This window comes from Schistocerca nitens, chromosome 2 (assembly GCF_023898315.1).
Source record: "Schistocerca nitens isolate TAMUIC-IGC-003100 chromosome 2, iqSchNite1.1, whole genome shotgun sequence".
NCBI classification, from domain to species: Eukaryota; Metazoa; Arthropoda; class Insecta; order Orthoptera; family Acrididae; genus Schistocerca; species Schistocerca nitens.
This window is the reverse complement of record NC_064615.1, coordinates 833,992,341-834,262,756: the sequence shown is the minus strand read 5'-3', so window position 1 is coordinate 834,262,756 and position 270,416 is coordinate 833,992,341. Positions and strand designations below refer to the sequence as shown.

At 40.0% G+C, this 270,416-nt stretch overlaps 1 protein-coding gene and 1 pseudogene across 4 annotated transcripts; one reads left to right on the top strand and one right to left on the bottom strand.

The window, feature by feature from the left end:
- Positions 1-64,213: 64,213 nt before the first annotated feature.
- LOC126238172 (5S ribosomal RNA) lies at positions 64,214-64,331 on the bottom strand (annotated as a pseudogene).
- Positions 64,332-126,057: 61,726 nt separating this feature from the next.
- LOC126237102 (androgen-dependent TFPI-regulating protein-like) lies at positions 126,058-263,507 on the top strand. 4 transcript variants are annotated; one of them, XM_049946913.1, is made up of 5 exons: positions 126,058-126,332; positions 133,000-133,143; positions 156,220-156,440; positions 175,809-175,960; positions 262,972-263,507. In XM_049946913.1, exons 1-5 carry the CDS (start codon positions 126,153-126,155, stop codon positions 263,028-263,030), a joined length of 756 nt encoding a protein of 251 aa, XP_049802870.1. In that variant the 5' UTR covers positions 126,058-126,152; the 3' UTR covers positions 263,031-263,507. The 4 variants fall into 4 exon arrangements, with proteins under 4 accessions (XP_049802870.1, XP_049802869.1, XP_049802868.1 ...); XM_049946912.1 differs by lacking the exon at positions 262,972-263,507 and adding an exon at positions 176,066-176,352; XM_049946911.1 differs by lacking the exons at positions 126,058-126,332; positions 133,000-133,143; positions 156,220-156,440; positions 175,809-175,960 and adding exons at positions 200,863-201,177; positions 210,181-210,324; positions 253,405-253,625; positions 262,715-262,866 and having other exon boundaries at positions 262,972-263,493.
- The last annotated feature ends 6,909 nt before the right edge of the window (positions 263,508-270,416 follow it).

Here is a 270,416-nt window from a genome sequence, read left to right as displayed (position 1 = left end):
AGACTCGTCTGACCAGGCAACATGGTCCCAGCCATCAACAATCCAATGTTGGTATTGATGCGCTCAGGCGAGGCATAAAGCTTTATGTTGTACAGTCATCAAGGGTACACTCGTGGGCCTTTGGCTCCGATAGCCCATATCGATGATATTTCATTGAATGGTTCGCATGCTGACACTTGTTTGATGGTCCAGCATTGAAATCTGCAGCAATTTGTGGAAGGGTTGCATGTCTGTCATGTTGAACGATTCTCTTCAGTCGGCGTTGGTTCCATTCTTGCAGGATCTTTTTCCAGCCACAGTAATGTCAGAGATTTGATGTTTTTCTGGATTTGTGATATTCATGGTACAGTTGTGAAATGGTCATATGGGAAAATCCCCACTCCATCACTACCTCAGAGATGCTGTGTCCCAACCCTCGTGTGCCAACACTGTCTTGAAACTCATTTAAATCTTAATAACCTGACACTGTAGCAGAAGTAACCGATCTAACAAATGTGCCAGACACTTCTCTTATATAGATGTTGCCGACTGCAGTGTCATATTCTGCCTGTTTACATACTTTTGTATTTGAATATGTGTGCCTATACCAGTTTCTTTCGCGCTTCAGTGTAGATAATGTATGTCCAAAACTTAGATCAAACATATTTCCAAAGAGAAAGAAGACTTGCAGAGTAAATGGTTTCATATCTGTATACTTATCATATTGTGTATTGATTTCAGGCAGTGCTGTCAACAGTTATATAAAAAGAGTGATTACGCTCTAAAAGAAATATGTAAGATGTACTGCAAAGTTAGCGCTATGAGAATCTTACAGAGAAGAATTTAGAAATCTCAAATTTAGCAGTTACAGAACTACATATATATGAAGTGATTATGTACTTGAAGGAACATTGCATTGTGTTCATGAATATAGATCTGCACACATGTAATTCTAGGAAGAGGAATGATTATCATATGACAAAAAAAAGACTGAGATTAACAGATACCCGGTGGAAACAAGATGTATTTTTTACAATAGGCTCACACATGATACAAAAAGTATAAAAATTTTATCACGATTCAAACATAAAGCCAAATGTTACATGACCATGACATATTCCTACAAATTCATCAGAATATCTACAGAAACATTAGATCAACTAAATGCAGACCATTTGTGCCTAAGAGTAAATGTGACTAAAACAAATAAATGAACAAATTTTGCTAGAATCATGTTTTAGCATTATTTTCATCTTGTCTTATATATTTCAGTGATGAATACTTTACATATGTCATTTACCTCCACTGTAAATAGTATGTATATGAGCAGGTTTCTTCTGTCACTTTGATCTTGATTACACACCGCGTTGACTAATAGTGAATTATGTATACAATATTATGAATTTCATCCTGTTTTTTTTCTATAATGGGTTAATAGTGAAGGACACACTTCTGGAGGCAATTCTGACCGTGTGTCTGGGATGGCTTTAGTGTGTGCAAGGATTCTCTCCTGAGAAACGATGTTGTGCAGCTGAATAAGAACCAATGACGATTGCAATGACTTCTTTATTGACGCTTATTTACATTCATTAGTTCACAGTGTGGTAAATATGGTGGCGTTTCCTCAGGGCGACTGGCTTCGACTGCTGACTATGCATTCTACTGTTGCTGCTGTTGCTGCTGTTTCCAGTGTCTGTCAGCCATAGTAAACAGGTATGGTGGCAGCAGCTGCATGATCGTCAGGATGCATCATGCTCCAGGGTCTGTAACATAGTGATCTTCTGTTGCTACCCCAGTGAAGGCAACGATGGCAGGATCCTCACGCTGTGATCTCATGGTGGTGCCCAAGTGCAAGGTTGCCCCTGGCATCCAGATGCTTAGATGACAGGCAGCAGCTCTTGTGCCAGTACTGGAAGAAGGGTCTGCGTCATTAGCAAGGCGTGGAGAAGCACATAACTGCCCAGTTGTTCGATGAGAAGGAGCTGGTTCAGTTGGATGTGAATATTCCTTCTCTATGCTGATTTCACAGCAACATTGGCGTTAGTGGGTCACATCAAATATTCTGGCCCAGTGGCGACGACTCAGTTATTGTATTTGGGTTGAAATATTTCCCTGAACGCTCGGCCCTTCGTCGTCACATGTTGTCTGTCGACACAAAGGCAGCTGCAAAGCCTCTGACCATGCTGTCTACTGGACAGCACCTCACTCTGGCTTGGCTTGATTCCAGCTTGGCGCTGCACTGCTGTTTCTCTCATTTATAGCTTTACCTCTTTACAATTCTTCCGTTTTACGAAGAAAATTCGCCCTCGAATTTTGCTGAAATATAGATCCTAGTTTGTTTACTCTTACTTATACTCCTCCTTTCTACTTCCATTCCTCTGCAAAATTTGTGCTATCTGCCTGACACCAGTAGCTCTAAAAAGAAATCTTTGTTCATTGTTCGCTTTGACACTCATCAAATTGCTTCCGTTTGGTATAATTGTAACTATTTTGAACCCGTAGATTTGTAGGTTGGCATGGATGGGGTTTGGCCTGCTTTCCACTTGAACTTGTAGTAAATGATTCCTATTAAAGCGAAAATTATACAGGCACCTGAGGTAGAGAATCCTATAACTGTTAGTCACTTGTGGTGCTCATTGGGGTACTTTTTTACATGCTCTCAAAGGTGTCCTATTGACAAGGGGGCTATGTTGTGTGGCTAACATTCAGTCAAGGGAGGTAATAGGGGTCGGGTTATTTATGAAGATTAGGTTTCCTGTGTGTTAAATCTCAAGGAGTACGGTCGGATGTATATCAATGTGTAGATTACATTCAGGGTGTATCATGGCGGCAGGTAATCAGGTCAGTCCAGATATGTCACATTGGGTACCATTGATTAATAACCTCTGACCAAGAATCTTATTCACTGTATGCATATTATCTACGTTCATGTATACATGTTCATGTACACAAGCCACCATAGGACATAGTGGAGGGTACCACTACTAGTCATTTCCCTTCCTGTTACACTCAGAAATAGAGCAAAAGAAAAATGTTTGTGCATAAGCCCTAATTTCTTTCATCTTATCCTTGTGGTCGTTACGCAAAATGTACTTTGGCGGCAGTAGACTTGATTAGCAGCTGGCCTCAGATCCTGGTTCTCTAAATTTCCGCAATTGTGCCTCACAGAAAGGCCCTGTCTTCTGTTAAGGGATGCCCATTTGAGTTCAGACAGCATTTTCATAATAATTGCGTGCTCATCAAAACTACTAATAACAAATGTAGCAGCACACCTCTGAATTCCTTCGATGTCTTCCTTTAACCTGACCTGGTAGTGATCCCCAACACTCTAGCAGGACTCAAAGAGTAGGTCGCACTGGCTGCTATATACCATCTCCTTTATAGAAGAGCTACACTTTTCCAACATTGAAGTGAAGCATTCTGTTTCCAACTACCAATCTGACGTGCTCATTCCATTTCATATCGCTTTGCAACGTTACACCAAGCTATTTAATCGATGTGACTATGTCAAGCAGCACCCTACTAATGCTGTAATCAGACGTTATGGGATTGTTTTTTCTACTCATCTGCATTAAATTATAATTCTCTACATTTAGAGCAAGCTTCTATTCAGTCTAAGTCATCTTGTATCCCCCCACAATCACTCAATAACGACACCGTCCTGTACACCATAGCGTCATTGGCAAACAGTTGCATGGTTGTCTGCAGGGCATGATGGGAATTAGTATGCGCACGCTCCTTGTCGTTGTCGACCACTTTTCGTTTGGATGGGTTTGTCAATAAACTAAATTGGCGCAATTTGGGGACTTAGAATCCGCATTTCGCGATCAAGAAGTCTCTTCACACTCAACGATTGACTGTGTGATGTGCAATGTCCAGTCACAGAGAAATTGGTGCGATATTCCTACAAGGCATGGTGACTAACAAATGGTATGTGAAGGTTTTGGAAGATGATTTCATACCCATAATCCAAAGTGACTCTGAATTCGACAAGATGTGGTTCATGCAAGATGGAGCTCACCCCATCAAAGCAGGAGAGTATTTGATGTCCTGGAGGAGCACTTTGGGGACCGCGTTCTGGCTGTGGGGTACCTGGAGGCCACTGGCATGGGCCTCAGTTGGCCACCATATTCACTGGACCTGAAAACATCCGACTTCTTTTTGTGGGGTTATATTAAAGACAAGGTGTACAGCAATAGCTCTAGAGCCATTGCTCAACCGAAAACAGCCATTCAGGAGGTCATCGACAGCATCGATGTTCCGACACTTCAGCGAGTCATGCAGAAATTCGCCATTTGTCTGCGCCACATCATTACCAATGATGGCAGGCATATTTAACATGTCATAACCTAAATTCTAATATCTAAGGTGACGTTTACTTGTTGAATAAAGTGTGTGCAGGCCGTAGTTTGTAAATAATTTAGTTTTTTTTTCATATAACTCAATAATTGTCACCAGTATGATCAGAGGCAGATTCACATATAGGTCTACTAAGCACAGGCTAAGCTAGTCAGTTGATCTCTATTGTGTTTAAAGTAAAAAGCTATGTGGTCGCTTGCTGTGTGGTATCATACTGAACAGCATACTTTTTATTTACAAACTTATTTTCTTTAGTGTTGGTGTAGCTTTAGAGGGCGGCATATTTTACACTGTATTTTTTAAATATCTTACGTTTTAAAATAATTACACTTACAAATGACAAAAACTATTAATACTGTCAAATAACTTGGTTGTGTGAACAAGCTGTAAGAACGACAATCGACAAAACAAGTTCTGAAATATTATTAATTTACTTGGAGGCTGAATGGAAATTCAAACACTCAGTTTCCGCCTGAATTGTTTTCATGAAATTGTTCAATAATATTGTAAGGTAAGCTATCAGATTGACAATCGACAATGCGAGTTTTGAAACTTCATTATTCCGAGAATGTTGTCGACTTAAATTCTCTTCATTGAGAACAATTTTATTTCATAGCGCATTTCAGTGAAGTAATCCAAGCTAGTCAGTTGATCTCTATTGTGTTTAAAGTAAAAAGCTATGTGGTCGCTTGCTGTGTGGTATCATACTGAACAGCAAACTTTTTATTTACAAACTTATTTTCTTTAGTGTTGGTGTTGGTTGACTGTCATATTTATGGTAAAAAGCTTTGTGCTCATGTCCTGAGTGGTGCAATTTTGAACTGGATGCTTTTATTTACAAACTTGTTTTCTTTTGTGTTGGTGTTGGTTGGCGATTTTGTAAGTGTTGTTAACATGAATAAGAGTGACAAAAACAAACGCGCAAAATGAAGTGGGCCGGCGTTTCGGAAACTAGCACAGGAAAAGCGAGCTCGAGAAGGTAACGTTCTAAAATAGGTTAACAGAGCAGACAAATGTTTTCACAAAAAATGTTGCCGGTTCCCCTTCTTCAACAATCTGTGATGAAATAATGCTTTCTGAACGAATAAAAAGGAGTATCATAAATGATATCAAACATGGCAAATATTTCTCTATGATAGTAATTTCTACTGTGGACATTCCATTTATTGATCAATTATCTTTCGTATTAAGTAAGATATGTGAATGAGAATGGTGAGCACGTTGAACTTTTCCTTCTGTTTTTACCAGATCCAGGACACGAGTTTGAAAACCTAACTTAGGCCAACTGAAAGTCCTGTCTACAGCTACCATCCATATTACTGACTGTAGAGGTCAGTCATACGACAAATCAAGCAATTTGTCAGGGGCCTAGACTGGTTTGGAGGGACACTTTAAAGAACGAAATCCGGAAGTGCATTATGTGCCTTGTGCAGCACATTCTTTGAATTTAGTCAGCACTAGTGCTGCAAGCTGTTGTCGGCAAACATGTTCATTTTTCAATTTAGTGCAAAACATTTTAATTTTTTTTTCTGGGTTTACGAAATCCTGGAGTCAACTTCTTTCTTTCATGAAACGATGAAGCAAAACAATTAAAAGTTCATCAAAGACACATTAGTCAACAAGAGAGGAAGCCTGGGTAAATCTAAATGAAAATTGGGAGAGCGTTATCAGTGCCTCTCTCATTTTGCCAGTAACACCTGTGAGAAACCACTTGTGGGAGATGAGGCTTCCGCTTTACTGAATCAACTCAGTACACTAGAAACAGTATTCATGATGACAATTTGGAAGGACATATTCCAGAGATTTAATGGTGTAAATATAAAATCGAGGAAACGTTAACTTCATGTTGATGAGGAAGTGCGCACTGAGGCAGTTCTTCTGAATGTCAGGGAGAAATTTAGAGTCGAAACATTTTTACCAATACTCGACAACTTGTACTAACTGGTGAGGATGAAGGAAATCTATAAAACGCCGTTAGACTCCTTCATAGATTACAGTGAACTCAAGAATAGCTCACCAGACGTTATTTCTGAAAGCACAGCAGAACTCCAAGCGTCATATGAGACTGATTTAGAACCTTCCTTCCAAAGTGAATATATACATTCCGCAGCACTTTCGAAATTTTGTGAGATTAGTAATGTACCGGTCGAAATCAGTAAATTTCTGCGGAAGGAGCTGTTACAGTCCATTTTTCCGAATGCTAACGTGGTCTTAGAATGTTTGTATGTATGGTACTTGCAAATTGTTCAGCAGGACGCTTGTTTTCGGCTCTTAATAGGGTGAAATCATACCTGCGTTCTACCTTGTCTGAGGAAAGACTGAACACTTTGTCCATTCTTCATATCGAAGCTGACCTCCTAACTCATGACCATCTCGGCCGGCCGGAGTGGCCGTGTGGTTCTAGGCGCTTCGGACTGGAACCGCGTGACCGCTATGGTCGCAGGTTCGAATCCTGCCTCGGGCATGGGTGTGTGTGATGTCCTTAGGTTAGTTAGGTTAAAGTAGTTCTAAGTTCTAGGGGACTGATGACCACAGATGTTAAGTCCCATAGTGCTCAGAGCCATTTGAACCATTTTTTGATGACCATCTCAAATATAGACATAAACCTTGCTGACTGGTGAGTTTAGTTTATTTCTTCGTATTGGTTTTAAAAATTTCAGGCTATAACGTGACTTTTTTATTAGCAACTTAGAGCACATTCATTGCGATTTAAAAACTATGTAGTTATTATTTAAAACATGTTATTGGATGGGTGTATATATTACGGTGTGCCTCAGCGCTTTCCGAATTTGAATATTAAACATGGAGGGTCTTTTCCATCCTTAATCCACTTACTTGGAACACATGCCTCCAGAGCACGATTTACAATTAGTTTAAGCCTCCAGAGCGCGATTTACAATCAATTTAAGATTTTCCCATTATTGCTCTATGTGCATAGTATTGGAAATAAATGCTGTTCGTTTATTGTGTAAGTGGGATGCTAACACCTGTTTATCTGCTTTTTCGAGCTAAAATACTCTCCTGGCCTTCTTGATGGATTTATTAACTTTAGTAACCATCGTCGCTAAGATGACATCATGATCACTAATCCCTGACTCTATACCGACACTATCGATAAGGCCAGGCCTGTTTGCTGCTGCAAGGTATAAAATATTTCTATTGTGTGGATTGTCTAACTAGTTGTTAAAGGCAGTTTTCGAAAAAGTGTTCAATTTACTTCACGAGAGTGACCATACCACCAGCTGTAATTCCATAGACGTCCCATTCTCTACTGGGTATACTGAAGTCACCTCCATCTAATAATGCATGATTTGGATATTTCCGCACTGCTGAGCATAAACTTTCCTTGAATGATTGTACAACTGTTATCGTGGAATCGCGAGGTTGGTGAAAACATCCAATAATTAACTTGAGCTCACCCAGGCCTACTAATCCTCTCCAGATAATTTTACAGTCAGACTCAACTTCGACCATTATAGACACAGTAGTTTTGTCGAGAGCAGCAAACGCTCCCCCTCCTATGGTGTCCACTCTGTCTTTTCGATATATGTTCCATGCCTCGCTAAATATTTCGAAGCTTTCTACTTCTGGTTGCAGCCAGTTCTCGGTTCCAAGAATAATTTGAGTGCAAGCACTTTCCTGAAGGTCAGTAAGTTCAGGAACTTTATTATGAATACTTCGACAATTTACTGTTCAAATTTTGACAGTCAGCATGTCTCGGCTCAAACGTGATCTGATTTCGTTCTGTGTCTATCACCTGGCGATTGTTCGTCAGATGCTCTCAAACTACTACCTAGGCTAAAAAAAACCAAGTGTACCCCACAAGTACTCTGTTACCTGAGTAGCTGCGTCCTTTATGTGGCGCGCCCCAGACCTATAAAGGGGAGTCCTACAATGCTTCACCCCATAAAGTAGGCTTAGAAATCCGTGGCCAAGAGCATCACAGAATCATTGGTGGTTGAGACCCTGCAATCAGCTCCAAACCAAACAATATCAATAATGGTGCAAATAATGAACTCTTTTTGCATCCCATGTGTGAGACTAGCAGTCTTCATCATTTCCGCCAGATGCCATATAAACTGATGATGGCCTCAGAGCCCAAGTAACAGACGTCAGTGGTGCTAACGTGATCCAGAAATTGCAGGCCTAACATCTGAAATCCCGGTATCTGTGTATCTACTCGGACTCTGCTGAAGGAGGTGAATGGGCGAGGCCAGACAGTTAGCCTCCACATTGACTTTCTGCCTCAAGCGACGTGAATGTATTACAGCCCGTGAACAGACTGCTGTGGATGGCGATGCCCTCCAACGAGTACGCTGCAAGGTGCCTCGGCAGTAGAGCCTATGAGCGAAACAAGCAACAACCGAGGTAACCCATGGGATGCGCTAAATTCTCTGCCACGTGGCACCATGAGTCTGACCATGGCCATAAACATCTTCAGCTGCTCACGAACTGCAGCCAGCTCCTCCTGAATTCGCACACAACATGCACACACCCTATCCACCCTACCAACTTAAGAATTAAACTATGAAACAAATATGAAAGGATAAATATGTGACCTGCTATCTCCTGGAGCGGCACCAACGGAGGATGGCGGCTGAGTCAGCTTCAGTTAACGGTTGCTGGCCATCCTAAACAAACAAATGTCTATTGCATTACAGACTGCGCGATTTTACATTTTACAATTACTAAAACACAATATCATACTACTCAAATACAAAAAGGTAATGAATTTGTGAATTAAACTGTGCAAACATACAGAAATACACAAAGAATTTAAGAACTAAACAATGAAGACAACAGAAAAACTATATCTGTAATTGCTAGTCTTATGGTGCTTCACCGATGCAGGCTGCTGGCCTTGCTTGAAACACATATAGCTAACAATTATTTGGTTTGCTACAGATTATAAACAGTGTAAGCCCACTCTCTGAAAAAAAAAATTCTTTTGCCTTACATAACTTCTTTTGGACATTCTGTAGCAGAACTATGGGAGTGGAACGAGGAAACCTCACGTGAACTTGGAATGGTATGCACCTGTTTTGCAGGGCAACTCATGATTGGCCCAGCTTGACAGAGTTGTAGTTTCTACATGGACAGCGGGGGATGAGATTACATATTCAGTTCCACCAGTAATATTTTGTGCACTTTTAAATCTACAATTTTTCGCAGTGCTTTCTAAACCACTGTGTATGCATGAAGAATGTAACACTCAAATCTACAGTCCTTACACATTACTGGTATCTGAATATGAATTTGTAAATGGGAACCCATTTTTGCGCTCGAAATGGTGGTAATAGTAGTAGTAGTAGCAGTAGCAGCAGCTTTATTCATCTGTAGATCTCTTTTTACAAGGATATAGGACATGTCAAAGTATTGACAAGATTAGACCAATTTAAAATAAGCTAATTCGTATACACAAACATTTACAGATTGCTAGTCAGAGACGATCATTAAATTTACTCCTGGTATACAATACTTTTTTTTTACAAATAACTTATTAAATAATGTAATACCACACTGTTCACTCATATTTCACTATCAGTCACTACACACACTATACACACATGTCTGGGCCGTTTTCTGTACTACGACTTCCCATTTGCTATCCTGAAAAACTGAGTCAGCATCCCTCTATAATGAGTGAGATGTTGAGCTCAGGGAGATGAAGAGGTGTTAGTATTGTGCAATGCATTGCTTGGGGGTAAGTTTTTCTAGAAGAGGAAAAAAGAAGGAAAAACATAGTGTGAAGGTTTTATGTGGAATTTGGATGTTTTATGATCATTATTATTATTTATTTGTATAACTTTTTTTACCAAACCCCTATTCTGTTTTATCTAAGTAATCCTTCAGTGTATAAAATGTATTGTATAACAGGTACTTCTTTGTTGCCTTTTTAAATAAATGTATTACGCAATTCCTTTTATCTGTTTTAGTAATGTATTGTACAGTTTTATTCCTTGGTAGAAAATGCTGTTTTGAGGTTTATGTTTATTTTTTCTTGGAAAATGTAAGTTGAGTCTAGCTCTTGTTCCATGGTCATGGTCAGAACTGTTTGTGCAGTAATTACCAAAGCTATTTTTGATGTGTAGAGGTGACTGGTAAATGTATTTCGAACAGATCTTTACAACGAGCTCGACTACCATTTTTGGGTATGATTCTTATGGCTCTTTTCTGGAGTTTGAAAATTGTGTTCATATTTTGTGCATTTGTTCCGCCAAACAGAATGCCATAGCTAAGAACTGACTGTATATATGAATAATATATAACTAAAAGACACTGCATGTTACACATTGATGATAGGATTCTAAGGGCATAACATGCACTGACATTCTATTTGCAAGTACCTTTGTGTGTTCACACCGCTTCAACTGAGAATGAATATTCATTCCTAGAAATTTTGCATTTGTTACACAGTCTATAGAGGTGCAAGCTACATTTAATTTAACATTGTCATTTCCCTCTTCAATTTGAAATTCATGGCATTAGCTTTCTTTATGTTCAATGTCACTTTATTGCTTATTGACCAGTCATTAACTTTTCTCTTGATGCAATAATTTACCAACAGCCATATGTCTTGTAGAAATTTATTTTATGAACTCCTTATGTGCTACCAGTTTTGGAATTACATTGATGCCATCTTCAGGTCCCACACGTCATAGTTGTAAAATCGCCATACTTCCTTGAGAGTTTCATTTGCTTTCTCTGCAAGGAGTTCCCTTGTTTTCTCAGTGACTATAATGTTACTGTCATCAGCGAAGAGAATTTTTTCACCATGAGTAACACTTCTGGGAAAGTCATTGGTGTATATCAGGAATAAATTGGTCCTAATATGCTACCTTGTGGAACACCTATATTAATGTATTTTGGTTGTGGTAAGTGGTTTACTAAATGTTTGGATCTATTTGAAGTATGTGTAATCTCTACTCTTTGTACCCTATCTACTAGGAATGATCGAAACCAATCATTAGCTACCCCTCTTATTCCTAATGCTTCTAATTTATTTAAAGGAATCTTGTGGTCGACTGTATCAAAGGCCTTAGAAAGATCGAAAAATATGCCTGTGACACACTCATCTTTGTCAAGAGCATCAAGTACAGCCTTTGGGAATTCTACTATGGCTGACTCCATATTTTTGCCACTTCAGAAACCAAACTGTGATTCGCTTTAAAGGTTGTATATATTCAAGTAATTCATTAATCTGTCTTTCATAATTGCTTCTATTATTTTTGCGAATGGTGAAAGCAGGGAAATAAGTCGGTAATTTTCTATGGCTTCTGCATCATCTTTCTTAAGCAAAGGTACAACTCTTGCCTGTTTTAACTGCTCTGGAAATGTCCCTGATGTGAAGGATTCATTTATTATATTTGCTAAAGGACCTTGCATAATCTCTATGCATTGTTTCAGTACTCACATTGGTACTTCATCTAAGCCTACTGACTTTTTATTTTTTGAACAGTTTGATTGGCTTCATTCTCTGTGGTTGGAAGTAACATCATTTTATTTTAGTGCAACGTTATTTACAGGTGTGACATTTGTTTGGGGGAATTTTTGCTGTAACTTCTCTGCAATACTTGAAAAATGCACATTTACATAGTGTATTAAGTGTTATGGATCATTTATTACCTTATCCTCCTCCCTCAACACTATATTATTCTGCGTTTTTTTGCCTCTCCCCGTTTCCTTTTCTATAACATCTCAGACTGCTTTGCTTTTATTCTATGCATTATATATTATATTGCCACTAAATGACTTTTTTTGCAGCAATCAGCACCTTCCTATAGATCTTTTTGTATCTATGGTAGAAATTTAAGAATTCTGGATCATTGGGACTCTTTTTCATGGAACTGAGGTATTTTTGGGAGGACTTCTTAAGGGGCTCCGGAAAGGCTCAAAATCATGAAAAGTTCAATTTTTACTTTTTTGCGTTTTCTGAATCTGCAGACTATTACCTTTTAATAGATATATAATTTATTCAATTCCGAAGACTACAACTATTTTTAAATTTTTTTTTGAAATGTGTTCTACATGGGCGTGACCCACTGTGGCGCTGTTAAACTGCTGTCAAATGGTGTTATTATTAACGTCCGTGTTCATCAGGTACATTTTAGTGATGTGAGATAAAATATGTGTTGTGGCTAACCTGTGATGGTTCAATATATATCGCTGGTGTGATTGTCGATTGTTTCATGTTTATTTACTCTGTCGTTATCTCGAAAATATTCGTAATTAATTCTGTTTCTTGAGTCTCTGTTTTGTTGAAGAATAATAATGAGTAAAAGTAAAGTTATTAGAAATCCTCTGAAGGCTTTTAAGAAAAGGAGAAATGTTGGAAAGCCAAAGGTATGTTTTATTACTGTAAACAATAAAGACGATAACCAAGTGAGTGAACCTAACCTCTCAAGTACACCTGCCCATAGCAGTCAAAGTGGGAAAGAAAATACTTCACAGAAGAAGCTTGGTTCAATGAGTGAAAACTATCAATGTTTTATGGGCGAATCGGATGTGAATGAAATATTTGATATGTCGGTTCTCAAAGGAATTTTTTCAAACTGTGTAAGATGTATTCATTGTAGTGAAGTTGGTCTGGAACTCTCCATAATAAAGCACGTAGGACTTGCTAGTGAAATACAACTGAAATGTGATAAGTGTTCATACATGACCACCTTTTGGAACAGTGTTGCAGTAACTGCAACTGAAGAAAATGGTAGCAAAATCTACGAACACAACATTAGATTTGTTTATTCCTTGCGTTCAGTTGGTAAGGGTGCTACTGCAGGTGCAATTTTCTGTGGCATCATGAATCTTCCAAATCCCCCAACCAAGTTTACGACCTATAATAAATTAATAGGGTCTAAAGTAGAAGATGTCTGTATAGAATGTATGAAGAACGCTGTGGAAGAGGCAGTAATGGAAAATAATGGTAACCGAGATTTGACTGCAGCGTTTGATGGTACCTGGCATAAACGGGGACACACATCTCTTCATGGTGTAGTATCTGCCACCAGTATGTATACAGGGAAAGTTTTAGATGTAGCAGTAATATCAAAGTATTGTAGATGTCCGCAAAAATATAAAGGTACACATGAAAATAATTGCAAAGCTAACTATAGTGGCAGTAGTGGAGGAATGGAAGTGGCTGGTGTTGCCAGTATATTCCAGCGTTCTGAGCCGTGTGATAAAGTGCGATATGTTAATTACCTTGGTGACGGTGATTCTACAAGTTTCAAACATGTTCAAGGACTGAAGCCCTATGGTGATGATGTTGTAGTGCAGAAATTTGAGTGTATTGGACACGTACAGAAGCGAATGGGAACAAGACTTCGGCGACTGAAAGCTTCGTACAAAAAACAAAAACTCAGTGATGGTAAAGGGTTGGATGGGAAGGGAAGGTTAACTGACAGTGTAATTGACAAAATACAGAACTATTATGGAATGGCTATTAGGCAAAACACACAAAGTGTCGACGAAATGAAGAAGGCTGTTTGGGCTCTTTTTTTTCATACTTCTTCAACCGATGAAAATCCCCAACATAGCTTGTGTCCCAAAGAAGAAGACAGTTGGTGTAAATATAACAAAGGATTGCTAACTGGTGACGTGTACACTCATAAGCATAGTCTGCCTCATGCAATAATGGAGGTGATAAAACCTATTTTCAGAGACTTAGCAGCACCTGAACTGTTGAAAAAGTGTATTAACGGAAAAACTCAAAACCCCAATGAAAGTGTAAATAGTGTTATATGGTCTAGAATCCCCAAGACTGTATTTGTTGGAATAGAAACACTTCACTTTGGTGTGTATGGTGCTGTTGCGACTTTCAATGATGGCAACATTGTAAGGTGCAAGGTATTTAGAAATATGGGAATGAAGATAGGTTCTAACATGGTACGAGCGATGCTTGCTTTAGACAAGGAACGCCTTCAGGCTGCAGACAGGGCTGTAAAGAGTCTAGAAATACAAGCAAGAGTAAACAGGAGGAGGAACAAGAGGAAGCTGGAGGAGGAGTTTGCAGAGGATGAAGATAATCCATCCTATGGACCTGGAATGCACTAAAAAGTTAATCCAATCTTTGTCGCTCGATTCCCAAAACTTTTATTTTCTCATACTAATTACATGTTTTCTAAGGATCTTCCAAACATATTTGTTTCAAACTTTCAGTAAATGTTACACAGTACCTTCTGCATAATTTAACACAGCCTTTTTCCAAAAAACTGTATATTTTTGAATATATAAATAAAAAATTGCAAAAAAATGTTGTGAATTTTCATTACAATTTTAAAAAAATCATCTTTAATAACTGAACTAAAATTTTGTAAAATCCCTGTGTTAAGCTGTAGCCCATATTCCAATAAATAATCTGTAAAAAGTTCAACTTCCTACCTCAAATACTTTGTGAGGAAAGATGTAATTTATAAGCGTTATTTTAACATTGCAAGTATAGGGCGTTCCGGAGCCCCTTAATACCTACTGTTATCCGTCTGTTTTTGTGAGATGTTGATACAGGCAGACATACTTTTGGAAATGCCTTTTCAAAGTTCAATTTAAATAATGTGGAGAATTTAGAGAATTTCATATTCACATTTTGTTTCCTTATACACTTCATCCCACGTTTGTTTTGCAAGTTTGTTTGAAAATTCTTTTATTTTGATTCCTGATAGATTTTGTTTGTATACTCATAGTTTAGGAAATGAGTCAATGCCTGATTTTACTGTTGTTGTTTGACAGAGATGGTCTGATAGTCGAAGATCTTTTAAAGTCACATTTTTCCCTGTCCACATCTGTCAATTAGTGATGCAGTCATTGTAGTAACCCTTGTTGCACTATTGACCAATATGTCCAAAACTTTGAAGGATATTTATGAGGGTGCTGCTGGATTCATTTATGATATTAGTGCTGATGTTAATGTCCCCACACAGAATTATGTTGACCTTTATTCTCAATACTTTCTCTAGAATGTCTGCTAATTTATTGGAAAAAGTGTCCACACTTCCATTGGGAGATCTATACACACATAAAATGATTAATTTCTTGGTGATATCAAGTCCTGATAATTCAATAGCTGATTTGTCTTCACTTGCTGTACTGAGGTCATGTCTTGATTTGAGCTGTGTTCCTTTCCTGATATAAATGCATAATCCTCCACCCCTTGAATCAGTTCTGCAGTAAGAGTTTGCCCTTTCGTAAGATGATAACACTACATGTTGGATTTCTGTCTCTTTACACCAGTGCTCAGTATACAGTAGTATAGTGACAGGAATTCTTTCCTTACTAGTGTTAGTAAATCTAATGGTGTGGGTCATTCGGTTAGAATTTTCTGCAGCCCATCCAGGAACTGATCTGGTAGTAGCAGTATTGGTGTTAAATGCCTGTGACAGCATCTAACATTGCTCCCTATAATTATATGGTCTCAATATGCAGTTCAGTAATGCTGGCGGAGAGGTTGAAAAGTAATTTTGCAATCTTTAACTGAGTATCCATGTTATCCTGATGGTCCCCGAGTATGCACAATTCGTGATTAGTCCACTGTCTCCTGGTTGTCTTTTGCGTCTTCCTGTAATGATGTAACGCCTTATTAATACACTCCTGGAAATTGAAATAAGAACACCGTGAATTCATTGTCCCAGGAAGGGGAAACTTTATTGACACATTCCTGGGGTCAGATACATCACATGATCACACTGACAGAACCACAGGCACATAGACACAGGCAACAGAGCATGCACAATGTCGGCACTAGTACAGTGTATATCCACCTTTCGCAGCAATGCAGGCTGCTATTCTCCCATGGAGACGATCGTAGAGATGCTGGATGTAGTCCTGTGGAACGGCTTGCCATGCCATTTCCACCTGGCGCCTCAGTTGGACCAGCGTTCGTGCTGGACGTGCAGACCACCTGAGACGACGCTTCATCCAGTCCCAAACATGCTCAATGGGGGACAGATCCGGAGATCTTGCTGGCCAGGGTAGTTGACTTACACCTTCTAGAGCACGTTGGGTGGCACGGGATACATGCGGATGTGCATTGTCCTGTTGGGACAGCAAGTTCCCTTGCCGGTCTAGGAATGGTAGAACGATGGGTTCGATGACGGTTTGGATGTACCGTGCACTATTCAGTGTCCCCTCGACGATCACCAGTGGTGTACGGCCAGTGTAGGAGATCGCTCCCCACACCATGATGCCGGGTGTTGGCCCTATGTGCCTCGGTCGTATGCAGTCCTGATTGTGGCGCTCACCTGCACGGCGCCAAACACGCATACGACCATCATTGGCACCAAGGCAGAAGCGACTCTCATCGCTGAAGACGACACGTCTCCATTCGTCCCTCCATCCACGCCTGTCGCGACACCACTGGAGGCGGGCTGCACGATGTTGGGGCGTGAGCGGAAGACGGCCTAACGGTGTGCGGGACCGTAGCCCAGCTTCATGGAGACGGTTGCGAATCGTCCTCGTTGATACCCCAGGAGCAACAGTGTCCCTAATTTGCTGGGAAGTGGCGGTGCGGTCCCCTACGGCACTGTGTAGGATCCTACGGTCTTGGCGTGCATCCGTGCGTTGCTGCGGTCCGGTCCCAGGTCGACGGGCACATGCACCTTCCGCCGACCACTGGCGACAACATCGATGTACTGTGGAGACCTCACGCCCCACGTGTTGAGCAATTCGGCGGTACGTCCACCCGGCCTCCCGCATGCCCACTATACGCCCTCGCTCAAAGTCCGTCAACTGCACATACGGTTCACGTCCACGCTGTCGCGGCATGCTACCCGTGTTAAAGACTGCGATGGAGCTGCATATGCCACGGCAAACTGGCTGACACTGACGGCGGCGGTGCACAAATGCTGCGCAGCTAGCGTTATTCGACGGCCAACACCGCGGTTCCTGGTGTGTCCGCTGTGCTGTGCGTGTGATCATTGCTTGTACGCAGTGTCCGGAGCAAGTATGGTGGGTCTGACACACCGGTGTCAATGTGTTCTTTTTTCCATTTCCAGGAGTGTATTTTCTACATCCACTACATCGGGCTGTTTCAAAAACTATTGTCAACATTCGATAGCCCACGTTCAGCATACCTCTTTTTCATTGCTCTTGCAGGACTAACTACGTGGTCTGATGTAGCTGAGCCTCTAGGTGAGTAAAAGTTGACTGCAGCAACTGATACTTCCTCTGCGTATCGTTGAACCTTGTTTGGGTATTTATCATCAGCTCTAATTTGGCAGACGGGTCTTCCACCACCGAATTTCATTGTCTAGCATCCAAATATTGCAGTCTGTTCTTAGGATCCACTGCTGATTTGAAATTACATCCTTTTGCCGTATAAACAAGACACCACCTGTTAGAGGAAGTACCTTAAGGACTTCTGTCATCCTGCAACAGTATAGCAGACTTATTACGATTAGGCTTCACGTTTCACTTTTACCATTTGCCCCAAATCTGACGCTTGTGCTAGAAGTGCTTCTTCTCGTTTTGCTTAGAATCACGTGTCCTAAAGGAAGAGGAAATCCTGCTTTTAGTTAATTACTCTTGCTCGTGGCCATAGTGCAGTGGCGGCTGATCAGAGGAGGCAAGCGAGGCCAGGCCCCATCATTTTTCTGTCATAGAAGGTAGTAGTAGTAGTAGTAGTAGTAGTAGTAGCAATATATATATATATATATATATATATATATATATATATATATATATATATATATTTACAGTACACTTTCCTGAACTTTTGACAGTAAGCGCGAAAGATGTTAGCTCGTGTTATTTCTTCTAAACTGCCACCACTCGAGACCAGGTCAAAATGTGAAAGTGGAGGCAGATGGACGTACGAAGCATATTGCGAGAAGGCCATTCACATGCTGGGCCACCTGTACATGCCAGGTGCCATGGTAACTGTGATGTCACTACTAGGAAAAGAAGAGGGGGATACAGGCTGTCGTAGCTGTCTTGCCGTGCACTTTCCTGACACGGGAAGGAAGTAGTTGTGGTGCCACGTCTCAAGGTTTCTCTTACGTTAGTTGTCCCGTGTGCAGTGGATATGGATGAATCCCCACCTTGTACAAGTACTGGTGATGTAACGCTATCGAATGAGGACATAATTACCTCCTCGCAGGTGCTGTCGTTGACATGGGGATGTGAAACTGAAAGACGTCCAACAACACTGCTACACCTTCTACAGAAAGATAAGTTGAGCACTCTTGAATCCTAAAGATTGTGGTACGATCAGCACAAGTGATTATGTGCTAGCCCCATAAAGGGAAAATTATTTTACAGGTCATGTTTGCTCTTGAGCACAAGAGAAACTTTATCGTTCGCTGAGAGTTTCAACGACCTGAAGAATCTGACTAGGGGTTGAGTGTGGTTATCCTTTTTCTAAAGATCATCTAAGTATTTTCTTTCATATAAAGAATCCTCTAAACAAGTGTTGGTATTTCAGAGCTACTTAATGAACATCACAAACTGATGAAAATCAGACAATAATCAAGAGAAAGTTGACAAGAGATATAATGAAAAATCTGATTTTGTGCAAGCAGGAGCTGGCTTTCAGAGGTCATGATGAGACAGAAGATACCCTGAATCCTGGAAATTTCAGTGCAGTTTTTCAAACTCGTGCTAAACAGAATTGAATGCACACTGGAAGAAAATGGGCTATTGCCAGGGATTTTCGAAAACTACACAGAACGAACTGACTGAATGTGTAAATGGAGAGATTTATGAGTGTATATATTCAAGTAAGGATCGAACTTCATTTTATGCTTGTGCTGTGGAAGCAACACAAGTTTCAGACAAGTCACAGTGCTCTATTGTTGTGAGACTAGTGGACTCCAATGGCAACATTCCAGAAAATTTTCTTGGTTTTCATGCTGGGAGCGAAACTAGAACTGCTGCATTATTCACCATGCTGAGAGACGTGTTTTTCAATTATGATAATAAGAACAAATTGGTGGCCCAAATCATTGCTGGTGCTTCCGTTCTGGTAGGATAATTAAATGGTTGAGGTCCATGAAATTGTCCCCAAGGCCTTTTTGCTCACTGTTTTGAACACTACGTCAGTTTAATTTTGCAGCAGAGCTGTTCTTGTGCAAAACCAGTAACGAATTTTTCCTCCACACATCATGGTATTCCTGCTTCCTTCCACTGATCTTTCAAGAAAGCAATTTTCGACAGTAGTGTTGGTAAACGCATTCCTTCGAACAATGAAATGAATTGGAATGTAACGCTAGAATCACATCTGCCATTCACGAAAATTATCTGAGGCTAATTGAGGTTTTAAATGAAATAATTTTCAATCCAGATTCTAGCGCAATGACTTCAATATAAGTCTTTGGTTTCAAAAATAGCCTCTTAGACTTAACTTTGTTTTGTTTTCTCTCTGTACGTTTTTTAATGCATATTTTTAAAGATTGAAGTGCTTTTTAACTTTCTTCACAAAAAATCAATGAAGCTTACACGAATAGAGCTGAAATGATTTGTAGCGGCACCACCATTTAGGATGGGTTAAGTTAGTTTTGTGCGACATTCTGAGCACAAGTTACAGCCATGTGTGGGCCAGATTGCAGTGGTTACGCATACCAGCAGTTACGAAGGCAAATAGAGGCCACAGGGGCGTAGAACTGCCGGAGACGGCACACACAGCAGTTTTCATGGCGCAAGTCTCAGGCAGAAGAGAGCCACTGACCAACCTAAGTGTTATGCGTACGTGACGCAAAGCTGCGCATATGGCAAAACAGAGGTGCACAGCCGAGTATAAATAAGTGCCGTTTTCTAACGAGATTCATTCAATTGTGGCAGCTCTCCTGAACGGCGGGGCGTGTCACACCACTGACTTCACACAGCAGCAGAATGGGCGCCAGCGTTCCAGTCCACGGCGGGTCGTTCGTTCGACCCCCTGAGGCCGACGCGGGGTCTGTAGCCAGCCAGCCAGCGGCGGGCCACTCCATGGCTCGCTACCGTGGGCCGTCATCCTGGCTTCCAACACATGCTGGAGGCATCCCGAGGCGAGGGCCGCAGATTCGGGCGCCGGATCACGGGCGTTTGTCATCGCCGCGATCTCAGCCACGCCGGCGAGAAGAAGCAGCAGCTGGCCGCCCACGGCTCAAACCGAGCAACGCTGAGTCGGCAGGGACGCAGACCACTGAGCCAACTCCTGGCATACTGACGACGACGCACTCCGCTGGTGTACAAGGCCGACACACAGCGTATAAATTAGGGATACTCCTCAGTTTGGCAGTTATGCTCAGCGTTTCCCAGTAGATTGTATGGATTCATTACTACAAGTGTATGGTGCATCCTTCAGTTGCTCCCAGTTGTGTGTAGAACTGGAGACTATATTTCCTTCCCAGCATAAATATCACTCTGTCAGTTTGGGAGATGTTATCAAAAGGACGATTGAAAATGAAACGGACCGAATTCTTCCAGAAGCTTTCGCCGGCCGGAGTGGCCGTGCGGTTCTAGACACTACAGTCTGGAGCCGAGCGACCGCTACGGTCGCAGGTTCGAATCCTGCCTCGGGCATGGATGTGTGTGATGTCCTTAGGTTGGTTAGGTTTAATTAGTTCTAAGTTCTAGGCGACTGATGACCTCAGAAGTTAAGTCGCTTAGTGCTCAGAGCCAACCAGAAGCTTTCAAACTATTTTGTCTAATTGATACTCCACTGCAAAAAGTGCTCCAGCTGAAAGAGTTTTCCTTGTCTAAAACGCATGAAAACTTAGTTGAGGGACAGTATGGCCGAGGGTCGCATATCAGCTCTTGCTTGTACCTCATTTGAAAAACCAATACTGTGAATACTTGAAAACCGATACACATGAAATGACGATGTCATAGAGAGATTCAGGAAGAAGAAGACTCATCTTGTTTTACAAGTGACAATGCTCAAATGCCCTCTGTAACAGTTCGTTTGTAAATAAATGTGGAGTGATACTTACAAGCAGTGGTTGTAGTAGTGGTAGTCGTCGTCACCGTCATGCAAGGAACCCCTTCAGAACGAAGTCCGAACCTTTAGTAAGGCTCATTTGAAAAAGTCGTGTTCAGAATTATGAGAGGAAAATAATAACCCACCATGTGCATCGGGAGGACGACAGAAAATTAGTGGGAGGTGCAGAGATCAGCCCTCCATGGGATGTGCGTATTACACTTCACAAAATGGGCATCGTCGACATTAAAGAAATGTTCAGAACAAACCATTAACTTGAACCATGAACACCGAATGAGAACTGGCGCGCGACAGTGATCACAAAGATTTGCAGAATCAGGATCGAAGGAATACTCCTTCAAAGCTACAAACCGTGCAAGACGTGCAGCTAGGTATCCACCCTTAAAGAATGCATAAAGAATCTTATTGGCAGAATGGGATGATGAGAGCTAATAGAATGTGTTGGTATTAAACCGAATGTGAAACAATCTGTCGTGGAACTTATCGTGAAGCTGGCTCTCCTATTAGGCGTAGCTGCAGATAGTGCAATAATATGTTTTATAGGTACGGAGAAATAAACAACCAGAGGCTGAATTTGTCCAGTGGCTCCCGGTGATATGAACTGCACTGTCACACACTTTTCAGGAGTGATAGTTTGCTCTAAACGTGTACGATTTATATACACAGACCAGGAATCAAGCGAAACCAAATTGTTTTGACCAGCTATTGGCCAAGAGCAGTACTCATAACATAGTTGCAGTTCTCTTACGCTCATTTTCCAACTCCTGCTTTCTGAGACATAAATATTCCTTACTGGCATTGCAAGATCACACACACGATAAAGAATCCTTGGGGGGCACAGTACCTCAAACTTCTCGCACCGCAATAAACAACTTTCCAGCCAATTTACCACATAGATAAGCATAACTGAATACAAATGTGCTAAAGCATTGTTAGTTGATATTGATGCAAGTCTCTTAGTGCCAGTACCTCTAATTTCCAGCATTTCTGTCATATGTATTTCCTCTTCAAATCTCGACTGTTCGGAGTTAAAAACAAAGTCCTTACTGAACGATGGGATAAGTTTGTTTATCTCATCTACAAATTTTAGGGCCAATTCCGCCGTTTGTTGTGCACTGTCAAGTTGACGCTTTGTTTGAAATTTCGTTATCTTACATCTCTAGTTGTTGTCAGGTGCGAAAATTACCGAAATATCAGGCTATGTTTGCCAAATACTAACACGAATTCTTTACAGAAGATTGGAGGAACTGGTAGAAGCCGACCTTGGCGAATATCAGTTTGGATCCTGCGGAAAAGTAGGAAGACACGAGGCAATACTGACCCTACAACTTACCTTAGAAGATAGGTTAAGGAAAGACAAGCCCACGTTTATAGCATTTGTAGACTTAGAGAAAGATTTTGACAGTGTTGACTGGAATATTCTCTTTGAAATTATGAAGGCAGTAGGCGTAAAATACAGAGAGCGAAAGGCTATTTACTGCTTGTACAGAAAACAGACGGCACTCATAAGAGTCGAGGGACACGAAAGGGAAGCATTGGTTTAGAAGGGAGTGAGACAGAATCATAGCCTATCCCCGAAGTTATTCAGTCTGCACATTGAACAAGCAGTAAAGGAATTCATAGAAAAAATTGCAGTAGCAAATAAGGATCAGAGAAAAGAAATAAAAACCTTGAGATTTGATGACATTGTAATTCTGTCAGAGACAGGAAAGGACTTGTAAGAGCATTTGAACGGAATGGACATTGTACTGAAAGGTGGATGCAAGATGAAAATCCACAGAAGGAAAACAAGGACAACAGAATGTAGTGAATTAAAGCAGTTCACTCTGAGGGAATGAGAAAACGTGACACTTAATGAAGTAGATGAGTTTTCCTATTTGGGCAGCAAAATAGCTGATGGTGGCCGAAGAAGAGAGGATATAAAATGTAGATTGGCAATGGCAAGAAAAACAATCCTGAAGAAGGGAAATTTATTAACATCGAATATAGATTTAACTGTTAGGAAGACTTTTATGAAAGTATTCGTCCGGTATGTAGCCACGCATCAGAGTGAATCATGGATGATGAAACCAAAAAAAATTTGGAGTAGCAATTAAAGGTCAGGAAAAAGAAATAAAAACCTTGAGATTTGACAGTTTGGACAAGAAGAGAATAGAAGCTTTTGAAATGTGTTGCTCCAGAAGAATGTTGAAGATTAGATGTGTAGATCACCTAACTAATGAGGTGACCAAAAGAAGGGGTCCGTTGATAAGTTACATTCTGAGACATCAAGGGATCACCAATTTAGTACTGGAGGGAAGTATGAGGGTAAAAATCTTAGCGATAGACCAAGAGATGAATACTCTAAGCAGATTTAGAAGGCTGTACTTTGCAGAAGCTATTTGAAGATGAAGAGGCTCGCAGAGGATACAGTTTCATGGACAGCAAGTGTTCCAGTCGAGACTGTATACCAATTAGATTCCTTTCAGATTATGCTGATGCATTAGCTTCACACTTAACAAACTTAAGCAACCATGTGCAAAGTCTGGAAAGTTGCACAGGTTACACCAATACTCAAGAAAGTCAATAGGAGTAATCCACTGAATTAAAGGCCCATATCTTTAACGTCGATATGCATCAGGATTTTGGAACATACATTGTGTTCGAATATTATGAATTCGCCAAAGACAACGGTCTATTGACACACAGTCAACATGGATTTAGAAAACATCTAGCTCCTTACTCACATGAAGTGCTGAGTGCTATTGATAAAGGACCTCAAATTCATTCCATATTTGTGGTCTTCCAGAAGGCTTTTGACACTGTACCTCACAAGGAGCTTCTAATAAAATTGCGTGCCTATGGAAACCGTCTCAGTTATGCGACTGGATTCGTAATTTCCTGTCAGAGAGGTCACAGTTCGTGGTAATCGCCGGAAAGTCATCGAGTAAAACAGAAGTGATTTCTGGTGTTCCCCAAGGTAGCGTTATGTGCCCTCTGCTGTTTCTTGGCTATATAAACTATATAGGAATCCGAGCAGCCATCTTAGGTTGTCTGCAGATGTTGCTGTTGTTTATCGTTATTACAGTCATCAGAAGATCAACAAAATAGCATAAAGATTTAGAAAAGGTATCTGTATGGATCGAAAATAGGCAATTAACCATAATTAATGAAAAGTGTGAGGTCATCCACACGAGTGCTAAAAGGAATACGGCTGTTAATTCAACTTAATATCCAGGAATTACAATTACAAACAACTTAAATGGGACAGAACACATAGTAAATGTTGCGGGAAAGGCAAACCAAAGACTGCGATTTGTTGGCAGAACACTTAGAAGATGCAACAGATGTACTAAAGAGGCTACCTACGTTACGCTTGTCCGTCCTCTTTTGGAGTACTGTTGCACGGTGCGAGATCCTTGTCAGGTAAGATTAACGCAGTACATCTAGAAAGTTCAAAGAAATCCAATTCGTTTCGTATTATCAGAATTTGGAGTGGACATAATTAAAACAAAGGCGTTTCTCGTGGCAGTGGGATCTTCTAACAAAATTTCTATCACCAACTTTTTCCTCCGAATACGAAAATATTTTATTGACACCAACGTACATAGGGAGAAACTACCACCATACTAAAATAAGGGAAATCATGGCTCGCTCGGAAACATATAAGTGTTCGGTATTTCCACGCACTGTTCTATGGTGGAACAATGGAGAATTATTGTGAAGGTGGTTCGATGAACCCTCTGCTAGGCACGTAAAGTGTGATTTGCAAAGTACCCATTTAGATGTAGATTAAACCAGTCTTCGGACTGAAAACAACAACAACAACAACGTTTCCAATTCTGTAGTACTGTTTGAAGTTATGCAACCAGATACTGCTTCACTTGAAATCACTGTAAATTATGTTGCGGGCAATTTGGCGTCATAAAGCACGAGATCACTATCACGCACATCGTGTAAATTGTATCGAGCATCCTTGAAATGGGCAAACACTAGTTTTTGTAACAAGTGGGCCTTGTCCTCCGCCGGCCGTTGTGGCCGAGCGGTTCTAGGCGCTTCAGTCCGGAACCGCACTGCTGCTATGGTCACAGGTTCGAATGCTGCCTCGGGCATGGATTTGTGTGATGTCCTTAGGTTAGTTAGGTATAAGTAGTTCTAAGTCTAAGGGACTGATGACCTCAGATGTTCAGTCCCATTGTGCATGGTTCGCGTTTATCCCATTTATTGTTTGTCATCTTCTATTACGTACTGCCGCCTCGTTTTCTTATTCCATTTACTGGCGTCATTGTCTTCCTGCCTTATTTGCCCGTGAGCGGCAGCAGCGGCGCATATCGATAAGTGGACTGTTGTACCATCTCTACAGCGACCGATAGTATTTCCGGGTCGTCGTATGTCTGGCAGTCCATTCGGGACAGACCAGCAGTGCAGTCGGGACGCAGCACCAGTGAAGTCGGGGACGCAGCGCCGGTGATGCGCCGACAGCCAGTGCTCGCCGACTGCTGGCGACACACATGAACTGTCTGGAGGGAGATTAGAGCGGGACGACCGCTGGTTGGTCGTTCGGTTGGTCATCTCATCAGCCTACGTATATTTGGTCCTTTCACCGTTTCCAAGCCTGGGAGTCGGTCGGTTGGTGTGGAGCAGCGAGGAATTCTCCATGGGACGTAGTTTGGCCAGGGCCGCTGGCGGTCTCTACGCAGTGTCGAAGTGTGTGGGGCTGTCACCATTGCTACGAGGTCTGTGGCTCACTGACACTGGACACGAAAGTTGAGTTTTGATTTAATCTACCAGCAAGCCAAGATTGTTCACATTGTGTCGTTTGGAGTTCATTGTCGGCTGCTGGGATATTCCCGTCACCAACAACGTGGTTTTAAAGTTGGAAAATTCTAGCCACCTTCCGGTGGAGTTTCAGTGTATTTGGTTATTTGAATTGAAGAGCACTAGCGGAATATTCTGCCTTGCGACTCTTAACATTCCGGTTACCTGCCCTGGCCATAGTAAATTTCAGTCACTGTAGTTTCCTCATCATGTTGTTGCTGTCCAGCACGGTGTGTAGTTTGACATCTCCATGTATGATAGGTTGTGGGCGCCAATATCTTCTATGTTGTTACGTTGAACTCCCTGTTGTGCCCTGCTCAGATGAAGAGGAAATTATCTTGTCGTTGGGTCCGTTGACTGTCGGTCAGTTGGGTTGTCGTTGGATCGTGAATGGTTGGTCCGACTGCCTGTCTCACCTAAACGAACGTTAGTGTTTGAATTCCAGGCCGACCCTCGAACATCTGAACGCCCTTGGGTGTATTGCCTTTTTTTATTTGTTTTTGTTGTTTGTGCTTGTATGGCTTGTAGCCGATTTTTTTTTTTTTAATTAAGGTTGTTTTGCCCTTAAGTCGTAAGATTCTTTAGGCCTTCAGCCTAATTTAAAGAAGTGTTTCACGTAAGACCTTTGGCATTTTAAAGGTTTTAATGTTGCCGAATTTTAAGTGTTAGGCCTTCAGCTGATTTGAATTTAACTTGTTTGCTCTTGAAGTGTCTGATTCTTTGGGCCTTCAGCCTAACTAAAGAACTGTTTTAAAATAAGGCTTTGCCTTTCTGTTTTAGTTGAGTTTTGCCTAATTAAGAACTGTTTTACGTAAGCCCTTTGTTTTTGTTTTTTTTTTAATTTTTTTAGCCGTAAGTGTTGGGCTTCCAGCCGATTTGAATTCAAATTGTTTGCTCTGAAAATCTCAGATTCTATGGGCCTTCAGCCTAAATAAAGAACTGTTGTAAGATAAGGCTTGCCTTTTAAATTTCTGATTATCCTTGCATTTTAAGCTATTGGCCTTCAGCCGTTTTAAAATTAAAGTGGCCTTCAGCTGGCAATTAAATCCCAAATATTAAAGCTGTGTGTTTAAAAAAAATTTTTTTTGGGCTCTTGTAATGCTTGATGAAATAATAAAGTTGGATCTTCAAGTGTAACTGACAGCCCCTTATTTTGGCCCAATTCCACAAATTAAACTACCTGTCCTGTCCTGTGGGTTAAGCAGGGTGTATCACCATAATGCTTAGAACCATTTGAACCGTGTCCTCCCTTGAATTTCTGCAATTTTTCTTATCAACTTCACAGTCAAACTGGTGCGGACTCATTCGAAATCTATTCATAATTGTTTTTTGCTGTGCTGCAGATGATCTTCCATATACATATTCATGTTTAGTAACTGCTTCTTAGACAACGATTGCCCTTTACTGCGTTTCACTGGAGACGGGATTAATGACACCCTGTCCAACAAGGATGATGGACAGCGTGTCTCGGCATCTGCTTCAATATCAGTTGCGTATTAAGCACGTATCGTCATCACTGTACTCCTCATGTACATTGTCTGCATAGTCAAGCGCGTACAACTGCACCCATACGAGTGACTCATCTTGCAGAAACTCTAATATTTCTTCTGCCACTTCTTTACTCCCTGAGAAATTCTTCGGGTTCCTTTCTGGCGAAGTGTCAGCTTCGGCAACTGCTCTTGTAGATATAATGGATGTTTGCTTTGTTTATCTTTGCAGTTGGTCTGCTTTGTGTCAACACCACTTGCGCTGGAGACTTTTGTGCTTTACATGTCGATTAAGTATTTCAACTATGTTGCACAGCCTCATGCTGTGCTCACCACTGGGTACCTCCAGTTCTGCCCCTGTTGTCATATTTTGGTTGCATGGTAGACAACATGTGCGACGTCGAATGCCCTAAACATCATTGGCTTTTTGCGATTTCGATCTCAAGAGGTTTCTTGTTAGTAGTAACACTAGTAGTAATAGAAGAGGAGGTGATGGTGGTCGTTTTGAATGCTAGGTACTTTGCTACGATACCTAACGGTTACAGTTAGTGTAGTTGCTCTTGCAAATAGCATCCCATACGAGTAAACCAGTTGCATCTTTACCTGGTGGTTTCTCATACCTTAGGTACTTGGGCTATACATGGCTCTATTTAAAAATAATAACTCGATGTAGTCAATGTTCATAAGGTTGAGCCACGCACGTCTTCTTTCATGCCCCACTGCTAATTCACTGTAGATAATAATCTGTAACTGCGATCCTGCAGTCAAATAGTGTATGTATTGGATGGAATTGCGAGTTACTAAAATATACAGAGATACAAAATTTAAGTTAAATGAATAATATAATAACAAGAGTTCTATCCTAATGCCTTTAATTGATGTAGACGACAGAGAATTATGTTGAATAATGTTTATTTAAGAAAGGAACATCTCTAATTAACGAGAAGTGGTCCTATGATAAAATACAGTTAAAATACAGACAGAAAGCACCCTCACCAAATGCAGTAAAATTTGCGTTGAGAGTATTAGGAGAAAAGTAGCAAAATCCCTAAACTAAATAGTCATCAAAGACATAGGAAGACTAAGTCCATTCGGTAATTACAGCACCTGAAATATTCAGCTGCTCAAAACAGTTCAGAGTTCAACATGATGATTTACAAATTATCACAGACGATACAAAGAATATTAACTCATAGCCTGTCTATTGTCAGTACCGTAACTCAAGCAGAAAACTCCCTGAGACACATTCAGATCTATCATGAGCTCGAGTCCCTACAAAAGTTCGAGTATTGCAGCTGCCATTCACCACGCAGAGTCAATCACCTATGTGTCCAAATCACACACATTACCAGGGACAGGTCTGCCTTCATTCAGCACTGAATGCAAAGCATCCAGAAAATCTCCCTTGAGCTCTTCACTCGAATAGTCCCAGCCTCCATCCGACTCCCAAAGTGTTGCTACTGTTTGCTTTTCCATTGGCTGAAGGCAGTCGTCGTCCCCCCCCCCCCCCCCCACACACACACACACAAAATCGTTCTTACGCTCCTCAAACATGATTTAACTCTTCATGAGCACTTTTGCCACACTAAACTAATATTAAAACAATATTTAAGTAACAGATTAGGCCACACTCAGACTATGCTCAATGAATAGAAATAAATGTCGTCCATAAATAAATAAGCCAGTATCCTTCCACAAGTGCACTCACGTTAAATGGCTAAAGATTATCGCTACATTTTGTTTAAACAATTATTTATGCCTTCTTGACAGAAGCGCCTTTTGCTTCTCTTTTCAATTGTGGTGTCCGTTATTAAATTATCACAGTTTTTAATAGCACTTCCCATCAAAATTTGAATACAGTTGCTGGAAAAATAGCAAAATGTTCATTAAATAAATACACAAGTATGAAAAAATATGATATATTGATACTGTGTTCATTTGCTGTGTAAATGTGAAGAATACAATGTTCTGACAAACATTTATGCAATACAAAAGACATAAAACACGTAATTAATCAAGAAATAAAAAAGAAACAGATACTTACCTTTCAGAGATGATGACTATAGTGGAATGCTATCATCTGAGATGTCGTTTGTTGAAAACACATGAAGTGATTAAAAGTTGTTAATTAAGAGGTTCAATATGTGAAAGATTAACTTATTTCGTTTTAAAGATGTTGAAATATTGTTATGTCACTGGATGCACCTCATTTATCTGAGATGTATTTAAATTTACGTTAATATTTGACTGTGAGTTAGAATATTATGAAAAGTAAAGTTGCTACTGGCCATATAGTGAGATGCTGAGTCGCAGATAGGCATAACAAAAAGACTGTCACAAATAAGCTTTCAGCCAATAAGGTCTTTGTCAAATATAGACAACAGACACACACACACACACACACACACACACACACACACACACACGGACGTTCAAGCAAACGCAATTCACACACACATTGAAAGGGTACAATACCACCCGACATTGAAAATAGATACAACATACTTCATTATTTTTGTCAGAACAACACTTTTTTTTGTAAAATAACTCAATTTCAATTAATACAGCGAAGCCGGATACCAGTGTGGGAAAGAATGACAATTTATTTATTTAATTGATCACATGTGCACTCCCACAAAGTAAATCCCTACATCCAGTTTGGTGAGATCTGTGAAATGAATGAATGTATGGTCGTCTGCTAACCGCAGATAGTGAATGTGAATATATGATCATCTTTGAGACGATCCTTTGGCCACCTTTGGTGGGACCAAAGAGATGAAATTTACCTGAGCTTTGAGCGCCTGAAATGTGGCTGATCAATACGGTAGCAAGGTGCTCCCCCACTTCAGCAAAGGTGCGAGAGGACCCGGAGAACGGCCATGTTTCAGCACTCTGCCGCTGGATCTTGTGTTGTTAAGACCTGTTTTAGTTGTGCTCCGTGATGACAAAAGAGTGGAGACATGGTATGCATGTGGAATATTTAAGTGTAGTTTGAAATAATAATTTATCTATTTCAGGAATTTTTGTGGGGAGAATTAAATGTCAGGCAGGTAATATTAATGGGATCGTAGTAATCTTCGGAAGTGACCAACGGTCACAATGAAACCACGTGTAGCAATAAGTTGAAATACTTCCGTGTGCTTAAGTTAAGCTGAATTACTAGCATGTGTACAATAAGTTGAAATATTTAAGAAATAGCGTGTGTACCATAAGTTGAAATATTTAAGAAATGGCGTGTGCAGGACTTGAAATTAGAGACGAGTACTTCCACGTGGTGAGTACTGTGTGAGTCTCAATCTGTGTATGAGACAAAGGATAAAGAGAAGTACTCGTCCATGGTATCAGTTGAGGACTCGCGTGTGTGATGAATATGTTCTTAATATTACTTTGCGTGATATGATTCCATGTGACGCTAGATTCAAACTCTGAGAGAGAAACAAGGTGAGTCGGCCGTCTATCCAGCAACGCCACTTGGCTTGCATTGCACAGGAAGACGTGCAAATATCTCCAGAGTTCATAGCAGGAAAGTAGAATTACAAAGTGGGGCAGTGTCGTGTGAAACTGGGATAAATACTAATTGAAGTGGGAAAGCTGAAAGTGATAGTGTTGTGACTATTTAGTGTTTTGTATTCCATGTCGTAGTGTGGTGTATGTCATGTAATTTGGGTATGTGTGGTTTGCATGGGAGAGTAGCAAGGTAGTTTCAAAAGATTAGTGGGTTATGCCTGTTCCTTCAGTACCGCTCGGTCAGGAGGAAAGTTTCGTGATGATGATTGTGACAGTCGAAGTGAGAGGTATAATAAAAGATCCACCATCCTATCCAGAAAGTGCACTGTAGCGTTAAACAATTACGAGACCATAATATAGAGATTCACCAATGTAAAGCCATGCCCACTGGGCGGAATTTCTCATGTGTTATTGTTGTAGGTTATAGGATTTGTGTGTTTAGGTTATAGAATTTATCGGAATAAATAAGATAATGAAAAGAAAAAGATTGGTGGACTTTTCCTTCGAATTGTATGTTGTCATGATGTCCCGAACTTATAATGTGTGCACCATTCATATTCAGTGCGGTGGCCACGTGTTGATAAAAGCCGTTAAATAAAAGACAAAAAAGAAAATGTGGTATTGCCAGTGCGTAGTGAACAGTCAGAGTTCTGTAAATTACTGATAGTCAGATATGCGTTTCCGTTGCGTATTATTCATACAGGAAGTTGATTAGTGACTTAATTTTGAGTACGAGAGTTCATGTTACTCGATAAATTAAGAATGAATCCACTCGCTTGGCAGACCACCCATCTTGCAGGCCTGACTGCTTGATGCCACAGTATGAGCAAGGAATGTGGGTGCCTCTCATAATTTCGACCCTACCAGGATATTCTGCCAGGATATTTTGCCAGGATATATTGCTGTTAAGATTTTTTTTGATGGAATGTATTGCGATAGTGCTAAGAAGTAATTTTTTTTTGTTTGCAATTTCTTTCTGGATTGGTGAGGATCTTTTATTTTTTTATGTAATTAATTGCTATATCGTACAAGGCTGGAAGATCGTTGTATAATTTTTTTGCGTAATGTCCATAGTAACTAGGTCGCAGTTGAAAAGTGTAGTCACAATGGAGAATAGCGATTCTGGGGTGAACGTAGCAGTGCAGCAGGAAGTAGGTGTCGACCATGGGCTAAGGAGCGGGAACGGCAAACACTCGGAAGGGGCTGAATTGTTCAGTGGACCGCTGCTAGGTGATCCTTTATGCGGCGGGCTTTGTCCACAATCGGGGGCTTTTCCCGACGGCGCGGGCGGGCCGGGACTAGGTCAGGTATGCAGTGAAAGTGCAGTTACCCTTGGCGAAGCTAAGGTTTCTCAGGTGAATGAGGTGAGCGCACCGAAAGTAGCAAATGACAATGTTCTACTGCAGTTTTTACAGAGGGTGGATAGAGATAATAAGGAAAGATTGGAAGCGATGGATAAAGATAATAAGGAGAGAGATAGGGAGTTTAAGGAAATATTGGACACGATGGATAGAGATAATAAGGAAAGATTGGAAGTGATGGATAGAGATAATAAGGAGAGAGATAGGGGGACTAAGGAAAGATTGGACGCAAATAAGGAATGATTGGAGGCAATGGATAAGGGAAATAAAGAGGCAATGAGGAAGCTACACACAGTTATCGATGAGCATCTGCCCGCAGTTAATAATCGGTTAGATGAGGGGGAGAAGAATCTGGGTGCGTTGAAGCAAGTATGTGATGCCGTGAAAGAAAAAGTTAATAATTTGGAGGTACGAATATTTGCAATAGAGAGTGATACTACTGAACGTAGGGACGTGTTGCCGGACGAGCGAATCAAAGAGGTAGTGGTCAGAATGAATACGATTAGTGCAGATGTAGAAAAGCTCAGTGTAAGAGACGAGACAGGTTCTGACAGTACGCAGCGAGAGGTTTATACCGACCAGGAGGAGATACAATCACTATTACAGTTTAAAGAGGCACAATTAGAAACCAATAGGAAACATAGGGAAGAACTAGCACAGTTGCAATTAGCGTGCAGAAGCGAAGGTGAAACACCACCAGGTAGACTGCAGAGGGAGAGTGAGATAAATTCAAAAAACGAAAATAGGCAGAAAGAGGAAGACGAATTCACAGAGTCAGAAGAACGGTTGTGTCGGATAAAACAGGTGGCAGACCCAACTGGGTATAGTCCAAGGCTGTCTCAATTTCAAGATTCATTACCTTCATCGTGGGGACCGCTTCTCAAAATGAAGTTTGTGTGTAACCATTTGAGGGACGAGGCTAAAGCGAAAATGCATGAAGTTATTAAAGACTGTAGTAGCTATTTGAATGAATTCTGGTCGAAAAGTAAGCAGGACCAGGTTAAGCAAAGCATATTGATGATGCCAAATTGTAACGAAGGTGGTATAAGAGATCCAGTGTCGTGCTATCAGGAAATCCTGAGACGAAATAGGTATTTGGATGTGACATACGAACCTGGGGAGCTCATTAGAATCTGTATAGCGAAGTTGCCAGTGAAATTGCGCGGAGATATAGCGATAGCAGGCAGAGGCGTAGACGATTCTGCGACTTTTCAGCACTTGTTACAAGGATTGGGTAATGAGAGCAATATCGTGAACGGAGACACGACTCATAGGTCAGACAGAGTCGAGGATAGGAACGGCAGAAACTATCAGAATGACAGGAGAGCATGGAATCCTGGCATTTCATTCTTGTCATAATGGATTGAAGGATAGGAGAAACTAATCCAACATATCAGCCCTTAATATCTTGCTTTAAAACACATGCAGCTGGCACTGAAAAGTGTCTATGTAGCAGACATACTCTACTAATATGTAGGAATGCAAATACCATACTTCTGATCAGAGAATAAAACACCAGTAATGGCATCTGTTAGGCTGGTCTCTCAGAGCAAAATTTGCAAATTTTTTATTTCGAACACTAAAGTAAAAGGACTGTTTCCTCAAAACAAACCAGTTGCTAAAAAAATGTTCTGTAATAATGCCAGTGAGTCCAATTTAATTAGTGTGATTTGACTATTGCAGGTACTTAACACGTAATGTAAAAAGTAAACATTGTGATCTGTATGGAATAGGGTACGTTTATATTGCTGTTACAGGTAACATCAGTAATGTGATCGAAGTTTTTAAATTAGATGCCATCTGATCTATAGTATGTCATAGTCGTGGTGACAGTTATAATGAGGTGCTGTGTATGGTTGTTTGGAATCTGGTGTTAGTGAAAGAGGCCACTAGCACCAAAGTTTCTAACACTTGGGCTGTCCCATCTCTCCCAGCTTGTATATTCTCTGCACACATTTAATTTTCATGTAAGCTTAGATTCCTAACTAGCAAATTCTTTACTGTGTATAGCGGACCATTCAGAGTGAGGCGGATTGTCCAGGAAAATGCTGTACTGATTGAGACGATCAAGGGAAAACAATCTCGTGGGCTTCATCACATTTCTAACATCAAATTATGGAAAAGTTAAGGATAGATCGAAAGTAGGCAATTTATGGTAGATAGTCAGTGTATTTATTTGTGGTGTGTAACGTTGTGCAGGGACAAATCGAACATAAGAATTTTCAGGCGGGATGTCAGGAAGTATGACGGAATAGACTGGTCGAATGAGTCATGAACAGGAGTCGACAGAGTGGTGTATGTACGTGTTTTTTGTCATATGAATAAGGATCAAGCAGAAACGACGTGATGATTAATGAGTGGATAAAAATGGTAGATAGAGAAGCGACATGATAAATAGTAGTGGATGAAGGTGATAGTTAAGGAGAGAAGCGACGTGAAGCAGTGTGATTAATAAAGAGAGATTCGACGTGATGAAACAGTGGTAAATAAAGGTGAGTAGAATTAATAATGTGGAGATGTCTTAGATGTATGTTACAGAGAGGCCTGTGTATGCTGCAATAGAGATTGATGCCAATGGCGAAGGAAGACCAGGAAATGATGAAGTAATTGTCGGACGGAGAGCCGAAATACGAATGAAGAGATGAGGACAACTGCACAATGTGAAAGGACATAAAGGGAGTATGAGATCGAGATGGTGAACGTTGTGGAATACTGACATAGGATGTAATATAAGTGTAAATCTAATTCTTACCATAAGATTTGCAATTTGGCAAAAATAATTTTTTTGTTGTTGTTGAAGCCTGGTACTAGTATAACTAATCAAAACGGTACCAAGAATGTGTACAGTTATTTTTCAGGATGAATAATTTGTGTATTTTTTGTTCTTAGATGAAATGTCGCAATTCTAAGTTGATATTTAGCAGGATGAATAATCGGTAAAGTGAATGCAGAGGTAAGCCGATGGAGAGAGGTGCCAGAGTGAAAGGACGAAATCGGAGACTGGAATGCTATCTCCGAAACAGCTTCATGTGTTATGTGGTTGAGTATAAGGGAGCAAAGGTATGGTATGTTGTCGTGAGTGTGGTGGTGTTAAGATTAGCTGACTTCTAGACCTATTCTGTTAGTGTATTAATGGGTTGAATGAGAAGGAAAATGTGATGTCTGGTGACTGAGAGTCGTAGAGTAGTGTGATCAATGCGCACACTCCTGTAAAGGGGATGCTACCGATCCATAACTAAAACATTATTGTGTTATTGTTTGAGTTGGATGAACCTCGATGGCAGGTCAGGATCTGACATCATGTGGGTGGTACATACATGTCCTAGAAATGTTGTTATATATAATAAAAAGGTAAAATATATAAAGAGATATTAATTTCAGTCTGTCACAAGCACAAAGGTGCATTGTATGTTGTAGATATAGAGTCATCAGTTTCTAAAATGTTTATTGTGTTAGGATGTTAAAGTAGTTTACTATTTAATAACATGTGGTAGGTAATTGTGAGCTGTGTAGATTATTTCTTATTTTTTTGTTAGAACACTCTCAAGGGGTATTAATTTCAGTCTGTCACAAGCACAAAGGTTCACTGTATATTGTAGTTTTAGAATCAACAGTTTCTAATATTTTCACTGTGATAGGATGTTAGAGTAGTCTACTATTTGATATTGTAATTATGAGCTGTATAGATTGTGTCTTATTCCTTTTTCTTTAACACTTTCATGTTTTGTATGAGGGACGACAGGTACAATGAATAGCACAAGTGTGGGCTGTATATAGAAAAGAGATAAATGTTGATGTTGTATGTGTAGAAAACTAGGGTGTATAATTTTATGTTTTTTAGAACAAAGATTCTTTTATTACCAATGTATCTAATAGATCATACATGTAATCAATGAGTATTTAAATACTGTAAGAATATCCTTTTGTCTGTAATGTTGCGAGATGCACGGAAGGGTCTGACTGATTGGGTGTCGTAATGCCCATACCGCTAGCGGGGCGAAGCTGACGTCGCCATGGGAGAGATGACAAAGCCGCAGCACTCCCCACTCCACTGCCGGTCGGGGTACACTCCACGCGCCCGCTACAGCAGGTCAACGGCCTGGGGCGACACGCATGTACCACTGGCCATTCATAAGTTCTACCACCCTTACGACTGGGGAAAGTATCCCACGGAGGCAACAGCGGGTGGTTTCTTCTGCTCAACGGCGGAGCGACGGCAGAATGAACGACGCGCAGCAGAGTCCGGCGGGCATTTTTTACCGGCAACTATTAACTAGTACTGGACTGTGGAGCCGTGGAACAAGATGACTGCTCGTATGTCTCCATAAGGTGAAAGTGAAGGACTGGTGTTCCCACGTTGTGAGTGGTGGAAAAGATTTTGTTGTTTTGTTTTGTCTTGACCACTGAACGGTGGGATCCATAAACCTTTGGCAGTGACTGGTTAAGTGTGCTTTGTGAATTGCATGTGGGACGCTTGGTATCCTTAAGGAGGACAGTTGTCGTTTGGTGACTAATTATTGTATGAACGCAAGAAACTAGAGTGGGACATTGACATTTGCGTCTGTAGTAGGAGACATTTCTTGAATTGGTGCGGGAATAAGTCCTGTTGTTGGAACTTACGACTTTTAATTACACCATGAACTGAAAGGACAGATCCGTGGGTAATAGTAGTTGTAGGGTCATTTTTGGACGACCAGATTCGTGTGGATGGTACTCTGAGAGTGACTATGACATTTGTGTTTAATGTGAGATACAGTTTACTGTTCAGTGCGTGTTCAAAATGCCGATTTGAGTGACTTAAAGACTTACGTCCGGGTAACCATGGGAGAGCTTTGACACCGAGACAGTGTTTCTAGGAAAACTATCAGCAACTTTTTAGACCCCAAGAAAATCACAGAATGAAATGATTCCGTGTGACTCGCAAGATAGGGAATAATGTATTTGTACTTGTAATTGTGTAATTTTTTTTATATGTTTCATTCCTGAAGGGACAGCAAGTGTAATTGTATTTCATTAACATTTGTGTTTAGAATAGTTAGTGTTTTTTTGTTTGTTTGTTCTGGGTTATCAAGTTCACGTAGCATGTTTATTAGAATATTTGGTACAATGCTGCTTTAATTACACTCCTGGAAATTGAAATAAGAACACCGTGAATTCATTGTCCCAGGAAGGGGAAACTTTATTGACACATTCCTGGGGTCAGATACATCACATGATCACACTGACAGAACCACAGGCACATAGACACAGGCAACAGAGCATGCACAATGTCGGCACTAGTACAGTGTATATCCACCTTTCGCAGCAATGCAGGCTGCTATTCTCCCATGGGGACGATCGTAGAGATGCTGGATGTAGTCCTCTGGAACGGCTTGCCATGCCATTTCCACCTGGCGCCTCAGTTGGACCAGCGTTCGTGCTGGACGTGCAGACCACCTGAGACGACGCTTCATCCAGTCCCAAACATGCTCAATGGGGGACAGATCCGGAGATCTTGCTGGCCAGGGTAGTTGACTTACACCTTCTAGAGCATGTTGGGTGGCACGGGATACATGCGGACGTGCATTGTCCTGTTGGAACAGCAAGTTCCCTTGCCGGTCTAGGAATGGTAGAACGATGGGTTCGATGACGGTTTGGATGTACCGTGCACTATTCAGTGTCCCCTCGACGATCACCAGTGGTGTACGGCCAGTGTAGGAGATCGCTCCCCACACCATGATGCCGGGTGTTGGCCCTGTGTGCCTCGGTCGTATGCAGTCCTGATTGTGGCGCTCACCTGCACGGCGCCAAACACGCATACGACCATCATTGGCACCAAGGCAGAAGCGACTCTCATCGCTGAAGACGACACTTCTCCATTCGTCCCTCCATTCACGCCTGTCGCGACACCACTGGAGGTGGGCTGCACGATGTTGGGGCGTGAGCGGAAGACGGCCTAACGGTGTGCGGGACCGTAGCCCAGCTTCATGGAGACGGTTGCGAATGGTCCTCGCCGATACCCCAGGAGCAACAGTGTCCCTAATTTGCTGGGAAGTGGCGGTGCGGTCCCCTACGGCACTGCGTAGGATCCTACGGTCTTAGCGTGCATCCGTGCGTCGCTGCGGTCCGGTCCCAGGTCGACGGGCACGTGCACCTTCCGCCGACCACTGGCGACAACATCGATGTACTGTGGAGACCTCACGCCCCACGTGTTGAGCAATTCGGCGGTACGTCCACCCGGCCTCCCGCATGCCCACTATACGCCCTCGCTCAAAGTCCGTCAACTGCACATACAGTTCACGTCCACGCTGTCGCGGCATGCTACCAGTGTTAAAGACTGCGATGGAGCTCCGTATGCCACGGCAAACTGGCTGACACTGACGGCGGCGTTGCACAAATGCTGCGCAGCTAGCGCCATTCGACGGCCAACACCGCGGTTCCTGGTGCGTCCGCTGCGCCGTGCGTGTGATCATTGCTTGTACAGCCCTCTCGCAGTGTCCGGAGCAAGTATGGTGGGTCTGACACACCGGTGTCAATGTGTTCTTTTTTCCATTTCCAGGAGTGTATTAGCCAGTGGCGTAATACTAACGTAGCGGCTCTTGTTGCATTGGTCAGTAAGGTTGTCATAGGGGACAAGAGTTTGCATTGCACAACAAATATCAGAATTAACTGATGTATTTTGATGTCGTGGACAGTAATAATCTTGTTGGTATGTTGACTGAAGCCACTTATTTGCATTATCACAGTGGTGATATTTCACATCAAAGTGTAATGAAGGCTAGTCGAAATGCAAGTTCTTGTCGTCCAAATGTGTAACAACAGAGAAATGAGCAGTAGAGTAAGATACGAGAGCTACTGGTGGATTCAAGCACTTATTGCTAAACTATTTACTGCGTGTATTGATCAAAGTTGATGGACTGACTGGCTCAGCAGCAGGTATTTGTACTGGTGGACAAGGATAAGGTTAAAGACAGTCGTGCAGTGGTGGCAATTGCTTAGGTGATGATAGTTAATGAGGTATGACATGATGTCTTAGACAAACTATATTACGTAACCAGTATGTAACTTGTGGTATATTTCATTGTTTTTCTCCTCAGTTTTATTTCTCTGTAGGTTTGATGTATATTGTAGAGTAATGGTATGGAGCCTGACATTCTACATGTAACTAGTGTACGCAATGTTTTTCTTTTGTTGATTTTGTTTTGTATTTAGACTTTGCTGTGTAAAGGGTTTTACCCCGCAATTTATGAATGTCAGATTACTTGCTCTGTGTTTGGACGGTGAGCTATTTAAAATTTCATGAGTACAATTAGTATTTTTTTATTTGTCATAGAATTAGTGAAGTTTGGATTACTCATAAAAATTACGAAGATCCCAGTAAGTAAGCGGATTTTTATCTCAACATTATTTTTTATTTTTTGTATGATGTAATGTTTTTTTGTCATTTGGATAAATGTAAATTTGTATGTGTACGTTACTCTGGATTGTGGAGAGTACAATAATGCAACAACTGTGTCAATAATTTGGTAAAGTAACAGCACTTGGTCGTCTATTTGAGGTCACCAGGGGCTAAGGTCTCCTCCTGGTTATTTTGATGACTTGCTACGTTTGTTCTAATACAGCTTTCTTAAATAAATGTTCGGAACTACCCTCGCATTGCAAGGATAGTACTGTGCCATTTTTTTCTGCATGGGTAGCCGGTGGTGAAAGGGTACAGTACCGCCCGACATTGAAAATAGATACAACATACTTCATTATTTTTGTCAGAACAACACTTTTTTTTGTAAAATAACTCAATTTCAATTAATACAGCGAAGCCGGATACCAGTGTGGGAAAGAATGACAATTTATTTATTTAATTGATCACATGTGCACTCCCACAAAGTAAATCCCTACATCCAGTTTGGTGAGATCTGTGAAATGAATGAATGTATGGTCGTCTGCTAACCGCAGATAGTGAATGTGAATATATGATCATCTTTGAGACGATCCTTTGGCCACCTTTGGTGGGACCAAAGAGATGAAATTTACCTGAGCTTTGAGCGCCTGAAATGTGGCTGATCAATACGGTAGCAAGGTGCTCCCCCACTTCAGCAAAGGTGCGAGAGGACCCGGAGAACGGCCATGTTTCAGCACTCTGCCGCTGGATCTTGTGTTGTTAAGACCTGTTTTAGTTGTGCTCCGTGATGACAAAAGAGTGGAGACATGGTATGCATGTGGAATATTTAAGTGTAGTTTGAAATAATAATTTATCTATTTCAGGAATTTTTGTGGGGAGAATTAAATGTCAGGCAGGTAATATTAATGGGATCGTAGTAATCTTCGGAAGTGACCAACGGTCACAATGAAACCACGTGTAGCAATAAGTTGAAATACTTCCGTGTGCTTAAGTTAAGCTGAATTACTAGCATGTGTACAATAAGTTGAAATATTTAAGAAATAGCGTGTGTACCATAAGTTGAAATATTTAAGAAATGGCGTGTGCAGGACTTGAAATTAGAGACGAGTACTTCCACGTGGTGAGTACTGTGTGAGTCTCAATCTGTGTATGAGACAAAGGATAAAGAGAAGTACTCGTCCATGGTATCAGTTGAGGACTCGCGTGTGTGATGAATATGTTCTTAATATTACTTTGCGTGATATGATTCCATGTGACGCTAGATTCAAACTCTGAGAGAGAAGCAAGGTGAGTCGGCCGTCTATCCAGCAACGCCAATTGGCTTGCATTGCACAGGAAGACGTGCAAATATCTCCAGAGTTCATAGTAGGAAAGTAGAGTTACAAAGTGGGGCAGTGTCGTGTGAAACTGGGATAAATACTAATTGAAGTGGGAAAGCTAAAAGTGATAGTGTTGTGACTATTTAGTGTTTTGTATTCCATGTCGTAGTGTGGTGTATGTCATGTAATTTGGGTATGTGTGGTTTGCATGGGAGAGTAGCAAGGTAGTTTCAAAAGATTAGTGGGTTATGCCTGTTCCTTCGGTACCGCTCGGTCAGGAGGAAAGTTTCGTGATGATGATTGTGAGAGTCGAAGTGAGAGGTATAATAAAAGATCCACCATCCTATCCAGAAAGTGCACTGTAGCGTTAAACAATTACGAGACCATAATATAGAGATTCACCAATGTAAAGCCATGCCCACTGGGCGGAATTTCTCATGTGTTATTGTTGTAGGTTATAGGATTTGTGTGTTTAGGTTATAGAATTTATCGGAATAAATAAGATAGTGAAAAGAAAAAGATTGGTGGACTTTTCCTTCGAATTGTATGTTGTCATGATGTCCCGAACTTATAATGTGTGCACCATTCATATTCAGTGCGGTGGCCACGTGTTGATAAAAGCCGTTAAATAAAAGACAAAAAAGAAAATGTGGTATTGCCAGTGCGTAGTGAACAGTCAGAGTTCTGTAAATTACTGATAGTCAGATATGCGTTTCCGTTGCGTATTATTCATACAGGAGGTTGATTAGTGACTTAATTTTGAGTACGAGAGTTCATGTTACTCGATAAATTAAGAATGAATCCACTCGCTTGGCAGACCACTCATCTTGCTGGCCTGACTGCTTGATGCCACAGTATGCGCAAGGCATATGGGTGCCTCTCAACATGACTGCACTCTCTGGCAGCTGAAGTCACACTCAATGTGCAACATATTCGTCTCTCCTCCATATTAGGCGTAGTCGATAATGAACTCGCCCACATGCTCATAACTGGTGTTTCTTAAACATCAATAAACTATATATTAATCAATAATGTAAGTCTGCAGGCTTTCGTGGCCGTTGTCACTGAAGTTAAAATCTTCTGGGTTATTAGGCCGCGTCATGTTTCTTCTAAAATGTTCGACGTTTCGGCCCCTCTTCTTGGATCATCCTCAGGATCTTTTGGTGTCCACTAGTGCTAGAACATTAGCAGTTCTAGCACTGCTAGTGTTCTAGCACTTGTGGACACCAAAAGATCCTGAGGAAGATCCCAGCAAAGGGGTCGAAACGTCGAACATTTTAGAAGGAACATGACGCGGCCTAATAACCCAGAAGATTTTAACTTTAATCAATAATGTCTACGCTATCGTCACTATCAGTTGTCTGGTTTAATTATCGATGGTCATACCGTTTATAATGTAATTATTTTTTATTAGCGCGCAAAAAATTGTCGAATCCTATTACCTTCACAGCGTGCGGATTTCAGGGGGAAAGTAGACTGCATGAAGGCATTTAATCAACATCAAATATGGTGGCGCCTTAGCCAGTCTACGCTGCTTATGTATGTATGTTGTTAACAGATTGGCCGCTGTGAGGGAAGGGACATGAGAAAGGGAATTTTCTTGTGTGTATTCCAGTGATGACAACTTACTGTCATGTGCATGTTGTACTGATCAAATGCTTATGTTAAAAATTACACACTAAAAAATGTGGATTCATAATGAGCATCATAGAGATGATCATCTTCAAATGTGTGAGCATATTACCTGTAGTAAGGAATACAAATGTAAATAAGGCTTATGTAATACAACACAGTTAGTAGGGGAAAAACGACATTTTAAAGATTTTTTAAGTGTTCGTGTCAGTATTGCATAATGCAGTTTAAAGGACATACCATTATTATCGCTATTAATTAAACACACCCACCTATGTCCTTCCTGTGTCTGAGTCCTCATTGTAGAGTCCGTGCAGAAAACTGTTGCCAGCAGACGTGCACACAGCAGGACACACATGGGGAGAGCGATAGTGGAGGGGGTTGTAGGAAGGTGCTGTAGAGGAAATACTGAGCACTGGAAGGGAAGTGCCATTCTAAACTGAAGCCTACACTTACATATTTTATAAATATTAAGTGGAGCCCATACACCCCCACGCTTGCATGGTGACCATTCAAAAATAGCTGTCACCTCAGCTTTGGTTAGTATCTAAAAAGAATTCCGCCGAAAATGCAGCGATTTTTTTCGTGACTTGTTAACCATATGTAACATTCATTGAAGTATTATGAGTGGCGAATTTTAAGTAAAACCACCACATTTCTCTTGTTGCCATGATAAAATTTGCTTCTTTTACCAAAACACAGCGGAGCTTCCACAGTGTCACCTCACTAATTTGTTGTGAGGGAATTCTGAATTCTGAAACAGTGGTTTATTGAGTTTATTAATTGAGGAACTGAGGAAAAGTAAGGTCAGTATCTTAGGAAAAAGAACATCCTCGAACAAAATAAGTGTGTAATGTCTTCATTTATGTTGTTCCGAAACCGGAGAGGTCTGATAGAGAAATTGGAAGTAAGAGAGAGAGGAGAATTCTCAGAAAGATCCTAGGCCCGGTGGAAGAAGTTGGGGAATCCAGAAGGCGGTATAACTCGGAGCTCTACGAATACATCGAGAGGCTCTCTGACTGTGCAAGAAAAAGAAGGGTAGCTTTCTATAGCCATGTTGCAAGATTGTCTCCAAACAGACTGACCAACCGTCTCTTCACCTTCTGGCAAAACAAGAAGGTTCGCACCACGTGGCTGACAGAAACCGAGAAGTACATTAAAGAACTCGGAATAACTGATCTCCAGAACAGACAGTCTGTGAGACACACCCTGAAGGAAGTCCGAGGATTACAGGAAAAGCCCCGAAGAAAAGGTCCCCCCTGGACAGAAGAAAGGAAGGAGTTATACCGATAGAGGATGCGACAGTACTGGGCAAAGACAAAGCCCAACAGTTGAACAAGCGTGGTGCAAAGTAGGTTCAAATGGCTCAAATGGCTCTGAGCACTATGGGACTTAACATTTGTGGTCATTAGTCCCCTAGAACTTAAAACTACTTAAACCTAACTAACCTATGGACATCACACACATCCATGCCCGAGGTAGGATTCGAACCTGCGACCGTGGCGGTCACGCGGTTCCAGACTGAAATACCTAGAACTGCACGGCCACACCGGCCGGCTGGTCCAAAGTAGGCCCATTCGAAACAAGAAGAAGAAGTAGAAGCCGACAACATTCTCGGAATAATAACGTGTGAAGCATTGTATTGTAGTTTGCCGTCCTGACAGCTTACTTCAAAATATTTTGAACAATTATGAAGATGATACCAGACCGAAACCCAATGTTAAATTTCCATTCAGTCACCAAGTAAACTATGTATATTTCCAAGTTTGTACTGACGAATTTCGTTCCTTAGGCTTATTTAAACTAGCAAGTTGTTTAACAACATTTAAAATTTTTGTCGTTTGTAAGCGCAGTTATTTTAAAACGTAAAAGGTTAAAATGAGTACAGAGCAAAAAATGCCGCCCCCCTAGGCCCGTGCCTAGTGGGCCTAAATGTAATCCGCCACAGATGTTTAGACGATGTTAAGGTGGCTCTAATAGGGAACTAAGACGCAATACCATTCAGTCAAATGAGGAGGATCAGTATACAGTCCGGCCCCCAGTGCGCGGGCAATAACGATTAAGAGGGGTAGATTTTTAAACAGGCAAGGAATCGGAGCTGTTCTCCGGACTGTCAGAAGAATTGAACAAATGGTGCGACCTCTAAAGATAGTGTTTCCCCGAGAATCCCGAAAAAATAATAATCCACGTGAGTGTGGCAGAAGAGAGGTGGGCCAGTATATACAAACTATTGCCAATGACGGTGATTCCATGTCACCTTAAGTAAAGACATTTCGAAAATCACCTAAGTTAGCCAGTCAGGAGCCGTCTCCTGTACATAAAACTGGCAACCTCCCCTGTTTCACGATAGTCAGACATTTTCCTGACGGCTACTACCGAGGCTATCGTTGAAAGCTTGGAACTTTAACCGAATAAGACATGGTACATTAACAGAGAACGCTAAAGAAAAAGGCATATTCGAATGAATATGAGTTGCTGATAAATATTTCTTTATTTACAATCGATTTCAGTCTTCAGATGATCTTCGGGTATCTTACAGTTATTTACAACGGCCAATATGGCAGCTTTAAGACTGTGGCGTCAGATAATTTAAAACTCAGCCTGCCACCTTTGATCCTCGACTACTGTTGTAATCAGATTATAGCTTTTTGTGTGGAGGCACTCTAAATACTGGGCTGTATTGGCCACTTTTGAATCCAGCGAGAAGAGGAGACTTTAGGTTTTTTAACGCCACGTTATTAATATTTCTACGTGTCAACATTTTAAGCAACTTTAAAATAAATGGAAATGATATGAAGATCAAGATCGGTTGTAAATAACAAAATATTCAGCAACAGCTCTTGGCGGTTGAAATATATTTTTCAAATACTTACGCGCTGTGAGACACTAGATGCACGAATTATCTTAAACGAGAACGTTTTGTCTATTGTATCATACGGCTTTTTTATGTACTCTTAAGCTGACCTTTATCGATGCTTCCTATGTCTAGATGTGCTGTCCCAGCATTCGTGTTAATCTCTTAGCTCTGTGGAGTGCAATGTAACTGTGAGTGCTGAACCATTTAAAAAAAGATATGGTTCTGCATAGTATGACGGTTTTTTTCAGCCCTTATTGAGGAATGATTTTCTGTTCTGTAACTCCTACTCATTTTTACAATGAGCAATAGTCGACGGCGACCCTTTAAGCGAAACACAGTAGCCAACCTACATAGAATCCAGAGAAATGGCCAAGCCAACTGTGATTGTGAGCTATAGGTACAGCTGACCACGTGCTACTGGGATTCACAGTTTATGAGTCGTTGTTGGTGGAAGATAGACAGCAGCTTCAGAGCAATCCTTAGCTTCGTGAATGAAATAGCATCAGTCAGTCAAAAGACATCATGCAAGTCATGTCCATGACAGAAAAGTGTGAGAAGAGGAACGGCTCAATAGCAGGAGAGGAATCAAGCGAAACTGACCTAGTAAACGGTGAACTTGTCTTCATTTCCGAAGCCGATTTTCGCATGGATCCAACAGTCGAGTCTTGCAGAGAGACTGGGATTCAATACCTTACTTGTAATAAAGGTGATGAAACAGGTATGTCCCCAGTATGTCGTCGACTAACTTAGGATCCAAGAGACTTATAAAGTTGTAGCGAAGAGGAAACCGAAAGTAGAGTTGTGATTCTTCAGTTTCTCCTGGCGTATTTCTTGCTCGAACAGTCCATGGATGTACTGCCGGTCCATAGTGTCCAACAGGCACAAGATTTCGATCAGACATGTCACCATCGTCAGGTGCGCTGACGAACTGAGCTCCTGAGAGCGGGCGGCCGTCTTAAAGCTCCTGAGAGCGGGCGGCCGTCTTAAATCCCCTCCCCCTGTGAGGCCTTCTCTCCGCAGCCGCGCGTTTGCAGTCGCTGAGACGCTGGTGTTGGCGTCTGTGGTTGCGTCGGTGTAATTGCCTCGTCCTCCCTGGTCGCGAGTTCGTTTTCTTTGCTGAGTGTCTTTTTAATTAGACTCAATGCAGTTTCCCATGCCAGCAACCACCTCCCAACTCCACAAAAGCTCGTGCGGTAACAAACTCTCTGCCAGCTGCCACAGCTGGCCCCAAACCATCCCCAGTGGACGCCCATGGTAGCAGACGGTACCCAGAACGCTCCCTCCCCATCCCTCCCTCCCAACCCACACATGTAGACGCGCAGGTGGGCGGTCCCGTGGCACCTGCCACACCAACACTGGCAGCTGCATCTACCCCGAGGGCCATCCCAGAGCCCCCCATAAATTCCGGAGTGGACACAACTCAGCTGAATGCACTTCTGCATTCATTAAACTCAATGTTGCAACAACTGTCCATACTTGTCCAGGCAGTCACGGTGGCCCTCCAGGGTAACACAGGTCCGAGCACCGAACCACAATGAATAATCCCCACATACAAGGCCCATCAGTTTGCGGCTTTAACGCAAATGGTGTGGTGAGGCAGCAAGGTGAGCTTCGCGACTTCCTACAGGAAGAGGCAATTGACATCTGTCTCGTCTGCGAAACTCACCTTAAGCCTGGCGTCCAAGTCCGGGCAGCAAATTACACCTGCTATCGGGTTGACAGGCCGACCGCCAGAGGCGGTACGGCCGTCTACGTACGGCGCACTCTGAATCACCACTCCATCCACTTCCATGGCCTCGTAGCCATGGAAGCTACTGCGGTCAGTGTGTCCACAGCCATAGGTCAGATAAACTTTATAGCGGCCTACAAGCCCCCACGTGCGATTCTCTCCGACCAGGATGTCGACGCACTACTGACAGTCGGTGGGCGGGTTTCCATTGCGGGTGACGTCAATGCGAAGCAGTCGGAATGGAACTCCCGCCTCACGAATGTCAGTGGCCGTCGCCTTCTCCAGGCTGCCCAGAGAAACGGCGCTATAGCGCTGTGGCCATACAAGCACACAATATTCCCTGTTCGCCAAAGTCTGATATCAGATGTGCTGGACATTGCCCTGATCAAGGGCATTGGGCAACACATCTCCGCCTCGACACGCTGTGCACTGTCTTCGGATCACGTGCCAGTGATCTATGACGTGGGCATCGTCGGTGCTGCCCTTCCACCGCGCCGCCCAAACTTTAGGCGCCTGAACAGAGAGCGCTACCAAGAGGAGGTCCTCTCTCTCTTGGAAGACGCACCAGATCCTGCTGCAGACGGCACTGACGCTGCCCTGCAGTACCTCACCCAAGAACTCCTCAGGGCCGCGGAGGCAGCTTCTCCACCGCCCCCACGACATCCACCGGTACACTCCCATCGCCTCCCGCCAGAAATCAGGGAGACCATTAGGGAGAAAAACAGGCTCTTTCGAGAATGGCAACTGACATTTCAGCCTCGCACCAAAGCCCACCTAAACCACATGCGCCGTGAGATCAAGGCAGCGGTAGAGGCCCACCGCAACAGGAAATGGGCAGACCTAGTGGAAACACTAGACCTTGCGGACGGCAACGCATGGCGCATTGCGAAGTCGTTTCTGAGACGTCGCGACGTGTCCCACCTATCCAGGTAGGACAAGACGTTATCAGCCACCCGGATGAAAAGGCGAACGTGTTGGCTGACTACTTCGTGGCGTCTTTCACCCCTATGGAAGACATTGTGGATGTGGAACACGTCCGCCTAGTCCAAACACAATTACCCACCTTCCTGGCAACCAGTGAAGAGGGAGATGAAATAGAGCCGATCTCAGTGGAAGAAGTAGCCGCGCAGCTGCGGACACTCAACCCCAAAATGGCGGGAGGGGATGACGGCATCGTCGGCATCCTCTTGTGCGAACTTCCAGCGGGGGCCCACCAGAACTTGTCAGACATCTTTAACACGATCCTGCGTACGGGGATCTACCCCTCCGCGTGGAAACATGCGGAAGTGGTAGCAATCCCCACGGCAAACAAAGACCCCAGACAGGCGGCATCCTACCGTCCTGTTAGCCTTCTGCCCACGCTGTCTAAGGTCTTCGAGCGGCTATACGCAAAGCGGCTCCTCAGGCACGTGGAAGCCGAACATCTGCTTCCAGACGAACATTTCGGTTTTCGCAAGGGCCACTCCACCGGGCACCAATTCTTGCGATTCGCGGAAGAGGCCATGCAAGCCCTGGAAACCCGGGAATACCTAAGGGCAGTGTTCCTGGACCGTTTCCAGCGCATTCGACTCGGTGTGGACCCCTGCTGAACTCCTCTACACTGCTGACGCTCTGCGGGTGGCGCAAGTGTCGCTGGCGCTATATGCCGACGATACGGCGCTACTCGTCCGAAGCATGAACATTCTCGAAATGAGGCGTCGCCTCCAGCGTGGGTGCGAAGCGCTTGGAAGATGGTCCACGAAATGGCGGCTCAAATTCAATGCCGCGAAAAGCCAAGCAGTCATATTTACAAAACGACTGCTTCCACCTGATCTAGAGCCGGTCACGATCGCGGGAGGCCCTGTCCCGTGGTGCAAGACCGCTAAGTACCTCGGGGTTACCCTCGATCAGAGCTGACGTGGCGTCGCCATGTTCAGGAGATAAATGGTAGAGCTATAGGACGTCTACGGGCCCTGTACCCTCTACTCAACCCGACCTCGGCACTTCCCCCTCGCCACGGCATCACCCTATACCTGGCACTGGTCCGTCCAGTGCTGGAGTATGCAGCCGTGGTGTAGGGCAATGCAGCCGAGACACATATTGCCGAGCTCCAGAGGGTGCAGAACCGGGCACTTCGGTTCGGCCTCCAGCTGCCATGGCGCTACCCATCCGCCCAATTACATGAACAGACTGGGACCCCGCTGCTCGAGGATCGTTTTCGTCAATCGGCAAGACTGTTTTACCAAGAGACCAATCGATCGCAGAACAGGCTCATACAGGCACTGGGCCACAATATCCACCGCAGGCTGACTACTCGTTGGCCTGACCTGTTGCGAGCCTAAAAAACTCGTAACAGCCAAGGGATGCAATGCATCCGACAGGCCGGTCCGAATAATCCAGTTCCTCAAATGCCATAAGTCATGATCTGCAGTAATAGCGCTAGACGCTCACCCTGCCATACCACGAGCCAAGGACCCTCGTAAGAAAAAGTGAGTGAGTCAGGAGCTCAGTTCGTCAGCACATCTGACGATGGCGACATGCCCGTTCGACACTATGGACCGGCAGTACACCCGTGGGCTGTTCGTGAAAGTAGAGTTGTCTGGTCACTGGGACTACTCCATGTTAACAACCGTCATTAATACCTGTGGCCTCCTCCACATATCTTCGTAATAATGAGATATTTCTTTCTTTCTTTCTCCTTTCCACTCATCTTTCCATTCCCTCTCTCCAACCATTATTATTATTATTACTATTATTATTATTAGTTTTCTTTTACTACAATCATTTGATCTTTTGCAGTACTAGGTGAAGGGTAATATTAATCGATAGGTTTTTAACAGCTCATAACTAGTTCTTAGAAGAAACAAGCGAAGAGTAATGCACGCTGCCAGAACGGTCGTCCACCGGCAGGTAACAAGAACGAAAATACGTACAATGTACTTTAAGACTTTATGATAAAAATGTAGTTGTTTTTGGGAATACTTGTTTCAAAATGTAATGTGAAAAATTTATTTAGCTAGCTAGGTGATGGACCATTAGTGAAGATAAATAAATGCAAACATAAACGTATACTGATGAGCCAAATCATTGTGAGTGGCTATTTAATAACGTGTTAGGCCACCGCCAGTAACCCGTCCACCCCGATTCTTTAAAGAATCGAACTCCCTTTATGAAACAGCCCCATTTTAAGAAAAGGTCGAAGTTTATTACGCCATATCTCCTGAACTATGTGTCGTACATTCACATAATTTTGCCGGTTCATTCACTGGTGTATGTGGATACTGGCTGCGAAATGTTTACGAATAGAGTTAGTAGTAAGGGAGTAATAAACTGAAACGTCATCTCAGAAGCTGAAGCTTCACTGCATGAACAGCTAAAATGTAGTAAGCGATAACGTTTTTCCTTTCGCTATTTTGCGGGAGATACTCAGCGACAGTGAGAAAAAGTTTCTAAAATATGTGAAGTAATCTGTTACGTTCGTTGGAAGTCGCTAAGTGCTCAAATACTGGTTGAACAGTGTCTAGGTAGTGTACCATGAGCTATACTGCCTCGAGACATCTGATAACGTTCAGATGTGTTCCATCAAGTTCAGATCAGACGAGCTGGGGACCAAGACATTAACATGACTTCACTATCATGATAATGAAACCAATGAACTTGTGAAACGGATACTTATCTTATTCGAAGATGCCGTCTATGTCGTGGAAGACATTAACCAAATAAGGATACAGGAGGTCTCCAACAGTGTTCACGTAGTCCACAACTCTCGGGGTCCCTTCGATTACTATCACGAGTCCCGTTGAAGAGCAGTTGGATGTTGCTAGTAGCATAACACTGCCGCTACGGGTTCCTTTCCGTGGCACGGTACATGTTTCGAGCAGCGGTTCACCTAGTTGACGGTGCCTCTGGACACGACCGTCTACTAGTGTAACGAGAAACGTGATCCATCCAATCAGGCTACACGTTTCGATTGATCCATGGTTCAATATTGACGATGCCCACTGCCATCGTATTTGACGATATCGTTGGGACAAGTTGAGAACATTTAGGGGTCATCTGATGCAGAACACACTGTTAAACAGTGTCCACTGAACGATGTGCTCCTACGTACTTGCGCCGGCAACAGCATTGCACTTTGACGTCAGATACGCCACAGGTCGCAGTCTGTCCTGCTTTATAGAGCGGGTATACCTGCAATCTCCATGTTCTGTGATGGAGCGTGGACGACCAACATGATGTCACCTGCTCGTAGTTTCACTGGCTTTCAACGACTTTCCATAGATGCTCACCCCAGTAGCACGCGAACAGCCGACCAGCTTTGTCGTTTATGAGATCCTTGTTCGTAGGAAACGAGCCGTAAAAATCTGCCCCTTGTGAAAATCGTGAGCCGGCCGGTGTCGCCGAGCGGTTCTGAGGCGCTTCAGTCTGGAACCGCGCGACCACTACGGTCGCAGGTTCGAATCCTGCCTTGGGCATGGATGTGTGTGATGACCTTAGGTAAGTTAGGTGTAAGTAGTTCTAAATTCTAGGGGACTGATGACTTCAGATGTTAGTCCCATAGTGCTCAGAGCCATTTGAACCATTTTTTTGAAAGTCGTCCATGTCGGTGGATCTCCTCATTTGCAGCTGCATCGTTGCTCGAAAGATTCTGCATTCACTTCTGCTCTGTTTGACGGTTCGCCTATATCGTCCGTCTGTGGCTCACTTTTATTCACTCCAACTAAGTAACAATGCTAGGATGATGTGCGAAAAATGTTGCTGGGCGACAGAATTGAGCTTCACGTGGGGGATAAACATTCTATTAATATGTTTGAAAACTGTTGTAACAAAATAAAATACAGTCACACAGTAATTCAACTTGCTGGGGAAAGAAGGACCTGGCCGTAGCAGCGTTCACGTTGACAATAACATGACAATGCGTCTAAGAGCAAGGAGCGTCTGGAGGCCAGCACCTTGTAATGAATAATTGATTTGAACTATGTCCGAGTCAGTCTTTCAATGATACTTAGCGGTCTGACGTACTGATATAAGCCATACCAGGACGGTTATTTGAATAAACTTACTGTTGGTATTGATTGAAATATTTGAAGGATAGCCAAAGAATTATGAGGCGCAGTTCTTGTAACACTTATTTACAGAATGTACATGAAAGTTGTGTTATTCAAGCATTACGTCGTTTTTCTTCTTATTTTGAGAAAGTATGAGTGAATGTATGCATTTAGTACACTTCAAGACAAGAAAACGACATGTCATGAAGGAATTATCCGAATGGGACATAAATCGGCAGATGTGATGTACATGTACAGACAAACAAATATTTAAAATTTCAAAAAAATTGGAAAATTTAATCAAGAGGAAGACCTTCACAAATTGAGTAACTCTATGATGCGTTGGTCCACCTCTGACTCTTATTGAAGCAGTTATTCGACTCTGTATTGTTTGACAGAATTGTTGGACATCCTCCTGACGAATATCACGCCAAATTATGTCAAATTGTCGGATTGGTCGTCAAAATTCCGAAATGGTTGGAGGGCGCTGCGCATAAGCTTCCACACGATCACAGTTGGGGAAAAATACGGCGATCTTGCTGGCCATGAAGGACAACGAAACGGATCGTAGAATATCGTCGACGTACTGCTGCGCTCTAAGGGTGCCGCGGATGAGAAACAAAGGGGTTCTGCTATGAAAAGAAATGTCAGCTCAGACCATCACTCCTGGTTCTCGGGCGGTATGGCGGGCGACAGTTGGGATCGTATCCCACCACAGTCTGGGGCATCTCTAGACACATCTTCGGCCTAGAACTCACTGACTGGAGTGTAATTGTCTTCAGTGATAAGACCCGAATTGAACCCTGATGACCAGCGAAGACATGAAGACGTACCAGGAGACGCCTGGGCAGCAGTGGGACACCAACACTACTGTCACCTGCCATATGGCCCAACACCTAGGAGTGATGATCTGGGGTGCCATTTCATTCACTGGTTGACATCCGCGGTACCCTTACAGCACTGCGGTACGTCGACGATATTCTACGCCCAGTTTTGTTCCTCTTTATGTCAACCCAACATGGGCTTACATTTCCGCAAGGGAATGTCCGCCCGCACACGGCGGAGGCTACTGCTCGTCTTCGTGTTTGCCAAAACCTATCTTGCCTAGCAACGTTGCCGCATCTCTCCCTAGTTGAGAACGTTTGGAGCATTTTGGGAAGAGCCCTACAACAATCTCGGGAGTTTCACGATCTAACACGCCAGTTGGACAGAATTTAGTACGAAATCCCTCCAGGATACATACAAGAATTCCATCAATCAATGCCAAGCCGAGTAACTGCTAACGTAAGGGCCGAGGTAGACCTCCGCGTTATAGGCTTGCTGCCGCGCGGGATTAGCCGAGCGGTCTAGGGCGCGGCATGCATGGACTGTGCGGCTGATCACGGCGGAGGTTGAAGTCCTCCCTCGGGCATGGGTGTGTGTGTTTGTCCTTAGGAAATTTAGGTTAAGTAGTGTGTAAGCTGATAGCAGTTAAGTCCCATAACATTTCACACACATTTGAACATTTTTTTATTGGCTTGCTCAATTTTTTTTATTTTCTTAGAGCGTAAATAGAGTGCAATTTTTTTTATTGAAGTGAAAAATTTTACGTGAAACTAGAGAAGGACATTTATTCATTGAAGCTGATATAGATACTTCTAATTTAAAACTGTCACGTAATGGAAAGCTTTATATTAAAGACAGTCAGATGTACCGGTACATTTTGGGGCCACAAATAGACGGTCTAGTCAATTAACTGTTTCACATATTCGGCGATTTTGAATATTAGGGTCGTTTTGTATAGAAGTTTCACCTGAGCCATAACTTAATATTTCTGTTCAGGCACCCGGGAACTGGAGGTTGGGACAAGCTAGCAATTAAACGCAAGTTTCCAGCAAACTCTTTAAATAAGAAAATCGCCACACCGTTCATATACTTTCCTCATCGCATCATGTGCCCATAACGTTATCAGACATCATTCGGTTACGCGGCAGGCAGCGGTCACAATATTTTTGTTCATCAGTGTAAACCCCAAACTGAAGGATTCATAGTACACGTTTGATATGGTGGCATATGTAATATCACATCTGCAGAGGCGCGTTGTCCATGCACTGGATAACCACAAATTGATTGCCGGCATGTGCACTAATATCACACGTCTTGCCCATCCTGCATTTGACAGTCACACAAATGGAGTGGCAGATCTGACAAAACGCCACACGTGTGACATCCAGTTCAACTTCGCGATAGGAGCACTCCCTCCAAAACACACCGGCTGTCTGCAATTCTAATCCTCGCGTATATGATGTACAGGGTGCAGGATTGCAACTTCCTTAAAAAAAAAAAAAAAAAAAAAAAAAAACCATAATACAGAAAATATTGATGATATCTGTTTAATTCTGTTTTCCTTACAGAGAGGTACATTTAAAGTTTTATTTCGTTAGGCCTTGAAAAGGTGGTCTCCATTTTGTTCAGTGCATTTGGGGAGTCTAAATCGGAAGTTCCGGTCCAATTTGTCCAACGTATGTCTGTCTGTGTTGGCAATAGTAGCATGAATATTGTTCCGCAGCTCACAGTGAGATGAGACAATCGGGGAAGTGTATGTGCCCCGTCTTGTTGGAACCAGACATCTACCACATCCATTTCTTCCAGATCTGGAAGAAAAAATCCTCAGTCATCTGGACATAACTCTCAGGAGTGCCCTATCGTTCTCTTCGCAAAACCATGGGACAACAATGCTAGCTTTGGATAATGCACATCAAACAGTCACACGTTCTGTATCCAAGGGCTGCTCATGAAGTTCTCGGGGACTCGCGCCACTCCAGTGTCGCGTGATTTGTTTGTTCGCACACCCAGACAAATAAAAATGTGCCTCATCACTGAAAAACAGGAGGCGTCATGAAGCAGGCTTGCCATCAAGGCTTCACATGCACTTTTGAGTGAAACAAAGTTGTGTGGATTAGATGTGTTCACCACTGCCAGTTTGTATGGATGCAATTTGAAGACTTCGTGAAGAATTCGTCTCACTGTGCGATTAGAAACTGCAAGAGCAGCTGCATGTTTGCATGAAGATTGCATCGGGGAATTCAAAATCGTCAACCTTACTCTGAAGGTCCTGGTATCCATAAATGTGTAGCCCACCTAACAATCGATTTTTGATCAGGTGTACGACCTGCAGGCGCTATATTAATACTCGCTGGGTTGCGACGATCGAACGGCCACTGGAGAGGTAAGCTTCCACGGCGAACGCACGCTCATCTTTCGTCCACTGCATGATCCCTACTAGACTTGGCCACTGTTTCTATGTTTCGATACAGTGTATCGATACGTGGAACTGTTTCAGTGTTTCGGAACGGCTGTGGTTCACTGTTTCGAAACAGTGGTGTTTCATTCCGCCCCTGTCTCGGATAACCGGACCAGATTCGATATCGAGCCAGGCACAGAAACTGTATCGTTGTTTCAAAATAAGGCTGTTTCAGTCCACCTGTGCTTGGAACGGACTAATTGTATCGAAACAGTGATGTTTCATTCCGCTCTGTGTCGGACGATATTCGGGCTCGGCACAGGTACTGAAACAAAACATAACACTTTATGAAACACTTTCAAGAGTGTCGAAATCTTTTTGACAAGTAATAGCGTGAAGCTTAAGATATCCGAAAATAAAGCTTCGTTTCTAGCTGACTGTTCTGTTACAACATCTGCTTTATAAACACTAACCAAACAATAAAACAACGCATACTATTCACATTCAAAATAACAAATATGTGAAAATCATTCAGTTAAATTACACTTTCTTATAACATACGCTTCTCTGTTCATGTACAGTAATCACATTAAGAAACGCAAGTAAACATTTTGAATAAAAAAAGGCGTAGAGTGACATTTATTAGACATATACATAAATTTGATGTAGGTATAATTGCTAGCAATCTGTTTGACGTATCACTGATACTGTAATGGTGAACGGGAAGGGCTAGGAAGCATGGTGAATTTATAGTAACAATTCGAAACACCTTGAAAGACAAAATTTTTTTCTGTTATATTTTGTTATTTATTCGAATTATTTGGCGTTATTTGTGAGTCTATAGTCACTGTGCCTATTATCCACAATGATTCCTGCCGGCCGCGGTGGTCTCGCGGTTCTAGGCGCGCAGTCCGGAACCGTGCGACTGCTACGGTCGCAGGTTCGAATCCTGCCTCGGGCATGGATGTGTGTGATGTCCTTAGGTTAGTTAGGTTTAAGTAGTTCTAAGTTCTAGGGGACTGATGACCACAGCAGTTGAGTCCCATAGTGCTCAGAGCCATTTGAACCATTTGAACCACAATGATTCCCTTTGTGTGAATGAAAATTAGCATGATGGGTATATTACCCATACTAACAGAATATGGGACTTTCAGTAGCATATCTGTTGTTTCTGCAGTTTGCTCCCACCTCCAGTTCCGTTCGTGGTGGTTCTTCTGTCTTCAGCTATGGCTGTCCTCAGCCAATTGAAAAGTATGAAAGTCACACGACACGAAAGTAGCGCATTTGCTGCAGGAAATACGAAACTGCCAAGACGCCTAAGTGATAGTTTCTTGCTTTCTGCGATATGATTAGCGCTCTCGCACCTCATTTGTGTTTATATGGACATACGTATAGAGTAGACATTCAAGATGATAAAATGTGTGGGTTTATTAGATTACTAAACACAAACTGTTTCACTGTTTCGAAACAGCGTATCGAAACATTACATTGTACTGTTTCATTTGTTTCGAAACAGTTGGGTGTTTCAGTTTGCCCATCTCTAATCCCTACTAAACTAACCCAAAAAAAAAAGTTAGGTCCCGCTATTTCGAATACGCTCAAACCCACACAACAATGAATAACGGCCTTTTCGTGGCGCGTGTTTCAAATAAGGAAGTTCCCGTGCTGGACCCTTAGGTTCGCGCTCACTAAACAATGAGGAGACAAAAGTCATGGGATACCTCGTAATATCGCGTCTGACCTTCTTTTGCCCGCCGTGGTGCATCAACTTCACGTGGCATGGGCTCGAGAAGTTGCTGAAAGCCCCATGCAGAAATACTGAACCACGTTGTCTCTACAGCCGTCCATAATTGTGAAAGTGTTGCCGGTGCAGGATTTTCTGCACAAACTGACCTGTCGATGACTTTCTGTAAATGTTCGATGGGACTCATGTCAGGCAATCTTGGTGGCCAAATCATCCCCTCGAACTGTCCAGAATGTTTTTCAAATCAATCGTGAACAATTCTGGCCCGCTGACATGCCACATCGTTGTTTGGAAACACGAAGTCCATGAATGGCTACAAATGGTCTCCAGGTAGCCGAACGTAACCATTTCCAATAAATGATCTGTTCAGTGGGCCAGACGACCCCGTCCACTCCATGTAAACATAGCCCACACCATTATGGAGCCACCAAAAGCTTGCATAGTTCCTTGTTAACAACTTGGGTCCATGGCTTCGTGGGGTCTGTGCCACACTCGAACCCTACCATCAGCTCTTAACAAATGAAATCGGGACGTGGCCACGGTTTCCAGTCGTCTGGGAACCAACCGATATGGTCACGAGCCCAGGAGAGGCGATGCAGCCGACATCGTGCTGTTAGCAAAGGCACTCCCATCGATCGTCTGCTGCCATAGCCCAGTAATGCCAAATTTCGGGACTGGTACGTACGTTGTATGCCCCACATTGATTTCTGTGGTTACTTCACGCAGTGTTGTTTGCCTGTCAATAATGAAAACAATACGCAAAACCTGCTGCTCTCGTTCGTTAAATGAAGGCCGCCGGCCACTGCGTTGTCCGTGGTGAGAGGTACTGCCTGAAATTTGAGACTGCGGATCTCGGAATGTTGAATTTCCTAACGATTTCCGACACGGATTGACCCATGCGTTTAGCTGCGCTACCATTCCGCGTTCAACGTCTGTTAACCCCCGTCGTGCGGCCATAAACACGTCGGGAACCTTTTCACCTGAATCACATAAGTACAAATGACAGCTCCGCCAGTGTGCTGCCTTTTTATACGCTGTGTACGCGATAATACTGCCATATGTACATGTGCATATCGCTATCCCATACATTTCTTACCTCGGTGTAAGCCCTTATTACGATTTCGTGACAGAAGTATCACTCCCTTTGTTCGACGTTGCCACACTCTCCTTCACATCGTTCGGTGAGGACACGTTTACTACTGCTGTTCGTAGTCCGTGTTACACAGCTTGGTGTGGCATACTTTCCTTGTAGGCGTGTTAGATAGTCCACGCCAACACACCAACAAACCTGGTAAATTCGTCACGGTGCGTTTATGGGTGCGTGCCAACATTAGAGCTCCTTTCTACCATTCTATCACGTCTTCACGTCGACACATCTTCCTGTACTGATTAAATTCAACCACTACACGTACACCATTTCACTGTCAGCAGTGGAGGGTGTAGCGTATTAATTTTCACTAATTAAATTGAGGCTTGTGAACTAACATTTCTGATCTCGATGTAGTGATATTACTGTTATATTTTCGTTCGTCTTTTATGTACAGCTTTCATCTGTTTTCTTAAAAGTAAGACGTTCATAATTGTGCTCATAGCTCTAACTGCTCATAATAACCGTATTTTTCATATACAATGAGTAAATGTTCATTAGGTATTCCCGTGATGTATCATTAATTGTGTTCTTGTAATACATTCTAAGACAAAAAAAAAGGCGCACCAGAAAGGAATTATCCGAATGGGACGGAAATCAGTTGATTTGATGTACATGTACAGACGAATAAATTATTACAATTTCAGACAAAAATGAGCAATTTATTCAAAAGAAAGAGCTTTACAAACTAAGCAAGTCAGTAACGCGTCGGTCCACCTCTGTTACTTAGGCAAGCAGTTATTCGCCTTGGCATTGATTGACGGAATTGTTGGATGTCCTCCTGAGGGATGTCGTGTTAAATTCTGTACAACTGGCGCGTTAGATCGTCAATATCCCGAGATGGTTGGAGCTTACTGTCTATAATTCACCAAACGTTCTCAAGTGGGGAGAAATCTGGCGGCCTTGCTGACCAAGGTAGGCCTTGGCAAGCACGAAGACAAGCAATAGAAACTCTCGCGCTGAGCAAGCGGGCGTTATCTTGCCGCAATGTATGCCCAGGAGGGCTTGCCACGAAGGGCAACAAAACGAGGCGTAGAATATCGTCCACGTACTGCTGTGGTGTAAGGCAGCTGTTGTTGACAACCAAGGGGGGGCCTACAATGAGAAGAAATGCCACCATTGGTTGTCGGGTTGTATGGTGGTCGTCTGGCGGTCGACAGTCAGCTTGGTAAACCACCATCGTCTGATGCGTCTCCAGACAAGTCTTCGGCCTGGAACCTAACTGAAGGGAATAGAATTGTCTTCAGTGATGAGTCCTACTTCGAACTGAACCCCGATGACCAGCAGAGATGCGTCTAGAGACGCCCCGGACAGCACTGGGATACCAACTTGACTGTCGCCAGCCGTGCGATCCGACAACTAGGAGTAATGGTCTGAGGTGCCGTTTAATTTCATAGCACGACCCCTTTGGTTGTTATGTAGGGCACCCCTACAGCACAGCAGTACCTCGAGATATTATGCGTCCCTTCTCGTTGACCTTCAGGGCAGGTCATCCTGGACTTACATTTCAACAAGATAGTGCCCGCCCACACACGGCGAGAGTTTCTTCTGCTTTCTTTGTGCTTGCAAAACCCTACCTTGGACATCAAGGTCGGCGGATCTCTCCCCAGTTGGGATCGTTCGGAGCATTGTGCAGGGCCCTCCAACTTGCTCGGTATTTTGACGATCTGCCGCGCCGGTTGGACAGAATTTGGCACGATATCCGTCAGGAAAGAGAAAGCTTTTGACAATGTTGACTGGAATACTCTCTTTCAAATTCTAAAGGTGGCAGGGGTAAAATACAGGGAGCGAAAGCCTATTTACAATTTGTACAGAAACCAGATGGCAGTTATAAGAGTCGAGGGACATGAAAGGGAAGCAGTGGTTGGGAATGGAGTGAGACAGCGTTGTAGCCTCTCCCCGGTGTTATTCAATCTGTATATTGAGCAAGCAGTAAAGGAAACAAAAGAAAAATTCGGAGTAGGTATTAAAATCCATGGAGAAGAACTAAAAACTTTGAGGTTCGCCGATGACATTATAATTCTGTCAGAGACAGCAAAGGACTTGGAAGAGCAGTTGAACGGAATGGATGGTGTCTTGAAGGGAGGATATAAGATGAACATCAACAAAAGCAAAACGAGGATAATGGAATGTAGTCGAATTAAGTCGGGTGATGTTGAGGGTATTAGATTAGGAAATGAGACACTTAAAGTGGTAAAGGAGTTTTGCTATTTGGGGAGCAAAATAACTGATGATGGTCGAAGTAGAGAGGATATAAAATGTAGTCTGGCAATGGCAAGGAAAGCGTTTCTGAAGAAGAGAAATTTGTTAACATCGAGTATAGATTTAAGTGTCAGGAAGTCATTTCTGAAAGTATTTGTATGGAGTGTAGCCATGTATGGAAGTGAAACATGGATGGTAAATAGTTTGGACAAGAAGAGAATAGAAGCTTTCGAAATGTGGTGCTACAGAAGAATGCTGAAGATTAGGTGGGTAGATCACATAACTAATGAGGAGGTACTGAATAGGATTGGGGAGAAGAGGAGTTTGTGGCACAACTTGACCAGAAGAAGGGATCGGTTGGTAGGACATGTTCTGAGGCATCAAGGGATCACCAATTTAGTATTGGAGGGCAGCGTGGAGGGTAAAAATCGTAGAGGGAGACCAAGAGATGAATACACTAAGCAAATTCAGAAGGATGTAGGTTGCAGTAGGTACTGGGAGATGAAGAAGCTTGCACAGGATAGAGTAGCATGGAGAGCTGCATCAAACCAGTCTCAGGACTGAAGACCACAACAACAACAATCCGTCAGGACGACATCCAACTCTATCAGTCAATGTCAAGCCGAATAACTGCTTGAGGAAGGGCCAGAGCTGGACCAGCACATTATTCACTTGCTCATTTTGTGAAGCTGTTTCTCTTGAATAAATCGTCTAGTTTCTCTGAAACTGTAAATAATCTGTTTGTCTGTATATGCACATAACATCTAAAAATTTTCTGCCCATTCAGATAATTCTTTCATAGTATTATGCACACTCATGCTCATAAATTAAGGATAATGCTGATACATGGTGAAACAACGCTCTGGTGGGCGGTTTTCTGGTTTAAATCACCTAGGGGTATGACCATGCTGTGCATCTGACCTGCGGTCGTCGCACAGTGGCGCTGGCAGCAGTCCATATACGCAGAGGTGTGTTGGTTTATGTCAGAGTACGGTGCAGCGAATAAGTGTGCATACGTTTTCAGACGTGCTAATGGTGACTGTGTGTTGAATGGCTCAAAGAACACATATTGATGACGTTATGAGGGGTAGAATACTAGGGCGACTCGAGGCTGTTCAAACACAGCAGATCATAGCACAGGCCCTCCGTGTGCCACAAAGTGTGATCTCAAGATAGTGGCAACGATTCCAGAAGACTTGGAACGTGTCCAGGCGCTACAGTACGAGACGTCCACAGTGTACAACACCACAAGAAGAACGATATCTCACCATCAGAGCCCACAGACGGCCACGGAGTACTGCAGGTAGTCTTGCTCGGTACCTTACCGCAGCCACTGGAACACTTGTCTCGAGACACACAGTCAACAGACTACTGAACAGACATGGTTTATTCACCCGGAGACCTGCAAAGTGCATTCCACTGATCACTGGTCACAGGAGAGCCCGTAAAGCCTGGTGTCAAGAACACAGTACATGGTCATTGGAACGGTGGTCCCAGGTTATGTTCACAGACGAGTCCAGGTATGGTCTGAACAGTGATTCTCGCCGGGCTTTCATCTGGTGTGAACCAGGAACCAGATACCAACGCCTTAATGTCCTTGAAAGGGACATGTATGGAGATCGTGGTTTGATGGTGTGGGATGAGATTATGACTGGTGCACGTACACCTCTGCATGTCTTTGACAGAGGAACTGTCAGGTGTATCGGGACGTCATATTGCAACAGTATGTACGCCTTTTCAGGGGTGCAGTGGGTCCCACCTTCCTCCTGATGGATGATAATGCATGGCCTCACCGAGCTGCCACCGTGGAGGAGTACCTTGAAACAGAAGATATCTGGCGAATGAAGTGGCCTGCCTGTTCTCTACACCTAAACCCCATTGAGCACGTCTGGGATGCTTTTGGTCGACATATCGCTGCGCGTCTTCAAACCCCAAGGACACAACAGGAGCTCCGACAGGCACTGGTGCAAGAATGGGAGGCTATACCCCAGCAGCTACTCGACCACTTGATCCAGAGTATGTCAACTCGTTGTGAAGCCTGTGAACTTGAGCATGGTGATCATAACCCATATTGATGTCGGGGTACATGTGCAGGAAACAGTGGCGTTTTCTCAACTTATCACCAATACCGTGGACTTACATGTCCGTGTCGTGAGTGTTCCCTATGTGCCTATGCTATTAGCGCCAGTTTTGTGTAGTTCCACGTTGTGTGGCACCACATTCTGCAATTATCCTTAATTTATCAGCATGGGTGTACATACATACATACATACATATTAACATTCTACCATGACTTTGTTCAGATTAGGTGTGTGATCAACTACACTGGGAAAGTAGGGTGTCATATTGTTTCTGGGACACACACAATTTTATTCTTGTTGTTTGGTTTGTTAGTGGCTCTCGAAGTGGCTGCTCCGTCACGCTGCTGGAGAGCAGTTACCCTCATCCGCTGCTCTGTCGGTTCGCGCGCTCACGACGCTTTCGCTGCCTGCGAAAGTGGGCCGTCAGCTGGTTGTGACAGCCCGCGCCGGCTGTTGGCTCCTTCCCAGCTGACGCTGCTCACTGTTGATTGCGCGGTCACAACACGCGCCGACCTCTTGCGGTCAACGATCCCTCCCTACTGGAAACTTATGCCGGCTGCACGGAAATTTAAATGCCAGCCCTATTACATGCGCACATCTCCTAGTGGGAAAAAAATTAGAACTGTAATTGAAAACCAGACGTTTACTTTCGCATTCTGCTCTGCAAGGCGTCTTACGGTGTGTGGCAGAGAGCATTTTTGGTGCCAATTTCATCCCCCCCCCCTTTCCCTGTTCTATTCGCCAATGATTTGTCGTAATAGTGACTCTCAACAAACCTCTGTATGTGCCCTAATTTCTCTAATTTGCTCGTTGCGGTCATTTTGCGAGAAACATGGCATCAACCTGAGCGCCTTGATCTACGGCACTCTGGATTTCCCGGACGAACAGCTGTGTTTTCAAGATCTCCGTTTTCGAAATCCATGATGATTTTCAGAGAGGAGACGTTCATTGTTTAAAAACGTCATAATGCTCGAGCATAGAACATGTTCCATAATTCTGCAACGAACTGCCGTCAACAATATAGACCTATAACTACGTCCACGATCCTTCCTCAAAACGAGAATAACCTGCCTCTGACTGCTGATCGGAACTAAATAAATACAGTTTACTCTACTTTATTCCTTATGTTAATGCTTCATGTAATAATATTAGAGGCTATAAAACACACACGGCATAAAAACACGCAAAGACAAATGTATTGTTTGTACATTCTTATACCTGTGTACCCAGTTGTTTGAGCACCTGCATTTATAAAACTAAACTAAACTCCGTCCGAAGAGGCCTTGGAAAGCCCAACGGTATCGACCGGCCGCCGTTTCATCCTCAGCCCACAGGCGTCACCGGATGCGGTTATGGAGGGGCATGTGGTCAGCACACCGCTCTCCCGGCCGTATCTCAGTTTACGAGATCGGAGCCGCTATTCTCAATCAAGTAGCGCCTCAGTTCGCCACACAAGGGCTGAGTGCACCCTATTTTGCCAACAGCGCTCGGCAGACCTGATGGTCACCCATCCAAGTACTAGCCCAGCCCGACAGCGCTTAACTTCGGTGATCTGATGGGAAGCGGTGTTACCACTGATGGAAGGCCGTTGGCCACCTGCATTTATGGAGAAGGAAATTAAGGTTGCGGTTTGAAGTCTAATTGACGCAGAGGTCATTCATTATAGGAGGATCACAGGCTCTGATGCGGAAGCAGCTCAGCCGTGTCCTCTTCGGAGGAACCATCCCAGTATTCACGTTCAGCAATTCAGGAAGCGCAACCTGCATTGAAAAGAGGTTGTAAGTTAAACATCAACAAAAGAAGCATATTGGAATGTAGCCGAATTAAATCAGGCGGTGCTGAGGGAATTACATTTGGAAATGAGACACTAAGTGTAGAACATGAACTTTGTTATCTCGCCAGTAAAATAACTGATAATCGTGGTGTAGCAGTACTGGTAGTAGCAGTAGTAGTAGTAGTAGTGGTAGAAGTTGCAGTTTTATTGATCCGTAGATCACTTGTACAAGGATATTGGACATGTATTGAAAAATGGCTCTGAGCACTATGGGACTCAACTGCTGAGGTCATTAGCCCCCTAGAACTTAGAACTAGTTAAACCTAACTAACCTAAGGACATCACACACATCCATGCCCGAGGCAGGATTCGAACCTGCGACCGTAGCGGTCTCGCGGTTCCAGACTGCAGCGCCAGAACCGCGCGGCCACTTCGGCCGGCGGACATGTATTGATATTACGGTTTAAGAACAGCAGAAGTAATGTAATTCACGTAAACGGGCATTAACATATTTACAGGCCTAGTTTGACAAGGACAGGACATGAAGTCGACAGTGCCTTTATAGTAGGAATCATCCCGGCGTTTCCCTTAAGTAATTTAGGGGAACCACGGAAAATCTTGATCACGATGGTCAGATGGAGACTGGAGCTTCTGCCCTTCCGACTGCGAGGCCAGTCTGTTCAAAACAGCGCTACCTCATTCGGTTTATACCTAATATACAATAGTGTTTTACAAATAAGTTATTTAATAACATAAAAGGCTAGTTCTGCACAGTGAATTCATTTGTCACTCCAGTCACTACACACACAACCACACACTGTACACACACTGTTTCATAACATAATGCTACACTTACACACTGTTAGCTGAGTCAGCATCCCTCTATAACAAGCGACATGTTTAGATCAGAATGAGAATACGGTGTTAATATTGTACATTGCACAGGTATGGGAGTAAACTGTTCCAGTAAAGAAAGAAAGAAGAACAAATAATGTGAAAGTGGTACGTGAAATGTTTTACAGGGTGTAACCAAAATATACGGCACATATTGGAGAACACATTCCTCACACGTAGACGAAGAAATTATCTTATATGAACATGGGTCTAGAACGCTTTGTCTCATTGTTACAACTTATTTTCTCCAACTCAATAATCATGGGGAACACTCGCGAACAGAACGCACCACCGTAGCGCACGCTGCTCTTTCTCACATCCATCATCCCGCCCTGGTAGTGAATCTCGGAACCGCTGATGTGCCTGTGGAGTATTGCGTACGGGTTCGCAGCCTTCCATAATGCGGGCACGGAGACTCTGAACAGATTGTACTGGATTTCCATACACAAGGGCTTTCAAATACCCCCACAAATAAAAGTCCGATGGGTTTAGGTCCGGAGAGACATGGAGGCCAGGCAATTAGTTCATCTTTACCTATCCATCCGGCACCGAACCTGTTATTTAGAAGCCGACGGGCATTAACACTAAAATGAGGAGGTTTTCCATCGTGCTTGAAGTGCATGTTTTATCGCACATCTAAAGGCACATTTCCTAACAGAACAGGTTGAGTTGTAAGATGAAAACAAAGCGTTTCCAGAGCCACGCTTACATTCCATCGTCTATGTGTGAGGAAAGTGTCCTGGAATTTGTGCCGTACATTTTTGTTACAATGGTTGAAGCAGAGAGGATACGAAAAGCGGACTGTCAATAGCAAGAAAAGCATTTCTAAACAACGGGAATTTCTTAACATGTAATTAAAATTTAAGTGTCAGGAAGTCTTTCCTCGAGGTATTTGTCTGGAGTGTAGCCTTGTGTAGAAGTGAAGCGTGAACAATAAGCAGTTCAGACAACAAGGGAAAAGAAGCTTTTGAAAATTGGTGATACAGGAGAACGCCGAGGCTTAGATAATTACTGAAGAGGTACTGAATAGAATCGGAGACAAAAGAAGGGATACATCGAAAGGGCATATCCTGAGGCACCGAGGGGGCAGAATGAACTGTGGCGGGCGGAAGGGGCTAATTGTAGGCGGATACGAAAGCTTGATTACAGGAGACAGACTCAAATGAATGGATGTTGCGGTAGTCCTGCAGAGATGAAGACGCCTGCACAGGGCAGACTGGCCTGGAGAGCTGCATCAAACTAGTCTTCGAACTGAAAACCGTAACTACAACTGGATGGCGTGACGGTAAGTTCAACGCCGTTCGTCCCGATTGCGAGTCCAGTGCATTGCAAGTTCGCATTCTCTAAACGTGCTCCTCAAGCTAACATCTGCTTTACAGTACTTTTACTTGTTTATGGAGACAGTCGTAACACAATTCGCAATTTGAAAGTACTGTCAGCGTTCATAATTAATACCGGGAACAAGAGTGTCAACCGTTGTTCAAGACTACACCTGAGTCAAGACAGAAGCCGGGAAACTGCGAAGTCCCTAGGATATATGCTGATGGACAAAAGCAACTAGTACAAGCGCAACTGAAATAGTGTCGTTGCTCTGTCCAGCTTTTAAGTAAACAAAGAAATCACAATTGTCGTATTAACCGTGTTAGGCAACTGCCAGATCACCAGCGAAGTGTTTCACATCATACAAAGCAAGGGTTGACAAACTATAAAACCGAATATTTTATATACGTCAAATTTTCTTGGGTGAGGAGGAATGGCGTTTTTTAACCTACGACTATATGTAAGAAACATAGAAATTATCAGGACAGGCAACGAATAAAAAAAAAGATCAACTGAAGACGTCTTTTATACAAAATGAGAAGAATGCCTGGAAAATAAGTAGTAATGCTGGAACAACGAAAGTGGGTTAAATTTATGACGAATATTTAAATATGTTGACCAAAATCTTCCTCTATCCCCAGAAGAAATTTGAGTACATAATGTTACTGTGTGCGTATTTGAATATGTGAGTTTTAATTAATCAATTAATGTAGCTAAGTGTATTGTAGATATGAATTAAAACTAGTCGTCCAACAGATGCACGAAACTATAGGCCTGTATCTCTGACGTTGGGCTGTTGTAGAATTTTGATATTCCTGAGACCGAAAATCGCTGTAGGAATCAACGTGGGTTCGAAAACAACGATTGTGTGAACCCTCCGTTCGTCAACGAGACGCAGAAAACAGTGTATACTGGCGCCCAGGTTCACGTCGCATTCCTTGGCTACCGACAGCCGTTCGATACAGTTCCGCACTGCGGCCTGATGAATAAAATTAGAGCGTACGGAATATAAGACCAGCTATGTGACTGGCTTGTTCTAGCCAACAGAATATAGCCCGTGTCATTATCAACGTAGAGAAATCTTCAGATGTAAAAGTAACTTCGGATGAATCCCAAGAAAGTGTTAGAGGTCCACTACTTTCCACAAGATATATAATGACCCAGTGTATAGCCTCATAATTTCCAAGAGGCTTTTCGTGGATGATCCTTTAGTATTCAGAGAAGCCGAAACCTAGAAAATTGTAACGAAATGCAGGAGGACCTGCAGAGGACCGACGCTTGGTGTAGCCACTCTAAGCATAAACAAATGTAACGTATTGAGCGTAAATAGACAAAACCCGTTATTGCATGATTACACGATTGCAGAACAATCGCTGGAATCATTCACATCCATAAAGTATTTAGGAATATGCCTCAGTAGCGATTGAAAGTGGAACGACCACATGAAACCAATGGCAGGTAGTGCACTGAGATTCATTGCAAGAAGCCTCAGGAAGTGGCCTACCCACAAAGAGCGACCTTGCAAAACTCTCCTTCGGCCAATACTTGAATATTGATCGTCAGTCTGGGATCCAATTCAGATAGGATTGACGGAAGACATACAGAGATCCAAAGAAGAGCAGCGCGTTTCCTTACAGAGTCATTTAATAAGCACGAGATCGTCACAGAGATGCTAAGCCAAATGCAGTGCACAACGATGCGGTTTACTGTTAAAATTCCGAGCGCTCATGTTCCTAGAAGAGTCAAGCAATATGTTGCTTTCCGCGATATATATCTTAAGAGCACTCTACGAACTTAAAATTAGCGAGATTCGAGTCTTCGCACAGGCTTACCAACAATCTATTGCCCAATTAACCATTTGCGACTGGAACAGGACAGGTGGGGGGGGGGGGGGACGACGACAATGGAACACAAAGTACTCTACTGTAAGATGGCTTGTGGAGTATAGACACCGATGAAGAAGATGAAGATGTAAATAGTCACCACGTTCAGTACGTAATCATATACTAGATGAGAAAATGTACCACTTTCGTAATGGTATAGTGAGATACTACAAACTCGGATCGTAAATACGAGATTAACTGGTAAATTCTTACTCATTAGATGAAATCTAATTTTCAGTTTGATTTTTGGATAGGCCGGCCGAAGTGGCCGTGCGGTTAAAGGCGCTGCAGTCTGGAACCGCAAGACCGCTACGGTCGCAGGTTCGAATCCTGCCTCGGGCATGGATGTTTGTGATGTCCTTAGGTTAGTTAGGTTTAACTAGTTCTAAGTTCTAGGGGACTAATGACCTCAGCAGTTGAGTCCCATAGTGCTCAGAGCCATTTGATTTTTGGATACCCGGCTTTACAGTCGCCACATTAGTATTGAAATACATAACACCCTATCTCCCTTCTCTCTCTCGTCGTCATAGCCATAAAGTATGCAAAGACGGCACTGATCTCCACACCCAACTAGGTCATGCAGTGGTTCAAATGTGTGTGAAATCGTATGGGAATTAACTGCTAATTTCATCAGTCCCTAAGCTTACACACTACTTAACCTAAATTATCCTAAGGACAAACACACACACTCATGCCCGAGGGAGGACTCGAACCTCCGCCGGGACCAGCCGCACAGTCCATGACTGCATGCAGTGGTAAGGCGCCGCACTTGCATTCGGAGGTCGACGGATCAAATACTCGCACGGTCATCCTGACATTAGTGTTCCGTGGCTTCCTTAAATCCTTTAAGGAATATGTCAACCTGTCTGCTTTTGAAACGAAATGCCCGATTCCTTCGATGTCCCTCCTCAAATCGGGCTTATGCTCCTTCTCTAATGACCTTTTGTGAAAGGAGAATGAGGGAAGAAGGTGGGTGTTCAACTTATTACGTCTACTATTGGAGAATATATCTCCCCGTGATCCTTCAGAATTGTGGAAACCTCTAAGTAACCATTTTTCTGCGAACAATAGGAAAACGAAATTATTGATAGAGACAAGTTTGCAGAAGCTGGTGTCTAAAGACAGTAACGTGTAATATACTGTAGCTGCAGGGAACAAGCAAAAAAGTAACTGAATCAATGATTAAATCATTGAAAAGGAAAAATTCCCATGGTTATGATCATGTACACGGAGGTGACAGAAGCCATGGGATACCTCCTAATACGCTGTAGGACATCCTTTTGCTCGGCGTAGTGCAGCAAATAGTCGCTGAAAGTCCTCTGCATTGAGCCATGCTTCCTCTATAGCCGTCCACAATTGCGAAGAAAGTGTTGCCCTTGCAGAATTTTGTGCACGAACTGACCTCTCGATTACGTCCCATAAATGTTCGATGGGATTCATGTCGGGCTAACTGAATGGCCAAATCATTCGCTGAAACTCTCGAGAATGATCTTCAGACCAGTTGCGAACAACTGTGGACTCGTGACATGGCCTGTTGTCATCCATAAAAATTACGTCGTTGTTTGGAAGCATGAAGGCTATGAATGCCTGCAACTGGTCTCCAAGCAGAGGAACATTACCGAGACTCAGTCCATTCCATGTAAACACAGCCCACACCATTATGGAGGCACCACCAGCTTGCACAGAGCCTTGTTGGCAACTTAGGTTCACGGTTTCTTGGGGTATACGCCATACTCGAAACCTACCATCAGCTCTTACCATCTGAAATCGGCACTCATCTGACTAGGCCAAGGCTTTACAGTCGTTTAGAGTCCAACCGATACGGTCACGAGCCCTGGAGAGGTGCTGTAGGTGATGTCGTGGTGTTAGCAAAGGCACTGGCGTCGATCGTCTGCTGTCATAGCCCATTAACGCTCAATTTCGGAACGGATACGTTCGTCGTACATCCCACACTAATTTATGCGGTTATTTCACACAGTGTTGCTTGTCTGTTAGCACTGACAGTTATACGAAAACTCCACTGCTCTCGGTCGTTAAGTGAGGGCCGTCGGTTACTGCGATGTCCATGGTGAGAAGTAATATCTGAAATTTGGTATTCTCGGCACACTCTTGACACTGTGGGTCCCGGAATATTGAATTTCCTAACGATTTCCGAAATGTAATGTCCCATGCATCTAGCTCCAACTGCCATTCCGTGTTCAAAGTACACTGATTCCCGACGTGCGGATGTATTCACGTCGGTAACCTTTTCACATGAATCACCTGAGTACTTTAACAACACCGCTTTCTTTTTTTTTTTTTTTTCTTTATTGATTTTCAGTTCCCCCCGAAGGGGGCGGGCTGGCAGCAGCTTACTACGCTGCTCTACAGCCTACAGACTTTTTTTAAATAAAGGAAGAAGAAAGAAAGAAGGTAAAGCAGGCGATAAAATGGTGATTTAAAGTCTAAAATGGCGTAAAAATGCGGAAAGTTAAAACAGAAAGCAAAAGGGGTTGGCAATGTAGATAAAATACACAGGAATAAGACAAGTAACATAGTAGACACACAATTAAAAAACACGGCGACAGTCCGGTTTCTGTTCGCAAGAAATAAAAGGCACACCCAGCGACAGTATGATGGCCGTTCGCAACAAGTCCCAAAAAAACACAACACGGAAAACTCACTGTAAAACACGCACTATAGAACACTCACTGGAGAACACTGCACGAAAGTGGCAGCACAAAGATGACACTCCCGAGCCAAAGGCAGGTGTGGGGGGGGGGGGGGGGGGGGGGAGGGTACAACTCTGCCAATGCACTGCCATTTTATACTTTGTGTACGCGATACTACCACCATCTGTGTACAGGGCGTTACAAAAAGGTACGGCCAAACTTTCAGGAAACATTCCTCACACACAAGTAAAGAAAAGATGTTATGTGGACATGCGTCCGGAAACGCTTAATTTCCATGTTAGAGCTCATTTTAGTTTCGTCAGTATGTACTGTACTTCCTCGATTCACCGCCAGTTGGCCCAATTGAAGGAAGGTAATGTTGACTTCGGTGCTTGTGTTGACACGCGACTCATTGCTCTACAGTACTAGCATCAAGCACATCAGTACGTAGCATCAACAGGTTAGTGTTCATCACGAACGTGGTTTTGCAGTCAGTGCAATGTTTACAAATGCGGAGTTGGCAGATGCCCATTTGATGTATGGATTAGCACGGGGCAATAGCCGTGGCGCGGTACGTTTGTATCGAGACAGATTTCCAGAACGAAGGTGTCCGGACCGGAAGACGTTTGAAGCAATTGATCGGCGTCTTAGGGAGCACGGAACATTCCAGTCTATGACTTGCGACTAGGGAAGACCTAGAACGACGAGGACACCTGCAATGGACGAGGCAATTCTCCGTGCAGTTGACGATAACCCTAATGCCAGCGTCAGAGAAGTTGCTGCTGTACAAGGTAACGTTGACCACGTCACTGTATGGAGAGTGCTACGGGAGAACCAGTTGTTTCCGTACCACGTACAGCGTGTGCAGGTACTATCAGCAGCTGATTGGCCTCCACGGGTACAATTCTGCGAATGGTTCATCCAACAATGTGCAATCCTCATTTCAGTGCAAATGTTCTCTTTACGGATGAGGCTTCATTCCAACGTGATCAAATTGTAAATTTTCACAATCAACATGTGTGGGCTGACGAGAATCGGCACGCAATTGTGCAATCACGTCATCAACACAGATTTTCTGTGAACGTTTGGGCAGGCATTGTTGGTGATGTCTTGAATGGGCACGATGTTCTTCCACCTACGCTCAATGGAGCACGTTATCATGATTTCATACGCGATACTCTACCTGTGCTGCTAGAACATGTGCCTTTACAAGTACGACACAACATGTGGTTCATGCACGATGGAGCTCCTGCACATTTCAGTCGAAGTTTTCGTACGCTTCTCAACAACAGATTCGGTGACCGATGGATTGGTAGAGGCGGACCAATTCCATGGCCTCCACGCTCTCCTGGCCTCAACCCTCTTGACTTTCATTTATGGGGGCATTTGAAAGATCTTGTCTACGCTACCCCGGCACCAAATGCAGAGACTCTTCGTGCTGGTATTGTGGACGGCTGTGATACAATACGCCATTCTCCAGGGCTGCATCAGCGCATCAGGGGTTCCATGCGACGGAGGGTGGATGCATGTATCCTTGCTAACGGAGGACATTTTGAACATTTCCTGCAACAAAGTGTTTGAAGTCACGCTGGTACGTTCTGTTGCTGTGTGTTTCCATTCCATGATTAATGTGATTTGAAGAGAAGTGATAAAATGAGCTCTAACATGGAAAGTAAGCGTTTCCGGACACATGTCCACATAACATATTTTCTTTCTTTGTGTGTGAGGAATATTTCCTGAAAGTTTGGCCGTACCTTTTTGTAACACCCTGTATGGACCTATCGCTATCTCATGACTTTTGTCACCTTAAAGCTTGAAGTAGTACTTCGAAGATCAGTTCACTAAACGTTAGCACAGTACTCAGACAACTGTGTAAAGTGTCGTTCAGGTGTGGTTACCGGTTAGTTGCCAAACAGGAACATCGCTTGTTAGAAAATCATTTTATAAAAAGGGAGAAAGATATAACTGGACAATTACAGGCCAATTTATTTATTACCAATGCTTACGGATATTTTTGTAGTATATTGCTAGCAGAATAGCTACACTCAGAACAAATTTGACTTCAGAAAAAGGACATCGCCATAAAATGCACCTTGTTTATACAGGGTGGGGCAAATAAAAGTGGCCCGGACAACAGAGTTCAAGGGTACAAAGAAACACAGCGGAGGGAAGGAAATACAGTACTACCCGACTATAGCAGATGTTGAAAGTGACCACCATTCATCTTTTTGCTCTTTTGGACCCTAGTCAGCAAGTTGCAGAAGGTGGATCGAAGCTGGACTGCTGGAATTGTTGTAATCTTATCCGAAATGTTCTGCCGCAGTTGTTGAAAACAGCGATAGTTGTTGCGATACGCCTTAGACTTGAGGGCTCCCCGCTCAAAATAATCGCACACTAGAACATATATTGTGTTCGAACATAATGAATTACCTCGAAGAAAACGGTCTATTGACACAGAGTCAACATGGACTTGGAAACATCGTTCTTGTGAAACACAACTAGCTCTTTAGTCGCACGAAGTGTTGAGTGCTATTGACAAGGGATTTCAGACTGATTCCGTATTTCTGGATTTCCGGAAGGCTTTTGACACTGTACCACACAAGCAGATTGTAGTGAAGCTGCGTGCTTGTGGAATATCGTCTCAGTTATGTGACTAGATTCGTGATTTTCTGTCAGAGAGGTCACACTTCGTAGTAATTGACGGAAAGTCATCGAGTAAAACAGAAGTGATTTTTGGCGTTCCCCAAGGTAGTGCTATAGAGCCTTTGCTGTTCCTTATCCATATAAACAATTTGGGAGACAATCTGAGCAGCCCTCTTAGGTTGTTTGCAGGTGACTCTGTCGTTTATCGACTAATAAAGTCATCAGAAGATCAAAACAAATTACAAAACGATTTAGAAAAGATATCTGTATGGTGCGAAAATTGGCAATTGACCCTAAATAACGAAAAGTGTGAGGTCATCCACATGAGTGCTAAAAGGCATCCGTTAAACTTCGGTTACATGATAAATCAGTCAAAGGCCGTAAATTCAACTAAATACCTAGGAATTACAATTACGAACAACTTAAATTGGAAGGAATACATAGAAAATGTTGTGGGGAAGGCTAACCAAAGACTGTGTTTTATTGGCAGGACAGTTAGAAAATGTAACAAATCTACTAAGGAAATTGCCTAAACTACGCTTGTCCGTCCTCTTCAGAATACTGCTGCGCGGTGTGGGATCCTTACCAGATAGGACTGACGGAGTACATAAAAAAAGTTCAAAGAAGGGCAGCACGTTTTCTATTATCGCGAAATACGGGAGAGAATGTCACTGAAATGATACAGAATTTGGGGTGGACATCATTAAAACAAATGTGTTTCTCGTTGCGGCGGAATCTTCTCACGGAATTCCAGAATTCCAATCGCCAACTTTCCCTTCCGAATGCGAAAATATATATATTTTTTTTTTTTTGCACCGACCTACATAGGGAGAAACGATCACCACGATAAAATAAGGGAAATCAGAGCTCGTACGGGGAGATATAGGTGTTCGTTCTTTCCGCGAGCTATACAAAACTGGAATAATAGAGAACTTAGAAGGTGGTTCGATGTAACCTCTGCCAGGCACTTAAATGTGAATTGAATAGTGTCCATGTAGATGTAGATGTAGATCACGTGGCCTGGATAATCAGCTAGGGTCACGACCAAACTGATCTGTGCTAACAACTCTGTGAGGCGTAAAGATTGCGTAAATGTTCTCCAAGGTTAGGCCGGCTGTATGGGCAGTTGCTCCATCCTGTTGGAAGTAACTTGGTCACGGGGTATGGTCATATGTATACATTCACGTTCAAACCGTATCCACTCGTCCGGGCCACTTTTATTTGTGTAGACGTGCAAAGTAGTATAGGGCTGAATGGTACCTCCAGGACATTAGGTACCTTCTTTGATCTAACAAAAGCGTTTAATCATGTGGGTCGTATTATACTTTCGAACAAGTTCTAACATTAAGGAATTAAGGGTTAGTTTCACTAACATGTTCAGTTGTCTCCGAAAAAAAAGAAGTGGAAGGTTTTCCTCCATTGTGAAGGAGCAGGAAGGAAACTTGAATCTGACTTGTGATCTGCAAAGAAAGAGAAGCAACTATTTCTATTGTAGGTCCACTGATTTTCTTGATAGTGTATAAGTTATCTTCTGCTGTAGGCCGGCAAGACAGTTGATACAAATTGTCTTATATTTGCGGATTACACAAGTGACATAGAGGAAAACCGTGAATGCAATGAAAATGATTTAAGAAATAAAAAAACATCAGCACGACGGCTGCAGAGAACAGATTGTGTTTAAAGTGCGGCAGAATATGGTTCATAAAGATGCTGATACAGACCTCTCGTAAAACCGAAATTTTGCTGTCACAAACTGGTAGGTCACTGTTCAAGCGTCTCGCCTTTCCAACTCTGGAAATGACAATACTACTACAGAAAGAAAAAACCGACGATATCATACCAGGCTTAAAATTATGAGAAATTATGTAACAAAATAATGATAAACACTTATTAATTTCAGATCACATACTGGACGTCAATAATTGTAGCTGTGCTGCAAATAGCAAACATACTTGTAAAACCAATATGTAATAATAATGTATACAATTATTCCTCGTGTTAATATTTCTGTCGTTACTTACAGTAACGTAAATACTATAATCTCAAAAAACTGATAAATATCAGAAAGCATAAAATTTTGTATATTGTTCAACAGATAATAAATAAAACTCACTGAAGATGAAGAAACTACTCTGAAACATGTATGGGTAGTAAATCAAGAAAAATTGTTTTTGGTCAAGGCAGTACCACATTTATTTATTACATACTCCAAATTGATGTTGGTGGTTGAGTATACGGACTCATTCAAAAGGAGCTATAGCATTCACTTTGTATACACTGCTGGGATAATATTTCCTTAACCAAAATTCTATTATTGTATTTGTCAGTCTAAATTAAGACATAATAAAAGAATTTTCTTTACAAGAGGGTTGTTGTGTTTTTCTTAGAAGTCCGTGTAACATACTTAACCAATGTACAGGAGGATGTGAACTATTTTGCAGATTCCATTTTCAATAGGCGTGTTCTTGAAATGAAAAGTTTTTATGTGGTAATTCCCAGATATTTATATCTAAGTTGAAAGACTTTCATGTAGCACACAACTGTAACTTTATACAGAAGTTCCTCTCAGTAATTCAGAGTTTTAAATGTAATGTTTTCGTTATTCATACTTATTACAAACCTTGTTTGTTTTCATGTTTAAAATTTTTAGCTGCAGCACCATTTTGTCTGTAAGTAGTGGCTTGTTCTATGACCTAGTCTTCTCGGTTCACGTTTTCTCATTACAGCAGTAACATTTCTCCACGTTGAATTCATGGAAGTAGCGCGGGGATAATGGCTGTTGGTTTTATGTTCATGACCTTTACTAGCAGTCAGTTTGTGACTACCAGACTAGGTGGTGCAGTTGTTGATACATTGGACTTGTATTCTAGTTAATTGTGGTCCAGATCTCATCCAGGGAATCAAGTTTAATTTCTCCCTGATGCCCCTAAATCGATTAAAGTGAATGCTTGGACGGTTCCTTTGAAATGTGAAAGGGTGAAATTCTTTCATCATGGGAGTCAGAACTTAAAGTCGCGAGTATTTACTTTTAAATATACATCTTCTCCTCTCTGAATTTTTCTAAACTAAAAATTGTGTAACATTTATCAAACTCGGACTTGTTCTGGTATCCTGTTTTCCCCATTATTGGAGCTTCGCTTTTCAACATTTCAATTGGAAAATTCTCATTTAATCATAATAAATTAGTGTTTTCTTCTCTTCTGTCGTTTACTAAATAAAATGCTTCTTCTGTTTCCCAAGATCGCTGTACTTTTATTGCAATGTGTAAGTACATACATCTGGTTTGAGGAGAACTGCAGTTCGTACTAAAATAACAGTTACTGCTAGAGTTCCCTTCATTCATTTTCCATCATTCACTTTTCAGCAATATTATTATGTTGCATTTTGATTGAGGTACATCGTGATGTTTACTGTGACGTAAAAATTCTGCTGTCAAACTCCATCCAGCACATGCCTCCCATGAACCATGTTAAAGAAATAATAAGTATTTTAGCGTTTATTAGATATCATCTACATATAAAATAACAACTTTTTGTCCCAATTAATTATTATCAAATTTTAATAAAACTAGTTGTAAACATGGTCGCTCATCACATACGACGAGGGTACAGAAAATTTCGTATCAATGATGTTTATGAGAAAAATATCGAATTTAATCTAGCTTAATTCTGTATCCTTATAAACGGATGAGGTCATGTTCTTCTCCAATCTCGTCCAGTCTGACAAACTTCGTCGATTAAATCGTACCCTTCCTTTTTAGTATGTGGGAGATTGTAGACTATTTTCTGAAACCCTTGTTGCAATGAGGATCTTGCGTTGAGTAGGAGAAAATGCTAATCGCTGGACTCATTCCCTTAGGTTAAAGGTGTTTGCTTAATAGTTGGAAGAGGTATGGAGTGGAATGAATACGTGAAATTATTTGTGGCAGATAAAATCAAAGTGCAAAAATTCTAGTCGTGAATAGTACACCAAGAAAGGAGGGGGTGCACAAGACTCAGCAGTCATAAGTGTTCCTCAATGGTTTGAAATTCGCATCTGTCTGGCATAAGGAAAGAGAGGGAAACCTCTCGAGCCATACCGGTACAAGTTTAACAAACGCATTTCGGGGCAGTATGGGTTCGGTGCTGCTAATTGGCTAACATCCATGATGTTAAAAAAAGAAAAAGAAAAAAAAACAGGTTGGTTCAAATCGGAAGACCTAATACCAGTCTGTGCCAAATGGCAAGCGACCGCTTCACACAATACGTGCTCGTCAACAGTGGATTCATTTACTCGATATAAGAATATTTTGAAGAAAGACGTTCTGCCTGTGAAGTATGTTGTTGTAATCATGTGTGTCGTTGGTATATTTATTAAAACAATTTTTAATTTCCTACAATAATAGCGTTTATGTTTTGAGCGATGATGCTAGGTCCTCAATAAAGCTAAGACTACTAGGACGCACATTGATCTGATGATGACCACTTGAGACATATGGTACAGTTAATGCAGAATACATGCAAAGGTGAGTGTGAAAATTGTTTTAACTAGGCGGCGTTCATTACTCGAAATAGTGTTGGGCCTCTTTAGAAAAATACATTTTGAGAGGTAATGGAAATACGTCCGGTGTAAAAATCAAAAGAACAGAATAGAGAGAGATTATTGTGCTTGTGTAAGCTGTCGCGAGCACACTGGTCAGCAAAGATGAAGCACGAAGATCGATTAGTAGGCGCTGGATCAGGCTCGCCTATCATGATAGAGGCCAGAGACACACCTACAAGCAATACCTGCCAACGCCCTCTTGGCGGCAAGTATTTAGGCCGCCGCTGGTGACCGGAGGGTCTCTGACTCAAGCATGCAGTTTGGTGTCTGTCAGTTTACTCGTAGAGTGGGTTAGCTCGTCACAGGCTGCGACAGTACATAGTGACCAGATTAGTGACTATTGCAGGACTAGTTCACCTCAACCAGATTTGTACTTTACATCAGTCTGCAAGAGAACTATTACTGATGAGCTTGTACCACAACGCATGCACTCTATTCAAGTTACATCTCCAGTTCATGTAAATAAAGAACTGTATTAATCCATGCGTGCATTTGTGCTGTAGAGAGAGGATACTGGAAACCCATAACATCATCCTATCTCTTGCTTTCTTGCGGTACGATCCTCTACCATTATGGTGCGAATGGTATCATAGACACAATCCGGCTCTCGATGTGCACCTTCATATATTCGGAGAGTATTAACTGATCCCACACACTGCGGACGTGCAGCTGCAAAACTTCATTTATTCAACTGATGTTTCGGCTGAATACCTTTCGGCCGTCTCACGAGGGAGCAACTGACCGAAGCTAGAGCCCTCGCAACCCTGCTCTATAACTGCAGGTCCGAAATCTATCAGTCCTGCTCTCATTCGCGAGTAGAATGTGAAAAGGAGTCTATAAATAACGGTACCAGTATCCAGCGCCATTTCTTGTGCAATGGTTCAAATGGTTCAAATGGCTCTGAGCACTATGGGACTCAACATCTTAGGTCATAAGTCCCCTAGAACTTAGAACTACTTAAACCTAACTAACCTAAGGACATCACACACACCCATGCCCGAGGCAGGATTCGAACCTGCGACCGTAGCAGCCCCGCGGTTCCGGACTGCAGCGCCAGAACCGCTAGACCACCGCGGCCGGCTCTTGTGCAATGGCTGGAGAACACGTAGTCCACAGAGGAATTTTCAGAGGTTGTTCAGGGATATTTTCAGAGTATTTTGGTACAAGGGACCCGTGATCTCCAACGGATGGTTACAAGGTAATTGCCGGCCGAAGTGGCCGTGCGGTTAAAGGCGCTGCAGTCTGGAACCGCAAGACCGCTACGGTCGCAGGTTCGAATCCTGCCTCGGGCATGGATGTTTGTGATGTCCTTAGGTTAGTTAGGTTTAACTAGTTCTAAGTTCTAGGGGACTAATGACCTCAGCAGTTGAGTCCCATAGTGCTCAGAGCCATTTTTACAAGGTAATTGCATTTCTTTTGGTTTCTCAACCACACTTATCTCTATATCTGTATTTCACTTAAAATTTCACCACTACAGTGCGACCATTCAGTCACAGTGCTTTCTCTCCCGAGCTTGCGTTCAGTAGGCGAGACTGTTGTACTTTGCCTCCAGCCAGCTCTGTAACAGAAGTTAAATACATTTTCTTATTCCATTTTTAAAAGATAGCATTCACTTTTTGCGCTTCATAATCTTTTTCTGAAGTTACAATAATTACTCTAGAAAGGTATTTCGAAATGTGAAAAAATGTTCTAAGGTAGAGCATGGTCGTGTACCTAGGAAGAAATATTCCATTGAAATTTATAAGAGTTGCAATGGAGAAAAGCTCGTTAATACTGTATTTAATAGTCCATGTGTTAGATTCATTGTAACGTGAACTTCTCTGTTGGTTCGTGTCTGTGTAAAACAATATGGGATTATGGGTGCACCCTGAGGCAAAACTCTTCTCTTTTGTTTACTTCCCCAAAATAGTTTCAACGAAATACTGCCACCCTCAGTGGGTTCCTTTACTCTAAATTATGCAAAAATCAGCATCGTTACAATACATTACGAAGTAAAGTTATAACATGTTGTACGTAGTTCACTTGCAGGCCTCTGTTTCTGCATTGATGGATAAATTTAAATTTTGAAGGTATAGTGGGGGAGGCCTCACAGCCCTTCCCCTCTTTCCACTCAAATGAATATGCAGAACACAACTTGTTGTATAAAAATACTTTATTTCATAATACTTAACGGATTGCTTCTCCTTAATACTCTACAAAGTGCACCAGGTACCCGCGAGCTGGTCCAGGCGTACGTCTGCTAGCTGCACAGTCTCCACGCTGCTTGGCGGATCCGCTCTCTGCGGTCGCTAACCAGTACCTGACTGCACGAAAGATCTCGTGAAGGCGGCCACACAGGTAATTGTATGATTGACAAGCAGCTTGCGCAAGCGTCCTTGAGCAAACTTGCACATATTCCTCTCGCCTCCACACGGCTCAAGGATACTTGTTCACCAGAAAATATCAAGCTCAGACAACGCTGCGCTTACTTTGGCAGCTTTTTGGCTTGTATTGAGGAAAAAACTAAAGAGAAAACGTAATATGTTGAGTAAAGAGACGTTAAAGAAACGAAAAAATTATTACCATATTAATTATTCCCGGCAGGCACGCTATGGAAACGGTCTTACAGTACTGTTGTTATTCTTTTCTCTTTCTCCATTTAGTATTGTATTCTATGACTTGATCTACATTACAGTCCAGCCACAAGCTATAGTACAGCCATTGTATAGAAGCAAATTTAACAGGAGCAAATAAAAATTACATCACATCAGAACACTGACAAATGCTTGCACATGCCTCCCTATTCTTGGTAAGCACGATCAAGTATACACAAGCTTCAACAGTTGCACAAGCATGCATAATCGAAATTCGATCAAGTGTCAAGCTGCTTGTACAGTCCTGATGCTTGCGCAAACTGTGTGTTTGGCAAGTATACAGTTATGTGTTTCTACATATGGGTGGCAACTTTCATTATCTTTGATTTTTATTTTGTTGTTGAGATTTTATATGCTGTGTGTTTTGTAGTCATTTTCAACAGCAGTTTGTTTTATTACTTTTAGTTAGTGTATTCCAATGTTACTCCATTACATATCAACTGTCAGTGAGTCAAATGAAATTAAGTAGAAGTATTATCTGAAACCAGTTACAAGTTAATTGCATTTTGAAATAGAAGATATTGGAAACAAACACAAATTTCCGTTTCAAGACACGTAAGCATGTTAAGGCTTTAAAGAAATTCAGTTCATTTGCAGCTATTACATGTCATACGGTCAAGAATCTTCCGTTTCAAGGTACAAGATGAGGCACAACCGACGACGTATAATTTAACTGTCCACATATTGTATAATTGGTTTTAAAAATATATATAAAATTTACTCACGATAAAATTGTTTAACTGAAGAATTAGCAATATCTTCAAAACAGCTTTAATACGATATACAGCACTTAAAAGTACCTAAATCGAAATGCTTAAAAATCTGCGCAAAACACAGTCTCATGTCTCACAACAAAGAAAACAACAGAAAGCCAGTAAACATTCGATTCTTTAAAGAATCAAACTCCCATGTATAAAATAGTTGCAAATTTCTGATTATTTTACAAATGAGCTGACGCATTAAATATTTGATATTGAGCATGTAAACGAGAAAAAAGTTTGGAATTACGTTTATTATTTGTTGTAAGTCGCTAAACGCTCTCATAGCCTAACGTTTTTGGAGTACAGTGTGGCTATTTGTGCTGTGTTTTAAGCAAAAGCTTGTTTATCACGAATCTCAGTGTTAATGACGACATATCCCCTGAACTATAGTTTGTGTGCCGGGAGCCTCAGCGAGAAAATTTTCATAAGTGTCTGAAATCACGTGTAAATTTTGTTGGAAGTTCCTGACTGCTCTCATTCTCAAATATTGATTTAATATAGTCTGGGTAATTTGCATGTTGTGAGCTACGCTGCGTCACAGTTTCTGGCTGTATTGCTACTCTTACTGTGCCAAACCTTTTAATGTAAGACCATATCTCTTAATGAGTAGATTATGATACATTTAAATTTTTAAATTCAGCCAATAATTATATGAAACACTGAAGATCCAATTTTTGTTGCCCCTAGAAGCTTTTAAATAGGCAACCTGGAATTGTTTCCTCACGACCATGCACTGAGTTAACTTTTTCGTAACATAGACGCTGGAAAATTCTTATGATGGTCTCTAGTGTGCAGTCCTTCAAGTGTTTCTAATATTGGTCATCAGACTGAAACACCGGGCACGAAACATCACGTGTCACCAAGCACACTACCATCAAGGTACAAAGGGCGTTCAAAAAGTTTTACACAGTCGTCTCTAATTTTTTTTATTTTTTGCAGGAGGAGAACGAAATTTTTTGTGAACGTACTTGGAACATTTAGCTCTAAGTTGGTATATAAAAGTATTTTCTTTTATTTACAGGTGAGCCATTATGGACCGTGAAGTAGATGTCAGGTTACGACAACGTCGGTGAGGGAGTTTCTCTTCAAGACCGGCGTTGACTCTGCCACATCGATTGTTGCTCCCTGTCTATGGGGAGTACACAGTGGATCGCAGCAGTGTCCAGCGGTGGTTGTAGAGGTTTAAAGAAAGTGATTTCTCTCTACTGGGCAATCCACGATGCGGTAGACTATCGACGGCAGTGAGTGATGTGAATAAGGAGACCATTGATCAGATCATCCAAAATTACGAATGTATGACTACACGACACCTTGCTGAAATGACTCGTTTGTAATTGGGTAGTGTGGTATCACTGGTATAGTCACTAGGGTACAGAAAAATCTGTGCACGTAGGGTGCCTAGATTATTGACAAGAGAAATGAAAACGATGAGGAAGAATGTGTGCGAGGGTCTCATGAAGACCTTTACTGAAGAGTGGAAACAGTGTTTTGAAGGCGTCCTTACCCAGGATGAAACATGGTTGTTTTTGTCCGAACTTGAGAGCAAAACCCAATCCATGGAGAGGCGTCATTCGGATTCCCCTCGGAAGAAGAAACCAAGATTTTCACGAACAGCAGGCCGAAAGGTGATGGCCTCTTTCTCCTGGGATCAGTGTGGTGTCATTTTCATCGGCTTTTTGGAACCTAGCTCCACAATTAACCAGGACCGTTACTGCTTGTCATTGGACAAGCTGCGACGTGCCATCAAGACCCACAGACCACATCTTCAGGGCCATCTCATGAGAATACACCATGACAAAGCCAAACTCCATACAGCCCGTATGACATAGGAGAAAATCAGGGAAATTGGTTGGAAAATTGTTTCTCATCCTCCCTACATTCCGGATTTGGCTCCGTCTCGTTTTTACATCTTTGCTCGTCTGAAGACCCACCTGCGCGGTAAAACATTTGATAGTGAGAAAAACCTTATTTCCTGTGTCAAGCAATGGTGTAAAAGACAAACCCCAGAATTTTACCAAAGTGCATTTACATAATGGAAAGAACGTTGGGTCAGATGCGTCACAGCTGATGGAGGCTACATTAAGTAGGCTCAAAGTATAGCTAAATGTTCCAAGTATGTTCGCAAGAAATCATTCTCCTCCTGTAAAAAGTAAAAAAAAATTAGAGATGACTGTGCAAAACTTTTTGAATGCCCTTTGTACAACACTCTCTCCTACTACATTGTTCAGTTCCGTCTGTTTCGTTTTTTTTCGATAGTATTAGTTGTGCGTTAACAGTGTTACATAGTACATTTTGGTGATTCTGTACTGCCGGCTTTTGCACTACTGCGAAGGCATTTTCATAAAAGCAAAGGTAACTGGGGTACGAAACCAAATAATGAAATTACGCTGTTTTGTAACTGATAAGGAACAGGGCCACTGTTGGACATGAAATACGGTACATACGTAACAGAGGTGGAGTGGTATATTTATAACAAAAGATGGTACAGATTTATTCACGTTTGACACCTTTCAGACTCTTAACATAAGCATGGATATCACACTCCTGGTAAAGAAGATGCCCTCCTCGGACACAAATACGAATTTTGCACCTGTTCTTCATGCTGACTACCAGACTGTTGAAGAGTCTTCGGGGGAACTGTGCCTCTCCTCTCCTCTCTAGAGGCAGTTTTCAGTTCTTGCACGTTTCGGAGAGAGGGTGTTCGTTCAGAAACGAGTCTGCGTAGAGCATCCCAGGCATGTTTTATAGGATTTAAGTCCGGAGAGTACGCAGAGCAATCCATACATTCAATATCTTCATATTCCAGTGTGTCTGACATCTCAGGAGGGGGGGGGGGAGGGGAGGGATCATTGTCATCCATAAACAGAAAGTCGGGAACTACCGCACCTCTAAACAGACGACGTGATCCAGAATAATTTCCCAACTATATGCAAAAACGTTAGGCTGTTATGCATAATTCCTGCCCACACCATAACGCTTGGGCCATATCAATGGAGATTGTGAACATTCCGTGGTGTGCAACGTGTTCCCCTCTCGCTCCACAGTAACTGGTGGCCAGAAACTCTTGCCACTGTGACCTGGGATTCGTCGGGGAACATCACTCTGGACGACTGTTGCTGCCCCCAACCGACTTGCTCCCTACACCAACGAACTCGACGATGGTGTGACTGAAGTGGAATGCATTTAACAGGCTTTCGAGCATACGAGCAAACCTGATTTAATCACCGCGAAATGCTTCTGGCAGAAAGTGTACTGGTAACGGTTGCAAGATCCGCAGCCATCTGCCTAGGAGTGAGATGACTGTTCCTTTTCTCCACTAGGGCTAAACATCGATCCTCTTGCGGAGTGGTAGTCTGCCTACGACCACGGGCATACTTTCGCATAGCATTTCCATCTTCAGCGGCGTCTTTTGATCGCGACATGACACTGAGCGGCTTCAAGACGTCCAGCTGCTCGTCCACGATAGTAAGCACTAAAATGATGCCTTGCAGACATGTTGCCGTACCACACGGATTGTTGCACTAATCGGTTCCATAACAACCTTCATCAAACAGCGTACTGCATGAACAGTCGAATATATACAGGCCTTTCGTGCACAGGCTTCGCTGCAGTCAAGACGTCCTTCGCTTTAATTTCCTTTTACTATCATTGGTCGGGTGTTCCGTTGCTTTCGTCGGTTATTCCACAGCAATCGGCAGTTGTTATTTCACAAGTGTCAGTTGTTCTTTCGCAATTGTCAGGCATTGTCTGTTACTACTCAGTGACGAGCAACCAGAGACCATAGGTCACTTGTATCAAAATACTCAGAAAGTGTCCTTGTATTCGTATTCATTTTGTGTTGTAGACGTAAATTTATTCGGTTCTAGGCGCTCCAGTCGGGAGCCGCGCTGCTGCTACGGTCGCAGGTTCGAATCCTGCCTCGGGCATGGATGTGTGTGATGTCCTTAGGTTAGTTAGGTTTAATAAGTTCTAAGTTCTAGGGGACTGATGACCACAGCAGTTGAGTCCCATAGTGCTCAGAGCCATTTGAACCATTTTTTTTGAACGTAAATTTATTGAGTAAACGTAGTTATTTCACCACGAGGTGCAAGGTATCAAGAAAATCTCCCAGACAAGAAAGTTCAGTTTTGAGAACTAGTCAAAGCTATTAGTTTTGGACAAACTTCATTTCTAAAATTGACCTGTGTTCATCTAGTTTTTAGCAGATTCATGGTAACTTCAGGCTCACCTTACAGTTCATCACCGTAATTTTACTCAGAGCTATTTTATCCGACATGTATGAGAAGCATTGGCAGGCCACTGTGGCCGAGCGGCTCTAGGCGCTTCAGCCCGGAACCGCGCTGCTGCTACAGTCGCAGGTTCGAATCCTGCCTCGGGCATGATGTGTGTGATGTACTTAGGTTAGTTAGGTTTAAGTAGGGGACTGATGACCTCAGATGTTCAATCCCGTAGTGCTTAGAGCCATTTGAGAAGCATTGTTTACCATAAAAACGGCTGACAGTGAAGATCGGGGGAAACCTACGTGTCCGCTGGTGCAAATGGCTTGGCGGTACTCAATCAATTACATCTTTGACAACAATTGCTACAGATTAAGCGTGATAATATCGTTATCGTGGATATTATCAGGGGCATCGGGCAGTGTCTTAATGCGATAGTAATCATCTAGGCTGCGATAAGAATAACAGGTGTTAAAGACACACACATTTCCAAGTTGCAGGAACCGTACAACACAATCTCACGCAGGCTTAAGACAGGATCCAGAGAACATGGATTTTCGGACTGTCACCCTAATTCTATCGCTGCGTAACGTCTGAAAAATTATAATTCCTTAAACTCGTACTATAGCGGTGGCTGCGGCTTCGTTCAGGTGGAAGAACCGTCCTTTGGTGCGTCACCTGAATTGAGTGGTGGCGGTTGCTCGAAGCAACAGGGGCGCCGCTGCTGGAGATCTTCGTTTTTCGGGGAGGGTGTTTTTTGCCCGGATATATCCTTATTGGCCTCCTCTAGCTTCAACATTCAATTTTGCTCCCTCCCCCCCCCCCCCCCCCTTACTGAGTTGTATGCAGAACCGGATGTAGAAGAAGATTGTTCTTTGGTGCCAAAGCGTCAACTGGTGTCTTGAAATGGTGCTTTCGGGACAGAATCTGATATGGCAATACCCCTTTCTCTGTCATTACACACAAGACGATAATGATACGAATCATTGTACCGGTTTCAGGCTTCTCATGGACACAGTTACAGCACCCTTGCAGAATCTACATTACTGAATGGCTAACTTGGACCACAGTCACCCAGTTTCGCCTGCAAGTTGCCAGTCTAACGGCTTTAGGGGCAGCCAGAATTTCATTTTCAGTATTTCATATAATTATTGACAGAGTTTAAAAATTTAATATGCTGTCATAATCTACTCACTAAGGGGTATAATCTTATGTTAACGGTTTAACACGACAAGTATTACAGTTTGAAACTGCGTATATGTCTTGAGGCACCATACCTGACAACACTCAGATTTCCCAGACTATACTCATCCAGCATTTGAATCGAATATTTTTAAATGAGCTTAAGTCAACCGACAGACGTTTGTAGGAAACTGACAAAAACTGTTTAGGTTATCTGCTAACTTAATAAAGGCATTGTTGTGTTATATGATGCATGTGTGATTGTCAGACAAGAGACTGAATTTCTAAAGTTATATTCTGTAGAAGAATGTACTCAAATGAAAATATTTTTAGTTAAATGGACGAAGGATCTGAAATAAATTTCACGTAGCGTCAGTGTTAGTGTCATCAACAATAGATATCAGAGTTTGCCGCCATAAACAATACGTCCGATCACACCGAGTCAGCCAATGTATTTTCTGGCAACGTTGCCTCATGAGATTGGAGCGAGAGACAAATGCAGGAGGTGGGAAAGAGAGAGAGAGGGAAAAGAAAGGCAGAAGAGAAAGTATGTATTGAAGAAACGAGAGCCATAAGCAACTCCCTAAAAAAAAAAAAACCGTAAAACAAGAGTAAACTTTGTGAGAGTGAAACTGTTATCTGTGCTGTTATGATACGTATGTTATCAAATAAGCACTTTATCTTGTGACACAGCTCATAATCCCCTAACAACAGTTATTAGTGTTGGTAAAAATTAATTCATTGACATGAAATGAGTGTCGTTAAGGGGTTGAAACTAGGTCTGCCATAAGTTCGGTTTGTCTCAGATTTGTCCTAGTTTTTGGGGCGTAAATACAGACATTTCTTGTGTGTAGAGAAATTCCTTCGATTGGACGGTAATACGTTTTAATAAATTTTAGCTAAAATTCCGTAAATGAAGACTGACGCTTAGGTAGTTTCTTTCATTTTATATTAAAAAACCATCGGCAGGCACACTTAGACGCTCTCGTATAGACATTTTCCATACCTTTTTATTGATGACTACAAGAACACGCCGACAATCGACGATCGCATGCACCGCGCCGTCGCCCCTCCCGCCAGACAGTTGTGCGTGGGCAAGCCAATTATGTAAGTGTGCGTTTCAGTCCACACGTACGTGGTGGAAACATAATAATATTCGATATTGCAGTATATCTACTTAAGTATGTTTGTATCATTTATGTTCGTGAAGATTTTTCAGCTAGCCATTTATTTTCTTTTTTTTTGCACCTGCCATGAGGCACACGCTTGCTGACGTTGTCAGCACTGAAAGACAGACAACGGAACATTCCCCCTCTCCTGTCCCTGCTCCCTGCGGAACACTGGCCATCGACCAGCTTAACGTCGACAGATGGTATGTGTCCGGGAAAATAATCCAATTTGACCAAAATGTCCTGGTTGTTCGAAGTCTGTGTCAAGGGTCGGCAATTTAAGTAATCGCAGGCTTAGAAGAATACAATGAGGATGCAAGGACATGACAGGAGAGATGACATTCGATGCTGCATCGCTGCTGCTGTTAATAATGTGCTCCAGCTGCTACCTTCTAAATAAAATCTGTTGCCAGTTGTTGTGTAAATAGTTCCGCGTAGTCAGCGCATACACTACTTTTCCACTAGAGCGCGCCCCGCTAAGCACAACAGCGCAGACGCAGCACACGTCCGTCTCCGCACTACGAGATGGCGCTGCCTTAGAGACGGACCAAATTCTGCTTCAGCCGATCCGCGTATTAATATGTAACGCAGCCAATGAGATTGCTGCTAATGTAGAACCTTTTCTCCTCGCGGATCACACTCGCGCAGAGATACCTGAACGCGCGAGGTATTAAACGAGTGTACAGACCTCAGATTAATTAGTCTGCATCAGTCTGTAGCAGTCTGCATCAGTCTGTACCCGTCTATAGTCAAGATTCAGTCTGCACCTAATAAGATTACCATATTCCTGTACATAGCCATGAAGATAAATGTATGGACACTTTATCAAGTACCAAGACCAAAGGAACTTCAGATTGTCAATTGTAAATAGCATCCAGATCAAGTTACATAATGTCTATGCTTTTTATTATTTTAATAAATGTGTATGAAAATTAATCAAGTTCTGTTTAAAGTTGGTCACCGTCAATCTGCTACTCTAAGCGTGCAAGTGGCATTTCTATCGTCTGACCTAACGGCAGAAGATAAACACACCACGATAAGACCACGAGACATATTGCTGACACTCGACTACTTCGTTAGAGCGACAAGTCAAATAATCTGATGGTGTGTGTACCGAAGGTCTTACAGTCGCCAACACACATTACTCCCTCTCCCCAAGGTTACATGACTTCGGTTCAGCGTAAGAGGTCTGCCGATTTTGGACGTCATTTCATCTCTAGTATGGTCTGCCCCTTCATAAGAACCCTGAATTTTATGCACGCTTTTTGTAGGCATCTTAACAGTTTGCGTTCGATATTTGGTATGAGCCTCTTTTAAATCTTTGAAATAAAAGGCAAGACTACTTCGATTGTTTGTGACAAGTACCGCAGCTCAGATATTGATAGTTTTGTCATTATGGGGAAGGTGATGATAGCCGTCTGTGGTTTTTAAGTTTTGTGCAGTATTTGATCGTATGGCCGAGGCTCTCTTGTGATAAGATATGCTGGAGCCGCATTGTGAAACAGCTTCATAGCATGCCTACACCACTGAAAGTGTCCCGAGAAACATCGAACCGGGACGTGCAACAAATTAGCGATCAGTAAAGTACGCTTATCTGTTATTTTTCTCGATTTTTCTTTATTCAGTTATCTCTTTATAATACTGGTCACTTCTGAAGTGCTCAAGTTTACAATACCTTCCTGAAAGAAGCTATGTACATTCTACGTACAACCGTGTAACTACAGTGCTTGCCACTAAAATTGCAATACTAGGAAGAATAGCAAATAACGAATTTTATTTCATCTACATTTATATGGACACTCTGCAAATCACACTTAAGTGGCTGGCAGATGATTCATCGAACACATTCACAGTAATTCTCTACCATCCCACTCTCGAACAGCGCGCGGAAATCTTTCCTAGTAAGCTCCGACTTCCCTTATTTTATTATGATGATTGTTTCTTCCTCTATAGGTCGGCACCAACAAAATATTTTCGAATTCGGAGGAGAAAGTTGTTGATTGAAAAGCGCCCGCCGCAACGAGAAACGTGTTTGTTTTAATGATGTCCACCGCAAATCCTGTATTATGTCTGTGATATTCTCTCCCCTATTTCTCGATAATATAAAACATGCTGCTCTTCTCTGAACTTTCTCGATGTACTCTGTTAATCCTATCTGGTAAGGATCCCACATAGCGTAGCAGTATTCCAAAAGAGGATGAAAAAGCGCAGTGTAGGCAGCCTCTTTAGTAGATCTGTCACATTTTCTAAGTGTTCTGCTAATAAATCGCAGTCTTTGGTTCGCCTTCCCCAAGACATTTACTGTGTGTTCTTTCCAATTTAAATTGTTCGTAATTGTAATTCATAGGTATTTAGTTGAATTTACGGCCATTAAATTTGATTCATTTATCGTGTAACCGAAGTTTAACGGATTCCTTTTAGCACTCACATGGATGATCTCGCAATTTTCATCATGTAGGGTCAATTGCCAATTTTCACACCACACTTATATATTATCTAAATCGTTTTGCAATTTGCTTTGATCTTCTGATGACTTTGCTTGACGATAAACGACAGCATCATCTGCAAACAACCTGAGACGACTGCTCGGATTGTCCCCTAAATCGTTTATATAGATAAGGAATAGCAGAGAGCCTAGAACACTACGTTGGGGAACGCCAGAAATCACTTCTATTTTACTTGATGACTTTCCGTCAGTTACTACTGAAACGGTACAGTAGTTTCCGCTCCATAAGCAGCAGGTTTCGCTGCTCGCTCGCACCGGGAAATACAAACAGAGGCAGCTCCACCGCCAATTTTATTACACGACGCGGCCGCGGGTGCAACAGAAACCATGTGGACGGATGGAAAGAAATGTGTCGGACATCATAATACGTATTTATATGTATCGTGTATTATGCATTTCTTGTACGTGAATGTGAATCTGCCCATGAACTTTCCTAATCCTCCTCCTCCTTTTCGTAAAGCGTGGCCAAATCTTAGTTTGGAAGTAGTTCTGTAGTATAGTAGTGCCAACCTTACTCCTGGGTAGGGGATCAGAGAGACAGCACAGGAAGGTAAAAGTCAAAGACTTTCCAGTGTCACAAGATTTGGGGTGGAGAGGTTGGTCACGGCCAAGTGGTTCGACCACCCTCTCCACCGGGGCCCAGGAAGACCTCCGGGTGCCCGCCACATTCTGGGAGTGTTACAGAAGACGGGTAAGTGAGCAGACGTGCCCTCAATGCGTTTGTCTCAATGTTCGCGCATGGAAGAGAGGTATTTGAATATTTTTACCAATTCTTTTATTTCCAGATTCGGATTGTGTAAGGAAATGAATGTTCTCGTTTAATTTCGGAAATTTGACCCCCTGTGTTAATGTATCTGGTCCCCAGTTTGCCCGTATCCTCCTCACGTAGTGGATGTCCTATGTAAAATATTGGGAGACTTTGGTGGTATACATTTGGCCAACACAATTCCGTCTTGTCCGTAGAAATGTGCGTGCAGATTAGTATATAATATACCCGAGCTAAAAGTCGTAAAATTGTAATATCCATAAACTGGAACAATTGCTGCAATCGCTGTAAAATCGAGTGATAATGTTTAAAACAAATAGGTAAGCAATTGTCATCAATCTTTAACATACCTTAAATATCACATAGAAGTCAAGTTAAAGGAATTTATTTAAAATAAAAGATATAGAATGCAGGGACCCACACATCAGCGTGTGAGCCCTCCAGCCCCTTGCCTAATATCGTACAGAAAGGGCAAGCTCTCTAGGTAGCGCTCTCAAGCTCCACTCCCCAGTTATCTGTTGCGCAGTTTTCATTCAGGGCTTGACGACTTCAACTTTCATCTGGAGTCCCTAGGGAAGGAGGTTTGACGGTAATCTTTCACTACGAACCGTGATCTCTCTGACAGGAAATCACGAATCCAGTCGCATGATTGAGACGATATTCCATAAACGCGCAATTTGATTACAAGCCGTTTGTGAGGTACAGTGTCAAGAGCCTTCTGAAAATCTAGAAATATGGAACCAGTTTGAAATCCTTTGTGAATAGCACTCAACATTCCGTGCGATTACAGAGCTAACTGTGTTTCACAGTGCAGAACGATGTTTTGTAAGTCCGTGTTGGCATGTCCACGGAACGTTCTCTTCGAGGAAATTCATAATGTTCGAACACAGTATATGTTCCAAAACCCTCCTGCATATCGGCGTTAATGATATGGACCTGTATTGAGTAATTTATTGTACATATACAGGGTAGTAGGAAGAATGTAAGATGAAAACCGTGGGTGATTTGGCGGCACACAGGCAGCGCCAGTATAAACGTCAAGCGATACAAGAAGGCGCTTGGGGCGCCAAGCTGAGAGGGACGCAAGAGGCGCCAAGTACATAATTTCCAATCAGGGAGTATCTCGGTTAGTAGCAAAAATTGACCCGAGTGAAAGCGTATGATAATAGAAAAAAAAAAAAGTTCCAGTAATCATAGACCTGCAAACGAACAGTTTGCGGGATAACTGTAAATGTTTCGTTATGAGCCCTTATTTTATTATGAATTACGAATTATTGTCCTAGTTAATATAAATGTATTTGAAATGTAAAACTTTGGTTTATTACTCACCCGGTTATGCTCAAATTTTAGCCATGTCCCTTGCCACACGATACGTAACAATTTACTTTATACTGATACCTGTTAAAGGACGTGCTCTACATGTCGTCCTCAGATTTGGAAACAATAGTGTATTCGTCTTTACACTTAGTTATTAATTCTTTCTAACACCCCGGGATCATCTCTTAAGTATTGACAAGACTGTACAATTAGCTTCTCCACTTCTTAAACCATTTCAACAGGAAGGTATTTGAGATGATCCCACACAGCAAAAGTCCAGAGGACTGAGTCAAGTGGCTTTGGAAGGCAATGTACAGGCTGTGTTCAACCTATCCGTCTTGGAACATTTTGGCACCTTCGATGTCACCTTATATCAGCAACAGAATGTGCAGGGTACGCCAAGGATGAAATTTGAAGAGGTAATTGAAAAATTGGCATTTTAAATCCTTTTTTACTACTAAATTAAATATACCTTACTGAAGCCAGTGGCGGCTCGTAATCATGTATTCGCAGTTATCTCGCAAACGGTTCGCAGGCCCGTGTTTATCGGAACATATTTGTCCCTGTTGTAAACATATGAGTCTGGAAATCAGACAAATGACAATCTGTCTGGGACACCAGAAACACTGCAAGGTGGGTATGTAGCATAATATCAAGCGTTAGGTAGAGGCTCAGTATCCGCGACATAACTCCTAATCGAAGTATGGTGCACTCGTTGACAGATCATGGCCCATATCCCGTGTTGTTGTTGTTGTCGCCTTCAGTCCTGAGACTGGTTTGATGCAGCTCTCGATGCTACTCTATCCTGTGCAAGCTTCTTCGTCTCCCAGTGCTTACTGCAACCTACATCCTTCTGAATCTGCTTAGTGTATTCATCTCTTGGTCTCCATCTACGATTTTTACCCTCCACGCTGCCCTCCAATGCTAAATCTGTGATCCCTTGCTGCCTCAGAACATGTCCTACCAACCGGTCCCTTCTTCTTGTCAAGTTGTGCCACAAACTCCTCTTCTCCCCAATTCTATTCAATACCTCCTCAGTAGTAATGTGATCTACCTATCTAATCTTCAGCATTCTTCTCTAGCACCACATTTCGAAAGCTTCTATTCTCTTCTTGTCCAAACTATTTATCGTCCATGTTTCACTTCCATACATGGCTACACTCCATACAAATACTTTCAGAAACGACTTCCTGACACTTAAATCTATACTCGATGTTAACAAATTTCTCTTCTTCAGAAACGCTTTCCTTTCCATTGCCAGTCTACATTTTGTATCCTCTCTACTTCGACCATCATCAGTTATTTTGCTCCCCAAATAGCAAAACCCCTTTACTACTTTAAGTGTCTCATTTCCTAATCTAATTCCCTCAGAATCACCCGACTTAATTCGACTACATTCCATTATCCTCGTTTTCCTTCTGTTGATGTTCATCTTATATCCTCCTTTCAAGACACTGTCCATTCCGTTCAACTGCTCTTCCAAGTCCTTTGCTGTCTCTGACAGAATTACAATGTCATCGGCGAACCTCAAAGTTTTTATTTCTTCTCCACGGACTTTAATACCTACTCCGAACTTTTCTTTCGTTTCCTTTACTGCTTGCTCAATATACAGATTGAATAACATCGGGGAGAGGCTACAACCCTGTCTCACTCCCTTCCCAACCACTGGCAACCCTGTCTCCCTCCCTTCCCAACCACTGCTTCCCTTTCATGTCCCTCGACTCTTATAACTGCCATCTGGTTTCTGTACAAATTGTAAATAGCCTTTCGCTCCCTGTATTTTACCCCTGCCACCTTTAGAATTTGAAAGAGAGTATTCCAGTCAACATTGTCAAAAGCTTTCTCTAAGTCAACAAATGCTAGAAATGTACTTTTGCCTTTCCTTACTCTATTTTCTAAGATAAGTCGTAGGGTCAGTACTGCCTCACGTGTTCCAATATTTCTGCGGAATCCAAACTGATCTTCGCCGAGGTCGGCTTCTACCAGTTTTTCCATGCGTCTGTAAAGAATTCGCGTTAGTATTTTGCAGCTGTGACTTATTACACTGATAGTTCGGTAATTTTCATATCTGTCAACACCTGCTTTCTTTGGGATTGGGGTGATTTCCCTAAATCGTTTCAGGCAAATGCCGGGATGGTTCCTTTGAAAGGGCACGGCCGATTTCCTTTCCAATCCTTCCCTAACCCGAGCTTGCGCTCCGTCTCTAATGACCTCGTTGTCGACGGGACGTTAAACACTAACCACCACCACCACCACCTTTGGGATTGGAATTATTATATTCTTCTTGAAGTCTGAGGGTATTTCGCCTGTCTCATGCATCTTGCTCACCAGATGGTAGAGTTTTGTCAGGACTGGCTCTTCCAAGGCCGTCAGTAGTTCCAATGGAATGTTGTCTGCTCCCGGGGTCTTGTTTCGACTCAGGTCCTTCAGTGCTCTGTCAAACTCTTCACGCAGTATCGTATCTCCCATTTCATCTTCATCTACATCCTCTTCCATTTCCATAATATTGTCCTCAAGTACATCGCCCTTGTATTAGACCCTCTATATACTCCTCCCACCTTTCTGCTTTCCCTTCTTTGCTTAGAACTGGGTTTCCATCAACGCTCTTGATATTCGTACAAGTGGCTCTCTTTTCTCCAAAGGTCTCTTTAATTTTCCTGTAGGCAGTATCTATCTTACCCCTAGTGAGATAAGCCTCTACATCCTTACATTTGTCCTCTAGCCATGCCTGCTTAGCCATTTTGCACTTCCTGTCGACATCATTTTTGAGACGTTTGTATTCCTTTTTGCCTGCTTCATTTACTGCGTTTTTATATTTTCTCCTTTCATCAATTAAATTCAATATTTCTTCTGATACCCAAGGATTTCTGCTTGCCCCCGTCTTTTTACCTACTTGATGCTCTCCTGCCTTCACTACTTCATCTCTCAGAGCTCCCATTCCTCTTCTACTGTATTTCTTTCCCCCATTCCTGTCAATTGTTGCCTTATGCTCTCCCTGAAACTCTCTACAACCTCTGGTTTAGTCAGTTTATCCAGGTCCCATCTCCTTAAATTCCCACCTTTTTGCAGTATCTTCAGTTTTAATCTACAGTTCATAACCAATAGATTGTGGTCGGAGCCCACATCTGCCCCTGGAAATGTCTTACAATTTAAAATCTGGTTCCTAAATCTCTGTCTTACCATTATATAATCTATCTGATACCTTCTAGTATCTCCAGGATTCTTCCATGTGTACAACCTTCTTTTATGATTCTTGAACCCCCAACATCTACATATAGTGTGATGTAGCAACATACCAGTTTGCGAATGTGGAGAAGAAGGTTCCACTAATCGAGTCGTTTTCAGCCGACAACGCGAGAATCCAGACAATTAGCGATCCGTAAATAAAGGTAAATGATAAAAACTTATGGATTACAGTTGGGTCCTCGTGAGGAGAGGATTTTGAGGATAAAGACTGCAGATACTAGCCTAAGAGACGGCACTGTCAAGAAACAAGTGTTGCAGGAAGGCGTGTACCTACCAGAGGGGCTAGTGAGTGTACGGAAAAGCTTTTGTTTAACTAGCGCGTTAAATACGCGAGAAGAGGCGGTTTCTATGGAGATGATTAGCTCTGAGGCGGAAGAAGTTCCGCCATTTAGCCCAAGTCCGAAGCAGGCTGTGCGCAAGGCAGACACGGTCTCGAGTGAGAAAAAATCATGGATCACTTTATTAAAAGAAAATTTGCGGTTAGATCATTTAAATATCGTAGAAAAAGGTTCCACAATAGAGGTGTATTCTGCGTATAATTATAGCACCCATTTTCCAAGAGATAAGTTGACATATAGAGATACAATCCGGCATCAAATAAAACTAATTCCTGAAGCAGAGGCACGAGTAATTTTCTGTCATCCTTACAGAATTGCATCTGGAAAAAGGAAATGGAGGGTGACAGCTGGTTACAGAAAACCAAATGACATTACTGTGAACACAGTCTTCCCACTTCCACGTGTAGATGGAATTTTGAACGGACTGGATACTTCATGCTTAATGAAGTTCAGTTTGAAACTGGAGGAGTATGATTATGAAATTTTATACGAAAAAGGTAAGAACAACAGGGTAGCGGCCGCAAGGTCGAGGATAAGAGAAGTACAGTCAGCTGATAACGAAACGGGGACAAATGAAAGTGAGGAAGTGCCGATAGTCGAGGAATGCGAACAGCAGGAGATAACCGCTTAAGAAAAGGCGGAAAAACCGCAAAATAGACAAAAATACTGTTGGTTATAGCACCAACACCAGAAGGGGTGTTTGATAGGTGTGATATTGATATCGCCGACCCCTGACGGTAAGAGACAGAAATAATAGATATATAAAGGGTACTAACATTCCAGGATGCTCTAACGAAGTTCGTTGTAGCAGAATCGATAAAAATGCAGGATGCACATACAGTAGCTTGTGTCCTGAAAGAAACAATAATTCTGAGATTTGGTATACCCTCATTAATACTCAGCGACAATGGTAGCTACTTTTTGAGCGACACAGTAAAGAGAGTGCGCATATTGTTAAGATTAGTAGGTTACAGACCTCCTGTTACCATCTCCAATCGGATGAAGCATTGGGAGGATCGGACTGAACTATAGAAGAATTCCTGAGATACTATATCAATACGATTCAATCAAATTTGGTATGAATTGTTTCCATTCGCGATATTCGTGTACAATATCACGTCCCATAGGGCCACAATTACATACCACATAAGTTATTTTTCGGCAGAACATGTAACTTACCGGGTATATTGCAGAGAGATCCTGCATGTTTTATTTATAGTTACGATGATTACGTACTCTAATTAAAAGAGAAAATGAGACAGATGCACCAATGTGCTAGAGATTATAACAGAAAGTGTAAGGAGAAGAACAAAGTGTACTATTATAGAAACCAGAATGCGAAAGATTTTAGAACAGGTGATCAAGTCCTACCGTACTATAAAGCCTTAAAAGGGGCAGAAGCAGTAAACTAAGACACGCAGTGGTGTGGTCCTTACACTGTAGTAAGGACAAAGGGCCCAAATGTGGCCATTCGTTTAAAAAGAAACTAATTTTTAAGTTGCATGCCAATAAGTTAAAGGAGTTCTACTCAAATAGAACTTTTTCTTGAATTTCAGATTAAGAAATTGACGGGAGTTTTGCGCCAGATGAGTTGTATTGCCGCAGTGTATACATTTGGACAATTTCAAGATTTTAGTGTAGAGAAGTTTCCTTTCACCACCGGGCTTATATTACGACAGTATTGGCAAGGTACAAATCAACAGCGTGACTTCGAAAATCCTCAGTTATATTAACGTGGCACATTTATCGGCAGAGTATTGTAAACGGAAATTAACAACTCTGGGAATATGCGATCAAGAATGTACCAATTTAGAGCAAGCCTTAGAACGGCACGTCAAAAAGGTTCAGAATTCGCAAAGTCTAATTGGACTAACCATGTGAGGCACGTAGGAATCAATGCCTCCTATTTTAAATCAAAGATTGATTCAACTGAAAATGAACGGAGGCGATTGCTTAAGTTGACCAAAGATAAAGTAACAGCAGTAAAAGCAACTTCGACGAGTTTCAGTCATACAGTAGCTAGCTTTGCACGTAACGAGGAGATGATTGTTAAAAACAAGGTACATGAATGAATGTGCTAATAGTACTGTTCAAAAGATATAGCACATAGCTGTGATCACTACTGTTAATGAACGGTTAATACAGTTGGCATCGATTTACTTGATTTAGAAAGGGAATAAGAGATGCTAATTTGTGCCATAATAATTGCTCAGAAAGAAATACTGAAACCTCACGTAATTAACCCAGTGCAAATAGTTAGGTTCTTTCATTTAATTGTGGATGATATTAAAAGACAAGAAGCTCCCAATTGCTCTCACAGAACAGAGTGGGTTAAACTTATTACACATAACTGATGTTGATATGTTTATGTCTCGTCATATACTAAATTATGCACTGAATGCGCCATTAATCGGAAAGGAACTGTTTAATGTGTACAAAGTATTACACCCATCTACTGAAGTTGATGGAAGTCAAGGTTTCTTTATGTACATATAGCCAGAAAAAGATTGTTTGTTATTTAATGAATCCAGGCGGCGCTATGGAAAACTGTTGTGTAAAGAGACAGATCGCATTTGCAAAATTTGTAAATAAAAGTTTGTTGTAATGTCCACGTATGAATACGAAACATATGGAGCAAGGATGCTGCAGTCGTTAAGGGAAATCCCCAAAGATTGTATCAAGAAGTTTGCGAAACTAAAGGATTTTATTTGGACTCCATTGAGTCCGGGCCAATGGTTATTCATTGCTTCAAAAGAGAAATACTAGACAATTTAGTGTAATGACAAAAAGCCAACCGGTGTACTTGTTAAAGGTACAGGGAACCTAACATTTTATGGAAAATGTAAAGGTATGAAACACAGGTGTTCACGCAGTCCGACCAAATAATAAGAATTAATGTGACCAGTGAAGAGGTAGTGCCAGCATTAAACATGCAGATTGATTGATTGCTGTATTATAAATAAGGGAAAGAGGAATATTTTTGAGGTACAGTTAGACATACCATTGGAACACGTAATACAACATTTAGAGGGCTCATGAAATAACAGAAATAGAAAAGGAAGTAGCTTTCCAAGAGCAACAGAGTTTCTCAGAAGAACCTTGGTATCATTATTTGTTCTGGTCTTACCTAGGAGTTGTAATACTTACTATTATGTTTATATGTTGTTTATGCAGACACTGCAAATGTTTTAGAGATTGCCTTAACTATATGTGGAAAGACATGGGCGATGATTGTTGTGGCAGAATGTGTGTGAGGATGAACAATGCAAACACATGTGAAAGGTTGGAAATGACACATTCGTAGTAGACAACCTCTTTGGTCAAGCAGAGGAAATAGCGAAGAGCGTGATGAAGGCCCCGTTACGTTTCAACGCAATGAGGAAAGACGCATTACCTATGCTTCCTCCACGCAGAGATCAAGATAGTGCAAGGCACTGCAAAATTCCCATAGAATGTAAGAAATAACTGTTCTGAATTACATAAGTAAATTGTAAGCAAGAATTTTGTAGGATTGGGTGTCATCTTTCAGATTTATTATTGTAATGATTATATGTAATGTGCTGCATTGATATGTTTATGTATAAATGATGTGAAGAAAAATAAACAAATAAAATGTTTGTGTATAAGTAACATAAAAAAGGGAGAAAAATATTTTATTTTTGTTGTATATTTGTATCTGTAACGTAAAAAAGGAAAAAGTTAACTAGCCAGTGATTTAAATTTATGTTCTATGTAATATATGTCTTCATTAAAAATGAATGAATGTTTTGTAATGCTGCTTCTATGCCTATGTATCTAAGTGTATACAGGGTGTTACAAAAAGGTACGGCCAAACTTTCAGGAAACATTCCTCACACACAAAGAAAGAAAATATGTTATGTGGACATGTGTCCGGAAACGCTTACTTTCCATGTTAGAGCTCATTTTATTACTTCTCTTCAAATCTCATTAATCATGGAATGGAAACACACAGCAACAGAACATACCAGCGTGACTTCAAACACTTTGCTACAGGAAATGTTCAAAATGTCCTCCGTTAGCGAGGATACATGCATCCACCCTCCGTCGCATGGAATCCCTGATGCGCTGATGCAGCCCTGGAGAATGGCGTATTGTATCACAGCCGTCCACAATACCAGCACGAAGAGTCTCTACATTTGGTACCGGGGTTGCGTAGACAAGAGCTTTCAAATGCCCCCATAAATGAAAGTCAAGAGGGTTGAGGTCAGGAGAGCGTGAAGGCCATGGAATTGGTCCGCCTCTACCAATCCATCGGTCACCGAATCTGTTGTTGAGAAGCGTACGAACACTTCGACTGAAATGTGCAGGAGCTCCATCGTGCATGAACCACATGTTGTGTCGTACTTGTAAAGGCACATGTTCTAGCAGCACAGGTAGAGTATCCCGTATGAAATCATGATAATGTGCTCCATTGAGCGTAGGTGGAAGAACATGGGGCCCAATCAAGACATCACCAACAATGCCTGCCCAAACGTTCACAGAAAATCTGTGTTGATGACGTGATTGTACAATTGCACAATCGGGACACCTTCGTTCTGGAAATTTGTCTCGATACAAACGTACCGCGCCACGGCTATTGCCCCGTGCTAATCCATACATCAAATGGGCATCTGCCAACTCCGCATTTGTAAACATTGCACTGACTGCAAAACCACGTTCGTGATGAACACTAACCTGTTGATGCTACGTACTGATGTGGTTGATGCTAGTACTGTAGAGCAATGAGTCGCATGTCAACACAAGCACCGAAGTCAACATTACCTTACTTCAATTCGGCCAACTGGCGGTGAATCGAGGAAGTACAGTACATACTGACGAAACTAAAATAAGCTCTAACATGGAAATTAAGCGTTTCCGGACACATGTCCACATAACATCTTTTCTTTATTTGTGTGTGAGGAATGTTTCCTGAAAGTTTGGCCGTACCTTTTTGTAACACCCTGTATAAGTGCAGTGAAAAATGAAACAGTGTTTGCCGGCCGGTGTGGCCTTGCGGTTCTAAGCTCTTCAGTTTGGAACCGCGTGACCGCTACGGTCGCAGGTTCGAATCCTGCCTCGGGCATGGATGTGTGTGATGTCCTTCGGTTAGTTAGGTTTAAGTAGTTCTAAGTTCTAGGGGACTGATGACCTCAGTAGTTAAGTCCCATAGTGCTCAGAACCATTTGAACCATTTGAAACAGTGTTTCATGTTGATGTTTACAAGTGTGCAAAAGTAAATGAAATACGAACTTTACAAAGTACAAAATGTAAAGAGAACTAGAGGCGTTAATCAATAATGACTGTAATGTCATTTCTAAAGATAAGATGTTTTAACTACAACAGAAGCCAAATTACAAATTTGTTGCCAAGTAATTGTCAACAACTTTTTCCCATGGGAGGAGATGTCATATATTGACGACGTAATGAGTTGTACATTGTTAAGCTTAAGGCTGTTAGGACCCATCAAGGGCACTCCAAGATAGGAAGACACAATGCAGAGAGCAGACAAAAGTGGTAGCGTTTAAGTTACTGGAGCTAAATAGTACCTCTAGAGCCCTGCAAATTGAAGAATCTCTCAGCAGTTGGATTTTCCCTTTAGAGAATTAACTGGCATCTCCATTCACCGCCTAGACGCTGTTACAAGGCGTCACCGTTGAAGATCGTCGTGAAAAGGCACGTCTTAGCAGAGGCAGCAAGCTTGATATCTGCTCCAAAAAGATTGCGACATCAGTGGGTTTATACGGGTTAGAGTGCTACTACAGCAGTTCCCACTCACAAAAGGACTGAAGGCGGGGTCAAGTGACGTAAAACACTGTTTTTGCTGTCCATAACAGGAGCGGCAGTGACGTTTAGGTTTTAGCTGAACTTTTTTTTTTTTTTTTTTTTTTTTTTTTTTTTTTTTGAGCACTGAAATCGCGGTCTCTTACGTTGCACATTGCGCACTGGATAGCTACAACGCACTGCACACGACAGAACAACCCCACTGCCTCAATACGCACCTGCACTGGTCAACGTTCCATACTGAACTGCATGGCATTCTTTGTGGCTCCGATCAGATGCGGTAGATGGCGCTAGCAGGGTGGCCGGTTGAAAAAAATGTACTACTTCCCGTGAGCCATCCTATAGATACCCCTAGACGCCGCAGAAGAATTTATCCACACACTTCAACTGTTCCGCCGAACTATGGTGAAGTAGTAATTTAGGGATCGATAATCAGGAAGTATCTACGTCACTTGTCCCATTCGGTCTGTCAAGCTGTAATGCGATCGTGTTGTATCCAAATTTGTGTGAAATCTTATGGGACTTAACTGCTAAGGTCATCAGTCCCTAAGCTTACACACTACTTAACCTAAATTATCCTAAGGACAAACATGCCCGAGGGAGAACTCGAACCTCCGCTGGGACCAGCCGCACAGTCCATGACTGCAGCGCCATAGACCGCTCGGCTAATCCCGCGCGGATACATCCATCATTATTCTTACGCAGAACGGTGCCATTCCCGTGTTCAGTGCTGTCGCTAGCCAGCAGAATCTGCAACAATGGTCGCCTTGCTGACAGTCGTTGTGTTCCAGACGTCGTCACACTGATCGTATTGTTACATGTCCTGCTCAAAATAAGAACACTTGCTGACTCTGCACTGACAGGCTAATCATTCGCGCATCCAAGCGTGCCAGTTTTAGATTAGTTTCAAGCAATCTTCATAGTGCTGCAGTTTTAATGGCTATCAGTGCATTATTGTAGCTTTCATGGTCTTTGAAGGTATACACGTGTGCCCTAGCAACCCTCACTTCTACGCATTTTCGTGTGGATGAGCACATCATACAAATAATCTTATAATTGTAATTTACATCAAATTGTAAATTTAAATTACAGTTACTATTTTACTGCTGTGCAAGTAGTCCTTGGTACTTTTCTCAACTGAGTTGATTCATTTGACCCTCTTATGTCTGATGGCTATTTCAATTTTTCACTTGACCTTACAGGCGGGAAGAAGAGCACCTGCTTCTTTGAAATGATATTTATAATAATAACTATAGTCTACTAATCAAGTAGTCTACATTCCTCCTCTTTATGGAAGCGGAATCAATTCAGAAACAAATGACTAGCAGAATCTTATCCTCATTCACCCACATCCCACTAGAGTTACCAATAGGTGCACCATATCTTGAGAGGGGTCAATACTGTGCAGATTTGGTACAGAGTGAGTCATGCCTTCATACAGACTGTGGAACAGAGCTCTGTGAGTAGGCACTGGAGATGCACCAGAATATTAAGGGTTTTGTAAATTCCATTCTTTTTTCCAATGAGGCAAATTTTTACATCAGTGGTGAAGTGAACAAATAAAATGTCATATACCGGATGGGCAGCAATCCACAGGGGATGTCGGACTGTAAAAGCTACGCTGCAGACAAACTCATAGTTGGTGTGGTACAAGGTTTTGGGTCACTGTACGGTTGGTCCTATATTTATTGAAACGAACCTGGACTTGAGGGGCTATCTTGGACAGTTGAAAAGTGACTTCAAGTCTGTCTTGGACGGGAGTGGTGACTTTCCAGAATTCTTCCAATAAAAGAGGGTACCACCGCGTTATGGCATTGAATTTTCCTGGACATTCGACATTTTCCGATCACCAGATCAGACCATCTTCAAAGAAGAATTACATTTGCTTGCCAACATATAACAGGAAATACATCGTCAAATGTTTGTCAAAATTGGTTACAGCGGCTGTCACAGTGTGCCCACATGGAAGACAGATGTGTGGAACAAATCCTATAATTGTAACAAACAGCTACTGCTATTATGAGTCGACATGGAAAGCTATTATGAGTTGACATGGAAAGGAGACATGTGGGACATATCCTATAACTGTAGGATTATATTATATCTTTTGCGCAAATAAACTAAACATTAAGTCACTGCTTTCATCATTTGTGGCTCTGAGCACTATGGGACTTAACTTCTGAGGTCATCAGTCCCCCAGAACTTAGAACTACTTAAACCTAACTAACCTAAGGAGATCACACACATCCATGCACGAGGCAGGATTCGAACCCGCGACCGTAGCGGTCTCGCGGTTTCAGACTGTAGCGCCTAGAACCGCTCCGCCACTCCGGCCGGCTCATCATTTGTACGGAGACTTATGACTAACCTTTATACTAGAGAAATTGCCGTCTATGTGTCTCGCAGTGATCCTAGTGTTCCAAGTGGACTATCATTCATCCAACCTCTAGATTCCGATGTGTCTCTGTGACACAGAAAAGAAGAAACTACGAAATTTAGTACTATATGGACAGCGGCTCTACAGAATCGTAAACAAGTTTTATATTAGCAGTCAATAATCGATAGGTAATTCTCTGCCAATTACGTGTAAACTTGACCACACCTCTTTTTCACAATAGGAGAATTTATGTCATTCTCTGATGTCAGACCCGTCAGTCGGTAAGACTCAGCAGAATCTGGCACACATCTGAAGATGTCCAACAACGCATCTCATGAGAGTTGATGCTCCCAAAGCGAAGTATGTGGCCCAATCAATGGTAGTAGCCGAAGATCCTGTAGCAATCTGAAAACTGACTGGCTGTCTGTTGAGCTGAAGAAAGGGATACGTGGGACCAACGGTATGGGGCAACGTAGCCTGAACAAAACTTGTGGTTAGGTAGGGAATTTCGTCACGCACTGATTCATGATTGGCTTCGTCCCAATTGTTACAGTCCACTGACGTTTTATGTGCTGACCGGCAGACCTTAGCTTGGTGTCCTATCCTGCCACACTCGTTACACTTCGCCCGCCTGAATCGGCATTGTTGCCGCAGATGTTATATAAAACATTGACTACAAGAGGAAAGTTGCTTCGAGCGTCGACGATGTGAATGATCGGCGGGGTTAGCAGGCTGTCCCTAGGATGGACCTTGTTTCCGACTCAATGGATGTTGCGACTTCGTCACTAACACTGTCGGGCGGTCTTGAACAGGCGCTGTGGAACGGAGTGATTGTTCGAATGCTCAGATGATAAGGACGCATGTTTCCAGAGGAGTATCCTTCAATTGTGCGAAGATTGTCACCCGGTGCATGGACAGGAGCATGTCTCTGACCAAAGATGCAGCATATGACTGTTTGCAGTTGGGGTTAGTGCACTGGAAACAGTAGACTCTGGACAGGCCCCGCTGTCGGGCGATGCTTTCTTTATATGGATGATTGGCTTGTGTGTGACAACCAAAAAATTTTTGCCCTGCGGCGGCTACGTGGACTTGTGTGTCGAAGTCTTCTAGAAGATTTGAGGAGGAGGATATTGGTGTTTAACGTCCCGTCGACAACGAGGTCATTAGAGACGGAGCACAAGCTCGGATTAGGGAAGGATGGGGAAGGAAGGCGGCCGTGCCCCTTCGAAGGAACCATCCCGGCATTTGCCTGGAGTGATCTAGGGAAATCACGGAAAACCTTAATCAGGATGGCCGGACGCGGGATTGAACCGTCGTCCTCCCGAATGCGAGTCCAGTGTGCTAACCACTGCCCCACCTCGCTCGGTCTAGAAGATTTGACTTCAGTTGATCATAGGGGAGCGAATGTGACTCTGCTTCATGGTTTAGCTGCTTAAGGAGTTGGAAAATCTCTGGTCCGACATATGCGAAGAAATAAGCGGCCCTACTATTTCGTTCAGTTGATCATAGGGGAGCGAATGTGACTCTGCTTCATGGTTTAGCTGCTTAAGGAGTTGGAAAATCTCTGGTCCGACATATGCGAAGTAATAAGCGGCCCTACTATTTCGTGGCCAATGAAATACTGCTCTAGCTGGGCAAAGTAGTTTGCCCAAGGTTCCATCTTCTTGTCAAATTTTTGGAATGCTCGGGATGCCGATCGGAATCTGGAGACTGGACGAGAGATCTGTCAGGTGATTGGAGAGTTCCGGCTGGGCGGGGATACCCTCAGTTACACGCTCAAATAATAATTCCACATTTCGTTGTAACTGTTGAAAGACAAGTAGCAGATTTTGTGGTAAGTCTACCTGTTCTGCCATAATAAGGATGAGAAGGGAGGTTGTTGAAATGTAAGAGCACTTGATTGGAAGACACGCATCACTAAACTTTTACCTCATCACCAAACTGATGTGGTGCTCACAATGACACAAGGAAAACAGTGAACAAAGTTGACTGAGGAAAGAAACGTCTGCTTCGACAATAATAACAAAATCACAATTACAGTGTCTCACAAGTATGAAGACTTGACAGTATGGTAATTCCAGAGTCTGACAAAGTAACACAATTAGGATCTTCATAGAAAGATACACTTGTATGGGATATATTCTAAGTCTGATGAAGCTGGCCTGAATAACACTAACATAGGAACAGACAAGCCTATCCCGGATACAATCTGATTGCACCGAAGGAAACAACGACGAATGCTGAATATAGCGGCGTCGGCCTCTGCGGTGGACATCGAGAGCGTACTGAGACGGTAGGGTGTGTTGCACCCGCCCAGAGAGACTTGGAGAGCTGGAAGAACTGACCTCGGCAGCTCTGGCGCCGACGTTTACAGCGACAGGCGGCGGAATAATCGCGGCACTATTTTCTGGTCACGTTTGTGGCAGATGCGAATAGGTCCCTTGGAAATGGCGGCCTCTGCTAGCGCTGGTACAGCCGCCTGGTATCCAACCGTTACTGCGACAGGCGAGTTCGTGACGCTGAGGCGTACAGGGGCCATGTAGGCTGCACGCACGGCGGAGGTGCCCAAAGGGTTGTCGATCACTTTAGCGAAGATCTCCCGTATAGTATCCGCTATGAAATATTTATCTTTCATTTTAAGGAATAATAAGTGATAAAATTTGATTTTTACATATTTTATGGTTTGATATCTTTGCTCCGTAGGGGACTGAATTTCTTTTCGTTACTTATCAAAGTTAGTGTGCTGCATAAAATTAAGTGCAGCGTTGCACAAAATTTTAAAGACTTTGCAGAGGTAAAAACGGGTTGTGTACATTTTGCTTGTGGTTAATGCTAGGCCACTGGGGACCGAACCCCGAACCGCGCACTAACCCTGGATTCGGTGTGGGGCGTTGGTGGGGTGGGTGGACTGCTGTAGCCCGTTGTGGGGTTGTGAACCACTGAGAGCTACGGCAGGATGAAGCCTCTCCGTCGTTTCTACGTTTCTAGGTCCCCGGTTTAATGCAATACAATACAATCATGAAGATGCAATTTTTAAAAGTCCCTCTAACCGAAGGTCAATGACTCATGGTCTGTACGAATTTTTTACATGACTGAAGGTTCCGTAATTTTCTCCATTAACAACTCATACATTCCACCTCTTGTATCAAACTGAAGTTATTGGCGAAGCTACATGGACTGGACAAAAATATGGAAACACCAAAAACGCAACACATTACTATGGCTAATGCGGAGTGGAAAAACTGTTGGGATTCAAAACATCGTCTCGGAATGGATACATACAAGGCCCATATGGTTTTCAAGGGCATCTTGTACCGTTCTTTCCGCAAAACAGCGGCAAGTTCAGGTAGCGTTGATGGAGGTTGTGGCTCAATAGTATTGACGGTGGTGACCGGGGGAGATGCGACAATTCATCCTCTCACTCACAAAACCAATTCTGCACAATGCGAGCTATGTGAACAGGGAACACGTCGTCTTGGGACACAGCATCACCACCGAGGAATGAACGTAGTACTATGGAGCGAACCTGATCGGCGAAGATGGTCACATAATACTTCGGCAGTAATGCGACCTTGCCGAGTTACCATGGAACCCATGGAATACCACTTGTGGCTGTTCAAATCATCACTCAGCCTCCGCTATGTTTCACTCTTGTGACGATGAACTCGTCCGGAAGTTGGAAACATGCGAAACAAGACTCCTCCGACCCAATGAACTTCTTCCATTGGTTCACAGTCCAGGTTTTATGCTTCGGCATCAAGTTTTCCTGTTATGGTCATTCGCATCACTAATTAGTGGTTTTGAAACTCCAGGTCGCTCTGCAATTCCCTGCTTTTGGAGCTTCTTTCGTGTTGTTTTGGTGCTGACAGCATTTGTGTGTGCGACATTCAGTTCTGCAGTGACTTTTGCAGCTGTTGTCCTCTTAATTTTCTTCATGCTCCTCTTCAATATGTGTCTGTCACGATTACTCAGTACAGACTTTCGTCCGCGTTGTGACTTAGTCGATGATGTTTCTCTGCCTTCCCTATATGCAGTTCGTCTTCGATACTGTGCCCCTTAAAACACCGAACACTTCGGCTCCCTTGGTAACAGAAGCACCCCCATACGAACACCAACAATATCCCAGCGTTCGAATTCGCTTAGCCCCAACACAATGCACTCACAACTGCACTGAACACTGTTATGACTACGATTGACACTTGCGACGTACTGAGGAAAACGCGCATGTGAAGTTCGTGGTCAAATACAACAGCACAACCTGCAGACTTGGCTAGCATATACATTTATACTGAAGTACGCTTTTCTCGCATTGGTTCCATATTTTTGTCCTGTGTAGTCTTTTGGGTTCCTCAAGTAAAGTTTTGTAGTGAAATTTCGTTTTGGTTCTAGATTGTCCTGTTTTCATGGAGTTCTCTGATTGACTTACTGCAAGTTGACAAGATCTTGACGCTACTCTTTGACTCAACGTAGTAAATTCTGTGTTCCCAGGCATTCTATTCAGACGATTTACCTTTTACTTTCGTATTAACAACTCCTGTGATTTTTTATATCCTTGGCAGGAAGATATGAGGTACATAAATCGATACTCGTGTATCACATCTGTGTATGGATAGGTATTTGCGGTCATAATAGCCCCTTCATCTCCAGAGAAATCGTCATATTGTTGTCAGTCTTTCGTGTGGTGCTGTATTTTCTTTCGCAACGGTATCCTATGTGACCTATCCAAAGCTTTTGACTGTGTCAACCACGAAATTCTGCTAAATAAAGCAGACTACTATGGGTTAAGTGGAATAATGGGAACATGTATTAAATCCTACCTTACAGATAGGAAAAAAAGGGTAATAATTACTGACGGTAGTGGGATCACAGCTTTATCCAAGTGGGGCACAGTCAACACTGGAGTGCCTCAAGGCTCGGTACTGTGACCCTTACTGTTTCTTGTATTTATAAATGACCTCCCACACTGCACCACGTCAGTGAGCAAGTTCACCCTATTCGCAGACAATACTTCTCTTCTAGTCGACAAAGCAACAGAGAACAACCGGGAAACATCTGCAAACAAAGCATTTGATAACATTCTGAAATGGTTTAACTGTAATGGACTCTCTCTAAATATAAAAAAAACTCATTATGTACAATTTCACATGGCACATAAAGAACTGGGGGATATAAATATAGAATGTAATGGACAACAAATAAAGCAAGTCGACTCAGCTAAATTCCTGGGTGTGTACATAGACTGCAAGCTAAATTGGTCCAACCATATACTATATCTAGAAAAAAAGGCTACATTCTGCAACATTTGCCTTACGCAAAATTGCATCAACCACACACAAGGAGGCCATAAGAGTTGCTTATTTCGGATATTTCCATGCACTTTTGGCTTATGAGGTCGTCTTTTGTGGCAACCAGCCCTTAGAGAAAAAAGTTTTTATTGTGATGTGCAGCCAAGACACTCATGCAGGAGTCTGTTTAGGGAACTACAGGTATTTACAATGATATCTCAGTATATATACTCCCTTGTATGTTTCACTAATTAAAACCACTCTGTCTTCAAATCAATAGTGAATATCATGGTCACAACACAAGGTCAAAAGAGAACTTTCATAGCAACCAGTCAAACTATACCCTTGTACAGAAAGAAGTAAATTATACAGGCATCAAAATTTACAATGCTCTACCAAGTATCATCAAAAGTATTGCTCCTGAAACACCAAATTTCAATAGAAAACTAAAGGTATACCTACTACAAAAGTAATTCTATTCAATTAGCGATTTTTTGGTACATAGGAGCAAGTTTTTATAATACAACCGAGTTAGCCATGCAATGTAGGCATAAATGAAACTATTTGTTACTGTAATGTTATATTGTTGCTCAAATACTTTGATACTGTTAATCTGAATGTGTACACATAAGTGTTAATTTTGATATATGTAATATGTTTTTATTTCTTCTAGTGTCCCATGTTGTTACAATGAGTTTTGTCATGAATTAACCACATTGTGTGCTGCTGTATTGTTAACATTGTAAAATTACTGACCTGTTCCAAATCCTTGCAACTCCACTGCTATCAGGATAAACGGAACTCGCAACAAGATAAAAAAATAAATAAATAAAAGATCCTGCTTTTAACCAAAGGTTTTACGCGTGACCCGAGATTCAAATATTTTTCAACATTGATCCTGATATAATTGTACTAGTAATGCAGAAGTATTTCACCTCACAGAGTAAATTTAGATGAGAATAAGTTTTTCCTTTACTAACCAGTCTTTCGCATAGTATCGCCTCATCTCTTTCGATTTTTTCGTATCAAAAAGGCAAAATCGGCCTAAACAGACAACTCGTCGCCTTTCGAGCTCCACATATTCGAAGCGTAAACTGATAGTGTGCAAGGACACTTGGACTGTATGGAGGGGAGGGGGATTAGCTCATGCTTGCATAAAATTCTTAATCATGCACGGTTATCAAGCAGTGTGGCGGGCGGGATAGCGAGAGTGAAGCAGTGAGGTGATCACGCTATAAGCCCCTGTGTTAGACGTTGCCGGAGAAGTCGACGGGCGGGCAAAGCTGACCTTGGCCACGGTGTGATTACGCGGACCGGACCACGGCACGCACAGCTGTTCGCACGGACCGAGTACCGAGGGTCCGAGATAACGTATTCGCTTGCGAGCAGTTTCGTGTTTACTGTTAATATCATTAAAATACTGGCATCACAGATTAACTTCTAAAATCGAAGGAAAACTGTTCATCATTAGCTATTTGAAGGCCTCTCCAGAATTGATTATAATTACAGATTTCAGCTACCCACTTTTTTTTACTTTACTTGATTAAAATCTAGTGATCCTTTACGTGATTTCTAGTAATTTTAGTATATTTTCTTGTTTACCGGTAATATGAAAAGGAGGCTGGAAAGTTTCTATGTTTTGTGACCTGGGTTACTACCTTTTATGGAGTAAAAGAATTACTGTGTTATTCCGGCACTGGGCAATTAGACAGTATACCTAAATAATTTTGCTAATGCCTTTCGCATAATTCTTCTTTCAGCTTTAATAATTTCTACTAAAATCTACCGTCTACAGGCGACTTACCTTTATTCCTACGCCGTATGACGCTAGACACATCATATGACGATAATTCCAAATAGACCACTTAACAATAAAGAGGGAAAGTTGTACAAGCTTTCGAAGATTTGTTTATACGTTTCTTCAGTTCCAGAACCACACAGTTTTAGTTATTTAAGAGACCTTCCGCACACGGAGCGACTCTAAAAAAACACTTATCGACGCCAGTCGGAAATAGGCCTGTGGTGATAGGTCGATTACAAATTACTTCCTATTTAGTTAATTAGAGTTCCACAGATGGCACGACTGCAGAGTGACTCATCAGTAGAGCCCGAATTTTAATTACTTAAAAACAGTGAAATATGCAAGCATTTATGACCTAAAACTTACATCTATATGACCTTAAAAAATAAAATATGACTTAATAGAAGTTTATTTAAAGCATTCTTGTTTGTTTGTTTAATTTTTTATTCACCATACAGTAATTCAAAATTCACTTCTCAAAATATTGTAAGTATAGTTCTTTCTTTCTGTCGGGTTTGTGGCTAATTTGCACCTATTTTTTGAATGTCTGAACGTTTTATTTTCTAAACACAAAGTACAGTGAAAAGATCATCTATCGAAACAGTAAAACAATGTTTTTATTTCTACATAGTATTTAAAGCGTTTCACATTATTTAATACCGTATGATCTTCAGTATCAGCAAAGTTGCACTGGATCATAAGGTGCATTTTCAGGTTTCCCATTGTCAAAGATCTACGGTTGTCACTGAGGATAGTTTTGTACCTGGAAAAGCTCCTGTCCACTTCACAAGACGTCGCTGGAGCGTATTTGTAGCCAGCCAGGTCACTGGAGTTCAGCTTTGTTTCACTATCTTCAAATGTTGCGGCATTCCCTGAAAGACTGTCACTAATTTTGCACAGTGCAAAATATCCAGGATTGCGTTGGAGAACACTTTGCAATTTGCTTTTCACTTTGTCAGCCACATGACCACGAGCTCGACCCAACTCACTCTGCACATGTTGCACAATACTCAGGGCCTCACATAGCTGAGTGCCAACAGCTTCCAGTCGTTTGATGGCTTTTGATATCACTGAAAAATTGGCGTTGATGTATGCCAAGCTTCGAGACAATGCATCTGTAAAAACTTCTTTCACAATTTTGATACCACTTGATTCATCGCTATCAAGCTCACAGAAGATTGTCTTTATTTGGGTGTAGTTGGTGCAGTAATACTCAGCAGCATTAAGCCAAGAACCCCATCGTGTAAGAACAGGTTAAGTGGGAGGAGCGTTGAAGGTGCTTGTTCCTTGAATTTCTGCACCCGTAGCGGAGCCTTCACATAGGTTTTCCTGCCACAGGAAATTAATTTGTCGACGTCAGGGTAATTCGATCGCACCTCTCCGGCAACTCTGTGCAACGCATGTGCAAGGCAAGTGGCGTACACCATACTGGGTTAAAGAATCTGAAGCCCTTTGGCTTCTTTGGCCATATATGAAGCACCATCTGTTACCAGCCACAGTATCTTCAGAGAGTTGTCAAACAAAACAGCAATCGTCGAATTGTTTACTCTATCGAGAGATTCATACGTTAGTAGGAACATATCTCCAGGGTCATCAATTTTTAGAATACCAACAACAACATTTACAATATATCGCTCACTAATATCCGTAGTTTCATCTATCGACAGCCAGATCTTTTGCTCAGCAATAGTCACTCGTATTTTGTTGAGCACATCATTGTAGCATACGGATAAATAGTTCTTTCTCAGTGTAGATTCATCTGAAACTGGATATGTTGTGTACTTCTCCAAGAACTGTCTGAAGCGTGGATTCTTCAGCTTTTCCAATGGGATGTTGCAGGACACCATCATCTCATGCAAATCCTTGCAGAATGATTGCACAGTTGACGATTGACCTGTCTTTTCAAATAACAGCGTTTGCCTGCTGTTATTTTCAGCACTTCGTTTCTCACAGCTGCTGTGTTTAGCGGTATTACAGTGTTGCACATTGAAGCGCTTTTCTGCACTAACTTTAACTTCACACAGTTTACAAAATAATATTTTCCCATCAGTACTAAAGAACTTCTCTCCAAATTCTCGAACATATCCTCGCAACTTCACGCTGTTGGAGCACTTTGCTTTAGGCATGTTGAACAAGGCAAAGGCTGTACTCAAACTGGTTACTGGGAACATCTGTGCGACTGCGATGATTATTACGGCAGAAGCCGCCTTTGTTCGCTCTGAGAGCGTATTGTCGACTCTGCGCCACAATGTTTTATGTTCGCGAAACGACTGTTATGGTGCACCGATTTTTTGTTACAGTCCTGAGAAATAAAGCTCTGTACTAATTTATCTTTCATAATAGCACGTTAAATGTTGTCTCGTGAGCAACATATTCATTTTCTTATTCTTGTGTCCCTTAAGATACGAGAGAAACGGTATATGCATTTTTGGCAGAAGTTGACGGAAATATGACCTACCATATTAAAAGTTACCTGCAATATGACCTATTACTAAAATTTGTGAAATATGACTTTATATGCACAATCAAAATACATTTTTCGACACTAAAATGCCTAGATTTGTGTATAAATTGTTCTAAAATTCACCCTATAGTTCAGAAAAAAATATGTCTTGTCATTAAAATCCGGGCCCTACTCATCAGTAGATCGCCTGCAGCGAGTTGCCAACCAGTTGCCAGCGACTCGGATTCTGCGTTGCGGAATGATCTGAGTTGCGTCGTGTCCTCCAGCACAGCTGTGTTGGTTTAAACCCTTAATTCCTGAATAAATTTCTCATGGATGAAAAAAATTATTCCGCTCTAGAAGTACCCGAAACACTCAGGACATGGTAGCAGATGTCAGAAGCGTTGGTACCTTCTTCCAGAATCCGCACGTACCGCCACTGGCGTTGGAGAACAGGTAACCTTACATTTACGGCATAATAATCGCACTGGTATGATGAGAATTCGCGACGCTCGGCATTAAGGGGTCAATATGAAGATAAACGAGCAGGTTGTGAACATTAGGATTGTATAGAAAGTGGAAAAACATTCCAATTTATAAAGCTACCGACTCCCACGCTGTTGCAGGAGGGAATTTAACAGAGATAGCGTGGTGTGAAGTCAGAAAAGACATTCGTGTAAAACGTATGCAGTGTACTAGACATCTATTGTTCAAAATAAAATTATCGATACATCAATGAGAGCAAATGTACAAAAAGTGTAAAACATACTGGAGTTATTCTTTTATGTGACTCGCAGCCCTTGTCCTTGTGCAAAATTACATTTTCAAGTGGAAACGAACAGTGAAAACAGCAGGAAAACGACAGAAAAGTCACCAATCTCCGATTCATGTAAACGCAATGATGTTCACACACAAACGATGTAATGTGCACAAACCACTATAACCACACTTCCGTGTACACCTGTAAACCTCAAGACTTATGGGTTACGAAAATGAAAGTAGCATTGTGTTATGGCAGAAGAAATGAACTGTACCAAATCACAGTAGCACTTTCCTAGAAAAAGCTATGTATGTCGACTCTGTCTGATAAGGCTCCTTGGATACTACATACAGCCTTCAGTTTATGTTTCTTTGGATGTGCGGATACATCTAGAATTTTCTTCGTCTTCTCATTCGTGTGTATTAATAATAACAATAATAATAATGGAGAAGGCACGCGGTAACAGCAGTTTCTCATTCCAGAGGTACGCTGCGTGTGGAACTAAGTTGCCAGCACCCAGTTTTCGATTCTGATTCCTTTGTCGTTTCGTTCCTTTACACTTGCTCTATGTGCGGATGGTATTGTAGTCGTCTTTCGGTTAAACAGAGACAGAAGTCCAAACAAACTACTCCGGCAACTAGTACGGAAAGTTCTTAAACTTTATCTGCATCAGTGTTCACACATTTTGCCGACAGTGGTCCCTGGTTCTCATGGGTGGGATAACTAACAAGTCCTCTTCTGCATTTACATCACTAACCTCCACCCATGTCGATCGAGTAGTACATTTAAGATATCAGTAGTACCATCAGAGATTCTGGATTTAAAAAATAACGTAAAGCTAACTTCCTTTAGTTTCCGTATTGACCTAAAAAGAAACCAAGTTCTTGCATGAACCACGACAGTACATATAACATCCTGTGGAGTTAAATTAATATCTCGTATAATTTTAGATAACATTACTGGGAAACAGCAAACTGTCATTAAGTAAAATCAGTAAAATAGGGTTTCGAGCATACTGTCATTTATTAAAAATATGACCAATTTGGATTCCGTACAAATATTGGAACACGTGAGACAATACTAACCCTACGACTTATCTTAGAAGATAGATTAAGGAAAGGCAAACCTACGTTTCTAGCATTTGTAGACTTAGAGAAAGCTTTTGACAATGTTGACTGTAATACCCTCTTTCAAATTCTGAAGGTGGCAGGAGTAAAATACAGGGAGCGAAAGACTATTTACAATTTGTATAGAAACCAGAAGGCAGTTACAAGAGTCGAGGGACATGAAAGGGAAGCAGTGTTTGGGAAGGGAGTGATACAGAGAGTTTGACAGAGCACAGAAAGAAAAGAGTCGAAACAAGGCCCCGGGAGTAGACAACATTCCATTAGAACTACTGATGGCGTTGGGAGAGCCAGTCGTGACAAAATTCTACCATCTGGTGAGCAAGATGTACGAGACAGGCGAAATACCCTCAGACTTCAAGAAGAATATAATAATTCCAATCCCAAAGAAAGCAGGTGTTGACAGATGTGAAAATTACCGAACTATCAGTTTAATAAGTCACAGCTGCAAAATACTAACGCGAATTATTTACAGACGAATGGAAAAACTGGTAGAAGTCGACCTCGGGGAAGATCAGTTTGGATTCCGTGGAAATGTTGGAACATGTGAGGCAATACTGACCTTACAACTTATCTTAAAAGAAAGATTAAGGAAAGGCAAACCTACGTTTCTAGCATTTGTAGACTTAGAGAAAGCTTTTGACAATGTTGATTGGAATAATCTCTTTCAAATTCTGAAGGTGGCAGGGGTAAAATACAGGGAGTGAAAGGCTATTTACAATTTGTACAGAAACCAAATGGCAGTCGAGGGACATGAAAGGGAAACAGTTGTTGGGAAGGGAGTGAGACAGGGTTGTAGCCAATCCCCAATATTAATCAATCTGTATATTGAGCAAGCACTAAAGGAAACAAAAGAAAAATTCGGATTAGGTACTAAAATCCACGGAGAAGAAATAAAAACTTTGAGGTTCGCCGATGACATTGTAATTCTGTCAGAAACAGCAAAGGGCCTGGAAGAGCAGTTGAACGGAATGGACTGTCTTGAAAGGAGGATATAAGATGAACATCAACAAAAGCAATACGAGGATAATGGAATGTAGTCGAATTAAGTCGGGAAATGCTGAGGGAATTAGAGTAGGTTATGAGACACTTAAAGTAGTAAAGGAGTTTTGCTATTTGGGGAGCAAAATAACTGATGATGGTCGAAGTAGAGAGGATATAAAATGTAGACTGGCAACGACAAGGAAAGGGTTTCTGAAGAAGAAAAATTTGTTAAGATCGAGTATAGATTTAAGTGTCAGGAAGTCATTTCTCAAAGTATTGTATGGAGTGTAGCAATGTATGGAAGTGAAACATGAACGATAAATATTTTGGACAAGAAGAGAATAGAAGCTTTCGAAATGTGGCGCTACAGAAGAATGCTGAAGAATAGATGGGTAGACCATATAACTAATGAGGAGGTATTGACTAGAATTGGGGAGAAGAGAAATTTGTGGCACAACTTGACTAAAAGAAGGGATCGGTTGATAGGACATGATCTGAGGCATTAAGGGATCACCAATTTAGTATTGGAGGGCAGCACGGAGGGTAAAAATCGTAGAGAGAGACAAAGAGATGAAGAGATGAACACACTAAGCAGATTCAGAAGGACGTAGGTTGCAGCAGGTACTGGGTGATGAAAAAGCTTGCACAGGATAGAGTAGCATGGTGAGCTGCAAAAAAACAGCCTCTGGACTGAAGACCACAACAACAATGACCTGTCTAGGAGCAGGCCATCTTCAGCTAATGCGCCATCCGCCTGATGATGATGATGCTTGGAACAGCAGTTGTAGGCGTCATCATCAGCTGGATGGTGCATTGTCTGAAGATGACCTACTACTTGAGGCCGAAACTGCTCATATTTTTAATAAATGACTGCGCGATCAAGAATTTTTCTTTTCTAATTTGAATTAATATCTCCTGTTGTCACATCGTAATCAGCAACTAGTTTCAGCACCCTTAAAAATGAAAGCTACCATACCTTGAAGCATTCCCTACATATTCTAAAATACTGTGGTTGGTTGGCTGTTTTGGGGAAGGAGACCAGACAGCGAGGTCATCGGTCTCATCGGATAAGGGAAGGACAGGGAAGGAAGTCGGCCGTTCCCTTTGAAAGGAACCATCCCGGCATTTGCCTGGAGCGATTTAGGGAAATTACGGAAAACCTAAATCAGGATGGCCGGACGCAGGATTGAACCGTCATCCTCCCGAATGCGAGTCCAGTGTCTAACCACCGCGCCACCTCGCTCAGTAAAATACTGTGGTCTACTTGAACTGTATCACAGTTGCGAATACGGGCAACCACCAGCTATGTAAGAGAATGACGATAATGAAAATTTGAGCTGGACTTGCACATGAACCCGGATTTCCCACTTTATGCATGTCTGAAGGAACATTGCATTGTTCTTCTTAATAACACAGGCACTGCAGTATCATATACTGAGGTCTGCTAGCTTTAACCTGGAGTTGCTTTCTGCCAGAGTGCTACAAAAAGTAACACTCTGTATCAAATGCTTCAGCAGTTTATTGCTAGGATTTTGATAGTATTATCTGTTGAGGTTATTACTTTCTACCGTACACTATATGTTATACGATGATACTCTGTCTGAGTTCAATGGAGAGTTGCTTATGCCAAAAGAAACCTATTGTGCACCCTTCACACTATCAGCTACCAGGGCAGCAGTTTTCAACTTGTAGCACAGTTTGAACCATTCAGGTAAAGCCTAAAGTTCTCAACCCTGTTTTAAGTCTAGGAAGTCTCAACCTAGCTTGTCACAGAACCTTTGGAGACTCTGGTTTAAGTTCCACTTAACTCAGAAAGAAGAAAGCCACAATCAGTTCTGGAGACAATGTTGCAGATTCTGAGCTTTGTTGAAATTCCACAATGTGGCTAATCTTCTCAAATTTCTCTGCCATTTGTTGGAATGCTCCAAGTATGACCATGGAGACCATAGAAAGGCATTGCTCTTTACAATGTGAACCACAATCTTCAGTTGGTTAACCCTGCTTTCCTAATGACTGCTGGAACAGCCTCTTCAGGATGTTGAATAGGGCCTCCAGGCGCACACACAGAGTGGACATGGTGATCCTTTCCATTCCTTGCTAATATTTCCATAAGAGGTACCATTATTCACCATACTCATTTCAAGCGGGTATGCTCAGAGTGATGGTTAAAAACAAGCTAGGATATTTGATATAGTAAAATAACATTATACTCAGTAGCTTGATTGTTTCAATTTTGGATGTCAAACAGTGCTCATGATAACATACGTGCTTTGAAAACTAATGTACATTGGACCTTCATGGCTAATGTTCCTTAATTTTTCTGCTCTGTCATTAACTGGAGATAATAAGAATGTGAACACTGAATTTTGAAATCAAGCATTTTAGGTGGGCTACTCACAAACTTATGAAAGGCATCAAATCTTTATTGTAAGAAACAAGAATCTATGTAATGGTAGATAGTGGTCTCACTCAGGAAGTCACACTGAGTTCATTCCAATACATATTAAACTCTATGCACGTTACACACAACTGATTTAGATGCACTTAGCCAGTTGCGTGCAGCACTTCCTGTCACCGTGAAAGCAGTAACATGTAGACACATGAATTTCATGAGACACCAAAAGCACTGAGAAGCCATTCTGATCTGTGATAACTCAAGCACCACCCACAGCTCAATGAGATTTTTAGCTGAGTCCAATGTGTGCATATGTCATTCCATGGCATCACTGAGGTATTCAACAGGACTAGGGTCAGCTGATATAAACAAGGGCACAAGGATCTTTAAATCTGTCAAATGTTCTTCTAGCCATTCTGTCCAATCCAGGAGAGTTGATATGGTGCAGTGTTGTGCTGGAGGTATGGACCACTTACAAATGCGTACATTCTTTATCAGTGGAAGACAGTAGGAGAAATACTAGGAGTTCAGATTCATCCCATATTGACAACTGTGCACATCATCTTATGCTATTTTTGTATGGTTTGGTGCTCTGCTATTAGTGTGAGCCAATGTGGACCAAGATTTTTCCCTCTGGACCAATTTCTTTCTTTTTTGAACAGTCAATGTTGGGCTGCATTTTTGTTAATCTGTATGCCCTTTGTTGTATGCTAAGTTAAGGTAGGTGTGTACCCCATTCCCCTTTCTCTCTTGGTGATGTGTCTGCCTACAACTTGTTGCCCAGCATTGGATAGGCAAGTAATTTTCATTATTGCAGATCAACTCTCCACTGTTCCATTTTAGTTGACAGTGGCCTCTGTCAATGGCTGTGGACTCTGATCATGCATGTTTTCTCAAACTAAGGTTCTCACTGTTCACCCTTGACAAGATGGCATGTTAAATGTCTGTTGCCTATATGACTTTGGAGATAAAGTTCACTCTATGTCAAACACAACCAAATTCATTGTCATGTGTCTTGCTGCCATTTTACACTCATCTGTGTTGCTGCCAGCCAGTGCAGGGTTGATGTCATCCTTTTGCATTTTACATGGCAACAGAAGTGATGTTAATCAGTTAGTAAACTACAATATAATTCAGGAATTTGTATTAATTAAATTTTTATGTCCGGTTGATATTACTCTCACAATTTTTCAAATACATATTTTCTTTTTATTTCTTCTGACTCCAATATCAGATAGCTTCATGCCATATATTTGTATGATCATGATTTTGGTCTTATGCTTATGTTCTGTAATTGCTGGGCAACTTATTTCTATCACATTTTTAATGGCCTTGTGGAAGAATGAATACTTCTTGATATGGTACTTATGCTTTTAGATACTGATGATGTTTGGCACAGTCAGACACATATGAGTATAAAGATGTGGGAAAGGCATGCACAATATTCAGGATGTATGATAAATCACTCCCTATTTAAAAAAAGTTATAGTCTTTGTTTATGAACCAATTTTCTTAGAACTACTTTTGTTAGAGACAGTACTCCTTGAGGTTGTGTTTATCATCATTTTAAGCATCCATATAATCTCCAGTATTCTCTACAAATTTTTTAAATGAACTGGCATGTGTGATACTACTGCCTGTAGCATGTTAGATGGAACATTGTGTAACACATCAGATTTTACTTCTTCCGGTTCATGGAAGTTCCATGGTTCTCTCTTGTAAACCACCTCCTTAGCCACCTTCCAGAGAAAAAAATTACAAGACTTTAAATCAGGGCTGTGGGCAGGCTGTGCATCTGCACCACATCTGCCAATCCAGTGGCCATGCAGTCATTGGCAGACATCATTTGCAAAATGAGCAGGCACTCTGTCCTTCATGCAGTGAAGCTGTGGGTTGTTCCATTATGAAATTACTGACCATACATGATCTTGCATAATTTTCAGGTATCTTTTGTGATTCATTGTGTTCTGCAGAAAGAAAGGACCAACAACTTTGCATGTTGTGATACCATATCATATTGTCACCTTCGAATTCCTGTGTGCTTTTTCAACACATTTGTGTAGGTTTTTGGCTACCAAATAATGGTGGTCATGCCTGTTTATGAGTCCTGTAACATGAAAAACTGCCTCATCAGTCCACAGAATGTCCTCAAAAAGTTCAGGCCAATCATCATTACAACCCATTCTTCTCTCACAATCATAAGGAAACAATTGTTGCACATAATGGGGCTACCATAGCATAAAAGTGAGGTCTTTCCTAAGATTAACTGCAACTGCATAATGTGAAATACCACTTTCATGAGATGCTTGACGCAATGAAATCTTAGGGTTCTTTGTGAACATTTCGCGAACTCTGTCAACATTCTCTTGCATCCTCAAAGTTGATGGTCTTCCTGATCTTTTATCAACACTCCTTGTTGTTAGTAATTTGGAATGGAAATTTTTAACTTTTTTAAAATACAGTGTTGCATGGGTCCCTCATTCAGCCCTCCACCATCGTTGTCTCACATACACATCACCTGACTTCGTAACAAGCTGCTATTTTAGCTTATTCCTTCCAGCAAGACAAGTGGCGTTTTATTTATTTATTTATTTATTTATTTATTTATTCTTTGCACATGGACTCCAGCTGAAAAATCAGCTGAGAGTATTGGGTGTGTCATACAATAGGCTATTAACATCAAACTTGATTTGATTATATATAAATGAAACAAATGATTAAACAGAAATAGTCCATAATCATACAAACGTATTACATGTTTCACATTATATGTACACACAAATCCAAACAACATACGTGATAATTTTAAACGTACATTTCAGTAATGATATAACATATTAAACACCATCTTAGTATTCATTCAAACTGTATATACATTTCTCTGTGAGATATAGTTTCAAATGATTTTTAAAACATTTTAGGTCTGTTTCTTTTTTAATGATTTTGGGGAGTTTATTAAAAAACCTTTTGCCTGCTTCTTCTGGGGCAGTCATAGACAGTTTTAGATTTCTGTTTATCATGTAGTAATTTTCATTTCCTCTTGTACCGTGATTGTGTATATCTTTATTTAGGAGGTGTTTATCACATGACCTTACCGCCATTATGCTTTGGTATATGTACAGTGAATATACTGTCATAATATTATAGTGTACAAAAGCTTGCCTACAGGTCTGTCTTGGTGGTATTTTTGCAATGCATCTCACTGCCCTTTTCTGAATTGTGAATATTCTTTTTAGGTAGCCAGCTTGTGCACTTCCCCATACATGAACTGAATAAGACAAATGTGGGAAGACAAGTCCATAATACATTGATCTGAGGATTTTACCATCCACAGTCTTAGCTGTTTTATGCATGATGAAGATCTGTTTGTTTATCTTTTTACACAGTGCATCTATGTGCTCCCCCCATCCCAATTGTTTGTCTATTATAGTTCCTAAAAAATTTGTGCTGGTTACTTCTTTAATAGTCTTTCCATTTACATTAACATTTATATTATAATTTTCACTATGCTTGGTCTGAAATACTACATTCATTGTTTTAGACTGATTCATAAACAGGTTGTTTTGTGTTAAATATTTATTTGCATTTTCGATAGTCAGGAGAGCTTCCTTCTCAAGCTCCTCCTTTGTGTCAGCTGTGCAAATGATTGTTGTGTCATCAGCATACATTATAAGTTTCTGATTTATATAGCTAGGGAAGTCATTTACGTAGAGTATAAATAGTATTGGCCCAAGCACAGACCCTTGAGGCACACCGTGTTTAACTGTTTGTAATTCTGATCTGTAGTTTGTTATATTTCCCCCACTAGTATGTCTGATTTCTGTGCATTCCATACTGATATAATTTCATCATTAATTTTGAGTGGTTCACACAATCAAATGCCTTAGATAGGTCCATAAAAATCCCACAAGTCTTTTGTTGCCTGTCAAGTAAATTAAGAATGTGCTCAATTATATCTGTTGATGCTGTTTCTGTTGACTTCCCTTCTCTGAAACCATGTTGTGATGAATGCAGTATACTGTACTTTGTTATAAAACTTACAATTCTATTCTTTACTATCATTTCATAGATTTTAGCAAATGTTGAGATCAATGATATTGGCCTGTAATTTCCTAGTTCATCTCTGTTCCCTTTCTTAAATATTGGCTTCACTTTACTTACTTTCAGTGAATCTGGAAATATACCTTCTGAAACAAAAGAAAAATAATGTTAAACACAACCTCAGGGAGTGCTGTTTCTAACAAAAGTAGTTCTAAAAAAATTGGTTCGTAAATAAATAAATTATAACTCTTTTAAAATAGGGAATGACTTGTCAGGTGCCCTATACTTCCTCCAGAAAAGTTTCATTCATTATATTGTGTATTGTATCAATAGCATACTGTATGGAAGCCATAACAATTACTACAAGGAAGTAGTAAAATAGGCCTATAGCAGATCTTCCACATAAAGCAAGACACTTTATGGAACATTCCCCTAAAAATAATACAGAGCCCACTGAAAACCACCATCCATCTCCCTCACAATATTTGATGCACCTGAAGAATTCAAGATTCAAAAGGCTGTATATGATAAACTCTATGCAGTTCTGAAACAAGGTAGGTCAGAGGCCATTAACGGATTGCAAACTTTTACTGAGCAATTTATTATGAAAATAAATCCCATTTTTGTCAAATAAAAAGTTGAGCTTTATAAGCCTTTGAGTTCTATTTTGTTAGTGTTTTATACTTTATTTAGTGAATATGTGAGCTAAATATTTGTAATAATTGGTGTATGTCCTGGAGTGTATTGTGTGTGTGAGTGTGTGTGTGTGTGTGTGTGTGTGTGTGTGTGTGTGTAGATTGTAGATTGTTCCTTATAAAAGATGAATTGTGAAGGAAACAAGTCATATTTGCTAATGTAATGATAAATGGTCTCCTATATAGTTCTGCCAGTTATTTCTGAAGAGACAAACATAGAGAAAGGAACTCTCCACACTACTCTATCCTGTGCAAGGCTCTTAAACTTGAAACAACTACTGCATCCTTCATCCATACATAGTATATTATTATGAAAACTTATTACCAGTACATCAGAAATGTTTTAGTAACTGTTTAGTACTGTATTCCACTTTAAAGAAAATATGTAAATATTAAAAAAGCAGGTATTTTATTAGATAAATCAGAACTATACAATCAGTGCTTGCAGAAGTGAAAATGTTTACAGAAATATTGTAAACTGTCTGTCACACTAATACATCTACATCAATGTAATTCATTATAATGATATGAATATAATAGAGGGAAACATTCCACGTGGGAAAAATATATCTAAAAACACAGATGATGTGACTTACCGAACGAAAGTGCTGGCAGGTCGATAGACACACAAGCAAACACAAACATACACATGAAATTCAAGCTGTCGCAACAAACTGTTGCCTCATCAGGAAAGAGGGAAGGAGAGGGAAAGACGAAAGGATGTGGGTTTTAAGGGAGAGGGTAAGGAGTCATTCCAATCCCGGGAGCGGAAAGACTTACCTTAGGGGGAAAAAGGACAGGTATACACTCGCACACACACACATATCCATCCGCACATACACAGACACAAGCAGACATTTGTAAAGGCAAAGAGTTTGGGCCAAATCGACCTGCCAGCACTTTCGTTTGGTAAGTCACATCATCTGTGTTTTTAGATATGTAATTCATTAGATACATTTGTTCATTTTAACAACAAAATATTTGATCTAATACACTGTAACTTAGATATTAGCATTTATTGAATGAGGGGATAGGCAAAGATGCACAAAACTAGAATATCATCCTACCACATAACTACAGTTTACTATGTATTTGATTCCTCAGAGATCATTTGTGCTGTATAATGAAAATGGACCAATAAATACAGAATGTAATACAATAAGGAAGGCATGCAGATTCACATACTTCTCAGAAGCATAGGAAAAAATTTTGTTACAGACTAAATAAATTATTGACATACTCTCTTTCATGCAGAAAACATTAGAAAAAATAAAGGAGTGTTAAGGTAATATAGTGTCTGCTGAGTTCATTTGAAAATTTTGACAAAGTAGTAAATAATTTATTTGTATGTAGGCAGAAGAAAACATCAATTTAGTGATCAAATTATCACAATGTATCAACTATTATTATTTTACTAGATTTAAACTAATAATGACTGAGTAATGAATGTCTGATTGTACTGGTAAGTGTAACCTGGACTTCACAAAAAAAAAGAACTTCTGCACACACGGCAGAAAAAAAGGAAGAAGAATAAATGATAAGGAGCACAGGAATGTATCTCTAAACACATAGCTTCAAGTTTGTCTGCTTCCTAGCAGTTCCAGTTGTGAAATGGACTGGGCATATCAAGGTGACCAAATTTTTATTGTGTCTTATGGAGGGCAAGAGGCTGCTGAATTTTTATTTTTTTAAAGAAACAGGCTAGACTGACACAGTTATGTAAGTATTACTCCTGCAGCATGCAAGTAGAAATACACAAGACTTTGACCTTCACTCATTTGCATGAGTGATTTTAAAGAAGGTACAACACTTTTGTGCTGACAGAGCTAGCACACACAGAGACTAAAATGCCTCGAACTAAAATGAGTACAAAGAGCTTCATTTTTCATTTAGGTATTGTTTTGCATCATGTTTTTGTGTTTTATTATTTCGCTGCTAAATTAGGTAAAGGAAAGGTACCAGCAGATCTTGAATGGACTCATGGGCTTGAGAAATACTGGGGCAGATTTTTGACTATCTGGAACTTTGTAAGTTTATAAAATAGTTTCAATGTTACTTGGGTTTCTATTTTAACTTCTCTCTTTATACTCTCAATAACAATAATTATTTGATTTTACTTAAATATTTATGATATTCTTGAATTTAAATGACTAGCGGAATTTTTTATTGCCTGTTATTTCTTCTCTTTTTAATTGTTTCTGTTGGGGGGGAAAACGTCATTGCAGTCTATGTCAAAACAACACAACACAAATTCCTTTGTGTATATCAGCCAATGATTTTTTAAAGCTCATAAAGCTTATAAAATAATTATATTCATGAAAGATTACATCCTTTCTTTACACTATATGATTTTCTTAAACTTGTCATTGCACTGTAAAATACGTCCTGCACCTAGCAGAAATTGGACTTTTACAGAAACTTTTTTTGTATTTTTTTAATTTCTGTTGTTCTGCAGACTCTGCAGTGAGTCTGAACTGGAAAATCTTCCATTAACTATACTCCTTTTTATGGAATTATGTTTCAGTAAATTAAGATTTATGATGTGTGCATCTTAATTTGTCCTTATTTCTTTTGTTGTGAAGGTGGACACTTGCACTTATTGACCTATTGTTTATTCATTCACACATTATGCTTCATAAACACATCATCAAGGAGAATTCACAAATTCCGAACTGACTGAAAGTATAAATTAGCACGTAGATGAAGCTATAGAAACAGCTTCCATAGATTATGTTAATAACAAACTATAATCTAAAAAAGATGTCTCATTTTATTTCTCAAAGGCACTTGAGAGACTATTCATCCATAAAAAAGCTACAATTAGTGTCTTATTTTTCAGAGGAGCTCCCACCATTAAAAGATGCTTTTCTCTCATTATATTATTAACTGCTGTTCACCTACTGTTATATACTCAACAAGTGTGAGTCTAGAAATACCAAATGAGTGTGATTTATTTTAATAAACATTTGTTATATTAATGCTGATTCTGAGTTGCAAACTAAAAATATCAGTATTGATACATTTTGGTTTTAAGGTCTAATTTTAATATAGTCATTAATTTATTAACATTCTCAATAACCTGTTCTATTTCTAGATTCTCCTCATTAATGTATTTTGCCTCAAATTGAAAAAAAAAAAAAAAAAAACACCTTCTAACCTTGCATCGGAATGATTAATCTTTATACAGATTACTTCTGTTCATGCATATAAAGTGCATGTCAATTTTAAACTTTTTATTATATGCCACAAATAATATTAGTGGGTATATGTAGAGGTAAATAAGTGTAAGGCTGGAAATGTCCTTGAATATGCATTCACAGATGGTCAGTTATTAGATTTACATAATATATTTAATGCAAGGATGGAAATACAAAGAAGAAATAAGAATAACATTCACCAAACCAAAACTGTTTCATGAGAATTAGTAAATGTGAGACAGAACTGCTGGTCTGTACTTGTTTTCAGGAGGACAAAATGTTTAGTACTGCTGACAGACAAACACAAAAGAAAAAATGATGTCATTATCCTAGCATTTGGAACTGTCATTTGTAACTATTACTTCTTTCAGTTATGTCTCTCTCATTTTTGAGTGTGAGTGACCTGCCTTTCCTTTTTAATGCTCCACATTCTATTTCTTTATCTTCCCTGAGGAAGGAGGTAGCAGGTCTGAAACCTAAGATAATGTAATCACTCTAACATTTGTGTGGGTGTGTTGGCAGTACTAAACATTTCACATCCTGAATGTAAGTATTTGCCATCAATCCTGTCTCATAAGTGTTGTATGCATATGATGACAGATTCCTTCACATGTAGAAGAGACATTGGGCAATGCTGAGAGACTACAGTGACTACATGTGCATGGTGGTAGGGGGTGGGGGGTGGGGGTGGGGGGGTGGGGAGGGGTGTTAGCTGTGAAGGAAGACTTAACTGAAGTTTAAGGAGATAAGGAGTCTACATCTTTTGTTTGTCACTGTCCAGTACACAGCATCTCCTCTATTTGGTAAACAACAACTTATCAGCATTTACATACAAAAGATTTGCCGATCATTTAGCGTAATAAATGATTTATTGATCTTGCATCCTGTGTGCTGTATTGTTGTACATTCATTCCATAAGACAAGAGAAAGTATGTCCAAGAGTGGGTTCCTGAACTGCATCATGTGACTTTGCTCCATGATTAGGTATGATCTGTTGACTGTTTTCCAAAAGGGCCTTCTAAGCCATGGCAATATCAATGACATAATGTTTCAGGCTGTTCAGTAAGACATTATACTGTATACTGTCAAATGATTTACTGAGCTCACAGTGTTAATGCTATGGATTCCTTCTCTTTGTAGAAGTACTTATCTTTCTTATCAGATCAAACACTGTCATAGTTGTGCAGCTTTCTTACCAACAGCCAAGTAACACATTGAAAATATTACTCTCAAAGTAACTTCAAAATCTCATTTTTCATTTCAGTTTCCATAATGTTAGTTAGCACAGAAGAATGGCTGTCTATCTTAGAGCCTCCATTGAATAAAATGCTTTGGAATAGCACATAGCATACTACAAGAAACTAGTTTCTCTGTAAACTTCTAAACTTTCACTATGTTTAAGATGCACTCCTTCTGCTCATTCAGTGTCTTCAGCTGTGTGGACTGTGTTGAGGTATTCACTAACAAAAGACAGGCAGTGAGTAATTAGTTCACACATTGCGTTCTGTAAACCCCATTGTGAAGGAATTTCTTCAGGGATGTGGAAAAAGTCAAGCTGTATTCAGGATACAGCACTGCCAGCTACTTCTGCGAAATATTTTATCAACAAATTATGACAAATAATAATCTAATTACTATGACAGCTATGGCAATTACATCTAGATTAATTTATACATGTGTATTGTGACCTTTACTTGGGTCCACAACTAGAATTAGCATGTTCTGTCAGGTTTGATGTGAGTTCAGCCCTTTCAATTCATGTATCAGTCAAGAAAACAAGTAAGCACTTCCTACTTACCTTTCTTCTTGGGGGTATTATAGACACTGAAATTGTATAGTTGGTGTTTCCAGGTTCAGAACCTCAGCCTTTCACTACCTGTTATAAGGGAGTCGCTTGCCAGAAATAAAAGGCCAGCCATGAGTTTTGATGATCTTAATAGTTTATTTAAGCTTCTTGTTCCACATATAATACAAAATCATGAACATTGCACCATAGGTGCACAATACAATGCAAAAGGAAGCTTTCTAGTCAATGATAAATTACCAAAAGTTAATGACTATCATATGGGAATTTAAAAGACAGATTTTTTATCAGATTATGTATCAGTTTTGTTTTCTGTAATTGTTTGGATGGCTTTTTGGTTTATTACACAAGATGTGGTTGGTCATTATTGAAGTAAAGCAACTATTATCCACAATTAAATTTCTTCTCAATATATTATTTTTAAATATATACACATTGCAAACATGGACATAATTGCAGTTCATCAGGAACCCTATTTCTCTTTAGTACCTGACCAGAATGTATAAATGGAGTGTGTGTGTGTGTGTGTGTGTGTGTGTGTGTGTGTGTGTGTGTGTGTGGATGGAGAGAGAGGGGAGGGAAGGAGATAGACAAAGACAGGGGGAGGAAGAGATGGAAAGAGGGAAGAGGGTGTGAGGATGCAAGTGGAAGAGAAAGAAAGTGTGAGGTGGAAAAGGGGGAATGTGTGAAGAGGCAGGTGAATGAGCAAAAGGCTATGAGAAGGCAGTTGTATGGGGGACAGGGTGTGAGGAGGCAGATGGAAGAGGGATAGGTTGTGATGAAACAAGTGGAAGGCAAAGCTGTGTGTAGAAACAGTAATGGTGAAAGTATGCACAGTAGACTCATTGATGTCTAATTCGGGTACCTGTAAGTAATTTTGATTTGTTTCAAATTGCATAGTATGAGAATTAGTAACCTTAAATATTAAGCTGTTTGCTGAATTATATATAGGCCTGTCCCATTATTCTACTGGCTGTATCTCATATGGATGTGTTGGAACCCTTTATCGGAATACTTATGCCATCAGCAAACATCACAGTTTTTGAAATGTCTTCCCAAATCAATCAATTTGTAGGTCAAAAAACATGTGTGGGCTAAGAACTGAGCCCTGCAATACACAGTATTTAATATTTCCCCACTCTAAATTTAATGTTATTCCTCTTGTATTATTTGTTAAAGTAACCTTCTGTATTCTACTGTTAAGACACCATCCATGCAAAAGGAATTCCTTTAATGCCATACCATTTTAGTTCCATTTGTAGAATTTTATGATATACAACCAATTAATAGAAACTTAATCTGTCCCTCCATTACAATAAGCTATCATTGTACTGCTTAATACAATTTGTGATTATACAAGCTAAATGCACCCAATTAAAGAAGAAAGAAAGCCTCTATTTTGAAACAAGCTGCTGATTCCTTAGGTGTAGTGAATAGTTGCTGTTTATCGGCAGTCACGTGCCTAACATGTACTTGAATGCATTAGTATTTTTCTAAGAAATTAGTCATCTGTATTTGTGACAACAGATACCTGTTTAAAATACACAAATACTTATGACACAGCTTCACAACAATGACACTGCAGTCTACTTGTGATGTAGCTAATAAGAATTAACTTGAATGTAGATGATAAATAATTAATAGGAGTGTTTATTTAGGTGCTTTTAAAATTTCTTTTGAGTTGGTCATGATTTCCAATCTGAACCCTGCACAAAGAGACAAAGGCTACAAGTAAATAATTTTTGTGTCTTAAATTGTATTGTGCGAATCATAGTTCACTCAAAAGTGATTTTTGCCATCAGGAACAAAGAGCTTTTGAAAAAATACAAGACAGTACTTAACTAGGTAATCAGTGAGGTGAACAAAGTGGCAAACAACAGTTATATTAGAATTACCAATAACAAAGTAGAAATTGTACAGAAAATAGCAAAACAGCAGACAAGTAAAGCCCACAAATTTTTGTCATGCAGTTAGACAATTATGGCATAACAATTATGTGTCCAAGAGAAATTGTGTGGAGCAGAAATGTGGACAATAATAGAAGTGGATACATTAAACCTAAGGGCATTTGAAGGAAAAATCCTGCATCAGATTTACAGCTTAAGAAAGAGCTGGAGAGTAAGAAACAACCAAAAATTACAACAACTTATACAAGGGAAAGATAAATCAAAACTTATTAAATCTTAGAGAATATACTGGTTAGGCGATATGAAGAGGGTGACAGACAACAGGAGCAACAAAAAGAAGATTCTGCTCCAAGGAAGGAAGGGTCAACCAGGTGCAAGATGGCTGGCTTTACCAAGATGGAAGACAAAAGCAGAGAACTGAGACACATGGTCACAGATTGTTGAGGAGGTGAAGGCCCATCATGGTCTCTAGTGCTGAAGAAGTGGAATAAGAAGAAGAAGAAGAAGAAGAGAAACTGTAATACTGCAATTTTCAAATTTAAGTGTGTGGTTGTCAGTGGACTCAAATCAAACAGTAATAATAGTCAAACATTGGAAAGTCCAGGTTGGAGTATCAACTATTATGTAATCTATCCTTTTCATAATTAGTAATAGTTATGTATTACTTGAGTCCTCAAAAAACAAATCTACTTGTCTCTTTTCAATATCAGCAAATGAGAAACACATTTTAACAATAATTATAAATTTAAAGTTTATATATCATACAGGCATGGAAAGCATCTCAGATTTCTGTAGTAAAATCTGTGGTCACCTTATTGTTAAACAACTCTACAATCCTTGCAACCATTTGCTGTCAACTGGAGCTTTTTCCATATTGTTTAAAAGCGTAAAACTCAAGCCGCTATTCAGGAAAGGAAAGAAACAAGATGTAGCAAATTACCAGTCTGTTGTACTATTATTTGTTTTCTCAAAAAGGCTAGAGATTTTTTTGAAAGAGTTCTCAGGTTTCCTATGCAAACATTCAATCCTTTCCACAGAACAATGTAGTGTCAGAAAAATCTGATCAAGATAATGCCATTTTCAATCTTTTATTTATTTATTTATTTTTTTATTTATCCATCTGTAGGTAATGTAAATTGTATGGATGTTATCAACATCTAAAGACATACATAATTACACATATAATGCTCCACAAGTTAGACAGTGACAAATGTTCCACTGGTATATTGTAAAAGTTTACATTCATCACCAACCACAAGTATTACACAGTTATTAAATTGCTCATAGTTCAACATATTTTGTTAAGACAGATTTACAGCAAACCACTCACAAAGCCTTGAGATAATTAAAATGATTACAGACATCATATGACTAACAGCATGTATTAAGGAGGTTGAAAGAATGACAGTAGTTCAGTCTTGATGTAGTGGACCAATTGTAGGCAGCATTGATTACATTAAGTAATTTGATTTCACGAAGGTGTGCACTGTGCCCTCTAGCAGCAAGCTGGACCGTCTGTGGACCTATAGGAACCACACCTTCTATAGGCAATGGCAATACTACCTTTCTACGGTTTTCATTTTTCAGCCTCCAGATTGTTTCTTTTTATGCACCTTATATTAAGATGAATAGTAATTATTATCTACACTTACATAGTAAACTGTGATAATCATGCTCATACTTTATTATGCCCAATTTTATGTAATGTAAGCATCTCTAAAAAAAACTGAATTACTTTTTAGCAAAAGAAACTACACCCCTTAGTAATTATCTACATTATTTACAGGAAATACAGACATTTCACTTTTCTCTTTGTGTTGTCCAAGATGTACTAGAGCTGCAGTCAAATAGCTACTTGCAACAGGCCAAACACTATGTAAGGAAAGTGAACAATTACACTTTCAGGGCGTTTGTATTTCCATTATCACTTGTAAGTACACAGAACTTCAGATACCATTCTAGCTATAGTGTAGTAGGTATCACATATTTATTTAAATTACTTCCCCTAGTGTGATAAAATATAGCTGTGTTCTCTGTCCAAAACATTTTTTTGCCTTGTTACTAGTAACATATCATAGAAAAATTTTTGTTTCTACATATATGCTGTCTAAGTGAACTTCTTTGTAAATCAAGAAAAACTAAATTTTAAAAAATCTGCAAATCAATTGCTATTATGTGTCCCACCTCTTAGACTGATTGTTAATTTATCATGTAAAACACCAGAAATGAGGAATCTTTATTAGCCCTTGACCATTTTGCAGTGAAATAGGTTCTCTCATTCATTCATAGTAATACAGTGGATATTAAATACAGTAGATGATAATACAGCAAAGTACTGTAATAAAGTTCTAAAAGCTAATGCCATTGTCATACATATAGAAGAATTCCTTAACATTGTAAAGGGTGTAGTGAGGTAACCAGGCATTCAACTTTGTTTGAGGTGGTTTTAGTAGCATGGACCAAGCACTGGGGGCAATTTAATACAGATTCTGAATGGGTTATCTGTGACAATGACAGTTCATGGTAGCCCATTCACTGATTCTGATAGCTTTAACTTTGTGATTTTGTTGATAAATGTCTTTCATAACAACAGGTTTGGAAATGAATCTTCTTGTTTCCATGGCATAAGGCTTGTTCTACAAATTTACAGGACTGCAGCTGTATCCAGTAAGTGTCCTCTGCTGATATTTTGGCTGAGAATTATCCAATCGTCTTCAGAGCCATAATACTGATGCTGGAGCCCTCCCACCCACCTAAAAAACACATTGCTTGCAGAGACAGATCATCACAGCTGAAAAAAATGTCACTCAAGCAGTGATGGCATGTACTATTGACACACACTTTATAATGGAGATTGTATCATGTATTCTACTGTAGTTTATAAACACTAGACATTAAGATCTCTGGTTCTGTGCTATTGTCTTTGAGAGCTGGCTATTCCAAATGATGATTTTAATATTTCAACCGAGTTAAAACAGCAACTGGGATAAAGTGAACCATTTGTCTATTGGATTTTGATGACTTTCCTAATCAATAACTCTCAGAAGGATGATGTAGAAGTCAGAATCTTCATATTTTCATACTCCATGCAGTGAGCTGTCTCAGTGCAGTGTTCAACCACTACTGATTAGTTGGGCTGTAGCAGATGAGTGTAGTATCAATGTCCCATGCAATGATTGATGTTGTTTGCCCAGCATATGAAAGCCCACACTGACGTGTTGTTTGTACACATAGCATTAAGTAATCCTTCACAGAAATAATGAGAACCTTCAGTTCATGCTTAGGTTCTAACATATTTTAGAAGAAAGACTCCTTACATATAGTAGGAAGACCATGGATTTCAGTCTTTCCTCCTAAGCCTTTTGACCTAGGATGCTCACATATAGTTTGAAAGGCAGAGCCTTGCATATTTTGTGTGATGTGTAGCCTACCTTGAGCCACATTTTTGAGACATTCAAGTTTCTCACACAGATAGTTGTCATCCGCAATAGTATGTGCCCTATAGACATATGTGTTGAGGACACCATCCATGTGCAGCGGATGGAGGCAGATGGCTACTTGCAGATACAAATCTGTGGGTTGGCTTGCAATAGTCTTCATGTCCCAAGGTGCTGTAAGTTTAGAGATGAACTGAAATGTGTAGAAAATGGAAGCATGTGTTCTTTTCTATTTCCCTGATGATTTTTTTCTTCTTTTTCCATGGGTGGAATTAAGGTGGTCCAAGAACTGATGATGCCTTTTATTACCATTGTAGATCCACTAACAATTTATGCAATAGTGCACTGGCATCAGGGACTGTCGCTACTTGTCTAAAAATTGCAAAATTGGAACCAATCTACTAAAAAGGAAACAAAGAAGAAATTGGCAATTACAGGTCAATTGCCCTATTGTCTGACTTTTCAAAAATTCTAGAGAAGGTCTTCCACAAAAGACTTACTGCGTTTATGGAAAAATATCAAATCCTATCTACAGCACAACACAGATTTAGGAAGAACCACTTAACCAACAGTGGTATCTATGAATTCCTATGCAAAATTCACCAGAAAGTGGCCAGTGGTGAATATATGACTGGTGTATGTCTTGACTAGTCAAAAGCATTTGATATTATAGATCGTGAAGCACTCCTATAGAAATTAAATCGACTAGGCATCAGAAGCACATCTAATGACTGGGTCAGGCTATACCTTCATGGACACAAACAAACAGTGGAAATACATCACAATGACTGCAACAAAATAACAATCCATGTTCCATATTACCAAGACATGAAATATGGTGTTCCCCAAGGATCAGTACTGTGACAAGTGCTTTTCCTCTTATCTGTAAATGACCAATAAACAAACATACAGTGTCAAAATGCTTACCAGTTTGTTAACAACACAAGATTTCTCATTACTGCAAAATCAGAAAACTTACTACAAGATAACATAACAAAGACAATGGGTACCATAGCAAAATGGTTCACATACAATAATTTTATTATAAATGAAGGAAAAACTGTAGCAATCAACTTCCATAATGTCAAGTAAAAGGTTCCACATACTATAAATATCCAGTTGTCAAACAAAGCTGTAAATGGAGTTGACCTGACGAAGTTTCTTGGGCTCTGGATCCAGGATAATGTCAGGTGGAGAATTCATATTGAGAGTCTCAGCAAAATATTGAACACATTTTGCTATGTGATGAGGGTCTGTGAAACCAGCTGTAGCAAAGACTGCCTAAAATGTGAAATATGCAAGTGTCCAATCAATCCTGAAGTATGGAGTCATTTTCTGGGGAGCTTCTCCAAACACCATCAAGGTATTTAGAATTGAAAACAGACTCATGGGAATCACAGAAGGTGTGCCAAACACACAAAATCTTGCAAGCCACTCTTCAGAAATCTGCAAATCCTCCCTCTACCATGCCTTCATATATTTGAAACCATAGTATTCATACAGACAGCACTATGCAATTGAAAATCCGTCACCCTTCCTCAAAAATGAAGACGTAACACTCACAACACAAGGCAAAAAATGGATCTCTATATGCACCATATAAAAACTAAGCTCTACTAAAGTGTTCTGCACCTTGGAAAAAAGATATTCAGGAAACTACCAAGAAAAAAAAACAACCTGTAAACAACATAGCAGGGTTCAAAGCCACAGTAAATGTATATCTAATTGATCACTGCTTCTACAGTCTGAAAGAGTATTTTGATAGATAATAATATGCCAGTATGAATAACAATGTACCAGTCTTATCTGTGGAAACTGTAGTAACATTGCAACCACTGAACAATTACAAATAATGTACCAGTAATGAGTAGCGTAACCATAAGAGGTTGATGATGTTAAAATGATGGAAACAGTGTTCTGTTAAATGACGTCCAACATCTTACATACAGTCAATGTACAACAAGGTCTCATGGGAAAAAAAAATGAATAAGTTCTATCATGGAAACACACCACTGATGTCTCACAAAATGTCTCCAAAAAATCAGGCTTAAAATTAGCAAAGTCCAGCTCCTCTTACATTGACCACTACTGGTGAGAGAGGGCTTCTCATTGGCATCACCATCAGTGTGTTCATAAAGATATTTGTCAAATAAAAAATATGTTGAGGTGAGCATTTTTTCCAATTTAGGAAACTTAAAACTTCCTCTAGGACTGTCAAGAATAGTTTTGGAGGTACAAATCTCCTTGCCTGGTTGAGCTCTCTGTTATGACTTTTCATTTATTCTGGTGAAATCTGATAGAAACTGTAGCACTGACATATGTTGTTGAGAGCTCTAGTAAACATTTTATTGATACTTAGGCAAGCACATTTTTTCTCAAATCTATGAATCCCTGACAAAGGAGTAATTCATACACATTGCTTTATTCTATAGTTTTGTTCACAACTTGCAGGTGGTCTACTGTACTAGTACCACTTCTGAAATAAGTTTGTTGATTAAAATCTTATGTTTTTTTGTGGGGTTGAGGATAATTTTATATGTTATGGATAGAAGACTGAAAGATCTATAATTTATTATTCTTGTGAGTTTCCTTTGTTGTTAAGTAAGTCTAATCCATGACTAATATGATTTTGGAGAATTTCCATTAATATTATGTTTTAATCAAGTCTATTAAACCACCATCTTCTCTATGCAAATTTGCTTTCTTTATAGCTCCTATGGTTTTACATGCCTATGTTGAAATTTGCATTACTTTGAGATCATCAGTGTTCTCATTACCACCATTTTGTTTTTCTGATCCATCTCTTCAGCAATACAAATATTTAATGAAATCTTTGTAACATTGTGGAATTATTAGGACATTATTAGGTACTATTCAGTCTGACATTAACCTCTACAAAACATCTAGGACTGAAGTGAGTGTCATTGTCTACAGGAAATCCAAGAGTGGCTGATATATAGAGAGAATAAACTGTGACAGAAACAAAAACTGTAATAGTCTAGGAGCTGTGCACAAATCGAAATACTTTCTTAAGCAATAAATTTTTGGATAAAAATAATTTATATTTAAACATGTAGGATTCAAAATTCTTAGCAAAATGTTTGCTGATACATGTAAAGTTCTCAATAGTAGGAGAAACTTATAAAGAAGGATAGGAATGCTAAACAGTATTCTATTCTATTCAAATAATACAAAACATAACACTGAAATACTACCTAAGAAGATGTATTCTTGAGACCATTGTGGATTAGGTAGGTATGCCACATAAATAATGATATGTATCCTTTAAATGTACAGAATTAACTTTCATTCACCAATGAAAGCATATAAGAATGTTTGGTCAAGAAGACACTGAACTGACAAGGTTACAACAAAGACAAAGAATCTGTACCAGAGATGTAATGTGTGCATATCAATAATTTCACTTTGCACAAACAAAAAATACATCATTGTCCCCCCCCCCCCTCCCCTTTCCCCATCCATAGTGCAGAGGACCTGGAATGTCTTGATATTCAAACTTTACATGATGACTGGCTCTTGTGTGGGTTCAATGCCATGGTGGCAGCAAAGCTGTCAGTTGTGCTGCAGGTGTATCCACAGGCTGGTGATGCAGGGTAGCTCAGGGTCTGGGAAGTATGACCCTATGACAATGGATTGTTTGTGGCATGAGATGTCACCGAGGTGTCTGGGACAGTTGAGGGAAAAACCCATGCTTTTCAACATGTGCAATGGAGACATACAGAACGTGTCCTCTATATAACACTGAGAAAGGACCAGGGTATGGTGGCTGGAGGGGCAAATCTATTTGTGTCTATATATAGCATTGCATGCAAACAGCTGTGTAATTCTTTGTGCACAAGCACCTGATGATTACTTTGGAGAGAATCTGGTGAACAACAGATATTGGAGCAGTGGTACTTTACTTGCAGCACTAACTGTGTAAGTTCTGCTGTGTTGGATAGTGATGCCAGCACTAACAACAAAACATCACCAACTTGACCTCACATTATGGGAGGAGAAAGCACACTTGCAAGATATCAGCACCAATAATCAATTCCACACAAAAATTGGGCCATAATTCTGATAGTAGTTATGACCATCTGAATGTACAGGTTTTAATTTTTGTATGTGGTGAATATTTGTCACTCACTGTACCCCACTGCAACCACCTAATGCCTGAGTGTAAAGAACTTTAGAGTGGAGTGAGTAAGAGATTTGTGAAATACTACTGTGATACTGCTAACATGTTTTATTCATTTTCATAAAAGTGCATGGTTTCTAACCAGCAGCTTGTGCCAGAGATCTCTTTGTTTTGAACATTTTTATGTTGTGATTCACAAATTCAGAGTAAATTAATGAAACTAATGGGTGTGCAATTATTAACACCACTGTTGAGAGTTACAACAAAGATAAAGAATCTGTGCCAGAGATGTAATATGTGCATATCAATAATTTCACTTCACACAAACAAAAAATACATCACTGTCCCTTCCGTCCTCTCCTAACCCCCCCCCCCCCCCCCTTTCCCCAACCATAGTGGAGAGTACCTGGAATGTCTTGATATTTAAACTTTACATGATGACTGGCTCTTGAGTGGGTTAGATGCCATGGTGGCAGCAAAGCTGTCAGTTGTCATGCAGGTGTATCCACAGGCTGGTGACGCCATGAGGCTGTAAAATATCTGGGAGTCTGCGTATGGAACGATTTGAAGTGGAATTATCATATAAAATTAATTGTTGGTAAGGTGGGTGCCAGTTGAGATTCATTGGGAGAGTCCTTAGAAAATGTAGTACATCAACAAAGGAGGTGGTTCACAAAACACTCGTTCAACCTATACTTGAGTATTGCTCATCAGTGTGGGATCCGTACCAGGTCGGGTTGCCGGAGGAGATAGAGAAGATCCAAAGAAGAGTGGTGCGTTTAGTCACAGGGTTATTTGGTAAGCGTGATAGCATTACGGAGATGTTTAGCAAACTCAAGTGGCAGACTCTACAAGAGAGGTGCTCTGCATTGCAGTGTAGCTTGCTGGCCAGGTTTCGAGAGGGTGCATTTGTGGATGAGGTAACGAATATATTGCTTCCCCCTACTTATACATCTCGAGAAGATCACAAATGTAAAATTAGAGGGATTCGAGCGCGCATGGAGGCTTTCCGGCAGTCATTCTTCCCGTGAACCATACGCGATTGGAACAGGAAAGGGAGGTAATGACAGTGGCACGTAAAGTGCCTTCCGCCACACACCATTGGGTGGCTTGCGGAGTGTAAATGTAGACGTAGATGTTAGGGAGATGTACATTTGCAGGAGAGGTGCTATTCTTCAACATTATTGGCATTATTAAAATGTAAATCAAAAATCATTAATTTCATTTCATAATAATTCTTCAGTTGCTTACGTTTACTCATTTTGCTTTTGAGGGGTGCCTATGACTGTAGAATGTCAGTAGAATGGTATTATTAAATAGTATTGAACATATATGTGCGCAAGATTGACTGATTAGGTACTCACATTACTTAATTATTTATCATGTAGAATAGCAAGAGTTCTTGAACAAGGTTTTACAACACATTGGGCAGATGTGTCAATCTTACCCCTCCTCTTCTTTCCTCCTCAATTTCCTGGAAATAGGAGGTCTCCAACTGTCACTCTGCTATAAAATATTTTGGGCTCAGGCATTAGGCAGCCCATTTGAGTTCCCGAAGCATCTCTGTAACACACTTATGTGATGTTAGAACCTACCAGTAACAAATCTATCAGCCTGCCTCTGAACTGTTTTGATGTCTTTCTTTAATCCAACACAGTACAGATCCCAAACACTTGAGTAGTGTTCGAGAATAGGTCACAACAGCATCCTATATTTGGTCACCTTTACAGATGATCCACACTTTCCTAAAATTCTCCCAGTAAACCAAAGTTGACCATTCGCCTTCCCTACCATAGTTCACACATGCTTGTTCCATTTCAAATTGCTTTGCAACGTTACATCCAGATATTTAAACAACATGAATGTGTTAAGCAGGACACTGCTAATGCTGTATATGAACATTACAGGGTGTTTTTTCTTACTCATCCATATTAACTTACCGTTATTAAATGATCGTGAGTCTTTCCATCCTTGATCCACTTACGAGGCACAAAAATCTCCAGACCACAATTTACAATCTGCTTCAACTTTGCCCATAATTCCTCTATGTCCATATTACTGGAACTAAATGACATCAGTTCACTCTCTGTCCAGCAGAAACACTCTCTAGTCTTCTTGACTGACTTACTTTCATAGCTGTAGTTGCTATAGTGACGTCAGATTGCCAATCCCTGTTTCTTTACTGACATTGTCAATAAGGTCTGGCCTATTTGTAACTAAAAGGTCCAAGACATTTCCATTCTGTGTGGGCTCCTGAGCTAGCTGCACAAGACAGTTTTCAGAAAACATGTTTAAAAGTACTTCGCATGACTGTCTTTCCCCCTCTCCCTCCCCCCCTTCCCCCCCTCCCCCACCCCACATTATATCCATAGGCATCCTGGTTTATACTCAGTAGGTTAAAGTTGCCTCCAACTAGTATCGCATGATCTGAGTATTGGTGTGCTACTGACTTTCATTGAGTGACTCCAGAAGTGTCATATCAGAATTGGGTGGCCGGTAAAAACAAACAGCAATTAACTTGGTTTCCCCTACATCTGTTATATGTGACCAGATAGCTTCACTTTGACCTCAATAGAGAATATATTTTCATCAGCTGCAATAAACACTCCCCTATGATGGGCTCTAATCTCTCTTTCAGATACATGTTGCTAAATATCCCACAGTTTTCCACTTCAGGTTTCAGCCAGCTCTCAGTTCAAAGAATAGTATGAGCACAAGAACTTTCGTGGAGGGTAGTAAATCCAGGAACTTTGTTATGAATACTTTGACAGGATACTGATAAAAGTTTGACAGTCAAAATGTCTTTATTCTTAATGCCGTTTGACTTCCCTTGCTGCATATTGACTGGCAAGTGTTCAACAAAGCATCTCAAGCTACTGCCTAGCCTAAAAAACCCACATGTACAGTCATGGACAAAACGAGCGAGATCCCTTGCCTTTTTGTTATGATGATTCGCACAGCTTTAAAGTCTGCTACACAGCAAAACAGGCAAGGTGACGAAGTGCTACCAACATACTATGCTCAGGCGTGAAATTGAAAAACTATCCAAACTTTGTCAGATTATTTTCAATCATGTGTAAGACTATTTTAATGCTGATTAGTGTGTTAAACAAAACAAGTAAATATAAGATATAAATGAAACAAGAAACGCTAATTAGTAAGAATTGTATTAATAAAAATGAATTTCAGCTTATCGAGATAACATAACTGTTTTAGTAAGACAAAGTACCCCAGATCATAATGAATTAGCAAAATATTATCTGCATTCAAACGTGAAATGGTCTGTGTCAATGTTCAGACCAGTCATACTTGATTACTGTTGTTGACCTACCATGGAAGTTTGCAAATTTAGCAATGCGTGAAGATTCATAATAAAAGTCAGTTAAAAATCATCCAGTGACACACGTAAGTCAGTTTAATTATTGACAGAAGTGTAAAAAGTAGACAGTAACAAGTATGAAATACTACAAGATTTTCATATTTACACCCACAGGGCACCTGTACAGAATGAAGGTAGCAATAAAACATACTGGGGGCATGAGAATTTCTCAACATTGCTTTACTGATAATCTATCTGCCTCCATCAAGGTTAGAACTGAAAACAAACCAGACCTCCCTTGCTGTAGCAAACACCTTTCACTATGCTAGCAGACAACCCAGGCAAACAGCCCTCTATTATTACCCCAGACATGAATAAGCCAGCAGTTTTGCATTGAAAATCGCAAAATGATCTGCACTTTCTGTTGCATAGAGCTTTCTGGACTCAAAAACAAGAATTTTCTACCTTTATGTCACCGCTTATGTGACAATCTTTCAGGACGTTTATCAAAATAACAAAATACTATTATTAGTGAGTAAAGTTAGTAGGATAATTCTGCACCACCCCAGAAAATAAATGGCTACATAGCTGCCAAATGTATTCTACAAGGTTTCGAATTCTCCATTAGACTCACCACAGCCAGAAAATGTTCATTAGCTGAAGTGTTTCTTAAGCTAGCTAGCAATGGGAATGCTCACACATCTAAAACACGGTGGCATTAATACTGGTATCTGAATCACCACATTATAGGCAAATGGATTTTATTTGCATTCCTGTAAATGTGATTTGGATTGAAAGCTTAGCTATGAGTAATATGCTGATGTATTGATTTCAACTAGAACATTTCAGATAAAGAGTAGGGGGGATTATTTATGCAGCCCTCATCTTCAGTAACTGTCATAACTATTTTCATTGTTAGGATTTTGTGAGGTAGATCAGTAAAAATGGAACCCTACTAGTCTCACTTTCTTGACCGTCTATCTGTCTAGCCAACCCTTCAAAACCTTTTACCTCAAATATGGATAGACATAATAAGCAGAAATGTATCGCACTTCCTGTGGTATATGGTCCCTTGGTGGTGTAAAAAAGTGAGCTTCTATGTCAACACAATCTAAATATATGGCTGTTTATGTAAAGAAAATTTACACAAAAAGTTCAAAAAATAGCTCTAAGACTATGCGACCAAACTGCTTAGGTCATCAGCCACTAGAACTACTTAAACATACAAACCTAACACACATCCATGCCCAGGGAAGGATTCAAACTGATGGCACAAGCAGACGTGCGGTCCACGATGTGACACCATGGAACGCACAGCTAACCTGTGCTGTCAAGCTGTTAATATCATCTGGTGTTGCTAAAACGTTATTCACTTCTGGTGAATGATTTTCTGTGCATTTCATTTAAGATAGAATAACCAAAATGTATTTGATGTTACAGAAGAGGATGGATGCCTAATTCATTTCCCCTTGTCAATATTTATGATGTTTGATTCGCAATCTGAGCATATGTACTATCCATAACCACACTTTAACACCAAGTCATAGTCATAGGTATGCGAATAAAACACATTTTCTTATACTTGAGGTATTTTGTTTCCCACGAGGTGGTGGCAGACGATGCTGTGGTGTCTTCGAAGCATGAGCTTCTCCAGTGCTCCTCAGCACATCAGCTGAGCAAACGTTTTCTTCCTGCTGCTAGTCTAATGGACAATGGTAACACCGTATAATATGTTTGGCAACTATGTGACCATCAATTTATGTTCTTGAGTGATTCATAATAATGTTAGTAAATCCACTCGATATTTTTATGTCCTTTAAATTACATTTGCTACATGATTCACACTAAAGATATAGTAAATGTATGTTATTTGGTCCAGGAAGCATGTTCCAACAGAAATTGCTGCTTACATTTACATTTATTGCGAATTAGTCATCTTATTCATCACATGGACATTGAGGATGCCCTGTTTTGCTACAGTTATTTCATAGATTGGTGGTATTGTGTGTTGGTGACATTGCCAGTTTATATATTGTGTATGTAACACACAATAAATGCGTTGGATGCCTATAGTGAACAGTCCACTTGGAAAACATTTGTTGTCATCGTAATGTATGTAACTTGGTCTTCGACTTCCAATTTGACAATTTGTGGAAAAATGTTTTACCTTGCTAGTCCTAGTTTCAAACATTGTCTGACAGAAAATGTAGGCATGAAGGAGTCAGTGAAAGCAGTTATTCACTATTATAGCAAACTTTTGAATCCACTGGACACTTGAATTCTCTATATTGAGTCTGAGTGTTTTGTTATTCCTCTTGTTATTTACTGTCTCAATGTCATCCGTGAGAATTAAATTAAAGGCAGTGGGTTTGTATTAATTTTCTGCACTGCTATGTAAATTTTAAAGGTTATGTTCTTTATGTAAATCAGAGTATCGGTTTCAATCCTAGGATTGACAATGAACTTCAGAAATAAATTACAGAATAGTGGCATATCGATTATGGCTCCTCACGATCAACAATAGTTTTTACCCATAGTTTTGTATTTGCTATTTGACCGTTGTCACCCTTTAGAGACCAACTTGATCTTTCCACAATGCCATTTTTGACTTGCTTCTTAATATGTCCTATAACTACAGATTTGCTGAAAATATTAACTGTTAAATATGCTATTCCAAAAATTAAAAACTTCCATTTATTCTTTATATCTTGAAACTTACTACCATTCACTTTCACTGAAGAAAATATACATAATAATAAAATGAAGTCATAGATTAGAATCTCAAAGCATACTGTGAATGGTTAAAATGAAATGAAATAAAAATCATCTTCTTGTCTAAAACACATTACTGTTCAAGAGAACTTCAGTACCTCTCAACATTTTTTACACCTCTGATGTTCAGCCACATGTGGACAAATAGTGGGTCTCATGAAACAGCACTGTTTAGCCGTCACAGAATAAAACCTCAAAAATCAGTAAATAAAACTATTATTCTACTGTTGCTTCAAATCACATATACCAACAGCCCTCTGCTGCAACGACTTGAAGTCTATTGGGTATTTGATTTTTCTCTTCTTTTTCGGGCCTCCTTACCTCCCCTTCTAGCCCAACCTTCGCTCTCCAATTATGCCTTCATCGGCGAGATTCTCCTCCATATTTTACATTTTTCTGAATTGCTTTTTACCCTTCTTGCATATACACATGTGTCATGTATTTTTTTAGAGACTGCATGAAGATATGAAGTGAAAATTTCTTCTCTTAGCATGCCGGCCAGTGTGTTCAAGCGGTTCTAAGCACTTCAGTCTGGAACTGTGTGACCGCTAAGGTCGCAGGTTCGAATCCTGCCTCGGGCATGGATGTGTGTGATGTCCTTAGGTTAGTTAGGTTTAAGTAGTTCTAAGTTCTAGGGGACTGATGACCTCAGATGTTAAGTCCCATAGTGCTCAGAGCCATTTGAACCATTTTGTCGAAGTCTGTTGGGCATTGAGCCCACAACTCTAGACGCATAACTAGGAGATTCAAGTAACTCATTCCATATGTCATGAATCACATCAGAAAGCTGTCAGCGAGGCAATGGTGACTGTCCCTTTTCCCATATTACCCTGACCATTTCTGCCCAAATATTCTTAATGGGATTAATGTCAGCTCCTTTAGGTGGTCATTCCATTACTATAATATTGCTATGGTCATCAAACCATGTGCTGTATGAGTAGGTGAACGATCTTGTTGGAACATGATCTGATCATCGCCAAATCTTGCTGACACCAAAGGCAACATCACATTCTCCAGAACTGATATGTAATGGCACGCATCGAGTCTTCCTACCATTTCCCACAGGAGCCCACACCCTTTGGCCGATATCCATACCCATACCTTTACTGACTCCCTGCCACTCCTTTGGCAACTGTAAATATATTTTGGATTATACCTAGCACCTTTTGGCCAGTAAACAAGTGCTTTTCCAGTTGATGCCATAGAGAAAACTTTATTGTTTGTGAAAATCACTCGCCTCCAAAACTGGGGAGGTTTGTCAACATTTTCAGCAGCAAAAGCAAGGTGGGCTTCTCTGTGGGAAACAGACAATGTCTCTTTCACAGCAGCACTTCTTTCTCTCAGTCCACCTTACCTTAGATGATGAGTGATGGTCTTATTGCTTACACTGACACCCAATTTGTCATGTGTTGACAAATCGATGGTTCTCACAGAAACGGCATAACTACCAATCCTAAGCTGCAGCTGCCATGAGGCTCCCATCCACATTACCACCCTCTTCCATTCGTCTAATCCACGTGGCTACCATCAACTTGTGAAGACCCATAGTTCTTGCTATATATCTATTTGAAAATCCCTCTGCATGGAGTGCTATTATAGTGCCCTTGTCTGCCTCAGCTAGATGGGCCATTTAGCATTGACTGAATGAATCATTGTGATTAATATCTGCTGTAAAAACAGTAGGAAACAAACTGCCTCCTCCAACACTGCAGCCACAACGCAATGGCCAAGTATGTGTAACACAGAAATCGATGGCATAAACGAGAGATTGCAAGCCCGTACCTGTGTCATTACACAGTAGAGCAACTTAGAATCTATAATTTTTCTCAGAAGGGACTGGTCCGCTCTTGTCATGTCTTATCCTGATAAATATTACATGAAATGAAATGTTTACATTTTGCATATATGGCAGGCCTAATGCAAGAAACATTTATGAAATATCTGAAGCAACCTGAAGAATGCTCCATGAATTTTAGCTGTAGAAGGTTGCCTTATAAGAAGGAGAACATGTTTATCCTCGCTTGCCATGTTTCCAAGTGGCGGAGTTTACTCTGAGGCATATGTAGTTCTTGCCGGGCGTAAGAAGCGACTTGACTAACGAAGGGAACTCACCAGGTACCTTACACTGATTGTCTGGAAACTTTGCTCAGTGAAGGAGAGGACAAAATAAGTGAGCATGTGTTTCAGCTTATCTGCAGACACTCAACCATTTCCGAGAAAATGACGGTCAGAGTTATCAATGCGCTGTTGCTATAGTGTAGATACCTTTTGCGCCCAAAAATGCAATTGAAGCGGAAGCTCAATGGCTTCCGTCGTTCTTCCTTAACTTTGATTCCCGAGTTCGAGACCATATTGGTTTTTTATTATTATTTTTCCTCCCTCTCTATCAGAATTATCTACAAATGTTTTTTACAATTTATATTGAAATAATGTTGTCATTATTCATCAATTAACTTTCTGTGTAATTAATGAATTTAAAAAAATAATAAACAAATGAGAAAAAATGTGGAATATTTTTGAACCTCCTTACAACCTGTAAGGTCGCAAGGACATCCACAAATATTTCACATCATTTTTTCATTCGTTTATTTTTTTAACTTCTTTCATTACACAGTAAGTTAATTGATGAGTAATGACAACACTGTTTCAACATAAATTGGAATAAACATTCGTAGATAATTCAGAGAGTGAGTGGGGGGGGAAGGAACAACCCGGTTTCGAACTCACAGCACAAAGTTCTGAAGTTGCGAAGGTAGCTGCTGAACTACCACTTCAATTGAATCCTTACACACTAGAAGGTATCTACACTATAGCAACAGCGCATTGAAAACTTTGTCCGTCATTTTCTCAGAAGCGATCAAGTGTATGCAGATAAGCCTAGACAGGAGTTTGGTTATTTTGGCCCCTCTTTCACTGAGCAAAGTTTCAGCAAGGTCGAGGTATGACACTTGGTGAGTCCCCTCGTAAGTGGAGTGCGTTTCAATTCAATAGACAGAATGTGTCCACTTTCCTCAAATACTCATTGATGTGTTTGGAAACTTTCGTTCTTGTAGTGGCAGTTTGCCTTATGAGGGCCGGTTTTCCTGATAACGATCTACTAATGGACTCTGCTCCTAATTTACGTCCTGTGTAGTAGACATACTGCAATGACTTGAACAAGAAATGTTTGTTTATTTGGATAGTCCACTTCTTAGTTGCCCTATGTCACTACAACTTGGTAACATCAGTAACAATTTAATACTTTGAAACAGTTATGTGTGGTGTATGAGGAGTGTACTCTGTTAAATGAGGAATACATTAAACATGAAAGCTGCATCCAGTAACAATAATTAACTTTTGGTTACATGACAAAACACAAGTTGAAATACTGTCAATTGATGTCAGTACCCAGTAAAACTTAAACTGGAATGATCAACAACTTTCTTTTGTGGGGAAGGCAAATGAAAGACTGTGTTGTATTGGCTGCACACTAATAATACGCAACAGGTCTACTGAAAACACTGCCTACACTACATTTGTCTGTTCACTGCTATAGTATTCCTGTGCGGTATGGGATCCTTGCAAATGTGATTGACCGTACATGCCAAAAACGTCCAAGGAACAGTAGCAAGATCTGCAACGTCACGAAATAGGGGAGAGAGAGTCCCAGATTTGATAAGTGTGTTGGGGTGACATTCATGAAGACAAAAGCGTTTTTCATTGTCGTGAGATACTTTCATGAAATTTCAATCACCAACATCTGTCCTGAATGCCAAAATATTATTTCCTCAGGAACTTACACAGTAAGAAATGACCGTAGTAATAATGTAATTCAGGGCTTGTAAGAAAAGATTTAAGTGATCCTTTTTCCCGCACGCTGTTAGAGAGTGGAACGACAGAGAAATAGTCTGAAGATGGTTCGATGAACCCTCTGCCAACACGTAAGTCTGGATTGCAAAGAAATCCTGTAGATGTAGTCATGTAGATGTAACAGTGAAATTATGTTGTAATTGTGACATGTGAGTTACATTTGACTTGAATATCAAAGTTGTTTGCTGTTTATTTATTTTTTGTTCATTATTTTCAGCCATAGACAAACACTTAGGTGTGTTAAATTGATACTGAAATAAAATGTCATCCATGGACCAATAACAATAAATTCTTAACTACTTGTTATGGTACTGCAGTATCTGCCAGCATCTTCAGAAGTGGATATCGCATACGACGTTCCTAGGGTGTTTATAAGTGGATACTGCAGACGACTTCAAACAAAATTTGAATGCAGCTTCATAAAAGTTCCATGATCAAACAATCTGAGTTGCTGGTGAATACAGTTTATTCTCACTAGACAGTATATATTATCATTATACGTGAGGTGAAAAGGATTTCGCCGGGTGCAGTGGTCAAGCGGTTCTCGGTGCTTCAGTCATGAACCGCACGGCTGCTTCAGTTGCAGGTTGCAATTCTACCTCAGGCGTGGATGTGTGTGATGTCCTTAGGTTAGGTAGGTTTAAGTAGTTCTAGGTCTAGGGGACTGATGACCTAAGCAGTTTGGTGACATAGTTCTTAGAGCCATTTTTTGACCTTTCGTGTAAATTTTCTTTACATAAACAGCCATATCTTTAGATTGCGTTGACATAGAAACTCACTTTTTTACACCATGAAGGGACCATATACCACAGGAAGTGCAATATATTTCTGCTTATTATGTCTACCCATATTCAAGGTAAATGGGTTTTAAGGGTTGGGTGGACAGATAGACGGTCAAGAAAGTAAGACTAGTAGGATACCATTTTTACCAATTTAGGTGACCAAATCCTAACAATGAAAATAGCTATGACAGTGACTGAAGATGAGGGCCACATAAGCAATTCCCCCTACTCTTTATTCGAAATGTTCTAGTTTCAGTCGATACGTCAGCATATAACTCTTAGCTATGCTTTCGATCCAAATCACGTTTACAGGAATGCAAATAAAATCCATTTGCCTCTACATGTGGTAATTCAGATCCCAGTATTAACGCCACAGCATTTTAGAAGTGCGAGCATTCCCATTGCTAGCTAGCTTAACAAACACTTCGGCTAATGAACATTTTCTGACTGTGGCGAGTCCAATGGAGAATTCGAAACATTGTTTAATACAATTGGCAGCTCTGTAGCTGTTTATTTCCTGGGGTGGTGCAGAATTATCCTACTAACTTTACTTCCTAATAACAGTATTTTGTTATTTTGGTAAATGATTGTCACATAAGCGGTGACATAAAGGTAGAAAATTCTTGTTTTTGAGTCCAGAAAGCTCTATGCAACAGAAACTGCAGATCATTTTGCTATTTTCATTGCAAATTTGCTGGCTTATTCATATCTGGAGTAATAATAGAGGGCTGTTTGCCTGGGTTGTCTACTAGTGTAGTAAAAGGTGTTTGCTACTGCAAGGGAGGTCTGGTTTGTTTTTGGTTCTAATCTCGATGGAGGCAGATAGACTACCAGCAAAGCAAGTTTAAGAAATTCTCATGACCCAATACGTTTTATTGCTACCTTTACTCTGTACAGGCACCCTGTGGATGTAAATATGAAAATCTTGTACAATTTCATACTTGTTATTGCTACTTTTTCCACTTCTGTCAATAATTGAATTGACTTACGTGTGGCACTGAATGATTTTTAACTGAATATTATTATGAATCTTCACGTATCGCTAAATTTGCAAACTTTGATGGTAGGTCAGCAACGGTAATCCAGTATGACTGGCCTGAACGTTGACACAGGCCATTTTGCAGCCGAATGCACTTAATATTTTCCTAATTCGTAATGATATGGGGTACTTTGTCTTACTAAACAGTTATGTTATCTCGATAAGCCGAAATTTGTTTTTATTAGTACAGTTCATACTATTAGCATTTCTTGTTTCATTTATATCTTATATTTACGTTTTGTGTTTAACATACTAATCAGCATTAAAATAGTCTTAAACATGACTGAAAACAGTTTGACAAAGTTCAGATAGTTTTTCAATTTCACACCCGTGCATAGTATGTTGGTAGCACTTCGTCACCTTGCCTAATTTGCTGTGTAGCAGACTTTAAAGCTGCGCAGATCAGCATAACAGAACAGCGAGGGTCTTGCTCATTTTGTCCATGACTGTAGACTCCACAAGTACTCTTCAACCCGAGTAGGTGTTTCCTTTGTGTGGTGCACCCCTGAACTATCAAGGGTAATCCTACAAATCCCAACATGATAATGCAGTTTTAGAAATCTGGAGCCTTTGGCTTGTCACAGAGTCAATGAAGACTTTGCTTTAGAGCCTCCACTCTGCCCCAAAACAAAGCAGTTCAATCAACTCTGGAAACAATGATGCAAATTGTGATCTTTGCACTCCATGTGTGAGGCCAGCAATCTTCACCACCTCTGCCAGCCGCCTGTGTGTGAACTGAGGATGGCTCAGAACCCATGTCACAGGCGTTGTTGGTGCCAACATGAGCCATAGCTTGCAGATGACTGCACACTGCTCAGCTCACTTAGTTTTTGATTCAGAAAGTGTAGTGATGGACAAAAATTTGTAATGGAATGCAGAGACACTGCAGCAGCAAAAATGAAGTTTTGTGTAAACTGCATCTACTGTGGGCTATATCTACATGTACATCTACATACATACTCTGCAATCCATTATACGGTGCGTGGCGGAGGGTACCTCGTACCACAACTAGCATCTTCTCTCCCTGTTCCACTCCCAAACAGAACGAGGGAAAATGACTGCCTATATGCCCCTGTACGAGCCCAAATCTCTCTTATCTTATCTTTGTGGTCTTTCCGCGAAATGTAAAATTGTAGTGCAGTCAGCTTCAAATGCTGGTTCTCTAAAGTTCCTCAGTAGTGATTCACGAAAAGAATGCCTCCTTTCCTCTAGAGACTCCCACCCGAGTTCCTGAAGTATTTCCGTAACACTTGTGTGATGATCAAACCTACCAGTAACAAATCTAGCAGCCCGATTCTGAATTGCTTCTATGTCCTCTCTCAATCCGACCTGATAGGGATCCCAAACGCTCCGCAGTACTCAAGAATAGGTTGTATTAGTGTTTTATAAGTGGTCTCCTTTACAGATGAACCACATCTTCCCAAAATTCTACCAATGAACCAAAGACGACTATCCGCCTTCCCCACAACTGCCATTACATGCTTGTCCCACTTCATATTGCTCTGCAATGTTTACGCCCAAATATTTAATCGATGTGACTGTGTCAAGCGCTACACTACTAATGGAGTATTCAAATATTACAGGATTCTTTTTCCTATTCATCTGCATTAATTTACATTTATCTACATTTAGAGTTAGCTGCCATTCTTTACACCAATCACAAATCCTGTCCAAGTCATCTTGTATTCTCCTACAGTCACTCAGCGATGACACCTTCCCGTACACCACAGTATCATCAGCAAACAGCTGCACATTGCTATCCACCCTATCCAAAAGATCATTTATGTAGATAGAAAACAACAGCAGCCCTACGACACTTCCCTGGGGCACTCCAGATGATACCCTCACCTCCGATAAACACTCACCATCAAGGACAACATTCTGGGTTCTATTACTTAAGAAGTCTTCCAGCCACTCACATACTTGGGAACCAATCCCATATGCTTGTACCTTAGTTAGGAGTCTGCAGTGGGGCACCGAGTCAAACGCTTTCCGGAAGTCAAGTAATATGGCATCTATCTGATACCCTTCATCCATGGTTCGCAAGATATCATGTGAAAAAAGGGCGAGTTGCATTTAACAGGAGCGATGCTTTCTAAAGCCATGCTGATGCATGTACAGCAACTTCTCTGTCTCAAGGAAATTCATTATATTTGAACTGAAAATATGTTCGAGAATCCTGCAACAAACTGATGTTAAGGATATTGGTCTGTAATTTTGAGGATACGCCCTTCTACCCTTCTTATATACAGGCGTCACCTGCGCTTTTTTCCTGTCGCTTGGGACTTTACGTTGGGCAAGAGATTCGCAATAAATGCAAACTAAGTAAGGAGCCAATGCAGTAGAGTACTCTCTGTAAAACTGAATTGGAATACCATCAGGACCTGGTGATTTATTTATTTTCAACCCATTCAGCTGCTTCACAACCCCAGGGTTGTCTATCACTATGTTCTCCATATGGGAATCTGTAAGAGTATGGCGGTATTTTTGTACGATCCTCCTGCGTGAAAGCTTTCTCAAATGCTAAATTTAAAATTTCAGCTTTTGTTTTGCTGTCTTCCGTTGCCAGGCCAGACTGATCAGTGAGTGACTGGATGGAAGCCTTCGACCTGCTTACTGATTTTATGTAAGACCAGAATTTCCTTGGGTTTTCAGCAAGATCTTTTACTAAGGTATGATGATGGTAGTGGTTGAATGCTTTGTGCATCACTCTTTTTACGGCAGCACGAATCTCTACTAACTTTTGCGTGTCCTCATTCTCCCGATCTTTCTTGAACTGCGAGTGCAACTGCCTTTGCTTTCTGAGCATTCTCCGAATTGCGCTGTTAAACCACGGTGGGTCTTTTCCAATCCGTAACCCACTTTTTCGGCACATACTTGTCCAATGCGTGATTTACAATGTGTTTAAAATTTGCCCATAATTCTTCCACATCCATCGAACCAGAAGTAAATTTGATTCATTTATTAAGTGGGATACTAACAACTGCTTATCTGCTCTTTCTAGTAAGAATACTCTCCTAGCCTTCTTGATCGACTATTTAACTTTTGTAACCATAGTCGTAATGACAACATCACGATCACTAATCCCTGTCCCAACACTGACACCGTTGATGAGGTCTGGTCTGTTCGTGGCTACCAGATCTAAAATATTTCCATTACGCGTTGGCTGTCAATTTAGCTGCTCAAGACAGTTTTTGGATAATGTGTTCAAAAGTAGTTCACACAACGGCTTGTCTGCACCACCTGTAATGAATCCATCGACATCCCAGTCTATACTAGGTAGGTTGAAGTCGCCTCCGACTGCAGTGGTCAAGCGGTTATAGGAGCTACAGTCTGGAACCGCATGACCGCTACAGTCGCAGGTTCGAATCCTGCCTCGAGCATGGATGTGTGTGATGTCCTTAGGTTGGTTAGTTTTAAGTAGTTCTAAGTTCTAGTGGTTGATGACCTCAGATGTTAAGTCCCATAGTGCTCAGAGCCATTTGAACCATTTTTGAAAGTCCCATTGCTGCACATGGTGTGGTTGGTACCTGTCAGCGAACCATGTGATTGCTTGGTGGCTCTGGTGGTACTAATTTGAAATTTGGATCACAAGGAGTGGTAGGCACAAAGTTCATGGAAAGTGGTCATATATATGAAAGATGATGAGATAAATGCTTAATATGTACCACATGAGGAGGGATGATGGTGTCAAAGTCGCACAGTAAGTCCATGGTAAGACTCCATTGCTTGGCATTGATATTGTTTGTTCATTCACTGCACTGATGAGAGTCACTGCCACTTCTCACTAAAACAATTCATTGGAAGGTTGGTTTTGAAGTACTGTATGATGTAGTATTGCACTCCTTGGTGAAATTGGGAATTGTGATGCACAATGGTTGCGTGTTGGTTGCATTGTTGTTGCACAATATCTAGTTGAGGACATATTTGCCATAATTCGTGGTCTCACTGACCAGTCATGCCCACCTGATGTCATACCACGTCCACTCCCCACACATCAGAGGCACTGCATGCAACATGATTGCTTTTCGACCACTCTCAATCAAGCAGTTCACCTTCAGCCACCACTGGCGGCGTCAGCGCATCTTCCTGACATGAGTTCAGTATGACAATACTGGACTCTGCAGTTGAATTTCCATCTCAACTGACTTCAACTACAATCTGAAACGTGTTGGTACCCTGCCTTCTTGCCTCCCACTGCCCCCACTCTGACATGGATGGCTTCTGCATAGACCACAACCACAGAAGTTCACCCTGGAAAATAAATTACCACCTCATGTCAGTCACACTTCCCCTCAGTATATGCTGTTTCTTTGACCAGACCAAAGTCTCTCTGGCATGTGTGGCTGCCAAATCCTGACTTCTTAGCCACTGATACCCCACCCTTGTGCCTCTGCTCTCACCACCACCATCCCGTGCGGACATATTGGACACTCCCCATGGCAGCTACAACTGTACTACCACCTGTTCAGCACTCATATGATGTCCACCATGACTTCGAGAAACATCTTACTCATGTTTAGTGAAAGTACCCACCAAAGCACAACTTGCCATGGACTGTGCTGCATGTGCATCTCTTTGTGCGGAAGGGAGGGGGGGGGGGAACCTTTGTCACACCGCTGCTTCCACTGTTCGAAACATTTCTTGTAGTCATGTTTAGAAACGGCTGACAGCTCCTCCTCATTTTTTTTTAGACTTCTTCAATGTTGTCAAACTAGCATCCTCTCATGCCCTTTTTCATGTTTGAAAATAAGAAAATGTCTCATGGAGCCAGGCAAGGTGAATGAGGTGACCCAATATCTTTTTCATTGTGACAGAAACAGTTGTTGCAGATGAAAGAAAATATATTTTGCTTATATTGCAGGTCTTGCACTATGTATCAAGCTTTTTGTGAGAAATAAAATGTCTGAGAAACATGTGAAGGAGTGTAAAAGGCACAATACATTTATTATAATGTAACAATTATTAAGATGAATGAATGGAAAATGAATAAGAAAACAAATTACAATGTATCAACCTGCTTTTTTATGTGTTTCTGTCTTAATGTTAGCCAGTTTTGATTGTTATACTGTGGAAATTTGGTTCTATAATTTTCATATATTTTTAGGAGACGAGCAGGGACATTATTTGCAGACAAAATGAACTTTATTGTGTAAAACACTTAATTAAATTTCTTAAGTGTAATCATATATTGGAATATGATGTTTCAGAGGATAAGATTTTACATAGTGATGTGAAACAATATAGGAACTACACTATAGTGAAGATAAATGTACATACAGCCTGTATCATCCTGTAATCACCAAAAGTAGTGTCCTCCAGCTAAAGACTGTACCCAATAACTGGGAAACTGCTTCACAAAAACTAACTATTTGGCTGTGAGATTCTTAAAGCAACCATGATGTTGATATCAAATGAAAGTCTTTAGAGATTCTTACAGTTTAATTAACTGTGGGTGTATTATTAGTAATGTGGTCATTCTTCAGTGTTAAAAGTATTATTGTTATTTGACTGTAAGAAATTTATGTTAACTGTCACAGCTGATTTGCACAGTGTGGAACTTCAGTTTTTCAATTTTATGAAAAACAATATCTGCTAAATGTTTTAGTATAGCAGCGAAAAGAAAACAGTAATGAATGTTTCACATTTTAATTTCTTCTTGTACAGATCGTGACATTGGCATTCTGGACTATATATTCAATAGATCGTGAACTCATAATGCCTAAAGCACTGGACGCCTTTTTGCCTCTTTGGTTAAATCATGCGCTGCACACAAATATTACTGTTGCTGCATTTACTGAGATGTTAATAACATTTCACTGGTATCCTTCTTCTCGACGGAATACTGTGTATGGTATTGCAGCAATTACAGTGGCCTATGCTGTATGGTATGTAATTGAATTGTAATGAGTTTCCCTACAGTAATGAGTCATACTTCATGAGATTGTTCCTATCAACCACTTGTTTCTTTATTTTATGTAAGTGATTTCCCATGTTTTCTAGATAATAAGCATCTAATCACTTTTTGTATCTGATCACTCACCTAATTGACAGTATGCTAAACAACTGACTGTTCCAAGTGGTCATAGTATCCAATATCCACTCCCCAAGAAAATTAAAAATCTGTCTACCACAGGGATCAGTTCTTGCTCCACTTTTCTTCAACTTATACAATGCAGGCACGCCGAAAAAAAAAAAACAAAATCAATGAAGTTTGGTTACGCCAATGACAGGGACTTGCAACAAAGTGTTCCTCAATTCACCAATCAGAAGAAATCCCAATGGAGGACCTAGATGTAGTGGGAAAAATGTTGACCCCCAAGCATATGCCACAAAAATGAAGGTTTCCTGCTTCCGTCAAGTAATAAACTTCCCAGAAGAAAGCAAAAACTACACTAACTCATAATAAACCACCAAAGCACCTAGGGTAACCCATGATAGAACTCTGCATTTCAGAGAGCATCTAACAAAAACAGCCAAAAAACTGAAAATGAGAAAGAACATACCTGACTGTGTTCTGGATGATCATCAACAGTAACAGCAAGGCTTGCTGTAGAGTTCAACATTAGTAATGCATGGACTGGGCTGGAGAAAATAATATGCCATGTATCACACATGCCATGCAAAATGAGGTCAGTACTAAATAGAATTAGAACCAAACTACACAGGTATTCATATTTTTTGCACAAATTGGGTAAGCAGCTATCACCACTTAGTGATTGTGGAGAACCACAGACCATCAGACACATCACAGAAGAATGCCTCACAAGATTATGTGATGGTAGACCAGAAGACTCCTGGTATGCTGGTAGAGGAGTAACCGTGGGGCAGATTTGCTCGTATACTGAGATCCCTAACTGGTAAGCCACTGGACCTTTATTTACAAAATTTTATTTGCACATCAAATAACTAGAATATAAGTTTTGCACACATTGGTACTTGAGCAGATAATTTATAACAAATTAATCACTACATAATTATAAAGCCACAACTAATTTTATAAACTCTGTAGACTTTTTTTCCAAAAAGTTTTCAAACACACACACACACACACACACACACACACACACACAGTAGGCCTGTGCCCATACAGTTGTTAACCTTTACCCAGGCATGTGAACAAGTGCACAACATATATATCTTAAACCAGTGTGTGCTCAATTTTATTTGGCTAGTGTCAACATTTTCAGGCTGCCGTTGGCCCCAACTGCCAGTGTACCCACACCTTGCAGTAAGTAATCTCTGGAGTATACAATAGCAAGTGGGCTTTTGAAACAGAGAGGCACAGTTTATAGATAATGGTAGACACACAAGTCTCAAAATAGGTATAAGCTAGTAACTAGGAAAAGACTTGAATTGGGACAATTAAAGAAAAGTCCCTTGCTTTTGACATCCAGTAAACGCCACTGGAAAAAGTTTTACAGATTAATGTCAAGCAGAGTGCAGGCTGGAGCTAACACTTCCTACAAAAGCTATGTTGTGCCAGAAGAGAGGAATTGATAGGTATGTATCAACTTGCGCTGGCAACTCCAAAGTCGATAGATTACTTAAACACTCTATTAGTTTGTTTGTAAGAGTTTATATTGTAAGTATTATGCACTACACTCTTATGTAACCCCCTGCCCCCCCACATCTCCCCCCCAAAAGCCAAACAATAATAAATAAATTCATTTGGTGACACACCTGTTGTCTGATGTGTGACAACGAGCTGAAAGGATATGATATGGCCATAAAGCTGAGTAATCAATTTATTTCTGCCTTGAAGCCATGTATTTAACATATTTAACTGATTAGTAATGTCATTAAAAAATGCCAAGTCACATAACCAGTCTGTATTTTTTAATTCAGAGAAATTTCTGTTCTTTTTAGTCACGAGAATTTCAATTTCATCAGTAATTCAGAAATCACTCCAGCATTTCATTGCAACTTTACCATTTTATTTCTGTATTCAAATCACCTTCACTGTCAGTTTCTTCAAAAACGTTTTAAAGTGTCTGTGACTGTGGCCATGAGATTTTATGAAATTAATTATTGCAACCACAACTTTCATGACATGTTCAAAACTTATTATCCTCAGACACAAAGTCTCTTGGTTGATTTTACACTGTAACAATGTCAAGTAATCATCATGCACTCCTAAATGCCGTATTAGTAATGACACCAATCCAGAATTAATTCCTTCCATGGAAGTGCTCTGTTAGTCCCAATACGTGCTATCTTTGACAGATCTAAATTAATGTTCGAACACTGTTGTAAGGGTTCAGTAATATGTTACCACATCTAGTCTGCTCTGACAATGTAATCTTTCAGCCAATGCTTCACATACTTCAGACTCATGCATTATCCCCTGTGCTAATACTAACATCTTAGGCGTGGAAGTTATACCTGTTGATTCATTGGTAGCCAATGAAAAGAAAGCAAATTTCTTTGAGCAAATATTTAACTGGTCCTTTATGTTTGCCAATACTGCAGTAATTCTCCTTTGCATAGTCATATGGTTTAGCTGAAGTTTCTCATAATGCTTAACACATTTTGCGCAAATTTTTAGCAGCCATATCGAAACAATTTTTGACAAAATCGCAGTCTACTTGCTATAAGGCAAGAGATTTCAAAACTTATGTCTGTTGCAGTTTCTGAGTCTTTAACAGGTTTTCTGAACATCACTTACTGATGATCCCATTCTCATTTATGAAATAAATTTTCTGTTTATATTAGTCTTCTGTCAATTCAGAAAATACAGAATGCTGGCTTTCATAGTATCTTCTTCAGCTGTATTCCTTTGGGATGATTACAAAACTTTTTCAAATAAAGAAAATGATATTATTCAGCAACTACTCAAAAAAGTATTTTCAGTCCAGCTATCCTGAAACTGCTACTGCTCATCCTGTAATCTGTGCTTTCAACTTGGTCCTACTTTATACACTCTTGGTTTAATTTTAGACATCCTCCAACTTGACACAGTGAATCTGCCTATGAAGAGAAAACCAAAAATGTTCATAAACAAAAGAATGATTAGTGTACAAAATTTTCTTACATTATTATTGATCAATGATCATGAAGTAAATGCTTACAGGTAACAGCAACATATAAAATTGATGCTTACTCTCACTGCAAAAAGTTCAACAGACTAATGAGTAGGCCGATGAAGCGCATTGATGCAAGGTGTGTATTTTAAAATACACAAACAGCTGATGACTGAACAATGTCTTTCCCTACAGGCACACATGAGCACTGTGTCACTGCATTGTTGTGCAACTGTGCAAGCTCAAAAATAATGTGCCTTGAGATAAGTTGTTGTTCCAAATTGGGATCCACTAGACCAATGCCAGCTAGACTGGTGTGCTTCAAAAGAACTAAGTTCTGTCAGTCCTCTCCTTTCTAAAAGGAATTGAAAGATGAGGTAAAAATTACAAGAATGGATGGTGAGTGGCAGGCTACCATCAGATCAACGGTGGGCTGCATGTGACTCATTTACTGCAGTCTGTGCATCCATGGTTTAGAGAGACTATCAGGTGAGCTTTACAAGGGAGAGTGTTCTAGGGGTCCAAGTCCAGATGTATGTGGAGTGTTGCTGTAAGGTGAGATTTCATTGGTAATGTGGCTGTTACGGACACAGAAAAATGTAAATTCTCTCTCTCTCTCTCTTTGTGTGTGTGTGTGTGTGTGTGTGTGTGTGTGTGTTTGTGTGTGTTTATGTGTGTGTGTGTGTGTGTGTGTGTGTATGTGTGTGTGTGTGTGTGTGTGGGTGGGTGGGTGGGTGAGTGGGTGGGTAGGTGGGACGGTGGGTGGGTGGGTGAGTGTGGGTGGGTGTGCATCCATGGCAGTTTCCACTGTGTTGTGCTAAATAAACCAACGACTTGTGGCCCTGACATGATTGTGAATATACAAGAATCACTCCAATCATTATTACAGTTTTGCTGTAGCAATTGAAATATTCAATTCAATTAAATTCAATTCAATTTTTATTATCACATAACATGCCTTATACAATCAAAGATTGTGACATAGGTGACTTGTCAGTTTTACACTATATATAACAATACTAAAAATAGACAATAAACTAATAATATATATGGTGTGACATCTTCAAAGAGGTATTTTAATTACAATTATAATGCATTGTTACCATTCATGAAATCTTCTACACTATAGTAACATTTATCTTTCAGATATTTTTCCAGGTCTCTTTTGGTACCTTTTACATTTGGGTCATCCATATCTTTCCATATTTTATTTTAAATTTCATGCCCATATAGTATGGGGTTTTTTCATATGATTTTAAATGGTGGGTAGGTAACATGTAGCTCGTTCTATGTATGGTATCATATTGATGCAAGAAAAGGTTGCCCTCAAAAAGTTGTGGGTTTCTTTTCGTGAAAGTGAGAGTTTCATAGATGTGTATGCTAGGAATGCTCATTAGATCCAGTTTTACAAATAAAGGTTTGCAGTGTTGCTTTGGTTTTGCTCCCACCATTGCTCAGATGATTCTTTTTTGTAGTCCAAAAGCTCTAAGTAAATTTGTTTTTTCAGACCCCCAGAAAATTATACTATACCTAATGACTGAAACAAAATATGCATTATATACAGTTTTTCTTACAGCTAAATCAGTAACACTATACAAGAGATTCATGATACACTCCTGGAAATTGAAATAACAACACCGTGAATTCATTGTCCCAGGAAGGGGAAACTTTATTGACACATTCCTGGGGTCAGATACATCACATGATCACACTGACAGAAACACAGGCACATACACACAGGCAACAGAGCATGCACAATGTCGGCACTAGTACAGTGTATATCTACCTTTCGCAGCAATGCAGGCTGCTATTCTCCCATGGAGACGATCGTAGAGATGCTGGATGTAGTCCTGTGGAACGGCTTGCCATGCCATTTCCACCTGGTGCCTCAGTTGGACCAGCGTTCATGCTGGACGTGCAGACCGCGTGAGACGACGCTTCATCCAGTCCCAAACATGCTCAATGGGGGACAGATCCGGAGATCTTGCTGGCCAGGGTAGTTGACTTACACCTTCTAGAGCACGTTGGGTGGCACGGGATACATGCGGACGTGCATTGTCCTGTTGGAACAGCAAGTTCCCTTGCCGGTCTAGGAATGGTAGAACGATGGGTTCGATGACGGTTTGGATGTACCGTGCACTATTCAGTGTCCCCTCGACGATCACCAGTGGTGTACGGCCAGTGTCGGAGATCGCTCCCCACACCATGATGCCAGGTGTTGGCCCTGTGTGCCTCGGTCGTATGCAGTCCTGATTGTGGCGCTCACCTGCATGGCGCCAAACACGCATACGACCATCATTGGCACCAAGGCAGAAGCGACTCTCATCGCTGAAGATGACACGTCTCCATTCGTCCCTCCATCCACGCCTGTCGTGACACCACTGGAGGCGGGCTGCACGATGTTGGGGCGTGAGCGGAAGACGGCCTAACGGTGTGCGGGACCGTAGCCCAGCTTCATGGAGACGGTTGCGAATGGTCCTCGCCGATACCCCAGGAGCAACAGTGTCCCTAATTTGCTGGGAAGTGGCGGTGCGGTCCCCTACGGCACTGCGTAGGATCCTACGGTCTTGGCGTGCATCCGTGCGTCGCTGCGGTCCGGTCCCAGGTCGACGGGCACGTGCACCTTCCGCCGACCACTGGCGACAACATCGATGTACTGTGGAGACCTCACGCCCCAAGTGTTGAGCAATTCGGCGGTACGTCCACCCGGCCTCCCGCATGCCCACTATACGCCCTCGCTCAAAGTCCGTCAACTGCACATACGGTTCACGTCCACGCTGTCGTGGCATGCCACCAGTGTTAAAGACTGCGATGGAGCTCCGTATGCCACGGCAAATTGGCTGACACTGACGGCGGCGGTGCACAAATGCTGCGCAGCTAGCGCCATTCGACGGCCAACACCGCGGTTCCTGGTGTGTCCGCTGTGCCGTGCGTGTGATCATTGCTTGTACAGCCCTCTCGCAGTGTCCGGAGCAAGTATGGTGGGTCTGACACACCGGTGTCAATGTGTTCTTTTTTCCATTTCCAGGAGTGTATATACAAGGCTATTCAGTCAGCCCAGTATGTTGTCCACATGGTGACTCCATAACAGGTTTTTATTGACTAACACGCGAAGGAATTTGACACAGTCTGCAGTCTCTAATTTTTTGTCCATATACCTTATTTCACTTATAGACTGTGCAGATTGTTTTGTGGTAAAATGAACAATTTCTGTTTTTGTAAAATTTAATGTCAAGTTATTGTTTTTGACCCATGCCTCCACTTCCCCAAGTGTTTGTCCAATATGACGAATTAGGTCTACCTCATTTTTACAACAGACTACAGCTGTTTAGTCATCTGCATAGAGGATAGTATCAGACTGGACCTGACATGGCATATCATCAATATAATATAGAAAAAGCAGTGGCCCTCATATTGAACCTAATTGAGTGTTTTTCCAGCCAGAGAGAAATTTCTTGCCGTTGATGTTAATAAGTACTCTTTGTTTTCTGTTTGCCAAGTATGATGACATTCAGCTAAGAGATTTGCCTTGAAAACCAAAGCGTGCCAATTTTTGGAGAAGCAGGTCATGATTTACTGTGTCAAAGGCTTTGGACAGGTCACAAAAGATGCCTGACACACACATTCTATCATCAAGACATCTGCTGACTTTTGTGACTAATTCATTTATTGCATGGATTGTGCTGCGGCCTTTTCTGAAACCATATTGATTGCCTAAGATAATGCTGTTAGATGAATTGTGATTTTCAAATCTGATCACATACAGCTCTTTCAAATATTTTTGAGAAAATTGGTAACAGTGAGATTGGCCTATAGTTGCCCAATTCATCTTGTTTGCCTTTTTTATGTACGGGCCGAATTTCTGCATATTTTAATCGATCTGGGAAACATCCCTCATCAAATGATTGGTTGATTATGAAGGAGAGTGGATATGCAATACTGTGACGGACTATTTTTATTATTCCAGTGGGGACCTCATCCCACCCCACAGATTTTGAATTTTTTTAGGGACATTATGATTTTGATGACATCTGAGATGGAAACATGAGAAAACTTAAAACATGTGCAATTGCTATCTGTCATATTGGGCTTTGTATTTGGTGGTGAACAGTTACCAAATTTGTTACAGTTTATGAAAAAGTCATTGCATGATTCACAAATGGCACTGGGTTTTGTAACAGCTCTACCATTTATCATTATTTTAGAAGGGCATTTTCTCTCTGCCTCACTGCCAACTTTGCTTCTTATAACAGACCAAACAGCTTTTGTTTTGTTTTTTGCATTTGAAATGAAGTCGTTATTTGCAGTACGTTTTGCTAGTTTAACTATTTTGTCAAATGTTTTTTTGTATGCACTTACATACTTAAGAAATTGAGGGCTTCAATTTACTTTTGCCTCCATATGCAGTTTCCTCTTAGTAGCACTAGACACTCTAATTCCTTTTGTTACCCAGGATCTACTTTTTTGGGACCTGGTCCTCACTGTTACAAAAGGGAAGCATTCATTGAATATACCCAAGAATTCAGTTAAAAAGTTATTGTAATTGTCACTTGTGGAAGTGTGTTTGCTGACTGACCACTTGGTTTGGCTTAGTTTTTTGCAAAATACTTCCACATTTTCTTGACTGAAATTCCTACATCTTTTTGTTGTGCAGACTGAATTTTGCTTCGATAGTGATACAAATAGTGCTTTATGGTCTGATACTCCTAAATCCAGAAGAAACTTTTCTTTTACATAATAATTATAACTACTTATAATATTGTCAATACATGTTGCAGAGCTTGCTGTAATTCTTGTATACTGATCAAAATTGAGATTTAGCCCATTTGTGGCTACCAGGTTCTTTAAGTGTGAAGAAAATTTGTCATCAGTCCTTACATCTATGTTGAAGTCAGCACATATAACCACTTTCTTGTACAGTTTCTCACATTTTAATTTGTGTAGCAATGTATCAAACTTATCTAAAAATACAGAGCTTATATGGTACCCAGGGGTGCGATACATGCTGATAATTAGTGTGTTATAATCTTTAAGTTCTATACAACAACTTTCAAATGTACCTTCTTCATTCAGATAGCTAAAATTCTGTCTGATATCATAGTCTACTACAAACAGCATAGTGAACGCATTATTGTGGCCAAGATAGATAAGAAGCCCACACCTACTACAGTAGTACAAGTTTATATGCCAACTAGTGCTGCAGATGACGAAGAAATTGAAGAAATGTATGATGAAATAAAAGAAATTATTCAGATACTGAAGGGAGACGAAAATTTAATAGTCATGGGTGACTGGAATTCAAGTGTAGGAAAAGGGAGAGAAGGAAACGTAGTAGGTGAATATGGATTGGGGCTAAGAAATGAAAGAGGAAGCCGCCTGGTAGAATTTTGCACAGAGCACAACTTAATCATAGCTAACACTTGGTTTAAGAATCATAAAAGAAGGTTGTATACCTGGAAGAACCCTGGAGATACTAAAAGGTATCAGATAGATTATATAATGGTAAGACAGAGATTTAGGAACCAGGTTTTAAATTGTAAGACATTTCCAGGGGCAGATGTGGGCTCTGACCACAATCTATTGGTTATGACCTGTAGATTAAAACTGAAGAAACTGCAAAAAGGTGGGAATTTAAGGAGATGGGACCTGGATAAACTGAAAGAACCAGAGGTTGTACAGAGTTTCAGGGAGAGCATAAGGGAACAATTGACAGGAATGGGGGAAAGAAATACAGTAGAAGAAGAATGGGTAGCTTTGAGGGATGAAGTAGTGAAGGCAGCAAAGGATCAAGTAGGTAAAAAGACGAGGACTAGTAGAAATCCTTGGGTAACAAAAGAAATATTGAATTTAATTGATGAAAGGAGAAAATATAAAAATGCAGTAAATGAAGCAGGCAAAAAGGAATACAAACGTCTCAAAAATGAGATCGACATGAAGTGCAAATTGGCTAAGCAGGGATGGCTAGCGGACAAATGTAAGGATGTAGAGGCTTATCTCACTAGGGGTAAGATAGATACTGCCTACAGGAAAATTAAAGAGACCTTTGGAGAGAAGAGAACCACTTGTATGAATATCAAGAGCTCAGATGGAAACCCAGTTCTAAGCAAAGAAGGGAAAGCAGAAAGGTGGAAGGAGTATATAGAGGGTCTATACAAGGGTGATGTACTTGAGGACAATATTATGGAAATGGAAGAGGATGTAGATGAGGATGAAATGGGAGATACGATACTGCGTGAAGAGTTTGACATAGCTCTGAAAGACATGAGTCGAAACAAGGCCCCGGGAGTAGACAACATTCCATTGGAACTACTGACTGCCTTGTGAGAGCCATTCCTGACAAAACTCTACCATCTGGTGAGCAAGATGTATGAAACAGGCGAAATACCCTCAGACTTCAAGAAGAATATAATAATTCCAATCCCAAAGAAAGCAGGTGTTGACAGATGAGAAAATTACTGAACAATCAGTTTAATAAGTCACAGCTGCAAAATACTAACACGAATTCTTTACAGACGAATGGAAAAACTAGTAGAAGCTGACCTCGGGGAAGATCAGTTTGGATTCCGTAGAAACACTGGAACACGTGAGGCAATACTGACCTTAAGACTTATCTTAGAAGAAAGAATAAGGAAAGGCAAACCTACGTTTCTAGCATTTGTAGACTTAGAGAAAGCTTTTGACAATGTTGAATGGAATACTCTCTTTCAAACTCTAAAGGTGGCAGGGGTAAAATACAGGGAGCGGCAGGCTATTTACAATTTGTACAGAAACCAGATGGCAGTTATAAGAGTCGAGGGACATGAAAGGGATGCTGTGGTTGGGAAGGGAGTAAGACAGGGTTGTAGCCTCTCCCTGATGTTATTCAATCTGTATATTGAGCAAGCAGTAAAGGAAACAAAAGAAAAATTCGGAGTAGGTATTGAAATCCATGGAGAAGAAATAAAAACTTTGAGGTTCGCCGATGACATTGTGATTCTGTCAGAGACAGCAAAGGACTTGGAAGAGCAGTTGAATGGAATGGACAGTGTCTTGAAAGGAGGATATAAGATGAACATCAACAAAAGCAAAACGAGGATAATGGAATGTAGTCGAATTAAGTCGGGTGATGCTGAGGGAATTAGATTAGGAAATGAGACACTTAAAGTAGTAAAGGAATTTGGCTATTTGGGGAGCAAAATAACTGATGATGGTCAAAGTAGAGAGGATATAAAATGTAGACTGGCAATGGCAAGGAAAGCGTTTCTGAAGAAGAGAAATTTGTTAACATCGAGTATAGATTTAAGTATCAGGAAGTCATTTCTGAAAGTATTTGTATGGAGTGTAGCCATGTATGGAAGTGAAACATGGACGATAATTAGTTTGGAAAAGAAGAGAATAGAAGCTTTCAAAATGTGGTGCTAGAGAAGAATGCTGAAGATTAGATGGGTAGACCACATAACTAATGAGGAAGTATTGAATAGGATTGGGGAGAAGAGAAGTTTGTGGCACAACTTGGCCAGAAGAAGGGATCGGTTGGTAGGAAATGCTCTGAGGCATCAAGGGGAAAAAGAACTTACCTAAAGTAAAACGCAGGGCAAATATACATTGTTACAGCACTAGGACAAACAGCTCTATCTATACACCCTACCACAGACTGTCAAAATCAGTTAACAGTTATGAACTTATGGGCCACAAATTATTTAACAAACTTCCACAAGGTATACAAAATTTACCAGAGCAACAATACAAACAAACACTTTATGACTGGTTAGTTGTAAACCCATTCTACAATGTAAAGGATTTCATGACCTGTGATATTAAACTGTAAAGTTCTTAACAATTCTGTCCTTTTATAGCATGTACTGTACTGTATTGTATTATATGTATGACTTTGTCTATTGCTGTAATGGCTTAAAGACAATAAAATTATTATTATTATTATTATTATTATTATTACCAATTTAGTATTGGAGGGCAGCGTGGAAGGTAAAAATCGTAGAGGGAGACCAAGAGATGAATACACTAAGCAGATTCAGAAGGATGTAGGTTGCAGTAGGTACTTGGAGATGAAGAGGCTTGCACAGGATAGAGTAGCATGGAGAGCTGCATCAAACCAGTCTCAGGACTGAAGACCACAACAACAACAACAACTGTGGAATGAATTAGTATGCAGGAGCCTCCATACCCATTGGTCCTACAAAAGCTGGTAGCCAGTTTATAACCTGTAAGTTTATTTAGGAGACTGATATTTTCAGATTTTAGCCAATGTTCATTAAGGCATATTACTTTCACAGATTGTTTCACACTTTCTAGCAAAATTTCTATATCATAAAGCTTCCTGATCATTCCTTCAGACAGACCTCTGATGTTCAAGTGCATAACGAAATTACTACTGCATATATTATTAGTTAGAGGGTCTTTAAAACTAATTTGACTATAAAGTAACGGAACGTCCACCTGAGTGTTGACTGCTTGTTCTGGATTCATTGTATTGGGCCAAATTCGGAAAGAACTGGCCCCCTTCATCAGTTTCCCTGTGTGTGAGCATCTGGATGATGAGTAGGTAGTTTTCTTGATGATAATTTCAGTCTTTGCTGTATGTTCTGAGGCTGGTTCTGGCACCATCTCATCTTCTGGACGTGATGTTCCTGTTTGAGCTGGCGCTGTGGCTGCGATTTTGAAATTGTTTTTCAGTGGGAAACTCACCACTGAATGACACCAGTCCAGAAATATCACATATGGCAGTGAAAATACTTTGTTTCTGGTGAAAAACTGTATGGTGTTTGCAAATGTAGCCGTAATCTGCTACCACAGAAATTAGCAACTTATGTTTTAGGACTGTTTGATAGTGAAGTTGCTGAGCTAATTTCAGACTTCATTTAAAAACCATTATCAGCTTTTTCTTGTACAAACTTTAAAAAATGCTGTACTTGAGAATTAGAAGAATCAGTCACTTAAAGTTAAAATATTGCTAACAGAAGAAAATGTAGGAGACAGCAAGCCATCTATGTTACACAGGGAGATGTGGACTCCTGCAGGAATGCAAGCAACCTATGATTTTTTTTTTTTTTAAGAAATATATTTCTTCAGTAACTATCACCCGATGTGCATCCTATACCTGTGGTTTGTTGAGGTGAAAATCTTGAAACAGTGCCTTTTATGCCTGACAAAATTGTAGGGATCACAATGCCCAGTCAGTCTGTATATAATCAAAATAACTGAATTCTCCAACTGGAGGAACAGCTTTCGGAACCAATGACACAGATTTAGGAACTACAAACTGGGACATGATAAGGAAGCATATCAAAACAAAATCAGTGTAACTTGCTCAGAAACATTCTATGTGCTGGTATCATTATAATTTCAAACAGACTGCAAAGAAGTGCACATTGCCATGTCCATTTATTTCTTAACAATCTGCTAACACTCAGAAGGAAATCTAGTATGTGACTTGCTATGTGAATGTTCTCAGCATGGCACAGAGTGAGGAGGCTGAAGCATCTCACTGCCTGTTCATTATGGATTGGAACACACATAATTGATTTTTGGTCATCTCTGGGGTAGACATTTCTGTACTTCCAGCAACAGCATTGGATCACAAAAACATTCAGAGGTGGTAGCTTTGCACTGCAAACAATTCTGCAGTACACACATATGGTGAACACCTACTGAACATGGAAACAGGTCTTTGACACAGATTTACAACACTATTTATTCTTGCAAATGTTTACTAGCAAATTATTAGTGCCAGTTTTTTGAGCCATTTATTTATTTATTGCATATCTAGTGTAACCAGATTAGAGTCTTAAGGCCTCTCTTACAAGTGACAAGGAGTTACAAAACCCTCCCAATAACAAAAAGCATAATAGTAATAAATAATAATAGTAATGGGCATTTAGAGTGATATAAATTAGATTAGCATTGAAGCCAAGTTTAGAATTATCAGAAGCAGAATGGATAAAGGAAGAGGGGAAGAATGAAATGACAATGACAATGGCTGTTATGAAAAAGAAAAATATAAATAGAAGAACTCTGCCAACAATGGGTAGGGAAAAGTTCTGGGCAAAGGGGACTTACAAAAATGAACTGTACAGACTGTAGGAGATATGGCTATTGTGACAGAAGGTGGACTGTTAGTAGTTTTGAAGTTTGGAAGATATTTAATTTCTCTGATATTTTGAGGAAGAGAGTTCCAAAGTCAGGTTCCTGATACAGAAAATAATTTAGAAAACATGGCAGTGCTATGTGGTGGTACAGGGGGAATTTTAGTTTGTTGAGACCGAGTATCTCTGCTGTGTTGTTCAGATAGTAGAGTAATATTTGAGGAAAAATAAGAGTGAGTGCAATGATGTATAAGTTGATAGAGCAAACATAGAGAACAATAGTCTCTACGTTTAATGGCATAGATATTATAACTGTTCATAGGCTGGTGTGATATAGTCAAAAAAGCATATACTGCAATGTATCATACACAAGCATTCATCAACAGTTCAAGCCTGTGTGAGCTTATATGAAAGTCCTTGGAAAATGACATCACCATAGTCAAATATGGGGAGTATTAGTGACTCAATGAACTTCTTTTTAAGACTGACAAGAAATGCTTTTTTCTGTTTCTGTAGTGAGTGAAGTCCAGTCCAGTCCAGTATAAATGATGCTCCAGAATTATTCCCAAGGTCTTTGCACAAGAAGAAAAGTTTATTTCTGTGCCAACTAGGATTAATGATGGAAGAAATCCTCTGAACTGAGGGATAATAAGTCTTTTGTCAGTGACTAATTTTGCATGTTTTTTTAGATAGGTTAAGTTTCAAACTTAAACTATGTGTCCACACTGTAGGGCAAGTAAATCAGCATTTACATCCTGGACTTGCATTTAGATATAACCAAATGTCATCACTATATAGGTGGTATTTGCACTGGGAGAGAATAGTTGACACATCATTAACATATAATGAGAAGAGTAATGGACCCAGTACTGATCCTTGTGGGACCCCTGATCCTACATCCCTCCATTGTCACCTTTTTGTTCCAATCATTACACACTGTTGGAAACATTTAGGGTATGAGTGGAGCCACTGCACAACACTTGAGAAAAATTTTGGCTTGGAAGTTTATCAAGTAGAATGTCCAAGTTGAGAGTGTCAAAAGCTTTTCTGGAATCCAAAAAGCACATAATAGTCACCTGTTATTTATCCATAGCTTGTTTCAGTTTGTCAGTCACTTTTATGAGAGCAATTTTTGCGCTGTGATTGGAAAAACTGACTGGCATTCCATGAAAAGTTCATTTGATGTTAAATAATTAGTAAGCTGTTTGTAAACTATGTATTCTGAAACCTTGGATAGTGCTGATAAAATGAAAATGGGCCTGTAGTTGGATGGCTGTTTGGCAGATTCCATCTTGGGTAATGCTTTTATGAATCTCTGCTTGGAAAGAAGCTGGAGGTCAGAGATTACTTAAAAACATCCTTTATTTTGAACAGTATAGGATCAAAAAGAAAACTGATCATTCGTGCTGTATGTTATTGTGCCCTGCAGCTGCCAAACAAATTTACACAATTGACCTCCAGACCATGTTAGGGCATACCGGCTGCAGAAAAAAAATTTCATTTATACCACCCAGTGATACTTTAAAGGAAGTGATGGTTTATGCACTTGTGCAGTGGTCAAGTAAAAAAACCAATGTGGCAAAGTACTCTTTTAGATCCTCAATAGGAACTAAAAGTTTAGCTGAAGATTTGGGTTTGCTTGTTCCTAAACCTCACTGATTTTTCTATAGGATGGCAGGTCTGTGAAAGTCCTCTGTTAGCTAGTGGGCATTCCTGAGCTTTGCATTCCTCACAGATTGACTGACTCATTTGTGTATTTACTTGTATGTGACATGATTATGAGAGGTTGGATGTCCTTTGTATGTCCTGTGTGCTGCATTCCTGACACTCATTAGGTGTTTGAAATATGGGTGCATATTTGTCATCTAAATTATTGAGGCTCTTAATGAATTTGGGTAGCTCATTATTTGTGTTGAAGTTAGCTTCTGCTTTTGTATGACAAGAAATATTACAGGCATCATACCATACATCAAACATGATGGTCCTCCCTCTTGGTTGTGCCATGTGGCTGTCTGCAGACCAGGTTTCTTGTAACCATACATTCTTGTGACTACTGCTGCCAGCAATCATGTACAGTGGCTACATTTCTGCTAAGTCTTTCTTTAGTATCACAGTAGGAACATCCAGCTTCTCATAGCCTTATTACATGACCTTGTTCAAACTCAGTAAGGTGTTAATAATGGCATCTTTCTCACCTTGAAGGCATTCCTGACTAACGTCAACTCACCACACCCAGTCCCAAAGGTAACTAACGCTCACGACTGTTACAGTGCATATTTAAAGCACACCTGGTTTGCCTCCTCTCTACTAGCACCACTCTTTATGTGACTGAAGTGAAATTTGAATAAACATCATCCTTTACATGATTACCTGCTCCTTCATGGTGTTGCAATATTTTATTTTATTTTATTTTCAATGTAGATGATGTTCTCATTGCTTCAGCATCAGATGAAGAACATATAATCCATTTTCAAAAGCTTCTTCAATGGCTGGATAAATATCACCTTAAGATTAAGGTGGGAAAATGGATTTTTGAAGAGAAAGAGATATGATGGGTGGGTTATCCTGTGTCACATCAAGGAGTTTCACCATTAGAAGAATAAGTGAAAATAATAAAAGACACCCTTACTCTAAAACAGTAGCAGAACTACACTATTTTTGAGGACTGGCAAAGTTCTACAGATGTCTGTTGCTACAGACTGCAGTTTGTTTAACTTGTGCAAAAACTCCAAGAAGAAGGATAATCAATCTTTTACATGAGCCAACAAAGCAGAAAAATCGTTCAAGAAATTTAAAGAAGAAGTAGCTAATGCAACCCAGCTTACTCATCCCTCAACAGATCTTCCCTTACTTTTTATTTTTGATGCTTTGGACTATGTTATAGGTGCTTCTCTACACCAACTACAAGAAAGAACATCTGAACCACTTACATCCACAGTCTGTTTTCCCAATATTCATCGACCTGGATGAAATATGGATGTTCCAAGAACTAGAATGTAGCAGTACAGTTTTCAAAAATACTATCCATGATAAATTTGTGTGTCAGGGCCCAAAGCATTTAGCCTGACATGAATGTATTTTTGAGTCTGAGCAGAGCTATGTTCACAGCACTCTCAGTACAGGACTGAGAGCTTTTAAACCCATGAACCTGAGGTCAACAAGACCATTTCACTTGCAGACCATGTGGCAGTAAAGACCTCAAGTCGGTATTGTGATTTAGCAGTCAGTCAGTTTTTATGTGAGTTCTATTTGATTTAAGTCTTGAAAGTTGCAGGCATTTACTCACTGTTCTGTTTGCTATGCGTGTTGGTAAGCGGCTCTCATGGTATAAATGCCTGGATTAAAAGCTGGGATCTGCTCTGATTGATCCTGTTAAACATCACCAAACTTTGATTAGGGGCTGTCCTCTCCTAGACCCCTACCCCCTCCACCCCACACACTTTCCCCAGTTATTAGTACAGTCGCCTTTTGCAGACTTTTAGTCACATACGAGGTCTGTTCAAAAAATTCTGGAACTTTGCCACAAATTTTTCTTACACCAACCTTTTGCTTATTGTGCATGGTCCCCTTCAAATACTCACCTCCACAATTGATACACTGCTCCCAGTGCCATTTCCACTTCCAGAAGCAGTCTTGGTATGCCTCTTTCTGGATCGTACGAAGCACCGTCTGTGAATTTTCTTTTATATTGTCTAGCAAATCTTTGTCCTTTCAATGGGGTTTCCAACTTTGGAAATAAAGAAAAAAGTCTACAGGGGCCAGATCTGGAGAGTATAGAGGGTGATACAACAGAGTGATTTTGTTTCTTGTGTAATAGTCATGCACCAACAGGGATGAATCTGTGGGTCCATTATCATGATGCCAGAGCCATAAATTGTCTCACCACATTTCAGACCACTTCCTTCTCAGGTTTTCTCACAGACATTGCAACACATCCAGATAGACAATCGATTAACAGTTTGTCTCTATGGCATGAATTCATGATGAACTAATACTTCAGTATCAAAGAAAACTATCAGCGTGGCTTTGACATTTGACCTGACACGATGAGCTATTATTGGTCTTGGAGAACCTTTTGTGACCCATTGTGAAGATTGAACATTAGCGTCAACATCATAACTGTAGACCCATGTCTCATCACCAGTCATGATTCTCTTAAGGAAGGTCTTGTTCTCATTTGCATGATCCAAAAGGTCTTCACAGATTGTGAGGTAGAGGTCTCATGAGCCGTGGAACAAACTTGGTGGCAATACAATGCATTCCATGATGCTGTGTCAGGATTTCATGATGTGATCAAACTGAAATATTCTTCTGCAATCTCTTGGACAGTCAGTCTTTGATTGGCATGCACAATTCTGTTAATGTTCCTGGCATGAGCATCATCAGCAGATGTTGAAGGGTGTTATGAATGGGATTCATCTTTAACTTCTGTCCTGCCATTTTTAAACCATGCGAGCCATTCATAACACCAAGTACAGCTTAAGCACTCATCACCATACACTTCCTGCATCATTTGGTGTGTCTCTGTAAAGGTTTTGTTGAGTTTCACTCAAAATTTAATGCAGATGCATTGCTCCTCTAACTCCGCTATCTCGAAATTTGCAAACTATGTGACACAACGTTCTACTGAATACAGCACTGAACAGTAACTAACAAATATACAACAATGAAACTTTCAGCAGTTACACATTAAATACAGGCATGTGCAGGGATGCCAAATGAATTTCGCTCCAACACACCATTGGCGCGAAACTATGAATGTTCCAGGATTTTTGAACAGGCTTCGTACTTGCAAATTACAAGTTGTATGTCATATTTTACACCAATGAACCAAACATAATGGCCACCCATTTAAAAGTGTATTTGTCCAATTTTCAAACACAGTACAGCAGCGATTCTGCTTGACATGGATCCTACAAGTTCTTGATAAGTTTCCAGAAGTATATGGCACCAGATGTCTACTAACAGGTAACTAAATTCCTGCAAATTACAGGACGGTGGTTTGTCGGTATGCATCTGGCACCCAATATGTGTTCCAGTGGGTACAGATCAGGAGCAATTTCTGTCTAAGATATCACTGTGAATTCACTGTCATGCTCCTATAACCACTGCAGCATTATACTGGCCTTGTGTCACACAGAGTTATCCTGCAGGAAGATGTCATGCCATTAGAGAAGACTTCAACAATGAAGGGATGCATGTCGTACACAATAATGTTCATATAGTTCACTGCTGTCATGGCGCCATCGAGTACTACCATAGGTACCATAGAAGCCCAATGCAGTGTACCCCATAAAATAATTTTGCTCTCAACAGCCTGCATCTGTGGTGTGGTTCACATTGCAGCATTGTACTCTGTTGTCAGATCTGCCCCAGATCATTGTCTATTCTGGATTACACAATTGTGGACCTCCGACCTCTATGTTTTGTGATGAGACGTGGATGTCCAGCATCATACAGCCTATGCATTATACCACCACCCTCCAACTACTTGCCATAGGTGCTCATGACAGTAATGTACAAAGAACGGACAAGCTTCACCATTTCAGAGGTTCTCATTTCCAGCTGCAAAGCCACAACAATGTGCCCTTTGTCAAAACCACTTATATAAGTGAATTTCTGCATTTTGGCCCATGTATTCACTATAAAGACTGCCCATTCATCTCTGTGCCACTTAAATTCTTTCCTTACTAGGTCATGTGCCCACAACACCACCAGGAGCTATTCAACATCACAGTGTGCAGTGATCATAATGTTTTGGCTCGTTAGTGTATACTGTAGTACGACGCATTGTGCTGAAGTGAAACCTTTAACAAATTCATCACTTTTTTGTAATGAAAATCTTTTTATGATCACTGGATACTCCAACATCCTATGTGCTTAGGTGTGAATGATGAAACCTATAGTAAAACTAAACTGGGTGCTATCTTTACCAGGGGTGTGTTCTTATATGAATCTTTAGTAGGTTTACAACAAATATTTAAATTCAATAAGATATATTTGTGACTTATCAGCCATTTGCATTTTGTTTCATGCTTATGGTGTTCCAGTTTGTATGAGAACATGGCTATGCAATATTCTCAGGAAAAATTATCTCTAATAAATCATTTCTTATGCAGGGACAATACACATATCTCTTTCAAAATTTCAGCTTTTATTGTACATACTACTATGATGGAACATGGCTGTATCCAATATATGGAGTTTTGGACTGGACCCAGCGTATTTCTTTATCAGCTGTAACATTTATAGCATGCATACTGATGTCTTTTTTTGGTGAATATCTGAATTCGCAAATATGGGGTAACTATCCAGCTTGTTTAACGTAACTATGCTAATAATGTCTTCATTTTCTTTGTATAAGTAACCTATAAACTATGTTGAGAATAACTTGCATGTTGTTTGCAGGCCATGAAATACAGAAGATGAAAGCAAAGGATTTACCAAAACAAAATAAACACAGATAGAGTTCCAAACACAATTTTATTATTGTAAACAACTTTAAAAATGACACAAAATTGTAGCAGAAATTGACCAGTTCCATTTCAGATATTTCAAATTTAATATGTGATTAGTTTGTTAATTCTTAAGGTATCCTTGCTGTTGTTGTGGATTTTATTGGGTTTAAGAAGCAACTTATGTTATGAATGTACAAATGTGGAGTGGTGGAAATAAGAGATACAACAGTTTTCTTTCATAGACTTGTTTGTATAGTATTTTTATTCTATCCAACAAATATTGAACATACAATTGAAATAGTTAGATATTGGACACATGTCTATCAGGACATATTACTTCTCCATACAAAAAGATGGAAATGTTTACAAGTCAAGTAAATTTTCATTTTACATTTTCTTGTAAAGTTTTCTCAGTGAATCCTTAGGTAATATTCAAATGCTATTTTCAGTTACGCTCAACATATTACAAATTATTCATTTTTCATTACATTCAATGCAGTATGCCTTTACGTTAATATTGAAATTGTTAAATTAATTGCATTTCCTTGAGTTGCGTTTTATAGACATTTTTTACCAAGTGCAACATTTCTCTCTAACAATGTCTGCCTTTCAATATTACAATATTCACACTTGCTCTTTATCTTATACAGGATATCCATAAAAGAATGTCCCAGTTATAAAATTTAATAGTATCAAATGTAAGTATTGTAGAGTGTTGGTGCATGGCCAGAATTGAAGAGTAGCTAAAACAGTTTAAGGCCTATATCCCTTTGTTATTTTCCCACTTGCAGTACTACACATGCAAAAGGGTGACTTTTGAGCATGTTCCCCTTTAGAATAGGAGAAAGAGAGCAAATTTCTATTTTTTTGGCAACTCTCTTTTTCATTCTACCTGTGTATGTTACAGTGAACAGGATCAGTCCTGTACATCCACTTACACTCCTTAACCCATCATGACAAGTACGAGTGGTGTCCTGTAATGGGATCACCACCGTTAGGTCTACTCAACCTTTTCCTGTCCAGTCACATGTGCTGGTAGACACATATGTGCCCGGCCATACCTTGCCATGGGTTACATGTCTGCTGGCACTGGACACATGTCTGGTGTGCTCACACATAAGTTTGCTTGCCAACTGCAACTGTCACAGCAATCAGCTGGGGTGGCTAAGTAATGCTGCTGACCATGCTGTAATCCATGTGCCACCACTGTCCAAGCCAAGCAGAGTTTTAGCCACTGGCAGTTGCTGGACTGCTGTAAGCAGCATTGCTTCAATGGGCACAGCGAGCTTCCTCAGGACACCTCCAATGCTGTCGCCGCCTCTCGTACCACTGCTACCAATGCTACCAATGCTACCCACAACACTGCTCCTGTGTCACTGCTATTTTCAGTTACCTCTTCTGCTACCACCACCACTGCCGTGTGATGTAAGTGTTGCTGCAGTGTATTGTGCTAGTTGACAACTCTGGGGAACTTCTTCCAAGGGATATTTTTGTCACCTAGAATAGAGTGAGACCTCTTTTTGTGTGCAACTGTTTGGTCTCAATCCCAGTTTTGTAACCATGCCTGATTTACAACCTTGCCAACCAGTGGAGAGGTGCAAATCAGCTCCTGATGCTGCAACTGTGGCCACAGGAGAGCTTGATTGAATTACTTTTCTGTAAAAGCAGATAAGCACCCTTGCACTTGAAAAAATAGAGTTATAGGAATGGCTTAATGTGATAACTTGTGAACGTCAAAAAAGAGCAGCCAAAAATGCAGCAGCTCCAGGCCCTTCAAGGGCTCCTAAGGCTGAACCTGAAAAGCTAATACTAGATATAGCCATAACTTTTGTACCTCCTTTTGCTTGAAAGCCAGGCAAATATGTAGCAACATTTTTGCAAAACATCAGTGATGTGGGATGTACATGTGCATGGCCAGATCATTTTTTGTTAAATGTCACCCAGCTGAAGCTTCCAGGTGATGAGTGAACTTATATTGAGTCAGTAGATGTGTTTTGGGAAGCACCCACTTTTGAATTCTTGGCACAGGTTTAGCAGAGCACTACTCTGTAATGTATGGAAGAGGTTAGCTATTACCTGATCGGTTGTCCACCCTTAGACAGAAAGGTAGGGGGGGCTTTGATGACAGAATTAGGGCAGTCTCTTGTTACACCTACACCCTAAGAAGAGACAATTCACCTAACAAAGTGTTAATTGAAGAAGCTGAAGCAGGAGCTATTGATGTATTCATACATGGAATCAATCCACAAATAGGGAGTGAGGTAAAGGTAGCCTCCTCCACCTCTTCGTATGAGGCAGTTAGACTTTCTCTTTTACACAAGGAAGTGGAAAGATTTGTATCCACCCTCACGCATACCAGTGAACTGTGACATGTGTTCATTAATGACATGAATTACCAGAGATATGGGAAGCCCAACCATACTGTTTAGTTTTAGAGGGCAAGCTCAGAGGGAAGACGAGCAAAATTCTTCTGGATATCAGTGCTCAGATTAGTGTTCTTTTTGTTTCTAATAATGACAAGCATATGCTAAAACTGCCATACTACAATATAAATGGACTTGGAGACAAGATAATCATACCTGCAGGCACCTGTACAATAGATCTGCACATTGTAGGTAAAATGTATGTACTTTGGTGTGTAAGTAGTAAGGAAATGCGGATCGGACTTTGATGTTGTGTTAAGAAATGATTTCCTAGAATGCTAACAGGCTGTGATAGATTATAAAACCTGCACTGTTCAATTAAGTGATTCCATACATTATATGAGCAGTGGATGTGCATCACTATCGTAAGGAACTTTTGAAGGGGAACCCACATCGCAAGATTAAGGGGAATAGATTTCAAATACCTGTGTATGTTGGCAATTTGGTCAATGTGGTATAGAAACCATGTGATACATTTTTGGCCAGTGCTGAGGAGGTTATAGAAACCAAAGTAGCAAACCTAAAACAAGTTAAAAGAAAGAAAAAGAAGCAATTACCTGTGAGGAAGGTTTGCATGATAGGACCTTCATTATGGTATCAGTTGAAGAAGAAATTGGCACATTTTAGGGAGTCAGAGCAAAGTCTTTTACACCCAGCTTTAGAGGAATATGTATGGTTGTTTGAGTAAAGACAGTATTTGCGAGCTACTGGCATCATATAGCACAAAATTCCCAAGGAAGATGCAACACCAATCATGCAGGAAAGATATTGACTACCATACCACCTAAAGTCTGTTACTGGAGATACTACTCAACAGCAGCTGGCTGTGGGTATAATTCCACTCTCTGCAAGTCCATGGTTGAGTCCTATCAACATTGTGCCTAAAAGTAATCAAGCAATGGGAAGAAAATCTATCATCTATGTGTCGATATGAGGGTGGTAAACCACACCTGATACCTAGCCCCTTCTATGTATTGATGAGACCTTAGACAGATTAGGGAACAGCAAATACTTTACCACCCTGCATATGTGTTCTGGGTATTGCACCACAAGATAGACAAAAAACTGCTTTTGTGGTTCTGTCTGGACTGTATGAATTCTTGCACATGCCATTTGGTCTAAGAAATGCACCTGCCACTTAACAAAGATTTGCCAACTTCTTATTAAGAGTTTTAAAACCTACTATGTGTCTCATGTATCTCAATGACATTGTAATTTCTGCAAAAAACAATTAAAGAGCATGCTGAGATATTAAAAAATGTAATATCTTATTTCAAAATGCAAAATTAAGTTTAAAGCTAGAAAAATGTGCTTTTGCACAGTCACAGGTTCAGTACCCCAGACATGTCATTAATTCAGAAGGAGTTAAGCAAGATTCTAGGCTAACTGAGGTAGCGGATAATTTCCCAGTGTCAAAACGATGTTACAGAGTTAAAATCTTTTCTTGACTTAGCCAATAATTATTTTCAATTTGTGTAAGATTATGCTACAACAGCAAAATCACTGACAGATGTTTTAAGGAAAGAGACATTGTTTGAATGGACAGAGGAGTGTGAGGGGGCAATGAGAAAAATTGAAAACATGTTGACTTGTTTGCCCCTAGTGGTATACCCAACCTTTGAAAAACCGTTCATCCTTCCAATGGATACATCAGATTACATGGTTGAGGCCGTTTTGAATCAGGAAACAGATGGTGAGGAAAGACAAATAGGTTGTGCCTCCAGGCAAATGAATTCTGCAGAAATTAACTACAGCACTACCAAGAAAGAGTTGTTAGTTCTCACATTTGGCATAAATTGCTTTAAGTGATACTTATATCGATGCCAATTTACTGTGGTTACAGGCCACACCAAGCTAATGTGGATGTTGAGTTTAAAGGACCACAGCAATCATTTGACTAGATGGACATTAAAATTATCTGAGTATGATTATACAGTCTAGCACACACTTGGCCATTTGCAAGGAAATGCTGACACGCTTAGCAGAAAAATTAGAGTTGTGCAAACACATGATGTTGCCATAGAAGAACTGAAAGAATCCCAAGAGAGTGAGACGTGGAATGCCATCAGTACGCACCACTCTCTGATTTTGTTATAGACAATGGCATACTGTATTGCAAGGCTTGTAACAGGACATCCTCCTCTAGTATTACTTTTCCTCAACAGTAGTTGTCAATACCAGTATTATTTTTCGAATTCTGGACAGGTCAATATTATCTCAGTTACTTTTATGAAAACTTTCATATAATTTTATACATAGTATGTTATATTTCAAGATAAAATTTATGAAAATGAATTACTTTATAAAATGTTTTAGTCTCGATGTTGCAATTGACATTTTTTGTTTGTTTTAGAAACATTTGAAATAATGAAATGCTGGCCCACTTAAAATTTCTATTATTAATCAAGCAATCCTGTATTGGTTACTATATTTATTTCTGGATTCATATTTACGAAATAATAATTGGAATTAGTAGAAATTCATTTGTCAAGAAAAATTGTAAACCTTTTGGAATATGGTTATTTCCGCAGAGTGTAAGAGTCATAAGCATGCCTCTGATGTGATTGGACTATATTTGTATTTTGTATGAAAAATTTAAGTTCAGCTTTGTTAATGTGTGTAGGGGTAATTTAACTATATAAAGGAAAACGCTTGCGTGGATTTTATGTTAGGAATAATCACTTTTATTGTACCGCACAAACGCAATACATACATATGTTAACCTGGGAAACTAACACTCACTGTTTCCTCCAAAGAACCTCACTTGCAAAGAGAATGTTTCAGTGTCCTGTAGACTATCGACTTGTCACTCCCACACAAAACGGTCCGTCACTAACTTCACTGAGGCATTGGTTCCTGGGAGTGCCAGGTTGTGAAAGCTGTCGAATACCTTTCTTCGGAACTGGGGAGTGATGTATGGGAGTGGTCTAACCATGGAGGTGTCGCACCATACCCTAAATGGGCTGCAGGGGGCGTCCACAAGTCGTAAATGTAGGCCAGTGGCACATCAGGCACATCTGAAGCCTGTGCCCTTGCCAATTCAGAATAATCCAACATTGGACTTATCCCATTAATGCGCGAGAAATAGTCTGCCACAATGTTGTCGGCACCATGGATGTAACGCACGTCTGTCGAAAACTGGCATATAAACTCGATATGGAGGGCCTGGTGGGGGGAACATGAATCGCTGATTTTGTAGAAAGATGCCATGAGAGGTTTATGGTCAGTGTATATGGTGAATTGCCTGCCCTCAACGAAAGGGCGGAAGTGCCTGACACTTTCATACATTGCGAGGAGTTCCCTGTCGTATGCACTCCAACGAATTTGACCCATCTGTAGTTTTTGTGAGAAAAAACTTAGTGGCTGCCAATGATCCTTCACTCCCTGGTGTATTGCTGCACCAACTGCAACTTGGCTTGCATCCACTACTAGGGCTAACTGAGCTCCTGGTGCAGGGTGTGTAAGCCCCACTGTGTTGTGAAGGCTGTTTTGCAGTGCCTTGAAAGCAGAGTCCATCTCGGGTGTCCATGGGAGTGGGCGCTTGCCAATTTTGTTGTGTCTGGCCAAGGCTTTGTTCAGTGGTGTCTGGATTGCTGCTGTTCCGGGGAGGTGGCGATGATAGAAATTTATCATTCCTAGGAATCGTCAGAGATCGTGTTAGTTTTGAGGCCGTGGTAGGGTACGCAACAACTCCAGCTTCTCTGGCAGTGGGAAAATGCCCTGAGCTGACACTTTATAACCCAGGAAGGTCACCACGGGTTCCCCAAACAGGCACTTGTCCATGTTAAGTGTTATTCCATGAGCACTAAGCCTGCTTTGCACCTTGTTTAATTGTTTCTGATAGTCAGAAACATTCCCCAAAAACACCAGAACATCGTCTAAATAGGAAAAACAATATGGTAGCCCTCTTAGCATGCTGTCCAGAAACCGTTGTCATTTTTGGGCAGCATTTTTCAGCCCGAATGGCATCACAAAAAATTCAAACAGCGCGAATGGGGTTGCCACTTCAGCCTTTGGTATGTCCTGCTCTGCCATTGGGATCTGATTATAAGCCTTACGGCAATCTAAAACACTGAATATGGTCATCCCAGCCAGTGAATGGGTGAAATCCTGTATATGTGGCACAGGGCATCTGTCCGTAACAGTTCAGGCATTCAAAGCTTGATAATCACTGCATGGGCGCCATGACCCATTCTTTTTATGGGAAAGGTGCAGAGGAGAGGACCACGGACTGTTGGATGGCTGTATAGGTCCTTCTTGTAGCATCTCGTTGAAAATGGTCTTGGTTTCCTGCAAGCGATCAGGTGCAAGCCTGCGAACGCGTGAGGAGACTGGTGTGCCTGGAGTTGTATGGATGTGGTGCACCATCTCATGCTTCACCCTGTTCTTTCTTGTTCCATGTTGTGGCTTGGGTGTCGCCTTTGCGGGTGAAACCGCAGGAGCCTGTTGTTCTGCCGTCAACTGTTTTGATGTCATTTCATCCATGTGCAGGTCAGATTCATTCGTCACTATGGTGTCCTCCCAGGTGGGTGCACTGAGGTTATCAACCCTTGAGCGTGCATGAGAGGTCGGATGTCCTTGTATTCCTGGGATAACCCATCCATTGGCAGAATGGACAAGTTGTGACTTGCATAAATCCATGGACAATGCACGTTTTGCCAGGAAATGAGCACCTAGTATAGGTTGGTAGATAGCATCCATAACGAAGGTCCAATTGCATTTTTCTGGTAGTCCAATGTCCACTGCCAGTGTTTTCTGTCCATATGTGTGGATGACTGAATTGTTGACTGCTTTCAAAGTGGTCTCTTCAGTACGTTTGTCTGAAGGGAAGAAATTTACAGGCAGAGAGCTGACATCTGAGCCGGTGTCAACCAAAAACATCCATCCTGTAGAGCAATCAGGAACAAAAAGTCTTTGTGAAGATGCATACCTTACAGCTGTTGGAGAAGTTGATCTGCAGAATGTAGGCTTGTCCTGAAATGGGGGTGTCCTCCTCTCATGTGTCTGTGAGTTTAGGTGCAGTTGCTTGTTGTCACGGTCGGCTGCGCCTAAAGCAGGCTGTGGGATGCATTTGGGTGTGAGCACGGTGCCTTACACTTCGTAGCTTGCTCGCCGAAACGCTGGTGGAAACAGCAATAACCAGTGCCATTGTTTGCGTGATGTGGTGAGTGCGTCAGCTGGTGACGACGCGTGTGTGTGTCAGCCGCCGCAATGTTGCGTGGCTCTAGCCACTGCAGCTGGGCAGTCAGCTGATCGATGGCAGCGCGGAGAGATCAGAAATCTTCGGCCGTGTCCAGCGCTTGTCATGTGGCCGTGGAAGCACAAGCTGGAGGCGCTGCGTCAATCGGCTCCGGCCATGCTCGGCTGGTGTTGTTGGCCGAGGTGGTTGCGGCAACAGCCACTGTGGCATGCGAGTCGAGCAGGGAGTGCACTCTATTGGCCACTTGCAGCAACTCGCTTAATGGCCGGCCCTCGTAAGCAATTAAGGTTAAGCACAGCTGTGGAGGTAACTGCTGTTGCCAGATGTGCACAAGTAATGTGTCTGAGAACATGGAAGGGTCCATCATAGCATGTAAATGCCGGTAAAAGTCTGAAGGCGATCTGTCACCACATTTCTCATGGTACAGGAGCTATGTTATCCGCTGGTCCACAGGTTTTGTGTAACGTGAAATTAACGCCGTCTTTAGGGTGGCGTAGGCTTGTTGTGGTGGGGGTTGCATAATTATATCCAATATCACTGATGACACACGTTGGTGCAGGTTGCATATCACTATTGTGAACTGTTCAAAATCATCGACTATTTGTTGCTGCACGAAAATTTTCTTCATAAAAGCAAACCAAATTTCTGGATGTTTGGGAATGAAAGGAGGGGGCCGAATTTGTAACCGTGACGCGGGTGGGCCACCAGAGCCGATGAACAGAAAGTTTGAAAATCGTGGGAGCGGCACCAATGCGGGTGATAAAAACATGAGCACATTTGGTCTGATATCGGAGTGTCCTGTGGGCTGGTTGTGCAAGGCAATATCCTGTGGCGTCAGCATGGGAACTGACAGTAAATGCGGTGCGGTTGCAAACGTAACGTCATGGACGAAGTCGGTATGAGATGTAGGAATCCATGGCACTGTGAACTGAGGGGTTTGCTGCATCGTGTCGAGCTCCTTCTTGATATTCTGGATGATGCTGTTGATGTCGCGGAAGAGGTTCTGTGCAGACGACATGTCGATACGAGATGGCACGGAAAATATCTAAAGAAACTTGTCTACTGTCACACCGCTTAGTTACGGGGTCACCACTTATGTAGGGGTAATTTCACTATATAAAGGAAAACGCTTGTGTGGTTTTTATGGTGGGAATAATTACTTTTGTTGTACCACACAAACGCAATACATACATACGTTAACGCGGGAAACGAACACCCATTGTTTCCTCCAAAGAACCCCACTCGCAAAGAGAATGTTTCAATGTCCTGTCAACTATGGACTTGTCACTCCCACATGTGAAAAATCAGAAGGCTGTATGGTATACTACAATGTGAGAAAATAGATTTACATAAAAACAAAAATTCTGCAACAATAATCTTGATATTTATTTAGATCAGTCCAACCATGAGGACATTGTGATGTAACAAAATAAAAGTGATGTTGTTATTCAATGGAAAAGTTGGATTGACCATTGTCATAAAATATTGTGTTATGAAATGTGAATAGTTTTTACTTGCAGTTTCGTGTGGCTTGAGGCAGTCACAACTAGCGTGCTATTGATTAAGAAATTGCGTTATCGTCTTTCTAATTACTTCATGATCGTAGATACGATCATACCCGGTCGTGAAGTTATTGTTATGAGAAAACAATTTCCTAAGGGACCAGAAAGTTCTTAAGGGCGCAAAAACAATGGTAACATCACACAAAAGGGGAATTCTATATTAAAGCTGATGCAAGAAGACAATCAAACAGTTTTCTTTTTGTCAATGTAACACACACATTGGATTGATGATCTTGGTGTCTGTAATCTTAGCAAAATGCATAATTAAAATGAAAATAGTACTGAGGAGATGATAGGAATGAGTACTGCTAAATGATTCAGTATTCCCAGAACAAATATTTATTATAACTAAAACATATATCGCACCTTAAGCTTAGTGCTACATTGACGGTAGGTTTTTATGCCTGTTTCATGTCCATTGAGTGCTCTTTTATATAGCCATCATCCTCTTGAGTCGCTCGTGCTTCATCACGATAAGTTATAACAGTTCTTCTTTTTACACGTCACTCAAACTTTGGCGTAACACGTTTTTATACATTTAGTAAAAATTAGGTCAAACTGCCACAAATCTGCATCCGTCTTACTAAAGAAAAACAGTACAAGTCTTTTTTGCGCTCGAGGCTTCATATGTTCTCCAGCTGTTTATGTTGCCGCCCAAAGATGACAAATTACATTATTTAGGAAATTCCACCGTCGCTATGCGATGCCTTATTATACGTTAATCATTCTTTATAAACAAGTATTTGCCTTCTGGCTGAAAGTATTAACTGTTTGCTGTTTTAATGAAGCCAAAAATACCAAATATCACAACATGAAATGTAACATTTTCAGCTTCAAGAATCAGACTCCTAGATGAGAGGAACTGTAGCCAACTCTACATGACAAACTAAGTAAACTAGAAAGTTTGTTGTAATCTTCCATTCTCTCAAATCTTCATAAAAGATGAATGTGGACAACAGATGGACATAGGAAGGAGGAGGAATATTGCAGACTACATTGGGTAATAGACTAGTAATACGTAAAGAATTGCAACTAATAATGGTACAGTGTCATGACAGTTTACAGGCCTGACATAATGGATGACAGGCCACAAATGCAAGAATAGCCTTGAATTACTGGTGGAGAGGTGAACAAACTGATGTTTGGAAGTATGTACAAAATTGTCTGCCTCGTGTATGAAGTCCACTAAGGACTAAAGTTCCTTTACAAACATTACCAGAAGCATCAAAACGATTTAATATTGTGGCCCTGCATATCTGTGGCCAATTTCGACAAAGCACCAAGATTAGTAAATATATGTTGTTAGTTATTGATCACTGTTCAAGGTACTTGATGTTGATAACACTTGCAGATATGACTGCTAAAACTGTTTTTTGCACTTTTGTCAGTCACTTTGTATTGCCATTTGGAAGCCCCTAGCAACATTCACCACTCAAGGCTCAAATTTCATGATTGTTCCACAAGTTTTCAAAACACTATGAATCAAAAAATTATGAACTATGCCCTTTTACCATAAAGACAACAGGTACCCGGAGCTTGTGCACATAACTATTGCACAAATGTTATCATATTATTCATCGAAAACACACTTAGATTGTGACAGACTTGTAGGATTCATTGCATCTGCATACAACTGTCACGTCCACAAGGCAACAGGATATTCCCCACATGAAGCTGTTTAATGGAGACCCTTGAATTCACCTTCTGAAATCAACAAATTGCACCATGGCATCAATATAGACAACACAAAAAGTCTAACCCACTGACTCAAAGCCATTTTGAAACAAGATAAACGTAGTAATTCCAAAGCCACACAAAAGCAGTAAAAAGACAGCAACAAAGGCACTAAACTTCCTTAGTACAAGCCCAGCGATAACAGTATTGCTCCAAAATCCCACCGTGAAGAAAAGGCAAACCAAGAAGTTCACTCCTCCTTATGACTGGGAGAATGAAGACAACTGCCAAGGAGATGCATTGCTGCCCCCTGTACACAGTAAGAATTTGCTTGTGTTGTTCATGTTTACGATCATATGTGTTTGCATTTGTGCTGTTTTGTATACAGGGTATTCAAAAGAAGGTATGTAATACTTTGTGAATCTGTAGTACTTACCCAAAAAAGAAAAATAAGTCCAATAAACATGGGCCAGGAAATGCATACTTTCTGAGATAAACAATTATTTATAGGAAGGGCTTTGCAATGCTTGGTTGCAAATATTATCACAGTCATTGCATTGGTACTCCATCAGATGTATTGGCAGGGTATTATGATGTCTTACTCACAGTACTCTACCTACCATTAGGTGCCGTGCAGTCAGTTGTGTGATTCGAGTCATATTGTAGGCTATATTAGTAGATCGTGCCATTGCAGCAACAAAGAAAAACGTGATTCATGTATGATGGTGCACCAGCACACTTTCATCACAATGTGCACTAACATCTAACACAGACATTTCAGGTCTAATGGGTTTGTCGAGGGTCATACACTTTGACCTGCCAATTCATCAGTCCTCATTCCCTAGCCATTTGATTCCATTTGATTACGGGTACACTTGAAGGTTGGTCTATGTCATGGCAATCAACGATGTGTGAACGCTATAGGGTCATGTCTTCAACTGCACCAGCAGGTATGACAACTGGATGCACTTCAAAGGGTGTGTCATTCCTTACACCAGAGGGCAGAAGAGTGAACTGTCAAAAATGGATGCAACATTGAACACCTCCTGTAAACACATGTTTATAGCAGAAAATGCATTTCTTGACCCACATTTACTGGACTTATCTCAAAAAGTATGTGTTTCAGGATCCACATTTAATGGACTTATTTTTCTTGTTTCAATGAGTACCATCACCTCTCAAAGTATTCAACACTTTTTTTGAACACCAGTGTAAGTTATAGTTTTGCGAATTAGCACCCAGAGAAGAGAGAAATAATTTTGTAATTAACAATAGATACATGTTAAATGGAAGTCATAATAACTATTTTTGTAGTCATGAAAAAATCATGCCAATCACAGAAAAATATGAAAGTACAACTCAGCGTTTGAAACAGTAATCTCTAAGTTGAACAGACTTGTATTTGTCAACCAATTGTTCCTGGTCATGGAAGGGGATACTTCATGCAGAAAAGACTATATAATAACAAGGTGATTGCATTCATAAGTCATGTAAGATGGCCTCTGTGAGGCATATAGGAAGTATTTAGTTCACACAATATTATTGCCATTACAAACAGGTGTAACATGTTGTAAAAGGTCTCTCAAATGCTTACAAAAACCCATCTCAGGAGTACATACTTGCTAGTCGCATCTGAACATTAAATGCATTCAAAGACTACAAATTACACCCTGTTAAATGCTTTATCAGAAAGTACTTCTAGTGCTACACCTTGAACACTTTTGCAGAATAACTGCTGAATTTTGTCAAGGTGGCCTTCCTACAGGAGGACCCAACATTCAACTTACATATTCGACATTGTGCTACATTTGAGTCTAAAGTTCATTCTCAGTTAACTGCTATGTAACAATACGTTGTAGCTATCTGAGCACAGAAATCACACGATTTTACTGTAATCACACTTATGAGCGCTAGCAACAAATAACCTGCAACAAATTCTTCATTGTATCACAATATTATGAATGAGCCAAGAGCTAAACACTTAAATGAAACATCTGTACATCATTACCCCAGTATTTTATACTTTGTTTGAGTACTTTATGTACACCACAGTTCTATCTGATAGTCAACTACAAATGTTTTCAGTAAGTGATTTATATTGCATCAAGCAAGCTTTTAATGATACTTATGTATGATATAATACAGCCAAGCTCAACACTTATAACTGCTGATTACACAATTATTCAGATTACTTGATACAGTATTGAAATAATTCATAAGAAATACTTAAGTTCTTCATCATATTAATGCTTTTATCACCCATGTATGGTACCAACTTCCAAAAATCAAATAGAACAATGAGAAGTCTCCAGAATGAGATTTTCACTCTGCAGCGGAGTTTCAAGTTTCAATGAGAAGTCTGTCAATGTAAGTTTACTTATGCCAGCCTGGAGACAGCAGAACTAGGAATATGTCACTACAAGTCATCAAACTGTAGCATCACATACAGGTTAATCATTAAATGCTTTTTCCCCCTCCTCCCTAAGGATTACAGGAGAAAATATGAGTCAAGAAGTTCCATCGCCACTATGCATGATGTTGCGAACAGCGCCAGATTGTAAAAGCACACGACTTCATGACATCAAAACAGCAAAATGGCTGCAGTGTGACACCACAGAGCCTTTAGCCTCAAGCTCCACCTCTTGCTTCACATGTCAGCAACCTGCCTGTACAAGGATACATGCACATGTGTCAAGCTAACTTTTCAAACATCAGAATATGAATTCTTCTCAACAAGTCTTTAGGTTGTATTATCGTAATTTAATAATGAAATTTTAAAACATGATACTGAAAATCAAACCCACTTGTTGTGTGAATAGTTACACATTTCCCTAATGGCTTAATAAAACCAGTTTTGGAAGATACAGCTCTTACGCAGGTAATTTGCTGGATCCTTGCATAGCAAGCATTTGAGTCCCTCTCGGAGTAAAAAATAGGCATACTGGAGACCTGTCATGCAACTTAACTGTGTTGAATGACTAGAAACTCCGGATATTAATGTCAATTACCTTGCATAAATGGAATTATTCCAGCTCTGTTCAGGTCCTGATTGCTGGCAGATTAGGCTGTCCTATCTGTCGCTGTAGCCGAGGTGAATAGCTCAGTATGCATTTTCATGAAAGTTATCACTGCAAGAGAGAGGAGATACGATGCACTACAGTATAGTCAGATTTTTCCAGGAGATCAATGTCTAACACAGACTTTAATCCAAGCATAGATTTCTAATGGTAATGCAAAATCGTGAAATCTTACTTTGCACCACAATGTGAATGATACAGTAATGCTTCACCCAGACAGGACAAAATTTGTCATTTGTTAATAGCTGTATTTGAAATGGGAGAGCCCGAACCTCTAAAGCAACCATGCATGACCAATTATTAAAATATAATTTTTTACTTGCATTTTATTTCCCTTGAGGAACTTAGGTAAAAGTAATTACACATGCTTTGCATGCAGAATTAAAAAGAAAACTGCATATACCATAGATCAATACTTAACTTGCTACTGCATAAATAAGTAACAGACAACTGAATGTATTTTGCTTGTGTGATATTTGCTGCTAGCTGCCTGCACTCCAGAAGTGTCACTCAAGTCACAGAAAAGACACCCGACCTGCTGAGTCTCTGATAGCACTGCTGATAATTACTGAGCAGCAGACCAGCTGCACATAGTGTAGCTCATTGCAGTCCTCAAAAGTGTACATGATTCTCTTGAAAACTTTTGAATAAAAATGACATTGTGTGTCTCTAAATTTGCAAATCACAATAACATTGTATGTAACTATTTACACACATACAAACAATGCATTTGATATGAACAACCAATTTAGCTTGAATTAATTTCATTTCATCTATCAGGTGCTACACACAATGTTCTGAAACAAATACCTAACACTATAAGCAATTTATTTACAATATACTGCACTGACAAGCAAACTACATGCATCAAGGTAAGTTTATCACTGGAAAATCTGCAGCATGGAGGTACAAAAAGAGGAGAGGTGGCATTACATCACAAACTTGAAGCCAATGTCCACTATCTTAACTAGCCATTTAAAGGAGACGTCCCTAGACTCCCAAACACCAAACCCCTAGTCTGGTTCAGGTTTATTGATGATATGGAGCCAGGGCCAAGACACCTAGTCTTCATTCCTTCACAAACTCAACACCTTTTCTCACATTCACTTCACATGGTCCTCCTCAATGCAGTGTGACACTTCCTAGATGTTGACCTCCTCCTCTCTGATGGCTCCACCCATGCCTCTGTCAACATTAAACCCACCAAGAGTATCTGCTTTTTCACAGCTGCTATACTTTTCACACCAAAAAATATCTCCCATATAGCCTGGCTACCCAGATATGGCATATTTGCAATGACAAAAACTCCCTTGCTCAGCATACTGAGGGTCTCACCAAGGCCTTCACAGGCAGGCACTATCCCTCAGAACTAGCCTGCAAACAGATCTCTTGTGCCATTTCCCATCACAACCCCAATCCTCCTAACATCCCCAAAAAACAGACACATAGGAGGTCCCGTTCATCACCCAGTACCACTCTGGACTGGAGCAACTGAACCAAATCCTTTGCCAGGGCTTTGAATACCTATCATCGCACCCTGAAATGAGGGACATCTTACCCGAGACATTTCCCACCCCTCCTAAACAGGTGTTTCGTCACCCACCCAACCTCCACAATATCCTAGTCATCCCTATGTTGTTCCCAGTACAAGCCCCCTGCCAGAATGATCATATACCTGTGGAAGATCCAGGTGCAAAACCTGCCCAATCAAATCACACAGCACTTCCTATTCCTCTCCTGTCACAGGTTTATCCTATCTTATCAGGGGTCAGGCCACCTTGAAAGAAGCCATGTCATTTATCAGCTTTGCTCAAATCATCCCACAGATTTTTTTATTGGTACAACTACCAACCAGCTGTTCACCAGGATGAATGAAGTCTGCCAAAATGTACCCAAACAAAGTAGACCAGCCTGTGGCACAACATGCAGCTGAAAACAATACACTTGATTTCAATGGCTGCTTCTCCACCTGAACCATCTGGATCCTTCCCTCCACCACTAGCTTTTCTGAACTGCGAAGGTGGGAGTTATCCTTACAATACATTCTCCACAAATTACCCTGTCCTCAGCTTGTGGTAACATACTGTCCCCACACCGTCCACCTGACAGTTTCACACCCTATGTCCTATCATCTCCTCCCCATTCTTGTCTCCTAACCTGTTTATCTGCAGCCCTTTGCCAATGCATCCACCTATTTTTCCCTGTTCCTCTCAGTTTTTTTTTTCCTTTTTTCCTCACATCCTTCTCCCACAACCTCCTGATGCTGCACCTGCTGCAATTTAGTCCTTGTGCGCTCCACCAGACAGTGTTCATCTCTCTCCCCACCCGTACACTACTATCCCTTCCCCTTCCCCTGCCCCTGACCCTTCCCCTTCCCTACCCACTCCACAATGCTGTTTGCATTCCATGTGATGTTGCATTCTGGCCCAAGATGCTGGATTTGGCAGTAATGTGTGCATGAGGTGTTTGTTTGTTTGTGTGTGTGTGTGTGTGTGTGTGTGTGAATATTGTGTGTGTGTGTCTCTTTACTGATGGAGGCTGTGGCCAAAAGCTACATTTGAGTGTCTTTTAATCGTGCCTTTGTTCAACTTGAATGAGAGAGGAGAAAGACTAACTGAGTTCCACAATAAACTTCAGCTAGTAATGGTTAACATTCTGTTCAAAAATCACAAGAGGAGGAGGCATCCTTCGAAAAGGCCAGGCAAGATTTCAGTTGGATTTCATCTTGGTCAGGAACAGATTCTGAAATCAGGTATTGGATTGCAAAGCAGACACAGGAGCAGATATAGACTCAGATCACAATTTAGTAATAATGAAGAGTAGGCTGAAGTTTGAGAGACTGGTCAGGAAGAATCAATGCACAAGGAAGTGGGACATAGAAGTATTGAGGAATAAAGACATATGCTTGTAGCTCTCTGATGATATAGATACTGTACAATGAAGAGCTCAGTAGGTAGCTCAGTTGAAGAGGAATGGACATTTCTAAAAATGTCAGTCACAGAAGCTGGAAAGAAAACCATAGGTACAAAGAAGGTAACCATAGGTAACAGAAGAAATACTTCAGTTAATCAATGAAAGAAGGAAGTACAAAAATGTACAGAAATACAGAATGCAGAAATACAAGTCACAAATGAAACAAACAAAGTGCAGGGAAGCTAAGGTGAAATGACTGCATGAAAAATGTTGGTCAGAAAGACCGACTCAGTATATAGAAAAGTCAAAACAACCTTTGGTGAAATTGAAAGCAATGGTGGTAACATTAAGAGTGCAATGGAAATTCCATTGTTAAGGCAGAGGAGAGAGTGGATAGCTGGAAAGAGCACACTGAAGATCTCTATGAGGGCAAGGACTTGTCTGATGTTGAGATGGAAGAAGAAACGGGTCGACAGGGAAGAGATACAGGATCCATCTCTGGAATCAGAATTTCAAAGGGCTTTGAATGATTTAAAATCAAATATGGCAGAAGGGATGGATAACATTAAATTGAAATATCTAAAATCATTGGGGGAAGTGGCAACAAAATGATTATTTACATTCATTTGTAGAATTTATAAGACTGGCGATATACCATTATTAATTAAAATGATATTCAATTGTTGAAATAAATGCATCAAATTTTTCATTTATGTTCTGCACCTGTAGCGTTTCATTCCAGGTTTCCTTACTTAATATTGTTCTAAAGATTTTAACATTTTGTTCACTTATGATTCTGATTTTTTTGTTTCTTTGTTTTCATTCTGATACTATGTCATTACTTCTCCAGAAGCAGATCAGTTGTCCATGATGATCAAATATTTGGTTTTGAACTACATGTTACTCATAATTACACCTACTAATACTAGTAAAGATGTTTTCAATAACTGTCTTGCTTTGAGAAGTCACTCTTGTTGGTTTCACATTATACTTTACTGACAATTCTTCAAAATCTGTTCTTGTTTTTTTTTCCTTTTTCCATGTCAATATTGAAATCTCTAAATATAACAATGTTTTCTTCATATTAATTCTTAATAAGTTAACATTTTTTTATTATTTTCCTTTTATTTTACTTTTTTAAACTGCTTTATATAAAGCTGCCAATCTTACCTCCTGGTGATCTGTACACATAAAGCACTATTACGTCATCTATTATGACACCAGTAGTTTCACAGTCTTTTTCTCTAGCTATGGGCAATGATGAAGGAAAGTCTTAAGAGATGTGGAATCAGTCAAATTATACATTAACAAGCAGAAGCACATATCAAGGCTTCTTCTTTAAAGTACAATGAGAACAAATTATGGGAATTATTTCTACATTACTTTATGTACAGAATATAATAGAGGGAAACATTCCTCGTGGGAAAAATATATCTAAAAACAAAGATGATGTGACTTACCGAACGAAAGTGCTGGCAGGTCGATAGACACACAAACAAACACAAACATACACATGAAATTCAAGCTTTCGCAACAAACAGTTGCTTCATCAGGAAAGAGGGAAGGAGAGGGAAAGACAAAAGGATGTGGGTTTTAAGGGAGAGGGTGAGGAGTAATTCCAATCCCGGGAGCGGAAAGACTTACCTTAGGGGAAAAAAGGACAGGTATACACTCGCACACACACACACATATCCATCCGCACATAAACAGACACAAGCAATGTCTGCTCGTTTCAGGAGCAAGACTTTTTGTGACACTGGGTAGAGCATTGTAAATTTTGATGCCTGTATAATTTACTACTTTCTGTGCAAGGGTATAGTTTGACTGATTACTATGAAAGTCCTCATTTGACCTTGTGTTGTGACCATGATATTCACTAATGGTTTTGAGGAGAGAGTGGTTTTTATTAACGAAACATACACGGGAGTATATGTACTGAGATATCATTGTAAATACCTGTAGTTTCCTAAACAGATTCCTGCTTGAGTGCCTTGGTTGCACACCACAATAAAAACTATTTCTGCCAAGGGCTGGTTGTCCCAAAAGATGATCCTATAAGCCAAAAGTGCATGGAAATATCCAAAATAAGGAGCTCTTATGGCCTCCTTGTGTGTGCTTGATGCAATTTTGCATAAGGCAAATGTTGCAGAATGTAGCCTTTTCTCTCGGTATATGATACGGTTGCACCAATTTAGCTTGCAGTCTATGTACACACCCAGGAACTTAGCTGAGTTGACCTGCTTTATGTATTGTCCATTACATTCTATATTTATATACCCCAGTTGTTTATGCGTCATGTAAAACTGGACATAATGAGTTTTTTTTTACGTTTAGAGAGAGTCCATTACAGTTAAACCATTTCAGAATGTCATCAAATGCATTGTTCGCAGATGTTTCCCGGTTGTTCTCTGTTCCTTTGTCAACTAGAAGAGAAGTATCGTCAGTGAATAGGGTGAACTTGCTCACTAACGTGGTGCAGTGTGGGAGGTCATTTATAAATATAAGAAACAGTAAGTGTCCCAGTACCGAGCCTTGAGGCACTCCAGTATTGACTGTGCCCCACTTGGATAAACCTGGGATTCCACTACCAGCAGTAATTATTACCCTTTGTTTCCTATCTGTAAGGTAGGATTTAATCCATGTTTCCAGTATTCCACTTAACCCATAGTAGTCTGCTTTATTTAGCAGAATTTCGTGGTTGACACAGTCAAAAGCTTTGGATAGGTTACATAGGATATGGCTGTGAAAGAAAATACAGTACCACATGAAAGACTGACAACAGTATGATGATTTCCCTGGAGATGAAGGGGCTATTATGACCTCAAATACCCATCTATGTGCAGATGTGATACACGAGTATCGATTTGTGTACCTCGTATCTTCCTGCCAAAGATTTAATAATCACAGGAGTTGTTAATACAAAAGTAAAAGGTAAATAGTCTGAATAGAATGCCTGGGTACATAGAACTTACCATGCTGAGTCAAATAGTAGCGTTAAGACACTGTCAACTTGCAGTAAGTCAATCAGAGAGCTCCAAGAAAACAGGACAATCAGGAACCAAAACGAAATTTCACTGCAAAACTTTACTTGTGGAAACCAAAAGACTACACAGGACAAAAATATGGAACCAATGTGAGAAAAGCATACTTCAATATAAATGTATATGCTAGCCAAGTCTACAGGTTGTGCTATTGTATTTGACCATGAACTTCACATGTGCGTTTTCCTCAGTATGTTGCAAGTGCCAATCGTAGTCAGAACAGTGTTCTGTGCAGTTGTGAGTGCACTGTGTTGGGACTAAGTGAATTTGAGTGCAGAGATATTGTTGGTGTTCATATGGGGGTGCTTCTGTTACCAAGGGAGCTGAAGTGTTCAGTGTTTTAAGAGGCAGACACATATTGAAGAGGAGCATAAAGAAAATTAAGAAGACAACAGCTGCAAAAGGCACTGCAGAACTGAATGTTACACTCACAAATGCTGTCAGCACCAAAACAACATGAAGGAAGCCCCAAAAGCAGTGAATTGCAGAGATTGTAGACTTTTCCTTATAAAACATGAATTGTGAAGGAAACAACAAGTCAGTTTTGCAAATGTAATGATAAATTGTCTTATATATAGTTCTGTCAGTTATTTCTGAAGAGACAAACATAGAGAAAGGAACTCTCTATGCTGCTCTATCATGTGCAAGGCTCTTAATCTCAAAACAACTACTGAATCCTTCATCCATACATAGTATATTACTATGAAAAATTATTACCAGCACATCAGAAATCTTCTTAGTAACTGTTTAGTATCGTATTCCAGTCTAACGAAAAGATATGAATATAAAAAACAGGCATTGTATTAGATAAATCAGAATTATACAATCAATGCTTTCAGAAGTGAAAATGTTTACAAAAATATTGTATACTGTCTGTCACACTAATAAGTCTACATCTATGTCATTTATATGATAGCCTACATTTGTTCATTTTTATCAACAAAATATTTGATCTAATATGGAAAGGAGGAGTTGCCATATATGTCAAAAGTTATCATTGTGCAAAAAGTATAGAAACAAAAAAGTTTTGTGTAGAGAAACATATAGAAGCATGTGCCTGTGAGCTTAAATTAAATAAAGGCACATTTATAATTGTAACTGTATATAGGTCCCCAACAGGAAATTTTCATCTATTTCTGAAAAATTTGGACTCCTTGTTGTGCTATCTGTCAGACAGGGGGAAGCAAATTATTATTTGTGGGGACTTCAATGTAGATTCTCTGAAAGAGGGTAATAGGAAAAATGACCTTGAAGTATTACTCGGTTCTTTCAATTTGACACCCGTTATTGATTTTCCTACTCGGGTGGTAAAGGATAGCAGCTCACTGATAGATAACTTCTTTATAGACCAAGATAAGTTTAACCAGATAAATGCTCAGCCTGTTGAAAATGGTCTTTCTGATCATGGTGCACAGCTAGTTACAATATATGACATAGCTCCATTCAGCAATACTAAACAGTCCTCCAAAGTAGCACGTCCAGTCAACGATTTAACAATTGCAAATTTCAGGGAAAGCCTACAGCAGTTAGACTGGGATGAGGTGTACCGTGAACCTGATGCCAATTTAAAATATAATTTATTTCATGACATTTTTGTAAATGCATTTGAAAACTGCTTCCCCAAGAAAATAGTTAAATATACTTGTAAGAAACCTTGTAACAAACCATGGCTTACTAAGGGTATAAAAATATCTTGTAACCGGAAAAGGGAAATGTATCTGACAGCAAGAAAGAGTAGTGACCCAGAAACTATCAAAAATTATAAAAACTACTGTGTTATATTAAGAAAAGTTATTAAAAAATCCAGGAGTATGTGTATCATGTCTGAAATCAGCAACTCTGATAATAAAATTAAAACAATTTGGAAAATTATTAAAAGAGAAACAGGTCAACCAAGAGCAGAGGAAGACAGTATTACCATCAAATTGAATGAAAACTTTACGAACAAAAAGTCAGAACACAAAATTGTTAAGGCTTTCGTGGCCACTTGTTGACAAACTGCCTATTGGCTTCTGTCTCGGGTTCTTCGGCCGACGTTCATCTAATGATTTTTCTGACGTTTCGCCAGCACGAGTGGCTGGCATTGTCAAAGCTTCACCCTCCATCACCACCGGCAATGGAGGGTGAAGCTTTGACAATGCCAGCCACTCGTGCTGGCGAAACGTCAGAAAAATCATTAGATGAACGTCGGCCGAAGAACCCGAGACAGAAGCCAATAGGCAGTTTGTCAAAAAGTCAGAAGTTGAAAATATTTTTAATAATCATTTTCTAAATGTTGTGGATATAGTAGGATCCAGGTGTTCATTAGAAGATGCTAGGCTGTTAATGGAAGAGGCCATACCTATGCAATTTGATACAATTGAAATCTCACCCACTTCTCCCTCTGAAATTAGGAAAATAATAAACTTGCTTAAAAGCAAAAACTCACATGCTTGTTCTCAACAGATAAGTAAGATTCTCAGCCACCTGTGTAATAGCTCTCTGGAACAGGGCATTTTCCCTGATAGACTGAAATATGCTATTGTTATACCTTTGCATAAAAAGGGGGATAGATCTGATGTCAACAATTACCGTCCAATCTCCCTTCTAACAGCTTTATCCAAAATTTTTGAGAAAGTAATGTATTCAAGAGTAGCTTCACATATCTGTAAAAATGAAGTACTAACAAAATGTCAGTTTGGTTTCCAGAAAGGTTTTTCAACAGAAAATGCCATATATGCTTTCACCAGTCAAATTTTGAATGATCTGAATAACCGAACACCACCCATTGGGATTTTTTGTGATCTCTCAAAGGCTTTTGATTGTGTAAATCATGAAATTCTGCTAGACAAGCTCAAGTATTGTGGCATGAGTGGGACAGTGCACAAATGGTTTAATTCGTACCTAACTGGAAGAGTGCAGAAAGTAGAAATAAGTAGTTCTCGTAACATGCAAAGATCAGCACATTCCTCAAACTGGGGAACTATCAAGAATGGGGTTCCACAAGGGTCAGTCTTGGGTCCTTTGTTGTTCTTATTATATATTAATGACTTGCCATTCTATATTCATGAAGAGGCAAAGTTAGTTCTCTTTGCTGATGATACAAGTATAGTAATCACACCTGACAAACAAGAATTAACTGATGAAATTGTCAATACTGTCTTTCAGAAAATTACTAAGTGGTTCCTTGTAAACCGACTCTCACTGAATTTTGATAAGACACAGTACATACAGTTCCGTACAGTGAATGGTATGACGCCATTAATAAATATAGACCTTAATCAGAAGCATATAGCTAAGGTAGAATATTGCAAATTTTTAGGTGTGTCCATTGATGAGAGATTAAATTGGAAGAAACACATTGATGATCTGCTGGAAGGTTTGAGTTCAGCTACTTATGCCATAAGGGTCATTGCAAATTTTGGTGATAAACATCTTAGTAAATTAGCTTACTACGCCTATTTTCACTCATTGCTTTCATATGGCATCATATTTTGGGGTAATTCATCACTGAGGAATAAAGTATTTATTGCACAAAAGCGTGTAATCAGAATAATAGCTGGAGTCCACCCAAGATCATCCTGCAGACATTTATTTAAGGATCTAGGGATATTCACAGTAGCTTCTCAGTACATATACTCTCTTATGAAATTTGTTATTAACAACCAAACCCAATTCAAAAGTAATAGCAGTGTGCATAACTACAATACTAGGAGAAAGGATGATCTTCACTATTCAAGATTAAATCTAACTTTGGCACAGAAAGGGGTGAATTATACTGGCACTAAAGTCTTTGGTCACTTACCAAATAGTATCAAAGTCTGACAGATAACCAACAAGTATTTAAGAAGAAATTAAAAGAATTTCTGAATGACAACTCCTTCTACTCCATAGAGGAATTTTTAGATATAAATTAAGAAAAAAAAAATATTAAAAAAAAATAAAAAAATAAAAATAAAAAATAAAGAAAAACAAAAAAACACAATAAAATAAAGTTGTTATATTAACTTAAGTATGTTGTTAAATTAACCTAATTATGTCATGTATTGGAAAATTCGACTCGTTCCACATCATTAAGAAATATCGTATTCATGATCCATGGAACTAGTATTAATCTAATCTAATCTAATCTAATCTAATCTAACACTGTAACTTAGATATTAACATTTATTAAACAATGGGATAGGCAAAGATCCACAAAACTAGAATATCATCCTACCACGTAAGTGCAGCTTACTATGTATTTCATTTCTCAGATATCATTTGTGCTGTATAATGAAAATGGGCCAATAAATATACAATGTAATACAATACAGAAGGCATGCAGATTCACATGCTTCTCAGAAGCATAGGAAAAAATTTTGTTACAAACGAAATATATTCTTGACACACTCTCTTTCATGAAGAAAACATTAGAAAAAATAGAGGAGTGTTAAGGTAGTATAGTCTTTGCTGAGTTCATTTGAAAATTTTGACAAAGTAGTAAATTATTTATTTGTACGTAGGCAGAAGGCAACATCAATTTAGTGGATGAAATTATCACAATGTATCAACTATTATTTATTTTTCTAGATTTAAACCAATAATGACTGAGTAATAATGCCTAATTGTACTGGTAAGTGTAACCTGTACTTCACAAAAAGAAAAAAATAAATGAACTTTTGCACATACAGCAGAAAAAAAGGAAGAAGAATAAATGATAAGGAGGACAGAAATGTATTTTTAAACACATAGTATTGTTTGAAGTTTGTCTGCATCATAGCAGGTCCAGTTGTGAGGACTGGGCATATCAAGGTGATCAAGTTTTTATTGTGTTTCATGGAGGGAAAGAGGCTGCTGCATTATTATTTTTTTTTAAAGAAACAGGTTAGACTGACACAGTTATGTAAGTATTACTACTGCAGCATGCAAGCAGAAATACACAAGATTTTGACCTTCACTCATCTGCATGAGTGATTTTAAAGAAGGTGCAACACTTTTGTGCTGACAGAGCTAGCACACACAGAGACTAAAATGCCTGGAACTAAAATGAGTACAAAGCACTTCATTTTTCATTTAGGTATTGTTTTGCATCATGTTTTTGTGTTATATTATTTCGCTGCTAAATTAGGTAAAGGAAAGGTACCAGTAGATCTTGAATGGACTCATGGTCTTGAGAAATACTGGAGCAGATTTTTAACTATCTGGAACTTTGTAAGTTTATATAGTTTCATTGTTACTTAGGTTTCTATTTTAACTTGTTTCTCTTTCTACTCTCAATAACAACAATTATTTGATCCTACTTAAATATTTATGATATTCTTGCATTTAAATGACTAGAAGAATTTTTTATTGCCTGTTATTTCTTCTCTTTTTAATTGTTTCTGTCAGGGGAAAATGTCATTGCAGACTAAGTTAAAACAACACAACACAAATTCATTTGTGTATATTAGCCAATGATTTTTTAAAGCTCATTACACTCAGAGTAATGTTAGCTTATAAGATAACTATATTCATGAAAGATTACATCCTTTCTTTACACTATATGATTTTCTTAAGCTTGACATTGCACTGTAAAATTCGTCCTGCACCTGGCAGAAATTGGGCTTTTACAGAAACTTCTATTGTATTTTTTTCATTTCTGTTGTTCTGCAGACTCTGCAGTGAGTCTGCACTGGAAAATCTTCTATTAACTATATTCCTTTTTATGGAATTATGTTTCAGTAACTTAAGATTAATGATGTGTGCATCTTAACTTGCCCTTATTTCTTTTGTTGTGAAGGTGGACTCTTGCACTTATTGACCTATTGTTTATTCATTCAGACATTGTGCTTCATAAACACATCATGAAATTGTGAACTGACTGAAAGTATAAATAAGCACATAGCTGAAGCTATAGAAACAGCTTCCTTAGATTATGTTAATAACAAACTATAAACTAAAATAGATGTATTATCTTATTTCTCAAAGGCACTTGAGAGACTATTCATCCATAAAAAAGCTACAATTAGTGTTTTATTTTTCAGAGGAGCTCCCACCATTAAAAGATGCTTTTCTCTCATTATATTATTAACTACTGTTCACCTACTTTTATATACTCAACTAGTGTGTGAGTCTAGAAATTAATGCAGAACAATAACAGTTATATATCAAATGAATGTGATTTATTTTAATAAACATTTGTTATATTAATGCTGATACTGAATTGCAAACTAAAAATATCAGTGTTGATACATTTTGGTTTTAAGGTATAATTTTAATATAGTCATTAATTTATGAAAATTATCAATAACCTATTCTATTTCTAGATTCTCCTCATTAATGTATTTTGCCTCAAATTGAAAAAAAAAATTAACTTTTAACCTTCTATAGAGATGATAATCTTTATACAGATTACTTCTGTTCATGCATATAAAGTGCATATCAATTTTAAACTTTTTATTATATGCCATAAATAATATTAGTGGGTATGCGTAGAGGTAAGTAAGTGTAATATTGGAAATGTCCTTGAATGTGCATTCACAGACGTTCAGTTATTAGTTTTACATGATATATTTAATGCAAGCATGGAGATACTAAGAAGTAATAAGAATAACTTGCACCAAACCAAAATTTTATCATGAGAATTAGTAAATGTGAGACAGAACTGCTGGCCAGTACTTGTTTTCAGGGGGCAGGGGGGGGGGGGGGGGGGGGGGGCAAAATGTTTAGTGCTGCTGACAGACAAACATAAAAGAAAAAATGATCTCATTATCCTAGCATTTGGAACTGTCTTTTGGAACTATTACTTCTTTCAGTTGGGTCTCTCTCATCTTTGAGTCTGAGTGACCTTCCTTTCCATTTTAATGCTCCTCATTCTATTTCTATCTCTTCCCTGAAGAAGGAAGTAGCAGGTCTGAAAGCTAAGATGCACTCTAACATTCATGTGGGTCTGTTGGCAGTACTAAACATTTAACATCCTGGATGTAAAAATTTTCCAGCAATCCTGTCTCATAAGTGTCATATGCAAATGAGGACAGATCCCTTCACATGTAGAGACATTGGGCAGTGTTGGGAGACAACAATGATTACGTGTGCATGGGGGGGGGGGGGGGGCTAGCTGTGAAGGAAGACTGCTTGACTGAGGTTTAAGGAGATAAGGAGTCTACATCTTTTCTTTATGGACACAGTGTCTCTTCTATTTGGTAAACAACAACTTATCAGCATTTACATACAAAAGACTTGCTGATCATTTAGCAGAATAAATGATTTATTGATCATACATCCTTTGTGCTGTATTCTTGTGCTTTCATTCCATAAGACAAGAGAAAGTATGTCCAAGAGTGGGTCCCTGAAATGCATCATGTGACTTTGCTCCATGAATAGGTATGATCTGTTGACTGTTTTCTAAATGGGGCTTTTAAGCCATGGCAATATCAATGAGATAATATTTCAGACTGTTCAATAAGACATAATACTGTATACTGTCAAATGATTTACTGAGCTCACAGTGTTAATGCTATTGAGGGAATATGGGAATAGTTGTAGGTAAACAACTAGAATTCACTCAGATATAGATTTGTTCACACTTAGCTTCTACACAGATACAAGTCCGGAGGGTAACTGCCGTTAGCGTCCAACATCCTGCCCAAAGCCCTCTCCTCAAAGACAGCACACTTACGCACAGAACAAATATCGATATTTATGGCACTCTACGCCACATGCGTAAAGGCCGCACACTTGTTAACATGGGCGAGGTTGGTACACTGGTTCTTGGTAGCAGGCTGTGCCACTACGAGCGCTGTAGGCACGAGTGGGTGTGGCCAAACAGCAGATGGCCGTAGTTCATTGCCACGAGCTTGGCAAGTTAATTGTCCATTCAGAATGCAAGGAGCATGAGCACTCGGGCATACACTATCATTACAAAAGGGGGTGCTGACACAGTTTACAGAGTTCACAACATTGTTGTTAAGGTGCGTGGGCACGGGAACACCAGATTGGCATGGACTGACCTTGTCTGTAGCTGACGACTCGTCTGCTTGTAGTGCCGCGAGGCGTTGTTGTGTGGAGGCCAACTCGTGGTGTATGTCGCGGAGATGCAGCAGCATTTCCGTATGTTCCATCCACAACTTCGAAGACTTGGTGCACTCCACTAGCCACTTGTTTGTCCAAGATTGCAGCTCCAAGGATAGGTTTATACACTTATTAGTACAGCACACATGTTTGGTGTTAGCCGAACTGTCACTCGGCGGAGCGAAAGGAATATGTTTGTTAGGGGGGGGGGGGGGGGTAAAACACAGTATTTTGCACAAAATCTAGTGACAACTGATAGTGCTTGAGGAAATCAATTCCAAGAATAGGTTCTTCAATTGTTGACACTAGAAACGTCCACTCCAGCTTGCAGTCGGGCGAAAGTTTCACTGTATACAAAGTGGAACCCGAACACTGTAGGGTAGACAAGTTCACTGCACGAAGCACTGTTTTGTGTGTTGCACTTTATTGGTTGCTAGGCGAACAGGCAGCAAAGAGACGTCTGCACCAGTGTCTACCAGAAAACATACACCTGATCGTAAATCGTGAACATAGACTCGACCACACTTACTGTTGTTGTCCGAAACGAAGTGCAACGTGGGATGGTGCCCTTTGTTTACATCACAGGAGGTGGCACCGTAGCCTACCTGCAGTTGGAGTTTGGGTAAGAACACGGTGACTGGCATTTGCGAGCTTGCTCCCCGAATCTTGCATGGAAGAAACAGTAAGTTTGGGCAGGCCTGTGCTCCTGTGGGTAGTTGCTAGGTGACGGAGTATGTGCCCCAGAGTCTTCCACAGAGGCCAATGCACTGTTGTTGTGGGGAGTTGAAGGTGCAGGCGGGGCGGCTAGTTTAACAAACTTGTTATTAGCAGCACCAGACAAGGGCATGGCGTCAGAAAGCATCTTAGTGTGGTCATGTCCAGTATGCAGTGCACGGACCTCACGTTGCCTGTTGGAGTATGCTCTGTCGGCGGCGTGTAAACGTTCATTTACTGGCCTATCTTCATACGCAGAGATTGCTGTCTGGACAGGCAAAGGCAGCTTTTCAGTCTAGATTTCTGCGAGCGTGTCATCAGGCATAACTTGCTCATCGACGAGAAGACGGATGCACCGTCACAGCTGGGATGGAGACCTGTCGCCGAGACGCTCTTCGTAGATGAGCTGTCGCACATTTTCTCTCCTGGTTTTAGAGACTCGCTCCAGTATCGTCTGTTTTGCCACAGCATACTTCCCTGCTAGGGGGGGGGGGGGGGTGCTTTGACCAGATCGTAAATTAAATCGACGCGGTCGTGAAGATGGTTCATGAGGCAGGCGAAGCGTGCATTGTCGTCCAAAGCACAGACATTGAATGTTTGCTCAACCAGGTTAAACCAGAACTCTGGGTGAGCGGGTTTGAAGTCTGGTAATTCTGGCAGATTCGGCACTGCAGTCACTGCGGAGGTGCGCCTATTACTTTGGACGGAAGTAGAGCATGCAGAAGATAGCGAGTCCGAATTAATGGCGTCCCGTAATGCGGGAATCGTGAAAGTCACTTGACGCCGGGGGGGGGGGGGGGCGGCTGAGAAGCAACGGACGCTTGAACAGTGTGAGGATTGTAGTCAAAATGTGCTTTCTCATTGACGTGGTAGCTCGGAGAGGAGCCACAAGTACTTAAGTACGCCGGTGAATGTCCGTTATGCACACAGTATTCACTTGACCGTGAGTGGTGTGGCTGGTTGTACCAACAACCAAGTAGCACATTGAAAATATTACTCTCTAAGTAAGTTCAGAGTCTCATTTTTTCATTACAGTTTCCATAATGTTAGTTACCACAGAAGGTTAGCTGACCATCTTAGAGCTTCCATTGAATCAAATGCTATGGAATAGCACAAAGCATACTACAAGAAATTAGTTTCTCTGTAGACTTGTAAACTTTCATTATGGTTAAGATGCACTCCTTCTGCTCATTCAGTGTCTTGTGGACTGAGTTGTGGTATTCACTAACAAAAGACAGGCGGTGAGTAATTAGTTCACACATTGTGTTCTGTAAACCCCATTGTGTAGGAGACTCTTCAGGGATGTGGAAAAACTCAAGCTGTATTCAAAATACAACACTGCAGGCTCTTCTGAAAAGTATTTTACCAACAAATTGTGACAAATAACAATCTAATCACTATGATAGCTATCAGAATTACATCAGGATTAGTTTATACACATATATTGAGACCTTTGCTTGAGTCCTCAACTAGAATTAGCATGTTCTGTCAGGTTTGATGTGAGTTCAGCCCTTTCAATTCATGTATCAGCCAAGAAAACAACTAAGCACTTTCTACTTATCTTCTTTCTTGAGGTTCTTGTAGATATTGAAATTGTATAGTTGGTGTTTCCAGGTTCAGAAACTGAGCCTTTCACTACCAGTTATAATAGAGTCAGCTGCCAGAAATTAATGGCCAGCCATCAGTTTTGACGATCCTAATAGTTTATCTAAGCTTCTTGTTCCACATATAATTTAAAATTATAAACATTCCACCATAGGTGCACAATACAATGCAAAAGGAAGCTTTCTAGTGAATGATAAATTACCAAAAGTTAATGACTATCAATGTGGGAATTTTGAAGACAGATTTTTTATCAGATTATGTATCAGTTTGGTGTTCTGTAATAATGTGGATGGCTTTTTGGTTTGTTACACACGATGTGGTTGGTCATTATTGAAGAAAGGCAAGTATTATCCACAATTAAATTTCATATCAATATATTATTTTTAAATATATACACACTGCAAACATGGATATAATTACAGTTCGTCAGGAACCCTATTTCTCTTTAGTAACTGACAAGAATGTATAAATGGAATGTGTGTGTGTGTGTGTGTGTGTGTGTGTCCCACATCTCATCATAAACTGATATCAAGCAAACTTGATACACAAACTACTTATTGTCTGGAAAAGAGTACTGTGGAAGTAAGAACCACATCCAACTCGAGTGGGGTGACATAGGAGATAGACAGAGAGAGGGAGAGGAGGGGGTGAACAGAGAGAGGGTGGAGGAGGAAATAGACAGAGAGGGTAGGGAGAAGGACAGAGAAAGAGAGAAGGGAGGGGAGTAGATGGAGAGAGAGGTGAGGGAAGGAGATGGACAGAGAGAGAGAGGGAGAAGGAGATGGAAAGAGAGAAGGTGTAGGTGTAGGAGACAGGTGTAAGATGGAGACAGGTAGTGGGCAGGTAGTACAGGAAGAGGGTGTGAGGATACAAGTGGTAGAGAAAGAGAGTGTGAGGTGGAAGAGGGAGAAGGTGTGAAGAGGCAGGTGAATGAGGGAAAGGCTGTGAGAAGGCAGTTGTATGAGGGACAGGGTGTGAGGAGGAGGCAGGTGGAAGAGGGATAGGCTGTGATAAAACAAGTGGAAGGCAAAGCTGTGTGTAGAAACAGTAATAGTGAAAGTATGCACAGTAGACCCATTGATGTCTAATTCTGGTACCTGTAAGTAATTTTGATTTGTTTCAAATTGCATAATATGAGAATTTGTAACCTTAAATTTTAAGCTGTTTGCTGAATTAATTATAAGCCTGTCCCATTATTCTACTGACTGTATCTCACATGGATGTGTTTGAACCCTTTATCAGAATACTTATGCCATCAGCAAACATAACAGTTTTTGAAATGTCTTCCCAAATCAATCAATTTGTAGGTCAAAAAACATGTGCAGGCTAAGAACTGAGCCCTGCAGCACACAGTATTTAATATTTCCCCACTCTAAATTTAATGTTATTCCTCTTGTATTATTTGTTAAAGTGACCTTCTGTTTTCTACTGTTAAGACACCGCCTATCCAAAAGGAATGCCTTTAATGCCATACCATTTTAGTTCCATTAGTAGAATTTATGATATACAACCGATTAATAGAAACTTAATCTGTCCCTCCATTACAATAAGCTATCATTATACTGCTTAATACTATTTGTGATTATACAAGCTAAATGCACCCCATTAAAGAAGAAAGAAAGCCTCTATTTTGAAACAAGCTGCTGATTCCTTAGTTGTAGTGAATAGTTGCTGTTTATCGGCAATCACCTGCCTGACATGTATTTGATTACTTTGGTATTTTTCAAAGAAAATAGTCATTTGCATTTGTGACAACAGAAACCTGTTAAAATCACACAAACACTTGTCACACAGCTTCACAGTGACACTGCAGTCTACTTGTGATGTAACTAATAAGAATTAACTTGAATCTAGATTATAAATAATCAGTAGGAGTGTTTAGTGAGGTGCTTTTTAAATTTCTTTTGAGCTGGTCATGATTTCCAATCTGAACCCTGCACAAGGGGGCCAAGGGTGCAGGTAAATAATTTTTGTGTCTTAAATTGTATTGTGCATATCATGGTTCACTTGAAAGTGATTTTTGTCATCAGCAACAAAGATCTTTTGAAAACATACTAGTCAGTACTTAACAAAATAATCAGTGAGGTGAACAAAGTGGCAAAAAGCAATTATATTAGAACTGCCAGTAACAAAGTAAAACTTGTACAGAAAATAGCAAAACAGCAGACAGGTAAAGCCCACACATTTTTGTCATGCAGTTAGACAATTATGGATAACAATTATGTATTGAAGAGAAATTGTGTGGACCAGAAATGTGGGCAATAATAGAAGTGGATATAAAAAACCTAAGGGCATTTGAAGGAAAAACCCTGTATCAGATCTACAGCTTAAAAAAGAACCAGAGGGTTGGAGAATAAGAAACAACCAAAAATTACAACAGCTTAAACACAGGGAAAGATAAAGTAAAACTTATTAAATCTTAGAGAAAACACTGGTTAGAAGATATGAAGAGGGTAGCAGACGACAGGAGCAACGAAAAGAAGATTTTGCTCCAAGGAAGGAATGGCCAACCAGGTGCAAGATGGCTGGCCTTAGCAAGATGGAAGACAAAAGTAGAGAACTGAGACACATGGTCACAGATTGTTGAGGAAGTGAAGGCCCACCATGGTCTCTACTGCTGAAGAAGAGGAATAAGAAGAAGTAGTAGAAGAAGAGAAATTGTATCACTGCAATTTTCAAATTTAAGTGAGCAGTTTGTCAGTGGACTCAAATCAGTAATAACAGTCAAACAGTGGAAAGTCCAGGTTGAAATATCAACTATTATGTAATCTATCCTTTTCATAATTAGTAATAATAGTTATGTATTACCAGAGTCCTCAAAAAACAAATTTACTTCTCTCTTCCAAAACAGCTAATGAGAAACACATTTTAACAATAATTACAAATTTAAAGTTTACATATCTTACAGGCATTGAAAGCATCTCAGATTTCTATAGTAAGAGCTATGGTAACCTTATTGTTAAACAGCTCTACAATACATGCAACTATTCGCTGTCAACTGGAGCTTCTTCATGTTGTTTAAAAGTGTAAAACTCAAGCCGCTATTCAGGAAAGGAAAGAAACAAGATGTAGCAAATTACCAGTCTGTTGCACTAATATTTGTTTTCTCAAAAAGGCTAGAAATTTTTTTGAAAGAGGTCTCAGATTTCCTATATAAACTTTCAGTCCTATATGGATGATGTCAACATGTAAAGACATAAAATTCAGACACAGAGGTATGTAAACATACATAATTACACACATATTGCTCCACAAGTTAGACAGTGACAAATGTTTCACTGGTATATTGTAAAAGTTTACATTCATCACCAACCACAAATATTACACAGTTATTAAATTGTTCATATTTCAACATATTTTGTTAAGACTGATTTACAACAGACCACTCACAAAGCCTTGAGATAATTAAAATGATAACAGGTATCATATGATTAACAACATGTATTAAGGATGTTGAAAGAATGACAGTAGTTCAATCTTGAAGTAGTGGACCAATTGCAAGCAGCATTGATTACATCAAGTAATTTGATTTCAAGAAGGTGTGCACTGTGCCCTCTAGTAGAAAGCTGGACCATCTGTGGTCCTATAGGAACCACATCTTCTATAGGCAATGGCAATACTACCCGTCAATGGTTTTCATTCTTCAGCCTCCGGATTGTTTCTTTTTAATGCACCTTATATTAAGATGAATAGTAATTATTAGCTACACTTACATAGTAAACTGTGATAGTCATGCCCATACTTTATTGTGCCCAATTTTATGTAATGTAAGCATACCTTAAAAAACTGAATTGCTTTTTAGCAAAACAAATTACACCCCTTAGTAATTATCTACATTATTTACAGGAAATACAAACATTTCACTTTGCTCTTTGTGTTGCCCAAGATGTACTAGAGCTGCAGTCAAATAGCTACTTGCAACAGGTCAAACAGTATGTAAGGAAAGTGAACAATTACACTTTCAGGACGTTTATATTTCCATTATCACTTGTAAGTAAATAGAACTTCAGATACATTCTAGCTATAGTGTAGTAGGTATCACATATTTATTTAAATTACTTCGCCTAGTGTAATAAAATACAGCTGTATTCTCTGTCCAAAACATTTTTTTGCATTGGTGCTAGTAACTTATCATAGAAAATATTTTGTTTGCTACATATATGCTTTCTAAGTGTACTTATTTGCAAATCAAGGAAAACTAAATTTTAAAAAACCTGCAGATCAATTGCTATTATGTGTCCCACCACTTAGACTGATTGTTAATTTATCATGTAAAACACCAGAAATGAGGAATCTTTATTAGCCATTGACCATTTTGCAGTGAAATAGGTTTTCTCATTCATTCATAGTAATACAGTGGATATTAAATACAGTAGATGAAACAACAGCGAAGTACTGTGAAAAGGTTGTAAAAGCTAAACCCATTCTCACGCATATAGAAGAATTCCTTAATTTTGTAAAGTGAGTAGTGAGGTAACCAGACATTCAACTGTGTTTTGAAGTGGTTTTAATAGCATGTACCAAGCACTGGGAGCAATTTAATACAGAATCTGAATGGGTTCACGGTGACCATGACAGTTCATAATAACCCATTCACTGATTATGTTAGCTTACTTTGTGGTTTTGTTGATACACGTCTTTCATAGCAACAGGTTCGGAAATGAATCTTCTTGTTTCCATGGCATAAAGCTTGTTCTACAAAGTTTACAACGTTCCAGGACTGCAGCTGTATCCAGTAAGTGTCCTCTGCTGATATTTTCGCTGAGAATTATCCAGTCATCTTCAGAGACATAATACTGATGCTGAAGCCCTCCCACCCACCTAATAAAGACAATGCTTGCAGAGACAGATCATCACAGCTGAAAAAATGTCACTCAAGCAGCAATGACCTGTACTACTGACACACTCTCTATAATGGAGATTGTGTCATGTATTCTACTGTAGTTTATAAACACTAGACATTAAGACCTCTGGTTCTGTGCTATTGTCTTTGAGAGCTGACTATTCCAAATGATGATTTTCATATTTTAACCAAGTTAAAACAGCAACTGGGATAAAGTGAACCATTTGTCTATTGGATCTTGATGACTTTCCTAATCAATAACTCTCAGAAGGATGATGTAGAAGTCAGAATCTTCATATTTTCATACTCCATGCAGTGAGCTGTCTCAGTGCAGTGTTCAACCACTACTGATTTGTTGGGCTGTAGCAGATGAGTGTAGTATCAATGTCCCATGTAATGATTGATGTTGTTTGCCCAGCATATGAAAGCCCACACTGATGTGTTATTTGTACACATAGCATTAAGTAATCCTTCACAGAAATAATGAGAACCTTCAGTTCATGCTTAGGTTCTAACATATTTTAGAAGCAAGACTCCTTATATATAGTAGGAAGACCATGGATTTCAATCTTTCCTCCTCAGCCTTTTGACCTAGGATGCTCACATATAGTTTGAAAGGCAGAGCCACATTTTTGAAACATTCAAGTTTCTCACCCAGATAGTTGTCATATGCAATAGTATGTGCCCTATAGACATATGTGTTGAGGACACCATCCATGTGCAGCGGATGGAGGCAGATGGCTACTTGCAGATACAAATCTGTGGGTTGGCTTGCAATAGACTTCATGGCCCAAGGTGCCGTCAGTTTAGAGATGAACTAAAATGTGCAGAAAATGGAGGCATGTGTTCTTTACTATTTTGTTGCTGATTTTTTTTCTTTTTTTCCATGGGTGGAATTAAGGTGGCTCAAGAACTGATGATGTGTTTTATTACCATTGTAAAACCACTAACAATATATGCAATAGTGCACTGGCATCAGGGACTGCCCCTGCTTGCTTAAAAATTGCAAAATTGGAACCAATTGACAAAAAAGGAAACACGGAAGAAGTTGGCAATTACAGGTCTATCGCCCTAATGTCTGGCTTTTCAAAAATTCTAGAGAAGGTCTTCCACAAAAGACTTACAGCCTTTATAGAAAAATATCAAATCCAACCCACAGCCCAACACAGGTTTAGGAAGAACCACTTAACCAACAGTGGTATCTATGAATTCCTATGCAAAATTTACCAGAAAGTGGCCAGTGGTGAGTATATCACTGGTGTGTGTCTTGACTTGTCAAAAGGATTTGATATTATAGATCATGAAGCACTACTGTAGAAATTAAATCAACTAGTCATCAGAGGCACACCTAATGACTGGGTCAGGCTTTTCCTCTTATCTGTAAATTACCAATAAGCAAACATACAGTGTCAAAATGCTTACCAGTTTGTTGACAACAGAAGATATCTCATTACTGCAAAATCAGAAAATTTACCACACGAAAACATAACAAAGACAATGGGTACCATAGCAGAATGGTTCACATACAATAAGTTAATCATAAATGAAGGAAAAACTGTAGCAATCAACTTCCATAATTTCAAATAAAAGGTTCCACAAACTATAAATATCCAGTTGTCAAACAAAACTGTAAATGGAACCTACCTGACAAAGTTTCTCAGGCTCTCAATCCAGGATAATATCAGGTGGGGAATTCGTATTGAAAGTCTCAGCAAAATATTGAACACATTTTGCTATGTGATGAGGGTCTGTGAAACCAGCTGTAGCAAAGACTGCCTAAAATGTGAAATATGCAAGTGTCCAATCAATCCTGAAGTATGGAGACATTTTCTGGGGAGCTTCTCCAAACACCATCAAGGTATTTAGAATTGAAAACAGACTCATGGGAATCACAGAAGGTGTGCCAAACACACAAAATCTTGCAAGCCACTCTTCAGAAATCTGCAAATCCTCCCTCTACCATGCCTTCATATATTTGAAACCATAGTATTCATACAGCAGTATGCGATTGAAAATCTGCCACCTTTCCTCAAAAATGAAGATGTACACACTCACAACATTAGGCAGAAAATGGATCTCCATATGCACCATACAAAAACTAAGCTCTATCAAAATGGAGTTCTGCACCTTGGAAAAAAGATATTCCAGAAACTACCAAATAACATACAACCTGTAAATAACACAGCAGGGTTCAAAGCCACAGTAAAGGTGTATCTAATTGATCACTGCTTCTACAGCCTGAAAGAGTATTTTGATAGATAATAATGTGTCAGTATGAATAATAATGTACCAGTCTTATCTGCAGAAACCATAGAAAAAATTACAACCACTGAACAAATATAAATAATGTACCACTAATAAGTAGTGTAACCATAAGAGGTTGATGATGTTAAAATGATGGAAACAGTATTCTGTTTAATGGTGTCCAACATCTTATATACAGTCTATGTACCAACAAGGTCTCATGGACAAATAAATAAATAAGTTCTACCATGGAAACACACCACAGATGTCTCACAAAATGCCTCCAAAAAATCAGGCTTAAAATTTGCAAAGTCCAGCTCCTTCTCTTAAATTGACCACTACTGGTGACAGAGGGCTTCTCATTGGTATCACCATCAATGTGTTCATAAAGATCATTGTCAAATAAAAAATATGCTGAGGTGGGCATTTTTTCCAATTTAGGAAATTAAAACTTCCTCTAGGACTGTCAAGAATAGTTTTGGAGGTACAAATCTCTTTGCCTGGTTGAGCTCTCTGTTCTGATTTTTCATTTATTCTGGTGAAGTCTGATAGAAACTGTAGCACTGACATATATTCTTGAGAGCTCTAGTAAACATTTTGTTGATACTTAGGCAAGCATATTTTTTCCCAAAACTATGAATCTTAGACAAAGAAGTAATTCATACACATTACTTTATCCTACAGTTTTGTTCACAACTTGCAGGTGGTCTAGTGTGCTAGTACCACTTCTGAAGTAAGTCTGATGATTAAAATCTTATGTTTTTTGTGGGGTTGAGGATAATTTTATGTGTTATGGATAGAAGACTGAAAGATCTATAGTTTATTATTCTTGTGTGTTTCCTTTGTTGTTAAGTAAGTCTAATCCATGACTAGTATGATTTTGAAGAATTAATTTACTCTGCACAGATTCCATAAATAATTTTACAAGTTCCATTAATACTGGGTTTTAATCGAGTCTATTAAACCACGATTTTCTCTATGCAAATTTGCTTTCTTTATAGCTGTTATGGTTTTACATGCATATGTCGAAATTTACATTACTTTGAGAACATCAGTGTTTTCATTACCAACATTTTATTTTTCTGATCGATCTCTTCAGCAATACAAATATTTAATGAAATCTTTGTAATGTTGTGGTATTACTGCAACATTATTATGTACTATTCAGTCTGACAATAAACTCTACAATACATCTAGGACTGAAGTGAGTGGCACTGTCTACAGCAAATCCATCAGTGGCTGATATATAGAGGGAATAAACTGTGACAGAAACAAAAACTGTAATAGTCTAGGGCCTATGCATAAATCAAAATACTTTCTTAAGCAATAAATTTTTGGATAAAAATAGTTTGCATTTAAACATGTAGGATTCAAAATTCTTAGCAAAATGTTTGCTGATACCTGTAAAGTTCTCAATAGTAGGAGAAAGTTATAAAGAAGGATAGGAATGCTAAACAGTATTCTATTCTATTCAAGTAATACAAAACGTAACACTGAAATACCACCTAAGCAAATGTATTCTTGACACCATTGTGGGTTAGGTAGGTATGCCACATAAATAATGATATGTATTCTTTAAACTTACAGAATTAACTTTCATTCACCAATGAAAGCATATAAGAATGTTTGGTCAAGAAGACACTGAACCGGCAAGGTTACAACAAAGATAAAGAATCTGTGCCAGAAATGTAATGTTTGCATATCAATAATTTCACTTCCCACAAACAAAAAATACATCACTGTCCGTCCCTTCCTTTCCGCCCCCACCCCTCCACTCCCCCGCACCCTTTTCCCCATCCATAGTGCAGATTACCTGGAATGTCTGGATATTTAGATGACTGGCTCTTGTGTGGGTCAGATGCCATGGTGGTAGCAAAGCTGTCAGTTGTGATGCAGATGTATCCACAGGCTGGTGACACAGGGTTGCTCAGGGTCTGAGAAGTATGACCCAATGGATTATTTGTAGCATGAGATGACAGCAAGGTGACTGGGATAGTTGAGGAGAAAATCCATGCATTTTCAACATGTGAAATGGAGACATTATACAGAATGTGTCCTCTATACAACATCGAGAAAGGGACAGGGTATGGTGGCTGGAGAGGCAAATCTGTTTGAGTCTATGTGCAGCATGCAAACAGCTGTGTAATTCTTTGAGCACAAACACCTGATGATTCCTTTGGAGAGGATCTGGTGAGCAACAGATATTGGAGCAGTGGTACTTTACTTGCAGCGCTAACTGTGTAAGTTCTGCTGTGTTGGATAGTGATGCCAGCACTAACAACAAAACATCACCAACTTGACCTCACATTATGGGGGGGGGGGGGGGGGGGGAAGCACGCTTGCAACATATCAGCCCCAATAATCAATTCCACACAAAAATTGGGCCATAATTCTGATAGTAGTTATGACCTTCTGAATATACAGGTTTTAAATTTCACATGGCGTGAATATTTGTCACTCACTCTACCCCACTGCAACCGCCTAATGCCTGAGTGTAAAGTACTTTACAGCGGAAAGAGTAAGAGATTTGTGAAATACTGCTGTGATACTGGTAACATATTTCATTCATTTGTATAACAGTGTGTGGTTTCTAACCAGCAGCTTGTGCCAGAGATCTCTTTGTTTTGAACATTTTTATGTTGTGATTCACAAATGCAGATAAATAAATGAGATTAATGGGTGTGTCATTATTAACACCACTGTTGACAGTGTTAAGGAGATGTATATTTGCAGGAGAGGTGCTATTCTTCAACATTATTGGCATTATTAAAGTTTAAATCATAAATCATTAACTTCATTCCATAATAATTCTTCAGTTGCTTAGGTTTACTCATTTTGCTTTTGAGGTGTGCGTATGACTGCAGAATGTCAGTACAAGGGTATTATTAAATAATATGAACATATATGTGTGCAAAGTTGACTGTATATGTACTCACATTACTTAATTATTTATCATGTAGAATAACAAGCGTTCTTGAAAAAGATTTTACAACACATTGGGCAGATGTGTCAATCTTACCACTGCTCTTCCTTCCTCCTCAATTTCCCAGAAATAGGAGGGCTCCAGCTGTCACCCTGCTACAAAATGTTTTGGGCTCAGGCATTAGTCAGCCCATATGAGTTCTCGAAGCATGTCTGTAACACTTATGTGATGTTAGAACCTACTGGTAACAAATCTAGCAGCCTGCCTCGAACTGTACAGATCCCAACACTTGAGCAGTATTTGAGGATAGGTCACAGCATCCTATATGAGGTCTCCTTTACAGATGAGCTGCACTTTCCTAAAATTCCTAAAAGTTCACCATTCGCCTTCCCTACCATAGTTCACACATACTTGTTCCATTTCAAATTGCTTTTCAGCATTACATCCAGATATTTAAACAATATGACTGTGTTAAGCAGGACACTACTAATGCTGTATCTGAACATTACAGGGTCTGTTTTCTTACTCATCCGTATTAGCTTACCGTTAATAAATGATGGTGAGCCTTTCAATCCTTCATCCACTTACGAGGCACAAAAATCTCCAGACCACAATTTACAATCTGCTTCAACTTTGCCCACAATTCCTCTGTGTCCGTCTTACTGGAACTAAATGGCATCAGTTCACTCTCTGTCCAGTAGAAACACTCTCCTAGTATTCTTGACTGACTTACTTTCATAGCCATAGTTGTTATAATGATGTCTGATTGCTAATCCCTGTTTCTATACTGACATTGTCAGTGAGGTCTGGTCTATTTGTAGCTGAAAGATCCAAGACATGTCCATTGTGTGTGGGCTGCTGAGCTAGCTGCACAAGACAGTTTTCAGAAAACATGTTCAAAAGTACTTTGCAAGACTGTCTCTCTGTACTTTACCCCCCCTCCCCACATTATATCCATAGACATCTCAGTCCATACTCAGTAGATTAAAGTTGCCTTCTACTACTACTGCATGATCTGAGTATTTGTGTGCTAATGACTTTCTTTGAATGACTCTAGAAGTGTCACATCAGAATTGAGTGGCCGGTAAAAACAAACAGCAATTAACCTACATCTGTTATACGTGACCAGATAGCTTCACTTTGACCTCAATAGAGACAATATTTTCATCAGCTGCAATAAACACTCCCCTATGATGGGCTCTAAACTCTCTTTCAGATACATATTGCTAAATATCCCAGAGCTTTCCACTTCAGGATTCAGCCAGCTCTCAGCTCGAAGAATAATATTAGCACAAGAACTTTCATGGAGGGCAGTGAATCCAGGAACTTTGTTATGAATAATTTGACAGGTTACTGATAACAGTTTGACAGTCGAAGTGTCTTTATTCTTAATGCCGTTTGACTTCCCCTGCTGCATATTGACTGGCAAGTGTTCAACAAAGCATTTCAAACTACTGCCTGGCCTAAAAAAAACCTCATGTACAGTCACGGACAAAACAAGTGAGACCGGTCTCCTTTTCGTTATGCTGATCTGCACAGCTTTAAAGTCTGCTACACAGCATAACAGGCAAGGCGACAAAGTGCTACCAACATATTATGCACAGGCACGAAATTGAAAGACTATCCGAATTATGTCAGACTGTTTTCAATCATGTGTAAGACTATATTAATGCTGATTAGTGTGCTAAACACAACATGTAACTATAAGATATAAATGAAAGAAGAAACACTAATTAGTATGATCTGTACTAATAAAACTGAATTTCAGCTTATCAAGATAACATAACTATTTTAGTAAGACGAAGTACCACAGATCGTTACGAATTTACAAAATATTATGTGCATTCGGACACGAAATGGTCTGTGTCAACATTCAGACCAGTCATACTTGATTACCCTTGCTCACCTACCATGGAAGTTGGCAAATTTAGCAATGCCTGAAGATTCATAATGAAATTCAATTAAACATCATTCAGTGCCACTCAGTTCAATTATTGACAGAAGTGGAAAAAGTAGGCAGTAACAAGTATGAAATTCTACATGATTTTCATATTTACATCCACAGGGCACCTGTACAGAATAAAGGTAGCAATAAAACCTATGTCAATACAATCTAAAGATATGGCCGTTTATGTAAAGAAAATTTATACGAAAGGTCAAAAAATGGCTCTAAGAGCTATGCGACCAAACTGCTTAGGTCATCAGTCCCCTAGACCTAGAACTACTTAAACATACATAAACTAACACACATCCATGCCCAGGGAAGGATTCGAACTGATGGCACAAGCAGTCGCGCAGTCCGCGATATGACGCTGTTGAACACACGGCTAACCCTTGCCAGCAAGTTGTTAATATCATCTGGTGTTGATAAAAGTTATTTACTTCTGGTGAATGATTTTCTGTGCAGTTCATTTAAGATAGAATAACTAAAATGAATTTGATATTACAGAAGATGAAGGACACCTAATTCATTTCCCTTTATCATGATTTACTGTGTTAGATTCTCTATCTGAGCATCGCACTATCCATAACCACACTTTAGCGCCAAGTCATAGTCACAGATATGTGAATACAACAAATTGGCTTATACTTGAGGTATTTTGTTTCTCACGAGGTGGTGGCAGATGATGCTGTGGCATCTTCGAAGCGTGAGCTTCGCCAGTGCTAGCTATCTCAGCACATCAGCTGAGTGAAAGTTTCTTCCTGCTGCTAGCCTAATGGACAATGGCTACACCATAGAATATGGTTGAAAACTATGTGACCATCGAATTATGGTCTTAAGTGGTTCATAACTGTGTTAGTAAATCCACTCAATATTTTTATGTCCTTTAAATTACATTTGCTACATGATTTGAACTTAAGACGTAGGATGTATGTTATTTGGTCCAGGAAGCACATTCCAACTGCTTACATTGACATTTATGTTACGAATTAGTCGTCTTAACCATCACATGGACAACGAGGCTCTGTTTTGCTACAGTTGTTTCATAGCTTAGTGGTATTGTGTGTTGGTGGTGTTGGCAGTTTACAAACTGCATATGTAACACACTATAAAAGTATTGGATGCCAATAGTGTCAGTCTACTTGAAAAACATTTGTTGTCATTGTAATTTATGTAACTTGCTCTTCGACTTCCAATTCGACAATTTGTGGAAAAATGTTGTACCTAGTTTCAAACATTGTCTGACTGAGAAAACATAGGCATGAAGGAGTCAGTGAAGGCAATTATTCACTATTATAGGAAATTTATAATACACTGGACACTTGAATTCTCTATACTGATTCTGAGAGTTTTGTTATACCTCTTGTTATTTACTGTCCCAATGTCATCCATAAGAATAAAATTAAAGGTAGTGGGATTAGGTTCCTGATCTATATACTGTGTATTATATTCTACACTGCTACATAAAATTTAAAGGTTATATTCTTTACATTAAACAGAGTAACGGCTTCAATCCTAGGATCGACGATAAACTTCAGAAATACAATTACAGAATAGTGGCATATCGATTATGGCTCCTCACCATCAACAATAGTTGTTACCCATAGTTTTGTATTTGCTGTTTGACTGTCGTCACCCCTTAGAAACCAACCAGATCTTTCCACAATGCCATTTTTTACATGCTTCTTAATATGTCCTATAACTACAGATTTGCTGAAAATATTAACTGTTAAATACGCTATTCCACAAATTAAAAACTTCCTGTTATTCTTTATATCTTTAAACTTACTACCATTCACTTTTACTGAAGAAAAGATACATAATAATAAAATGAAATCATAGATTGGAATCTCAAAGCATACTGTGAATGGTTAAAATGAAATGAACTGAAAATCATCTTCTTGTGTAAAACACATTACTGTTCAGGAGAACTTTGGCACATCTCAACATTTTTTACACCTCTGATGTTTAGCCACATGTGGACAAATAGTGGGTCTCATGAAGCAGCACTGTTTAGCCCTCACAAAATAAAGCCTCAAAAATCAGTAAATAAAACTATTCTTCTACTGTTGCTCCGAATCGCATATACCAACCGCCCTCTACTGCGACAATGACTTGAAGTCTATTGCATGTTTGATTTTTCTCTTCTTTTTCGGGCCTCCTTACCTCTTCTTCTAGCCCAACCTTCGCCTTCCAATTACGCTTTCATCGGCAAGCTTCTCCTCAATATTTTGCATTTTTGCTGAATTGCTTTTTACCTTTCTTGCATATACACATGTGTCATGTATTTTTTTGAGACTGCAGGAATATATAAAGTGAGTATTTCTTCTCTTAGAAAATTAAGTTATTCAATATACGTGTTTGTAAAAAAAAGAAATTTAAAACAGATAAAAAAATCTGTTGCAACTGATTGGTTAAGGACTGAGTGGAAAAAAAAAAACACCTCTGCTGATGCTGCTTAGTATCACGTATAGCCTCCTTTGGCTTCCAAAATGGCTTGAAGTCTGTTGAGCATTGAGCCCACAACTCTAGCCACATAACTAGGAGATTCAAGTAACTCATTCCAAGTGTCATGAATCACATCAGAAAGCTGTCGGCGAGTAACAGTGACTGGCCATTTTCCCATATTACTCTGACAATTACTGCCCAAATATTCTCAATGGGATTCATGTCAGCTACTTTAGATGGCCTTGCCATTACAGTAATTATGGTTGTCGAACTACCTCTTAACCACACGTGCCATATGAATAGGAGAGCAATCTTGTTGGAACATGATCTGATCATTGCCAAATCTTGCTGTCACCAAAGGCAACATCACGTTCTCCAGAACTGATATGTAATTGCATATATCGAGTCTTCCTTCAACTTCCCACAGGAGCCGACACCCTTCGGCTGATATCCACGCCCTTACTGATACCGACTCCCTGCCAATCCTTCGGCAACTGTAAATATATTTTGGATTATACCTAGAAACTTTTGGCCAGTAAACAAGTACTTGTCTGGCTGAGGCCATAGAGAAAACTTTTCTGTCTGTGCAAATCACCTGCCTCCAAAACTGTGGAGGTTTGTCGACATTTTCAGCAGCAAAAGCAATGTGGGATTCTCTGTAGGAAACAGTCAATGTCTCTTTCACAGGAGTGCTTCTTGCTCTCAGTCCATCTTTCCTTAGATGATGAGTGTTGGTCTTATTGCTAACATTGAGACCCAAAGTCTACTGAATTTGTCGTGTGTTGACAAATGGATGTTTCTCACTGAAACGGCGTATCTGCCAATCCTGAGCTGCTGTTGTTTTATGGTGATGGCCATGAGGCTTCCATTCAGGTTACCACCCTCTTCCTTTTGTCTAATCCACCTGGCTACCGTCAACTTGTGAAGACCCATAGTTCTTGCTATATAACCATTTGAAAATCCCTCTGCATGGAGTGCTATTATAGCGCCCTTTTCTGCCTCAGCCAGATGGGCCATTTAGCATTGACTGAATGATTCATTGTGGTTAATATCTGCTGCAAAAACAGTAGGAAACAGACTGCCTCCTCCACGACTGCAACCACAATGCAATGGCCAAGTATGTTTAACATGGAAATCGATGGCATAAATGAGAGATCGCAAGCCTGTACCTTTGTCGTTACATTGTAGAGCAACTTAGAATCTGTAATTCTTCTCAGAAGGGACTGGTCTGCTCTTGTCATGCCTTATCCTAATAATGTTACATGAAATGAAATGTTTACATTTTGAATATCCAGCAGGCCTAATGCAAGAAACATTTCTGAAATATCTGAGGCAACCTGGAGAACACTCTGTGAATTTTAGCTGTAGAAGGTTGCCTTATAAGAAGAAAAACGTGTTTATCCTCACTTGCCGTGTTTCCAAGTGGCACATTTTACTCTGAGGCATACATAGTTCTCAGCAGGTGTAAGTAGCGGCTTGACTAATGAGGGGAACTCGCCAGGTGCCATATGCTGATTGTCCAGAAACTTTGCTCAGTGAAGGAGAGGACAAAATAAGTGAACATGTGTCTCAGCTTATCTGCAGACATGACCGTTTCTGAGAAAACGACGGTCAAAGTTTTCAACGTGCTGTTGCTATAGTGTAGATACCTTTTGCACCTGAAAATGCAATTGAAGAGGAGGCTCAGTGGCTACTTTCATAGATAATTCAGAGAGTGAGGGGGGAAACAAAGGAACAGCCGGGTTTCAAACTTGCAGCACAAAGTTCTGAAACTCCGACGGTAGCCACAGAGCCACCACTTCAATTGAATCCTTACACGCAAAAAAGTATCTACACTATAGCAACAGTCCATTGAAAACTTTGACTGTCATTTTCACAGAAGCAGTCAAGTGTATGCAGATAAGCCAAGACATGTGTTTGCTTATTGTGTCCCCTCTTTCGCTGAGCGAAGTTTCAGCAAGGTCAGAATATGACACTTGGCGGGTTCCCTCATAAGTGGCGTGCATTGTGATTCAGTAGACATAAATTCTTGTAGTGGCAGTTCGCCTTATGAGGGCTGGTTTTCCTGATAACGATCCACTAATGGACTTTGCTGCTAATTTATGTTACTGTGTAGTAGACCTACTGCAACGACTTGAACAAGAAATGTTTGTTCATTTGGATAGTCTGCTTCTTAGTTGCCATATTTCACTATAATACTTTCCTTTGTTTCAAAACGGCAAGTTTAGATGTCTATTGCAACTTGGTAACATCATTAACAATTTAATACTTTGAAACAGTTATGTGTGGTGTACGGGGAGTGTACTCTGTTGAATGAGGAATACATTAAAGACAAAAGCTGCGTCCAGTAACAATAATTAACTTTTGGTTACATGACAAAACACAAGTAAAAATACTGTCAAACCATCTCAGTACCCAGTAAAACTTAAACTGGAACGATCGCCAACTTACTTTTGTGGGGAAGGCAAATGAAAGACTGTGTTGTATTGGCTGCACACTAAGAATATGCAACAGGTCTACTGAAAACACTGCCTACACTATGTTTGTCCGTTCACTGCTATAGTATTCCTTTGTGGTATGGGATCCTTGACAGATGTGATTGACCATACATGCCAAAAACGTCCAAGGAACAGCAGCAAGATTTGTAATGTCATGAAGTAGGGGAGAGAGAGTCCTAGATTTGATAAGCGAGTTGGAGTGACAGTCATGAAAACAAAAGCGTTTTTCATTGTCATGAGATATTTTCATGAAATTGCAATCACGAACATCTGTTCTGAGTGCCAAAACATATTTCCTTGGCAACTTACACAGGAAGAAATGATCATAGTTATAATGTAATTCAGAGCTCATAAGAAAAGATTTAAGTGATCCTTTTTCCAACACGCTATTAAAGAGTGGGATGGTAGAGAAATAGTCCGAAGTTTGTTCGATGAACCCTCTGCCAGACACATAAGTCTGGATTGCAAAGAAATCCTGTAGGTGTAGTCATGTAGATGTAACAACTAAATTAAGTCTTAATTGCAACATGTGAGTTACATTTGATTTGAACATTGAAGTTGTTTGCTGTCTATTTACTTTTTGTTCATTATTTTCAGATATAGACAAACACCTACGTGCATTAAATTGATACTGAAATAAAATGTCTTGCATGGACCAATAACAATAAATTCTTAACTACTTGTTATGGTACTGCAGTATCTGCCAGCGTCTTCAGAAGTGGATATTGCATACAACGTTCCTAGGGTGTTTATATGTGGATATTTCAGATGACTTCGAAGAAAATTTGAATGTAGATTCATAAAAGTTCCGTGAACAAATGATCTGAGTTGCTGGTGAATACACTTTATCCTCACTAGAGAGCATATACTATTATTATACATGAGGTGAAAAGGGATTCGCCGGATGTGGTGGCCAAGCAGTTCTTAGTGCTTCAGTCACGAACCGCGCGCCTGCTTCAGTCACAGGTTGCAATCCTACCTTGATCATGGGTGTGTGTGATGTCCTTAGGTTAGGTAGGTTTAAGTAATTCTAGGTCTAGGGGACTGATGACCTAAGCAGTTTGGTCACATAGTTCTTAGAACCATTTTTTAACTTTTTGTGTCAATTTTATTTACATAAACGGCCATATCTTTAGATTGTGTTGACTTAGAAGCTCACTTTTTTACACCACCAAGGGACCATATACCACAGGAAGTGCAATACATTCTTGCTTATTATGTCTACCCACACTTGAGGTAAACAGGTTTTAAGGGTTGGGTAGATAGATGGACGGTCCAGAAAGTGAGACTAGTAGGGATCCATTTTTACCGACTTAGGTGACGAAATCCTAACAACGAAAGTAGCTATGACAGTGACTGAAGATGAGGGCCACATAAATAATTCCCCTTACTCTTTATTCGAAATGTTCTAGTTGCAGTAGATACATCAGCATATTACTCGTAGCTACGCTTTCGATCCAAATGACATTTACAGAATCATTTGTGGTGTACCTCCATGAACCTCATGTCGAAATCTTTTTAAACGACTTGAAATACTGACAGCAACATCTCAGTACATATATTCACTGATGTGCTTCATAATTAATAACCCCACTCTGTATGAAACGAATTGCCTACATCATGAACATAACACCAGAAGAAAAGAGGATTTCCACTGTGAGTTAAAGAACTTGACACTTATTCAGAAAGGGGTAAAGTACGCTGGAACGAAAATTTTCAATTCCCTACCCAACAGCATCAAAAGTATAAGGAGTAGTACATCAGTATTTAAACGTAGCTTGAAAAATTATTTACTTGAGACCTCACTTTATTCACTAGAGGAATTCTTTCAGAGAAATAAGTAAACCCAGATTGGAAAGATGTTTTTAAATTTTTTGACACTGTTTACTGTTAAACTAATGTAATAATGCCCTAATGTAAAAATTCCTGTTTTTCTCATTTCCATTTTTGGGTCACTTTTAAACCCAAAGTGGGAAGTTTTGATTACTGTTCAAGGTTAAAATAAATGCAATAATGCCCTAAATATGAAACTGCTATCTTCACATTTATGTTGACTAGTTTTTAAGCTAATAAGTATGACTTTTGTGCACTGTTATTAATACTATAACAATGTCTTTATTCTATGTATTTTATTATGTATATTGACACGTTCCACATCTGAGTGACTTGCTCACATGTACAGATCTATGGAACCAGTATGTAAATAAATAAAATAAATAAATAAACAGGAATGGAGATAAAATCCATTTGCCTCTACACATGCTAATTCAGATCCCAGATACCACTGCATTTTAGAAGTGTGAGCATTCCCATTGCAAGCTAGCTTAAGAAACACTTTGGCTAATGAATGTTTTCTGGCTGTGGTGAGTCTACAAGAGAATTTAAAACATTGTGGTATACATTTGGCAGCTATGTAGCTGTTTATTTCCTGGGCTGGTGCAGAATTATCCTACTTAATTTACTTGCTAATAACAGTATTTTGTTTTTTCGGTAACATCCCAAATGATTGTCACATAAGCAGTGACATAAAGGTAGAAAGTTCTTGTTTTTGAGTCCAGAAAGCTCTATGCAACAGAAACTGCAGATCTTTTTGCCATTTTCATTGCAAAATTGGCGGCTTCTCCATGTCTGGCATAATAACAGAGGGCTGTTTGCCTGGGTTGTCTGCTAGCATAGTGAAAGATGTTTGCTACTGCAAGGGAGGTCTGGTTTGTTTTCGGTTCTAATCTCGATGGAGGCAGATAGACAATCAATAAAGCAATTTTAAAAACTTCTTGCGCCCCCAATAGGTTTTATTGCTACCTTTATTCTGTACAGGTACCCTGTGGATGTAAATATGAAAATCTTTTAGATTTTCATACTTGTTACTGCCTACTTTTTCCGCTTCTGTCAATAACTGAACTGACTTAAGTGTGGCACTGAATGATTTTTAACTGAATTTCATTATGAATCGTCATGAATTGCTAAATTTGCACACTTCCATGGTAGGTCAGCAATGGTAATCCAGTATGACTGGTCTGAACGGTGACACAGATCATTTTGCGGCCAAATGCGCATAATATTTTGCTAATTTGTAATGATCTGGGGTACTTTGTCTTACTAAAACAGTTATGTTATCTCGATAAGCTGAAATTCAGTTTTATTAGTACAGCTCATACTAATTAGCATTTCTTATTTCATTTTTATCTTATATTTATATGTTGTGTTTAACAAACTAATCTGCATTAATATAGTCTTACACATGATTGAAAACAGCCTGACAAAGTTCAGATAGTTTTTCAGTTTCATGCCTGTGCATAGTATGTTGGTAGCACTTTGTCACCTTGCCTTTTATGCTTTAAAGCTATGTGCATCATAATACCAAAAAGGCGAGGGGTCTCGCTCTTTTTGTCCGTGAGTGTACACTCCACAAGCACTCTGCTTCCCGAATAGGTGCTTCCTTTGTGTGGTGCACCCCTGAACTATCAAGGGTAATTCTACAAATCCCAACATGATAATGCAGTTTTAGAAATCTGCAGCCCTTGGCCTGTCACAGAGTCAATGAAGCCTTTGCTTGAGAGCCTCCACTAGGTTCCAAACCAAAGGCAACCTCCATGTGTGAGACTAGAAATCTTCACCACCTCTGCCAGCCACCTGTGTTTACTGAGGATGGCTCAGAACCCATGTGACAGGTGTTGTTAGTGCCAAGATGAGCCATAGCTGGCAGATGACTGCACACTGCTCAGCTCACTTGGTTTTTGATTTAGAAATGTAGTGATGGACAAAAATATGTAATGGAATGCAGAGACACTGCACCCTCAAAAATGAAGTCTTGTGTAAACTGTATGTAGTGTGTGCTGAGGACAGTAGTCTTGAAGTACACTTCAAACAACTTGGGTTTTACAAAACCACATGCAAAAATATACTTTGCTCGTCTTCAACTGAAATATTGGGCTCAAAGTACCTACAGTTGTTTTTGTATAGTGTATATTGACAACATGGGTACAGTGACAGAGGGTCTCAGTTATATTAAGGTGAGCAGTTGGAACTGAAATCCTGGCACCAGCATAAAGGTACTTGCATGCTGCTGTGCGCAGAGTCTCTCATAAAAAAATGCATTCATATGTGATGCAATACAGTAATGATGCCCCAGTTATTACCAAAATTTTCTAGTTTTCTTAAAAACTTTCTCGCTGAAAGTTTCTATGACGTCCAACAGAACACCAGTTTGTCAGCAACAACGTTTTTCATTACACAGTTTGAACAGTTTCACTCCTCCTACAGTATTTTATTTTTTATTCATAACACTTTTACATTGTCATGATAAAATATGTATCAAATCCATGTATAAACTTTAAGAATGTTCATATCTCATTTTCAGCCAAATATGTCTGTGGTCCTCTTTTTTTCCACAGGTTAAAGTAAAAAAGCACTTTTCTTCAAAATTTCTTGTAATCCTTTCTTCATAGCAGCTGGCAAGAATTTTCTTTTGGGAAGTACTCCGTCATATTCTAGTCTAAAAATAGACATTACTAACATTTGAAATTATCACTAACAGGCAATGATGTAGGATGGTGAGGTGACCTTGAGGTTCCTCTTTTTATAATGGCCGCTATAGTGAGGTGGTAACTTGTTGCATGATGACATTGGAAGTCATACAATTTGGCTAGCTCCTGGAACATGGTGCATTCAAACTGGCAGCCAGAATCAGCTGTAATGTGGAATGGGTACCCAAAATGTACAACCCGTGTACAAATAATGTTTTTGCTGTTGTTTCATGTGAGATATCAGTGAGTGGGGTTTACCTCTGCCCACTGTGTATAACTGTATACAGCTGGGAACAATTACCTGCATCAATCCAAGGATGGAAGTGGGCTGATAAAGTCAATGTGAATGTTGCCAAATCTACCTGGTACATTCTGGAATTTATTGCTGTCAGCATCAACATGATGGCTCACTTTATTCAATTGGCATGGGATGCAGAAATGTGGCAATGTATGTGTTCACTCCTTCATTGAAGGCTACACAAAGCAGCCTGTAACCAGCTTAATAGTATGGTTGGCCACCAGGATGGGATAGACTGTGGATCCTGTTGAAGACTGTCTTGCAGAATTTCTATGAAACGTATGGGTGTGGTTTGTTCTGGGAGATGTCATCCCACAGTTTTAACTTTGAATCTGGTACAGGAATCTGATTGAGATATTGTCTTGCAGATGGGTTCTTCAACAGCTTTTGTAACTTTGGATCCAGGGCCTCCTCTGTAGTGAGCTCTATGTAATCTATAGTCACACCATGCCACAGATTCAAGAGAAGTAGTCAGTCACTACATTCTCAGCACCTTTTACATAGTGAATGTTTGTTGTGTAACTAGCTTATGAGCTCAATATGTTGGAACTGTCTGGGTGAGCACTTGCAACTAAAGTTCTCAAAACTGAAATTAATTGCCTTGTGGTCTGCAAAAATATCAGTATATGAGCCCCAATTTGATGTTGGAAGTCTCTCACTGACTCATATACTAGCAATAGCTCCATATTGTATGAACTCCACTCTTTCTGGGCTGGCTGCAATCTTTTGGAGAAAGAACTGAGTGGTTGTCAGTGTTTGTCTACCTGTTGGTGGAGTGCTGTGCCGATTGTTGACTAGATTTCCTTAAAGACTCTCCCAATAAGAACTTGTTTGAGTTAGTAACACTATCATTCAACTTAATTCCCACAGTAAAGTTCCCCACTAGGATAGCCACTTGCTCACAAACAGCCATTGATAATATCTTTATAGAAAAGTCCAATGAACAAAATTATATTACAAAACCAATAGTCAATGGCCTCTCAGACCATGACATGCAGTTCCTTCTGCTAAATGTTAATACTGAACAGGATATAAAATCTGTTAAATCTGAGCTCAAAAGGGTAATCAGTAAGCCAAAAATTGATTATTTTAGGACACTCCTCAGAGACATTCACTGGACTGATGTTTACAGCGTTCATGGCATGAATGAAAAATATAACATTTTTGCTAATAAAGTGCTTACCTTATTCGAACACTGCTTTCCGCCAAAATTTACCAAGGTTAGAGCAAAGTCTACAAAGAAGCCATGGATTACTCGAGGAATAGGGGTATCTTGTAAAACAAAAAGAAAACTGTAGCTGTCACTCCGAAACATTTCCAATGTTGATGCTATAGCACATTATAAGAAATACTGCAAAATATTAAAGACTGTAATACGGATGACAAAGCAAATATATTACAAGGAAAAGATAGTCATATCAGATAACAAAATAAAGACAATATGGGATATAGTGAAGGAGGAGACCGGTAGAACCAGGCATGACGAGGAACAAATAGCATTAAGAGTAAATGATACATTGGTGACAGATGTGTATAGTGTTGCAGAACTTTTTAACAAACATTTTATAACTGTTACTGACAAGATGGGGTTGTCAGGTTCGGTAGATGCTGCTATGGATTACCTTAGACCAGACATTTCAAGTAACTTCCTTAATATGAATTTGACCCTCACTACCCCAACAGAAATAATGTCCATCATAAAATCTTTAAAAACAAAAACATCTAGTGGGTATGATGAAATATCAACAAAGTTAATTAAAGAATGTGATTCTGAGCTAAGTAACATATTAAGCTATCTGTGTAACCAGTCGTTTATTAGTGGAATATTTCCTGAATGGCTGAAATATGCTGAAGTTAAGCCACTGTTTAAGAAGGGAGATAAAGAAATAGCATCAAATTTCCGTCCAATTTCACTGTTGCCAGCATTCTCAAAAATTTTCGAAAAAGTAATGTACAGTCGTCTTTATAACCATCTTATCTCAAATAACATACTGTCAAAGTCACAGTTTGGATTTCTAAAAGGTTCTGATATTGAGAAGGCTATCTACACTTACAGTGAAAATGTGCTTAATTCATTAGACAAAAAATTGCAGGCAACTGGTATATTTTGTGATCTGTCAAAGGCATTTGACTGTGTAAATCACAATATCCTTTTAAGTAAACTAGAATATTATAGTATAACAGGAAATGCTGCCAAATGGTTCAAATCTTATATCTCTGGCAGGAAACAAAGGGTGTTATTAGGAAAGAGACATGTATCAAGCTATCAGGCCTCACCCAACTGGGAACTAATTACATGTGGGGTCCCACAAGGTTCCATTTTGGGGCCCTTACTTTTTCTTGTGTATATCAATGACCTTTCATCAGTAACATTACCAGATGCCAAGTTTGTTTTGTTTGCCGATGATACAAACATTGCAATAAATAGCAAGTCAAATGTAGTCTTAGAAAGATCAGCCAATAAAATATTTGTGGACATTAATCACTGGTTCCTAGCCAATTCTTTGTCACTAAACTTTGAAAAAACACACTACATGCAGTTCAGAACTTGTAAGGGGTGTCCCAAGAGTATATGTCTAACATACGATGACAAGAAGATAGAAGAAGTGGACAGTGTTAAATTCTTGGGATTACAGCTTGATAATAAATTCAACTGGGAGGAGCACACCACAGAACTGCTGAAGCATCTTAACAAATCTGTGTTTGCAATGCGAATTTTGTCAGACATAGGAGATATAAAAATGAAAAAGCTGGCATACTATGCTTACTTTCATTCCATAATGTCATATGGGATTATTTTTTGGGGTAATTCATCAAGCCAAGCTAAAGTTTTCCGGGCACAAAAACGTGCAGTGAGAGTTATATGTGGTGTGAACTCAAGAACATCCTGCAGAAGCCTGTTTAGGGAAGTAGGGATACTAACTACTGCTTCCCAATATATTTATTCCTTAATGAAATTTGTCATTAAAAATATATCACTTTTTCAAACCAACAGCTCAATTCATGGAATCAATACTAGAAATAAGAATAATCTTCACAAGGATTTAAAGTCACTTAGTCTTGTACAAAAAGGTGTGCATTATTCAGGAACACACATTTTCAATAACTTGCCAGCAGCCATAAAAATCTTAACAACCAATGAAATTCAGTTTAAGAGAAGCCTAAAGGATTTATTGGTGGCCAACTCCTTCTACTCCATTGATGAATTTCTTAGTAAAACCAACTGATTTGTATATAAGTACAACATAACTTCTGCACAATTTCAGTGCAGTAATGTGTTCATTGAAAATTTTTGTGTGTGTGTGTGTGTGTGTGTGTGTGTGTGTGTGTGTGTGTGTGTTAGTATAATCTAACTTCTGCACCATTTCAGTGCAGTAATGTGTTCATTGTAAATAAGTATTACAGTAGTTGTATTACCTTATAAATAAATAAAAAACTTTTTTATTTTAAATTCAGTGCATTAGTATTTGTAAAATTACTCTTAGTGTTCATTAAAAAATGACGATCATTCCACTTGGGACCTGTGGAATGGTACATTAGCTTATTTGTTTTAATTGTAAATATTTGTCATGTATTGTTGTTTTTCTGACATGTTCCACATCCTGGAGGACCTCCTCACTACGGATCAATTGGAATGAAAGTAAATCTAATCTAATCTAATCTAATCAAGTCTATGACTATAGTCAGGCTAGAACGAGATACAGGTTGAATGAGAAGTACTGCATGGCTTAAGCTTGCCCAGAGATGGCAGAGCACCTTCTCCAGTTTAGGTTGCTGTCCTGTGATACTACAGTGCACAAGCACATCTGTGAGAGGTCTCTGTACACCTGTTGTTACAGTTTACCATACCAAGAAGGAATCTCAATTACTGGTAACCTTCTAGTTTCATCAGGGATTGTACTGTTGCAGTCTTTTCTCTCAGTGGGGAATACCATGAGCCAAAATGGTACGGCTAAGGAAAATCACCCCTTTCTTTCCATTGACACATTTTTACTCATTTAAAACTATTCCATTGTTAAACAAACTATGATGCACCTTGCACACATGCTGTTTATTAGAGAAATACATCAAAATGACTTATAAGTGTGAAGATAAGTAGTCCTATGAATACCTCATTCACCAAACATCAGCATACCTGTGAAGCATTTTTGAGGCCAAAAGGCATGAATGAAAATTCAAATAAACTTAATGGCATGATCACCACAGTGTTTGGGATTCACTGCTAGTATTTGGTTATATGCTTTTTGACACTCAAGGATGCCGAAGAACTTTGACCTAGCTAGTGTACATGTGAAGTTCTGTATGTTGGGCACCGGGCACCTGTCTGCAATCATTCGTGTAATTAATGCATGGTAATCATCACATAGCCTCCATAAGCCATCTTTCTTGCAGAAAAGATGCAGGAGCAGAGACCATGTACTGTTGGACTGATGAATGATCACAGTCTGTAACATCTCCTCAAAAATTGCCTTTGCCTCCATTAGTACTTCAGGTGCAATTCTACATTCATATAGTGAGATAAGTAGTGTGAGCATGTGTGTATGATATGTGCCTTATTGTGTTTGATACTACTGCAGTGAGCCTGTATCTGTAACTCACTCAATAGTTTTAATACACAGCTCTCAGGCAGCCAATGTGAAGAAGCATTTTCACATATCAACCAGCCTTGGCTGTCACTAATTCTCTATTCGTGGCAGATAATTTTATTTTCAGGTCCTGGGTTTTGCTGTAAATAAGTATTTTTTCCTTGTGTTACATGATCACACTTCACCACCATAGTGCCTAGTTTAGCATATAAATTATGGCATTTGATCATCATGCAGAAGGTCCATGTTGCCATGTATATGTGCACAAAAACCCTGAAGGAACTATGACATGTTTGTTAAAGGTAAACCTTCTCAATTCTCTCTAATGCACTATAAGTAGGGTGACCTCTGATCCTGGATATTTCAGTGTTGCCAATTGTGTTAAGTAAGTGTCTTCTCTGCAGGTCAAATGTTAGCAAAAAGTGTGTGGGGAAAGTCAGCATTCAAAACAGATTCAGTGACGTCAGTGATTGTAAATGACCATGTGAAAGGGTTGGAGGAACCAAGGTGGCTATAGGTGTTGAGTTCAGAGTCATTAACTGGTCTCAGCTGTGTTTGAAGGCCCTGTTTGTTGTCCTTTATGTAGCTTCAGGCAGCATTCTGCTATCATAACTAGTTTGTATGAGATACAACATACCTGTACACCTGTCTGATATATAAAATCTTTTTTATGGAATAGAACATGCATGTGGAGTTGGCTGTTGAGGATAGTTTGCAGCCACTTAACTGCTACCATGGACCACATTTCCTTTGAATGTTCATTGACATTCTGTGAACATGTTATTGTGCTGGCAGCACTATGTATCTGATGCGTGATCTGTCATGCATGACTCAGATTATGTTTGCTGTTTGTGTAACTGCACAATGGGGTATACTTAACAGTATGTTGGCAAATGCAGCTGTGGTACCAGGATATGCTGAGGGCATTGTTCCCTTATTGCTGTAGTTCTTGATGTGGTGATACTGTGGCTGAACTGGACCTCGAGTTCACTATGGATGCCCCATCATTGCTGCTGTGCATGCCACATGTGTAGCCAGCGTCTCCACTCTGGTACATAAGCTTCAGATTTCCTTAGAAATGCTCAGCAGGCATTGTGGTGTGATGGCTGCACAACCCAACTCAGTAGCCACTGTTCAGGTTTGGCCAGATGGTCTACTGATGCTGCCATGGCAACTGTTGCAGGTAACTTGAGTGTAATGTAGATCCTACTGGTGACCTCTGAGCTGCAGCTGCAGTGTAGATGAGATTACCAGTACCATTAAATTTCCTGTGCCTGATATAAGCACACCCTCACTTTTAGCAGGAAAATTCACTGGACTGTAGTGTAGAACTGGCCATCTTGCTTGCATTTGCAGCTCTGTTATAGAGGTTCTCAGTACATGTTCTCACAATACAGATGAATTTCAAATTATGAACAGAGGTTTGAAGTCTGGCTTAAAATCACATTCCACTTCATCAGGAATGTTCATGATACTGTGGACTCATTGCAACATTATCACTGTTTTCATTGCACTGCACAGGGTTTACATTCATAATTGATGGGAGAGCAAGTTCCAAAACCCAGTGTCATTGTCAAGTTTGTTGGTTTTGTTGATGGTGGCATAAAATAAACTGTTGTAGTCATCCATTGTCTCAGTACACATTTAACCATTTGTTGCAGATACTGGTTTGCAGAAAGGCACAAAGGTTCGTAATTTTGATCACCAGTTATGTGTTAGGTAAGCTGAAAAGATGATGATATGTCTCAGTCACAAATTAAAGCATACAAGAATGTTCCATCAAGGAGGTATTGAAAATCAATGACCTTAAAAGGTTATAACAAAGATAAAAAGAAAGGTCATATACATGCAGGGTGACCAACTCTCCTGTATTTCCTGGGATCTCCTGTATGTGTACATATGTTTTCGTAATCTCCCAGCTCCCACATTTTCAGACTCATTGGGCGTTTTTCTACAGTGTTTAATTTTTTAAAACATATGTACAAATGTTTTTAAGCATTCAAATTTTATGCATGTGGTCAGAATTCATGGAAACGTTGGAGAGCAGAGACAACTAGTTCTGTATCAACATTATATCTATTGATTATCTTAAAAATGGTCAACTAACACTTGGTGGTAAGACATGACTTCATTTCAGTGCCAGTGCTGACTGTGAATCATTGTTCAAGAGTTTGTGATGGGCAGTAAGGACAAGGTTAAAACGCCACCAAAAAAGAAAACAAAGTATATGTGTACACACCTTACAAAGTGGGACTCTTTATATTCCTAGATTGGACCAGCATGGTCAAATGCTTGTAAAGCAAACTGATCTATCAGAAAACGTGAGCTTAGCATTGCTCAAGGTGACAAGATTGTGTACAGCACATGAATACTTCAGGCAATAAATTATTACTGTGTATCCTAAATAAAATATTTCCTACTGTTCAGAACATAGTAATTAGAAATTGACAATTTTATGAGTTAGCATCTTGTATATGCTTGTGGGTCGCAAGAGCAAAGCAAATGATATCACTACTTCATCCAAAATAATTACTTTCTTCAGCTCTCCTCACATGAGCAAATGTCTAACTAACGACAATGTGAAAACCATTGCTGGTGAATCTTCATTAGTCTACCACACAGCACAACACAAACTAAGCCATAGGAGCTTGGACTGTGCAATCAAACTTTCAAAAAATGTGTGCAGTAATTGTAATGTGTCAAAAAGGAATAAATAAATTATGGGCGAACTAAGGCTGAAATGATCACAATGAACGTATTGGCCCCAAGAAGTGTGAACAATTTTTTGGAAGTTTTAAATGACCTCAAAAAGTGTAGCACATTTTTTTTCCTTAGCAACAGATGCCTCCTATCATACAAACAGGAAAATGTTTCCAGTTGTAATATGATATTTTGACCTCTTTAGTGGAATTCAAAACAAATTGTTGGATTTTACAGAATAGACAGATGAAACTGCAATGGACGCCCATAGGTTGTTAAAAAACTCCCTGAAATAAAATAATTCAAATGTCAGTAATATATCATCATACTGTGCTGCTGGTGCCAATATAAATTATGACAACGATCCTTCAGTCGTGAAACTATTAAGTAATGAGAATGAAAAAATCCTCAAAGCCAGTTGTTTCAAACATGAACTTCATTCAAAAAGCAAAGTATTTGGAGAATACCGATTATGATATTATGGAATCTTATGAAGCTGTACAGTTACTAATTAGTAAAGTTAGACAGAGAAAGGAAGATAGATTTTTTGGTAGTGGTACTCATAAATTGTTAGCTACTGTTTTTCTATCAAGTTTGACATCTACTAGTGAGAAGAACTTCACTGAATTCTATGATTCTTTAAATTCTTACTTAGTTAACAAATTTTATGACAGTTTAAATTCTTTAACTCTGCTATGTCTAAAAAAGGGAATTCAATGACACACATGAAGTTGTGGAATGTGTCAAACTGGATAGTGTGAATGATGATGAATTATGTGAGGAATTTTGTAGTTCTAACAATGCACTTAAATATGTTGCCTCTTTAGAGAGTATTGTTAGCCAGAAATGGATAAAAGTTTTTACAACTTTGAAATCAAATAATGTGAAATTTGAAAACTTGAGTAAGTTGGTAGATTATGAGTACACCAGGAAGAAATACACTGAGAGAGTATTTTCTCTTATGAATAATAAGTGGACATATGTGAGAAATAGAAATAGTACAAACCTAATCAAATCTGAATGGCAAGTTGCCATGAATTTTCCTTACTCATGCAGTGAATTCTTTGAATTTGCTACAAATGATATAAAACTACTGACTGAGGCAAAATCTGTCACAAAATATGTGCAAGTATTTGTGATGCATAATTAGTTATCTTTTACAAACACTGCTTTGATTTTTTGTGAAATTTCGTCATTCTCTTAATATCCCTAATTTTTTTGTCAAGGATATAAGTATCTCCCTTAATTTCTTTTAAAAGTTGGTCACCCTAGATGTGTGTATAATTAATTTCACTACACACAAACACAAAATACATCACTGCCACTCCATAAATAAGAAAGAAAGTCCATACAGTTTGCATTAACAAATTACAAATTATTCATTCTAATGAATACCATTTTCCCTTCTGTTATTGCAGTTATGTACATCATTGCCCCTTTTGAACTGCAGTGGATGTTGTTGTTGTTGTTGTGGTCTTCAGTCTGGTTTGATGCAGCTCTCCATGCTACCATGTCCTGTGAAAGCTTCTTCATCTCCCAGTACTTACTCCAACCTACATCTTTCTGAATCTGCTTAGTGTATTCATCTCTTGGACTCCCTCTACAACTTTTACCCTCCACGCTGCCCTCCAATACTAAATTTGTGATCCCCTGATGCCTCAGAACATTTCCTACCAACCGGTCCCATCTTTTCGTCAGGTTGTGCCACAAACTTCTCTTCTCCCCAATTCTATTCAACATCTCCTCATTAGTTAAGTGATCTACCCATCTAATCTTCAGCATTCTTCTATTGCACCACATGTCAAAAGCTTTTATTCTCTTCTTGTCCAAACTATTTATCGTTCAAGTTTCACTTCCATACAGATACTTTCAGAAACAACTTCCTGACACTTAAATCTATACTCGATGTTAACAAATTTCTCTACTTCAGAAACACTTTCCTTGCCATTACCAGTTTACATTTTATATCGGCTCTACTTCGACCATCATCAGTTATTTTGCTCCCCAAATAGCAAAACTCCTTTACTACTTTAAGTTTCTCATTCCCTAATCTAATACCCTCAGCATCACCCAACTTAATTCAACTACATTCCATTATCCTAGTTTTGCTTTTGCTGTTGTTCATCTTATATCCTCCTTTCAAGACACTGTCCATTCCATTCAGTTGCTCTTCCAAGTCCTTTGCTGTCTCTGACAGAATTACAATGTCATCAGCAAACCTCAAAGTTTTTATTTTTCTCCATGGATTTTAATACCTACTCCAAATTTTTCTTTTGTTTCCTTTACTGCTTGCTCAATATACAGATTGAATAACATCAGGGAGAGGCTACAACCCTGTCTCACTCCCTTCCCAACCACTGCTTCCCTTCCATGCCCCTTGACTCTTATTACTGCCATCTGTTTTCTGTACAAATTGTAAATAGCCTTTCAATCCCTGTATTTTACCCCTGCCACCTTTAGAATTTGAAAGAGAGTATTCCAGTCAACATTGTCAAAACTTTCTCTAAGTCTACAAATGCTAGAAATGTAGGTTTGCCTTTCCTTAATCTTTCTTCTAAGATAAGTCATAAGATCAGTATTGCCCCACGTGTTCCACTATTTCTACAGAATCCAAACTGATCTTCCTCGAGGTCGGCTTCTACCAGTTTTTTCATTCATCTGTAAAGAATTCGTGTTAGTATTTTGCAGCTGTGACTTATTAAACTGATAGTTCAGTAATTTTCACATCTGTCAACATCTACTTTCCTTGGGATTGGAATTATTATATTCCTCTTGAAGTCTGAGGGTATTTCACAAGTCTCATACATCTTTTACACCAGATGGTGGAGTTTTGTCAGGACTGGCTCTCCCAGGGCTGTCAGTAGTTCTAATGGAATGTTGTCTACTCCCAGGGCCATATTTTGACTCAGGTCTTTCAGCCCTCTGTCAAACTCTTCATGCAGTTTCGTATCTCCCATTTCATCTTCATCTACATTCTCTTCCATTTCAATAATATTGTTCTCAAGTACATAGCCCTTGTATAGACCCTCTATATACTCCTTCCACCTTCTGCTTTCACTTCTTTGCTTAGAACAGGGTTTCCATCTGAGCTCTTGATATTCATACAATTGGTTCTCTTTTCTCCAAAGGTCTCCTGTAGGCAGTATCTATCTTACTCCTAGTGAGATAAGCCTCTACATCCTTACATTTGTCCTCTAGTCACCCCTGCTTAGCCATTTTGCACTTCCTGTCAATCTCATTTTTGAGACATTTGTATTTCTTTTTGCCTGCTTCATTTACTGCATTTTTATATTTTCTCCTTTCACACATTAAATTCAATATATCTTCTGTTACTCAAGGATTTCTACTAGCCCTCATCTTTTTACCCCGGGTTCGATTCCCGGCGGGGTCAGGGATTTTCTCTGCCTCGTGATGGCTGGGTGTTGTGTGCTGTCCTTAGGTTAGTTAGGTTTAAGTAGTTCTAAGTTCTAGGGGACTGATGACCATAGATGTTAAGTCCCATAGTGCTCAGAGCCATTTGAACCATTTTTTTTTTACCTACTTGATCCTCTGCTGCCTTCACTACTTCATCCCTCAGAGCTACCCATTCTTCTTCTACTCTTTTTCTTTCCCCTATTCCCATCAATTGTTCCCTTATGCTCTCCCTGAAACTCTGTACAACCTCTAGTTTAGTCAATTTATCCAGGTCCCATCTCCTTAAATTCCCACCTTTTTGCAGTTTCTTCAGTTTTAATCTACAGTTCATAACCAATAGATTGTGGTCAGAGTCCACATCTGCCCCTGGAAATGTCTTACAATTTAAAACCTGGTTCCTAAATCTCTGTCTTACGATTATATAATCTAACTGATACCTTTTAGTATCTCCAGGATTCTTCCATGTATACAACCTTCTTTTATGATTCTTGAACCAAGTGTTAGCTATGATTAAGTGATGCTCTGTGCAAAATTCTACCAGACGGCTTGCTCTTTCATTTCTTACCCCCTATCCATATTCCCCTACTATGTTTCCTTCTCTCCCTTTTCCTACTCTCGAATTCCAGTCACCCATGACTATTAAATTTTCGTCTCCCTTCACTACCTGAATTATTTCTTGTATCTCATCATACATATCATCAATTTCTTCATCATCTGCAGAGCTAGTTGGCATATAAACTTGTACTACTGTAGTAGGCGTGGGCTTCATGTCTATCTTGGCCACAATAATGCGTTCACTATGTGTTTGTAGTAGCTTACCTGCACTCCTATTTTTTCAGTTCATTATTAAACCTACTCCTGCATTACCCCAATTTGATTTTGAATTTATAAACCTGTGTTCACCTGACCAGAAGCCTTGCCCCTCCTGCCACCGAACTTCACTAATTCCCACTATATCTAACTTTAACCTATCTATTTCACTTTTTAAATTTTCTAGTCTACCTCCCCGATTAAGGAATCTGACATTCCACACTCCAATCCGTAGAACGCCAGTTTTCTTTCTCCTGATAATGACATCCTCTTGAGCAGTCCCTGCCTGGAGATCCGAGTGGGTGACTATTTTACCTCCGGAATATTTTACCCAAGAGGATGCCATCATCATTTAACCATACAGTAAAGCTGCATGCCCTCGGGAAAAATTATGGCTGTAGTTTCCCCTTGCTTTCAGCTGTTCGCAGTACCAGCACAGCAAGGCCATTTTGGTTAGTGTTACAAGGCCAGATCAGTCAATCATCCAGACTGTTGCCCCTGCAACTACTGAAAATGCTGCTGCCCCTCTTCAGGAACCACACGTTTGTCTGGCCTCTCAACAGATACCCCTCCATTGTGGTTGCACCTATGGTACGACCATCTGTATCGCTGAGGCATGCAAGCCTCCCCACCAACGGCAAGGTCCATGTCTCATGGGGGGGCTGCAGTGAATAAGTTACAGAAAACTTCATGAGAAAATAAATATATCAATAATATATCCTCCTTCACCATGTAAAACAGTCTGCCAATGCTAGCATAACTTTTCAGTTCTGTGAGTGTAGAAATCACATGGTTTTGAGGTTTTGAGGCAAAGAATTCATTGAGCCATGTTTGCAGTGCATTTTCATCTGGAAATGAAGTTCCATGAATGTCACTTGATGGATAGTATAAAAGGTGAAAATCTGAGAGCAAAAAATCAGGTGAATATGTTGGGTGTGGAATGATATCCGACCCAACTCCTGTACAGTGCTTTTTGTCAGTCTAGCCGAATGTGGGTCGGCATAATCATGGACTAGCATCACTTCATGAAGCCTTCCTGGTTGCTGTTCTGGAATTGCATCTGCAAGACATCTCAGTTGTTGACAATAAATGTTTGTACTGAAGGTTACACCTCAGGGAAGCAATTTGTAGTACACCACGCTGTAACTTTTCCACCTGATGCACAACATTATCTTTTGTGGATGCATGCAGATCTTTGTATGGGGAGTTTCTAATTCATTTGTGCTCATCCATTCCTTTCTTTTCATCATCTGAGTGCAAAGACACAATTTATCATTATCAGCAATGGCACAGGATAGGAATGGTCAGTGCCGTTCATGGTCCAATTGATAACAGGCAAGCAGAGATGCACATATGGCCACCTGTTGATTTTTGTCATTTTGGCTTAGAGCATGCAATACCCATACACCTTATTTTTGAACATTCTCTATTGAATGCAAATGTCACATGTTGGTAGAATGATCACAGTTCATCACATTTGCCAGTTCTTGATTACACTGACATGGATCACTGTGGATTAATGTGTTTCAACAGTTTTCATCAAACCCTGAAGATTTTCTGAACATGGAGAGTTACTAACATCAAAATGATCCTTCTTAAAATGAGGATACCATTTTCTTGCCATGCCATGCTCTGTCCAGTGGCATTATCCTCATACACAGCACAAATCTTTCTGGCACCTGTGCTGCCATCACCCATCTACTGAACTCAAAAGTAAGTCAGTAATGTTCCAACTTCACCACTTGGCACTCCATTTTCTAGCATCCACAGCTCCAACCACTATCTGCAGATGACAAAATGACAATGTGTAAACTCAAATACCAGTAGTGAACTACATATAAAAAATGACAATCAATAAATAAACCCATAGCAACCAGTATACCAACATGCAAAATAAAAATGATTTGAACTTGTGGACCAACCCAATAGTAGTAACTCTTTGAGATGGCTGAAAATAACTTTTTTTTTTTTTTTTTTTTTTTTTTTTTTACGAAAATCTATTTTTATCGAAGTAATTTTATTATTAGCATCAGGTGTCCACTTATGTTGAACTTTCAATACAAATATTTTGACTTGTCTCCTGTAGCTGAATCAAAGAGCTACAAGACAAATAAATCACAATTCACTTTCACCATTTGTTTTGTTGGGATGTGATTTGACAATAGTACAATGCTAAATTACAGAACAACTTAATTTGTAACTCACTACACAGACAATAATGCTGAATTACTAAAAGCTGATTTGCAAACTAGCATTTTGCAACATCTATAGATGCCAAAGGGATATGGCAGTAAAATTTGAATCTCAGTGCACCTCTTCTATGTTTACAGACAGCTGTAAGTTAAGAATTGGGTCTTAAGTTTGTGATTCTAGGATTGAAGTCCAAGTCTTTCAACACATTTCTCACACTTTGGTGCAGGAAGAACCTTCATCAGTACATCTGCCATCATATCTTCTGTTGGCTGATATTCCAGTTTCAGTTGATGCTCTTGTAGGGTGTGACATATGAAATGATATTTTATGCAGATATGCTTTATCTTTGACTGAAAAACTGAGTTACATGCTAATTTTCCAGCTGACTAATTGAACAGGGTGATGTCTGAGTGTTTTTGTAAACCCAATTTGTTCATGAATGTTGATAGGTGAATTGCTTCTTTTACTAATTTCAGTTATGAAAAAGCAATGGCTATCTGCTTGCATGAGCACCATTTGACTGCTCATCTGGATAAGGTGAAGTTGCAACCTGTATATGGCCTCTTATCAGTATTGGAACTTCCCCAATCAGCGTGTGCAAAATTGAAGATTCCTTCCTTGTCCTTAATATAAATCAGTTTCTCATCTGTGGACCCTTTGAGGTATCTGAGGATTTGCTTAATCACTTGCCAGTGAATGAAATTGTGGTTGTGTTAGTGCACTGTCTTACCTTACTAACTGCATATATTAGATTGAATACCAATGGCAATGTACATCAATGCTCCAAACAGTTTTCTCAATGGATAATGAGCACCATATTCTATATTCATAGCTATTGTGTCCAACTTGCTCCCTGTGCCAATGGAATCCTTACTGGTTTGAAGTCCTCCATTTTTAATCAGTATAAAACTTCTCTGATATAGCCACTTTGACATAATGTAATTTTGACAACAGATTGATTCATTTAGATGCGCAGAAGCATCTTATGTCACCAAGAACTTTGACATAAAATCTGATAGATAATTTGATTTGTATCGTCCTTTTCAGGTGTGTTGAAGCAATTATAATGTCATCTACATAAATGAGTATGTAGGCTGCATGTTTTCCTACACTGGCTACAAAGATGCATGGAACTGAATCTGTGGCTCACAATTCAATTGATTTTAGGGTTTCATTCAACTTAGCATAACGTTGTTGGCCAGATTGGTGCAGCTCACAAATGACTTTTCTAAGTTCACACACTTTGTCAGATTTGACTGTCAGAGTCATGGGGAGTCAAAATGATTCAGTCCTTGCAACTGGAGAGAATGTTTCCACAAAGTCTACTCCGGGCCATTGTTTGAATCCTTGTGTAACTATTCTCCTTGTGCAACTATTCTTGCTTTTCTCCTCAGCAGTGATCCATCACTTTTGTATTTATTCGTCAAAAAAATCCTACAGTCAATTATCCTTAATTACTTGGCCTGTCTACAATGTCCCAGGTATCATTTCACTAGTGACCTGGTTTTATCATGTGTAGCTCAAACCACTCTTGATGACCATGTATCACTGCATTGACCTCTGTTGCATTCAAAATGAAGTTAGCATCATGTATTGAAGCATTTGATGGATCCACACCTAACATAGACTGTTGAACAAGAGTGGCACTTGAAGAATTATAGTCTTCATCACATGAAAAGTCATTATCCAGATTGAATTCTTGGCATATAGTGACTGGAAGCCTGTAATCTTCAAAGCTGTAGAATGGTTTGTCAGCTGACAATGGCTATGGTTCAGTGTTTGTATCACAACTGAAATCTTCTCCAGTAGAATTCATGTTGATTCCTCCTCTTTGGTGATGATCTGGCTCATCTTAATAAAACTCTACATAGCTTTGTTTGGGCTCAAAACTGTCATGATCAAGGAACAACACATCTCTTGATATGTGAATCCTGGGATCTGTTGGTGCCCACATGACAGGCTTTCAAACAGTTGGAATATCCTACAAAAATCCCTTCTTTGCCTCTAGGATCAAACTTTGCTTTGTTTTGTGATTAATTCAGGATAACAAACTTTTCTCCAAATGTATGAAGATGAGATAGGTCAGGTTTTCCTCTTCACCCACTTCTCATAAGAAGCTCCATCAGACTGTCCCTTAGTGAAGCTACTATTTCAGATGTAGTTAGCTGTGTTGATGGCTTTGGCTAAAAATGATGACAGTAATCCTGACTTGAGCAGCATTCAATGAGCCATTTTGACCAGTGAAGGTTCTTTTGTTTGGTGATACCATTCCACTATAGTGTGTATGTAACTGTCAGACATAACAGAATTCCTGCTGTTTTGAAGATGAAATCCATTCTTTCATTGCAGTGCTCCTGACCATTATCTGGCTGAAAGAATTTATGATTTAAATAATGCTTTCCAAAAAAACATTTTTGAATTCAGTAAACTTGTTGGCAACTTCTCATTTATGCCAAAGGAAATGATTGACATCATGTGCTCCGTCTCTAATGACCTCGTTGTCGACGGGACGTTAAACACTAACCACCACCACCACCACCACATCATGTGCTATGGTTGTCTATAAAGGCCACATGCTCCACTTTGAGATGTTTCTCTCAATGGCCCACAGACATCGTAGAGGGTCATTTCCAGTAGTTTCCTTCTCATTTGGTGAACAGAGGGCTAGTGAATTTTTCCTTTAACACATGTAGAGCATTTATTGAGACCGAAATTACTGAATTTCAAACTATCACCTACTCATTTTTGAGCATTTTGATCATATCTCATGAGTTCTAGTAGTCAAATTGAGCCTGCCAAATTTTCATATCTTTTTGTAGCTTTTTGCTTAGCAATGATGCATGACTTTGGACCATTTTCTTGTTCATAAAACAAATTACCTGCTCTCTTTGTGATCACTTTGACCATAACGTTAGTATCTCACATAACTGCATAAGTTTTCTCAAATGTCCCTTTGTGAGTTTTGTCCACTTCCTTTAATACTGAAAGTTTTGGCATGTATGAAATGTTTTTCAGGATTATGGAGCTGACACTACCGGCAGTGGTTATGATGTGTATGTCAATGTTGACTGATACTAGTGTAGTGATGCTGTATGCAAGCATTAAATTCTCTTTCATTTCTGTCATATGTGTGAACGTTTTTAGATCGTTGCACATGTGCGATGTGCAACCACTGCCTATTGCACTAAAAAATGCTAGAGTCACAACACTCTGGACCAGCCTCATTCGTAAGAAACAGCAACAAGCTTTGTTGCATTGTGTACTTCTTCTTGAAGCAGCACTCATCATCTTTGCTTCCCTAATTGTTACAGAATGTGCATTTGTATGCTGATTTTCCCTTCTTTGTTTTTATGTTGATTATTGTTCTGGTTTGTCACTATCACTCACTGCACTTTTTGGCTTGTTCACTAAATGTTTATCCAATTTAAGAAAGACACTCACACTTCCACTGTCTTTTGAATCTTTGCACTGTTTTCTTCCAAGATTTGTACTTTTACTGTTTTAACATGTGGTGTATTGTCACAGTATTCAGTACCACATCTAATTTAGTTGTAGCTATCAGGAAGACTGCAGGGCAGCAGTATTAACAAAAGATCACCTTTTGTGTCGACATCCTTTGCTTGTACGTAACTTGTCCACAGCATTAAAGAATTCAGTTAGATATTGTGTCACATCATCACTAGGTTGAAGTTTGTGAATTGTAAAGCCTATGAGCAGCATTGCTGTGTGAGTAGTTTCTTTGAGTGCATAGACTAATGTGAGTCTAAGCCATACTTGCTGTGATGTAGTTTTTTACTTGCGTCAGTTCATGGATAAAAACAATTCTGCTTTTGCTTTTCTGTCTGCTGCTACTCTTGCTTTGTATGCAGCTTCCACAGTGGTGAGCACTTCATGTTCATCAAGTACTGCAATTTGCATTATGTCCTCAGATATGTATTTTCATCTACTTTTTAATGAGTACTGCTTTGAATTGTATTCTCCAGGTATTGGAACTATCACATGACAGTGTTTCTAGTTGAACTCCTTGTGCATTAGTAATGTGCATCCTGTTCATCTTGGCAATGAATTTGATTTCTACACTTTTAAGTTCACAAACTTAAGTTTTCATCTCATTGAAAAATTCCATTTTTTCAATCGCATAACCTGAACCATAATATGGGCCTATAACCTGATGGAATGTGGTTCAACAATACAGGCATGACACATAATTATAGAATAACTTTGTTCATAACTCACTGCACAGAGAATAACACAGAACTACTAACAACTGCCATGAAGACATGCACATAGTGACATCTGTAGTCACAAGAGGCATTACATCTTGAAGGACTGTACTAATTGCCAAGTCACTTACATCTGCAGTTATTGATAACTGTGTGTAAGGGAGCGGATGCACCAGAGTTGTCATCTGAGTAAGGCAGTCTTTTATTTTACAAAGGCTGTCTGGATGTCAGTAACCCACAGCAGCTTCTGTTTGCTGTTAGTGTTTTTGTCTTTGAGTGCTTCCATCAATGGGGTCTGCATGTAGATGCTTGAGGTAGTTAACACTGGTAAAAATTTATCATTTTCAGGAAGCAGTGTAATTCATGGTAGTCCTGGGGAGAAAGTAGTTGATGGATCAGTTCGGTTCATTGTGGTATTGGGGGGATGCCAGTGCTGGAAACCATGTAACCCAGAAAAATAACTTCAGTTTGTCACAGCCCACGTTTTTCATCCTTGATAGAAACCATATTCATGGAAATCACATCAAGAAATTGTTTGGTGACTGGATGTTTGTGTTGTCCTCATCATTTCATCACCATTAATGAAAGTGGTGAGATTGGACTGAGCAAAGGTTGGGCTTTTTGGGTGTCATTATATTGCAAGAAAATGAGAATGTCATCCAGGTATGAATAGCACAAATGGAATACAAGGAGAATGCTGTTTGAGAATCATTCTCCTGTCTAGGCTGTGTTTTTGGGACTGTACAGTGTAAACAGGATATATATGCCCCAGGACAATCTGGGAAAAACACAGAAATTTCTTCATCTGGGAGAAATCTGGGAAACCTGAGAATTTTTTACCATTCTGGGAATTTTTCATTGTTCTAATTTTCAGTTAAATTTTTGTATTTTGTTACAAGACTTGATACACTAACAAAGAATTTTACTTCAACCCACTATTGCAGAATAATTAGCTTTTCTAGCAGCTATACTGTATGTATATTAATTTAACTACTAATTTAACTACAAAGTTTTTTCTATTTGTGTGTTTGTGCCATGTAAAAATTGATGTTGCTATTGTCTGACTACATCACATGTCCTAAGCTCTGAATATAAGCTGTCATTGGCTGGCAGGATAATGTGACATGAGCTATGATTGGCTGATAAAAGCATGATGCAACCTCGATTTCAGTACTTCAGAAGCCATTGTGCCATACTTGGAGGAATTCATATTTATGATTTCGTAATATGTAAATATGCAGTGTGAAGGTTGCTGCACATTGAAGATCTTTGCAAAATGTGTTATTTTTTGCTGGGTTTCATTTCCCAAAGTGCTGGGAAGTTCTGTGCCCATGTATAAAATGTTCATCATTTAAAAGAGTGATAAAATTTACTGCTCTGAGGGAAAGTATATTGTTAGTTAACATGAAAAAAACCTGCTTTCACTGGGAATATAGTTTATTTTCACCTGAAAAAAGTTTATTTTAATCAGGAAATCAAGGAAAAATTTAGGATTTTTTTTCGCATATACATCCTGATAAAAAGATATTCAAACAGGTCAAACAGTGTAATAATTGCTATCTTCTGAATGTCATCTGTGTGTATCAGTATTTGGTGATAAGTATGCTTATAGTCTAACATACTAAAGACAGACACATCTGCAGGATAGTGCTTAAAGTCCTTTACGTTAGGTATTGGGTAACTGTCAATGATACTGTGCGCATTAAGGATTTTGTAATCACCACGTAAGCACAGAACACCATCTTTTTTCAGTGATAATTTGATGTGTGAAGGCTATGTATGGCCTGTCCAAGGCTCCAGCTATTCCGACTTTAAAAGTTCATCAACCACTGTCTTCACTATGCAAAGTTTATCAGGTGTAATCTGACATGGTCTGTGCTGAACTGGGGGCCTTTGTATGATAAAGATTCATTGTAATGTACTGTTTGTGACTCCACAGTTGGGGAAAGTCACATATAAATGGCCTGTGGGTGACTGCAGATGTGGAATGGATAGGATAGGGGAAGGTTGGATGTGCACATGCGGTGAGCACGTTACTGACCTCATTGAAATGTGAAGGTAGCATAGACAGTGGCATTCACAGCGAGGTGGGTAGAGGCGTGTCGGGGCTCTGTGGTGTCGGCATGGTGGAGTTATCGAAGACACACTTTGGTGAGCTCATTAAACATTGTTTGTATTAAGTGTCGAAGCTTAATTTTATCCATTTCCAGGTGAAGAGATTCTAAGCTTTCTTTGATACAATGGTTTTGTTGAATTTGTTCAAGTGTGGTGACAAGGTCAAGGAGGCAATGATATTGTTCAACTGTATTGGGACTGTGTCATTCTTCAGTAGGGAGGGATGTGGAGACATTGTGTTGCTGCTGAGGGAGGGTGTGGCTGATGACACTGGAGACTGCATGGCCAATCTCATACTGGATGAGCATGCCTTTGGTTAAACCTGGTAGTATCCTGTAATAATGGATGAAATCAGCTCCAAAAAACGGTTTGGTAACTTCTGCAATTTGAAAATTCCATGTAAAAGTTATTTTGAAGTTAAGGTTCAATGAGCATGTTTCAGAGCTGTAAACAGCAAGGGTAGAATAGTTCACCGCACCAAGTTGGACAACTGTTGAACTGTAGGCTGAGGTGTTGGTGGTCCGAGGTGCTGCACTAATGTCTGAGCTGAAGTTGATCAAATAGTATTGTTGTCTGATTCTGTCAAGGATGTAGAGCCTGCTGGTATTCCTGGAAGATGTGGTGTATGGTGAACCCTTGATTCATGAAACAAGGTGATTTGAGTCAGTGTTGCAATTCAGTGTGCCTACTGCGAGCCACCGAAATCAGCTGGGCTGTGACTGGGCATATGACAGTGGTAGGTAGCATCACTGGATTGTGTGTGATACTAGCAGCAGTGCAGATCAGCAGCCAGTGCAGCATGATTATCACTTGTTTATTTTGTTTTCTCAGATGGATGGAGGTCACTGTTCTGGGTGGGGGCTGTGATGTTGCAGTCAGCATTCGTTGTGTGTGGTGTGATCAGTTTGGCAGGTGCTGGAAGCAGTGTGCAGTGGGACTTGTGCTGCTGGCTGCAAGCAGTGGTCTGCAGCTCATGGTCTAGTGGCTAGCATTGCTGCCTCTGGATCATGGGGTGCCAGTTATGATTCACAGCTGGATTAGGGATTTTAGCCACTTGGGGACTTGCTATTTGCATTTCCTCATCATTCAGGAAAGTGGCAAGACTGTACAGCGAAACGGTTGGGAATTTGTATGGGAGCTGATAACCATGCCACCCATGAACCAGATACCATCACCATCATGACAACTTGAAACTGGGGTGGGAGACTGGCTACCTATGATGTCCACATTGTATGATCAGATATTAGTTGTAGGCCGATTGAAGTTCATAACTGCTGCCACAGTTGATACAGCATATAGTTCATTAAATGTTCGTTATATTTACATGTGTAATTGTTCTTCCAGCATTCTGGAGCAATGTTGCAGGATTGTTGATCTCACTGTTGAATATTTATTTTCTGTGGAGTTGGCAAGATGATGTCACTAATCACATATCCCGTATTGGTTAGAGGCATGATGTGGCTGCATCACTCATGATGTTATGGGCACCAAGGATGCTATCGACAATGGCGAATCATGTGAAGGCTTGATCTGAGCAAAATAGTGCAAGCTTTTGTTGAACACCAAATCATGAAGGGTTGAAATCAGTGTTTGATTACTTCTGCTGCCACAAAAGCATGTGGGGGAATAAGGTAGTTGAAGGTCCCATTGCTGCACATGGTGCGGATGGTACCTGTCAGCAAACCATGTGATTGCTAGGGGGCTCTGGTGGTACCAATTCGAAATTTGAATCACATGGTGTGGTAGACACATTGTTCATGGAAAGTGGTCATATATATGAGAGATCACGAGATAAATGCTTAATATGTACCACACGAGAAGGGATGATGGTGTCAAAGTCACACAGTAAGTCCATGGTAGGAATCCATTGCTTGGCATTGATATTGTTTGTTCATTCACTGCACTGATGAGTGTGACTGTCACTTCTCACTAGAACAATTCATTGGAAGGTTGGTTGTGAAGCACTGCATGATGTAGCATTGTGCTTCTGGTTGAACATTGGGAATTGTGATGCACAATGGTTGCATGTTGGTTGCATTGTTGCTGCACAATATCTAGTTGAGGACATATTTGCCATAATTCGCAGTCTCACTGACTAGTCACGCCCACCTGATGTCATACTACATCCAATCCCCACACACATAAGAGGAACTGCATGCAACATGATTGCTTTTTGACCAGTTCCAGCAGTTCACCTTCAGCCATCACTGGCGACTTCAGCGCATCTTCCTGACATAAGTTCAGCTTGACAATGCTGGACTCTGCAATTGCACATTCCATTTCAACTGACTTCAACTACTATCTGAAAAGTGTTGGTACCCTGCCTTCTTGCCTCCCAGTGCCCCCGCTCTGACATGGATGGTCTCTGCAAGACCACAACCATGGGAGTTCGCCCTGGCAAATAAATTACCACCTCATGTTGGTCACACTTCCCCTCAATATATGCTGTTTCTTTGATCAGACCAAAGTCTCTCTGGGATGTGTGGCTGCCAAATCCTGACATCTTAGCCACCGATATCACACCCTTGTGTCTGCTCTCACCATCACCATCCCATGCAGACACATTGGACAATCCCCATGGAAGCTACAACTGTACTACCACCTGTTCCGCACTCATACCATGACCACCATGATTTCGAGAAACAGCTCAGTCGTTTTTTGTGAAAGTATCAGCCACGGCACAATTCGTCATGCACATCTGTGCTGCATCACTTTGTGAAATGGCCCTGTTGTGTCAAGTGCCAGCTGTTGTGTCATGACCAACCCCCCCCCCCCTGCAAAAAAAAAAAAGAAATACATTAGTCCCACCTTTGCTTCCACCATTCACAACATTTCTTAGTCATAGTTAGAAATGGCTGAAAGCTCCTCCTCATTTACTAGTGTCCTTTCATGCCCTTTTTCGTGTGAGGAAATAAGAAAATATCTCATGGAGCCAGGCCAGGTGAATGAGGTGCATGGGGCAGCAGAACCATGCCATTTTTAGCCAAAAACTGTCTAACAGAGGTGGCTGTGTGCAGGTGTATTGTTGTGATAGAAAAACCAGTTTTGTTTCTGCCACAATCAGATCTTATTTTATGAACACTGTTTCGCAAACTTCTTAAATTGCTCTTTGAGCACAAGCTCTCAAATTCATGGATTTGGGCAGCTGGCGGATGTCAAGAACAAGGTTTGCTATCAATCGACATGTCACCATTTTTAAATTGAGCAAACCAGTCATACACTTGAGTTTTTTCCATAGTGTCATCTTGGTATGATGTTTTCAAGATTAAAACAGTTTCAGTAGCATTTTTACTGAGTATTAAGCAAGGTTTCACAGCTGCATGTTGTTCCCTTAAACTTTCCATCATAAAAAATGAAACAAGAACAAAATAGTGCTAGCAAAAACAATTACTGCAGATGAACAGAACAAACCTGGCTGACAACACAGATGGCACTGCTAGCAATGAGTTGTGCTATACACACCTAGCAGCAGAAATGCATACTACACTAACTCGGCACACAGCAATGTTATTCCAGTCTTTTTCAGGTAACCCCTCATACTTACCTGTACCCACATTTCAGCAGTTGTGAACCCCACTCTCATCTTCCATTCAGTGCTCTGCACTCCAGGAGGAGGAGGGGGGGGGGTGTCTCTGTGAGGACACTCTGTTTGATGCACATAGCTGACGTTAATATAACTGAAATATCTGTGACTTGACCAAAGACTGCAGTTTGTTCTGAGTCATGTTCAATGTAAGTCACGTCTCTGTATGTCATGATTCAATAAAGTATAGTTAGCTGTAACTGCCGCAGGTATCTTATTGGGACACTCCCTAATATCTATGTAGGAAAGTTGTCCACATTTTTCACCTACTTTTGTGTTAAAATTTTCTTTTTAGTGGAGGCTGTTGTCATTTATCAGTTTTTATAATTCTTAGTACAGGTCTTCTACCTCCTTGTCAGAATGTGGGCACATGTTAGTATGATATAAATTTGATGTTGATAGAATATTCAAAATATTAGTTGCACATTGCTAATCCTTGTTTACAATTTCTATACTGAAATCATTATACACAGACTCTTATTTTAAATTATTTATTGCTACTTCAAATGTTCAATAAATAAATTCACATCATTATCTGTGCTATATGTGAGTGAGACTTTGACAGTTTGTCATTTCCACACATACATATTAGATGCCAAGGCAAACATTAGTAATATAATAACCTAAGATCTTTTTCATAGTGACAGAACAAGTTGTTGCAGATGAAAGAAAATATATTTTGCTTATATTGCAGATCTTGCATTATGTATCAAGCATTTTGTGAGAAATAAAATGTCTGAGAAACCAATGAAGGACTGTAAAAGGCACAATACATTTATTATAATGTAACAATTATTGAGATGAATGAATGGAAAATGATTAAGAAAACAAATTAAAAATGTATCAACCTGCTTTTTATGTCTTTCTGCCTTAATGCCAGTCAGTTTTGATTGTTTTACTGAGGAAATTTTGTTCAGTAGTTTTCAGATATTTGTAGGAGACAAACAGGGGCATTATTTGTAGATAAAATGAACTTTATTGTGTAACACACTTAACTAAATTTCTTAAGTGTAATCATTTATTGGAATATGATGTTTCAGAGGATGAGATTTTATATAGTGATGTAAAATAATATAGGAACTACACTATAGTGAAGATAAGTATACATACAGCCTGCATCATCTTGTAATCACCAAAATTAGTTTCCTCCAACTATAGACAGTACCCAATAACTGGGCAACTGCTTCACAAAAACTAACTATTTGGCTGTGAGAATCTTAAAGCAACCATGATGTTGATATCAAATGAAAGTTTCTAGAAATTCTTACAGATTATTTAACTGTGGGTGTATTTTTAGTAATGTGGTCAGTCTTCAGTGTTAAAAGTATTATTATCATTAGACTATAAGAAATTTATGTAACTGTCAGAGCTGATTTGAACAGTGTTTCATGTACCTAAGCAATTAAGTGGAACTTCAGTTTTTCCATTTTATGAAAAACAATATCTGCTGAATAGCACAGCAGTGAAAAGAAAACAGTAATGAATGTTTCGCACTGGCCGGGTGGTCTCGCGGTTCTAGGCGCGCAGTCCGGAACCGCGCGACTGCTACGGTCGCAGGTTCGAATCCTGCCTCGGGCATGGATGTGTGTGATGTCCTTAGGTTAGTTAGGTTTAACTAGTTCTAAGTTCTAGGGGACTGATGACCTAAGATGTTAAGTCCCATAGTGCTCAGAGCCATTTGAACCATTTTTGAATGTTTCGCATTTTAATTTCTTCTTGTACAGATCGTGACATTGGTATTCTGGACTATATATTCAATAGATCGTGAACTCATATTGCCTAAAGCACTGGACGCCTTTTTGCCTCTTTGGTTAAATCATGCACTGCACACAAATATTACTGTTGCTGCATTTACTGAGCTGTTAATAACATTTCACTGGTATCCTGCATCACGACGGACTACTGTGTATGGTATTGCAGCAATTACGGTGGCTTATGGTGTATGGTATGTAACTGAATTATAATGAGTTTCCCTACGGTAATGAATCATACTTAATGAGACTGTTCCTATCAACCACTTGTTTCTTTATGTCATGTAAATGATTTCCCATTTTTTCTAGATAATAAGCATCTCATCACTTTTTTTATCTGCTCACTCACCTAATTGACAGTATGCTAAACAACTGACTTTTCCAAGTGGTCACGGTATCCAGTATCCACTCCCCAAGAAAATTAAAAATCTCTCTACCACAGGGATCAGTTCTTGGTCCACTTTTCTTCAACTTATACAATGCAGGCAAGCCAATAATTAAAAAAAAAAAATCAAGGAAGTTTGGTCACGCTGATGACAGGGACCTGCAACAAGGTGTTCCTCAATTCACCAATCAGAAGAAATCCCAATGGAGGACCTAGATGTAGTGGATAGTGCTTTAGCAAATGTTGACCCCAAACGTATGCCACAAAAATGAAGGTTTCCTGCTTCCACCTAAGTAATAAACCTCCCAGAAGAAATCAAAAACTACACTAACTCATAATAAACCACCAAAGCACTTGGGGGAACCCAGATAGAACTCTGCATTTCAGAGAGCATCTAACAAAAACAGCCAGAAAACTGAAAACGAGAAACAACATAATTCAAAAGTTATGTGGTACAACCTGAGGAACATCAGCATCCAACTTATGTTCTTCTGCTCTGGGTCTTGTCTTCTTAGCTGCTGAATATTGTGCTCATATGTATAAGTGATAGATGTCCAACTAAATAACACCATTCCAATGATTGCAGGTAGTATTAAGGGCAGTCGGAATGATCCATCTCCTCCATATTAATTTTAGATAATAGAAGGAACATTTTTTCTAAAACCATTAAACATATTGCTCTGAAATTTGCACTACATGTTCAGTGAATATTTCTCTACAAAATTAAAATGCCATGTTAAGAAATATTTATTGGTTTTTGTTTTACAATTTTTTTAAGCAGCTGCTTATTTTTTTCTCTAAAACTTTGCACTGTTTCTTCTATAACTCTTCAATTATACAATATTTTTTTACAATTTCCTATAAAAATGAAGGAAAAGAAGTAAACAATATTGTGTATGAATTTCATTGATATACTGTTAGCAGTTTTTGAGAAAATGTTCCTCAAATATGAAAAGTATAAAGTTATGGGAAATGGCTTCCAAGGTTTTTTAATACATTCCTGCCCCATATGATGGATTATCAGCATCCTCTTCTTTTTCCAGTGGTAGTTTCCCTTTCAATGGTCTTTCTTTCCATTTTTCTGCATGTTGTAGGCTTTTGTCTCTTCCTCCTGCACCTCTTGGTCTTTCTTCATCAATTTGGCACATTGTGGAAATGGTGTTGTGTCCTGGTTGGAAACCTAAACGTTTCAGCACATCAGATTTGTTAATGTTTCCTTCATCGTATGTTGCCACTCCATCATACGCTCCAAAATGCAATGTTTTTATCTGTACAAACACTCTTTTGAGAATCCTAATCCAAATTAAATTATTTATACTTTCATTTGGATTTTGTGTTTTCCCATGTAAACACTTTACCAATAAACTTGGCTGTGATAAATCTCTGAATCGAGCCCCCATGCACCTCTGCACATGTCCAATGCACTCCTGTTTTTTAATATGAATTTCATTGGCATAAGGTTTGAGTTCCTCTACAACTTTATATCCCTTAGAATCACCATCTCCTAGATAGTTAGTGTATCATACATTATACCACTCATGTGATCTGGAAAAAAATGCTTTCCCTCCCTCTACTTCCATCGCTCCACTCGTGCCTTGGAAGTTTGCTTCACAACTTTCACTATGTTCGTCCTTGGTATTGCCCTTACATCTTCATTGTTTTGAGAGAATAGCAACATCAATTACTTTGCAACTGTCTCCACTGGTAGCTGTCACAACTCCATTTAGAGATTTATGACCTCTACGTTGCCATCATCCATCCAAAGCAACAGTTAAATCTCTACAATTCCCACTATCTGTCACAGCTTCGTCAACTGCTTTCTTCATTGTTGCTTGAGCAATATCTTCAGCAGAAGATCCCACCAATTCATTATAAAATCCAAACTTGGTTGGTGGTTTTGGCAAGTTCATAATTCCACATAACATTGTCCCTGCAGCACTGCCCTTGCCAATGCAATGCAAGCCATACACTAACCTAACATTTATATCACACACCTTCTTTCCACTATTACCACTATGAGGAATACTGGTAGAATTGGAAAAAGAAACTTCTGCAGCGCATTTTTTACACTTCAATAACATTTTACATGCCAAACCAATGTGTGAAGTTATTTTCAATTCCAGTCCTCTTCCTTTGCAAACTTGGCATAACATGTTGTGTTTCAAAATATTAGAGAGCAAGGAAATGTTAATTATTTCATTCACATCATTACTGTCACTTTCATAGTTTGCAAATTTTCCTTTGTGGTCACAAAGTTTCTTGCTGGAAGAAGTTCTATCACATTCATTTGGAGTAGGCGGTGAAGCAGTCTGAGCAGCATCTCCCTTCGAAACAACAAAAGATTTCTTCTTCCACTCATTGTGCCTTTTCTTAAACACTCAATTGCTCAAACTGGGCATATTGATATTGACAAACCAAACATGTAAAACAGGTATGAGGAAAATTCGTCAAATACACAAAATTGAACAGCTAAACAACACAAAGCAAACTCCCCAAGTCAACACACACAGTATAGTCTTTATGTTTACCGATATGAACAGTCACTTGTCACAGAGATAAAGCCATACAATGTTGGAAAACAAAACATTGTCTAATTCCACAAAGATACCCTGCTTGCAGCCAGCCTGCAGTGCCATCAGAGGTGACACCCCCCCCCCCCCCCCACTCCCCCCAAGTCGCTACAACTGTTTACGCTGCGCGACAACTTTGCAGAGATAAAAAACACACTTAGAATACACTTAGACGGATGAAACTTGATTTGTTTTATTCAGAAAACTCCAAATAATTTTATAATGAAAATACTAAAAAATGTTAATTTTGTCATTTGCATCATCCCGACTCCCCTTAAATAAACACCTACAGAATGACTGCCAGTACTAGGCCACATTCCACTCCTTCACTATTACATATAAATGCTCTCATGAATGAATACTAGAAGATCATGGATTACAAGAATCTAACAGCACATCAAGATGCCTATGATGGTGACTATAACTGACTCTGCTCTGAATGACCATCAACAGTATCCGCAAGGCTCTCTGTAGAGTTCAACAGTAGTAATGCATCGATTGGACTGGACAAAATAATATGCCATATATCACCCATTCCATGCAAAATGAGGTCAGTACTAAATAGGATTAGAAACAAACAATACAGATATGCATACTTTTTGCACAAGTGGGATAAGCACCCATTACCACTTAATGATTGTGGAGAACCACAGACTGTCAGGCACATCACAGAAGAATTCCCTTCAAGATTATGTGACAGTAGACCAGAAGACTTCTGGCATGCTGGTAGAGAAATTACCATGGAGAAGATTTGCTTGTATACAAAGATCTCTTACTGGTAAGCCACTGAACCTTTATTTCCAAAATTTTATTTGCACAGCAAATAACTAGGATATAAGTTTTGCACACATTGGTACTTGAGCAGATACTCAATTTTTAGCAAAATTAATCACTACGTAATTATAAAGCCACAACTAATTTTTTAAAATCTGTAGACTTTTCACACACACACACACACACACGCACGCACACAGTGGGCTTCTGCCCATACATTTGTCAACCTTTTTCCCAGATATGTGAACAAGTGCACAACATATATATCTTAAATCAGTGTGTGCTCGATTTCATTTGGCTAGTATCAACATTTTCAGGCTGCCGTTGGCCCCAACTGCCAGTGCACCCACACCCTGCACTAAGTAATCTCTGGAGTACACAATAGCAAGTGGGCTTTTGAAACAGAGAAGCACAATTTGTACATAATAGTAGACACACGAGTCTCAAAATACGAATAAGCTGGTAATTAGGAAAAGACTTGAAATGGGACAATAAAAGAGAAGTCCCTTGCTTTTGACATCCAGTAAACACCACTGGAAAGAGTTTTACAGATTAATGTTAAGCAGAGTGCAGGCTGGAGTTAACACTCCCAACAAAAGCTATGTTGCGCCAGAAGAGAGGAACTGATAAGTATGTATCAACTTCTGCTGGCAACTCCAAACTCGATAGATTACTTAAATGCTCAATGAGTTTGTTTATAAGAGTTTATATTGTAAGCATTATGCACTACACTCTTATGTGACCTGACCCCCCCCCCCCCTTCCCTGCGCAAAAGCCAAACAATAATAAATAAATTCATTTGATGACACACCATTTGTGCAACAACAAGCTGGAAGGATATGATATGGCTATAAAGTTGAGTAATCAATCGATTTCTGCCTTGAAACTGTGTATTTAACATATTTCAGTGATTAGTAATATCAGTCAAAAATGCCAAGTCTATATTTTATAATTCAGAGATATTCCTGTTCTTTTCAGTCATGAGAATTTCATTTTCATCAGTAATTCAGAAATCACTCCAGCATTTGATTGCAACTTTACCATTTTAGTTCTGTGTTCAAAGCACCTTCACTGTCAGTTTCTTCAAAAACAGTTTTGAAGTGTCTGTAACTGGGGCCACGAGATTTTATGAAATTAATTATTGCAACCACAACTTTCATGACACGTTCAAAACTTATTATCCTTGGACGCAAAGTCTCTTGGTTGATTATACAGTGTAACAGTATCAAATAATCATCATGTACTCCTAAATGCCATATTAGTAATGACACCAATCTAGAATTAATTCCTACCATGGAAGTGCTCTGTCAGTCCCAATACCTGCTACCTTAGACAGATCTAAATTAATGTTTGAACACTGTTGTAAGAGTTCAGTAACATATCGCAACATCTACTTTGCTCTGACAATGAACTCTTTCCAGCCAATGCTTCACATACTTCAAGCTCATGCATTATACCCTGTGCTAATACTAACATCTGAGGTGCGGAAGTTATGTCTGTTGATTCATTGGTAGCCAATGAAAAGTAAGCAAATTTCTTTGAGCAAATATTCAACTGGTCCTTTATGTTTGCCAATACTGCAGTAATTCTCCTTTGCATAGTCATATGGTGTAGCTGAAGTTTCTCGTAATGCTTAACAGATTTTGAGCAAATTTTTTAGCAGCCATATCGAAACAATTTTTGATAAAATCGCAGTCTATTTGCTATATGGCGAGAGTTCAAAACTTATTTATGTTGCAGTTTCTGAGTCTTTAACAGGTTTTCTGAACATCACTTACTAATGTTCCCATTCTCATTTATAAAATAAATTTTCTGTTTACATAATTCTTCTGTCAATTCAGAAAATGCAGAATGAAGTCTTTCACAGTATCTCCCAGTTGTATTCCTTTGGGATAGTTACAAAACTTTTTCAAATAATGAAAATGATATTATTCGGAAACTACTCAAAAAAGTATTTTTCCATCCATCTATCCTGAAACTGCTACTTCTCATCCTGTAATCTGTGCTTTCAACTAGGTCCTTATCCACTATTGGTTTAATTTTTCAACATCCTCCAACTGGGTACAACAATGCTTATGAATACAAAAACAAAAATTTTTGTAAACAAAAAAATGATTAGTGTACAAACTTTTCTTACATTATTATCGATCAATGATCATGAAGTAAATGCTTACAGGTATCAGCAACATATAAACTTGTTGCTTACTCTCACTGCAAAAAGTTCAACACACTAATGAGTAGGCTGATGAAGCTCGTTGATGCAAGGTGTGTATTTTAGAATACACAAACAGCTGACGACTGAACAATGTCATTCCTTACAGAAACACATGAACACTGTTCCACTGCATTGTTGTGTAAGTGTGCAAGCTCAAAAACAATGTGCCATGAGACAAGTTATTATTCCAAATTGGGATCTACTAGCCCCAATGCCAGCTAGACTGGTCTGCTTCAAAAGAACTAAGTTCTGGCAGTCCTCTACTTTCTAAAAGGAATTGAAAGATGAGGAAAAAATTACAAGAATGGATGATAAGGGGCAGGCTACCATCACATCAACAGTGGACTGAATGCACCTCATGTGCTGCAGTCTGTGCATTTGTGGTTTAGAGAGACTGTCAGGTGAGCTTTACAAGGGAGAGTGTTCTAGACGTCCAAGTCCAGATTTTTACTCAGGGCGGTGTTGGCTCCTGCAGGAATGCAAGTAACCTATTTTTATATATTTATTTATTTATTTATTTTTAAGAAATATATATCTTCAGCAACTACCATCCAATGTGCATTCTATCCATGCACCATTTTGCAATGTGAAAATCTTGAAACAGTGCCTTTTATGGCTGACAAAATGTAGGGATCACAATGCCCAGTCAGTCTGTATATAATCACAATGACAGAATTTTCCTACTGGAGCAACAGCTTTTGGAACCAATGACACCGATTTAGAAACTACAAACTGGGACTTTATCAGGAAGCATTTCAAAACAAAATCATTATAACTTGCACGTTCTATCTGCTGGTGTCATAATTTCAAACAGACTGCAGAGAAGTGCACATTGCCATGTTCATTTATTTCTCAACAATCTGCTAACACTCAGAAGGAAAACTAGTATGTGACTTGTTCAGCATGGCACACAGTGAGGAGGCTGAATCATCTCACTGCATCTTCATAATGGATTGCAACAAACATCATTGATGTGTCTGGGGCAGACATTTCTGTATTCCCAGCAACAACATTGGATCACGAAAACATTCAAGGTGGAACATCTGAACCACTTGCCTCCACAGACTGTTTTTCCAATATTCATCCACCTGGATAAAATACTGATGTTCCAAGAACTAGAACATATCAGTACAGTTTTCAAGAATGCTATCCATGATAAATTTGCGTGTCAGGGCCCAAAACATTTAGTGTGACATGAATGTATTTTTGAGTCTGAGCAGCACTCTCAGTACAGAACTGAGAGCTTTTAAAACCAAGAGCCTGAGGTCAACAAGACCATTTCACTTGCAGACCATGTGGCAGCAAAGACTTCAAGTCAGTATTGTGATTTAGTACTCAGTCAGTTTTTATGTGAGTTCTATTTGATTTAAGTCTTGAAAGTTGCAGACATTTACTTATTGTACTGTTTGCAATGCAAGTTGGTAAGCAGCTCTAATGGTATGAGTGCCTGGATTAATAGTTGGGATCTACTCTATAATTGGTGCTAAATTATGAATGTTCGAGAATTTTCGAACAGACCTCATACTTGCAGATTACAAAGTTGTATGTCATATTTTACACCAATGAGCCAAACATAATGACCACCAATTTAATAGTGTATTGGTCCACTTTTCAAACACAGTACAGTATTGATTCTGCTTGGCATGATCCTACACGTTCTTGATAGGTTCCAGAAGTATATGGCACCGAATGTTTACTCACAGGTCGCTAAATTCCTGCAAATTACAGGACAGTGGCACCTGATATGTGTTCCAATGGGTACAGATCAGGGGCGTTTGCTGTCTAAGATATCACTGTGAATTCACTATCGTGCTCCTCTAACCACTGCAGCATGATACTGGCCTTGTGTTGCACAGAGTTATCCTGTAGGAAGATGTCATGCCATTAGAGAAGACTTCAACCATGAATGAATGCATGTGATCCACAATAATGTTCATATAGTTCACTGCTGTCATGGTGTCATCAAGTACTACCATAGGTACCATAGAAACCCAAACAATCTACCCCATAGCATAATTTTGCTCTCACCGGCCTGCATCTGTGGCGCAGTTTACATTTCAAGCAACCATTCACCTGGATGGTGGTGTGTAAGGATCCAGCCATCGACCTGGTGTAACAACAAGTGCAATTGACTCAGCAGGTGACACATTTGTATTGATACACAGTGAAACCTCAGTGATGCAGAGCCCACTGCATTTGTAATTGATAATGTTGTTAGGTCAACACATGAACATGGAGGGGTTGACTGATGCAGAGCTCGAGATTCAACAATGGTGTTTGAATGGTGTGCTGCACCAGCATTGTACTCTGTTGTCAGATCTGCCTCAGATCACTGTCTATCCTGGATTACACAGGTGTGGCTCCTCTGACCTACATGTTTTGTGATGAGACGTGGATGTCCAGTATCATACAGCCTATGCGTTGTACCACCACCCTCCACCCACTTTCCATAGGTGCTCATGATAGTAGTATACAAACAGCAGACAATCTTCACCATTTCAGAGGTTCTCATTTCCAGCTGCAGTGCCACAACAATGTGCCTTTTGTCAAAACTACTTACATCAGTGAATTTCTGCATTTCGGCCCCTTATATTCATTATAATGACTGCCCATTCACCTCTCTGCCACTTAAATTCTTTCCTTACTGGATCATGTGCCCACAACACCACTAGGAGGCATTCAACCTCACGGTGTGCAGTGGTCGTAATGTTTTGGCTCATCAGAGTATATTGTAGTACGAATCATTGTGCTGAAGTGAAACCTTTAACAAATTCATCACTTTTCTGTAATGAAAATCTTTTTATGATCACTGAATGCTCCAACATTCTTTTTGCTTAGGTGTGAAAGATGAAACCTATAATAAAAACTAAACTGGGCGCTAACTTTACCAGTGGTGTGTTCTTATCTGAATCATTTTGTAGGTGTACAACAAATATTTAAATTCAGTAAGACATATTTGTGTGAGACCTGAGTTTCTCTTGGCATATACAACTTTCAAATAACTTCCGGGAATTCAGCCAGGTAACACTTTCAGCGACCGTTGATATTTCGGCGGAAGAACACCCCGCCATTTTCAAGGCAAACAGGCAGTTTGCCTTGAAAATGGCGGGGTGTTCTCCCACCGAAATATCGGCAATCGCTGAAAGTGTTACCTGGCTAAATTCCCGGAAGTTATATGAAAGACATATTTGTGACTTATCAGCCATTTACATTTCGTTTCATGCTTATGGTATTCCAGTCTGCATGAGAACATGGCTATGCAATATTCTCAGGAAAAATTATCTCTAATAAATAATTACTTATGCAGGGACAATATATATTTCTCTTTCAAAATTTCAGCTTTTTCTCTACATACTACTATGATGGAACATGGCTGTATCCAATATATGGAGTTTTGAACTGGACCCAGCGTATTTGTTTCTCAGCTGTAATATTTATAGCATGCATACTGATGTCTTTGTTTGGCGAATATCTGAATTCACAAATATGGGGTAACTATCCAGCTTGTTTAACATATTTATGCTAATAATGTCTACATTTTCTTTATATAAGTAACCTGTAAACTATGTTGAGAATAACTTGCATGTTGTTTGCAGGCCTTGAAATACAGAAGATGAAAGCAAAGGATTTGTCAAAACAAAAGAAACACAGCTAGAGTTCCAAACACAGTTTTATTATTGTGAACAACTTTAAAAATGACACAAAATTGTAGCAGTAATTGACCAGTTCCACTGCTGATATTTCAAATTTAATATGTGACTAGTTTGTTAATTCTTAAGGTATCCTTGCTGTTATTGTTGTCAATTTTATTGGATTTAAGAAGCAACTTATGTTATGAATGTACAAATGTGGAGTGGTGGAAATAAGAGATACAACAGTTTTCTTTTGTATACTTGTTTGTATAGTATTTTTATTCTATCCAACAAATATTGCACATACAACTGAAATAGTTAAATATTGGACACGTGTCTATCAGGACATATTACTTCTCCATACAAAAAGATGGAAATATTTACAAGTCAAGTAAATTTTCATTTTACATTTTCTTGTAAAGTCTTCTCAGTGAATCCTTGTATAAATGTTCAAATGCTATTTTAAGTGATGCTCAACATATTACATATTATTCATTTTTCATTACAGACACAGAAACATTTACTTTTAACTTGCTGAAGTAAGTATGTATAAGCTGCGGTCAATGCAGTATGCCTTTACATTAATATTTAAATTGTTAAATTAATTGCATTTCCATGAGTTGACTTTTATAGACTTTACCAAGTGCAACATTTCTCTCTAACAATGTCTGTCTTTCAGTGTTACAATATTGTCACTTGCTCTTTATTTTATACATGATATCCATAAAAGAATGTCCCAGTTATAAAATTAAATAGTATCAAATGAAAGCATTGTAAATTGTTGGTCTATGGCCAGCATTGAAGAGTAGCTAAAACAGTTTTAGGCCCATATGCCTTTGTTGTTTTCCCACTGGCAGTACTACACAGGCAAAATGATGACTTCTGAGCATGTTCCATTTTAGAACAGGAAAAAGAGAATAAATTTCTGTTATTTGGCAACTCTCTTTTTCATTCTACCTGTATATGCTACAGTGAACAGGATCAGTCCTGTGCATCCACTTACACTCCTTAACCCATCATGATAAATACAAGTGGTGTCCTGTAATGGTATCACCACCGTCAGATCTACTCAACCTTTTCCTGTCCAGTCACATGTGCTGGTGACATGTGCCCAGTGGTGCCTTCTACATCTACATCTACATCCATACTCCGCAAGCCACCTGACGGTGTGTGGCGAAGGGTACCTTGAGTACCTCTATTGGTTCTCACTTCTATTCCAGTCTCATATTGTTCGTGGAAAGAAAGATTGTCGGTATGCCTCTGTGTGGGCTCTAATCTCTCTGATTTTATCCTCATGGTCTCTTCGCAAGATATACATAGGAGGGAGAAATATACTGCTTGACTCCTCGGTGAAGGTATGTTCTCGAAACTTCAACAAAAGTCCATACTGAGCTACTGAGCGTCTCTCCTGCAGAGTCTTCCACTGAAGTTTATCTATCATTTCTGTAATGCTTTCACAATTACTAAATGATCCTGTAACAAAGTGAGCTGCTCTCCGTTGGATCTTCTCTATCTCTTCTATCAACCCTATCTGGTACGGATATTCAAGCAGTGTGCAAACAAGTGTACTGTAACCTACTTCCTTTGTTTTCAGATTGCATTTCCTTAGGATTCTTCCAATAAATCTCAGTCTGGCATCTGCTTTGCCAACCAACAACTTTATATGATCATTCCATTTTAAATCACTCCTAATGCCTACTCCTAGATAATTTATGGAATTAACTGCTTCCAGTTGCTGAGCTGCTATATTGTACCTAATTGATAAAGGATCTTTCTTTCTATGTATTCGCAGCACATTACACTTGTCTACATTGAGATTCAATTGCCACTCCCTGCACCATGTGTCAATTCGTTGCAGATCCTCCTGCATTGGAACTGTATCGAATGCCTTGTGGAAGTCAAGAAACATGACATCGACCTGAGCACCCGTGTCTATGGCCCTCTGAGTCTCGTGGATGAATAGCGCGAGCTTGGTTTCACATGATCGTCTTTTTTGAAACCCATGCTGGTTCCTACAGAGTAGATTTCTAGTCTCCAGAAAAGTCATTATACTCTAACATATTTCGTGTTCCAAAATTCTACAACTGATCAACGTTAGAGATATAGGTCTACAGTTCTGCACATCTGTTAGACGTCCCTTCTTGAAAACGGGAATGACCTGTGCCCTTTTCCAATCCTTTGGAATGTTACACTCTTCTAGAGACCTGCGGTACACCGCTGCAAGAAGGGGGGCCAGTTCCTTCACGTACTCTGTGTAAAATTGAACTGGTATCCCATCAGGCCCAGCAGCCTTTCCTCTTTTGAGCAATTTTAATTGTTTTTCTATCCCTCTGTCATCTATTTCAATATTTACCATTTTGTCATCTGTGTGACAATCTAGAGAAGGAACTACAGTGCAGTCTTCCTTTGTGAAACAGCTTTGGAAAAAGACATTTAGTATTTCAGCCTTTAGTCTGTCATCCTCTGTTTCAGTACCATTTTGGTCACAGAGTGTCTGGGCATTTTGTTTTGATCCACCTACCGTTTTGACATAAGACCAAAATTTCTTAGAATTTTCTGCCAAGTCAGTACATAGAACTTTACTTTCGAATTCATTGAACACCTCTTGCATAGCCCTCCGCACACTACATTTCGCTTCATGTAATTTTTGTTTGTGTGCAGGGGTTTGGCTATGTTTATGTTTGCTGTGAAGTTCCTTTGCTTCCACAGCAGTTTTCTAACTTGGTTGTTGTACCACAGTGGCTCTTTTCCATCTCTTATGATCTTGCTTGGCACATACTCATCTAATGCATATTGTATGATGGTTTTGAACTTTGTCCACTGATCCTCAAGACTATCTGTACTTGAGACAAAACTTTTGTGTTGAGCCATCAAGTATTCCGAAAACTGCTTTTTGTCACTTTTGCTAAGGAGAAAAATCTTCCTACCTTGTTTAATACTTCTGTTTATGGCTGAAATCATCGATGCAGTAACCGCTTTATGATCGCTGATTTCCTGTTCTGCGCTAATTGTTTCAAGTAGTACTGGTCTGTTTGTCACCAGAAGATCTAATATGTTATCGCCATGAGTCGGTTCTCTGTTTAACTGCTCAAGGTAGTTTTCAGATAATGTACTTAAAAAAATTTCACTGGATTCTTTGTCCCTGCCACCCATTATAAATGTTTGAGTCTCCCAGTCTATACCTGGCAAATTAAAATCTCCACCCAGAACTATAACATGGTTAGAAAATCTACTCGAAATATTTTCCAAATTTTCCTTCAGGTGCTCTGCCACAACAGTTGCTGAGCCAGGGGGCCTATAGAAACATCCAATTACCATGTCTGAGCCTGCTTTAACCATGACCTTCACACAAATTATTTCACATTTCGTACCTCCGTCAATTTCCTTCGATACTATTTCACTTTTTATCACTATAAACATGCCTCCCCATTCACTGTCCAGCCTGTCTCTATGGTATACATTCTAATCTGAGTTTAGAATTTCATTATTGTTTACATCTGGTTTCAGCCAACTTTCTGTCCCTAGTACAATGTGGGCATTGTGACTGTTTATTAATGAGAGCAATTCTTTGACCTTTCTATAGACGCTCCTGCAGTTTACTATCACCACATTAATATTGTTATTCCCTGTTGCGTTTTGCCTACTACTACCTTGTCGCATCTCAGGAGGAATCTTGTCGAGCCTAGGGAGAGAATTCTCTAACCTAAAAATCCACATGTGCACTCCACACGTACTCCGCTACCCTTGTAGCTGCTTCCTGCGTGTAGTGCATGCTGGACCTATTCAGGGGGACCTTGCCATGGGTTACATGTCTGCTAGCACTGGATGCATGTGCTCACATGTACTTGCACATAAGTTTGCATGCCAAGCGCAACAGTCACATCAGTCAGCCAGGATGGCTAAGTAATTATGCTGACCATGCTGTAATCCATGTGCCATCACCATCCAAGCCAAGCAGAGTTTTAGCCACTGGCAGTTGCTGGACTGCTGCAGGCAGCATTGCTTCGATGGACACAGCGAGCTTCCCCAGGCCACCTCCAATGCTGTCACCATCTCTCCCACCACTGTTGCCAATGCCACCAGCACCACTGCTCCTTGTCACTGCTGAGGTCGCTGCTGCCACCGCCTCTGCTGCCCCCACCACCACCACCATTTCCATGTGATGTAAGTGTTGCTGCAGTGTATTGTGCTAGTTGACAACTCTGGAGAACTTCCAACAAAGAGATCTATTTGTCACCTAGAATGGAGTGAGACCTATTTTTGTGTGCAAACTGTTCAGTTTCAATCCAAGTTTTGTAACCATGCCTGATTTACAACCTTGCCAACCAGTGGAGAGGAGCAAATCAGCTCCCAATGCTGCATCTGTTGCCACAGAAGAGCTTGATTGAATTAATTTTCTGTAACAGCAGATAAGCACCCTGACACTTGAAAAAATAGAGTTATAGGAGTGGCTTAATGTGATAACTTGTGAACATCAAGCCAGAGCTGCTGAAAATGTGGCAACTCCAGGACCTTCAAGTGCCCCTAAGGCTGAACCTGAAAAACTAATATTAGATATAGCCACAACTTTTGTACCTCCTATTGCTGGAAAACTAGGCAAAAATGTAACAACATTTTTTTAAAAAACATCTGTGATGTGGGATGTACATGTGCATGGCCAGATCATTTTTCATTAAATGTCAACAAGTTGGAGCTTCCAGGTGATGAGTAAATTTATATTGAGTGAGTAGATGTGTTGTGGGAAGCACCCACTTTTGAATTCTTGGCAAAGGGGTTTGCAGAGCATTACTCTGACATGCATGGGGTTAGCTTTTACCTGATCTGCTGTCCACCCTTAGACAGGAATGCAGGGAGGGCTTTGCAGACAGGATTAGGGCATTATCTTGTTACACCTACACCCTAAGAAGAGACAATACACCTAAGAAAGTGTTAATTGAAGAAGCTGAAGCAAGAGCTATCAAAGTATTCATACATGGAATCAATCCACAAATAGGGAGTGAGGTAAAGTTAACTTCCTCCACCTCCTTGTATGAAGCAGTTAGACTTTCTCTATTATGCAAGGAAGTAAGAAGATTTGTATATGCACCTGCACATGCCAGTGAAGTGTGACATATGTTCATTAATGAGACGAATTGCTAGAGATGTGGGAAGCCCAACCATATGGCTGAGTGTTGCAGGGCTTTCTGTTGTAAGAAATGCCATACTCTTGGACATGAACAGGATCATTGTCTGCAAAATAAGTGGACGAATGCACCCAAGGGGAACGTGTCAGCAGGCAACAGAAAAAATGGTCAACCAAACAGGAATACTAATACACAGGGAGACAAGTGTGAGCCAGGTTTTGCCACCTACCCTCACCCCCAATAAAATATATAAACCCTATGAAAAGGGGAGAGCCCATTGAGGTGGAAAATTTAGTTTTAGAGGGCAAGTTCAGAGGGAAGACCATCAAAATTTTTGTGGATATCAGAGCTCACATTAGTGTTCTCTTTGTTTCTAATAATGACAAACGTGTGCTAAAACTGCCACACTACAATGTAAGTGGACTTCGAGACAAGATAATCATTCCTGCAGGCACCTGTACAACAGATCTGCACATTGAAGAGAAAAAGTATGTCTTTGATTTGGAAGTAGTAAGGAAATGCAGACAGGACTTTGATGTTTTATTAGGAAATTATTTCCTAAAATGCTAACAGGCTGTGATAGATTACAAAACATGCAGTGTTCAATTAAGTGATTCCATACATTGTTTGAGCAGTGTGTGTGTGTCACAATCATGAGGAACTTGTGAAGGGGAATCCACATCGCAAGGTCCTTCCAAGCTGCATATATGTGAGCTGAAAACTCCCAAACCTGTAAAAACCAGCAGTGGAACAGGAAGAGTTCTCTGGATCAATTTCAAAGACTGTAAACTGCCCAGATTGGACTTCCTGGTTGATGCGCTCACTCAGAATGACTTTCTTTACAGGTTTCAAGAACTTGTTAAGAGAGAGTTGAGTAAATCTGGGACTAAGGGGAATAGGTTTCAGATACCCGTGCGTGTTGAAAATTTGGTCAATGGGATATAGACTACCATGTGGTACAATTTTGGCCAGTGCTGAGGAGGTTATACAAACAAAAGTAGCAAAGCTGAAACAGGTTAAAAGAAAAAAAAGAAGCAATTGTGTGTGAGGAAGATTTGCATGATAGGACCTTCATTAAGGGATCAGTTGAAGAAGAAGTTATCACATTTGTGGGAGTCAGAGCAAAGTCTTTTATACCCAGCTTTAGAGGAATATGTGTGGTTGTTCAAGGAAAGGCAGTATTTGCCAGCTACAGACTTTGTACAGCACAAAATTCCCATGGGAGATACAACACCAATTGTGCTAAAAGGATATTGAATACCATACTACCTAGAGTCTGTTGCTGAAGATACTATTCAACAGCAGCTGACTGTGGAGATAATTCCACTCTCAGCAAGTCCATAGTTGAGTCCTGTCACTGTTGTGCCTAAAAAATCAATCAGTGGGAAGAAAACCTATCGTATATGTGTCTAAATGAGGGCGGTAAACCAGGTTACCACACCTGATTCCTACACCCTGTCATGTGTTGACGAGACCTTAGACAGATTAGGAAACAGTAAATACTTTTCCACCCTGCACATGTGTTCTTGATATTGCACCACAAGATAGACCAAAAACTGCTTTTGTGGTTCTGTCTGGACTGTATGAATTCTCGCTCATGCCAGTTGGTGAAAGAAATGCACCTGCCACTTTAAAAAGATTTGTCAACTTGTTATTAAGAGGTTTAAAACCTACTATGTGTCTTGTGTATCTCAGTGATTTTCTAATTTCTACAAAAACAATTGAAGAGCATGCTGAGAGATTAAAAAAATGTAATATCTTGATTTAAAAATGCAAAATTAAGTTTAAAGTTAAAAAAATGTTCTTTTGTGCAGTGACAGGTTCAGTACCTCGGACATGTCATTAGTTCACAAAGAGTTAAGCCATATCCTAGGCTAACTGAAATAGTGGATAATTTTCCAGTACCAAAAAATGTTAAAGAGTTATAATCTTTTCTCAACTTAGCCAATTATTATTGTCGATTTTTATAAGATTAGGCTACAATAGCAAATCATTGACAAATCTATTAAGGAAAGGTACAGTGTTTGAATGGACAGAGGAGTGTGAGGCAGCAATGAGAAAAATTAGAAATATATTGACTAGTTTGCCCCTAGTAGTATACCCAACCTTTGAAAAACTGTTCACCCTTCCGATACATGGTTGAGGCCATTTCAAGCCAGGAAATAGATGGTGAGGAAAGACCAGAAGGTTGTGCTTCCAGGCAAATGAATTCTTCAGAAATTAACTACAGCAGTATCAAGAAAGAGTTGTTAGCTCTCATGTTTGGCATGAATTGGTTTAAGTGAT

Excerpts from the sequence above, each read along its gene's own strand:
- LOC126237102 (XM_049946913.1), top strand. The coding sequence starts at position 126,153 with ATGCCTCGAACTAAAATGAGTACAAAGAGCTTCATTTTTCATTTAGGT. Across the intron at positions 126,333-132,999 it reads TTTTGACTATCTGGAACTTT|GAAATACAGACATTTCACTT; the intron begins GTAAGTTTATAA and ends CATTATTTACAG. Across the intron at positions 156,441-175,808 it reads ACAGTGGCCTATGCTGTATG|CTTTTATTGTACATACTACT; the intron begins GTATGTAATTGA and ends TCAAAATTTCAG.